Source organism: Eublepharis macularius, chromosome 4 (assembly GCF_028583425.1).
Source record: "Eublepharis macularius isolate TG4126 chromosome 4, MPM_Emac_v1.0, whole genome shotgun sequence".
NCBI lineage: Eukaryota > Metazoa > Chordata > Lepidosauria > Squamata > Eublepharidae > Eublepharis > Eublepharis macularius.
In genome coordinates this window covers 82,810,956-83,063,471 of record NC_072793.1, presented here as the reverse complement: position 1 = coordinate 83,063,471, position 252,516 = coordinate 82,810,956, and the positions used below count along the sequence as shown (strand labels likewise).

The 252,516-nt window shown below is 42.2% G+C and overlaps 2 protein-coding genes and 1 non-coding gene across 3 annotated transcripts; 2 read left to right on the top strand and 1 right to left on the bottom strand.

Moving 5' to 3' along the window:
* Window positions 1-98,652: 98,652 nt before the first annotated feature.
* On the top strand, window positions 98,653-208,418 carry FAT2 (FAT atypical cadherin 2). The gene is made up of 23 exons (XM_054976362.1): window positions 98,653-101,917; window positions 102,569-102,883; window positions 140,488-140,549; window positions 143,340-143,651; window positions 144,801-145,011; window positions 151,363-151,502; window positions 154,671-154,946; window positions 155,650-155,860; window positions 158,836-162,891; window positions 163,430-163,626; window positions 165,019-165,172; window positions 165,546-165,779; window positions 166,688-167,077; window positions 171,021-171,235; window positions 172,812-172,949; window positions 173,889-174,032; window positions 175,192-175,389; window positions 176,239-177,052; window positions 177,887-178,032; window positions 192,178-192,619; window positions 198,228-198,384; window positions 204,445-205,037; window positions 206,345-208,418. The coding sequence occupies exons 1-23, from the start codon at window positions 98,653-98,655 to the stop codon at window positions 206,863-206,865; spliced, it is 13,191 nt and encodes a 4,396-aa protein (XP_054832337.1). The 3' UTR covers window positions 206,866-208,418.
* On the top strand, window positions 200,775-200,982 carry LOC129329457 (small nucleolar RNA U3). The gene has a single exon (XR_008596953.1). It is a non-coding gene; the product is annotated as a small nucleolar RNA U3 (small nucleolar RNA).
* Window positions 208,419-213,225: 4,807 nt separating the features above from the next.
* On the bottom strand, window positions 213,226-244,657 carry LOC129328983 (proton-coupled amino acid transporter 1-like). The gene is made up of 11 exons (XM_054978342.1): window positions 244,587-244,657; window positions 239,770-239,917; window positions 238,451-238,541; window positions 236,498-236,586; window positions 235,161-235,256; window positions 233,270-233,354; window positions 231,949-232,167; window positions 229,431-229,529; window positions 226,532-226,698; window positions 221,140-221,309; window positions 213,226-218,557 (listed from the first exon to the last, which is right to left on the bottom strand). The coding sequence occupies exons 2-11, from the start codon at window positions 239,910-239,912 to the stop codon at window positions 218,304-218,306; spliced, it is 1,413 nt and encodes a 470-aa protein (XP_054834317.1). The 5' UTR covers window positions 239,913-239,917; window positions 244,587-244,657; the 3' UTR covers window positions 213,226-218,303.
* Window positions 244,658-252,516: the final 7,859 nt, after the last annotated feature.

Here is a 252,516-nt window from a genome sequence, read left to right as displayed (position 1 = left end):
TTTTCCCAGAAAAAAAGCCCTGCATGTCACACTTTTCTGCCTTGACCTGGATGAGAATTTGTGACACTCCATTGCAGTGCAAATGCTTGCAAGGAACCCTTCAGTTTACATGAGAGTTTATACACTAAGTTCATAACTAGGGATGCCAGACCCCTACCAGTGGAGGGGGATCCCCTGCTCCTGCCCCCCACACTCCGCCCCTGCTTACCTGGCCAGCAGGAGGGAGCGCACCTTCTGTGCATGCTCCCCCACAGTGCTGCGCACTTCCGTGCACTGCAGCTGCCCAGATCGGGCCCATTTCAGGCTGCTGCGGAGTGCAGGAGCACTCCCACGCTCCACAGCAGCCCCAAATGGGCCCAACCCAGGCCAAAACGGGCCTAAAACCAGCTGGATCTGGGCTGAAATGGGCCTTTTTGGGCTGCTGTAGAGTGCCAGGTTGAGGGGGCCTGGCAACCCTATTCATAACTCTTTGTGAAAAGATTAAAAACAGTCATCTTGCCATCATATAACATGTGATCCCATATTTCATATGGCACAGCCTCAGCAGGTTCCTTGTCGCTGAACTTTTGACCATATCACTGCTGTGCTGAAAAATCTGCATTTGCTGCCCATTGCAAGGCTCACCTGGCCCTGTTATTTTCCTTTAGGCACCAGGCTACATTCCTAATTACTCAAGCTTTTAACTAAGGGATTCTCTTATCTTAAATGATTTACGGTCTCTTTTTGGCCCCTGGATTATCATCTACATCATTTAAGGTGATCTATGCGTATTTTAAACCTACAAGGATGCAGTGAGAGATAGCATTTCAATTTCAAATAAATAAATAAATAAACTAAGGGATTCATTTGCTGAGCTCATTACAAAACCAGTGAAGCCTCTGTTGATACACAACTCTGAGCAACACAATCATATTGGGGTTGCAAAGAAGCCTTGAATTTTAAGATGAATAGTAGCTGTAGCCAAACTGATAAGACTGAGACAAACGAGGTGCCCAGAGAAAGATCTCTCCTATATCCTATTTCTCAAGTGGTGTTTCATGAGCCTCGCCCTGAGATGTCTCCAACATGTAGGTATACATTCCAATGTTGTGCAACATGGATTTCCGTAGCTTTAAAAAGTGGTGTGAATGTTGAAGGGGCTACAGAAGTTCAGAGAAACAAAGTGAAGCAGAGAGGCTATCTCTTCTTTTGATCCTCCTCCTTCACACAAATACACACACATCTCTACCCCTAAAGGCAACTTTATTGAGTTGGGAAATGAAAAGATAGACAACAGTGAGAAGCAATCGCACAGCCTGCTTACCAGCTGCTCCCTCAGAGCCAAAGGTTCCCTATCTACATCTGCAGTCAAAACAAGGGCAACGTTCCATCCAGTTGAACAGCATTTTCAGCTCTCCCTCCAAGCTCATAACAGTCTTACTAGACAAGCTCCCTCTCTTGTTCCACACCCCCCCTCACACACACACACCCCATTCCCTCCCCTTTCCAGGCCTCCTTCTCCTCCCTGTTCTGAGTCAGCTCGATTTCTTATAGGGAAATTAGGAAGCAGCTCCAGTAAAGCTGGAGAGCGCCCTCTCATGGAACATTCATTCAATTACCACCATCCCAAAACAGACGCCAACTAAATATACAGTGCAATCCTAAGCCGGGTTACTCCAGAGGCAGTGGACAACCTTGGACAAGTTTTAAATCTCCACTCTGCCATGGAAGCTTGCTGGGTGACCTTAGGCCAGGTACTCACTCTTTCTCAGCCTAACCTGCCTCACAGGGTTGTTGTGAGGATAAAATGGAGGAGGGAAGAATGATGTAGGCTGCTTTGGGTCCCCATTGAGAAGAAAGGAGGGGGATAAATAAAGTAGACAAACAAACAAAACTGCCCACATGTTGTAAGGGCAATGAATTTTCCAGGAACAATCCAATTATATAAGTCTCCACAACACACCGGGTTGGAACCAGCGATTGGACAGCAGAAGTTATCAGTCTTCACTTTCCTCCTCTCCCCTCAGCAACTATTTACGACCCCAAAAAAATTGATTTCTGAGTTATGAGACCCACCTACAGTAACAGCCATGCAGGTTGGAAGGCTGCAAGGGAGGGGGGGGGAATATTTATTTATTTCATTTATATCCCAACTTTCTCCCCAATGGGGATCCAAAGCACTTTTTATCATTCTCCTCTCCTCCATTTTATCTTCACAACAACCCTGTGAGTGTCATGTCTGTGCCCCATTCATGCCATTATTTGATGCTGACCTGTTATGCTGAACCAGTGTTTCATGCTGTACCTTCATGCCATATTGCCAATGCCATAACTAACGGCTTAGAAGCTTTCAGTGCTTCTGACCTTGTACGCTGCCCGCTCCCATGAATTACTGTGTTTCAACTTTAATCTCCTGCTTTCTCAGTGTCTAGACATGATCGTTAAAATATGTGAGAAGTTCCCATGACAGGTTCACGCCAAAAGCTATGTTTTGCTGACGGGAGGGGGAAAAGGAGTAAATGTGTTCTTTAAGAGGAATGGTTTTTCCACATGTTGCTGTTCCTGTCAACCTGTTTTTACTGCTTAGTTGCTTACCTTGCTTCTGAGTAATCCTATGGACATATCTGTGGAAATGATCTGATTCCCGAATAAAACCTTTTATCCAAGAACCTGGATTCCTGCTGTAATGGTACAAGGGTCTATCTGCCATAGCCTGTCCTCCATTGCCTGACAGTGAGGTAAGTTAAGCTGAGAGTGTGTGGCTGGCCCAAGGTCTCCCAGCAAGCTTCCATGGCAGAGTGGGGATTCAAACCTGAGTCTCCTGGATCCTAGTCCAACACTCAGCACAAGTTCCTTCCTGCCTCTCACATGACCAGTGCTCCACTCATGGCAGAGGGATCAGAAATGGCTGCTTAGTTAGGGGAACAGGAAAGCTGGGAAGATCAGGGATCCTTGTGGCTCTTGCAGGGCCCTTGCTCCAGAGCAACCATATTAACTGACCATAATTAGTTACTAGGTCCTACGGATCCCAGGTGCCCGCTGGTGGTGGGCCATCTCCTGGTGGTTTACCTGCTTACCCACCAGTCAACCAACAAGAGGTTTTGGGCCTCCCAGAGATCGCCAGCTACAGGCAGGCACCCTGGGAACACACGCAGTACATGTGCTCTCAGCGGATGCAACAACATCACTTCTAGAAGTGACATCGTCACGCTGCCCGCAGGAGTGCTCCCACGCTTCATTTGGGGCTCATTTTAGCCCCAAATAGGCCAATTCTCAAAGAATCAGCCTTGTGCAGAGTGCAGGAGTGCTCCCGTGGCTGGCATGACAACATCACTTCCAGAAGTGACATCATCATGCAAGCGCTGGGAACACATGCACGTGCTTTGCAAGTACATGAAGACACACACACATGGAAGGCATGAAGTAAGTGCAAGCTTCTCCCCCTCCTACTGGTAGGTTATAGGAACCTGGCAACCCTGGGAGTGACATCATAGCACCATGCCAGGAGCATGCCCTAGGTGGCCCGTCCCACGCCTTTTTTCCTCCTGGCCAGGTGAGTAGTAGTGGGGGGAGGAGGCTGGGAGTTGGGGATTCCCTGACTCCACTGATGGAGCAGCAACCCTAACTGAAATGCCAGATGCATGTGAACTAGTCTTCCCATCTCCAAGTTGGGAAATACCTGGAGATTTGGGGGGTGGAGCTTGGGGAGGGTGAGGTTTGGAGAAGAGATGGAGCACAGCACAATATAATGCCATAGAGTCTACCTTCCAAAGCAGCCATTTTTTCCAGGGGAACTGATCTCTGTAGTCTGAAGACTATTTGTAATTCTGGAAGATCTCCAGACCCCACCTGCAGATTGGCAATCCTAATGGGAACATGAATGTGGTCGATTCAGCCCATTTGGGGGCCCAAATCAGCCCAGCAGAAAATGAACAATTATGTCTTAACAATGCTGCATGTCATAAGCAAATCCATGGTTGGTTTTTTGTTCAGTGCATGCTGATATGTAAGTGGCCCACATGATGTGAGTAGTACAGCTAAGTGTAATTGTGCATGTTATTCTTAGAGTCTTTACAGTAGCAGGAATGGTGCCAGTGCAGAACTGCCCCAATGCCACCTGATTTAAAAAGCATAATATGCATTACCATGCATTACAGGTTTTCCTATCTTTTCTCATGCTAGAACTGCAGCAGCACTCTGCATGTGTATGCGTACTTTCCCACTCTCATTCTCCTGTTCTGCTGCGACATTCAAATCTCTGCAGCATATCATTGCAGGAACCTGGCAAATAGGCTTCTTTTTTAGTGCTATACATGGCCACAAGATGTCAGCTGAGAGTTACCAAGGCATTTGCTCAGAAGAAAGCGGTTTCTACTTCCACATGGTTCTGACCATCTCTGCCAAATTCAGAGACCTCACTGCTTTCACCTCTGTTCAAGAATATATCTATAGGATGTGTATGTGTGTATACACCTTCATGCCTTTATTGATTGATTAAAATATTTATGCTCTGCCTTTCCCACAGCTTAAGGTAGCTTACACATTCAAATTTTTAAAAAATACAATGCCCGTCACTCCCTCCCCATTAAAAATTCCTGCAGTCTATACCTCATTAAAAGCCTTAGCAAATAGTGTAGCCATATTAACACTTCTAGTGATGCCACCCTCCTGACACCTGAGGGATCCTGCTCCATTGGGTGGAAGCTATAATGGAAAACGCATGGGCTGTAGTTGATACACGGTGGGATACCTTATGAAGGAAAACAACTGACATGTGGAAACCTGAGGATGACAGCTGGCACACAGGGACATATGGGAAGAGATTTCCTTTCAAAACGTGGAGCCTCAGCCCTGAAGGGCTTTAAAGGTCATAATCAGCACCTGAAACTGAAGTGTGAGCCAAATCAGCAGCCAATGTACTTTTTAAAAAGATATGTTCTTGCAGGCTAGCCCCTGATAATAATTGGGCTGCTGCATTTTGAAATAGCTGCAGTTTTTGAGTTGTTTGAAGGGCTCAGTGGTAGAGCATCTGCTTGGCATGCAAAAGGTCCCAGTTTCAGTTCCCAGTATCTCCAGTTAAAGGGTCAGGTAATAGATGATATGAAAGACCTCTGCCTGAGACTCCAGACAGCCTCTGCCAGTCTGAGTAGACAATACTGACCTTTAGTGGACCAAAGTCCATTCAATATAAGCTTCACGTGTCCCAGGCCAGCCCAACATAGAGTGCATTACAGTAATCCAACTACAAGGTGATAAAAACATGTATCAGCATGGCCAGATTGGTTAACTATAGGAAAGCAGAGACTTGGCAAAGCAAATGCAGGTCACAGAAGGTTATCTTGGCTGCTACACCAACCTGGTTTTCAGTCAACAAAGGTTGGATTCATGAGCACTCCCAGACTCTTAACCTGCTCTGGAAATGCCGACTCCACACCATCCACCACAAGTTGACCCAGTCCCCCTAAAGCATCAGCCTTCCTAACCAGTATCACCTCTGTGTTGTCTAGATTTAGCTTCAGCTTCTTCTGCCTCAGCTATTATCACAGCCTCAAAGTGCAGGTTCAGAGCCATGGTGGACATGTCTGGAGGCTTGGATAATGAAATACAGGATTCTGAAACTTCACTATGTGCTGTAGCAAAATACCCCTCAGCAGTTTTTTAAAAAGTCAACATTCATTTTTAATTTCACGAGGCTTTTATTTCAATTATACATATAATATATAAATGACAAACCACCATAACATAAAAAGATGAACTGGTAGAAATAGAATCATCAGTTTGTAATCTTTCCATATGTATCAAGTGTTTATTAATAAAATGCAATGTTATATATTTACTTCTTTTATGCCCTCTTTCCTCCCCAATGAGGACCCAAAGGTGCTTACGTCATTCTCCTCTCCTCCATTTTATCTTTACAGCAACCCTATGAGGTAGGTTAGGTTGAGGGGGTATGACTGCCCCAAGGTCACCCAGCAAGCTTGCATGGCAGAGTGGGATTCAAACATTAATGTACATATTCTAAATAAAAGCAAATCATCCATTTGTTAATAAAAGGTAATGTTGCATAAAATGTAAATTGTAACCTGCGCAGAAAATTGGAAAAGAGAATGGAATAGAAGGAAAGGGAGAGAGAGGGGGAAAGTTCCATCAGTAGGAAGGCACTTCAGACTGTTTAGACTGGCAATCAAATGACAAATTAAAATTGAATGAGCTCTTAAAGCTGAGCCGAAATCTGCAGTCTGGTGCAGGATTATAATTGGAAATGTCCAGGGTTAAACCCTTGTCTCCCACTCACCATGAAGAATATTGTATAACCTTAGAACAGTTTGCCTCACCTACCTCACAAAGGCCGCTTCCAGACAGGCACAAATAAAGCGAGTGCTTTCGCTTTTTCAGCGACAGCACTCATAAAAACCCGCAATTTCCCATCCCAGCTTACCTGCGGTCCATGGCGCTCGGTTGCGCTCTATAAGCGGACGGTGTGAACGCGGTATTGCGGGTTTGCACACTTCTGGACGCTTTGTCGCTGTGGAGAGGCCCTCCCCTTTCCCTCCTTCCTTTTCCGGCCGGCCGGCAACAATATTCCCTTAATTTTTTTTTTTTTAAACCCGGCGCCATTTGCGTAGTTGCACGTTTGCGCACATCAAACTGCACAAATGCGCACAAATGCACAAAAGTTCACAAACGTCGATGCTGTGTATTCACATACCTGCGCGTTTGCACATTTGCGCAAAACACGTAAAAAAATTTTTTTAAAAAAACGAAATGCGAACCAATGAAGGCCCCCGACGTCAACTGTGACGGGGAGGAAACAACCAATCCCAGGTACCTCAGTTGGCCGTGCGAACATCCAGAAGCGGGATGGCACGGCACAATGCGAGACAAAGCGGATGGAGATGAAAGTGAACGCGTGGCCGGTAAGCGATTATTTCTGCAGAAAAACCGCAATTTCTGGCCATCTGGAATCGGCCAAAGTTCCTATGACGATAAAAAAGAGTAACATAAAACCATGTATGTCACTCTGAACTCCTTGATGGAAGGGCAGGATAAAAATGTAACAATTTATCTGTTGGTTTCCTACATGGAGCATCAGTCAATCCTGCAGGAAGCACCCACAGACTTGAAAGGGGCTTTGTTTTGTTTCTTCAGGCAGCCTCAGAGCCAAGCTACAAGTGACGCCTGACACAGGTTGGACACTTGTCAGCTTGCCTCAAGTTTTGATGGGAAATGTAGGCCTCCTGGTTTTACAGCTTGGCTCTCCATTACAGCTACAAGACCAGGATGCCTACATTTCCCATCAAAACTTGAGGCAAGCTGACAAGTGTCCAACCTGTGTCAGGCATTGCTTGTAGCTTGGCTCTCAGAAGCAGTGCCACTACACAGGCTGGGATCTTTCAAAAGAAGAAGGAGCTGAAACGGGGAAAGAACATGCACATAGGAGTGACACTGTGCAGCTAGCAGTTGCCACTTGCTTGCTTAGGGTTCACACATGCCACATACTACATCTTAATAATGTTTTACTGAATGTCTGAATGGTCTCTCAGGTGATCTGAAAGTTGTCTCAGTGCTGTTTGATCAGTGATGAGAGTTTCACATATATGTGGAGCTGTCAGATGTGGCCCAGTATGGGTGGTGACAGAACCCACACCAGCAGAGGATGACCTTGTGGTTTATCACTTACTTCATGGGAGAATCAGGAATCTGTCCGGTTGTTTTTTTATGTATTTAAAGTGCATTTTGTTTTGCATATTTCATTTGTAAGTCACTTTGAGTTTCCAGAGTGGGAAAAAAGAAAGCTAGCAGGTTTAAATACATTTTCAGAATGCTCCAGTACAAGATTTTCCCACAACAAGGTGCAAAACAAAAGGTTCAGAAAAGCCTGTTGTGAGAAGGAGCAGGGTGTGGTGGCAAGTTACAGAAATTTGTAACTATCCACTTCTTCTGCGGAATTAATGCCTGCTTGAATATATATGTGATAGGCAGTTGTATGCCAAACTGATTACAACTAGTGACATTGGGGGAGGAGGCTCAGTAAAATTAAGCTTAAAGTGCTGCAGAAGGCAAGAGGTGGGCACACACAAAAGATAGGAGCCTTCAAAGGTCTAATCTTCAAAGGGGGAGCTGCTGCTTTACTGGGGTATCTATCAAGTAGCTAGTATCTGTTTCACAACAATGCTAATGTCTAAGCTCTTTAAGGGTACAAGAGATCCTTTTCTGTTTGCGCTGGGCAAGCTACAACTGTGGCTGCTTTCCCCTGCATATTGCCCCTGGCTGCACCTTTAACATGTGTGGGCATAACCCCAAAGCCTGTTAAGAACACAATAGAAATGCATGGAGAAGGAGGTAGCACATGTTCAGTTGAAGCTGCAGTCCTATCCCGATTGACTTTTTTGAGAACGAATTGAACTCTGGAGGACTTATCTCTGAGTAAACATACATAGAACTGGGTTGCACAGGGGGAAGGCTCAGCTTCAGTCTCCTATCTGATCCACTTCTAAAAAGAATCTGGAAAGAAGCAAAACAAAAGTCCATCTTTCTGGAAATGGAGTTAAAGATAAAAATGTACAGATCAGATGAAGGAAGGAGAGGAAGGCCAGGGAGAGTAACTGAGAGCCAACATAGTAGAACAGTTAGAATGCTGGGCCAAGAATACTGGGGTTCAGATCTCTGCCTGCCATAAAACTTAATAGGTAATCTTGTGCCATCTCAGCCTAATCTACCGTGCAGGGTTCTTATAAGAATATATAGCATGGAAAGACCATGTATATCACCCTAAGCTCCATGGAGGAATGGTGATATTTTAAAAGTGCTAAATAAATAAGCAAAGCATAGCCCAAAAAAAAAAATTAAAGCAGGAACTTGGCAGCCACGAGTCAGTACCAAATGTCATAAACTCCTGTGACTACATTTTAAATTGTTTGCTCTTTTTCTTTTCTTTTAATGTTACAGCAAATGGTTCTTTTCACTCCACAGTGACCCATATCAGAGCTGCATGCATCAGATTCCATGTTTTCATTCCTCTGTGTTTGCTAACAAGTTCCCTCTTGTTGATACCTTTCTTAAGCATGCAGAAAACTTCCTAATTCACATGCCCTCAAATCCATCAAGTTTCTGCCACATATTTCTCTCTGATCCATTCCCATCTCCCTCAGGAGAGATGTATGTCACTCTAATGGTTGGACAGGTCATGAAGACATGGCTCTTCTGTGGTGGATTCTAACCACTGTGGATGCCCCTACGGTTGGACACTGACTGACATGAAAAACTTTCTCTCCCTCCTCCTCTACTACTTCCATCCAACATATGAGATAGGAGGATGCATCCATCTTCTTTTCCACTTTGTAGAAAGGATACTAGTAGTAGGTTGCTAGGAACACACATGAATTAAAGAAGAGGCTCACAACTAGTATCAAAGAAAAAAATCCCTAAACTCTAACTATAAATAACTGGGAAGAGGCATAGCTTAATTAAATACTTCTTGCTATGTAAAAAACCCCAGAAGGAGCTCTTCACAAACAGAGCCATTCTAGTTGTAGTAAGAGTTTTTCAGAAGTTTCTGTTAACACATCAGCAAACAAGAAGTTTCAAAAATAAATAGGGAGGTGTTTATGTTTTTCAGACATTGGAATCACACATTGGAAGGAAAGTTCACTTAAAATCAATGGGGTTTACTTCCGTATAAATGTATTTCAAATTGGAATGAATAATCTTATCCTTTGTGGCTGTAAGAAGTACTTGGGAAATAGCTGGCTTGGGGTGAAAATTGTAAAGAAATTATCAGTGTAGGCATCTGCTTCTCCCCTCCAAACTCTCCCCTCCCCAAGTGGTTTTTCTGTTTTTAAAACAAGAAAAACAATACATGTACACTCAAATAAAACACTGCCATTCTGTGAAACACCAACATATTACTCATTTGAGTTTACCCACTCAAAGTTAATCAGCATCACCAGCAATGAGTGAACTCTTCCAGGCTTAATTTGGAGTGGGACTGCCAATTACAAATGGCACTGGAAAATTCTCAGAAAAAGTCTTTCCCCCCATCTCTCTGGTGTATAATTATCCTAGAACCAGAATAAGTAAAAATGGAGTTTTGTCTGATAAGATAGCACCACATAGCTATCTTATCTACATAACTGCATAGCTATAGAAGGCAAGGTTGCCCTCTATTCCTGTATGTTCTTTTTTCTTCCCTGAAAGCCTCTATAGCATCTCCCCTTTTCCTGCTTCCTTCTTCCCTCCTCGATTGTATTCCCACAACAACCATGTAAAGTAGGTTAGGCTGAGAGTGTGTGACTGACCCAAAGCTACCTAGTTAGCTTCCATGGCAGAGCAGGGATTTGAACCTAGGACCCACATATCCTAATCTGGAGAGTATCTGAAGAAGTGAGCTGTGGCTCACAAAAGCTCATACCCTACCACAAATTTTGTTAGTCTTATAGGTGCTATTGGACTCTTGCTCTTTTTAGATCCTAATCTGAAACCCTAATCACTATACTTCACTGGCTTTTATGAGGTGGGTATTATATATTGAGATTAACAGCTCTATTATAGTAAACATCTTTATTGGAAGCTGGAAGCAGACAGACAACACTTAGGATCAACAGTAATTAATTTATACTTGCAGAAACCACACCCACTTTTAACAACAACCAATACAAGGTAAGCAGCTAGAATCCTTCATTTGCATGAACCAGGGCTCATTTCGAGACAGAACATGCGGGAACGCAGTTCCGGCAGTTCTCCAAAGAGGTCACATGTCGGGTGGCCCTGCCCACCTGACTCTCAGCCATTTTGGGCCCATTTCAGCCTGGATTGGGGCCGAAACAGCCCAGATTGGGCCTCTGACAGGTGGTGGATCACTCTCCCACTCAGCAGCAGCCCAATCTTGACCATTTTGGGCCCCTTTTCGGCCATTTTCAGCCCCCTTTTGCCATTTTGGGCCCAATTTCAGCCCTGAATGGCCAGGATTGGGTCCAAAACAGCCAGGATAGGTGATGTCAGGGTGTGTGGCATATGCTAATCAGTTATGCTAATGACACACTTCTGGTGATGGCAAGGGGCATGGCATATACTAATGAGTTATGCTAATGAGTTATGCTAATGAGTTCCTCCAGCTCTTTTTCTACGAAATGACCCCTGGCATGAACTATATACAAAGTAACTACTTGCAGCACAGTGAATGGACTATAAGACAACAGTTATGATTGGCTGGCCCGTTACCGGCACAAAAAACCCAATAGACTCTTGTAGGCCTCAGGAGCCTTCGTTCCTACTCAAGCAATACATAACACTGGGAGAGGCTGTTTTGTGAACAATAGCAAATAGGTGGACCTGAGTAAATCATGCAAGTCAGGTGGTAGCAAGTTCCCTGTTGGTTACTGCTGGGCATGGCATCAGTGAGACATCCCTCAAAGACTGAAACAGGCCTGGAAAAGGCCCTGATCCCTCCCTTGCCTTTTACTAACAGAAATCAAGGCTTGAAGGGTGGCAATACTGTGTGGTTGGCTAACCACAGCCACTGAGGACATTTATTTCTTAAATCTATATGAGCACTTGAGGGAGCAGTTATGTGTACGCACCTTTCTACCATAGCTGCCACTGTTTTTGAAGTGAATGCAGAAGCCCTTGCCAGCTGGTCAACTCTGTACATGTGTCAGAGCTCCTATACAAGGAATAATTGAATCAATGCAGTCTTCTTTATCTGCAAAAGAAAGTCTTATACAATTGTTTCAGTATACATATTTGATTAACCTTGTATCTGCTGCTATTCTCTGTGTACAAGCAGTATAGTACACAGACTTGGATGGAGGAGCAGAATACGCATTTATCCTAGAGTGAAACTGTAGTTTTGTTCCCTTATTCTAAAAACATTTCTCGATTCCTTTGAATACACCTTCTCTCTACTTCTTGCTGTGACTCTTTCTTGTCCTGACTGAGTTCTACAGTCATGGAAGTAAAGGACACAAGAAAATAACAAGGAATTTAGAAGTATGGAGGTAACATGAAAAGGTCCCTTTCAGTACATTGATGGACCAACGATCTCATTCAGTACAAGGCTGCTCTCTCTCTCTCTCTCTCTCTCTCTCTCTCTCTCTCTCTCTCTGTGTGTGTGTGTGTGTGTGAGAGAGAGAGAGAGAGAGAGAGAGAGAGAGAGAAATAGTGTATTTTTTTAAAATCCAAATTTAATACAAGAAATGATAAAACCGTACAATACAAACAAGAAAGGGATTAAAACTAAACCATAAAAGACATTATCAAAACCACTCTTGGCAAATTGTTAAAAACCCAAGAATTACAATAAACAAGCATTTAAACTTTGTTGCATTTGGGGAATTACTTCTTTGGCATTTAAAACATCTAAAATTGGTTTCCATATTTCATCATATTCAAATAAAGGGACTGCCATATGCAAGTTCCCAAAAAACGGATTGTGCATAATCCTACCCATCAAATATTGCTCCCAGATTTTCTGATACCATTTTTTTAGCAATGGCCTTTGAGGGATTTCCAATTCCCAGCAATGACCAGACGAGTAGAGGCAACTAATATTGAAACAAGAGATCTCGTATTCCTATCTAGCACAGAGTTGGGCCAAAAATCCAATAGGAAAAATTCTGGGGAGTATGGCAACGAAACCATAATTCTGGGGAGTATGGCAATCCATCATGTTGAATATCTCTTCGTGAACCACTCTCCAAAATTCCTGAATAAAATGGCATTCCAACCACATATGTAGGGCCATGCCTTCCTGCTTGCAAGATCTCCAACATAGAGGGCTCAACAACCTGTTCATCTGATTCAATTTATGTGGTGTTAAATACCAACTGGACAACAGCTTGTAAAATTGGAGTTTAATATTCCAACAACTAGATTTGTTGGAAGGGGGGGGGGGGGAGAGAGAGAGAGAAATAGTGTAAAGTTAAATGTGTGGATGAACAACACATGAACTTGTCTTGCACTGAATTAAACCATTGCTCTATCAAGGCCAATGCTGTCTACTCTGGCAGCAACATTCCAGGTTCTTTCACATCACCTACTACCTGATCCTTTTTACTAGAGATACAGGGAACTAAACTGGATCCTTTTGCTTGCAAAGCAACAGTTCTACTAGTGACCCACCATGACCCCTCTCCTAGGAAGGCAAGTGTGAGAGGAGTACTTCTCCTGCTGAGATTAAAACCCAAGTTGAGAAGAATTCACAGGGCTGTAATGCCCAGCTCTCACTGAAGGAAAGCATTATGAATCGCCAAGGCTCATATTGCTAACAAGGAATTACGAACTTCAGTGACATGACATCGCTAGTTCTGAGTTATATCTTCCTTTCCCCCCCTGCTGCTAGTTTTTAGGTAGGGAAGGTATGTCAGGAGTAAATGCAGTTTGAAAGATTTACATTGATCTGGATTAAATATATGCATACCAAGTCTCTGCCTGTATTCCAGGTTAAGGATTAGTGACAGGATTTAATCTTTCATCAAAGTAGATTAATTTTGATCCTAACTTGCTGGTCTCAGCTTTTCATTTCAAATGTTCAAGTTCAAGCACTTGCAGTTAACTGCATGGATTTTTTGGATGCTGTCTCCTTTTTCAAAACTAGAGAGTAGAAGAGAAGCATTTGGCTTCCAGGCTTTCTCCACAGTCCTGACCTATTCCTCTTCAGCATGCAAAAACAACAATCAGCATGACCTCCTATCAATATCTGAGTCCAGTAGTACCTTAAAGACCAACAAGATTTCCAGGGTATAAGCTTTTGAGAGTTGGGCTCCCTTCCTCAGATACTGTGTTGGGTGCTTGATGCTCAAAAGCTTATATCTGGAAATTTTGTTGGTCTTTAAGGTGCTACTGAACTTGAATCTTGCTCTTCCACTGCAGACCAACACAGTTACCTACCTGAAACTATTTGCTATCAAGTCACAGTTTCTTAAAACTATACACTCATCTTGAGCAGTAAACATGAAACTGGCAATGCTTTGCTTCCCCAACTTTTTTTTTTTAAATGGCTCTAGTCTCATCACTTGCAGACAAAAAATAGAGGAGTATCAAGGTAAATCAACAATACCAAGGGAAACCCTCACTGAAATAAGACTGGCATCAAATAACAATGTAACAACATTATAGTGTTTACTGAAAGTCCTAGATGCAAAATTCAAAGTATGCTAATGGTTATAACCAGGGGTCATTTCGTAGAAAAAGAGCTGGAGGAACTCATTAGCATAACGCATTAGCATATGCCATGCCCATTGACATCACCTGAAGTGTGTCATTAGCACAACTGATTTGCATATGCCACACCCCCAACATCACCTATCCTAGCTGTTTTGGACCCAGTCCTGGCCATTCAGGGCTGAAATTGGGCCCAAAATGGCAAAAGGGGGCTGAAAATGGCCAAAAAGGGGCCCAAAATGGTCAGGATCAGGCCACTGCTGAGCAGGAGAGTGATCCACCACCCGTCAGAGGCCCGATCTGGGCTGTTTCAGCCCCAATCCAGGCTGAAACAGGCCCAAAATGGCCGAGAGTCAGTTGGGCGGGGACACCTGACATGTGACCTTTTTGGGGAACTGCCAGAACTGTGTTCCTGCATGTTCCCCCTCAAAATGAGCCCTGGTTATAACAGAAATAAACATTTCTTTCTATACATTTTCAATATAACAACAAAATACAAAACATTTCATTCACAACTTAAGCATTTTATGTTCATTTTTGTACAGACATTCCTTCACATAAATATTACAATAAATAATTTTAAAACCTGAATAGTAATAATAAATATTAAATATTAATAAATACTTAAAACATTTTATTTTTTCAATTTTCTGCTACCACTCCTCAGCGTTATAAATGCTAAAGTGTCCAATACTCTCTCAAGTAGAGATGGGCACGAACCGGGAAAAAAACAGCCATGTGGTTTGTGGTTTGTCAAATTTCACAAACCACAAACCACAAACTTTCACAAACCTGCCCCCAGTTCATGAACCGGTTCATTTGGTTCGTGAAAACATCACATTGAGGTCAGAAAATCGTCACTTCCGGCCAGCAGAAGGTCACTTCTGGGCGAGCAGAAGGTTACTTCCAGGTCAGCAGAAGGTCTGCAGGAAGTCCATCACCTGTTGCCTAGGAAACTGATTGATCAGCACCAGGCTGTCTGCAGTGATGAACCAAAAAATGAACCAAACGAACCAACCTAAATTTCGTAGTGGTTTGTCAGAAATGGGATCTGATGAACCACTGGTTCAAAAACCACAAACCGGCCTGGTTCGTCATGAATTTTGGCTCATGCCCATCTCTAATTAAGACCCAAAGGAGCCAATGTTTTTAATTTATAAGAACAAAATGCATCTTTCCTTAACAAATCCCTTTGTGGGTTACTGGTATGTCCCATTTCAGCAACATAATGAACTGAAAATCTCAATTCTGTTTCAACCTTATCACAGTCCACATTTTGGAATTGGTCTTAATGCATTGCTTCCTAGATGAGAATGAGAGAATGAACAGATGTGAGTTATAATTAATGAATCTTTTATTATTCATTATTGTTCTCTAGAAGAGCAAATATTGTTCTCAATATTACTATTTTTTTAGTTTATGGAATGAGTGAAGCTGACTGCTTCTCTTGAGGAAGAAGACAAAACAAAATCCAAGCCGGCACTTTGTTGAGCTGCATGGCTTTCACCACTTGATTTGTGCTATTGATTTGCCCTTGAAGGTGTCTTTCTGAACTGTTCCAACAGCCTATTGAGATCATCTGAAAAGAAACAAGAAACAAGAACCCGTTACAATGATGTATAGACTGTAATGAGTTTACCTATTTGTAATCATCAGATTGAGGCTGTGGAACTGGAACACATTTAACCAGGAAAAAGAGTAGTGAATGAAGTGTTTTTTTAATTGTGTTGTTGTTACATTGAAAATGGATAGAATGAAATGTTTATTTATAACCGTTAGTATACTGTGAATTTTGCACCTAGCTCTTTCAGTAAACACTATAAAGTATGTTACATTGTTATTTTATACAAGTCTTATTGCTGTGGGGGTTTCCCTTTGTATTATAGCAAAGTTTAGCAGGCAAGGCCTTCTTTGGCATGAAGACAAAGAGGCTGGAAGAGCTTCACCCACTTGTTACTTGCTGGGAATCTGTTCTGACCAAGCATCTAGAGGAGCACAGTGTTTTTCCTTTCACTTCAGAAGACTCCTGCGCTTATTCATGGCACATGCAAACATCTATTTGCTGGGGAAAAATGTGAGATGTAATAGATCTGAGGCACAAAACATTCAAACACTATTTTAATTATTACTTTCATGACAGGAAAAGCCTGAACAAATCAGAAAACATGCTGAGCCTGCTGTCTGTTATTTGTACTGCTTTCCTTACACCTGTATAGAGTTGTACATCTATGTGCCAATTTATCATAGATTCATTTCCTGTCACTACAAACCCTCATTCTATCATGTGAATGAACACTGCTTTCTGATGCAGAGCTCCACTGCATACATAGTGCTCCTCTGAAATCAGAGTTTCTCAATTAATTCCAGTGGAGGAGGCAGTTTTATGTACGCTCCTTTCCTCACACAGCTGCCACTTCTTTTGAAGGGAATGGAGAAGCCCTTGCCAGCTGTCAACTCTGCACACGTGTCAGAGCTATGCAAGGAATAATTAGATAATAATAAAAATAATAATAACATTCAGTTTATATACCACCCTTCAGGACAACTTAATGCCCACTCAGAGCGGGTTACAAAGTATGTTATTATTATCCCCACAACAAAACACCCTGTGAGGTGGGTGGGGCTGAGAGAGCTCCAGAGAACTGTGACTAGCCCAAGGTCACCCAGCTGGCTTCAAGTGGAGGAGTGGGGAATCACACCCGGCTCTACAGATTAGAGTCCCACACTCTTAATCTCTACACCAAACTGGCTCTCACACCAAACTGGCTCTCTTCTTCTTTATCTGCAGATGAGCGAATTATATAAATATTTTGGCATGCATGTTTGACTAACCTTGTATCTGCTGCCATTGTCTATCTATGAGCAGCACTGAAAAAGCATCCTACATAATACACATTTATCCTAGAGTGAATCTGCAGTTTTGTGCCCTCATTTTTAAAATATTTCTAGATTCTTTTGTATACAACTTCTCTCTACTTCTTATGGTGACTCCTTATTTTCCTAAATGAGTTCTATGGACACTGAGGTAGAGAAGAAAAGAAAATATCAAGGAATTTCCAAGTGTGGAGGTAATATAGAGGGCCCTTTCATCACTTCTGGCAGCGAGATAAGCACCTTCCATTCCTTTCTTAATGATCTCAGGTAGTTAAAGGAACACGATAACTGAGAATATACACATCCTGTTATTCTCCCTCTCCCCTACCCCCACACAAATCCCAAAACCTACAAGGAAGGTAATGCCATGTGAGAAAATCTTCAATTGTTAATTGAGGAGGAGAGCATGTGAAGAGCTTGTACATGAGCACAAGCCTAGGCACACAATACAGATTAACAAGAATTGAAGCCAAAAAGCATTTTTTTTCAGTCTGCTGACTGCTATCACAGGGTTTTGCTGAAAGGAGTACAGGTAACTTGTGTTAAATTTATACATTTGGAAAAGGAATGTTTAATTTGTACTCAGTACCGGGAAGTTTACCTAAAACAGTCTTCTCACATACATAAAGGGCTATGGAGCAAGTTTATCTGGCTAACTTTCAGTCTCCCTGTGTAGGGATGATGGCAACTGATATGTTGATAGAAAGTGACCAACAAGACAATAGGGTTCTCCTAAATATAGGTAAAAAGTCATGTAATCAATGAATTCTCTGAGAATCTTCCAGAGCCAGGAAACCAAAATCTTCCATCAGCGACAGCATTGGAGGGACTTGCTTAGAATGCCAGGAATTCCTTAAAAGAATCCTAAGGCTTCGGGAGAAGAAATTACAGCAGAAGCAAAGGCCAAAGTTTGACCTAGTTGAATAAAGAAGCATGTTTTTAAGAATGTAACAAAAAGATGGAAACTGAAATATGGTAACTATTTTGGCCACCGCTTGTTATCATAGATGGATGATTTTTAAGTATATAAGGTGAGAGATGGAGGGAGGAAGAGGCTGCCTACCTAACAAATTAGCTGAACACTGCTTTTTCTCTCTTTGCACATGGCTTGGGCAAGCTGGGAGCCACCTCCCTTGCCTTGTGCAGGGGTCGGGTGGGCTGAGCTGGACATCCCTTCCTCATCTCATGTAGGCCAAGCCAGGACGCACCTACTTTACCTTGCATGAAGGTTGGGTGGGCCATGCTAGGTACCTCCTCCTGTAGAGCTCAGACAGAACCTCCTGTAGAACCTCCTGTAGAATCTCATGTAGAGCTCAGACAGGCTGAACTGGGCACAGCCTCCCTCACTTCACAAAGCCAAGCAAGCTGAGTGCCCCATCTTTCACCTCATCCAGGTGAAACACTGCCTCACTTGCCTCACATGGCCGAAACCAAGAGCTGCCACTTCCCTTGCCTCATGCAGGCTGAGCTGGCCACCACTGCCTCCCTTCTTCTCTTGGTGCAGAACTTGGGTAGTTCAGGTGCCACCTCTCCACTTCATCGTGTATAGGACTCGAGCAGGCCAGATACAACCTCTCTTACCTCACCTCAGGCAGGCTGCGTGATACCTCCTCCATTTTGCAGGGTGGGCCAGGCATCCTGATACTCTTAATGGCCAATCTGCCCCTACCTATGAGGTAAACTAGACTGAGAATGTGTAACTGGTCCAAGGTCTCCCAGTGGGTTTCCATGGCAAAATGGAGATTCAAGCTCATAGTCTGAAACTCTAACCACTATATCATACTGGGTTTTTTTTAATAGTAGCATGCAGCTGGCCTGGATGAGTCATGCAAGTTGTATGGTGGCAAGTCACCTGATGGTTGCTGCCATATTTAGCCCTAACCCCAATGAATCCCCCCTTAAAGGCCAAAGTTGCTCTGGAAATGGCCTTGCCCCCTCCCCTTGCCTTTTACTGACAGAAACCAAGCCTGGAAAGCTGGCAAAACTGTTGTGGTTGTCTAGCAATGACCCCTGAGAGCATCCATTTCTTAAAGGTTCAGGTGCTCCTTTTATCATTTTGGGTTTTTTTAAACCTCTCCACCAATTTTTCTTTTTAAAGATTTCAGATTTGTCTGCAAATGTGAGCATTATTCAGGTTTGTAGAATGATTTCTATTGTCCATTCATGGCTCCAATATCCATATTTAAGTATCCTCAGATCCAACCAGTTTGAGAATTAGATATACTGATGTCTTTGAGCTTTTTAAATTACCCATGGTAGGTGACAGTATGGAAATATGGGAAGTGGGTGACTATGGGACAGAGGCCATTTTCTCATGTGCCCCAGGAGATCATGCAAACTCACGGCATGAAGCATCTTCCTAGCACAATCTCTCAGCACGATCCCCTTTAATGACCTGATGTTATCAGAAAAAGCACCATTAAACGGGACATGCCAGGAAATCGTGCTAGGAAGATACTTTTATGCCGTGAGTTTCGCGCAATCTGCCAGGCGCATGGCCATGTGAAAACGGCCAATGTCAATGCTGCAATGCCTCTGATAGGTAAAGCAATTTTTAGCTGAATAAAAGAATATTTAGAATTGTGATGGAGGATAAAGGGGAAAGACTGAACTCAATTCGAAGAATGTTATAAGTATGCTCTTGCCTAGGAGACCTGGTTCATCGAGTTTTGTACTGATTTTGCTGTGAGCAAAAGAGGCCTGTACCTCTCAACAGTGATGCTGAAGTAAGACAAATAAAGATTTTTGAGTGTCAAAGAAAGATCCTGTCTTCAGAAGATATTACAATTTGTGCAAAAAGAAGCAGTTTCAAACATCATCACATCTATAGTCAAACAATATTTATGGGAAGTTTAGGCCAAACTGATACTCGGTCTACAGTAATGTAAGGCCAAGGGAAAGGAAAGAAAGGTGACTCATGTTAAAAGACATCAAAGCCAATGTTTCAATTATCCTCAGTAGACTGGAAGAAACCAGGCTTTGGAGGAAAGGTTGCCAGGATTAGACATGGGCACGATCCAAAAAAAATACCGATCAAGCTGTTCGTGGATCCACGCTAGTGATGACCCCAGATCTCCGATTCACTCCAATCAAGTCCTGTTTCTGATCTGGGGTCGGAGGGGCGCCCCCCCCCCCCCCACACACACACACTTAGAGCAGATGGGGAAAAAAGTTTTTAACCCAGCGACGAGCCACGTCCCCTCAGGGAGGGGATGTTTTCTCTCACACACACATGCACACACTTAGAGCAGAGGGGGGGGGGAGTTTTTAACCTGGCGATGAGCCGCCTCCCCTCAGGGAGGGAACGTTTTCTCTCTCTCTCTCTCTCTCTCTCTCACACACACACACACACACACTTAGAGCAGAGGGGGGAAAGTTTTTAACCTGGAGTTTTCTCACACACACGCACACACACTTAGAACAGAGGGGGGGGGGAGTTTTTAACCCATCCCTGCCTCTCCAAATAGAGAGAGAGAAAGAGACACCCCGTCAACAAGTTTCAGCCAGCTTTTAAAAGAAAGCAGGGATAGAATCCTCCATCCCACCCGATTTTAAAAGCAAGCAGCCAGTGTTCCAAAAGCATATTTTAAACAGGAAGAAAGTAAAACCAGGATCCACACGGATCCTCGTGGATCCTATGGTTTTTTAAATAGGAAAAACACAAATGAAACATCAAATCACATACCAACTTCTTGCAAAAAGCAGGCAGGCACTGGGCTGAGAAGCCAGGAGGAGGAGAGAGATATCTCTTTTCATTTAACTCTTTCAGCACTGAACGAACTAGGAGAGGAGCGCAAAACAGCTTGATAGCTGCTCTCAAAGCAAGGGGTTTTTGAAAGAGTTAACACTGAGAAGAGATCTCTTCTTAACTCTTTCAACGGCACTGAATTAACTCAGGAGGAGCACAAAACAGCTTCTGCTTCTCTCTCTCTTAACCCATTCCTCTCCCAATCACTTTGCTTATATTTTTCTCAGGAAGCCACCTTTTCACTCACAATAAGCCTGGGTCTGCAACGCAGGTGGGCTGTGTTTGGCCGTAAGAGCTGCCTCTCAGGCTTGGGTGAGATTTGAGTGCCCATGGCTACAGAAGAACACCCCTTCCCCCGCACTCCCCTCTCTTCTCCCAAATGGTGACGAGACGGGCACATTGCTGGCTGCTCTGTGGTTGGAAGAAAGCCCTGCTGATCAAGGAAAGCTGGCCTTCCATTTGCATTTCCAGGGCAACAGAAGGAGGGGAAACAGCTCAGGCATTCCCCTGGCTCCATTTCCCCAGGGCTCCCTTTCCCCAGGAATAGATGGCTGGTGCCAGAGTGTCTGCAATCCCGAACAGAAACCGATCGATCTGATCAAGACCCGAGCAAGTGCCCCACCCGACCGCTGGATCGGTTGCCATGGACGGAACTGATCAGCCCGATCCCGATGGTGCAAACGCCATTATTGGGCGTTTTTTCAAATCGTAATTCAGGTCGTGCCCATCTCTAGCCAGGATTATGGGACACAGCTGTAGGTAAAACAAAACCACACAAAATAGTTTTGGACTATTAAGGAGAACTCAGTATGGAAACCTTGCAAATCCATATTCAAAACATTGGTTTGGATCCCATTCCCTTGGGTGGGGGGGGGGATCCTCGATTTTCACCCCTACCCCCCACCTCCACTTACCTGGCTGGCAGGGGAGGAAGGCATGGCAACAGGCAAAGCAACCTTAACTGAGTTGATTTTAAATGTATCAGTTACTAGGAATTCATCAAGGTGGTAAATACGTTGTACAATATTAGTCTCTTTTTATTATAGGTTATGTTTATCCATGTTTATAGTTAATTTGACACCTCTTACTTATTTTGATTACATTCCTTTTGCTTTTCCTTTATCAACGGGATTTGACTTCAGTGGCACCTTAAAGAGCAACAAGATTTTCAGATATAAGCTTTTCTGAGTCAAAGCTCCTTTTTCCTTTATCATAATTACATATCTCCTCATTCTATTTGTAATCAGTTATTTCAAACTTAAAAGCATTGCAAAGTGTTCATTTATGACTATGTTAGACCATTTTAAGATTTTTTTGCACAGAGAGTATTTGGAGTCTTGACACCTTTGGGGAAACAAGAGAACACACAGAACCTATGGGAGAGGAAAATCCAGTAACCATTCATATGAACTCTACCTTCCCTACTTTCCATTCCTAACCAATAAATGACTTTGACAGAGCCAATTATTTATTTGGATTGGTGCTGGGGGACTGGATCTTGTTTTTCCAGACACTTCAACAGTTTTCTAGCAATGTGCCAGCTAGCTGTCTACTAGAAAATATGGACCCAGACTCTGCAGACTACTGTACTGTCCGTTTCCTGTCTGTATGATTTGTTACCCCATGCAGCACCCTTTTGTGCTTGCGAGGCCCAGTCCAGCAATAGGCAGTTGGGGAGCTGAGTATAATTGATACTATAGAGAGTGCCCTTTGCAATACGCATCTCTAACACTAAGGAAGCAACAAGGCTGCCAAGATTTATTTACTGGCCTCAGTTGGCCTATACAAATATTCCACATGAGAAGTTACCACAGTATGAGAAAAAAATCCAACTTTACTTATATTTATATTACAAACTCAGTAATTAGTTTGACTTCTCATAGGCAATTACACAGAAGAAAGACATTATCCCATATTCAAAGAATCTGTCCCATTATCTACCTTTTTAATTATAAAAGGATACATTTATACACAGGATTTGGTCAACCAATCACACAATTTGTGCATTACTTACACTGAAACCCTAAGCAGAATTACACCAGTCGTAGCCCATTAAAATCAATAAGCTTAGACTGGAGTAACTCTGCATAGGCTTGCACTGTCAGTTGTTCAGTGAGGTCCAGTGTAATCAATTTCCTATGCCTGACTCAGCTTTAGTACTCTGCTCTGTCTCCCAAGACACATTCTTTCTGTTCCAGCAAGAAGCATGAAAGCCACTTTAAGTTGCAACTCTGCCTCTCTTATGGTTCTTCAGTTATATGTTATTGCTCAAAACTAAGCCTTTAGTCTTGCATTCTCTGAGATTAACCTAAATTGCTGTCTTGAATCACAATCCTAGGTTCAACCACCCAGTTTTCCCAGTAGGAATGCCATATGTAGAAGCCTGTTTCCACATGCAAATAACGCTTGCTGAATAATGAAGCTCGTATTTTCTTTTTCTGTGAAGGTTAGCCAGAGATGTGTTGCTGGAAAATGCTGAGGTTTCTCAGAAAAGTTTTCATTAAACCATACCTTGTGCCTACCTGTTACAGTACTCAAACAGCTTCGGTAACTGTTCTGATGTTCATTCAAACCAGTCACATTCCTTCTGCATCATAAAAATCCATTTGCTCATAATCCTCCTATAACATATACCATTAAAGTATTGTTTTGTATTTGTGAACGAAAATCCTTGGAATTGCTGATTCTGAAAAATAAAGCCACATAATTTGCTATTCATTCTGAGATAACACCACTCGTGCTGCTGAATCAAAAACTTGTAGCTGCTAAAATGAATTTTTTAACCACTTGCCATTTGGCATAATATTAATACACTGATTATTACAGATTGTTCTGCTTCAGAGCTTTGGCCTCACAAAACAATTTATAAATATATTACTTTAAATTTACTCTGTATTTTGACAAGAAATATAGACTAAGTTTAAAGTACCATATTTATTCTGTACGGAATTTAATAAATATTTAACTGTGATTAGTTTATTTATTTTATCAGATTCATACCCTGCCCTCCCTGCAAACAGGCTCAGAATGGCTAACAACAAAAGAAAACAATGTATATTAAAAACCATAAACAATATTTAAAACAATATTTAAAAGCTCAATACAATCCAGAGGACAAAACTGGCACCATAGACAATGCACGCTACAATAAATATCTAAAAAGTATGGATACAGCTGTGACACAAACCCAGGGCAGCCATTGGTGGAGCACAGGATGTGGGGAGCAGGCAGAGGACCATTCACTGGTCTCAAGTGAAGGTCTGGCGGAACATCTCCGTTTTACAAGCCCTGCAGAACTGTAACAGGGTCTGCAGAGAGCATTCCACTAGGCTAAGCCCAGGGCTAAAAAGGCCCTGGCCCTGGTTGAGGCCAGATTAATGTCCCAATGAATGCATGTACATCCTGCATGTACCTATGTTTGTAAAAAAAGAGCACAGGTGTGTTCACTTTGCAATTGAATACAGGAACCAGTACTTGTATAAATGCAGGGTTTGTATCACACATTCAGCAGTACACACTTTGAATGTTACATAAGAATTACTGTACACACGTTTTTTTAAAAAAACAAGTATACACTGTACACAGATTGTACTTGTGCTCAGTGTAACTTGTGAACAGGGCTAGACTTCTTTAGTTATTGGGAAATAGCAGACTTCTTCATATATTGCCACTGTGCTCAGGCTAAAAATTCCATTTTTACACTTTCTGGGTCTGTTGTTTGCACTGGTAATGTGTGCATGGAGCCAGCATGTGCCTTGTCCTGATCTCATGGTTTCTTCCAAGGCTCTGATGGAGATCTAACACTGTGTAATCTGGCTGACTTCCATGATTGCTGCTTATATAGTACCACAACTGTGGCATATAAAAGTGGTACTGCAACAACAGCCCTGCAGCAGCATTAATAGTTTGGCCTAAATCAAAGCTATAGCACTACTTCCCATTTCTAAGCCTGGATAAAAATAAATTGTGTTCCCCCACTGCATTGCAACCCCAACTTTCACAGTGTAATGTGAGAAAAAAGCCTTACAGGCTATTCTACCAGAGAGAGAATACTACAGTATAGTATGGCCGAATCCACACTACCGTTGTTCTCGTGGCAGTTTTTCGCTTCCGCAGCGCCATTCCTTCATCTGTTCACACGCATCGTCTCCGAAGCCGTCATTAATTCAGCATGGCGTCGCCACAGCCCATTGCACTTTCGCCGTGGGTTATCTTTTAACGAATAACTGCCCTCCGTTGAATTCCGAGCCTCTCTTGACCCGCTTCCCAATTAAGGAGTAATTCTCCGCCTTTGTCCCCACCCCTTTTTAAAAAAAATAAAAGAGTACCGTGTTGATATGGTGACATCTCATCATATTAATCTCATTTTAAAAAAGCGGGCAGACTTCAAATATCAGAGGAAAAATTTCATATGTTAATTCAATTTATATATTTGTGGGGGGGCATCCACATGATACTGAAATCATGGCTCATGTTACGCCCGACATGGACTGTGCCGACGAGTTAGGCACAGATGTCAATTTTCCAAAGGCAAAATGAAGCTCTGCTGTGGGATGCTGCTGTAGGTGATCGTGACTGCTCACCCATTCCCGGATGATTTCAACCAGCATGCAGGCTGTGATGTTCCGAGCGCTCATCGTAAGTGTCTTGGGTGATTTTTTAATATATATTATATTAATGGTGTCGTTGTACCATTGAACCAGGATGCTTACTCGTCGATATATCGTCAATTTGTCCTTTTTAAAAAAAAAAAAAACTGCGGGGCCATTCAGGTTTTTCCCGCCCCTTTACTCGTCTTTTTGAAAGGGGATGTGATCAACGGATTGCGCAGGAGAAGCGCTATTCAAAGGGTGATGTGGACAAACAAGCGAAGAATGCGCAATAACAGATGGAGCAATCATTGCACAAGAAAAGCGGGAGCTAAGGTAGTGTGGAATCGGCCTATATTTCACTTTTATATCCCTAGGCTGACTTTCCAGAGAAAATACACACAGAAATGCACATGAGAATACTTACACACAGTTTAATGCCATCATCTTTTCCCTAAAGCAATGTACGTGATACAAGACCAGGATCTGAGTCATCATTCTTGAGGCCAATAAAATAAAATCAGAATATCTTTGAACTACCAAGAACACTTTTCAAGGTACGTCCCATTGTGATTACTTCTTCCAGCTAAGATGAATTGTTTGTTAAACAGTCTTAACAGTAACAGATATTACCCTTTGTTATGCAATTCTTCTCATATGCTCATTTGCATAACGGTTGCCAGTTCTTGCAGAACTGTCACAACAATCCAGTATTAGAATTTTTACATGACAGCGTAGAGGACATGTATCAGGTTGCTTGTGCACTTTCTGCTTGACAAAGCCTTATCACCATCTACCCTGAGATGGCCAAAACATGTTACTTGAATGCCAAGGTATATGATATTGGACAATCCACTTGGGTTAAATGGATGCGATATACTCTCACACATCTAAATAGCCTCCTCTGATATTTGTTTTCCCAACATTCAAAAAATAGATATTTCTTCTTAGATACCATGAACTTATCTGTCCTTGTCTAAATAACATTTCACTCTCCAAAGAGTAGAACATTCAGAAATTGACATGTTCATGTATGCTAGCAATTTTGCGATGCTGTCTCTGAGAAACAGAGAGAGAGAGAGAGAGCTAAGAGGACATTGTACCAGGCAAAATGTAGTACTGATGTGGAAGCATAAGTCTAATCAATGAAACTAAAGGAAATCTGTGATTGGCCCTCCATTAAAAAAAATGGAACCATGTTTTTGCAACACCCCTAACATTTGCAATTTTTAACATTTTTGTTGAACTTTGGAAGATACGTTTTAAATGTTTGTGGAAACGTAGAGGGTTATCACTAACTTCCTAGATTTTAAATGGCTGTAAAGATACATGATCACTGATACTGGGTTTGATAAAGGCTAAATTTTCCTTTTTCTCCCCACGCAACAATGCAGCCTGCTGATCTCCACAAAATGCTGTTCCTGGGAGACAGAGGACCTTGAGGAAAACCGTGAGCGAGGTCTACAGCAGAAAGGAGGAATTGGTGGAAATTGCCTATTTAGGCTGGATCCATCCCATTCTGTAATTCCTTAAAAAGATTCCTCACAGCAATTCTGTGTTATCAAAGAGCATATTACCTAGGATAAAGGAAACAAACACTTGCCTGTGCTAAAGTAAAGAATAGCACAGCAATTCTGAACAATTTAATATTAAAACCATTAGGGCCACAGTCAGCTAATGCACCATTTAGCAACTAGAACAGGCACACTTAATAGAAGCAAAGTTATTGTACAACTGTAATCTGACCAGTGGAGGGCCACCTCCTCTCTGTACTCAGCACCTGGCTTAAATTCAGATAGGATGTTCAGGAGGGATTTAATGTTTCTGGCTTGGATATCATACATTCTAGGGTATCACCTGTTCAGTCCGAAGATCAGGAACTGCAAAAGAACTTCTCTTTGTGTAACTTTACTCTCTCTCTCTCTCTCTCTCTCTCTCATTGACTTTTCTTCATGGTGAATGCATTGGAGTGATGTCTTGGACCCGTAGGATGTGACCCTTCATTAGTTTATACTGGAAAAAGGTGAATCTGAGGTTTCTGTAACAGACTCTTCAGCAGACAATGCTTTGGGGTAGGGATGGGGTGGGGGAGCCAGCCAAAGCTGCATGCTGGGTGGCATTATCTATGTAAGATAATTGTTATTGGATAAATTCCTAAGGCATATAAATCAAAGTCTGAGCATGTCTTCCTTAGGCCCCTGAACCTCTCATGGATTATGGCTGGAAATATATCCCTTGCATTCCTTTACATGGACAGGCTCATACAAACTATTTAAGCATTTCTGATCTTTGTTAGCCTCAGACAGAAAGGGTTAAAAAAAAGTAACTGACAGGCCCAGCCTCCCAACGTTGTGCACCTATCACTCACTTACTCAAGAAAACCCCACTGAAATCATATTTCCTGCCTCTTCCCTGTTCTCAAACGTGTCCTGGTTTGTCTTGAGGTTTCTGTTGCCTGTCTTGTTGTGAGTATTAATTTTGAATAAGGTAAGGGCAGAGCATTGTAGCAACATGCCCAAGCTCTTCTTCCCTGAAAAACACTAATAGCACACCATTTAATACAGAGGGCTTTAAAAAAATTCTTTCAGTCTTTCAAGTGATCATGATGATGGAGGACACAATCAGCAAAGGAACAAAGTATTCTAATGTGACACTGGGGTTGCCACCCAGCCAGAATGTTATGAACCTGACTAGCATTTTATTCCTTTTGCCTGTTGGTTGAACTTGGAGGATGCCAAGCTGAAATAAATTCCATTAGAGGACACCTGTGTGGATGTAGCACACACATGTGCATTAAGGGATCATACAGAAATGGTGGCATTTTTTTTTTTGCAGTGCACTGTGCATTCATGAGCTGCAACATGAATGTATATACACAGTGCTAACATAACTGTACCCTTGGATGGCAACTCCCAGGAGACTGCTGAGGGTGCAATTTAGCTGAACAGTGATCTTCAAACATTGCAATGTCAGTTCTGGCTATGTAACTAAAAATGATGTTACAGGGTACTCTAGGATTCACCTGAAACTCAATGGTAAAAACAGTAGAGTTTGGGGTGAATCCTAGAGAGTCCTGTGACATAATGATGTCACTTCCTATTACATAGCAAGAAGCAATATTGCAGTGCTGGAAGATCACCATTTTACCACCACCACCACCATTTCTCCACCATCACCTCATTGAGAACTAGAGGGTAACAAGGGAGTGCCAGCAGGGCTTCCCCCACTGACAGCAGGCAAAAGGCAACCCTACAGGTGCTACAAAATGCTCAAACAGCTTATAGGTAGATAACGAAAAGTACTTTGCATGTGATCAGAAGTATCTTGCCCTGATGTTCCTTCTTTAAAAAATGTTCCCCTTAGGAGAAAATAACACTGCATATGTTTGGATGTAGTCAGGCTGAGAAACCAGAATTTTGAAGCACAAGAAGAATGGAAGATAGGGACAAAATCAAAAGGATAGCCATTCCTCTCAAAAATTGAAATGAAGAGTAGAACTTAAATCTCTTTACATCTTGCAATTCCTACAGTAAAAAGAGGCTGATAAAAAAGTAAGTTTTTAGTCTCTGTAAAAGTTCTTGAAGTGAGAAAATTATCTTTCTCTTTTTGAATATATGGAACAATTTTGTCCCTTGAGCAGAATAATAAAAGGAACTGAAAAGGAAGGAGATGCATTACAGTTTCTGTTCTTGGATTGTTCATATTAGTGTTGTCCCAGACCATCGTAATCCTTCTCCCTAATTTGTCCCTTCGTAATCCTTCTCCCTTCCAGGTTCTTGCTGTAATATCTTTTCCTTTAACACACATTACATTTGTACAATTGTACCCTGGTACTTCCTGGGCACGGCAGCAGGTTCAGGCACATTGATGCGAAATGTAGCTTGCCTGCCTGCTGGCAGGAGTTGGGTTTTATACCCATATCCAGCCAATTTTAAACAGCTTCACTGACTTCTATTTTTTTTCCAGACTTAATTCAAGGTTCTAGTTCTTGCCTGCATGATCTGAGACCACATGCCTGAAGGACAGTCTTTTCTTCCATGAGCCCACATTCCAGCTGAGGTCTTACTGTACCTTCCATATAAGAGAGTTTTCAATTACTGTCTGGATTCCTGCTTTCTCCGTTGTGGCCTCTATCTTTTGGAATCTTGTACTGGAGAAATAGCTAATGCTTCCACATGGATGGCTTTTTAACAGGCTTGTTAAATGGTTCTTCTCTGCAGGATCTTTCAATAACTTTGAGATTGAATGCATCTGTTTCTGTTCTTAGTAGAGATGTTTTGTATGGCATTTGGAGGTTTGTTTCTAATATTTTTATTGGCTTGACTCCATATGATTTATTTATTAAAAACAATGGATATGAATAGGATTTAGTGATGGCACTATTCTTTGAGATGTATGGGTTTTAATGTTTGTATTCTATTGTGTTATTAGTTTTTAATGTTTGTATGTATATTATTTTAATATTGTATTGTATAAGCATGCTGAAAATCGTCTTGAGCACTAAACATGGTGGAGAGGCAGTATATAAGTTAAATAAACTAAAAATGTTACTTTTAAATGATCAACCATTGGGGTCTGCAGTGAGAAAATTTCCATTTCAGTTTCGAATCCAAAGTTTACAAACAAATTATGTACTGTTATTGTTTGTTTTTCCAGGTGGAGCATTGCTGGTTTGGATCTAATCGGTTTGTTTTTTTTATTATCATGAGTTTTAGCCCTGTTTTTTAAGGCAGCTGTTTTTGTATGTAACAGTACCAAAATTGCACAGAACACAGTCCTCCCTCTAAACCATCAACCCACCAAGTTTTTCCTCAAGTACACTACACATACACACAACGATGGCCCCCGGAAAGGCAAGTGTCTGAAGGTACACTATGGTGGGAAACTGGCTGGCAAAGTGGCAATGGGGCAGCAGTGGAGCACAAGCAGAAGAGCACTCCAACCAGTGCAGGGCAGCAACATTTTTAAAAAATCCTGCTTTATGATCATTTTTGGTCTAAGTGATGATAATGCTGATAAATTATTACCTTTGTGGCCTGCTGTTGCTTGTTGCTGCCATATTTCCTTGTACTTTTCAGTTTCATTCCCATGATGAGGGGCAAATCCTTCTTTTTGATGCTTAGCGTTCCGTTGCAAAGTGGGGTATTCCTCACATTAATCGCCGCCAACATCCATCATCCAAGTTCAGGCAGGAAGCATGATTGCCTGAATCCCACTCCATCTCCCTGCCTAAACAGGCCTAAACAGACATATGTTCTTTCCATACATTTTCCTTTTGCTGTCAGCAGGCAGGACTGTTTTTGAAAGGGCAGAGTAGGCCAGTGACTTGCAGGACGTTGACTTAGACTTGATGTGGAGAATTTGTTTTTAAATAATATTTTGGTGGATCCTGAGTAGGGGGTGGCTTGCAGTAGGATAGAAAACTGAAGAGAAAAGTAGATTGTTTCTTGTGTAGATGAGAACTGTGAAGTAGTACACAGTTCTACTGTGTACACATTTGCCATAGGACTCAGAAAAAATGAGAGCCCCAAAAGTCTATGACTGAAGTCTTCCATGGCTTTATCAAGTTCAGTTGATAAACAACTTCCACCCTGTTCAGTGGCACTTTTCTTCACAGCAACAACCTGTCCAAGTGCCCAGATGGAGGTGCTTGAGATGGTGACAGAGACGAGAGTGGAAGAAGAACCACAAAACCCTGGATGAGAGAGTGAAGAGGGCATGGGGCCACATGGAAGTGAAAGAAAATGGAAGGTGGTGGTAATCGGGGACTCTCTGCTCAAGGGTATGGAATGTCATGTGTCCAGACCAGTTCCCCTACTCCAAGAGATGTGTAGCTTGCTGGGAGCCAGAATTCAGGATATCACAACCGACTGCCAAAACTGATCACACCAACTGATCAGTACTCATTTGTGCTGGTTCATGTGGGAATGAATGACACGGCCGTGAATACCATTGCAAGAATTAAAGAGGCCTATGAAGCTCTTGAAAGGCAGTTGAAGACAGTGGGGATACGGGTGGTATTCTCTTCTATCCTTCCTGTCAAAGGAAGAGAAATGCAAAGAGAGCAGACCATACTTGAGGTGAATTGTTGGCTGAGGTGGTGGTGCCGGCAGGAGCGCTTTGGGTTGTGGGACCACGGGATAAGTTTTCTTAGAGAAGGCCTTCTAGCACATGATGGGCTTTACCTCTCAAGGTCAGGGAATAAATTTTTTGCAAAGAACCTGGAGAGCTTCATTAGGAGAGCTTTAAACTGATGCCACAAGGGGAAGGGGACGATCAACATGGGGACTTCAATGAAGAAGTGATAACAGTGGGGGCCAACCTGGGTAGGGCAGGTCAAACAAAGGTACAAGACTACAAGTGCCTATATACCAATGCCTGAAGTATGGGTAATAAGAAGGAAGAGCTTGAGCTTCTCTTGTAAACAGAGGACTATGATATAGTAGGAATTACTGAGACTTGGTGGGATGAATCCCATGACTGGAATGTGGTAGTGGATGGGTACGAGTTGTTCAAGAAAAACCAGAAGGGTAGAAGAGGAGGCAGAATGGCATTGTATATGAGGAGAGGGCTTGATTGTCAGCAAGTTCTGGAGAATGAGGTTGATAGCCCAGTGGAAAGTATATTGGTGGAAATAAGGGGAGGAAGGACAAGGGGTATTGTTGGAGTCTGCTACAGACTGCCTGACCAGAGAAAGGAAATGGATGCTGCCCTCCTTGAACAGATTGGTAGATTATCCAGACATCATAACCTTACAATTATGGGTAACTTCAACTTCCCTGATGCATGCTGGGAGACAAGCTCAGCAAAGCAACAAGAATCACGCAACTTCTTGACCTGCCTGGCCAATAACTTCCTTTTTCAAAAGGTGGAGGAAGCTACAAGGGGCTCGACCATACTAGACTTAATATTAACCAACAGGGAAGAATTGGTAGATAGGGTGAAGGTGGCGGGGACCTTAGGGGGAAGTGACCATGTCCTACTTGAATTCCAATTGCTGTGGGGGGGCCAAGGAAGTTCGTAGCCAGACTCGTAGGTTAGATTTTTGTAGGGCCAACTTCAATGAACTCAGAGGCTTGATGAGAGTCATTCCGTAGGGGAGTGTGCTGGAAGGGAAAGGAGTGAGTGAAGGGTGGGCTCTTCTCAAACATGAGCTTTTTCAAGCTCCAGCCCTCACTGTTCCAGCAAGATGGAAACACGGTAAGGGCTCCAAGAAACCGATGTGGATGAACAGAGAGCTCCAGAATAAGCTAAGGGAGAAAAAGGGAAATGTTCAGGAAATGGAGAGAAGGACAGACCTCTAAAGAGGAATATATGAGGGTTGCTAGGTACTGCAGATCAGCCATCAGAGAAACCAAAGCTCAGTATGAGCTGGGTCTGGCCAGGGGGGCTCGATACAATAAAAAAACTTCTACAGATATGTGAGAAGCAAACACAAGGTAAAAGAGGCAATTGGACTGCTGTTGGGTGTGGAAGGAGAAACTCTGATAGAGGACAGAGAAAAAGCAGACAGGCCTCTGTTTTCTCCCTGAAGAACTCGAGCCCATCTAGAGATGGTAATAGACAGGACAGGACACCTGGGTGGCTAGTTGACATTGACAGAGAGGTTGTGAAGAGGCACCTGGCTGCACTGGACGAATACAAATCCCTGGGCCAGATGGTGTGCATCCAAGAGTGCTCAAAGAACTTTCTAGAGAACTTGCAGAGCCTCTGTCCATCATCTTCCAGGCCTCCTGGAGGACTGAGGATGTTCCACAAGATTGGAGAAGAGCGAATGTTATCCCAATCTTTAAGAAAGAGAAGAAGGATGACCCGAGAAACTACAGGCTAGTCAGTCTGACTTCTGTTGCTGGGAAGATATTAGAGCAGATTTTAAAGGGATCAATCTGTAAGCATCTGAAACCCTGGTTTCCTTCTTTGAGCGAGTGACGAGCTTACTGGATCGTGGGAACTCTGTCGACATGATTTACCTGGATTTCAGTAAAGCATTTGATATGGTTCCCCATGACATTCTAATAGGTAGACTGGAAGACTGTGGACTGGACTATAGGACAGTTCGGTGGATAGGGAACTGGTTAGAGGACCGCACCCAAAAAATGATGGTCAATGGCATTTCATCTGATTGGAGGGATGTGTCCAGTGGGGTGGCACAGGGCTCAGTTTTGGGCCCGGTACTTTTCAATATTTTTATCAATGATCTGGATGAAGGAGTGGAAGGGCTGTTCATTAAATTTGCAGATGATTCCAAATTGGAAGGAGTGGCAAACACCCAAGAAGATAGAGTTAAAATTCAACAAGACCTGAATAATCTGGAGAAATGGGCGGTTGTGAACAGGATGCAATTCAACATAGATAAGTGCACAGTATTACATCTGGGTCACAAAAATTTGAAGCACAAATACAGGATGAGGGATACACTTCTGAGTAGTAGTGTATGCAAAAGAGATCTTGGAGTAAGAGTGGACTGTAAACTAAATATGAGCAGTCAGTGTGATGCGGTGGCAAAAAAGGCAAACTCAGTCTTGAGTTGTATCAAAAGAGCCATTGCATCAAAATTGCAGGAAGTCATAGTCCCTCTCTATACCGCCTTGGTCAAGCCGCACCTGGAGTACTGTGTGCAGTTCCAGAGGCCTCTCTTCAAAAAGGTTGTGGACAAAATTGAAAGGGTGCAGAAGAAAGCGACGAGAATGATCAAGGGTCTGGAGACTGAGCCCTACGAGGAAAGGCTGAGGGCCTTGGGAATGTTTAGTCTGGAGAAGAGGAGATTGAGGGGTGACATGATTGCTCTCTTTAAATATTTGAAAGGCTGTCATTTGGAGGAGGGCAAGGAGCTGTTCCAGTTGGCAGCAGAGGATAGGACTTGAAGCAACTGGCTTAAATTACATGCAGAAAGTTGCAGGCTGAATATTAGGAAAAACTTTTTCATGGTCAGAGTAGTTCAAAGGTGGAATCAGTTGGAGGTGGTGAGCTCCCCTTCACTGGCAGTTTTCAAGAAGAGGCTGGACGAATATTTGTCAGGGATGCTTTAGGCTCATCCTGCATTGGGCAGGGGGTTAGACTAGAAGGTCTGTATTGCCCCTTCCAACTCTGTAATTCTGTGACTCTGTAGGGGAGACAGACCAGTGCTCAGGTAGTGCCATACCACCCCGCCCCCCAAAAGTACACATTTGCCCTTCCCTCCAATGGAGTTAAACAAATGTTCACAAAGCTGATTGGGGGGGGGCGGTCTTGTGAGGACTCAACTCTGGGTAGCAGCAGGGGGGAAAAGATACACTCCTTTCCCGACAATGGAGTTAACTAGATGGCATAACGCAGCATAAGGGCTCTTCCTTTCGAATCCAATTGGTGAATGCTGTTAAGGAAAACAAGATGCTGCTGTGCAGGCCAAGTGCCAGCCTGTAAAAACCAAAATGAAGCATGCTAACTTTTTGGTGGGAGGGTACTGTTATAACAAAATTATGAGCTACTGGCATTTCCACAGGATATATAATTGTACTTTATCTTGTAACATATTCATGGTAGAGCTAATCTGTGCGCACAAATTTATTTCTGTCTGCAGACTGGCTCCTCTGAATTGAGGAAATTATCTGGTCCATTGAATAAACATTAAGGAAATTTGTTGGATGAGTCAAACATGAGCCCCAAATTCCATTTCAGAACCTCTAAGCACTTTTGCAAGAATTGTGTTTCCAACCCTAGAGCTCAGTTCTTGAAGTTCTCAGCCAAGGAGGCCATTCAAGCTATTAATGCTAGTATGTAAGAAGAAAAAGGGTTCATCTAAGGCAGTTGATTGAAATTATGCCAATGCCACTGCTTTATCCAATAACCAACATCTGGAAGCTGTGCAATGTGTGGGAAGTGTGCATGGAGTGCTCTTAATGAAGACAGCTGCTAGTGTAGGCTGCTGAACTTCCAAAGGTTCTTTCAAGGTAATACCACGTAGATAACTGATAAATAATTCCACCAAGCCAGTGAATGAATATTATTGAACAATGTCCAGATGTTCTGAGAGGGCTCTGCCTTTTCTCTAGGAAGAGCTCTTTCTATTGACTCTTATGCCTCATAGTTACAAGTGGGATTTTCCAGTCCCATATAAATTCTCATTCTGTATCTGATTTCATCCCTTCTCTTTCCCCAATCCTCAGCCTGATAGTATCAAACAGGAACTGTTGTACCACTCCTGCATGATTCATTACCTACTGGGCAGAATATCTTTCTTAAATAGATGCATCCAGAAATATGAAGGTATTGGAAGGTCTGAGATGTGGGATGATTCACTGAACCCTACAAGAGCTTCTGCATGTTGGGACGTAACCCAGGAAGAGATTGTGATGAAGTTTAAACTGCAGCCTAGAGAATGTGAAAAAGAGGTAAGCAAACACTGAGCACATAATTACACTCTGAGAATAAGGGCATGGAACAAATACACAAAAGAAGGTAGCAGAAACAGGCAAGAAATCTGTGTGCAAGAAATCTGTGCAAGCAAGTAATCTATACCCAACAGAAGAAGAAGAAAAAGAAATTGTGTTTGCAAATACTGTTATAACAAAATTATGAGCTACTGGTTTTTCTACAGGATATATAATTGTACATTATCTTATAACCAGGGCTTTTTTTCAGAGAAAAGAGGTGGTGGAACTCAGTGGGTTGCCCTCGGAGAAAATGGTCACATGGTCGATGGCCCCGCCCCCTGATCTCCAGACAGAGGGGAGTTTAGATTGCCCTCTGTGCTGCTCAGCGGCGTGGAGAGCAATCTAAACTCCCCTCTGTCTGGAGATCAGGGGGTGGGGCCATCAGCCATGTGACCATTTTCAAGAGGTTCCGGAACTCCGTTCCACCACGTTCCAGCTGAAAAAAAGCCCTGCTTATAACATATTAATATAAAACTTCTAAAATAAAGTCCATGTTCTCAAAACTATAAATCAATGTTTAAAATAATTCACGGTTTAAGTTGCACCAATTTTGTAATTAGTTAAATAAGCCTGAACTCTATTGAACTTGAACAGATGTAATTATGTGCAGGATTTCAGCTTTTATTAGTTTTAAACTTCATTCAGTCTGAATTATCAATCTATTAGAGTATCTACTAACGAACAGCAAAAACATTTTGAATTTTTTTAATGAAATCAAAATGTAAAACGAAAAAGAAATCAAAACTAGGTATGTTTAACAATTAAAAATAAATTACAGATACAGTCCAGACAAAATTAACCCTATGTAAGATCATTGATTTCAATGGGAAACATTTAATCATGTGCTGAATCCTCCCATTTTTAATCAATGGGGATCAAAATACGTCTCCCTTATGTGTTTCATTAGACTAGAAAGTTCGTGCCATATCAATAAATGCCTCTTGTTTCTGATTAGTGAATTTCATTCCAATATATCTGCAAGAGTTAAGGTAGCCCCCACAGGCTCTTAAACAGAGGAGATCCCAATTACTTGAGGGATCAAACAGGGATGTGTTTTGGCCCTTTTGCTCTTCACTCTGTATTTAAGTGACATAGGCTGATTCCGCACACGTTGGATAATGCACTTTCAATGCACTTTAGCAATTGTCTGGAAGTGAATTTTTTGTTTCACACACGAAAAATTCAGTTCCAAATTATCTCTAAAGAGGATTGGAAGTGCATTATCCAACATGTGCGGAATCAGCCATAGTTCCAAGTCTGTCAGAACTTGAGTTATTTCCACTTGTGGGGGTTGGAAAGTATCAATTCTTCAATATGCAGATGATATAGTGCTGGTGTCTTTAACTTGTATCAGTTTAAGGAGGATGTTGTACAAACTGGGCAATTTCTGTAATGGCGAGTCCTTAAACATCAACTTTGCCAAGACCAAAGTAATGGTCTTTGGGGAAAAACCTTGAAGATTTAAATGGTCAATAGATGGCAATCTCATTGAACAATGTAGAACCTTTAAGTATCTAGGGATGGTGTTTAGTGAAACCCTCTTATAGAAAACCCACTTGGCGATGACACAAGTCTCAGTTTTGAAAACCACTGGGGCCTTCATTAAATTTTACACCTCAAAAGGAGGATTTTTCATTGAGCTGGCCTTGAAACTGTTCCAGTGTATGACCATCCCACAGCTTCTATACGGCACAGAGATCAGGGGTTGGAATGACTGTCTGATCTTGAACCTGGAACCAATCCAAAATCTCTTTTTAAAGAGAATTTTAGCTTTGCCTCACAGAACTCCAGAGGTGTTAGTATGGGCTGAACTTACCTTCTATCAGAGCCTTATTTAGATCCTGGAGAAAGCGAAGGAATCTTTCTACTTGTCTGCTCTTAAGGCAAAGCAAAGCATTGCTGCATTTGCCCAGCCGGCTTTAACAACATCCTCCATCGTTATTTTCTGGTGGACTACTTTCAGGGTGTCTCCTTACCTGGTCTCAATGTATGAGACTGGAACTTTAAGACTGATGCTGCATTGGTCAGAAGTACAACTCTCTGCTCCAAATTTTCTTCCTGGTTCAAATTGTTCAAGATGGACCACGGCAGAGTCTCTTATTTGACCAAAATCACTTTTCCCAGTCTTATATTGACTTTAACTTCTCTGAGGTTTCAGACCATGCCCACAGCCATTCTACACGGTCATTACTAGAGGTGGGCACGGACCGAAAAACTGTCCAGAATTTGACACGGACTGGCCCGGTTCGGTGTTCACAAACCAGCGGGTTGTAGGATGGGTTTTTTTCAAGGACACAACTACTTTTGGGCTGGTCCATCAGTCCATTGGTCCATGAAACCAGATATGCTGGCACCAAGCAATCAGTTCCCTAGGCAATGGAGGGGACCTCTGCAGACCTTCTCTGGCTGTCAGAGAGTTCCCGTTCTTCTCTATGAGAGCAGAAGGAGTAAACTCCCTCCCCACCTCTCAGGCAAGTGGTTTCTGTTTCCAGCAGGCAGTAAGACCCGGAGAAACTGCAGGGTGGATTTTTCAGTCACAGAGGGAGGTATTTGAAGCTTTTGCTTGAGGTTTTGGCTGCTTCTGCTCCACAGCCAGGCTCAGGGGCTAAGCCTGTGAGGACTCACAGAATACTTTTATATATTATACTTATTAACAGTATCATTATTATTTAGAGTAGACATGGGCACGAACTGCATTACAAACCAAAAAAACCCATGAACCGCCTGATCATCTGTTCGTGAACCAGCAGTTTGTGAGGGCCATGGCCAACGAACCAGAATTTGTTGGAAGTCTGGTTCATTGCATTCGCCTGTAGTTCGTGAAGCCAGTCAGTCAGGCACCATCAATCAATTCCCTTGGAAATGGAGCTGGGGGAATGCTTGAACTCTGTCTGCACTCCTTCTGTCACCCTGGAAACCCAAATGGAAGCCCAGCTTACCTTGATCGGCAGGTCTTCCTTCCAACCATGGAGCTGCAAATTGGTTACAATTGGTTACATGGGAGAAGACACCTGGGGGGAGAGAGGGGGAGGGGGAAGGTTCTGTAGCCATGGGCACTCCAATCTCATCCCTGCAAACCCTGATAGGCAGTTCTGACGGCCAACCCCTTGTACACTGGGCCAACATCAACTGGTGGCTCTAATTGTATCGAATGGGAGTTTCCTGGGGGCCTCGGATTGGAGAGGGTATAACTCCAAGACCCCTATTGCAATCTTGACCAAACTTGGGTGCTGGCTGGAGAAGAGCCTGATAAATACTCCCTGGGAATATGGGCTCTCTAAGTCCAACGAGGGCTGTTCTGACGCCCATGAACCATGAATCTCAAACCAGTTCAGCAACGGGAAAAGTTCATTGCGGTTCATTAGTTCAGGTTTGTCAGTGGCACTGAACCACGAACCACTGGTTCATTAAATTTTTTTGGTTCATGCCCATGTCTAATTTAGTGCACTTGTCTTGGCTGAGAAAGTGCTTGGGTGGGTCAGGGCTCTGGACCACCCCCTATCCTTGCCAAGTGCAAATGCACCCCCCCCCCACACACACACAAGGGGAATTTTATTCTCCTTCCCCATGGATCCTCCTGTCCTCTAGTCCACCAGTGCCTGCCGCCCTCTGGCTGCATCCCAGCAGAGGGACTCGGTGTCCATAGTTGGGTTCATTTCAGGAGAATCTGACCCCCCCTCCCCTCTTTACGAATTCCTTGCCACTAGACTATGAGGATCCATGGTTTTGAAGCATGTTTTTGCATCGTGGTGGTGCAACAAAGCTGTGAGTGCATGGTTTTTTGTGTGTAATTTGTGGCAATAGACATGATATGGGACTGTGCAGTGGATTTTGGGTGTCCCCATGTAAAAATCAAGAGGATCCATGAGTGGTGCCATGGATCTGTGTGTGTGTGATTGTTTTGGTGATGTCTGTAGACTAGGACATGATTATAATATCATGGACTTTTTGTTTTGTTTCAATATATATATATATATATATATATATATATATATATATATATATATATATATATATATATATATTCATGAGGATCTGTTTAAAATCATCTGGATCTGACTTTTACCAACTCCCTTTGATCTGTTCCCAGAGACCATCATTCCACTCTGGTGGCTGTCATTCCAGCCCCAGAGCAGTTTAAGTAGTCCACCAGTGTCTGCCGCCCTCTGGCTGCATCCCAGCAGAGGGACTCATTGTCCATAGCTGGGTTCATTTCAGGAGGATCTGACCCCCCCCTCCCCTCTTTAGGACTGTTATTCCACTCTGGGGGGGGGGCCTTCATTCCAGGCCCAGATAGGGTTGCCAGCTCCAGGTTGGGAAATTCCTGGAGAATTTGGGGGTGGAGCCTGTAGAAGGCAGGGTTTGGGGAGGGGAAGGGAGGAACCTCAGCAGGGTATAATGTCATAGAGATCTCCCGGCACAATCCCCTTTAATGGCCCGATGGCGTCAGAAAAAGGACCATTAAATGGGATTGTGCCAGGAAATCGCGCTAGCAAGATGCTTTTATGCCGTGAGTTTTGCACAATTTTCCAGGCATGTCGGGGGCCAGCAAGAAATCACAGGATAGGAAACAATATGAAAATTCCACCCCACTACCCAAATGATTCATTGCAATACTCTAAAAAACAGTCAGAGGCTCCAACTAGCTAATTTAATCTCTTTTTTTCTCTCATTAACTGACTCTCACCAGCTCCCAACGGTTCTGTAGTCCTGAAGCATATTCAGTCCTCATCAGGATGGTAATTTGGAAGTTCTCCTCTTTTGGTAAATCTACAAATACGTTTTTCTGCATATCTGAGAAGTCCTTTAATTTTGTTGAGGCCTCCACCTTTTCTGTGCATGTCTTGGTTTTGCAGCTTTCATGACGGGCAGGGGGACAAACCACTTTATTAGACATCCCACCTAATATATACAGGTTAAACTGGCTTCTTTTACCTTCTCTTGGTTCTAGCCACTGAGGGGTCATGTCTGAGACTGACAGGTCAGAGAAGCCCAAGGGAATGCTTTGCAGACTCCCTATTACCAAAGATTTTGTTGCTGTCTCAGTAGAGAGCTTGAGCAAATCCAGACATGGGCAAAGGTCAGATAAATATGTACTTTCTATGACCCTTTCCTAACTTTTTTGTGGTAGTTAACAGGAAGAGATGCGAAGCAACTGGTGGCAAGCAGTTTGCATAACTTGGGAAACCCGAATGTAGCAACCCTAGATACAGTGATCATCAGAACTGTGGAACTGGTTGTGGAACTGGACCTGTTCATTGTACTATGTTTCTGAAAAAAAACTTGATTGCTGTATAATGTGAAACCTGGTGCTAGAAAAGGTTGCCCAAAAATGTCTTGAAGGAATAAAAGTGGGCTAGAAGTCCTTTAGGAAGCTAGGAAACATTGTACTAACACCCAGAACTTAACATTAGTTTAAGGGAACAGTAAGTGTATATTTGCAAGAGACCCACAATCTCTAAGCTTAGAATGTGTGAGGGCTCACTGCAAGTCCTTTCTTCTGCTGCAAAGCTACTCCTGCAGAAAAAAACACTTTCCAGATATGATTGGGTATCCCCCATTCCCCTTTTATTATGTTCTTGGTATTTCAATAGTTTAGACTATAAGGCTGCTTTTATAGCACAAAAGACATTTTGTACTGTTATTAGAAAAAAATCTTAGAAAGCTGATATGAAGAATTTGGTTGAAATTGGAAGCTTGAAATTAGAGCACATGGAAAATGGAATTACCTGGCATATGGCAAACAAATCTACATTCCAGAGGATGTTGAACAAAAGAGAACGAGTCAGTAGGTAAAGTTTGTTTATTCCCCCGCACTAGTAAGAATGTGGAATATGACAAACTATGGCTGCAGGCCTATGTATGCTTCAGGGGAGGGGCTATGGATCAGTGATAGTACATCTGCTTGGCATACAGTTCCCAGGCTCAATCTCCAGCATTTCTAGTTAAAGTATATGAAAGTATTAGGAGACAAGAAAGACCTCTGCCTAAGATCCCAGAGAGCTGCTGGCCCTCAGAGTAGACAATGTTGACCAGGGCCCTTTTCACACTACTTACATGTCTCTGGAACATCATGAAATGTAGCGCAAGAGACGCGGAAGATCGCGTCTTCTCGCGAGAATTTTGCGCGACATCGCGCAAAACTCACACGAGAAGACGCAATCCTCCTAGTCTCTTGCACTACATTTCGAGATGTTCTGGAGGCACGTAAGTAGTGTGAAAAGGGACCAGTAGTTTAAATATTGGGCAGTGTCATGTGTGTTGTTCAGTGGAATTGCCTTAACATATGTGATCCTTTTTCCATATGCCCTCCCTTAGAGTCTGCATGAATAGATCAGTAGGAACTCTGAGCTGAGTTTTGATGGCATCAAAGATGGTGTTGGAAATACCTAGAGATTTGGGGGTGGAGCCTGGGAAGGGTGGTGTTTGGGATAGGGACAGAGCTCAACAGGAATGTGATGACATAGATTTAGGGTTGCCAGATCCCCTTGCCATCCCGGTGGGAGTAAGGGGACTTGGCAGTCATCTTCATGCTATCCTGCAAGTCAAGCACATGCTTCCACACCTGCTCAGTGACATCACATCCGGGAAGTGATGTCCCCCCATGCCTGCGCAATGATGTCACTTACAGGAAGTGACACTATTGTGTAGGCAGGTGTATGTGCGTGCCACAGGGAGCCAATTTGAGCCCCAAAAGGGTCCAATTGAGCCCATTGGGGGTCCAAATCGACCTGCTGTGAAGTGTGCCCATGTTCTTGGGACGACATAAGAATATCACTCCCAGGAAGGCCCATTCCCCTTCTCTCCCCCCCTGCTGGCCAGTTGAGTGATAGCAGTGGGTGAATGGTAGGAGTGGGGGACTCCCCCATCCCCATCAGGGGACATAGGAGCCATACATAGATTCCATCCTCCAAAGCTGCCATTTCTTACAGGGGATATGATCTCTTAAGAGCAGTTGTAATTCCAGGAGAACACAAGTCCTGCCTGAAGGTAGATAAACTATTTTGTCTGAAAATTAATGTTTGATTTTGATACTTGGCTATTGTGATTCATCTAGGGTTGCCAGTCCCCGACTATGAGCAGGGGATCCCCCGCTCTCACCCTTCACCCCCTGCCCCTGCTTACCTGGCCAGCTAGCCAATTTTGGCCCAGACAGGCCCGATTTGGCCTACTGTAGAATGCAGGAGTGCTGCTGGGATGGCCCTGGAGACTTCCTGCACTTCACAGTTGGCCAATTTAGGCCCCAAATGGGCCCAAATCTCCCTGCTGAGAAGCACAGGAGTGCTCCCAGGGGTGGCACAAGGTCCTGCATGATGACATCTCTTTCCAGAAGTGATGTCATCACACAGCCCTGAAGCACTCATGTGCACAATAAAGATGAGTGCCAGGTCTCCTGCCTCCTGCCCAGCGGGTGAGGGGACCTAGCAACCCTAGATTCATCACTGAGTTCTATAATAAGAACAACAGTGCACTTATATATTGCTATTCTCAACAGATGAGTGCCCACTCAAAGTGGTGAACAAAGTCAGTGTTATTATCTCCACAGAACAGCTGGGAAACTGAGACTGAGAGAACCTGCTGAGGTCATGACAGTGCTGGAATTTGAACCAGGAGAGTGCTGATTTGCTGCTCAGCTATTTAATCACTCTGCTGCAGCAGCTCTACTGAATTTAATTTAATTATTTTATTGATTATGCACACAATTTTTTTCAGAATGTGTATGCTAGTTTGAACTAGCATGAATAAATGTCTGGTTTTATGTCTAGGGTGCCTCTCTAAAAGAGGGAAAATATTACTAAAATGGCTAAAGATAATATTCCTAATATCCCACTACAAATCTAATAGCTTCTATCCATGCAGGTTTTGTTTTTGTTTTTTGCCGAATTGCCAGAAATAATTTCTTTGCTTTTATTTTAAAAAATCTGGCAGTAATTCCACTGAAGTAGGCCGTAACTAAACCAACAACTTAGTAGATGACCTTAGGCTAGTCACTTAGCATCCCCTGACCAGCACTATGGAGATATTATACCATCTTACAGGGTGGTTGCCAAGAGTGCAAGATATATGGGAAGCACTTTGAACACTGAAGTCGCTAAATTCTTAGATTATTGCATGGAGGTGGAGACTGGGGAGAGATCTGAGAACCATCCTTGTTGGGAGATAGATGGATGAGAACAAAAAGCAGGACCATGTTCCATCGTTGCACCGACATTGTGGAAGTCCTTCCCCAAAGAGTCTATTAGTTAAGCTCAGCTTTTATTCTAAGAAGGTTGGTGGAAATCTTTTTGTTTCAGGAGGCCTTTGAGAGTAAGATCTTGTTAACTGAATGAGCTGGAATATATCCTGAGTTTTTTGTATTCTGTTGGTCAGATTTTATATTTTTTACAACTGTTGTCTTGTAGCTCAGGCAGTTTGACTTTGTATTTTAAATTGATGTTGCTTTTATCTGCCTTTGTTTTTAGTGTTTTTCTGGTATCTTATTGCTGGCCTTGAGGATTTTGTGGAGACATGTTGGCAGGGATATATAAAATAATTGAAAAACGTATTGTGGGGAGAGCTTACTTGCTCAGATGTACAAGGGGGTCACAATTTCTTTATGAATTCCATAGTGTCCAACTAATTGTTTGAAGGAACAGTGTTAAGAGTTGCCAAAACAGCCAGAACCACCCATATTACTTAGTTTTTCCCTTAGTCTTAGTTGTAATCCTTTAATGAATTAAATGGAGCAATTAAAGAGGATTTGTGAAATCCAAATTGGCATAAAAAATTGAGTCTGTTTTTTTGTCACTCAAACACCTAATGTGATAATTAATATGAAGCCCCTCAGATTTAGAGATCCTGCACACTCCACCTATTTTACTCTTCTTTCTATTCTACTGACAGCCTGACTGCTGTTTCTTTTAGAAGGATTGATCTGTTTGTTTCAGTGACTATCTAAATCTCAGTCTGAATGCCAAGTGAAGTGCTGTGGCTGACATGATTCCTCTGTACAAGAAAATGACTCATTCAAGATGACTCTAAAGGTGGCTGATCCTGTTAATGGCTTCTTTGGAAAGTGCCTAAATCAGTGTTGGCGGTCTTTGCTTCCATGGGCTGCCATTGTCTGCAATGTTGTCCTTCAAAAGGCAGCATCCTCACCACAAGAAGTGATGAGGACGGCATCACCATACACTGAAGTCATAAATATTTGATATCAAGAAGCCACAAAATAAACACTGCAGACATCTATCACCATACATATTCAGTAATGAAATCTGCAATGGGCTAGATATTTTTCGCAACTTTGTCCAGACTAATGTAAAAGAGGGAGCTGCTCTGAGCCCATTCATGAGGAGAGCGGATTAGAGCGGCATTGAGTTTTTTATGTTGTAGATCCAAAAAAGATAGAACTCATAATTTACAGAATGTTCATATTTATATTAATAGTTATGTTGTGAGAGAGGACTCTGTGGCATTCTATTGTCACAAATAAATGGCCGGGCTTTGGCTTTATTGCTGAGTTAAGCAAAAAGAGAATTGCTTTACCCTTTGGGCAGTTTTGCAAGAATCTGCACAATGTTCAGCAATGTTGAGAAATTTCTTGGCTACTCCATCCACCAGTGCCAAGAGAATGCAGCAAGACAATAGCATGGATGTACTGCCATGCCTATACATGCCCAGAGAACCTGTTCATTACAGTTGGTGTAAACAAAGGATGTTTCTTTGTAAATGTTATGTGAGTATTAGACATCACCTATTCTTGAATTTCCCATGGCTAGGTATTTATGTATAGTTGAGATTACCAGTAGTGTAATTGGTTTTCTCTGCACTGACATTTTTAAAATAACACTTATTATACACTTATAGTAGTACTTGATATATATATATTTTATTATATGAGCATAGTTATACATGTATTTACTGCATAATAGCATTTGTTAACAGTTCATCTCAGAATGTGTGTGCATGTATTCAGTGCATAAGGTAATGACTAACTGATAGAGGACTCAGAATGGCAACAGCTATCTAAACAACAGATAATAAACACCCCCTCCCAAATACTAACAAAAATACATTTCTGGTACCTTCAAGTATGTTTGCCCTATGAAAAAGTGTCACATTACCCCATAACATTCCACTGATATCAACCATTCAACAATACATTTCCATCCCCAAATGAATCATGAGATGATATGCCAGACTCCCTCTGCAACCATGAAACAGAAGCAATTACACCTTTGGTAGGTTTGTTGCTTCCATGAGTTCATGGAATGTCAAAAAATTGCTGTGTATATTAAAAACAAAGCAGAATCTTCATTCCGCCATTATAGTTGCAGTAGAGGTGGTGGCAAAGAAACCTGGAGTGGGTACTCAAAGTATTCCTTATTTTATAACCTCATAAGGAATACATTCAGTCATCGTATGATAATTTATACTACTGTCCATTTATTCTAAATGTATCTTCTGTAAATCTCCAGTACTATATACTGGAAAATGTAGCTATATGAGTCCTAAGGAATCTGCTGATTGAGAAAGTGGGTCCCAAATATCTTAAATAATAAACAAATATACTAGGGGAAAATGCCTTTACAATTTAACTGTTAAAGTCAACTTGGAAACTCCAGCTGGCACAGAACACTTCGGCTAAGTTACTGTCAGGCACCAGGCAGAACATGCATGTCACTCCCATTCTGCAATCATTCCATTGGTTACTGATCAGTTACCAGGATCAAGTTGCTACTGTAACCCTTAATCCATTAGGGAGCTAAAGATTTGAGTTACCCCAAATAAGGAAAAAAGGTGCAATTTTCCTAGAGTGACTGGAAAGCCGGGAGTAGAAGGGAGCTTGTCTTAGTAGGACTCCAGCTAGCTTATAAATGTATGCATTGATATCTTGGGAACTCTTGGAAAGAAATAGGACTGACAACACAAGGCAGATTAGAGCTGCAGATCCATTCAACTTCAAGGGACTGGCTTGATTAAAGTCAGAAGAGACTGTGAGACCCCCTGGTCTGCTTGGGCTCAACAGGCCTATTCCATGTTAATTATTGTTCTGTATACCTTAATTATTGCTGTCTTGTGTATGAACAAAAGAAAGAAGAGATTTAAAGCTGCTTATTATTTAATATAAGTATCACAATATGGGATTATACTGGCCAAAGACTTGTACTCCTTCCGTTCTTTAATTGAAGAAGTATTTCTTTTAAGATCCCTCTTTGAGTTTGAATTAAGCAGAAGTTACACTAGGTATCACCTTCATGGCCTTGGATCCATATACCTGCAGGACTACCTGCTATGATCCTCAAAGATAACTTTGTTCATCTGAACAAAGCCTTCTGAAGGTGCCATTCTACAAATGAGTAAGATTGGCAACAGTCCATTCATATGCATTCTCTGTGGTGGCTTCCACTTTTGGGAACTGCATGCCTGAAGAGGTCAAGTACATGTGTATGTGCTAGCAAGTCGCAACCAACTTATGGTGACCCCAGCAAGAGGCTTTCAGGTAAGTGAGAATCAGAGATGGTTTGCCATTGCCTTCCTCTGCAGAGCCTTCCTTGGTGGTTTCCCATTCAAGTACCAAATCTATTTAGCTTCCAAGATCTGATGAGATTGGGCTATACCATGCAGCCTTCCCTCCAGGGAAGTCAAGAAAGGTCCAAAATTTCTATCATTCCACAGAATGTGCAAAACAGAAATTTTCAGGAGTGCATTATTATGAAGGGATTAGAATGGAACAGTTCAGAGGGGCACCATTATTATGGACTAGGACTGTAGTCTACCACAGTGATTATTCTAAGTATTAGCCTGCTTTTAGTTCATTGTCCCCTACTTTTACTACATTGTTTACTTTGCCTTAGGCAGTATTTTGTTCACATTGTCTTTTAATTCTGTACGATAGAATTGTTCACTGGATGTCTTACGTTGTATGAGTAGATTGCTTTCATTCTGTAACCTACTTTGACTGTAAATGAGAATGGAGGGCAATAGATAAAGTAAATAAATAAACATTGTCAAATATCAGACAGTTTTGTCTGATTCACAGACAACTTGGGAGGGCAGGGCAGTGATCCAGTCCTGTGCTGCTTCTCTCTCATCCCCTCCTGCATAATGTTCCATGCACTATGTTCTTGCCATCTACACCTATCACCACCAGTCCTTTTGTATGTTGATGGCTGCAATAGAGGGGCAGCTTTGCATGCCTAATGGTGCACACAGAAGCTAGACTGCAGTGGCCCTTTTTGATTCACAGTTTTTGTTCTTATGAAAACATGATTTCAGAGATTTAAAGACAGAAGCTTGAATCTTAAGCAGCACAAGCAGTGTCATGCTTGAGATAGGCAACTTTCCCACCTCTAGCCTTCTGTGCCCCTGAAATTATGTTCTTGTGGGTCAGTGACCTTTAGGAACAGTGTGAGGTGAAGTAGGAGTCTCTATAGCAGGAAGGAGGAAGATCAGCAAAAATCTCCTTCCCCTTCTCTGCAGAAAGAAAAGCTGTTCTGTTGGAGCAGGTGCCGCTGCTGCTGTGCTGACAGAACAGCATCTGACAATTTGTCAGGTGGTTTATATATGAAAAGTGCACAGAAGCAAGCAAGAAAATAAATCTGCATTTTTAAAAAATATTATTTCAATCAGGAAACTTATTTTAAGCTGTCTGTCATCTGTTTTTATAGTCTATGTTTTTATGTTGTTTATTTTTGTAACGCTGGATTTGAGTAAATATCTTTGAAAGCTTTATTTTATTATTTTTATTTTGTAAGCCTCCTCAGGCAAGTCCTCCTCAGGCAAGCTTTTTCACATATAGGCCCAATAGTGGCTCGCCAGTGATGCAGCCGGAGGCTATCCCCCTACATTCCCACTTTCCCACCTGACCAGCCACCTCCTGTTCCAGCTGTTTCCATCATGGATAAAATCCCATGAGAGTTTAGGACGTCCTTCTGGGCATGTATGGTGTGTTGTATTGTGTTTAAAGATGTCTGCAAGGAGGGAAAAGGATAGGAGCATTAGCTGCTCTAGAGAGGGGATGGCGATGGTAAAGCAGTACAGCGGCAAGAGGTTGCAAGCGAGTGTGATGGTAGAAGCAGAGGAGCCTACTGCCTCCCCAAATCTACCAGGTCAAGCCCCAAGTCAGGATTTGTGGGGACTCTATGTTTTTACAACAGAGGTTCACAATTCCTCAATAAAACATGGTGCAGTTTATTCACAAGACATTACTTGGTGTCTACAACTTTTGTAAAATATTATTATGCAATGGATAGTAACTAAGCATAACAAAATGTGCCCATTTATAGGTGTACTGCTGGCTCAGAAACATATATATAGTTCTAGTGTTTGGTATTTCACAAGTTCCTTGCATCTTCATGATTTCTTCATAGGCACTAGCAAAAGAAAAGGTCAAACCCTGTCTGTAATTTTGACATCTCACTGTCATCTGTATTTTTCGGGTCTGCATTATAACAATATACTGCTAGTGTTCTCACTGCTTCATAATTCACCACCAGATGTATATTTATTATCCCAAAGGGAGACACCATGACTCAGCTATATTCCACCTTCTCTATGAGGTGAACTGACAAACATCAAAGAACTCAAGGCATGGGATTTACGCAGGAGGACTTTGTTACTTTTTAATAGTTCTTTCTTTACCAGTAGACTCTACATTTTCTTTTGCTGTCTCTGTTGTTTGTCCTCAGGCAGCTGAGCAACTTCATAGGCCACAGAGTTTAGCCATGACCTTGCCATGTCTCAGTGAACAAACTGTATGTCAGTATATCTGTGTATGAACTATGTCTTTCAGAATTAAGACTTCAGAAACATATACAGAGAGAAGTTTTAAACACATCTACACATTAGCTTTTCATTGATATTTGTACATAGGAATCACTTAGGAGAGAACTGTTGGTTAAAAAATATAAAGGGGTCTAATTGACAAGACTGTAATTCTTTTCCCACCTAAAAGGTGAATCATTAAGTTGTAGCATGTAAAGGGAAGAAACTAGGCTAAAACAGATGTGTGGAAGTGTTGCCAGGTCCCCCTTTCCTCCCAGTGGGAGGTGGGGGCCCTGGCACCTACCTGCTTTGGTGGCTGTTGCATGCACACTCCCACGCTCGCACAATGATGTCACTTCCGGGAAGTGATGTCATTGTGCAGGCCATGGCCACCCCGGAAGCATTCCTGTGCTCTGCGAGGGGGTGCGAATTGGGCCAGAATCAAGCCCAGATTGGGTCAAAATTTACCTGAAATGGGCCGCTGCAGAGCGTGGGAGTGCTCCCGCACTCTGCAGCATCCCGAACCAGGCCGTAGGAATGCACTGCGCCCCCCAGGAGCGCTCCCTGGAAGGCCCGTGCCTCCCCTGCTGGCCAGGTAAGCGGGGGCAGGGGGTGGGAGCAGCCTTCCAACTGTCCTGCATGAACAGTTGGAAGGCCCTACAATAAAGAGAAGCATCCATGCACAACTTTTCTGTCTCTTACTTTCCCCTTTATTGCAGAGAAAATGCAAACTTCATTGTCTGTGGTTTAAAGGGGGAACTGAAAATGCAGGGTCCATCTGACTGGGTGCAAGGCACTAGGAGAGGTCTTGCAGCACCATAACCATTATAGGGAAGTGTGAACCTAAACTCCACATTCAAAATGGCACATAACAGCTCGCCATTTCCCCCTCCCCTTTGCCCTTTAAAGGATTTTTCCCCTTCCCTGCTGACCTGCATTGTGCAGCAAGGTTTGATAGGGACAGGAAAAATGAGGGGAAAGAGGATTCTGGGCTGCAAGGGAGGAGTTTCTGGCAAAATCAGCATTGTGTTTGTGCTTTTGCACAAGAGGAATGGGGAAAAGGAAGAGGAATGAGAAGAGCAGCAAACAGTGCAAGAGTAGGAGTGTGTCAGTGCTATTCTTGCTCCTACATTGGTTGTCAACCTCAAGTCTGTAAAAAGTAAATTGGAAGTGTGCACAGTCCCAATGTGGATCAGAGCTACACAGGTGGGGAGGCGGTGTTTAACTTTTTGGCCACCCCCACATTTTACCAATCAAAATCACCAATCCTACTATATAAAAGAGTAAGCGTGTTCCAGAGGACTCACTTTCTACCCTGGTGTGCCACAGACGGAAACCCAGGCAAGGAAGCCTGACCCTCCAGAGAGTGTGCCACGGTGTGAAGCCCAGACTGGGATCAAGAGGGGAGCAGGTAGCAATGCCCACCCCCTCCCACCTTAACCCAGCTGGAATTAGGAGCAGAATAAGTGGCAATTCCCACCCTTCGCCTTAACCCAGCTGGGATCAGGAGCAGAACAGGTGGCAATGCTTGCTCCCCTTTACCCAGCCTGGATCAGGCAAGGAGCAGGTGGCAATGCCTACCCCCGCCCTCATTGGGCGGGATCAGGAGCACAGCAGGTGGCAATGCACACTCCCCCCTTCAACCCGCTGGAATCAGGCATGGAGCAGGTGGCAATGCCCACTCCCCTTCACGCAGCCAGGATCAGGTGTGGAGCAAGCGGCAATGCCCACTTCCCTTCACCAGGACAGAACCAGGTGTGGAGCAGGAGGCTATGCCCACTCCCCCTTCACTCATCTGGGATCAGGAGCCGAACAGCAGGAAATGCCCACCCCTGCCTTCACCCAGCTGGGATCAGGAACGGAACAGGAGGCAAAGCCCTCACACACACACCTTCACTGGCCGGGATCATCAGCGGAGCATGAGGCAATGCCCACCCTCCCTTCACCAAACTGGGATCAGATGTGGAGGAGTTAATGCCCTCCCCCCTTCTCCCCACTGGGATCAGGCACGGAGCAGGTGGCAATGCCCACCCACCCTCAGCAGGGATCAGGAGCGGAGGAAGTGGCAATGACCACCCCCTGCCTTTACTCAGCTGGGATCAGGCGTCGAGCAGGAGGCAATGCCAGCCCCCCCTTTACCTGGCCAGAGGAGGTAACACCCAACTGCCTGTCCTCCCATTTCTAGAGTCTACTGTATTTTTTCCCACAACGGGCTTTGTTGCTAGTAAATTGTATAATACAACAAAAAAATTTGTGTGACCTTAAGGACTACTACATTTGGAGTTGGATCTAATCAACTTTGCTGGTGAAAATGGCAGGAGTTCCTACTGAATGGCTGTAGGAATCCTGGCTCCTGCCCAATTTAATAATAATAATAACAATAACATGATTTATATACTGCCCTTCAAGACAACTTAACACCCATTCAGATCAGTTTACAAAGTATGTTATTATTATCCCTACAACAATCACCCTGTGAGGTGGGTGGGCTGAGAGAGCTCTGGAAGAGCTGCAACTGACCCAAGGTCACCCAGCTGGCTTCAAGTGGAGGAGTGGGGAATCAAATCCGGTTCTCCAAATTAGTGCCCCACCGCTCTAAACCACTACACCAAACTGGCTCTTGAAGACTTAAGTGCCTTCCCTTGGCCTTAAAGGGAGGGGAGAGGTTGGATACCGCTCTAGTCCACCTCCTTTCACGTAGCTCCACTCCCTTCACAGATGGGAACCAGAGCTGGTCTGTCCTTCTTGGCTTTCTCCCTCAAGGCTTTCGAAGGCCCTAAGCCAAGCCTGGAATATACCCAGGAGCCTCTATCTACCCAGAAGCCTTATGTATGTGTGGCCCAGTCTGGGAAGGACAAACAGTGCCTCCTGAGCAATTTCTATCTTGTTACTCCCATTCTCTTTCTCCAGGGTGGAGCTTCCCAACATCTGATAGAGAGCTGGCTGTCAAAAGTAAATGGGTGACACTGATCAGCTGATTGGCATACAACTCACTAGGCGTGATGGCTGCCATGCTTGACCCTGTGGAGGGCTAAGAAGAAGAGGGGCATGGTGCTGTCTCCACTGCCTCACAACAATGGCATAAAAAGGCTACAGTGGGGATCACAGGATCAGCATAGACAAAAGCTACATGGGATAGGTGCCACAGTAAGGGAAGGTATGGTCTGAGGTTGAGTAAATGGTACGGCTAAACCTAATAGTTGTGATGGTAAAGTTTCTATGAGCCAGAGCCCACTTCTTCAGATGCATGCTTGTGTGTTAGTTTTTAAGGTGCTACAAGGTTACTAGTACCTTCTACCCAGGGCTTTTTTCAGCTGGAACGCGGGGGAACAGAGTTCCGGAACCTCTTGAAAATGGTCACGTGGCTGGTGGCCCCGCCCCCTGATCTCCAGACAGAGGGGAGTTTAGATTGCCCTCCACGCCGCCAATCTAAACTCCCCTCTGTCTGGAGATCAGGGGGCGGGGCCACCAGCCATGTAACCATTTTCTCCGAGGGCAACCCACTGAGTTCTACCACCTCTTTTCCCAGAAAAAAAGCCCTGCTTCTACCCAACCCACACCTTATTTAGTGTCAAAAAATTTTAAATTTCAGGCAGGACCTTGTGGGGTGATGGAAACCATATTTGTTTGGGGATGAGATGAATAATGGTGATGTTTCACAAATTTAGAATTACAGATATAGTAATCACAGCTGAAATGGACTGTTATCGCTTTTGAACTGCCATGCAGTTTTCATTATCCTTGAAGCATACAGGTGAGAATGATGTCATGCTTGGACCCTCAGGATGCTGACACAAGGAGATTTGTGGAACATCGTCTTTTCCCATTTCCTTCTCTTTTGATCCTCTGGCACACCTCACACAGACTGTAGGGACGGAACACAGCTTCCAGTGCCAAAAGCGAGAGATGACATAAGAGTTTCAAGAACAGATGGAAACTGATTGGCTGAAGGTGAAGTAACGGTTTATAAGTAACAACTGAGAATACTAATATACAAGCTGGAAGCCAAGTCATCTCTCAATGACATCAAAGGTTGGGTTCTGTCCCACCTACCCCATTCTGGGAGAACAGCAGTTGTGGTCCATCATCCTGTTGCATCTCAGTTTTAAATAGAAGAGAAACTATGATTCACCTTGCTGTTTGGTGCCAGCACATTCACTGTGTGCATGATTTCATCCCCCAACCAAGCCCATTGTTCTACCAGACTGTTGTATCTCTTTTTCTTCCATCAGGGTCCCATCTGTTTAGAGGAGTGATGACATCCCCCCCTCAGCATGATGTTGGCATCCCAATTTGCACTAAGCCTTCTGTTTTACCAAGTTCCTCAAGTAACCAGGGTGGCAGATGGCCTTTAATACAGATGACTTCATCTCCTTTAAACACAAAATATTTTTTGCAGTGCATTTTGGGAATTTAGGGCTATATAGACAGCAATGAGCAGAAAAGGAAGATTAATATTCAGGACCATTCACACAAGATATATTTTCAAATATAAATTCCTTGAGTGTAACCAGTGCATCACCACAGTGTAACAAACATGGCTCTCTTTTTGCTGTGGGAATGCAGGAGTCTCCAATGCATATACATATGGTAAAATGGGCACATCCATGTTGTCATCACACATGAAAGTGTACACATGGAAGATAATGATAATGATAATAATAGTAGCACTTATCTACTGCTCTTCCAGACAGATTAGTGTCCCCTTCAGAGCAGTGAACAAAGTCAATATTTTTATTATCTCCACAATACAGCTGAGGAGCTGGGGCTGAGAGGAGTGGCTTCCTCAAGGCCATCTTCTGAGCTCATGGCAGTAGTGGGAGTCGAACCAGCAGAGTGCTCATTTGCAACCCAACCACTTAATCACTAAGCTACAGCAATTTCTTTCATAGAAGTGATATTCCTTGATCCAGCCTACATTTCTAGGAGCGTATAAAGAGAAATATGTAATGTTTGTCACTAAGTGCAAGTCCCGTTCCATTTTCAAAATGCTGGTTCAATTAGCAGTTCATATTAATAAGACAACAGCTGGACAGATGTTCCTGAAATTATGCACTGCTGTTAGCTATAATTGGAAGCTAATGGAACCTCTTCTTATATAATTTTCTCTGGAAAGCAGCTCAAGCTAATAGCCAAGTGGTCCTACTTTTGGCCAAAAGGTTAATATAAATGACCTTTGATTCCTTTCACTCTTGAAATCTATTATCTGATATTCTTGAAAATGTTTCAGTATTTCTTAGTTGGTTGAATACTGGTACTAAACTGAAAAGGTAAATTTGTTTGTTTGTTTGTTCTCTGCCTTTCTCATTGAGACTCAAGGCAGATTACACTGTGCAAAGCAGTATAATCAATTCCTGAGAAATTCAACAAACAATGCAATAGGGTATGGATTACAGAATTTAAAAGCATGCATAAATCCAAATACAAAGATGAGGCATTGCTGAAAGACAACATAAATAATCTGACATGACATTTTAAAAATGCGGAAGCTCCCAGTAGGTTCATCTACATCAACAGACATTTCCCAGTAGAACAATCTACAGTCCCTGTCCCTTAACCAAAACTGAGCCATTTCTTATGGCATAGGCCCATTACCCAAGAAAAAAAGCTCTCCTGACTGAGACTTCAGAGGTGACTTGCCATTGCCTGCCTCTGATCAGAGACCCTGATCTTCCCATCCAATTACTAATCCAAGTCAACCCTACTTAGATTCCAAGATCTGACAAGATCAGGCTAGCCTGGGCTATCCAGGTCAAGGCTATGATCCACCTAGCTCCTGATAATAACCGAGCTCCATCTCTGGGTTTACTTTGAAGGGAGACCTATGTAGAGTGCATTACGCAGTCTAGTCTCAATGTTACTTTGGGGTAAATCCAGGTTATCTAGATTGGCTGCATCAAGCTAGGGGGCCATCTTCCAGGCTAGTCTGAGTTGTGAGAAGGCCTTTTTTTGAACTGCTTTTACTTGCTTCTCTAGCAGAAGTGCTGGATCTAGTATAAACCCTAGGTTCTTAACCAAGTCTGCTAGGATCAACCAAACCCCATTAAAAGTGGGGAGCACAATGTCCTTCACGATCTCTACCATCCCAGCCACCATCTCTTCATCTTGTCTGGGTTCAGTTTCAATTTGTTTGCTTTCAGCCATTTGACCACAGCTTTCAGGCAGCAACCCAGGTCCGCTACTGCATCACCAGGAGATTTGGATAGTGAGATGTAGAGCTGGGTATCATCTTCATATTGATGATATCCAATTTTCTACCAGTGAATGATTTCTCCTTAAGGCTTTACATAGAGATTGAATAACATGAGGAATAAGATTGCACCCTGTAGAACCACATAAGACAATTCCACAGTGGAGTAGCTGGTCACTAACAGTAACAGTAATCCTTTGAGCCCTTTCTATGAGGAATAATTTAAATCAGTCCAAAGCACATCCTCTGATACCTACTTCTGACTCAAAATGCCTCAACAGGATGACATGGTCTAAAGTATCAAAGGCTGCAAATAGGTCCAGGAGGAACAACAAAGAAGCATGGAACTTTCCTATATTCAGAAGGAGGTGATAAAGCAACCAGAGCCATTTCTGTCCCATATCCTGGCCTGAAACCAGACTCAAAAAGGACACAGAGCAAAGGAGTTATCTAAGAAGGTCTTGAGTTGGGATAAAAACCTGAAACCTAAATCTCAAAAATGGAGGATCCAGCTCCCCTGTTGGATAAACAGGTAACAGTGGTGGCCAGGGGTGTCTTTCACCGGCTTTTACTGCTTAGCCAGCTGGGCCTTTCCTGAGCAGGAAAGATATTTCCAATGTGGTACGTGCCATAGTACCTAGTGAGATAGAGCTGAGTATCATCTGCTTATTGCTTACAGCCCTCCAGATGACCTCTCGCAGCCATTTCATATAGATGTTAAAAAACCATGGGGACAAGGTAGAGCCTTGCAGGACCTCAGAGGCCAAGGAGCAAACCATTAGTCTCCCAGCACGACCTTCTGAAATCTGCTTTCAAGATAGGATCGAAACCACCACAAAAGAGTGACTTTCAGTCCCAACCCCAAAAAGCAGTCCAGAAGGATACCATAATCAATGGTACTGAAAGTTGCTGAGAGATTTATGAGAATCAAAAGGTTCATACTCTTTCTGTCCATCTCTCAGCACATGTCCTCCACTAGGGCTGTATATGATACTGTGACTTAATCTCGTTTACTAATTGAATGCCAGTTGGCAGTGATAACATAACTAAAAAAAGCCTTTCAAGTTTTTTTAAAAAGGTGCTGAAGCTGCACTGGATGGAGGATTGACAGTTAAGAATGCACACACAAAAGGTATGTAGAGTGTAAAATAATGGTCTTTTCACTGCCATTTTTCCTTCACCCTAAATGGCAATTAGCATTAAAAAAAACCTCAGAAAAATATGGTGCAGTATTAGAGAATACCCTTTGTCAGATATGATCATTCTGGAAACATCAAAATTGCCTTGAAAGTCATGAAATACATAAAATGTGCTTGGCCATATAGGCAATGGTTTACAGGTGGTGGGTGCTGATGCCCTATAGTCAAAAGATTTTATACTTCTTGCTGTAACATGTCTAAACATAATGCCATTGTTTAAAAAGCCAGCCATCCAGTCTCCAACATATGATTCCGTTATCCTTAGTAGGGAATGTGACAGCTGTATGAAGACAGTTTTATTCATTTAAAATAATTCTACTTCACTCCTTTAGAGAAAAGTCTTTTTTTAAAAAGAGAGAATGAGAGAGGAAGATAAAATAAGGATTTTCTTAAATAAATTTCCTTTCAGAATAACATTCAGTACTACTGAATGCTTTCATGTGAACTTTACTTTAAAAATCAATTCAAAAAACACGAAATCTCCTTTAGATATAATGTTTGATGAAAAAATTGTTTTGAATTTGGGGGAGTGGGCTTTCCACTGTCCAAACCTTCACAATGGCAGTGTGTGATTTGAGGGGGTCATATTATTAGCTGTAGATGAACCATAACCAGGACTGGTGCCAGAGTTTCTGGTGCCTGAGGCCGGGGGCAGCTTCAGGGCAGTCGCTTCACATGCAGGCGCCCGGACTGTGTGATGACATCACTGCGTGAGTGGCCTCCCAGCCCTCCCACTCAGTTGCCCCACACCACCCTGGCTGGCTGCCACGCCTGGCCCACAGCTGTGTGCATGCGGCAGCAGCAGCAGCACGAGGCAACTGAGTGGAAGGGCTGGGAGGCTGGAGCAGCTGCGGGCCAGGTGTGGCAGGTGGCTGGGGAGGCACATAGGCGACTTCCCAGCCCTCCTGTTCAGCCACCAGCGCTGCCGCCACCAGCTCCACGGCGTGCATCCCTGCCCCTGGCACCCTCTCCAGCACCTCAGTGCTCGAGGCGGCTGCCAGACCCACCTCCATGGACGCACCGGCCCTGACCATAACTGTTCCCATTTTTATTTTCTCAGTAGGGCTGTGTACAAACCAAAATATACTGGAAAAACTGGAACTGAAATGTCTGAGGGGTTGACTAAAATTTTGATGGGTCAGGTCAGTAGAGTCCTCTCCTTTTTGGCAATGACTACCTGTGACTTTTGTGAAAGCCTGTAAGCAATAGCAAGACATAATGGGTAATGATAGGCATGCTTGGTGCTTGCCTAGTGGCTTCTGGAGGCTTTTCAGAAACATACTGATCAGTTACTTCCCATGCTCTTCCTTTTTTCTCCCTGAAGACTGGATTTTTTTTTCCAAAGTCAGGGTTTATTTATTTGTTGGTTGGTTTGTTTGGAGTCAACTGGACAAAATTCTACATAGCATGGAGCAGGGGTCAATGGGGCCGTCGGCGGGGTGGGGGGGGGAGAGTTGTGAATTTCCTGCATTGTGCAGAGGGTTGGACTAGATGACCCTAGATATACCTATGATTCTATGATTCTACGATTTGCAAGGTGGGGAAAGCTGTAATTCCTAAACTAACTAGGAGAGGGTTTGAGTTTAGGTATATCTGCTTCATCTTCTCCTTGTGACCACTTGAATACAATATTTGTTAGAAACTCAAAATATAGAAAGATTGGTCAATCCTAATAGATATAGTTCTCGTAACACATTTGTTTATTTACATGATTTTTATCTCACCTTTCTGCCCTTATAGAATGACCAAGGCAGCTAACAAATTTAAAAAAAATTAAAATATTTTCTTAAAACCCATTAAGACCATATGTGCATCAATAACACAATTTAAAATTTAAAAAACAATTAAAAACTTTTAAAAACATTAAGGAAGGATCACTGAGGGAATGTAAAGCAAAACAAAAAAAAATTACCTGCTGGCAGAAGATGGTAACAGAAGAGAACAAGAAACTCTCATTGGGGAGAGAGTTCCAAAGTTCTGGTGCCACTACTGATAAGACCCTCTCCCAGGTTGCCACCCACCTAATCTCAGAAGGTGGGGGCACCCAAAGCAGAGCCTCTGAGGATGACTGCCGTGCTCAGAAAGGTTCATAAGGGAGTAGGCAGTCCTTCAGTTATGTTGGTCCCAAACCATATTTTGAAGGTCTTACATTGATAGGGTCATCATAAATTGGATGCAACTTGATGGCACATAACACAGAGACACACCGGCACCTTGAACTGTACTTGGAAACAGATTGCGAGCCAGTGTAAATGAGACAAGACTGGAGTGTTATGTTCCCTGCAACCCACTCCATTCAACGCCCTAGGTGTAGCATTCTGCACCAATTGAAGTTTCTAATCATTGTTCAAGGGCAGCCTCACATACAGTGCATTGCCATAACCAGGGCATGTACCATAGTTGTTAGATCTTTCCTGCACAGAAAAGGCTGCAGCTGGCTAAGCAGTCAAAGCTACTAAAAGGCTCCATTGGCCACATCTGTCACCTGATTATCCAGCAGCAAACCTGGATCCAAGAGCACTTCAAACTACAGACCTGTTCCTTCCATAGAAGTACCATCCTATTCAGAATGGGTGACACCTTAAATCCTGAGTCAAACCTCCGATTCACCAGTAGTTGTTCTGTCTTGATGGGATTAAGCCTCAGTTTATTAGCCTGCATCCACTCCAAAACTGCCTCTGGTCACTGGTTCACAATTTCTACAGCCTCCCTGGGATCAGCTGGATATACAAAATAGAGCTAAGTGTCATCCAAATATTGGTAACAACCCAACCCAACTCTCCTGATGACCTCACCTAGTGGTTTCATGTAAATGTTAAAAAGCATGGGAGACTGGATGGAACCTTGCAGGATTCCCACAGGCCAAAGCAGCACACCCTCCAGCACCACCTTCTGAAACCTACCCTCTAGGTTTGACTGGAACCCCTCCAATTCCAGTCCAAAAGGCAGTCCAGGAAGTTATTTTTGATGGTATCAAAAGCTGCTGAGAGGTCCAGAAGAAGCAACAGAGCCACACTTCCTCTGTCCATCTCCTAATGCAGGTCATCTACCAGGGCAACCAAGGCTGTTTCTGGTACGTAACTAGACCTAAAACCAGATTGGAAAGATTCTAAATAAGTTGCCTTATTCAGGAAAGCTTGGAGTTGTGCTGCCACCACTCTTTCAATCACCGTATTCAAGAATGGAACATTTGAGGGTGGTCAATAGTTAGTAAGATCTCCTAGTTTCTTTAAAAGTGAATGTACCACAGCCTGTTTCAAGGCTGGGGAGATCACCCCCTCCCTCACTTACCTTTGATTAAACTTTATTTCTAAAATCTGTCATGTTTGCTCTTACTTAGGAGTCTTGTCATTAAATTGTACCATTAAAAATAACTAATAAATGTTGACCTTTTAAGATAAACTTGTGGTCAAGGAGGATCCAAGATAGGACAGGGTGCTGGATTCTATTTTGAGAAGTGCTGCCTCACTGTTTTAAATACTTATAATACTTATGTGATTTTAATTCTGTTTTTAAGTGTGTGTGTGTGTGTATCCATGTTTTATATTGTATGCGATCCGCCCTGAGGCTGCTATTGCAGGGAGGGCGGGATATAAGTTGAATTAAATAAATAAATAAATAATAACAATGTTTTGATGCAGAAAGGAGAGATTCAAATGTTTGCACAGGCATGAAGCTATTTGGGTAGTCTTAGAAAAGTCTCCACTGTGACGCTCACTGATTGACTTTGGGCTAGTCACTTCCTCTCATCCAGAGTTGTCCTGAGGATGAAATGGAAGAAGCATGTACGGTGTTCTGAGCTCACTGGAGAAAGGGCAAAATAAAAGGTGTGTAAGTTAAAGAATTATAGTATCTCAGCAAATTAACTAGAATTTTATCCTACAGTCAAAACTTCTTTAGATTCCACTGGTATAGGACATTACCATGTTATTAGCCCCATTCCCAAAATTTTCTTCAAATGCTATCAGGAGGCAGATGGTGGAAACAAAAATTGGGCCTCTGCTACATGCTAAGAATACACATGGGAATCCACAACTCTGCATAGGTCCACTAACTTGCATACAGACCATGTTACTTTTCCCTTCCTTCCTTCCTTCCTTCCTTCCTTCCTTCCTTCCCCTATTCTGTCACACCTCTGCATCTATACAAATAAGACAAAGATTCAGAAAAAGTGTTGGGCTCCTTGCTACTAATACCAATATTTAATACCTAGTAAATAAGAATAGCAATGATTCATCCACACAGCAAGTGCAATGAATTTCTAATATGGAAAATTATTGCACTTTATCATGTCAGAAATACTGTAGTTTGAATGCTGGGTAAAAGTAACATTGCTACAACAGCAGTGTAAACTTGAGAGAAGCTGAATGTATGGTCTAGTACACGTGAACAACAAACCAAGGTTTCCTTGCACAACCAGGTGACTTGTGTGGAAAAAGTCATTCCCGATGTATTTTGGGAAAGTCAGTATCACTGACCAGTACTCTACCCTTCCCACATCCAAGAAAGCACACTTGCCTCTCAGTCGGTATAGACATTGTCCTTACTGATAATGTCACCCTGAGGCTAAAATCTGAGTCAGGTTCAAACCCCAGCCATGAAGCTCACCTTCGAGCAGTCACTCTTGCCGATCATAACGTACTTTACAGGGTTATTGTGAGGGCAAAATAAGAGGAAAGGACCACCTAAGTCGCCGAGATCTCCTCACAGGAAGGGTGGAACCGATCATATAGATAAATGTGATAGATAATATTTACATGTTCATGCACACACACACAGCTCAGTTCAATTACTAGAACGATCTTTCACACAGATAGAAAAGCAGTTCCTTTCTCCAGCATTCCCGCGCTCGCCTCCTCGCAGTTCACCTCTCCAGAGCCGTGTCTTTCGCGCCCACACGTTAGCTCAGTTCACCAGAAACCCATCATCTCTCGCCCTCACTTTATTTCTCCAAAGCCAATATATCTGCCCACAGCCACCCACCGAATTCAACTCTCCATCTCCGTGTGTGTCACGCCCCACACAAACACATACGTCCAAAACTCTGAAAGAACCCGACGAGGCGTTCTCTTGAGTCCTCGGTGTCTTCAGAGAGACACTCCTACACCTGCCTGCCTCCTCCAGCCGGGGGAGGGCTCCGAGGAGAGCGAGAGGGACTGCCCGCCGCTTCAGCTCCTCCTGCAACTTTCTCACCGCCTGGCGCAACCATTCTCCTTCTTCCTTGAACTTCAGTGAAGTGCCTGTGCAGAAGCAGGAGCAGCAGCCATGCATCCCTCCCAGCCGGGCCGGCGCTGTGCATGGACAGAGAGGACAGCAGCCGGACAAAGGGAACGCCGATAAATGCCAAGAGGGAGCCCTCCCGCAGCACCAGGTAAAGCCAGGAAACGCTGCTTCGTCTTGGCACGGGGTGTCGTAAGAGGCAGGCATGGGGGATATGTTGGGACGAACTTGGAGAAAGACTAGGGGGACTTAGCTTTTATGAGAAGCTGAGAGGCAGTTCCTTTTGGAGCGGGGGAGCGTCATTGCTACCAAACTATTTATTTACGTTTTTTGAAAAGGCAGTAGAAGCTGGTACACGAGGCATGTCTCCTCTTCAGACTTAGGGGACTCTCCGGGACAGGGATTCTTGCCTCCTCCTGTCTCTCCACATATACATCATCCTAATTTGACCCAAAATATGCAACGATTTTTTTTTATTGGTAAATGTCTAGTCTGGTGGGAAAAAAATTAATTTCTTATTGGGAAATGATAAAAGAGTAACTAATTTTCCATGGTTCGTCTGAATCAAACTTGGTTGAAGTCCCAAATCCAACCCTAGTTGTTTTGTGTTGGAAAGGTTTTTTTTATTATTTGCAGTAAATCAGGTGGTTGATTTCTTTTTCAGTCATTAAATAAGAAGCATGCAGAGAAGGAGTAAAGAGAACATGGAGGGAAGAAAAAAATAACTGTAGTACAGCATCGTGGCTAAGGCTTATTTGGAAGTAAATACCATTTCAAGGTGCCTTAGTTCCAAGTAAACTAACTTTGGATCAGATTGCAAGATTGCAAGCTGTGAAATCTTGTGAGACTAGGCAACTTAACTTTTCTCTCAGTATCAGCCTCCCATGTGCAATATGGAAATAACATTAGCCTGCCTTACAGGGCAGTCATTATGATTACATACGTATAACACTTTAAACTACCTGAAATGCATTAGTAAATATAACAGTAAATTAGGATTTACTATTGAGAATTTTATTCTTCAGATTTACCCTGGTTGAACATTTCAGTTATCCAGAAAAATATTTCATATGGTCAAAGGTCTAAAAACCTAGCCACAGTGTGTTTAGAACTATAAAGCATATCCCACATAAATCAAATCACTTGGATTCATGCCATCTGCCTGTATCCTGCCACTCCACTAAGTCTCAAGCCTTTCTCCTGTCTAAGAAACCTTTCATGAACTTTAAGTGGCTCTTCCTCCAGTGGAAGAGTAATGTAAGTCGGAGGCCAGCTCGTTTAAACTGGAAGAACTTCCTCCATCCTAAAATATGATACCGCCCATTGATTTTGACAGTTTAAAATCTACTTAATTCAACTGTTGACTGGAGGAAGTAGCAAGGGTGTACCTGCCTGCCTAAATGCACATTCTTCTAATAGGGACAAGTTCTTGACAATCTTCAAAAGTCTGTTCATGATGATGAACAGTTTTTCACTGTAGCAGGTAGAATTGTAGTGGAGAAAAATACTTGGATGTATTTTTTTCGTAAAGCGTGTAAAATGGCTTGACTATATTTGTCTTTTACTATGCAGTTGCTGACAATGCTCCATAATACAAGAATGAAGGAGCAAGAGAATTTGCATTTTCCTGCATTCTCATCATTGTTTCTATTGATGAGCCTATAATGGCAATGTGAAATGTTGACCAAATATCTCAGGGGAGACAAGGCCAAATAGATTGTTCCTTTTTCACACTTAGGTGTCTTTGTTGACAAAGAGTGTGCATGTGAGTCAATATATACACATATATATCTTTGTGTGCCTTCAGATGCAATGTAGATTTCAGTCTCTAAGTAAACTGCTCCTTTGTGGCATAAATGTTGTTTGTCTTGCGATCCATAAGAAAGAGGGGGAGGGGAGGCATGGAGGGTGGGATGGAATGGCTAGCCATTTACTGCACAAAGGTAATATACCTGAGTCCACAGCAGCAGGAGTTATCAGATAATTAACCTCCTTGGGGAATTTAAAGCAGACTAGGTGAAATGCAAGAGCCCATAAGGACAAAGATCAATTGCTCAATGTCATCTGTTGCCTTTTGGACAATGGCTGTTTCAGAAGGGAACATTGGCATATGATGGACTTAATTTTGGCGGAAGGCAAACCTGTTTAAACCCAAGTATTCTGGCTTAATCTGTATGGTAATGATAATAAAGTTTTGAGACCTCTATTTCTCAATTTGTCTGACCCTTCAGAATCAAATGAGAATTGTATCAACTGCTGTTTTAGTTTTAAGTGGATAAGAGAGATGTTGGATTTGGGGTGGCTGGTGCTAATTTATCCAGGCTTGCCCTCCCCTTCAAGTTACATTCATCAGTAAGTTTGTGTAATTAGACCCAGTTCAGCCTTCTGTGTTAGCTATGTATCCTATAGTGCAGTGGGCAGGACCTAGGAAATACATCCCATGAAATCCTTCCATAAAAATAAACAAGAAGCCCTCCAAAGTATGCATTCAGTATGAAGAGGCAAAAAATATATCTCATCATTATTTTTCTATATAGCAAGTAAGAAGCCCCCCCTCAATTATTTTCTAAATGTGATGTAATAAATGATAATATGATGAGCAGCAGGAACGTGAAGTAAAAACATGGTTTCTGAGTGACAGCAGTTGGTTTAGGTCAAATGTTGTCCCTTATTTTGTAAGATTATCCCCTGCTTTTGAATATTACAATCTCATGGAGCGAAATGAGTATCTTAGCACCACTGCTTGTGATAGTTTATTATTCACCCTTCCTCCGGGAGTTCAGAGGGCAGTCTCGCCATAGCCAGTTTGATAATTTAGCCAGAGAGCTAGAGTGAGAGATTTGACCAAGGCTTCCCTGTTAGTTTCATAGCTGAGCAGGGATATGAACTGGACTTCTTGCTTCTAAACTCTCACACTTTTTAAACTATTGGACCATATAGGCTTACACTTGTTGAAATCTGGTTGAAAAACTTGGATCAAGTTCTGTTTGTTCTTTTCATTGCTTCCAACTTTCTGGTTGTAGGGATGGTGTGCCTTATGCACATGATGGTTTTTGATATATATGCATGTGCAAATGTAGGTCATATCCATCTCACCACAACTAAGCACATTGAATTCAGTACATTTATCTCTCTGTTGAATGCCTGTGACATATTTACATATAGTAATATGTGCTAAGGAGCTGGGATTGGCTTGCAGCTTCCCACTGTATGTGCATACATTGCTGTCACGGAAAGCGTGAAGCTGTTGAGAGAGGGGGAGAGAGAAAGAGATCATAATATAGATAATTAAAATACACACACAGTTTAAATGCCACATTGCCTTTTTACCTTACTAAAAACCTATCACTGTAGTCATGCTGCTGTCATTTGTTTTTGTTGCTTTGCTAACTCTTAATAGAAAACACTATCAGTCTCACCTTATGTGGGGGCATTAGATAAACATGTTGGAATTAGGAGCTGTTTGGAAAGATCTTCATGAACCAACCAAAGTCTGCTTTTGCACAAATTCATTAGGTTGGGGGGAAGGATTCAAAGAGCAACTTGGACATGTGCACTGAGATTTTTGTCCTCTCCCCCCGCCCCCCACTGTACAAACTGCATTTGGTTTGCTATCTGGCATATGGAAGGGATCTTATTTTGAAAATACAAATTCAGTGCTCTCTTGGGGCAAAACTACTTGCATGGTTCTTTGGGACCCAGTCACAGTGTACCAGTCACAGAAGTTTAGCTGTGTTAGAGCAAAGTCACTAATAAGGACTAGATCCTTCATCTGATACACCATCTTCAATTGGCAGGTGTCTTTTACATAGGTTTACAGAAAAATGTAATCAGTAGGGGCAAAAGGCTCTGAAATGTATATTGTACCTCATACATTTCGTGGTCATTTGGTCCCATTGTTTACATGTTTTCAGATACAGGTTGAAGAAGGTAGCTTTGACTCTCAAAAGTTTATGCCCTGAAAATCTTGTTGGTCTCTAAGATGTCACTGGATTCAAATCCTGCTGGTCTGAAGTAAAATAATAAAACAAAAGCTAGGTACTACTTAGGCTCAATTAAAATAACACAAAATAATGTGTAAGTTTTTGAGTTCTACAGAATTCTTCTGACAACTGGATGTTTTTTAAAAAAAGAACAAAAAAGGTAGGGGGAATCCTTGATCATAATGCCTTTTCTCTAAAGCCCTGTTCACAACTTACAGTGGATGCACAATCTGTGTATAGTATACACTTGTTTTTTAAAAAAAAAAAAACTTAAGTAATTTTCATGTTACACTCACAATTAATGTACAGTTGAAATTGTGATTCAAACCCCATATTTATCCACATACTGGTCCCTATGTGAACATGCATTATTTCACAATGTGAACATGCATTATTTCTTTCTTCCAAACAGATGTATACATGTTATAATAGATGTACCAGCATTCACTCTAACATATGAACAGAACTTAAGAATATTCTCTTCACAACACAGACTTCATGCATCTCACAAAATGGATCACCTAGTCCACAAAAGCTTATGCCACAATAAAGTTGTTAGTAATTAAGATGCCACAAGACGTGGGTTTTTTTGCTTCTCCAATAACGTGTTTGGATACAGTGTACAAAATGGCCAATGTATACAGTATTTGGCAATCTTCATGAAGCAGTTGTGCTTTCCTTACTCTAAAACTTTTCCTACGAATTAATACTTTTGTTCTGAGAAAAGATTCATACAGAAGCTGATTGGCTATATCAACCAAGTAAATAAGCAAACATTACCCTTATAAAGGGGGAGATAAAGAATAATTAAGACACACCTAGAATTCAACATCTGCTGCAGGCAACACATACATTTTACATTAGCTCTATTGCCAACAGCTGTTGGCTATAGTGCAAATCATGCAGGACCATTCATGCCAGACTTTGGCTATAGACATGGCAATTGTTTTTTGTTTACTTGTATCTCTTTATGTGCATATATTGTATGTGTGTGTGCATGAATGATATGTGTATGTATGCACAGCAGCACTCACTCTTTCACTGATGCATGAACATAAAAGGATTAAAAAGTAACCAACATTTCTTGAAAAGCTGGTGCTATTGTATTATTAAAAAGAAACTCAATTTTGATGAATAGTCAGGTTTCATTACTCCCCCCTCCCCACATTCACTTGCGGTTTTTCATAAGTAGTTTTTCTTAACAGTAATAGGGCAAATTACATACAACTAAGAAGCTTCCCTATCCTAGTTACTACAGGCTAAATGAATATAGAAATTATACTTTAAAGCACAAGAAGTGTTGCTAATAGAAATGTGCTGATTAGAGATGGGCACAGACCAGGAAAATTCTGAACCGTGCGGTTCGTGGTTCGTTGCGTTTCACGAACTACGAAGTTTCATGAACTTGCCCCAGTTCATGAACCAGTTCATTTGGTTCATGAAAACATCATTTCTGGGTCAGCAGAACATCTGCAGAGAGCCCATCCCCCCCCCTTGCCTAGGAAACTGATTGATTGGTGCCAGGCTGTCTGCAGTGATGAACTGAAATAAGAACCAAACGAACCAGGCAAAAATTTGTTACGGTTTGTGAGAAATGAGCTCTCACGAACTGCCAGTTTGCGAACCACAAACAGGCCCAGTTCCTGACAAACTTCATTTCATATTTTGGTTCATGCCCGCCTCTAGTGGTGATGTTATAGACAGAAAATAGGTACATCAGACATTGGACTTCAGCCTGAGAGACCCTGGTTCAAATGTTACCTTTCGCAGGATGAACCAGTGAAAAAGATCCAGTGTGGTGTTATGGTTAGAGTGTTGGACTAGGCCAAGGGAGAAGTGCAATCCTAAGAACAGTTACTTCAGTCTAAGGCCATTGATTTCAGTGGCATTAGACTGTAACTCTTTGTAGGATTAAAGCCTTTGTAAGATTAAACGCTTTGTAGGATTAAAGGAGTAACTCTTTGTAAGAGTAAAGCTCACTGGGTGACCTTGAGCTAGTCACTCTTTCAGTCTAACCTCCTCATACAGTTATTGTGAAGATAAAATGGGGGGCTGAGTTCTTTGGAGAAAGGGTGGAATAGAAATTTAATAAATATGTGGCTTCAGGCAAGCCGGTAATCTTTTAGCCTCAGCACCACAATCTGCAATATCTGGATGGTAATACCCTGGTTAATAGAGAAGCTAAAATTTAGAGCAACTCAGAGCCAAACTACAAGTGACGTCTTACACAGGTTGGACACTAGTCGGCTTCCCTCAAGTTTTGATGGGAAATGTAGGCATCCTGGTCTTGCAGCTGTAATGGAGAGCCAAGCTGTAAAACCAGGGCGCCTACATTTCCCATCAAAACTTGAGGGAAGCCGACTAGTGTCCAACCTGTGTAAGGCGTCACTTGTAGTTTGGCTCTGAGTGAGATGGTTGCAAAGCTACCAGCAATCCCCCTCCAGTCCCAGAAAGAAAAGTGTGTTATAAATGAAAGAAATAAAATAAAACAGGCTAAATGTAAACATGAAGGAAAGGCATTCGGTGCATTTGTGAGGGTTATTCAACAGGCTGTGCTGTATAGTATTCTCACAGTTTTAAAACCCTATGTTTACAGTGTTGTTTTGTTCTCCCGGAAGGAAAACACTGAATGAAGGCATGGCTGTTGAGAGGACAATGTTCTCCTTAGCTGTGCTACTTACAATGCAAGAGACCATGTTCTCTGTGGTAATGGAGATACTCTTGAGAAGTTCTCATATGTTTTCTTGGCAGTTGATGGTCTCAGTATGTAGCATCCGTCAAATGGTAAGGCCCCACGTGGACCTATCTGATTTTCCAGTGGCTTCTACATGGTAGCTGTAACATTCCAGTTGCCTCTCAGTTAGATAATATTAAAGAATTAAACTGTGTATGATATATTAATGTTAGTGTAAGACATACTCGGACATGAAATGCTCAGCGTCTGTTTGGCTGTAATTTTTTCAAAGCCAAGACTGCATTCATCCCACTGTAAATAAATAGTGATATGAGACAGAAGTATTGCTCAATTGTGGTATGGCTATGTAGGAAGGAAAAGAGGTTGTTGGACTTAACCCAGGGAGACCTGTAAATTGCTCCTCAGCATCAAAGCATCCTGGGTATCCTTGAGACATCCACTGTATCAGTGTATACAATTTAACCTAGTTGTAGAAACGAGAACACGTACAAACTGAGGTTTTTGGAGAAAGGTAGGATAAAAATTTAATAAGTTAATAAATACATTTACCAAGGGACAAAAACTATTACTGATTGTGATTAGCCTAGTTTTTGGTGGGTAGCCGATTGGTCTGCAGTAGAACAGCAAGATTTGAGTCCAATGGCACTGGACTCTAAAGTTGCACTGGACTCAAATCCTGTGATTAGCTTGGTTGGCCACAGGTCATGCAAGTATACACCAGTGAAGAACTGTGAAGTCTGTTTTGCATGTTTAATGCTAATGAGGTTTCTGAACTGGGTAACAGAGTGTGGACTGAAAAATAGAGAAATGGAGCCAGGACTAATAGAGGAGTTTCTATACGCATGGCAGAAGCCCCAGGTTTTGGGGGAAATATGGCCAGGAGTTAGAAAAACTCTGAAATCACAGAATTTGTGTCTACTTCTTTAGGAGACTTCACAAACTACCTTGTAAGATCTCAGCTGCCAAAATTACGAAGGATTCCACGCCTCGGTTTCAGTGAGGGGGAAGGAGAAGAGATATTAAAAATGTAAAAAAATAATAAGAAAGGAAGGTAAAACTGGAGAGGAGCAAAAGGGAATGCTGAAAGTGGGGGAGGAGAAAACAAAAAGGGGGGTGAGGGAGAGAGAGAGAAAGGCTGCAAGGGAGAGAAACAAAAGAAGCGGGTATGAAGGGAGGGAGATAATGAAAAGGGTAGGCTACAGGAACTGCCAGGGGGAAGCAAAGAGAAAAATGGAGGAGGGAACAGGGAAATGAGATTCCCCGATGAGTCCTTGCAGGTCTGCAACTTGTAACATACTAATATTATAAAATTCTAGGCAAAACTTGTTCACCAAAGTCTGCATTTTTGGTCCAGATAGGTTCTGTCAAAAATGCCCTGTCATGTATATTCAATGGATTTTGGTGGCATACAGACAAGGCTTACTGTGCCTTTAATAATTGCGTAGGTGAAGGATTTCTGGCTTGTGCAGGAATAAGAACAGCAGCACCTACCTTTCCTTTAAATATTAAAGGACAGGAACCCTGTCCTTTGTGGCATCTAGGTATTCATCTCCCATCTCTGCATCACATCTCCCTGCCCTTAAAAGTCATAGTAACTGAGTCTGACGGGTGCCATTACCCTGCTTTATTCTTAACGCTAGTAAGAGTCAGAATGACAGGTCAGCTTCAGTTTGAATCCTAAAGCTGAAAAGGACAGTTCACACAAATTACAATGATTCCTCCAATTTCCTTCAAAGTGGTCCTGAAGTTTCTGGAGAGAATTTCTGCAAGGGCAGCAAAATAAATGAGAACATTTACATTATAAATCTTGCTTGTAGTTTTGCATGAGGAGGGCAAATTAGGACCAGGTCACCTGATAGGCTCAGATCATTATGACATTTTATTGGCCTATTTTTAAAATTTAGGCACGTAGACATTTGAGGCATTGTATCCCTTTATCATTTCTAAAGTGTGATCTTCAAACAGCTTCACTGGTGTACAAGGCTGCACCACCCTATATCTTTTGGCAATTGCACAGATGGAAAAAACAGTCATTTAGATAACTCAACAGTTTTGTTTGCAGCACTAAAAACCTTGCAACACTCCTTCCCTTTTCCCTTCCCCAACAAACCTTCCTTATCAAAAATTCCCTCCCTTCCCCAGAAAGTCTTGGTGAATTTGAAATGGCAATCTTTTCCAAGTCAGAAGTCCCAAATTTTATGTCCTTCAGCCTGGGATAAAAGTCATAGAAATTAGCAGAGGGAACTTGTTAATTAAAGCCAATATGAGAGAAGTCTGTGATTGAATCTTCTAGGGAGTATTGAGTTGGCTTATGAGAAGTACAACCTCTGTAAACAATAGGCAGCACTCAGCCACGAAACAGAACGTGTCATAATAACTTTTGTGATTTGCAGTGGGTCCTAATAAAAGTATTATGAATTATTTCTTGTTTTGTTCACACATTTGTGCCCAAGATTATCTATTTGTACCTCTAAAATATAACATGAATATGACCAACATATCTATGATACATGAATATGACCAACATATCTATGATACATGTTCTTTTTAAACCTAAAGGTCATTTACTGAAAGTATATGGGAGAGGTATCACCTCCTCACCTATGTGCGTTCAACAGATGGTTGGAGTATACATGAATGCAGCTGTATAGAGTGCTTTCTTTGCAGCTGGGAATCCCGACAAACTAGAATACTAGCTGGTGTAGCATAGTTATGGGGCTGCAATGCAGCATTTTGCTGATTCAGATCTCACTACTGCAATGAATTTGCCAGGTTACCTTGGGTAAGCTCCAGTTCCCCAACTGCATTATGGAGATAACAACACTGACTTTCTTCTCTACTCTGAGTGGGCACTAATCTGTCCAGAAAAGTGTACAAATCAACTGTTATTACTACTTAATCATAGGAACAGAGCCCTACATGCATTCAGCTGAATGTACATGGGTCGATTTTATCAACCATGAAATGTGCACAGGTCAGAGATGGGCTAGAGACTGCTGCCACAGTCCCACTTTATGGGCTATCCTTGCCAGGGAGATAGGCTCCCCACTTAGTATACTTGGTGGCAGCCCTGGGTTATAAAATGTGTGAAACAGCCTTTAGCATAGTTATGAGAAATTTAAGGTTAACTTTCCTGGCAGTTGCTCTTCAGCTATACATTTCCATAATGAATTAGGAAATCAAGGGTGGACCAAAATGCATAGTCAGGAAGTTATTACAGTTTTCATTCCATATTCCTGTGTTCATTTGCTTCTTATGCGAGTCAAATTGAGAAAAGATCATGTGGGACACAAAAGAGAAAGGAAATGTAAAATATTCCAGGCTTCCCTGATATGCTAAGTGCTAAGATAGGTTTCCCCTATATTCAGTGGAATATAGTATAGAGTTAAACAGTAGAAATAAAACAAAAATTAATTTGGATACCTCCCAGCCAAAGTTAAGCACTTCTAAGTACACAATGAAACTGGAGAGGGGGAGAACCAATCTATATTTTTAAAAACACAAATCATTGATGTGAGGAGGATAGGGTTGCCAGGTCCAGGATGGGAAATTCCTGAAGATTTTGGGGGTGGAGCCTGGAGAGGTGGGGTTTGGGGAGGGGAGGGGCCTCAGCATGGCATAAGGCCATAGAGTCCACCCTCCAAGGCAGCCATTTTCTCCAGGGGAACTTATCTCTATTGCCTGGAGATCACTTGTAATTCTGGGAGATCTCCAGCTACCACCAGAGGCTGGCAACCCTAGAAGAGGAGACTAATTTGGAATGGGTTTATGGTACTGAACAGGAGTTTCTTAAACATGGGATTGACTCTCTCATTGAAATCAATAGTAATGTAAAAATCCTTAACTTTGTCTGGATCATGCCCATAATCTTAGCTTTAAAGCCACCAAATCAAAGGCAAATCCTTTTGATGTTTAGGAAGAGAAATTCAACAAAAAACGAATTAGGCTTAACAGTGTAAAGGAATGTGAATAATGTGAAAAGTGATATTACCATAGATCCGGAGAAGTTAGCCGTGTTAGTCTGGAGTTGCAAAATAGCAAAGAGTCCAGTTGCACCTTTAAGACTAACCAACTTTATTGTAACATAAGCTTTAGAGAACCACAGTTCTCTTCGTCAGATGCAACAATAAAGTTGGTTAGTCTTAAAGGTGCTACTGGACTCTACTATTTTGATATTACCATGTTACTCATTGTTTTTGCCTTTGCATTTTGCTATATTTGTTTTGTTTTTGTTTACATTATTTATAGTTTACCTTTCTTACTGAGACTCAAGATGGATTACAGAGTGTAAATCAAAACAACAGAATGGAACATCAAATAAACTATGCAATGAGGTTTGAGTTGCAGAAATCTGAAACAGAACTGAAAATAAAGCATAAACATCACCATGACAAGTTAAACAATGTAGAAATTATATAGTAGTATCATACTGTGATGGACTGCATGTTTTTAAAAGCCTGGAAGTGATGTACACACAGTTGCAGGACTGTTAAGGGTTAATTCCTCACAAAATCAGAGAGCCTTGACTGACAGTCTACTCCAAGGGATACGATTGGGTAGCATGAGCTAAAAAGAGGAGGGTTTTTTCCAGTCCCCAAACAGTCCTGGTTGTGAAGAGTTGGGAGACAGAGCCCTAACTGAGAACAGTTTTAATACCGCAGGAAAACGGGGGAAAGTTGGCAGAGAGGTTTGGGAAATAGGTGCAAATTCCCAAACAGGCCACAGAAAAGGGATAGATTTTCTAAGGAGAAGAGATTTTCCCTAGCCAGTCAAACAGGGAGGTAGCTCTGGAGAGTGAAGAGATCCCTGTGGGGTTGGAAACTGCCCGTGGAGAACTTCAGATTCAGTTAACAAGTGAAACAAGAGCACTGGTGTTTGGAGAGGAGACTCGCGTACTAGAAAGGGGGTACCAGCTTTCTTAACTACAGAAGAGGAGAATACCAAAAGAAAGTACACTAGGGTGTTTGAAGAAAAACAAGGGAACCAAATCCTCAAAACAGAAGCCTTTAAGTATCTGTGAAGAGCATAAGTACTAAAGTCTGTGCATGTTCTGATATTACCTCATATAGGTATAGATATGTTGAATTACCTCAGAAATTTTCAGCCCCTGATTTCACCTGACCTTTCCCCTCTAAAGTAAATAAACTAGTTAGTTATTTTTGGATTTTTAAAAATGCTTCTGGTGCCATTTCTGTTGTTTAAGGACAAGGGAATGTTATACATACATACAACAACAGCCAGTACATACTAAATGCAGAAGTATAGTCTACAGTAGAGATGGGCACGATCCAAAAAAAATTGCCGATCCAGCTGATCGTGGATCGGGGCCGGTGACGATCCCAACTAAACGATCCACACCGATCATCTCCCGTTCCCGATCCGTGGATCATGGATCGTGGAGGCCAAAGTGGGGCACGCTGCTATTCCCAGCTATGTGGGAAGGTGGGTGTTGGCGGCGGCCACCGGGCCCAGCGGGAATGGGGAGACGGCGACGAGCCACCTCCCCTCAGGGGGCAGGGAGTCTGGCCGCTCACCGGCGACACCCCCCATGTGCCCACCCGCCAGGCCAAAAAGGAGTGCGCTGGCGAGAAAAGAACGGTGGGTGATGCTGGCGGCATCTGTGTTAGTGTTTGGCTGTCTGTGTTTGGCCGTCAGAGCTGCCTATCAGGGTTTGCAGGGATGAGATTGGAGTGCCCATGGCTACAGAACACCCCTTCCCCCTCCCTCCCCTGGGTGTCTTCTCCCAACTGGTGACTGCTTTGCTGCTCCGTGGTTGGAAGGAAGCCCTGCTGATCAAGGAAAGCTGGGCTTCCATTCGGGTTTCCAGGGCGACAGAAGGAGGGGAAACACAGCTCAGGCATTCCCCTGGCTCCGTTGCCCCGGGAATAGATTACTGGCGCCTGAGTGTCTGGCTTCCCGATCCGAGCACGATCCAGCCCCGATTCAGCCCCCTCCCGATCGCTGGATCGTTGGCCATGGCCGATCACGATCCGCTGAGTCACTATCGCGCGATCGCCATTATCGTGGATTTTTTGGGATCGTAATGCGGATCGTGCCCATCTCTAGTCTACAGTCCCTGTCCCTTTACCAAAGCATCTTTCTGAACCATTTAGTCTCAGTACAGCCCTATTACCTGTGTAAAAATGCTTTCCTGAATAATTCAGTTTTGCATAGTTCACAGAATGGCAGGAGAGTGGGAGCCTTCCTGATCTCATTGAGGAGACCGTTCCACAGCCTGCAGTGGAAAACACCAGTTGATGTAGATGAATATAGGCTTTCCAGATTGAAATAAACCCACCCAGTTTGTCTGTATACTGCAATAATGTGTTGATTCTGATATCATTTAAGCCAGTGGGCATTTTGCCTGGTAGATTATCTGACATTTACCCAGTAGTTTGGATTAAGGTCAAACCAGACAGAAGTCTGGGAGTTCTGTATATGGAACTATGAAGCATTTTTTTAATTTCCAAAGCTGGTACCAACAGGACTCAGTTTTTTATGGTTTTGAGAAGTGGAGTGAGATTTCTAAATTGTGCCCCCAACCCAGAATAGCCATCCTGATGATTTCCAGGACCCTTTTTGAAAGCAAAATGGTTCAGCACATAAGAACACACACTAAATAAGAAGGCATTCACATTTCCAGAAAATTATTGCAATTAGGAAAAAAATATTTTTATTTTTTTCTTTTATTTACTTCATTTATACCCTCCGTTGCTCCCCAAAGGGGACCCAAGCTGCTTACATCATTCTGTCCTCTATTTTATTCTCACAACAACTATGTGAGGTAGATTAGGGTGAGAGTGTGACATGCCTATGGTGTTCCTTCTCATCAGGAAAGACACAAATGCTGTCAAAAATATAGGTCACTTGTGTAAAGGCATTGTGTGTGGTTTGATGGTGTGTGACCCTTCAAATATGTGACAGCCTCCCCCAACCCCAAATACTCATGTCTTAGATGGAGGAAAGATATCTGAATCCACCAACATCTTAGAGCTGTTTCAGCTAGTTATAGGCTGAGAAGCTTTTCTGAGAAACTAGGCCTCCACTGGGATCTGTTCAGGCAATTCTTGCAATTTACATGATTGCATCAGCTCAAAAAAAGGATGTCACAGTTGTGCAAACTGTGGTGACTGTGTACATACACAACTTCCAGTTGAGTGCCTCCAGAGGTCCTGAAGCATTGAGGTACTAGTGGTACTGCTGTATCTGAATTGGCTTGAGTAACAGTTGTGCATTCCCTGGGCAATACAACCCTAGGCATTTCTACATTCCTAAAATACTAAAGCTGCTCCCATTCCTAAAATACATAGTCAAGGCAGGCATGCACGAGCGGAGCAGTGACATTCCTGGATGCAATCATCTGCCATTTAATCTGCTAATTTATCCATTTAGCCCTTTTCATTGCCATGGGGCCAAGTTCTTCTGATGGCAATGTGAATATCTCCATCTTTGTTTACTTTCTGAGAAGTAGATATTGCAGCAGCTTCCCTTCTCTTACGCTTTCCAACTAAAGACAATAGCATCAGAGCAGGGACCCTTCCCAGTCTCATCAACAAAAGCAGACAAAGATGTCTGGAGGAGGTCTAGGCTCACTCCTTAACTCATGTAGCAAAAGCCATTTTGTTGTGTCCTGTTGTATCTTATGGTAACTTTTAAAGTATAGATAACACATCTTTAAATTTAAGTGTACTCACATTTGATATGCCTAACAATGTTACAAAGTCCTCGTGTTCCCTAGGATTGCAAAATCCAAGTTGGGAGATTCCTGGGGGTGGACGCTGGGCCTGGAGGGCAGGTTTGAGATAAGGGAGGGCCCTCAGCAGTGTATAATTCCATAGAATTCACCTTCCAAAGCAGCTGTAATTCCAGGAGGTCTCCAGGTCCTACCTGGAAGCTAACAACCTTATGTTCTGTGTATGTCCTCTATAAGCCTTGTAGACTGGGCCTCCACTGGAAGATTTATGCTCAAAATTTAGAACTCATGCTCATGGAGGGGAGGAAGAATTGAGATTGGTACTGTGTTGCACAAGGAGAAGGAGCTTAAGCTTTCCCCCTGTATTGTTTTCCTGATCTATAATAGTCCAGAGGAGCCACTGGCTGCTCAGTTGGAAAAAATCTCTTTCCCTTCCCCCCAAATCCCCATAGCCTCTCCCCTTTTCATGGCCCCTTCTCTGCTTTCCCTTCTCCCATCCAGCAGCAGCCTCTCCCCAGAAAAACACTGGCCAAGTTGCATAGTGCCAGCTGAGTCTTGCCCAATTTTGCAATGAGGAATGTACAAGAACTTGCACAAGGTACCTCACTCTCCCCTATATCTCCTCCCCCCCATCACACACCATAATATTTCCTCTTTCCTTCCTCCTGGAAACTCCCATACCCTTGCCTTTCCCTGCTTTCTTCTCTCCTTCCCACCAACCCACCCACCCAAAACACCTTTTATCCACACTCCCATCTCCAGCTATATTATTTATTTAATTCATTTATATCCTGCTTTTCTCCACAATAGATAGAGGTAGATTAGAGGCTGAGAGTGTGAAAGCCACCAAGAGAGCTTGGCAGAGTGGGGATTTGAACCTGGATATCTCAGATCCTAGTCTGAAACTCTAACCACTACACTAGCTTTCATGGGGTGGTTGCTGCTAAACAGTAGTAAGCAGCCAGGTCTGGGCAAATCATGCAAGTTGCGTAGCAGCAAGTTATTTGGTGGCTGCTGCTAGGCCTGGCCCCAATGAATCCTTCCTCAAAGGCCAAAACAGCTCTGGAAAGGCCCACTCCCTGTTCATTTTACTGACAGAATCCAGGGCTTGAAGGCTAGCAATACTATTACGATTACCTAGCAATAGTCTCTGAGGACATCTATTTCTTAAAGCTATAGATGCTCCTTTTACTATGTGGGGAGGGTTACCCACTCTTTTTTTTTAAGATTCTAGATTTTTCTGCAGACCTGAGGTTTTTCTTAAGTTGGTACAAAGATCTGTCGTGTCTCTTCCTGGCCTCTATCTCCTTATATAAGTATCCACAGGTGGGGTCATGTTGAGAATTAGATATATATTTGGGTGTGCTCTCCAAGATTTTAGGCAAAGAGTTGAATTTGCCCTGAGCGTGTGTGATTTGGGTTTCTGATTCGGGATAAATACCTGAATCGGACCCAATTTGTAAAGATTCAGGATTTTCGAATCAGACCCAGCATTATGGGCCCAGTTTGGGAATCCCGAATCACAGCTTTCTGAAGTGATTTGGGTCGCTTTGGAAAGCTTTGGACGTGTTTAAACCCCGCACCCTTGCTCCAGATGACTGGCAGAGCCCACCAGTCAGCAGGAGCAAGGGCAAAGGGTTTAAAGTTTAAAGCGCCCTCTAAGCCGCTTGCAAGAGGCATGAGGGGGCGTTTTAAAGTTTGTTCCCTTACTCCAGCTGACTGGCAGGCTCCGCGCACTCTTTCCACTTCATGAGGCTCAACTGGCTGAAGTAGGCACTGAAGCCACTCTGGCCCGCTGCCCCCAGCCCACTGTGCAGCTGCTGCAGCACCCACAGCCCGGCCACCTCTCCTGGGGTCCCTGAAACCACTAGGCTGAGCACCTGACGCTTCTGCAGGTCGGCTAGGATCATCAAGGCGCAGGCCAGCAACAGCTGCCCAGATGCACCCTGGGCAAGTTTAATGCACCCCCCACACCACCAGTCAGTTGGAGCAAGGGCGGAGGGGTTCAAATTTAAAGTACCCCCTTGCTGCTTATTTCACCGATGGGAAGGGGAGGACAGAATCTCCTCCTCCCCTCACCAAATGGGAGGGGGAGGAGGGAACCCCCTCAGTCCCCCTTCCATTGGGTGAAATAAGCGGCAGGGCAGGAAGTTTGTCAGTGTGCTCCGAATCTTTACAGAGCACACCAAAGCTGGTCAATAAGCGATTTCCGAAGCGGCTTGCCAATGATTCCTCCTACATAGATATTTAATTAACCTGCTGTTTCCAAACTGGGCCATATGTGATGGAATCAATCTAGGAGCAGGTAGTGAGCTGGGTAGTACCCACATTTCTGGGCAATAGGGCTCCCTCCTTGCATCAGATTGCAGCTCTCCCCCAACTCCCCTGGACAAAGGCTCTTAAAATGTCACAAAGACCCACATGAAACTATACTCCTGCTTCCTTGCTAAAGGCTGGAAAGAAGAAAAAATGGAGGAAAAACAGTTCTTCCAACTTTAAATATGACTTGAGAGAGAGTTTTACTGGGGTTGTAAAGTGTAAAGAACATTAAGGTATATTGGAAAGTGATTAGTTTAGTATGTAAAGTCAGGAATACAGACAAGATGCATTTTCTCTTGTCTGGATAACAACAACAACAATATTAACAACATTGGATTTATATATCACCTTTCAGAACAACTTAATGCCCACTCAGAGTGGTTTACAAAGTATATTATCCCACAACAATTACCCTGTGAGGTGGGTGGGGCTGAGAGAACTCTGAGAAGCTGTGACTGTCACAAGGTCACCCAGCTGGCTTCAAGAGGAGGAGCAGGGAATCAAACCCAGTTCTCCAGATTAGAGTCCTGCCACTCTTAACCATTACACTAAACTGGCTCCCAATAGTCATTTCCACTGTACTTTTCATAGTCAAAAATGTTTCTATGAATTTGATCCAATTCATCAGGTAGGACTTGTAGCACCAGTTTGGATGTGTAATGCACATTGCAAAGATTGGTGGGAGAATCTGAGTGAAATGCATGCATCCATGATTGGAGGGGGCAGGTGGGGATACATTGCATTGCAAGCATATCTATCTCCTTTGAAAGCAGTCCAGGACACCATCTAGCTCAGCCAAAGGAGAAAACCCCACCCCCTTTGACACAGTTTATCATTCTAAACTTCTTCAGCCTAGCAATAATAGTTCTTTTACACAAAATGTATGCAGCTGATCAATTGACTACAGTGGAACTCTTCTAATATATGGTCCCAAATAAATCACAATTTCACAGACTGCAGAAGCACTAGCAACAGCTGGTGAGGAGCCGATTATATTTTCTTCTTAGAAACATCCCTTTGTATGAGAAGTCGCTACACAAGAACATTGTTGAACAGCTTCCGTTCATTTCAATGCAGGGTGTAACAAAAGGAGAGACTGAAGATAGCTTTATTTTTTAGGATTTATTATCTGCTGAATATGATAACAGTTTTAACTAAATCCTTTCTTTTTATGTAGATAAGAACTGTGGTTTATATATGTGATCTTTTTCTTGCTGGTCATTTGACTGTAATAAATCTGAAATAGGGAAAAAAATAGCAGGGTGTACAGAAGAAATTTCCAGTGGATTTTGCCCCTTGAACCAGATCTAGTAGTTACAGCACAACTGTAAGCATAACTAGTAGTCACACCACAACTTAACTGAGAGTCCCACTGAATTAAATGCAGAATACTCCCAAGTTTATGGATAGGCCTGCAGCCTTAGGTAAAATAGTCTGCTTTGACCAATGTCAACAGTTTCTATAGCCACATTTATGCAGCATATTTCTGTGTACTTTGAAGAAGATCTCATAGAGAATCAAAAGCAAACATATTTTCATGTAAGCATTAGAGAAAATGTTGTACATTTGTGCTCACCATATTTCAGATGAGGTAATTAGCTTCTGGGGACAGTATAATCAGTAATATTTTTCATATTTCAAAGACATTTAGCTCTAGAACCTTACCCTTCTACCAGTCTGTACATTTCAATATGACTTAGGAGTTCAAAATGGGAATTTAATTTAGGTTCACCAAGATGAGTACACAGTTAAAACACTGAACTAATTAAAAATGTGATGAGGCACTTGAGAAGCCTTTAAGAGAAGAAAGCATTTAGTGGTGATCATGAGAGAGGCCTGATTCATGAGGTTAATGATTTCTTGGTATTTACCTAGTAGCACTTAATGCTGATCTGTCTAGCTAGTTTTTCTTACCATGTCTTACAACGAAGATTCCAAAACCACCAGAGCAAATGGAAAGGACAAAGTGGAAAGATTAATAATACAGTGCTACTAGCGTTACAAAGAAAACCCACACCCACCTCTATCCATATGGCCAGTCATAACAAAACACAGCAGGTACACTTACCCCAGGGTTCCTTGTCTCTCACTAATGCCACTGTTTTTCTCATTGGGTTCCCTGTGCTGTGGCAAAACGCAGCAACCTACTTTGCCCCAGCTTCTGTGTATATACAACAGCCACTTTCAAGCCAATTTGCTTTACTTCCACACATGCCTTCTACTTTCCACCTAAATAATTGGTGTCAGGCTTCAGGCAACTATTACTAAATTTTCTGCTGAAACTCACTCCTGGAAGTCAGTTCAAATATTAGCGTTCTGGTAATATCATATGCAGCTCTAAAAATTCTTGAGGCCTTTTGAAAATTCTTGAGAGCTACTGGAAGATCCTTCTGCACTTAACCTTTAAACACCCACCGTCCCACATTCTTCAGATCCCATCTTTTCCAACTCTATCATGCCTCTGCAAAATGAGACACAGATAACCACATTTAGCAGCAGACCTGGAAGGACTCTTTCATGGTTTTGGATCTCCAAATTGCTCATTAGTTATATCATGCTTCAAACATGGCACCGCCTTAGTAGCTAGTAGTGTGAAATTAATAACATGTGCTAGTGGTTCCTAAATAAAGTCTGACTCCCATTTTTCCAAAGCCCTTTGGAAGTCTCCAAGATGGGGGTATAAGATATGTATGCGTATTTGTTTCCTGAATAAAAACTAAGATGCCTTTTAGGCATCTGCTGCTTCTTTTGAGGCTGAGCGCTAAATGGACCACACCCTTTAGCATCCCTTCCCCACCTTAAAACTATATTATGAAATCTGGATTTAAGAAGAAATTAATTGCATGTGATGATCTACAGCACATCATAGCTTAATTGTTAAATTTTCCATTCCCACCTACTACTGAAACTCAGCAGGCATTGTAACGTCGATTATTTTGTCTTGTACTGTGTACGTTAACCACCACTAGAAGCACTTCCGTCTTCCCAGCCTAGCACCTGTGGAGACAGCCACAGGTACAGCTGGACATCCAAACTGTCACCTGACAGTGAGAGCTGCATGTGGATGGCTTACCCAGAGATCTTTGCAGTGGGGGCAGCACCAATGAAGGGAAAAAGTGGGCTGCACCCAGCACTGGACTCATTGCCAATGATGCGGGCACCCCTCAATGGGGAATCTGCAAGCTGTGCTGGCCCCAGGCCAAGTCCCATCTGTTCCAGGGCAGTGAGTGGGCTGTCTACCTGTACACAGCACCATTCTCTCCACTTCCTTACCTTTCCCTTCTCTCCCTTCTCTTCTCCTTCCTCCCCTCAAGGTGCCCAGTATTTTTAGTACATTTTCCCCAGACAGTCCAGCAAAATACTGGATTGTCTGGATGACAACCAGATGTTTGACAACCCTAAGCAGGGGTTAGAGGAGGAGGGAGGCAGGCCAGGAGCCAGCAGAGCATGCAGCGAAATGGCACACAAACATGCTCCAGAGGCCCCAGTGATGATCTTGGCCCTGCTGCTGACCCCTCCAGAGCACATGTGCACTTTGTGGCCGTTTTCACACGACCACGCACCCGGAAAATCGCTCGAAACTCATGGCATAAAAGTGTCTTCCTAGCGTGATTTCTTGGCATGATACTCTTTAATGGCCCTTTTTCTGACGTCATCGGGCCATTAAAGGGGATTGTGCCGGAAGATCGTGCTAGGAAGACGCTTCATGCCGTGAGTTTGCGTGATCTCCCAGGGTGCTTGTGAAAATGGCCAGTGCATGCACAAGGAATATGAATTGGGGCCCCTACCTGCTTACCTCCTGAACCCCCATCCCCCAATTTTCAATTAAGGGGGACTGGCAATCCTAGGCCCAGCTTCAATTTCCCTGGAGGCCTATATTTCCTAGGTACCATCCAAGGTTCAGAATTGTTCTGAGGAAGAATGGAAGGAAAGGCACCAATTGTGGCTGAGGAGGCAGAGCTCTAACCAAAAGCACATAAGACCCTGCACAGAGAGGTAGAGTGTTTACTCCCTGCAGCTGAATGGTAGTAGTGAGGCTGCTTTTGGAGGGAGCTGATTCTTTGCTCCATGTTGGGGGTTAGTCTGCATCCTGGAATCAGACATTGAGCCTCTTCACTATGTGCTGGGAAGCTGCCTGCTGGCCCATCAGGCCTCCTGTGCACCGGCAAAGACGTCACTTTCCAGGAGTGACATCCCATACAAAGCACATGCATGATGGAGAACTCAATGGTGTTGGACACACGTCCAATATTGGGTGGGGAGGGGCAATCTGGCAATTCTGTTGGTAACCCTAGATGGTATATTGGTTGGAAGAGAAGGAAGCAGGGAAAGGATATGGGGGTTGCCAGGAGGAGGGGAAAAGAAAATAATGTGAGGAAGGGAATACAGAGGAAAGTGAAGTGCCCTCACAAGTACCTGAAACTGGCACAGCACAACTGGGCCATAGTTTTCCCCAGTAGAGGCTGCCATAGAGAGAGAAGGAGGGAAAGCTGAAGATAGGGGCAAGAAAAGGTAGGTTAGCTTGTAGGTGGGATGGAGAGAAGGAAGCAAGTAAAGAGGGAGGCTATGGAGGCTTTCAAGGAAAGAGGAAATAGTGGGGAAGGGAAAATAAAAAGCCACCCACAAGTCTTTGCAAGTCCCCCTTTGACAACATATCTAATTCTCAGCATGACCCACCTGTGAATATTTAAATCACCAGATCAAGGTCATGGAGACAGAAGAGATATTTTCCTAAAAACTTGAGAACCTACCCCCCAGGTTTGTAGAAAAAGCTGAAAAGTTTAAAAGGAGGGGGATTACAGCCCCACCCCCAAACAGAGGAACACATTGTCTATGCAAGCCCATACAATATCAATTCAGCAGTCACAGGGAGAGGAGGAGGAGCAGGCAACCCTCTGTGCCCTTATGCAACCCACCCCCACCTGCCCTCGGAGGCCCAACAGTGTGTGTGTGTGGGGGGGATAAAGTGGTGGTAATGGAAGTAGGAGCAGCACAGCAGGATCTGCAGCAGCCTTGCACTTCAGGCAGGGCAGGGCAGGGCAGGGAGACCAGGAGCTGCTGCCACCACTACCTCCCCACACACAGATTAAGTGGTGAGGAAAAACACAGCCAAGTGGGTGAATTACAGGAGACATGTGGCTGGCTGGGCAAGGCAGAGGAGGAAACTCTGCTGTGCCTCCCCACTGAAACCACCACTGAGGTTGCAGCAGTTGAGATGGGTGGGTAGTTGAGGAGGAGGGGGAACTTTTGCTGCTCCCCAATGTCCCACCCTGCCAAAGCTGCTGCTGAAGTGGCAGTACTGGAAGTGGGCATGTGGATGAATTGGAAGGAGAGCCTTCACTGAATTCACAGCTCGGGCATCACTGGGGGAGGCAGGTGGATGGGCAAGGAGGAGTGGAACCCCCCACAGCTGGACTAGGGAGGGCGATGGGCAGGTGGATGGGGGAGGAGTGGCCAAGCGAACCCCTCCCTTCAAGACTCTGGTAGGGGAGCAATTAGCTGCCTGGAAAATTCATGAGATCCACCACCATGCAAGTCTCATGAATCTTCTTTTATATTTATATATTTACAAAAGAAGTGTCTACAAGGTTCAGTCCAAAATTTAGAATGTTAGAAAGTAAACCCTTATCTATAGTACTCAGTTTGATATGAGATGTAGCCCACTTTCTGGTGCTTTCAGACCATTAGGCTTAGAGCCTACAAGCACAGAAGTGCTCACAGATGTAGATCTTTCCCACCTCTGCCTTGCCCTACCAACTCCTTTGAGTTCAGGGACCTGGAAATGTCACATCACTGACATGATGCTCTAGAGTTCGGGAAAACTCTATGGTTTTACCAAACAGTTTTGGCAAATTCCAGAGAGTCACATCAGTGTCACATCAATCTCTCTGTCCCTGCCCCTTTTTCTCTGCTACTGATTCCCAGCTGCTATCAGAGAGACTCCAGTTAGGAAAACAGAATTGCCTCCACTTCTTTGTTGGTGGACAAAACAGCAGAGCAAGCTTTCTGTTCACATAAGAGGAAAGTAAGGGTACCTTCACCTGTAACCTCTCCTCTCTGTTCCCCTCCCATCACCCGATGTATGAAATTTTGTCTAGGAAGCTCATCATTTTTTGAATTTGCAGGAGATTTCAGGAAAGATCCATATTCATAGGATCTAAGGCATTGCAGCAAACTGAAACTGAAAGAGGTCTGTCTAAACTGACTCACAATTTTGCAACTGCTGCAAAACTGACATAAAGCAACTGCTGAAATAACAGCAAGACACAACAGCTGCAATTCCAAGTGTAGCTACATTAAGTAGCCTGCAGTGTAACAAATAGAGATGGGCATGAACAGAAAAAAAAACCCAAACATGATGTTCGTTGTTCGTTACCATCCACGAACAGGGACTCATGAACAACCACGAACATGGCCCTGTTCACGAACATGGCCCTGTTCACGAACATGTTTGTGGTTGGCTGTTTGTAGGGGCCAGCAGGCTCTCCTCAAGCCATCATCCAAGTTTGGTCAAGATCCCTACTGTACCACTCCCAGAAACTTGACCTGAGCAAGCACCAGGAAAGATACCAATAATAAATAATAGCTTGGCCCCAGAGCCTGGCAGCAGCCCTGGAACCTGAAGGGGTAGATCCATATCCCACCACACACAAAGAAAATTCAAGCTCCAGTGCACTCTCCCTGTCTCTCTATCAAAATGCCAACAGCAGCTGTCTCTCCCTCTCCACTGTCTGCAAAGACTAGCTCTGTTTCGGCAAAGACTATCTCTGTTTTGGCATTTCTTCAGTTTGTGTTAGATTTGTGCAGGTTCTTCAGATTCACATGTTTTATTGAAATGTCTTTGATATTGATTGTACTGACTAGACATGGACACGAATGGGGGGAAAAACCCGAACAGGCTGTTCGTTCCCGACGACAAACATGAACAGCTGACCGGACCTGAACATGTTCCGTTAATGAACATGTTCAGTGTTCGGTGTTCATCAGCGCCAGAGCAGCTCCCTTAGCACTTAGAGAGCCCATATTCACAGGGAATGTGCAGCAGGCTCTTCTCCAGCCACCACCCAAGTTTGGTCAAGATTGCAGTATGAATCGGACTTCCGGTTTGGGATTCATGGAGGTCTGACGCAGCTCCAACTGTGGAGCTGACCGGACTGCCATTTTAAGCGGCCGGCGGGGGCAAAATAGCCCGCGGCCGACTGCTCTCAGGCAGAGAGTAGGCAAAGAACGCTCAAGACCTCAGGGCACGTTGATCTCGGGCGAGGGGGGGCTCTACGCGATGGGCCCCCTCACGACCCTTGAGGTCCCACCCTGTGACAGGTCGGCTATGATCTCTGCGGCAGTTTCGGGGCCAATGCGGTTGGCATAAGACCTACGTACCCAAGCTTCAACAGGGGAAAGAGGAGTAGAGGAGAAACAAAGATTGAAACAGTGATTACAACCCACGGAAAGTGAATGGGAAGGTAAAGATCACTATCTTCTGATATGGGACAGATTGTTAAAAGTAAAGAAGATTAAAAGTAGATTTTAAAACTGCAACAGGCTAACTATAAGGAGGAGGAGACTCGGCAAGAGTTGAAATAGAAAAAAGACTAAGTTTAAAGAAGTTATTAAAGAATTTGGACTATTGTTTTGAATACTTGCGGTTATGGAGCTGTGAGAAAATTTTACCATCGCGAGAGCTACTGCGGGAAGTCGGGAGACAGGAAGTACGTAATAACAATAGAGTTGCTGGAGAGAAGCGGCCCCTGCCGGAGGGCAGGAAGAAGGGAATCGCCATCTTTGAAAGGGGAAAAGCCGCGGCTTCAGCGGAAGAGGAAGTAAGCCATTTTGGATTACAAAAACCATAGAAGAACCATAGAGAAAAGATGCCCGACATTTTGGATTTTCTAAAAGTTTTTTCTTTGCAAAAAGACCGGGACATTTAAATTAAAAATTAAAAAGACACTAAATTTTATGCCACGGAGTTAAGGAAGAGGGCGGACTCATGGGAGCGAGCTAAGGCAAGCCCCACGATGTCGAAAAAAGAGTGGCAATCGGCAATAGAGCTTAGACAAAAAACTCTTAGAAGTGATTAAAGAACTTAAGGACATGAAACCGGAGCTGATCAAAGAGGTTAAACAGACAGTGAAAAGTGAGCTGTCAGAAGTAAAGAAAGGTATGGAAACAATGCAAAATGAACTGCAAGGAACACAGCAGAGAGTTAAAGTAGTAGAAGGCGCGGTGGAGAATCTAGCTGACACGCAACAAACAGAGATGAGACTGATGAGGGGGAGAATGGCGGTTGCGGAAAGTAAACACATGGAGAAGCAGCTAAGATTTCGCGGCTTGCCGGAAGTGGAAGGAAAGACAGTGCAAGAACAGATGACTGAGGTGTTAGCTGAATACCTGGGGAAGGAGGAGGAGGAAGTTGTGGCTATCCTGGACGTGGTATACCGTGTAAATTCAAGAATTGCAACCCAGAGGAAATTACCAAGAGATGTGATTGTGCAATTCACGACCCGAAATATGAAAGAGAAGATTGTGACTAAACAGTTTCAAGATCCATTGGAGATTGACGGCAAGACGATTATCATTATGAAGGAATTACCCAGATCGGTGTTATTGGACCGGAAAAAATATAAGGCGCTAATTCAGATTTTGAAGGACATGAAAATCAGGTACAGATGGGAATTACCAGAAGGAGTGTCCTTTGAATTTGGAGGGGCCAAAAAACGCATCAGATCCGAACGAGAGATGGAGCGATTTATAAGAGACAATGAAAAGGACTTACCAGCAACAAGATTATGATTATGGAGTGTAAAGTTTTATCTTGGAATGTAAATGGACTTAATTCACCGAATAAGAGAAAAAGCATTTTTCACTGGCTATTAAAACAAAAATGTGATATTGTATGTTTGCAAGAGACCCATATTCGAAAACAAGATGTAAAGTATCTAAAATCAAAAAAATTGGGCAATGATTTTGCAGCGGCCTCTAATAAGAAAAAAAGAGGAGTAGTGCTTTATATTAAAGAGGAGCTGCAGCCAAAGTTTGTAATGAAAGATGTGGAAGCCAGATTTATAGCAGTGGAATGCGTATGGAATTCAAAGAGAGTGCTGGTAGTTGGAATTTATGCACCTAATGGAGCAAAAGAAAGCTTCTTTGAGGATTTAAGGAAGCAACTAGATGAACTTTCATATGACCAGATAATACTTGCTGGAGACTTCAATGGAGTGACAAATTTGGATTTAGACAAAAAATCATCAACTGCACAAAAGAAGAGAGGATTGCTACCAAAGTTGTTTTTTGAATTGATACAACAGGAAACCTTAGAAGATGTATGGAGAAGACAAAACCCGAAAAGCAGACAATTTACGTTCTACTCCGCAAGACACTTTACACTATCGAGAATTGATATGATCTGGGCCTCAAAAGACTTAGCGTTATGGACTAAGGAAGTGGAAATAATGCCGATGGTAGGCTCGGATCATAATCCAATTATGTGGAAATTGGGGAGAAGGAGCAAAAGGAGAGGATGGAGAATAAACGAGGACTTACTTCAAGAGGGAGAGAATATGGAGATGCTGAGAAGAGAGACAAAGTTCTTCATACAATACAACATGAATAAAGAAGTACCAACCAACAAGGTTTGGGACACTTACAAGGCGGTAATTAGGGGCATACTAATGGACTTAAATGGAAGAGCCAGAAAAAAGAAAGAGGAGAAGAGACAGGAGATTATGGAGAAAATAAAAGCCAAAGAAATACAGTTAAAGAAGAGACCAGGGAAAAAGAAAATTTATCAGGACATTAAAATATTACAAGAACAGCTGACAGCAATGAATAATAAAGAATTGGAGTGGAATCTTAAAAGATTGAATCAAAAAGGGTTTGAAGGTGCAAACAAACCTGGGAAATATTTGGCATGGCAATTGAAAAAGAGAAAGGAAAAGAAAATAATAAACAAAATATGTGAAGATAACAAAACGTATTTGGAGCAGACATCCATTAGTAGAGCCTTCTATAAATTTTATGCTAAATTGTATAATAAGAAAGAGGTGAATAAAGAATCAATAGCGACATATTTGGAGAAAATGAAGCTCCCAGTAATCTCGGAAGCGTGGAGAGACAGACTGAACAATGAAGTAACGGATGAGGAAATAAAAATGGCAATACAATCAACAAATTTGGGAAAGGCGCCAGGGCCAGATGGACTTACAGCCAAATTTTATAAGACAATGGCCAACGAACTGGTACCATTCCTAAAAGAAGTGATCAATGGAGTATTAAAGGATCAACGGATTCCAGATACCTGGAAGGAAGCTAACATTTCATTGATCCCCAAAGAGGGCCAAGATCTGACTAATGTGAAAAATTACAGACCCATATCCTTACTCAATAATGACTATAAAATCTTTGCGAAGATACTGGCAGAGAGAGTGAAGGGATGGCTTTCGGAAGTTATTGAGGAGGAACAAGCAGGTTTTTTACCTGGTAGACAAATCAGAGACAATTTAAGGACAGTGATCAATGTTATTGAGTATTATGATAAGCGTTGTGACAAAGAGGTTGGTTTCTTCTTTGTTGATGCTGAAAAAGCGTTTGATAATTTGAACTGGGACTTTATGTTTGCCACTATGGAAAAGCTACAAATGGGAGAAAGATTCATAAGAGCAGTTAAAGAAATCTACAGAGACCAGAATGCAGCAATTGTGGTGAATGATGAGACTACTAAGAAATTGACTATAAGTAAAGGAACAAGACAAGGTTGCCCGTTGTCTCCGCTGTTATTTATTTTGGTATTGGAGATACTGATGATACAAATACGACAAGATGAAGAAATTCGCGGAATAAAAATAAAAGACTTTTCTTATAAGGTCAGAGCATTTGCGGACGATATAATGTTAATTGTGGAAGACCCAATGGAGAATATGCCAAAAGTGATAGAGAAGATCAAGGAGTTCGGAGATTTGGCAGGGTTTTATATTAACAAAAAGAAGTCAAAGATACTATGCAAAAATATGACTAAGCAAAAACAACAACTGTTAATGGAAATAACGGACTGTGAAGTAACAACTAAGGTGAAATATTTGGGAGTTGAACTGACTGCAAAGAATATAGATCTATTCAAAAATAACTACGAAAAATTATGGACTCAGATTGAGCAAGATTTGATCAAATGGAATAGATTGAATTTGTCATGGTTGGGAAGGATTGCAGCAGTTAAGATGAACGTGTTACCAAGAGTAATGTTTTTGTTACAGACAATACCAATTATCCGAGACTCTAAGCAGTTTGAAAAATGGCAGAGGAAAATATCAGACTTTGTTTGGGCAGGCAAGAAGCCTCGAGTGAAAATGAAAGTTTTACAAGATGCAAAGGAAAGAGGCGGAATGCAACTGCCCAATCTAAGACTTTACTATGATGCAATCTGCCTAGTGTGGCTGAAAGACTGGATGACGCTGAAGAATAAGAAATTATTGGCCCTAGAGGGATATAAAAAAATATTCGGATGGCATGCATACCTATGGTACGATAAAGTGAAAGTGAACTCTATGTTCTTACATCATTACATACGGAAAAGCCTATTTGCAACTTGGAAGAAGTACAGAGACTTTCTACAAGAAGGAACCCCCATGTGGGTGGTTCCATATGAAGTAATAGATCCGAGAGCTGTCGATACTGAGCAACAGTGTTTAACATATAAGGAGATAACCCGAATAGAATCTTCCAAACTTAAAATAAAGACACAGGACGAGTTATCACCCAACTATGACTGGTTTCAGTATAGGCAGATCAGAGATCTCTACAACTCGGACTGTGCAAAGGGAGGCATAAGAACAGAGAATTCGGAACTAGAGCAGACACTTTTAAAAGAGGATAAGAAGGAAATTTCCAAGGTATACCAAGTACTGTTGAAATGGTATACTGAAGATGAAATAGTTAAAGTACAAATGGTGAAGTGGGCCATAAATTTTAACAAAGAAATAACAATGGAGGCATGGGAACACTTGTGGAAAAACACAATGAAGACTACAACGTGTACTAATATTAAAGAGAACATTTACAAAATGATCTATCGTTGGTACATGACACCAAAGAAGATTGCGCTAGGGAATTCGAACACTTCTAATAAATGCTGGAAATGTAAAAAACATGAGGGTTCTCTGTACCATATGTGGTGGACGTGTGAGGTAGCTAGGCAGTACTGGGGAGAAATAATAAAAGTAATAAGTGAGATTCTACAATTTCAAATCAATAAGAACCCAGAACTCCTGCTACTGAACTTGGGAATGGAGAACATTCCAGCCCAATATAGAACATTGCTATTTTACATGACAGCAGCGGCCAGACTTTTGTATGCGCAAAAATGGAAAGTACAAGAAGTGCCAACTATTGAGGACTGGACTTACAAATTGCTGTATATGGCCGAAATGGACAAAATGACAAGAAAATTGAGAAATCTGGACCCAGGACAGTTCAACACAGACTGGGAGAAGCTGAAGCAATATGTGTTGAAGAAATGGGAGGTGGGAGGAGAACTGTGGCAGTTTGAGAACTATTGAAACATGACAAAATGTAGAGGGGGGTGACTTTACCGGAGGGTAGAGAGAGAAATGAAAATGTCTAAGCAGTTATCTTGTTAGATTGTTATATATAGAAAAATATATAGAATATGGATAGAAAATAACTAACTATAAGGACCGACTAATTAATACTGTTTCTGGTATAAACGTGTAACATGTTAAACTGAATAAGTCTACCTGAAGAAACATATGGATCAAATTGATTGATAACTTTTGACGATAGTTATATAGATGTATAATTAAAGAAAGAGGAAATTAATAATATAATTAAATATAACTAAAGTAGAATGAAGACAAGATATGTAGAAAAAGTAATATACAGAATATAAGTTAAATTGGTTGACTTATATGAACGCATGGATTATATGGTTTATATGGTATATGGTTTATAGAAATATTTGAAACCAGGAAATTATGAAATTATGGAAAAAGGGACAAATTGTTTGTCTAATACGGAAGAAGGGACTTAAAGATAGGGTACAGAGTGTTAAAAATAGTTAAAGAATTATTGCTTGGATTAAAGGGAAAGTATATGTTCGTTAGATAGACGAATTTAAAATGAGTAAGGGAAAAGGGACAAAGGGTTGGAAAACTGTTGGAAGTCTAAAAAAAAGGGGGGGAAAGGGAGGGGGTTAGAAATTGGGAAACGGGAATTGATTGTAATGTGAAATCAAATGATTCTAATTCCAATAAAAATTTTATTAAAAAAAAAAAGATTGCAGTATGAATCTCGGAGTTATACATTCCTGGAGGGAGGGGGAAGAGCCCTAGCCCAACACTCCCAGAGACCTGGCCAGATCAGGCACTAATAATCAGGGTGAGCCCTCAGCCAAGGTGCCCACTGAGCTTGGCCCCAGGGCCTGGCAGCAGCCCTGGAACCAGAGGGGATAGCTCCCTATCCCGCCCACCACACACAGAAAAAAACCCAGCTCCAATGCACTCTCCCTCTCTCTCTCTCTCCCAAAAGGCTATCAACAGCTCTGTTCCACTCCACTGCTTGCTGAAAGTGAAACCAGAACTGGGAGTGCAGTGCCCTTTTACAAGCTGAGGACTCATTGAGAAATGCAGGAGGCCTGTGGTTGGCAGTCAGAACTGCCTAACGGGGTTTGCAGGGATGAGATTGGAGTTCCCATGGCCACAGAACACCCCCCTCCTCCCTCCCTCCCCCCTGGTGTCTGCTCCTACATTACCAATTGAAACCAATTTGCAGCTCCACGCTTGGAAGGAAGACCTGCCCATCAAGCTTAGTTGGGCTTTGATTAGGGTGTCCGGGGCGACAGAGGGAGTGCAGACAGAGTTCAGGCACTCCCCCCCCTCTGTTGCCGAGGCAATTGATTGAAGGCGCCTGAGTGTCTAGGTTCCCGAACGGCAGCCTAGGGCAACAAACAAGGCTTGCGCCGCCAGCCTGTTCAGCTGGAATGGCGCATCACAAACAGCCTGTTCGCGAGCAGCTGAGCAGCCCGTTCGTTGGTTTTTTCCGTTCGTAATGCTGTTCGTGCCCATGTCTAGTACTGACACTCTCTGTAATCCACCTTGAGTCTCAATGAGAAAGGCGGACTATAAATAACATAAATAAATGGTAGCACTTGCAGAATACCTTGATCTCTGTGCCCTGTTTGTTGGCTCTCCAGGGCAACTGCTTGCCTGTTGTGATGATTTGATCCCACAGGTCTTCTTATGCTCTTATCTTTTGCTCTGGGCCACAAGTGACCTCCAGCATTTTCTCTTCTGCAGTAGTATTACATTACTGTAAAGAGTCCTTGTCATCCTCTGCAGACCTAGTTGCCACATCTCCTGAGGTCAGTTGTCTACAAAAAAGTTACCATCTGCTTACAGAACTTCTGGACCCTTGGCATATGGTGAACCTGTTCTCATGGCCAATGGAACTGAAAATGGGCACTGCTGAGGCAAGAAATCCAGAGTCCCTAGTGGAAACTTGCCATATCTAAGGTTTCAAATAGATGAAACAAAGATCATACAAATGCAGTTGCATACTTGTGCAGTTTCAATTTTCCACAGAGCTTGCAGCTTGCATTTTATGTTTAAAATGATATAAGCAAACTATCCTTTCACATATTACAAAGTTCCCATTCACTTGCATTTACAGTATAGGAAAAGAAACCCTTCCTGTTGTACAGGGCTAAGAGATGCCGACATTTTCATTCTTTATTTCAAAGTTCAACAAATGAAATGCTAAGAAGGAAAAGCTTCCAACAAGTTCCTGCATGCTGCTTGACTTTTTAACCCTGTTAAAGTCATGACAGGAACGGTACTTTTCTTAAGAACGTGGATGTCTGGTTGGGAATAGGCTATGTGCTTCTCATGACGCTGGCCTTCCAGATTTTCTGAAGCACCTGTTTAGTGAATTGCACGTGTTTGCAAGTGGGTGGGCTGTTAGAAAGCAATTTTTTTTCTAGTAGCAGCCCTCTCCAACTTCGGTTACTTCTGCATTGTTGTGTACGTGGACTACTCTTTATAAAGTTCTGTTGCTTTCTTCAGTAGAGAAACTGGTCAGGGAGCAACAGCTACAAGTACCATCAAAACACAGGATTTCAGAAAAATATTTCATATGGATTAATCACAGATTATACTGAACAATGTATGTGATCACAGTACCTTTGTCATGTGATGTTGTCAGTTCATGACTAATCACTTTTTCTCAATTCGAAGTTCAGTGTTTTTAATCACTGCATAAAACCCAATGGCTTAGAAACATAGGGTTGGATCCTATGACTGCCTTCTGCTAAATCTTCTTTCAAGGGAAAAAGAGTTCTTCCAGTAGAAAATTACTTTTTCTGATGGAGAAAGGCTTCTTCTAATAAAGAAAAATCTTTGTTGAAGAAAGTCTACTGGAGGAAGACTTGGTGAAAGGGAGTCATAGGATCCAACCCAGAATGATATGAAAGATGGATCTATGACATAAAAGTTAAAGGTGCAGGGCTACATGACATTGGACCTACCAACTCTATTTAGGCCTAAGTGAACTACATGCTGCCTCGACCTGCAAATCTACATGCAGTTCAATTGTAAAGCGTATTCCATTGCTCAACAACATGCAATTGTGATTATGGGAATTCCTAAATGCTGGAATGATCACTCACAACCAACCCACACACATAGATGAAGTTGGAGAAGCCAATTCAAATCAGCCCTTGAGGAAGACTTCAAACATCTCGTTCAAAAAGAAAATGAAATGCCAACGGACTCTGTGCCTGGATTCGAAAAGGTTATTTAGCAACAAACATCAGGTGTGAGTGATATTATCTAGTTTATTTATATAACACAGTGTCTCACAGCACCTTAAATACAAAAAAAAATGGCATCAACTTTTGGGCACCAGAGCTCACTTCATTAGATGAATGAGGTGGTCGGCTCTAGCTCACAAAAGATGATGTCGTAATAAATATTAGGCTATAAAGTGCCATAAGACCCTTTGTTACTTTGGCTGCAGCAAACTGACATGGCTACCTCATTGGAATTTGTTTATGTAGCTTACTTACATTTTGTCTATCACAATTAAATATTGCTACAAAATAATCTGACACAAGCATAATCAGGAGGCTTACAACCTAAGGGTCAATAAATAAAATGCATCTAAAGTTTGACTTAAAATGAAAATAAAAACTATTCCTGGCTTTTAGATCATGAAAAAAGTGTCTGGAAAAACAGATCTGTCTTCATTAAAAGAGAGGGAGAGAGTGTCAAACAGCAGGCAGGTATTTGATCATCAATTTTAATTTTAAAAGAACAGAAATATCTGGGACATACACTGGAAATATAGGCATCGTTCATTAAACCTAAAAAATGTCTAAATATTTTTTCTGTTCATCCCAGAATGCAATTGAAAGATCATTCACTTTTCCTTATATAAATACAATGAGGATTATTATCAACTTTAATAAGAGATCTTCCTTCTCTAGCCTTGCCACAGTTGTGTACCTGTGAGTGTGGCAATCAACGGCAAATTTCCACCTGTTCTCTGGGGCTCTGAACCAATACTGGGGAGTCTGCCCTTGAGTAAGCTCTAGAGAATGGTCAGCTAATCAGAGTCCCTGGACCTCCACTTGATGGAAGAGGGGTGAGCCATCTCAGAGGTTTGTTACATTTTCCTTTGGACAGAGCTCTTAGCCTTGAATAAGGTCATAAATTCAATTAGGCATTTATTTTAGACTTTTTAGTTAGGATTTTAGGTCACAGCAGGATAGAAACCTTGGTTTAAGGAATTAAATAAGCACTCTGTAAATGTCCAAAATCTAACTTTTCTGGTACTGAGGCCGAGTTCCCTGAGAGCAGCCTAGTTCTTGAACAGAAGCCTGTCAGCTGTGGTTAAAGAGGTTCAAATGAATCTTGAATGCTGAGAAGCCCTGTCTGGGGAAAGAGCAATAATTTCCTCCTCTGTGTCTGAACTTAGGCTCAGGTTCAACCAGTTAACTCCCAGTGGGGGAAAAGTATAACCTCTGGAAAGTAGAGTAAAAGTCAGTTGTATGTTTGCTCTTACTATTCATTCCACACTATGTCTTTAACCATTTCTTCAATTTATTTCTTGTACATAAATCTGTGGTTTTTGTTCTGTTCTATGTGTGTGCTGTCTGTCCAGTCAATAATAGCTGTGGGAAAGGGTTTTTTAATCACTTCATTATCAAGAACCTTATTATTAGGGTCACAAATAAAAGCCCTTTAGGGAAACAAAACTACATGCAACCATCTAGTTAATAAAAGTTTGTGTCCCCCCTTTTTAAGGATATTGTGGCAGCTGGAGTTTGACCCCCACAAGTCCTGCCAGTTCCCCAGCTTACAACTGGGCCTGGCTCAACCGGCACCATGCAACATATCCATAGGGTGCCATGCAACAGAGCTATAGGGCAGAGGCTGCCAAGAGAGGGAAAGGGGGAAGGGTGATAACAGGGGGGCAAACTAGAGTTGCCAGGTCCCTGTATTCTCTCGGTGGGAAAGGGGTGGGCAGTTACCTTGTCTTCACTGCGCATGCAATGATGTCACTTCTGGGAAGTGATGTCATTGCACAGGCACAGGCTCATACATACTTCACAATGGGACAATTTGGGCACCAAATTGGCCTGCTGCAAAGCACAGGAGCACTCTTGGGGCAGTGCAATGATGTCACTTCCACGAAGTGATGTTGTCACACTGCCTGGAAGTCCCATTCCCATGCTTCCCCCTGCCCCCACCAGCCAGGTAAGTGGGGGGTGGAGGGTGGGAGCTGCGGATCCCCCGTCCCCACCAGGGGACTGATAACCCTAGGGCAGACAAAGGTGGGTAAGAAGGAGAGAAGGAAGCAGGAAAAGGGGGAGAGGCTATGGGGGGCAGGAAAGAGAAAGAGGACATGGTGGTGGAGAGGAAAATGAGATACCGCTGCAGGTCCTTGTGGGTCTCCACTTGTTGCACCTGAATACCAGAACTGTACCGGAATATGGAATTATGGTTATGTGGATCCAAATTACCACCTATTGATTAAGACTAAATTGTAACTTTCTGGGATTAATTTCCCTTGTTCTTACAGATAACTATTGCTCAATCTGTCTGAGAACTGTTGAAGGAAAACTGCAAGAGTATGGCTAATGGCTTCTTTCCTCCAACCCTGTTGTTTATAGACCTTCAGAAAGCCAAAGAAATAATTAAACGATGGATGTGAGATTTGGCCCTCCAATCCAATAGGGCCTGGACACAGTGCTACTTTGTTGCAGTACATCATACTAAAAAATTTCTTCAGCAGATTACCTCAGTGTTCTAGAGATTCCCAAGTACCAGAGAATTTTTATTCTGGCACTCATTAATGCCTTGCCCTCAGCCTTTTTGGAAAGTAGATATCTGCACGTTTCCCCTTCCCAACAGAGTTTGCCCTTGTCAAAAAAGTACTCGGACCCATTGTTAGTCTAGTGTCTGATAGTAATCTGTAAGATTAAGACCAAAAAAGGGAAAAAATTAATTTTCCAGAAGTCTGAAATGTAGTGAAAACTTGACTATAAATACATAATGCCCTAATTGTTGAGGTGTCAACTGCTTATATTGCATTACTTTTCTGCTTCTGTTAGTATTTACTAGCAGGTGCCACAGGCTTGTTGTCTAGTTTGTTAAGCACAGATTTGATATTTTAGGTCTTGCATATTTTTGTTCTAATCAAATATTTTGTTCCACAAATTTGCTGGTATTGAGACATAAAATTAATGTGGTATATTTCCTACACTGAAGTCAAAATAAATATGCTAGATCAAAACAGGTAGAGACAGTTGATCACGTATTTTTATGTTATATGCAGTCAAATCCTTATTAAAATGACGTACGTAACCAATATATTACACCAATTTTAGTAAACTTCTCAGGAAGACTGGAGCAGTTCTACACTTCTGTCCTCTTTTTAGATTCTAGTAAAGAAACAATCTGTAATGTAGCAAAATGTTGTGTAACAGCATGTGAAATATGGAAGCAGCTGGTTAAAGTAATTAGACAACTACCTTTACTGTCAAATGCATGTTGAGTGCTTGAATATGATGGCAGATATTTTTGTTTCTTTTAAAGTTGTTATTTTGTACTGAAATAAACTCAACTTAGAAATTATCATTTCAAATGGGATAGCAAACCATTGCTTGCCTTACCCATGATTCAGCATCAAACTAAACATAGGTACAGCAGTTTTCCCACCATTTCAACCTCCCTGCTTGTAAGGTGACAAGCAGGATTTGCTGGTATGTCTATACACTCCCCCTGGGAACAGGGCTGGACTCAGTAAGGTAAACAAGAGTTTCACCGTATGTTTGAGGTTTTAACTGGCTGACAGTGCAATATGAGGCAGAGTTTCACCCTTTTCAGGCCATTGTCATTAGAAGGGTGTAATTTTCCTTAGGACTGCACTGTAGGACCACGATCCATGGTTAGGTCTAACTGTTGTCAGTCATTCTGTCTGCATTAGGGTGATGACAGAAAAAGAATCAGAAAAAAGAATGAGTAGCCTGTAGTTGTAATTCAGATACACTGGCAGAGAAAGTAGGCAGACAAAGCATCTGAGTACATGCATGCCTGGTTTCAATAATTCAGGCGCAACATGATGAAGTTTGCCAGGCTGCGTTGCTACTCTATTTAGACAGAATTGCAAATACTGGGATGATAAAAGATGATCTCTGAGAAATCTACACCTATTTATGGCCAATGAGGTCTTACTTCTGTTTTTTACATTTGTTTCATAAATAGTTTGAGTTCCATACACCTGGTTTCTATACCTGCTGTCATACTCTTCTTTGTTTTCCTCCATTTAGGACCTGCAATGGAAATCATTACAAGGAGGACTTCAGTGAGGTTTGCACTGTGCCTAATGACCTTTTTGGCTTGTGAAGGGAATTTAGAAAAAGACAACGCATCTCTTTTGCACTTTACATATCCTCTATACAACACCACAATCTACGAAAATGCAGCCCCCAAGACCTACGTGGAGAGCTATGTCAAAATGGGCATTTATATCACTGACCCAGCATGGAACATCAAATACAGAATAGCTTCTGGGGACACTAGTAGTCTGTTTAAAGCAGAGGAACATATTGTTGGAGATTTCTGCTTTTTGAGGATTAGAACCAGAAGTGGTAATACAGCCCAACTGAATAGGGAGATCAAAGACAAGTACGTGCTAATAATCCAAGCCACTGAGAAAACCTTTGCTTATGAGGCTTGGGCCAAAGTCCTGATCAACATTCTTGACAGAAATGACTTGAAGCCACTGTTCTCTCCCCCCTCTTATAAGGTAACCATCCAAGATGACACACCCCTAAAAACCATCATCACTGTAGTCAGCGCCACAGATGCCGATGTGGGCCAGAATGCACTGTTCTACTATGCATTAAATACAAGGTCACAGTTGTTTACGATTCATCCCACCAGTGGAGTAGTAATGACTGCAGCAAAACTGAATGCTACCCACAGAGGGAAACACCAATTACAGGTCCTGGCTGTGGACAGAATGAGGAAAATCTCGGAGGGAAAAGGCTTTGGAAACTTGGCTGATCTTACAATCCAGGTAGAACCATCTATCAGGAAGCCTCCTGTTATTACATCAGTGATGGTGAAGGCATCTCATTCTACTGAAGACCTTCTGTATGCTACTTTGAGTGTGGAAGCTGATGGGTCAGAAGCTGGGATAGATTCTGTTGAAATTGTGGATGGAGACCCAAAAAAGAATTTCAGATCTATCAGATCATATGTGGGAAGCAATGAATTCATGATCGTGTCAGCCAAAGAGATCAATTGGCATGACTACCCACATGGTTTCAATCTCAGTCTGAAGGCCAAGGACAAAAACAAACCACCTGTTTTTTCTCAAACCATAGTTGTTCAAATACCACCTTTAAAATATACCTCTGTCAGATTTGAAAAAGATGCATACCAAGTCCAACTCAGTGAATTCTCACCTCCTGGAACTCATGTTGCTATGGTTAAAACCATTCCTATTCTCCCAAATCTAAAATACATTTTAAAACCTACTTCTGACAGCAAAAACTTCAAAATCAACCCTCAAACAGGCCTGATAACTACAGCCAGACAAATAGATTTCCAGGAACAGCCCCACTTTGATCTTGAGGTTACTACTAGTCACAGTTCAGCCTCTGTAACAATTTCTGTTTACATTATTGACTGCAACAATCATGCTCCAAGTTTCACCCAATCTTCATACCACAGCAGCTTTGAAGAAAATCTGCCTACTGGCACCAGTGTCCTATCAGTGAAGGCCACAGATACTGATTCTGGGGAGAATGGTTTTGTCACATACACCATAGCCAACAAGAGAGCTGTTCCATTTGTCATTGACCCATTTTCAGGTGTCATCTCTGTCTCTAAATTAATGGATTATGAGCTAATGCAGAGGTGGTACCATCTACGTGTCTGGGCATCAGACTGGGGGTCTCCTTTTCGCCATCAGACAGAGGTCTATGTTTCTCTCATTCTGAGTAACGTGAATGATAATCTGCCAGAATTTGAGAAGGTCAACTGCAATGGAAGTATTCCCTGGGATTTGCCTGTTGGACACTCTGTGGCCACCATGTCAGCCATTGATATAGATGAGCTACAACACATAAAGTATGAAATTATGTCTGGAAATGAGGAAAAGCTTTTTGAACTGGACCCTATTTCTGGGGTGATTTTCCTTAGAGCTGCTCTCACAGATCTCCATGCTGGACTACCAGATTTTTATTCTCTCAAAATTACTGCTACTGATGGAGATAACTATGCTGTCCCAACATTTGTAAATATCACTGTAGTCGACCAGGACACCCCAGTACACATTCAGTGCGAGGAAACTGGTGTGCTGAAGGAACTGGCTAAGACCATAATCCATTCTATGGATTCTCAGTCTTCAGAACAACACCTCAGTGATGACACTTCCTTGAATGTACACCTCATAAACCATCATGCACCAAAGTTTGAAGATACTTTTCCACGATCTATTGATATCATGGAAACAATCACTGTCAATTCAACCATTGCTCACTTGACAGCTATAGACAGTGATACTGGCTTTAATGGAAAGATGGTCTATGTAATATCTGATGGAAATGATGATAGCTGCTTTTACATTGACACAGAAACAGGTTTCCTCCGAGTTTCCTCTCCTTTAGACCATGAAAGAACAAGCTTCTATGTACTTAACATTACAGTGTACGACCTTGGCATTCCACAGAAGTCATCATGGAAGCTGCTAGCAGTGAATGTTCTGGATACAAATGATAACACTCCTAAATTTTTGCAGGATACGTACTTGGTTACAGTACCAGAAGACATAAAAACAGGCACAACGATAGCAGTGGTGAAAGCTGATGATGTGGATACAAATGACAATGGGAAGATAAAATATTCCTTTTTAGCACCCATTGATAAATTTGCCATCAATAGTATCACTGGAGAAGTGGTAGTCACTGCACCCCTTGACAGAGAAGTGTGGCCTTACTATGTATTAAAAATTGAGGCTAGAGACCAACCCCCAAAAGGCCACCAGCTATTTGCAATTGCTGATCTAGTTATTTCTTTGGAAGATGTAAATGACAATTCTCCACGTTGCATCCCAGTTTTGAACAAAGTAAAGGTCCCAGAAGACTTGCCTCTTGGGACTACGTTGCTCTTCCTGGGAGGCTTTGATGCAGATACCGGCTCAGGGGGAGAGCTGAAGTACAGTCTGTTCAGTGATGGTGAGAATACATTTCATCTAAATGAATTAACAGGGGTTCTGCAGTTGGAAAAAGAGCTTGACTATGAGAAGCATGACTCTTACAATCTGTCTGTAAAGATCAGTGATGGTGGGAAGCCCCTTTCTCTCTCATCTCTCTGCTACATTGAGATTGAAGTTTTGGATTCCAATGAAAATCTGCATCCTCCTCGCTTTGATTCTTTTGTGTATGAAGGGTGGGTCAAAGAAAACAGCCCAGAGGGGACTTCTGTGATGAGTGTAACAGCTCAAGATGGCGATAAAGGGAAAGATGGACAAATCCAGTATTTCATCAGAGATGGAACAGCCTTGGCTTTCTTCGATATTGAAAGGGACACAGGTAATAATGGGGTGCTGGAGGGTGTAGGATGCATGGATCAAATGACACTGGTGTCTGAAATTTTTATTTGCCAGAATTTTCTTGTTCCACCTCTCTTTATAAATTATTCATAATTCCTGTAGCATGGAGTGGATCTTGCTTCCCTGCAGTGAATTATACCCTAGTAGAGAACCAAAAGTGCTTGAATGCATGCCTCAAGAATCAAACAGCCAAAAGCTAATACAATCCAACATTCTCAAAGAGACACTTTGGATTTTCATATTCTCCTCTTTTTATGAGATGGCATTTTCTGTTTAGATTAAAGCTAGAGAGAAATTGAGTGAGAAATTGTCTGGTTTGTTGTACCAATTAGTCATTTAAAAAGTTGTAAAGTTTCAAACTCATATTTTTTATTAATATGGAACAAAAACAAAATTTAAAGACCCTGTTATATGGCCTGTTGATAACAGAAGTGGTGAATGCAAATTATATGACACGGACAGCTAAAAGATTTCTTCATGATGTTTAGAGATGATGAAAACAACGTGTATATTTTCATTGGCTACTTTGTCTCTGAAGGAAAAGAAACCAACTTACTTTTTAAAGGGAAGTATTGTGTATGAATCTCTCTTTATTTTTTGGAATCCATAGAACTTTTTGTATTTCCCTTAGGTACTATCTTTACCACCAGACCATTAGACAGAGAATTCAGCTATCGTTATTGGCTTACAGTGCTAGCTATTGATCAAGGATCTGTCCCTCTGTCTTCTGTGGCTGAAATTTACATAGAAGTCACTGATATAAATGACAACCCACCCCTGATGTCCAGTCCTATCTTCTATTCTTCTGCCATGGAGAATTCACCACCCAACACCCCCATCCTTCAGATTGAAGCAACGGACCCAGATTTTAGTTCTCAAGGGAAGCTGACCTTCCACATCATAAGTGGAAACCATCAAGGATACTTTGCCATTAATCCTGTCACCGGTAAGAAATTTTTTTATTTATTTGGGACATTTTTATGCCTGCTTCTACAATCCTGCTCAAGGCAGCTAGTTTTGCTCGAATAAATGCAGATTCTGTGTTTGTTATTTAAACCTTTCCTGCCTCACATATGGTGTTATACAGAATGCTGTCTGGCCTTTGGTGCCTACTATTTCTGAAGTCTGAATTTCAAAATTTAATCTTTGTTCATAAGAAAGTAATTGCAATGTCAAAAACAAAAAAAAGTGCAAATTCTTTCCTATTTTGACTTTACAGTTTCTAACAGGTGAAGGAGGGAAGCACAGGAAAACATAAAATTAACAATATGAATCCTTCCATGCTATGATATCACAATTCCTCATTGGCAAAGGAGATCAGGATGTGAATACAAACTTCAGGCTGTTAGAAAGCAATGGGGGAGAGGAAACTCTCAGGAAATCTTATGCTGAGTCCATTAACCCTTGATGACTAAGTTCAATGTTGTTTTGTCCTGTTCCATCATTTTTTTCCTCCTTTACTACTTGTTTTTTGTTTGTTTGTTTCTCTCCTCTCTAATGTTACCAACGTGACAAGAGAACAGAGGAGAAAATATGACTCAGATTTATACTAATTTTTGTTGCCTTTTCTGCCTCAGAAATAGGTCGGGCAACGATAGAGGGAGGGAGGAAGGAGTGATCACACAGTCTCACTCAGCCTGGTACTGTTTTTAATCATTCATTGCAGTTATCTTGCTGCAGTTTGCTTCTGTGAAAGTAGGTCTGCCTCTAAGCATGGGCAGAATGCCTTTTCATTGCCAAAGAACAGGGACAGACTGGTTCTTCAAAACCTCCTGGTGGGCTGCTGCCCTGGATGGCCATTGGTAGCTAGAAGCAAGCTGAACCATGTGGCCACTGCTGTGCTGGCAACATGAAAGGGTCCACTCAGCTAGGCCTGGACTGTGTTGACAATATCGAGCAAGGAGCAAGAATGAATTCCCTAGGCAACAGAGAGGTGGATGTTCTGCAGCCAATCTTAGCCCTCAAAACCTTGATAGGCAGCTCTGCCTACCAACCAGAGAGCTCTCATTCTGCAAGGGAGGGGTGGATGTTCTGCAGCCAATCTTATCCCTCAAAACCTTGATAGCCAACCAAAGTGTTCCCATTCTGCTCTATGGAGCAAGGAGCAAGAATGAATTCCCTAGGCAACAGAGGGATGGACGTTCTGCAGCCATGGCAACACCAATCTTAGCCCTCAAAATGTAGATAGGCAGCTCAGCCTGCCAACCAGACAGCTCCTATTCTTCTCTATGCAAGCAAAAAGATATAATTAATTCCCTAGGCAACAGCCATGGCAACACCAATCTTAGCCCTCAAAACCTTGATAGGCAGCTCTGCCTGCCAACCAGAAAGCTCCCATTTGTTACCAGAACTGCTTTTTATAATGGGGAAATTAGCTTAGCAGCCTGGAACTAAAATTAGCGCGGATCTTAACCAACATTTACGGAGGTCCCAATTCCAGACACTCTAGTGACAAAGAGGCAGACTACAAATAGGTTCAATAAACACGTGTATTTACTAATAGTGTGGTGTAAGCCTGAACTTGCACATACACACAAGAGGGCATACAAGGACTAGGAAATGCAGAGTAGGAAATATAGAGACGGTCGCATTTGCAGGTACCCAACGATGATAAGGAAAATACTCACAATCCTGAAGCGGAGCAGAGACACAACAGCGAGGTGGTCCAATGCCAGCAATGGATCCACGGACAGACAGCAAGGGGGTCTGGATAGGAATGGCACGCACCTGGCTGGGAACAGGATAGGATGGCACGAGCCCCATGCGGTCTGAGAGACCAGCTTAAATACCCCAAAACGTACCCTGGGGCTGGTGCTGTACTTGGTGGTTCTCATAGATTGAAACAAAGGCTCTAATGGGTTACTGAATGGCTTAGATGGGCCACTTTAGGAATCTGATTGTGATAAGTGACACCTCAGGAAGAGGGGACAAAAGAGGGAGGGGGAAATCCGAGTGGGCTGAATGGATGTTCCAGCGGACAGGGCTTGTCCTGATGTCATCAGCTCTGGAATGCGGAGGTTTCTTTGAGATGCATTCTCTAAGTGCTTGGGATGGTCGGCACTTAGCTTCTTCTCCGGGGCGGCTCCTAAGATATGCAGAGCAGGGCGAGGTACTCTCGCTGCGGACGTGGTGTGTCCGCTTCGCCGAAATGGCTTCCCAAAGCAGGCTTCTTCCCTCAGTCTTCTGGCTGCCTAAGAACATGGTTGCCGGCAGGGCATGGCGGAGGCTGGTTTGCAGGTTGCCCAGTAGCGAGGGCAAGCTCGGGGACCGGCCCGCGGGAGGATCCAGGTGGGAACTGACCAGGGAGCACCTAGCCAGGCTCGCTGGAGGTTTCCCCGGCAGGCGCCCGGCTGCTAGCAGTGGCTTGGGCCCAGATGAGGCAGGCTTCCATGGAGGCAGGGGGAACAGCACGTAAAACACAGTCCATAGAAGGGAACAGGCACGGTCCGTGACAGATGGTAATGCAGGCACGGGGCACACTTGTAACAAAGTCCAAACACACACTGGGAGGTCCAGGTACAGGTCTGGGTAGGGTTGCCCAGGAAGAGAGTCCTTTGTGCAGTTATCCAGGCATGGTGTCAGGAAACCAGCACAGTCTATTGCAGCAGCAAGGCAATTAACAAGCAGGCAGGAAACTGACACATGTATCAGAGCACACACGTGCAGGGCAATCTTTGTGTAGCAGTAAAACAGCAATGCGGGAAACTTTAACACAGTTCATGGCAGGCCTTAAAGCAGGAGAGGGGGCCTACTTGGCAACACATTCTGCTCTATGTGAGCAAGGAGAAAGAATAAATTTCCTAGGCAATGAAGGGGTGGATGTTCTGCAGCCATGGCAACACCAATCTTAGCCCTCAAAACCTTGATAGGCAGCTCTACCTGCCAACCAGAGAGCTCCCATTCTTCTCTATGCGAGCAAGGAACAAGAATGAATTCCCTACGCAACAGCTGGGAAGGTGTCTGTGTGATGAGTGAGGGGGTTCTTCCCCCATCCTTTTCTGTTTGATTTTGCCTCATTGCAACTTTTTGGTGCTGCTAGCCAATGCAAGTCAATTGGCATTTGCAACTCCAGTATCTACTGGAAGTTTCTTGGTGGTGGCCACTTTGGGGGTTTTTTAACTCAGATGTCCGAAATGCAATCTTGACCAAACTTGGAGGGTGGCTAGAGGAGAGGCTGCTGAAGATTCTCTGCAAGTTTGGGCTCTCTGGGCATGAAGGGAGCAGAGCCAGGGCTGCAGGAAGTGACAGACCATGGACCAACAAACTGGTCCATGAACAGGGCTGGTCCATGGAGAGTTCGTGGTCTGTGGTCTGTGAAAATTGATGGACTATGGGCCAGTGGTCCATGGAGTTTTCCCAGTCTATGCTCACCTTTAGTGTAGGCTTGCACATCATCTCCATAGCCCTAAGCCAGACCCTAGAGTGCTGTCAGCATCATGGAGGCCACTTGGCTCATGTTGCTCCAGGGCTGTTTTAAACATCCCTCTCTGCTTCTGCCAAAGATTAACCATACTCAAATCCCTGAGTTCTTCTCTCCCATAATCTGAGGCTAGGGCTAAAGGACTGATAAGAGATGATGATTTGGCAGGACTAAAGCCCAGGCCCTCTCACCACAGAAAAAAGAACTACTTCACTGCAGAAGGCCAGAGAGCTGAGGTGGCATAGTATTCAGGCTATCTTAAATCCCTCCACATCTCACAACAGAAACATCAGGTAGAAACATCTAAATTTGATCTGGCTCTGGGTGCCAGGACTGCAAACAGAAAAAGAGAATTCTGACATTGTGCAGAATTCCTTTTTTCGCTATTACCCATCTATGGAATGATCTGCCGACATGCGTAAATCTAGAATCTGTAGTTTTAGTAATGAAGGTGCTGATTAATAGCTATATCCGAACAACAACAACCTTTCCTAATGCAGTTTTGAATCCTACCTCACAGTATTATATGCTGCAATATCTCTTAAGTGGTATATTACTTAAATGGACAAGGAGCAAATTTCTTTTCCCTAGATTACGAATGGTATATCATACTGCAGAGATATTAGCTTCATAGACCCATACATTTAGGAGCAGACATGGAGAAAATCACCTTGTTCATTTAATATAGGTTTAATGAATATTATTTCCTGGGAGATGTAATTTACCCTTCATACTATGAAAGGCTTCACCAGCCCATTTCCACTCATTAAGCTTCTATTAAAGGGGCAAGACGTTAGTCTCTAGGCCTGTTGATAACCTTAACTAAAACACAAAAGGGTTTTTTTTTATCTTGGATTTTGTTCTGTCCATGACTTTCTTGATCTCTTATACAAATGCTAACCATTTTATAGACTGTAAACATTATGAAATCTCTAACAAAATGAGACAAAGTTCCCAAATACACTCTGAATAAACTGGATGGATGTTCTCTAGTATAACAGTGACCCCTGGGCATCTTCCTTCTCTCTCTCCTGTAACCCCTGCAATTAATTGAATACCTGAGCTCTTCTCAGATGCTCCACTTGTAAAGGAATTCAAGATCATCACACATTTCTATTTCTACATTACTGTAATTCTCCCAACTGTTTAGAAGCTTTTCACTTACCTTCCACATCATTATTGCTGCCACTAATGAGCTTGTGGTTTGTCTGCAAAGTGTAAAAAATGGTTTAGTAATGCCACATTGTACAGATGTAACCTCTCTGTTGTAAACAGAATATCAGTCCAGTGGCCATGCTACAACATGCAACCTACCTAGCATTTGGCACTTAAAGTGGAGTCCAATTAAAATCCATAAATTAAACGACTTGAAGAATGTATGTAGGTTACTTATATGTAGTTTTTTCTGTTTAGACTTCTCAGACCCCTCCCGTCTGTATACTCTTATGACTCCTCAGCATAAAGTTTCTAGCTAGAGCCCTGCTTTCATATTACACTCATGCCAGCAATTCACTCTTCCACTGTTTATTATCTTTCTATGTCTGCATCTCAATGTTTCACATGGTGGTAAAAGTCCATCTAAGGTAAGGAGGCAACATTAGGGGAAGACCTTGGCTTCTATGCCCTGTTGTTGACCCTCCAGGGTAACTTGCTGGCCAGTGTGTGAGGCAGGATGCTGGACTAGATGGACCCCTGGCCTGATCCAACAGGGCTCTTCTTGTGTGATTCTTTTTGTACTATTTTAATTAGATAATTCATCTACTTAAGATAACAATTATCAATGTATTGCAGTGTGCTTAAGTAGGGTCCTTGGTTACAAGCTTGAGCAACAGGAGCAGCACTGTCAAGAAATTCTCTTTTGGAAACCTGGGCTTCTAACATATCCAGTGCAGCAAGAAACTATCAACATCCACTAAATTCCTCATGCTTTGCGACTTGAGCTGTATTTATCACATGCTTTGTTTTTCTCAGTTTTCACAAAGGAGGTTTACACTTAAGTCTGTTTCAGTCTTTTGCCTCCACTATGCCTCTTGTCATCGCTGGCTTAGGAAATTGATCTTTCCAGGTTGTTAAAATCCTATTAGTGTTGAATGTAAACAACATCCCAAAAATGGTATTCTGGATCTGGTACTGGGCCAGCCCCACAAGGTGGTACTACTCTATGTGATGCAATGTTACAGGCTTCAAGCAATGCCCAATGTGGATAAAATAAGTGATGTTATACTGGCAGTATGACTGTATGAAGGATATGAATTGGGGTATATTGGGATAGCCCATCAGTTTTGAGTTTGTGGCTGTGGCTGACATGAGGGAGAAGACAGATGTTCCATATTGATTTCAGGTAATAAATATGAGGTGATAATGTGGTGGCAGAGAAAGATAAAATGAACAACACCACTTGAGGACTGCAGGCAGTGGATTTCACCTTTGAATGTTCTTTCACATACAAAGGTCCATGCAATAAAAAACTAGTGTATCAGAGAAAGATTATCCCATTTCATTGCTTGCTGTGCTGGTAAGATGGGCTTCAAAATGTGATCCTCCATAACAGTGTTAAAGTTGATTCTCTAACCTCAGTTCCCCTGCATGTGTGAACCAACACTATGTGAGAATGTATAGATTTCAGCACAAATTTCTCCATGGTTGGGCACCTACCAAGATCCAGGCCATTTAAGGGCCCATCAAGAAAGATAACATCTCTAGTTTAAAACAGAAACTCTGGGAGACATTCTTATTTCATATAAGTGGAATTGGGACAATGAGCCCTACATGAAATTATAGCACATCCTGGAATCCTTTGTAAAAGTTGCCACAGGCTATTCTGGAGCGTGCCTTCATTTCAAGCAAAATGCATGCCAAGTCAGAAGGAGTTTGGGCTGCCTGCAAACTGGTCAGGCCACATGTAAAGAGTGAATGTGCTCCTAATTACTGGAGTACTGTTAGGTCATGCATTCCACCCACTGTCCAATTTTCCCCAAGGTCAGAGTTATATAAAATTGATTATGCTAAGAATAAAGAAGTTATGGTATTACTGGACAAGAACTAGGGTTGCAAGGCATAGACTATGTGTAAAGTGCCAGGCTCAGACTGGCAACTAATAGAAGATCAAGTGTCAGGTCTTCGCCCAGGCGCAGCTGCACTTGGCACCCTAACGCTTCTGGAGGACCTCTGACACGCAGTCTCACCCCACCTTGGTTTGGTCACCACTGCACGAAGCACCTTAGCACCTGACGAGGGCTACTGGTGGGCAGTTGTGCCCTGCTTCTGTTGGGGCACTGTTGCATGGGGTGCCTTAGCGCCTGACAAGGGCTGCTGCCGGGCGGTCCCACCCCACCTAGGTTGGGGCGCCACTGCACGAGGCACCTTGGTGCCTGACGAGGGCTTCTGAGAGGCAGCCGGTAAGCTTGACGCCGGCGTCGAGTCCATGGCCAGAGGGGGGTATACCTCACCCTCGCACCCTCTCATCCATTCCTCTGCCTTATTTGCCTCTTGCCTTCTCTTGGACTCCCTTCCATATTAAGCATCTTCCTTTCCCTCTACCTCTCTCTCTCTCTCTCTCTCTCTCTCTCTCTCTCTCCTTCTCATGCTGTCAACAACTCGCTCGCTCACCTCCAACTGCTCCTCAACTCCCACCTTGTCTTTCTCTTCTCTCGCCCTTATATGGGGGCCTCTGGGAGGGGCACCTGCCCTATCCTCCCAGCCCTGTCCTATCCCTGTGGAAGCCCATTCCTTTGGGCTTGACAGGCAGTGGCGTCAGCCCCCATGCTCTTTCCTGGGCTGGCTGCCCTCTCTCACCCCGTTTGTGCTCCTAGCATCCCATTGGAGGGTGGAGCTGGCCAGCTTCCACCTGCCCATCGGACTCACTGCAGCTTTGGCATCTCTATCCTTCTTGCTGTTGCGGTGAGTGGGTCCCCATAGCTGGAGCCAGAGTCTGTTCCTGAGGCACAGCCTAGCTGTGGGGCGGCCCATGGCTGCCTGGGTCCTGGTGTGGCCTCCTTCCCCTGTCCCACTGATGCTCATGGTGGCAGTGGCGGCGGCCTTGCTCTGTCCCTCCGTGCGGCAGGCCTCCCTGGCATCAGCGAGGATGGCTGAGTTGCCGGCTCCTGGCTGTCTCCCATCCCTGTCTCTAGGTGTGTCTGGGGGCTGAGCCTTGGACACTGGACACCAGGTAAGTCAGGGACATGGAGAGGTGGCTGTCAGCAACAGTGTGACATCACTTCTAGGGAAATCCCAGGCATGGTATCACACGTCTCTAGGAATTGCCAGAAACTCTGTGGTAAAATCATAGAGTTTTTGATGATTCTAGAGAAGGCTGCAAATCTCTCTGGAAATGACAGCACATCATCACTGATAATGATTTTTTTTTTAAATCCTTTCTCCCATTGGCCATTGGACTGCCAGCAGGCTAGGCTTGCTGTGGGTGGGAAATCTCTCATCTCTAACAGGCATATGGTAATCCTAACAAAGACCTGAGAGTGGGTCTCAAAGACATTCACTAAAAGCCCTGGCAGACATGGAGAAACGACGAGGACACTTCTATCTTGCTGGCTTGGTTCCCCTGGAATTTGCCAAAAGCACCAGCTCTTTGACTACAATTTTAACTTTTAAATCGATGGCTATGAGGAGTTTAAATTAGCCTTGTTAAGAACTATGACATTAACAAGATCCACTAGATGAATTTATCTTGCTGAAATCTCATTTACATGCCAGGTGAGCTCCATATTGGGTCACCTTGATGCTTCCTCTTGATTTTTAAGTTTTTATTATTGTTTTATATTTTTACATAACAACAAGAAGATAAAACAAAACATAAGGAAAGGACAATAAAAGGGGAAAGGAGGGGGAGCTTCCATTCAGTTTGGCTATAATTTAACATACATTCATTAAATCCATTTCTGAATAATAATATCCTGTAATATAACTATTCAGTACCTTAGTCAAATTTCAGATAAAGGTTTTCATCCAATTAAAGAACGTTTTAAAAGAACTACATTTTGGAAATTCCATTAAATAAATTATGAAACCATTCCAGATTATTTTAAAATTATCTTTCTTTTTTCTCCCCTGAATTAATCTAATCTTATGTGTTAATTTTTCTAGTGTTGCTATATTTCTTAAATTAGCACGACACTTATCCAAGAAAATCTCTTTAGCGTTTTTCCAGCACTTGGGCAATAAGTATCCTAGCTGCAACTAAAAGAAAATTAATAAGTTTTTTATTTACATTGAGAGTTCTCAATAGTAAATAAATTGAGCAGTGCTAATTCAACAGTCAGTTTTTTTTGTTCCCAGGTTATTTTAACAATCTCTATAAATACTGATTTCCAAAGATTTGCTATAACTGGACAGGACCACCACATATGTAAGAATGTACCTAATACGCCACATCCTCTTCAGCAATTTTTATTCTCTATTTTTATTAAGTGGGCTATCTTAACTTGGGTCAAATTCTGCCTTTAATGCATGGTCTTGTAAACCTCTTGAAATGGATTTATAGGGAAATCGTTGAAATATTCATTTCCAGTTGTCATAAAATTTAATATTCAATGCTGCATCCCAATTTTTTTTAATCTGTATTGAAATTTGTCCCTGATTTAATAAAATCCTATATATTTTAGTAATTAATTTCCCCTCTTCCCAATCTATATTTTGAATTAATTATGGTTATTTGATTGAGAAAAGAGTCTGTGCACCATGAACCATAACTTTTAACTGATATAAATTTTGGGTGGTACAAAATGGGGGTCAGTGGGGAGATCCCTGCCATAAAAGGGCTATGGAGTGTTGACAGTGGATTCAACTTTAATTTTTTACACAAAGCATTATCAAATAATAAATAATCTGATACCTCTTTAAATTTAAAACTCTCTAACTCTAACCAGTTTACTTGATTAGAAGGGGATAAATAAGGGATTAGGTTTCTCAATTGATATGCATCATAATATAAGTAAATGTTCAGAATGCCCCACCCTCCTTCTTGAATAGAGTGATACTGTAGAAGTTTTGTCATTCTTGGTTTTTTAGAATTAAACATAAATTGATCTTATTTTAATTGCCAGTCCTTCAAAATCTTGTCCGAGATATGGAGAGGAAGCACATAGAATAAAAAAGATAATTTTAGATGAAAAGACATATTAATCATTGCCACTCGAGTGGTAACAGCTGTTTTCTGCTTTGCTGATTTAATTAGATCAATTGTTATCTGTCTCCACAGTGTTTTACAGTTATATTGATACATTTTATTTAAGTTTTTTGGAATAGATATTCCAAGATATCTAAAACTTTTATATACTAATGTAATATTTAAAGTATGAGAGGCTTTTAACTGAATTGTAGGGTGAACGTTACGGCATAGCATATTAGATTTTGTAAAGTTTACCCTGAGGCCAGAAATTTGATTGAACTTTGAAAGTTCTTCCTTTAAAGGTTGTATAGCTTCTGACAAATTAGTAAGGGATAGCAACATATCATCCACATACATTGTTAGCAGATGTTCTTTTTTTCCACATTTAACTCCTCTAATATCTTGATTAGATCTCAGTTTATAGCTAATGGCTCCAAAGCTAATATAAAAATCAATGGGGAAAGAGGGCATCCTGTTTAGTACTGTAATTAATATTTATTGAACCAGAAACACATTTATTGTTATTTTAGCAGTATATGATGAATAGCCAAAATGGGATTATTAAATTTATTTCCAAATTTTTAAAAATATACCTTTTTAAATTACTTTTTAAAGTAATTCCAATGGACTGAGCCAATGGACTTTATAAAGCCAATGGGCGTTATAAAGATCTAGAGCTATTACTGTTAATTCTAAATTCCATTTTTTAGAATGAAACAAATCTCTTCTAAGGTTATACTACTATTTAACAAGTCCCTGATCCTTTGTTCCAGCTGTGATATGTTCATTGAGAGACAATAATTATTCATCGCTGAAAATTAGATCTGATTCCCCCATAAAGATTATTATAAAACTCCACAAAAGATTCCAAAATCTCTTTTGGTTTATTAATCAAGTCCCCCTTGGAATTTTTAACAGCCATAATCAGTATCCTTTGCTTGGCTATCTTGATTTTATTAGCTAATAGCTTAGAACTCTTCTCTTCAAATTTGTAATACCTTTGCTTAGTGTACCATAATTTCAATGTTGTTCTATTAATATTTAATAAATTTAATTCCTCTTTTTTTTGTTCTAAGCTTGTTTTATTTAGAGGGTATCCCAATCTTTTATATATTTCCATTAACCTACCAATTTCAGCTTTCATATTATTAATTTTTTTCCTTATTTTTTAAATATTGTTAAATTCTGCATGTGTGATCCCCTCACCACCTCTTTCATTACTTCCCAACAAAGAGTGAATGAAATAGAGGCATCTTAATTTTCTTGAAAATATCTTTCCATTGTTATTTTAAGATTCTGCTTACTTACAATAATACTTTGTGCTGGTTTGTTTCACATCAATAATTGCTGTAACAGGAGCATGATTTTTAATTTTTATTATTCCAATTGACATTCTGTGAATCCAATGTAAAGCCTCCTTAGATACAAGAATCCCATCCAATCGTGAGAAAGTTTCATATACAGGGGAGTAAAAAGAATGAGAGTTATCAAATGGATGTAGTTCTGCCCATGATTCACATAAACCAAACTGTTCAATTATCTTACGTAATGCGGGTGTGAATGTCACTTTCACTTTTTATCAAATCCCTGGCCATCACAAAAAAGGGGGGGGGTTATTTAATTTTTTATAGAGGAGGAAAATCTTTCTAGTTTCCTAAAAACCTTACCAGCAAATTCTAGGTCGCCCTTATTTGGAAAATATAATGATATGAGGGTAACTAGTTGGGAAGTTCCAAGTGTACCTTCCACAAAGATAAATCTACCATTAGGGTCTCTCAAAATCCTTTTCCACTTACAATCAATCTTTGAATGCACCAAAGACAAAAAAACCCTATAACACAAAAACTGAATACTCAAGTGACATTAGTAGATGCCTTCTTACACTGCTATGAAGTAGCAAGAGGGCTTGCTGCCACCTGCAATTAAAAATGAGGCTAGACCAAAAGAAAAAGGGGCACTTAATCTGGGAGAGGGGAGATGTCAGCCTACCCCTGTGAAAACAGGGATGTTAATTTCTTCAGTCTGTGTGTTCCGGGTGGGGGGAGACTTATCATCTATTGCATCACCTTATTAGTCCAAAAATAATAAAAAGAAATCTAATCCCCTGGAAGCCCATATAATAAAGAGAAAACCAGGGGGATATATTAAATTGTTAAACTGAAACCAAATATTTCTCTTATGAATTCATTTATAAATTATTCTACTTTGAAAAGAAAAAGGGAAAACCAAGACAATTATAGAGTTGCATAGAAAAATGTAGCATACTATGTTTTACTACATAGGGTGATCATCAATTCATTGGGACAAAAAGAAGAGAAAAATGTATTTCCAAATAAGCAGAGGCCGTTGTTTTCACTTTGATTTACTTTGGAGCAGTCTATCCATGTCTTGTGATTTGTTGAGGCCAGTTTTTGGCTTTTTCCTTGCCTTACTAATTAACCATTCTTCCTGCCTTCTTTCTGCTTTCCTCTTTAACTTGGTCATTATTATCTACTATTCTTCACCGTTACACAGAGGTATGATGGGAGGAGGGGACAGCTTTAGACTCTCAAATATACTCAGCATTTCCTTAGTGTTTGAAGCTATAAATGTTTTCTACTCTTGATGGACAATCAACACAAAATGGAAACCCCATTTAAACTTAACTCTCTTTTCTTTTAAAATATCAGTAAAACAGTGTAATTCCCAACATTGCCTTAAGGTCTCATGAGCCAAGTCTTGTAAGATTTGCAGAGGGGTGCCATTATGAGATTCTTGCTCTTTTCCTTTAAGACCATGGACAACCGCTTCTTTTAATGTAAAGCGATGAAAGCTGATAATAATATCTTGAGGCTTTGAATTTTTATTTATGGAGCCTTTGAGGCCAATACCTCTGTGCACACGTTCAAAATCCGTTGCAGCTATCAGTGTTTCTGGTAGCAAAGAAGTAACCGTTCAGCCATAAACTCAGGTAAATTATCTTTTCCCACAGTCTCCTCCATTCCACATACTCGGATATTATTACATTTCTGTTCTGTATCTCTGTTAATTTATTCTTTATAACAGAATTTTCACATTTCAGAGTCAAAAGGCTTTCCCCTCCCCCATCATAGCTAACAACCTTTATTAGCGGTCACTAAATCAAAGGCTTCTAATGCTGTAGCTTCTACTTCCTCTAATCTTTCCATCAAAGTATCTAATTTAGAGTCCCAGCAAATTGGTCATGCCAACCAAAATTTCTGCCTTCACTGAGTCACTGGCATTTTTAATATCCTTGATTTTTTTACTCTTATATCCCTGGTCAGGTATATCCGATTCACCTCTGTTCCAGAGTCTTGTCTCTGCTATCACCATTTTCTTCTCTCGAGGTGGAGTTGATTCCAACTCTTTGCAGAGAATAGAGGCAGTATACACTGGATGTCTGTGTTAGGTAAAGAGGGTTTGAGCACAGTGCTAACATTTGTTACTGCAAACCTTATAAAATTACACACAGAAGCTAATGTAATGTGAAATGAATTACTTTTGCTAGGCTTCCCTTCAAGCTGAATCCTGCCAACACATCCTTTTTACTAATTAGGCATTGGGCCTTTCCCTCTTGAAAAAACAGATTAAGAAATTATGCTTGTTTATCTGCTTGTCTGTAAGAAAGAAAAGGAGCAACATTGGCCATTAACTTCAGTTTTATGTTTTAAGAGGGACAGCATTTTCTGTACACTTCCTTGCTCCCTCTGCATCCTTTTATTGATTGATTAAAGACCCCAATCTTGACTCATATAGCTCACCTTTTTATATATTGTGCTCTCACTGATTTGGATAATGAATACCAGGTATTGCCTATTTTAATATCATAGGCTCTCTAGTGTTAATTGTAAAGAGTAGTTAAAACATCTGTCCTCATTTGACAGCGTATGACCCCAAACTGGATTTCGCTTGTGATTTAAAGATAGGTCATGCCAGTGGCAAGTAACCTGATGTACTTCTTTTACATTTTTTTTAACAAGGAAGAAAAGATGACAGGAAAGAGTAGAAGAAGAAAGGGAGAATGACAGAAAAATACATAGTAATAGTTTTAAAAGGTACGGCTGCATGAGGGTTAAATGTGCAGTCTTGTGAAACTTGAAGGCTCTATGTTACATCTGTTGGCAAAGATTTAGATGCTTAAAGACACAAATGCACTCAGTGGACACTGGACTGAATACTTTTGAGAAACTAAAAACTTTGGGTTTCTAACCTTCACTTCTGCAGCAAGTTTATGCATGCTTGGGTTGTTCCAAAATTTAATCTGTCTTTTGTCACCAGGTTTGCATTCTTGGATTTGCCTATTTGGGGAGTTAGGAATTAGAGACATGAACCAAACATGTACAGAAACCACCCCTGCCGCAGATCATCATCTTTTTATTATCCCTCTTTCTCAGTGTGGGAAATCGACAAACAGTTCTTTAAAATATCTAATTTTTCATATGTACATTCTATTACCAAAAGTCCATGTTTTTCCTAAGCTTAAAGGAGTAGAGAATGGTAACATTTTAACAGTGGCCTCAAAGGGCTTGTTATAAGTTTGCCAACAAGCCTGGAGAAAGAAGGTCCAGTCCCTTTAATAAATAAATAACATTCCATTAAGCCTCTACCAGGTTATGTTATTTACCTCCGTGCCATGCAAAGTTTCAGTTATCCACACATTAATCCTCTATTAAAAGGGTCAGAGATAGGCATGGCAGCCAGTGGGAGGGTTCAGGAGGGCAGGAGGGTTCAGGAGAACATGGGGCAATATGTGATGTTGGCAATTTTGCTGACTTCACCCCATTGCTAACAGGTACAACCTGGAAGTGACAATGGTAGCTCTAGGAATTGCTGGAAACTTAAACTATTGAGTTTCTAGTGATTTCTAGAGCTGCCCCATGTCACTTCCAGGTACACCCCAGAAGTGACATACTGAATTAATCTCACACTCTGCCGATCTTCCCTTATCTACCCTCCCCATCTGGGTTATTCAGGGATCTGATAAGCCCTACCTGTCCAGCCATCATGAGTCATCAATCATTTTCCTCATCTTTAGTTCCTCCTAGGAAGGCACTAGCCAGACTCTCTCAATTTTATTGTTTTGCCTCCGGTCCAAACATTAAATTATTGTTTTGGGGCAGAGACACACAATCGTACCCCAGAGTATGTTTTACATTATAATTGAGCTGCATTATACATTTATACAATTCACGTTATAATTTGGATCCACTTGCACGCCCTCAGAGACATCTGAGCCCTCTCCCTTCTCCTTCCTGGCGTGAAGTGCTTGTCGCTCAAAGCTGTTATCTCATGGGCATCCTCCTCATAGACTGGTAAATATCACCCACTCCTCAAATCTCTATCTCCCATTTCCTCCCTATTTTCTAGTTAGCTCTGTGTGTGTGATGTGTATTTTATACAATTTCTCTTTATTGTTCCATAAATAAAAACTCTTCCTGTTGAACATCCACCTGTTTATTCAAGAGTTCTCTAGAGGAATGCTCCTCATATACACTGGTGGAAGAATCTCGCTAATTTCCCCCCATCGCCGCTTCTCTTTGTACGCTAATTCCCCCAACACACCAGGAGACACCCCCCACCCACCCCAATTAGGGTAACAGCACTACTACTGTGTGCTTCCTTTCCTGACAGTTTGCCTTCCTGTCTACTAACCCTTCTGCTTTAGGTTCTTTCTGGCACTGTCTCTCCAATTGTTGGGGTATGAACTTGCCAGCAGTCAGACCAGGGTTTGCGGTGCAAGGGCATTTCTCCTTCTCTCTCACAGAGTGGAACAGAAATCAAGAGACATCTTAAAGACTAATAAAGTTTATTCCAGCATAAACGTTTGTGAGTCAGACCTTCATGGGCATATGGATTCAATCAGTTCTTTACAGAGACTTTTATAACCAAATTCATAAGGGGGTGGGTGGGAGAATTGTAGCCGAAAGAGTCAGGTTGTAAATCCCGTTTTAATTTATTCAGGTACGAGTCTCGATGAAAGAACACACAAGTTATTTTAACACCAGTCTAATTGCCCATACACAATAGTAATTTGAAATATAAACATGTATCAACAATGGATATGTGAAACATGCAGTCACAGGTGCAAGGGTTCTCTCCCCCCACTCCACCACACCCCTCTCTTCACCTACAGCCTGCATCCGAGAAATCTGGCAGTTACTTGAGATTGTACAAAAAGCTGTAAATTGAAGAAATTCACAGAATCTGAAAACAGTGATGTTAAAATTGCACACACGGTACCTCACAGAATTTTGGAGGATAAGCAATGATATTTTTAGGCAAGCAGCTTCAACTCATTCAGGGTGTTCTTGAGAAAAAATTAACATGTCAATAAATTGTCTCTCATTGGTTTAACTCTTTAACTTCTAATCTCAGTTTGGGCACAGGGCCAGGACTTTATACCCAGTTCCACCTCTGCTAGGATAAATTGGTTTTAGGGTAACTAACAACAGTGCAATGTTGATTTTGCTGTTCCTGTTGTAACATGACTGGCTTTTCCTTACCTCCTCTTCCTGATAAAAAGCAGAAGGCAGGCAACCTGCAGCTGCAAGCAGAAATGGTTTGTTCCCAAGGTCTGAAACAGACAAGCTTCTGCTAACTCAGAGCTAGAACTGAGAGTTTAGAGAGAGGTTTTACCTTAAAAAAAAAATTAACAGTGCAATCCTAATCAAATTTAACCCTCTTTAGGGTTGCCAGCCTCCAGATGGGACCTGAAAATAGGGTTGCCAGGTGATGGTTGGCAACTGGTAGAAGATGGGAGGCAAAAACATGGAGCACCAGCATCATGCAAGGCATGACATCATTTCCAGAGAAACTAGAAGTGATATTATGTCTCTCTAGGAATTGCCAAAAACTCTGTGGGGAAACCATAGAGTTCCTGGTAATGCCTAGAATGATGTGAGTTCACTTCCATTTTTTTCCAGAACTCATATCACAATGCATGCCCCAACTCCAAGTGGTAATGGGAAAAAAGGGTTGCATACAGGAGGTCTCCCACTATAGTGGAGGCCCTTACAACCCTACCAGAGATCAGTTAGCTTGGAGAAAAATAGCTGCTTTAGAGGATGGACTCTATGGCATTGGATCCCTCTGAGGCCCCTCCCCAAGCTCCACCCTTGAAATATGAAATTTCCCAGTTGGCAACCCTATTCTAAGCCTATTTATTTCCATGGATTTAGAAGGGTGTAATTGCACTGTAAGACAATTGTGCATTAGGTCCTAATCCTATGCCTAAAATCTGCCAGGCAAGAATATACAGGCTGGCCAGTTCACAATGCTGGGCTGTTTCTTTCTCACCAAGTGATAGGAGAACAGGTACCATTCTTCTAAGCTGTTCGATGTGCCATGCAAATTCTGATTTACCACAGTCTCAGAACACCTCTACTTGATAGACACCACATTTCTGTATTAGTAGAACATGGAAAGTCAAGGACTTCCTGGCTTGTTATGATGATTGAATGGAACTTAGAACTAATGTCAAGATCAGCTCATTTGTAGGCCAAATGTCGCGATCAGCATTAGCAAATTCATACTGGATCTTTTGAGGAATTTAGAACTGAAGCTAGTCAATCACAGATTATAATTTTCCTATTGTAAAGTAGCACATATATTAAACATTAACAGGGAAACTATCCCCTTTAACAGCCTGTACTCCCAGTTCTTCTGTTTTTGATAGTGTTGTTATGATTTGTAATTGATTCTTCTAGGCTTCTCCTTGATTCCAGTTTTATTATAATCTCTGCATGTTCTAACACTATTGCTCATATTTGTGCGCCTTGGCAGGAGCAAAAGACCACAGCTTTATTTGGGTATTATCTTAATTAACCATTAACCACAATTGCTATCAGATCTAGTTACAGACCTTATAAGGAAAGGAGTAGTGGCTGTGAATTTAAGGCATGGGATCAGCACTGGGCAATTAAACAAGATTGTCCCTAATAAAACAGGCTACAGAGAGTCAAGAGAATAAACTGTTTAATTAAAGTTCATTAATACAGTGTGTGATGAAGTGACTCTTCACCCCACAGGTACCCAAGGTCAGATTCACAGACAGTGTTAAAAAATGCTGCATTGTTACTCAGAGGTTAGTCTAAAGCTGTCCTTCAGGTAGGATGAAAGCTATAATACTAAAAATAAAAGCTGTGCAATATCTTTCATTATGATCAACCAAAACCTCAAGTTTTTGAGTTCTCCAGAGTGCTTCATAAGGTTGGATATTTTTTAATAATAGGAGAAGGATTTCTCTAACTACAGTCCACCCATTTTTTTTTTAGCATCCAGCCATTTCACAACCAAAAGGATAACAGTGCAGTTCAGCTTCAGTTATATAGTTATAAATCAATATTTTAAAATGCTGAAAGGCAGCACTTTGGGAGGAACATTGTCAGGGTCATTGAACAAATAAGGTGAAACGTCCAGCATATTCTTAGGTTGCTTCGATCAGATGATTATGATGATGACGACGACAATGATGACCAGTTGAAAACAGCTGTACTGCTTGGAACATGTCACTTATATAAGTAAGAATGTCAAACTGATTGATATGGCAATTCCAAGTGTTAAATTGAGGAAAAAGATTTAAAAGATTTTAAAAATATAATAACTGTGCTTATACACCACTCTACTTGACAGATTAGTGCCTCTCAGAGCAGTGAACAAAGTCAGTGTTATTATTATCCTCACAATACATCTGGGGAGCTGAGCTGAGAGGAGTGGCTGATAAGGGTGTGTGATTCAGGTTTCCAATTTGGAAAAAACTCCCGAATCAGACCCAATTAGGAAAGATTCGGGATTCCCGATTCAGGATTCCCGATTCAGAAATACCGAATCAAAGCTTTCCAAAGCGATTTGGATCACTTTGGAAAGCTTTGAGTCAAACCCTGCCACTTGCTTCAGCAGACAGGTGGGGAGCAGCCTGCTTCCTGCTTGTCAGCTGAAGCAAGCAGCTAGGTTTGAAAGTTAAAGCCCCTCTTTCCAACGGAGCACTTTCAAACTCTGACGCCACTTGCTTCAGCTGACAGGCGGGGAGCAGGCTGCCCCGCCTGTCAGCTAAAGCAAGCAGCACGGGGTTTGAAACTTAAAAGTGCCATGCCAATTACTTCACCCAATGGGAGGGAGACAAAGGGGTTCCTTCATCCCCCTCCTATTGGGTGAAATAAGCAGTGAGGCGGGAAGTGGAAAGAAAAATGTTGCTTTCTGGTGTGCTCTGAATCTTTACGGAGCATGCCAAAGCAGGTCAGTAAGTGACTTCTGAAGCTGCTTGCCACTTTGGAAATCGCTTATTTCCAACTCTTTTTCCCGCTTCAGAATTTCCGAAGCAGGAAACTCGAATCATTTTTTGTGGCTTATCCAATGTCACCTGATGAGTTCATGGCATTAGCGGGCATCTAATCAGCAGAGTACTGATTTACAGCTTGACCACTTAACCGCTATGTTACTTCAGCTCCGGATTTGAGATTTGAAACTCAGCGTTTCTGGTAAAAACATACAACAGTTACTCCAGTAGTGATAGGAGTGCTAGTAGCGATTCCAAAAGGACTAAATAAACATCTAAGGGATATCAGCATAGACAGGATAACAACTGAATAGTTGTGAACAGCCAGACTACTTGGAACATGCCACGTATTGAAGCAATACCTCACTGACTCCTAGATTCTTGGATAAAATCCGAGTCAGTGAAGGACCAAAAATTCTAGTCCTAACATCTGGTAGACAGTGTTATAGACAGAACAGTAACAAAAACCATAACAACAGAGTAGCTCTTAACTTTTCAAACTTCAGCTGCTAAGCCTGGAAACGTCTCAGAGAAGTGTAACTGTTTCAAGCTAAAAATGTTAAAAATATATATTATGTAATAATGCATGACAAAAGGTAGTTGTTTTTAATTTAATAACAAATTATTTTACAGTTACTTATAAGTAAATGAATTCTTAATACATAAGCTTCTCAATGAGAGCCTGATTTGCTGGGTGTGATTTTTGTGACAGGCATCAGGTTTCCTAGGAGAGGTTTCACACTTACTGGCCACGCAGTGAAGCAAAACTCATAAATTAGCACACACTAAGTTTTCTTGCTTCTTTGGCAGTCCCACAATTGATGTAAAACAGTGGTAGAGTCCCAGTTCATATGGGAGGTGGTGAACTCATAAGAGATGCTAATTCCCATGGCAAAAGTAGCATCCAAACCTGTGTACCAAACCTCTCTTGCCTTTGGATCAGCAATGCACAGGAGTTGAAATATAATGTTGGTATCTTCATCATTTTACCTAATTTTTATGTTTCTATCAGCCTCATCTATCATATCAACAAGCAGCTATGCAATATGTTTTAATTCTGTTAGATACCTGTTCTGCATGAGTCATGGCTCAGTATTTAGGATCCAATTTAGCAAAGACCTTTAGGCTGTACTTTGGAGTCAGTGTGCTTAAATGCTTTGCTCAAGGCCTTCTTCAATGCCATGAATGCAAACATTCCTTTAGAGTTTTGTTGTTGCCTTTAGGAATTTCTATGCTTGGATGTAGGGTTGTGGGGGGGAACCCTACCATATGTCAGGTTTATACATATAGTCCATTCAGTTTATCTTGTTATAACACATTGTGTTCTTTGGTTTGAAATGTAATTTCTAATAAGTTAAAGCCAAATATACATGATCCCTGAGAGGGAAAAATGGAATGAACAAGTAGTGACTGCTAACCATAGCCCTGTTCCAAGTGTTTGCATCATAATCCCTGAAGCTATGCAGACTGAGCTGTTTCTCATGAAATCTACTTGTCCCTATGAGAGGTCTGTACAACTTCTGACCCACCAAGCCAAACTCAATTTACCAGCTACATATTGAATTAGATCCTATGCCGTGTGAGCAAAGCAGCACTACATAAATGTCATGAAGTGCAGTTTTCCTGCCTCTAAGGTTACCAACAGCCTGAAGAAAAAAATGTCCTGTCTCTTTAATAGAGGTTTAATGGGATGTTATTTATCTCCAAACTATGAAAACATTCAGCTGCCCATTTCCACATGTTAAAACTATTCATGGAACAGAACATGTTTTCATCAGGTAGTTGGCAACTCAGCCTGCCTCCTACCTTCCGCCACCAGTTTCTTTGATCCTAGAAATTATACTCAAAGTAGCGGCTACAATGAGAGGGAGAATCAACAAAATTTGCTTTCTCTATCTCTTTTTGCTTTTTGCTATATTACTTTTCAAAATTGATGACATTTCAGCAAAAATCTTAGACCAAAATAGCTTAGCTTTTTCACAAGTCCACCACATATGATACATTGAACCTTCATGTTTTTTTTACATTTCCAGCATTTGTTTGACATTTGATTGTTGGCATTTGCTAATTTTTTTGGTGTTAAATACCATCTGTACATCATCTTATAGCCGTTCTCTTTTAGACTAGTAGCTGTCGATATTTTCATTGTGTTTCTCCAAAGATATTCCCAACTGTCCATTGTAATTTCTCTATTAAAATTCATTGCCCATTTTACCATTTGAACTTTAACTGTTTCATCCTCTGTGTAACATTTCAGCAAAAGTTTATATATCTTAGAGATAATTTTTAGGCCATCACCTAACAAAAGTTCTTCTAGGTCCCCCTGCTCCTGTCTAAAACCTTTCTTTCTTTTATCAGTTTCAAATAGATCTTTAATTTGCCTAAATTGTAACCATCTATATTGAAACGGTAACTCTATATTGTCTTTAATCCTAGGTTCGTTTTTATCCCACTTCAACAGTTCTTTGTAGGTTATCCATTCTTTTCCTTTATATTCCAGATTTGGGTTCACAACTTCCACTGGTACTATCCACAATGGTCTTTCTTCACCTAAAAACATCTTATATTTTTGCCATACCACAAAGAGATTCTTTCTAACATAATGATGAATAAACATAGAGTCCATTTTGTATTTATCATACCACAAATATCCATGCCATCCATCAGCTTATTGTGTTCCTCCAGAGCCAATAATTTATGATTAGACAATTTTACCCATTCTCTCAGCCAGGTTAGGCATATTGCCTCATGATATATTCTCAAATTTGGTAATTGCAAGCCCCCCCTTTCTTTGGCATCACATAACACCTTCATTTTTATTCTTGGTTTCTTCCCTGCCCACACAAATTCTGCAATTTTTCTCTGCCATTTATCAAACTGCTTTTTGTCTTTTACGATTGGAATAGTTTGTAATAGAAACATCACTCTAGGTAATACATTCATTTTAACTACTGAAATATGACCTAACAGAGACAGATTTAGCTTATTCCATTTAATCATATCTTTTTCTATCTGAGCCCATAGTTTTTCGTAGTTGTTCTTAAATAAATCTATGTTCTTAACTGTTAGCTCAATTCCTAGGTATTTCGTTTTCTGAACCACTTCGCAATTTGTTATTCTCATCAAGTCCTGTTGTTTCTCCTTTCTCATATTTTTACAAAGCAATTTGGATTTAGCTTTATTTATGAAAAATCCTGCCAGGTCTCCAAACTCCTTAATTTTGTCCAATAATATTGGTAATCTCTGAGTTGGTTCTTCTATTAAAAACATCACATCGTCTGCAAAAGCTCTAAACTTATATGAAAAACCTTTGATCTTTATTCCTTTAATGTCTTCATCCTCTCTTATTTGCCTCAATAGGACTTCCAACACTATCACAAATAGTAAGGGCGAAAGTGGGCATCCTTGTCTCGTACCTTTTCTTACCTCGAATCTTGCTGTTATATCGTTATATAACGATATAGCATCGCTCTTTGGTTCTTGTAAATAGCCTTCACTGCCTCTATAAAGTCTTTCCCCGAGTCCATCTTTTCCATAGTTACCAACATAAAGTCCCAATTTAAGTTGTCAAAGGCTTTTTCTGCATCTGCAAAGAAAAAGCCTATCTCCTTGTCAGGGTGCTTGTCATAATATTCCACGGCATCTAACACCACTCTCAAATTGTCTCTGATTTGTCTATTTGGTAAAAATCCAGCTTGTTCTTCTCCAATCCAGTCCATGGTGGCTGCTGAGGCTTGACTGAGATGCTGACTACAAATGAAGGCCGAGCCGAGTGAGAGCTGAATAAAAACCTATTATTTGTTTATAAAGCTGGCATGTCATGGTGGCATACAACGTATGGTGATGAGAATAAACTGACGCCCCATCTTGGCAAACGATCAGCCTCAGAAGGGTGTGTTTCTCTATTTTTTGGTTAATTTTGTAATTCCTCGAGATAAGAGAAAATGGATGCCACTGTACGGACTGTGTCACAATTTGATCCGCGGCAACAAATTTGGTAGGAAAGTTCTGCATTTAGGTAGGAAAAATCAAATGCATAATAATAGGATGGGATTTCTCTTGGCAAGAGTATGTGTGAAAAGAATCAAAGTATCTTAGCCCATACACTGAACATGAGTCAGCAGCATGATGTGGTAGCTGAAAAGGCAAAAACTCTTTTGGGCTGTATCAACAGTAGTGTCCAAATCACACAAAGTGATGGTATCGCTCCACTCTGCTCTGTTTAGACCTCACCTAGAGTATTGTGTTCAGTTTTGGGCACCACAATTTCAGAAGGATATAGACACACTGGAACATGTCTAGAGGAGGGCAACAAAGATGATGAAGGATCTGGACACCAAGTCCTATGAGGAAAGGTTGAAGGAGCTCGGAATGTTTAGACTGGAGAGGAGACGACTGAGAGGTGATATGATAACCATCTTCAAGTACTTGAAGGGCTGCAAGATAGAGGATGACACGGAGTTGTTTTCCACTGCCCCAGAAGGTTAGACCAGAACCAATGGGTTGAAATTAAATCTTCCTGACAGTCAGAGCAGTCCCTCAGTGGAATAGGCTTCCTCGGGAGATGGTGGGCTCTCCTTCTTTGGAGGTTTTTAAGCAGAGGTTAGATGGCCAACTAACAGCAATGCTTATTCTGTGAACTGAGGCAGATCATGAGAGGGAGGGCAGGAAGGGTTACATCAGTGCTTAGTTCTCGTGGCCCCTTCTTACATGCCCAGGGTAAGAAGAATCACAACCTTGGGGTCAGGTAGCAAATTTCCCAAGGCCAGTTTGGCTAGAGATCCTGATGGAGTTTTGCCATCTTCTGGGCATGGAGTAAGGGTCACAGTGGGGGGGGGCGTATTTGGGAATTTCCTGCATTTTTCAGGGGGTTGGACTAGATGACCCTAAGGATCCCTTCCAGCCATGTGATTCTGTGATTCTATTAATAGTGTGAAATTATCACACATTTTCCACTGCAAATGGTGTAACAAATGAGGATTTTAAAAAAAGCAATTCTGCTCAGCAGTGTGGGGCCTTCCACTTATAGTTTAATGAGAAATTTGTCACTACCTGAAAAACCCAGTGGTAAAACCTTTGGAGAGTTAGTAAATTTGTTGAAGAACCACTTTAGTCCGGCTCCTAGTGAGATAGTGAAACATTTTAAATTTAATTCATGATCCAGAAAGTCTGGGGAATTCATAGTGAAGTTTGTGGCTGAACTGAGGAAGCTCACTCAAAACTGCAGTTATGGTGCCAAATTGATACAGATGTTAAGGGATCAGTTAGTCTATTGAGTAAATGATGAGAAAATCCAGAGGCAACTCCTGTCTGAATCCACCTTGACCTTTGATTCAGCTTTGACATTGGCCCTGGCCAGCCCCAGCGCCAGGGTTACTGGTGCCTGAGGCCATCCTCGCGCCTGTCATCACATGATGACGTCATCACACAGTGCCACCGGGGCCATTGGCCAGCGGGTGGCTGGGGCAGTGCGAGGAGGCCGCCCGTGCTCTGCACGCCACCCCAGATACCTCCGCCCCCAGCACCCCCTCCGGTGCCCCCTCTGCCCTGCGGCGCCTGCAGCCCCCACCTCACCGCCTCAACAGTGGCGCCAGCCCTGGCCCTGGCTATGGAATCTGTTACTAAAAATGTACAGGACTTGCAGGCACCACCCCTATACCAGAAGGAGAAGGATCCCATGCTGGGGATGCCTGAACAAATTTTAAAAGTTGTCAAAGAACCAGAAAAGAGAAAGGAAGGTCAGGACAGCTGTTATCGTTATGCTGGATTCCATGCCTCCACAGCCTGTAGATTTAAAAATGCAAAATATTACAATTGTGGTCTCATTGGCCACATTAGAAGAGTCTGCAGATCTATGACACAAAGTAATGTGAAACTTCAATCCTTAACTCATAGGACGCATGCAGTAGAAGATGAAAGTCCTGTAATGTAGTCCTGTAATGAAAGTCCTGTAATGAGGATGTAGTCTATACTATTTAGAATCTGACCGGAACAAAAATTCTTAAAGGGGACCCTATCTGCATTACATTAGATGTAAACAACAAGAAAGTATCCTTTGAACTGGACACAGGTTGCAGTGTAACTCTTATAAGTCAAACCTCATTTGAGACATTAAGGCAGGAGGGGGAGGCACACTCATTGCAGCCTAGTACAATTAAATTGAGAACAAATACAGGAGAAACACTTAAGTTACTAGGTGATGTTGAGGTCATTTGAGAAATCAAACACCTCCTGCAAACTTCAGATGTACTGGTCCATTATCAACCAGATAAAGACTTAGTTTTAACATCTGATGCTTTACCTTATGGAATTGGGGCAGTTCTGGCTCATCAGATGGAGGACGGGTCTGAGAAACCTGTAGGATTTGTCATGAACTTCGATCCATGCTGGGTACAATTATTCACAGCTGGATCTGGAAGAATTAGCTGTTATGTTTGGAGTTCAAAAATTTCACAAATATATTTATGGATGAAATTTTACAATTTGCATAGACCACAAACCTCTGATTTCCTTATTTAATGAGATGAAAGCAGTACCACGGATGGCTTCACCAAGGATCCAGAGATGGGCTGTCACTTTGCATACCTATGAGTATAAGATTGTGTATAGCGCTGGAAAAGAATTGGCCATGCAGATGCTTTGAGCTGCCTACAATTACCTGAAGTGCCTACAACTGTAAAACAATGGAGATCGTGTCTTACTCATAGATTGCCTTGCCTCTCCACCAGTGACAACCAGGCAGATAAAGGCATGGATTGATACAGATCCCATACTAGCCAAAATCAGGGAATTTATTTTGATGGGATAGCCACATATTTTGAGAGACAAAGAACTTGTATTGTTCTACCAACGTTGGTGTTAATTGAGTGTCTATGATTGATGTGTATTGTGGGGTGCCTGTGTAGTAATTCCAAACCAGGGATGGCAGATCTGCACCAGACTCACCCTGGAATCACAAAGATGAAACGTTTAGCTAGAAGTTAACTGTAGTGGCTGGGAATGGACCAAGAAATTGAGCATATGATACAGGACTATGAATTGTGCTAAGAAAGCTGTAAAATGCCTACTGTGGGTGCCCTCCATCCTTGGGAGTGGACAGATCAACCTTGGAGACAATTACATATAGACTATGGTGGTCTCATTCATAGTAAGATGTTCCTTATATTGGTGGATGTGCATTCTAAATGGGTGGAGATACGTCAACTAGCGAAGCTGCCATTGAGGAGTTTAGGATGTGTTTCAGTATGCATGGGCTGCCTGAAGTGTTTGTGATGGATAATGCAAGTTCCTTTACTAGTTAACAATTCAAAAGATTTATGGAACAAAATGGCATCCAGCATGTTATGTCACTCTGCACCATATCATCTGGCATCAAATGGACTAGTGGAACATGCAGTATAGTCCTTTAGGGAAGGCATTTCCAGAATACCGGGTAAAAGTCTCAATATGAAGCTTGCTCATTATTTGTTCAATTATAGGATTACGCGGCATTCTACTACAAATCTATCTCCAGCTGAAATGCTGATGGGACAGAAATTGAGGTCCAGATTTGATTTGTTATACCTGTACCGAACAGGATGTATGCATCATAAACAACAACGACAGAAATGACAACATGACAGGCAAGCAAGGGTACTTTTTTCCTGATAGGAGATGCAGTTTATGTTAAAAACTTTGGCTCAGGTCCATTGTGGATACCTGCTACATTACAAACAGTGACAGTCCCAGTGTCCTATTCGGTCACCTTACAGGATGGATAGATTGTGCAAAGATAAGTGGATCAATTGAGGAGGTGAGTTGTCTTGCCCTCAACATTGCATGCCATGAGCAGCAAGCCATGAGCCAAAATTATTTGGTGTCTCTTTCAGACTTAGAAGGTCCAACTAGACATCACTCTGGGAGCCCAGCAACTAACTCTGAAAATTTGGACAAAACTGTGTCTCCTGTTGTGCAGAACAAGGAATACTCTGATCATTCTGTGTATCCCACAATTGCAGACCCATTAGGAACACCATCACCTGTTCAGAGACCGTGCAATGTTCTACATGTCAGAGAGTTGCTCCTACATATTTAAGGGATTATGTAGTATACAGTTCTTCATGTTCTTCTTAGCATTCTTGTTAGGGTATTCTGGTTTGGGAGTTCAGTAAAAACTTAATAGAGGGGTGAATGTTGTAATGTGTACAAACAGCTTTTAGGGGATAGCTTTCTGCTTTGTGTGTTCTTCAGTAGGAGTGTGCGCTTCCGGTTCCTGGTTTGGAAAAAATCCTCGAATCGGTCCCGATTCGTAAAGATTCAGTATTTCCAAATCAGGGCCAGTATGATGACCCCAATTCGGAAATACCTAATCAAAGCTTCCCGAAGAGATTCGGGTCACTTCGAGAAGCTTCGGGGCCTTTTTAAAGGGCTCTCTCCCACCACGCACCACTTACCTGGGACATCCTGGCGGCAGGTGGCGTGGGCAGTGGAGGTGCTGGTGCTGGCCTTCCCTGTTGCCCTGCTGGCCGCGGAGGAGGTACCGGCTGCAGCCTTCCCCGCCACCCAGCTGGTCGCTGCAGAGGCGGAAGCAGCAGCGCGGGCGGTGGAGGCACTGGCTGCAGCCTTCCCTGCCACGCTGCTGGCCACCGCAGCAGCAGGGGTGCCAGCTGCGGCCTTCCCCACCACCCTGCTCCGGCCTTTGCCACTGCCCAGCTGGCTGCTGCAGAGGTGGAGGAAGTGGTGTGGGTGGCGGAGGATCTGGCTCCTGCCTTCAGGAAAGGTAAGTGGGCTTGGGGGAAGGGAGCTTGGGGTGGGAGGCATCACTTGGGTATGCTCAGAATCATTACAAAGCATACTGAAGCAATTCCAATAACCCAAATCCGAAACGGCTTGCCACTTTGAGTTTGGGGTTATTCCGAATCTTTCTCCCGCTTCAGGTAAACCTGAAGTGGGGGAAACCAAATATTTCCCTGGTGCACACTCCTATTCTTTAGTCGTGGCCTTTCAGGGCTTATGTAGCAAACTGGTGGCTGCTGAGGCTTGACTGAGAGGCTGACTACAAATGCAAGCTGAGCCAAGTGAGAGCTGAATAAAAATCTGTTATTTGTATATAAAGCTGGTGTGTCATGGTCTTCAAGATACAACAGACAATTTGCCTGATTTTTGCTGTCTCAGGCAGTAAAGCCTTGAATTGGCTGAAATACTTTATAAAGTTTTGGGGTCACTTACTGGCTGTTTCCCCACATCTTAAATACTCATGTTATGCTGGTGGTTCTGTGATACAATTTCTGATGTCACTGTTTCCAAAACAGAGGCAGGCAGTTATGATTCTGTTATTGTGGCGCCACGAAAACAAAATCATAACTGCCTGCCTCCATTTTGGAAATGGTGACATCAGAAATCGCACTACAGAGCCACCAGCATTTCATGAGTGTTTAAGATATGGGGAAATGGTCACTATTCTGCCATATTTAGGAACGTTTTAAATTGGATAGCCATATCACATAGGAAAGAGGTAATTCTTTTCCCATTTAGTAAAAAAGACATCTCCCTCATTTCTTCTGTATGGTATTTCAATAATAACTTTCGGAATCCCTGTTTGTATAGAACTTCAGCAAAGATCCCATCAGCTATAATTCAGATAAGGCAGAGCAACAACACTGAACAGATAACCTGGAAATAACTTGCTTTATTTAAAAGACTGTGGCTATTATTAAAGCAAGCTACTCATGAACTTTGCTCTCACCTTGTAGTAAATAGTTGTTCAAATATGGGGTGTGAGGAGGAACCAAAGCACCTTCATTTGTGGAGTCACATAAAAGAACAATTGTTAGTATCAGCAAATGACTAGGCTGTAAAATTAGCTCCTGTGCTTCAAATTATGGCACTGAATTTCTTTTTAAGATCTTAAGTATTGTCTCCTTTTTCCCACCTGGGAAAGAGAGCAGTAAAGTAGTACATTTAACTGAAATGAAAAAGGGTTGCAGTTCAATCCTGTGCATGTTTATTTGGAAGCAAGTCCCACTGAGTTCAGTGTGGCTTCTTACCAAGAAACAGGACATATGACTTCAGCCTTAATTAAAGAGTCCTTGTAAAAATTAAAAGTGGACAACAATTCACATAAATGCTTAAGGGGGTGGAAGAATTTTTTTTTACTCCAGTGGGATGATCAACTACCAAAATGAGAGCTGATTTGTCCCAAACCATGAGACACCCATACATGGACTTAACTATTTTATTTAAATATCTAGTCTATTTAAAGGTGGGATGAACTAGGCAGCCCAGTGGCTACCATTTTTGGTAAATTCCATAGCTCCAAACTTGGTGTTGGGATTTTTACAAGTGTCATTCTCTTCAGTCATGAAAGAGTTAATTTGTTTGTGTTAGTTAGAGATAACTAGTTTGCATAAGACCGGTTAGATGTCGAGTTGTTCTTCCCACCAGGGTAAAAGGGGAGTTGCATGCTTAATGAACAGATCTAGGACTGATTATTGGCTGACCAGGTTTATTGGGGGGCAATTGACATTCTTTCCTTTACTCAGGACGCCATTGCTCTCCAGTTAGTTAGACCGTTATCTTCAGGATGTAAGGATGTAGGAACTAAGCTCTTCTTTATTTTATCTCCAATGTACTTTATTATTTTTCCCCATATGTAGTAAACATTTATTTTAGAAGCTGAACACACATCTGTCTGTGATTCTTTATCTGCTGTGCAAATTTTCTACTCTGCAACAATACTCATCTAACAAACAGTCATGCGGCCCAGACGTTCTAAGACAGAGCATTGTGTGTTTTCAGCTTGAAAGGGCAAGCTAAAAAAATTTTTTAAGAGATCCTTCCCTTGGATTTTTCCTACACTTCTTACTGGACTTGCAAACTGAAAAGGAGACTCTTTGCCTAGTGTTCTGAGGTGAGACAGCCAGAGAGCAAACTCCCTTTGTTGCCTGAGCCAAAAGGAAGAAAGGATCATCTCCACTTCAAAGAAACTCACAGCCTGCCCAAGCAGAGAACAATGAGCACTGATCAAGGAGCCAACAACAGCAGAACCCCAAGGGGAAATAGAGCTGGGAGAGAAGGCACACGGCAACTCCAGTTTGGTGAGACCCAATCTATTCCTTTCTCCATTCCCAAACTGGATGAGGATAACTACCTCATATGGCGAACCAGTGTTACCTGTGCTTTAGATGTGCATGATTTGAGCCACATCATCTCTCAAGAAGCACCTCAAGATGAGGAGGAGAGGCGCTCATTCATGAAAAACGACTCAAGGGTTAAGCTTGTGATGCTCCCAACTCTAAACAAAAAAGATGCCCCTCTGGCTATTAACGCAGCCACCGCTAAAAGTTTGTGGCAAGCTTTAGAGGAACGTTAAAGCCATAAAACAGGAAGCCAAGTCCAATTCCTAAGGAGACGGCTATACAACTCTAGACTTCCCAAAGAGGGGGGGAATATGGAAACTCATCTCAACCGGATAATGCCTTTGGTCAATGAGCTCAGGGCAGCAGGGACTGTAATACCAGACAGCAAGGTAACTGCCATGATTTTAATAGTCTTCCAGAATTGTATGCCAGCCACATCTCCGTCCTTGAGACTAAAGGAGAGGTAGAACTTTCTTACATTGTCAGTTGCTTGCGTGATGAGGCAGTAAGGAGATCCATCCGCCAAACATCACAGGGGATGCAAGCCCTGAACGTTACTGATAGACAAAAGGCTGTAGTGTGTGACTTTTGCCACAAGAGGGGGCATTATGCAAAGTACTGTAGAGCTTGCCAGAGACAAAGGGAAGCCACTGAGCACATGACCTCCAGAGGCCGTAGAGAGACAAGCGGATCTGATGGGAAGAGTAGGGGAGGCTTGCATGGAACAAAGACACATCCTCCTAAGAGTTTTGCCTGCATGGTAATCAGATGATAATTTTAATGTGAAAAACTTATGGCTGGTTGACACTGGGTCAATGCCCCATCTTTCTCACAATAAGGCTTACTTTGAAAGCTTGGATGAAGATTATAAACGCAGTATGACCCTCGCTGATGGGTCTGCATTGAATGTTGAAGGGACTGGAACAGCAAAAATAAGAGTTATGGATGTTCATGGAGAAATAGTGGAAATAGCTCTAGAGAATTGTTTGTATGCCTCTAAGGCTAACCAGAATATTGTGTCTCTTGGAAGGATGTTGAAGTCTGGAATTGAATATTCAGTGAAAGGAGATGTCTTCTGCATTTATAATCCTAAAATTGATGTTGAGATTTTGGCACAAAAGATGGATTAATGCTTTTACTTAAAGGACTTTGGTCTACCAGTGTATCAAGCAAAATTAAATGAATGCCAGCACACTGACTGTCTCTCCATCTGGCACTGCAGGTTAGGTCATAGAAATATTGACTCTTCAAAATTTGTTGAAAGATTGTGGAATTGAAGTTGCTGATTGTGGTCTTTTGAAGAATGATTGTTCAGTTTGTGCTAAGGCAAAGGGAACTGCCCCCAAATACAGCAGCAAGCCAGTTGAAAAGCCAATGCAAAAAGTGTATTCAGATGTGATTGGACCAATTAAAACTTCACTTGGAGGACATAAATATGTTGTAAATTTTCTGGATACTGCAACAAGATATGCTTTTGTCTATGTACTAAAATCTAAGAGTCAAGTGCTGGATAAGTTCAGAAACTATGTAGCCATCATGAGAAATAAATTTAACAAAGCTCCAGAGTTGTTGTTCACTGACAATGGAACTGAATATTGTGGCAATGAGTTCCAAAGGTTCCTAGAGGAGGAAGGAATAATGCATGAGACAAGTGTCGTTTACTCACCTCAACAGAATGGCGTAGCGGAGTGATTTAATATAAGCCTATTGGAAATGAGTCTTTGCTTGTTATTTCAGGCCGGTCTGCCCGACACCTGCTGGGCAGAGGCTGTAACTACAGCGGCCTATCTCTACAATAGAGTGCCATCAAAGGCTACAGGAAAAACCCATTTTGAGATGTGGTTTGGAAGAAAGGCAGGATTCAAACATCTCAGAATTTTTGGGTCTAAAGCATATGCACATGTGCCCAAGGAGAAAAGGGGGAAGCTTGGCCCCAAGGCAGAATTGGGAATTCTTGTTGGGTATGCACCCAGTGGAAAAGGATTTAAAATCATGAATCCTGAAACATTCTCAGTTAAAATAAGCAACATGGTTCACTTTGATGAAAGTAACACTTTCCAAGCTCCTAAGAAGGACACCACAGTGGAAGCCAGCCTAGAAGCTGAAGAAGTCTCTTTTACTGATTTGGCTACAAGGCCATCTGCCCGGGATGCCAACCCAAAGGAGGAGCACCAAGAAGAGGCTCCACTATCAGAAGAGGAGGAAGGAACCCTGGAATCAGAAGGGGGAGCAGGAGAGGCCAGGCCAGAGGAGACTGAGACCACTGTGAGATGTTCACAAAGAATCAACAAAGGAGTACCACCACAAAAATTTGAATTCTGTGCAAGTGTGCAACCTGTGTGTGAACCCTCAGGCTGGAAGGAGATGACAGAAATGCCTACCCATGAGAGAAACAAATGGATGGAAGCTGCACATGAGGAATTTGAATCCTTACAAAGCAATCAAACATGGACACTCACTGAGTTGTCACCTGGAAGGAAGGCTATTGGATGCAAATGGGTGTTCAACGTGAAATACAATGCTGAAGGAAGCATTGATAAAAACAAAGCTCGCCTAGGGGCCAAAGGATTTACACAGCAACCTGGGACTGACTTCACTGAAACCTTTGCACCTGTCATGAAGTTCACATCAATGAGGACCTTGCTAAGCATAGCAGCATCAAGAGGGATGTATGCTGCACATCTAGATATCAAAACTGCATTTCTCAATGGAGACTTAACTGAGGAGATTTATATGACACAGCCAGATGGATTCAAAAGGAAAGGAAAAGAGAACCTTATATGCAAACTCAACAAAAGTCTCTATGGTTTGCGCCGAGCTGCGAGATCATGGAATGAAAAGCTATCTGAACTACTGAAGAAGCAAGGATTTCAACAAGGAAAGGCAGAGCCTTACCTATTTTCAAGACTAAAGAATGGACAGTTTGAGTATATTCTTGTGTTTGTGGATGACTTGATCCTGTGCTGTGAGAGAGCAGGCAAATGAAATTGCTGAGAAACTAAACAAAGATGTAAGAGTGAAACAGCTCAGAGAGTTAAAACATTATCTTGGGATTCAAATTGAGAGAACAGAAAATGGGAGTTTCCTCCTAAACCAGAAACACAAAATCAAAGACCTTGCAGAATTTCTGGAAATGCAGGATGCCAAAGGGCATCCTTGAACCCACTTATCTCAAACTTACAGATGGAATGCTACTTGAAAGTAATCAGCAATACAGAGAAGCAATTGGCAAACTTCTCTACCTGAGTACAGTGTCAAGGCCTGACATATCTGCAGCAGTTGGAATCTTATGCAGAAAGACAAATTCACCCAACTACCATGACATGAATGCTGTCAAAAGACTTACCAGATATCTCATAGGAACAGCTGACCTGAAACTAAAGATTTCAGCCTGTGACAACCCAAGGCTGGTTGGATACATGGACGCTGATTGGAGTGAAAACCAAGCTGACTACAAATCAACCAGTGGATATCTATTCTTCTATAGAAAAAGCCTAATCAGCTGGACAAACCAGAAACAAACTTTAATTGCCAAGTCTACCACAGAGGCCGAATACACATCTGTTGCACGAGCCTGTGATGAACTTGAGTGGATTATTAACTTACTGAAAGACTTTGGCATAGATTAACCTAAACCAATAACTCTATTTGAAGACAACCAAGCTTGCATTGCTTTATCCAAGAGTGAGAGCATCAAGGAAAGAAGCAAGTACATCGCTGTCAGATATCACTCTGTTCGAGAGATGCAGCAACAAGGAATAATTGATCTCAAGTACTGCACTTCAGAAGAAATGGTTGCTGACATTCTCACCAAGCCACTCGTAAAAGTGAAGTTCGAGTACCTGTGTGAGAAGATGCACCTTCATGACTTCAGCTACTAACACTTGAGAAGGGGTTGTTGGGATTTTTACAAGTGCCATTCTCTTCAGTCATGAAAGAGTTAATTTGTTTGTGTTTAGTTAGAGATAACTAGTTTGCATAAGACCAGTTAGATGTTGAGTTGTTCTTCCCACCAGGGTAAAAGGGGAGTTGCATGCTTAATGAACAGATCTAGGAATGATTATTGGCTGACCGGGTTTATTGGGGGACAATTGACATTCTTTCCTTTACTCAGGACGCCATGGCTCTCCAGTAAGTTAGACCGTTATCTTCAGGATGTAAGGATGTAGGAACTAAGTTAGCTCTTCTTTATTTTATCTCCAATGTACTTTATTATTTTTCCCATATGTAGTAAACATTTATTTTAGAAGCTGAACACACATGTGTCTGTGATTCTTTATCTGCTGTGCAAATTTTCTACTCTGCAACAATACTTATCCAACACTTGGCCAGCAATCTTGCTGACTTGGTTTATCCTTGCCTACACATGTACTGTGTCAAGAGATGCCAAGCATCACCCTCCCCCTCCTTCCTTTGGTGTACTGCACAGACAACTAAGGGCTTGGTTGATGTTATTTAACACCAAGGGTGTTCCTTTGAAGCCCACCTAGCCATACACAGAATGCTAAGCTGTTACAGGAACAGTCTTTCATAATATGATGCCCTGGCGGCTTGCCAATTAGCTCTATGTGAGTGACCTGCCCTATTCCTGCCATCACTAGTTATGGCCTAAACAGTTCAAAGACCAGAGCTTTTGGATCACCACCTGGAAATAATATGAAGCAGATAAAAATGATCCCCTAAAAGTCCAGTGATAGGGGATCCAAACATTCTCACTTGTTCCCAAAGCAACCAGCTAACCACATGGTGCCTCACATTGGGTGGGTAAGTAGCAAATGCCTGCACAGGGTAGATGGAAAGCCCTCAAAAGGCTTCCAAACTGCCCTTCCCATTGGTTGGACAATTAATAGTCCTACCAAAATGTCACATGCCTCATTCAACACTTGAAAGAGTTGAGAAGTTAGCAGCTTTGGCTTTAACAGACATTAATACATTTCTTGAATTTTAACTTATTTCATGTTCATGTCAAATTCATCTACAATTGTACTTAAAATCTCCCTCTTCATTTGTGAAAATTGAAAAAAATCATATTTTCCAGAATTTCTTTCAGTATTTGTGTACACGTACCAGGACAGCCTGTAGTTCTGCCTTCAAAATGCAATATAAAGACTGTCTAGTCTTTCACATTCTTTTCAGCATGGGAATCTTTCAAAGATAGGTAGATACAAGTACACCATGGAAAGATCACTTCAGTCAAATGCTAAGATTAAAAAACTTGAAGCAGATAGAATGGTGAGCAATCAGACATGTGATGAAGTAGCTACGTTTCAGTTCAAGGTATAGTTCTGTGCGCTGAGTGATATGAGATGAGCCTGTGCACTAGGCATACATGCCTGAGGCACAATCCCCTTCCCTTTTAAAGTGTGTATGAAGGAAGGGAGTTGCATAGGGGTGGTATGTAAATACCTAGCTTCTTCAAATGAATTCAAGTCCTCAGGGCTAGATTAATTGCACCCTAGGGTACTAAAGAAACTTGCTGATGTAATTTTGGAGACTCTATTATCTTTGAGAATTCTTGGAGAACAGATGTGAGGTGAGAGAAGGTTGGAAGGGAGCAAATGTCCCCATCTTTAAGAAGGGGGACAAGGAGGATCCAGGTAACTAGCAACTTGATGTTCAAACCTGGAAAGGTTTTAGAACAAATCATCAGTCAGTCCTTGAGCATTTAGAAAAGGTGGCTGTGATTACTAAGAGCCAGGATAGGTTCCTCAAGAACAAGTCATGTCTGATTAACCTTATCTCCTTTTTTGAGAAACTTACTACTTTGTTGGACCAGGGGAATGCTTGAGAAGGTCCCACATGATATTTTTGTTGAAAAGTTGGTAAAATGTGGTTTGGATCCTACTACTGTTAGATGGGTTTGTAACTGGTTGACAGCACCCAGAGAATGCTTGTGAATGATGCCTCATCATCTTGGAGAAGAGTGACAAGTGGAGTAGTGTTGGGGATCTGTCTTGAGACCTGTATTGTTTAACTTCTTTATAAATGACTTGGATGAAGGAATAGAGGAAAAGCTTATTAAATTTGCAAATGATACTAAATTGGGAGGGGTAGCAAATATAGTAGAAGACAAAATCAAGATTCAGGATAATCATAACAGGCTGGAAAACAGAGCTAAAGCAAAATGAATTTCAACAGAGATAAATGTCAAGTTCTGCATTTAGCTTGGAAAAATCAAATGCATAATTATAAGATGGGGGAGACTTGTCATGGCAGTAGTATGTGCGAAAAGGATCAAGGTGTTTTAGTACTTACACTGAACATGAGTCAGCATGTGATTTGGTAGCTAAAAAGGCAAATGAAATTTTGGGCAGTATCAACAGATGTATAGTATCCAGATCATGCGAAGTGATGGTATCATTTTACTCTGCTCTAGTTAGACCTCATTTGGAGTACTGTGTTCAGTTTTGGGCAGCACAGTTTAAGAAGGATGTTGACAAGCTGGAACGTGTCCAAAGGAGAGCAGCAAAAATTGTGAGGGATTGGAGACCAAGTCTTATGAGGAAAAAGTGAAGGAGATGGGTATGTTTAGCCTGGAGAGAGGTGACTGAGAGGTGATACAATAGCCCTCTTCAAGTATTTGAAAGACTGTCATAGAAGATGGATCTGAAGAAGTGAGCTGTGGCTCACAAAAGCTCATACCCTACCAAAAATTTTGTCTGTCTGTAGGAGCTCTTTTCTACTGCTACAGACAGACTAACATAGCTACCCATCTTGAGCTATCTCCACAGAAGATGGAGTAGAATTGTTTCTGTTGCCCCAGAGGGTTGGGCTAGATATGGGTTAAAATTAAGCGTTTTTAGCTAAACATTAGGAAGAACTTCCTGACATTTAGAGTGGTTCCTCAGTGAAACGGGTTTCCTCCGGAGGTGGTGGACTTTGTTTCTTTGGAGGTTTTTAAGCAGATGCTAGATGATCATCTAACATCAATGCTGATTCTATGACTCAATATGAATTCAGGCAGATTGTGAGAGGAAGGGAAGAAAGGGATAAGCCAGTGCTTGGCTCTCATGGCCTTTTCTTGTATGCCCAGAGTAATGCTGATTACTGCTTGTTCAAGAAGGAATTTTCCTCCAGGATAGATGGACCATGGATCCTTGAGGGGTTTTTGGCTCCTCTGGGCAAAGAGCAGAACTCGTTGGAGAATGTGAGAGGGGTAGCTATGAATTTCCTGCATTGTGCAGGCGGTTTGACTAGATGACCTTTGTAGTCCCTTCCAACTCTGTTTCTATGTGTGCATGTAAATGTTTGGTTACTTACAATGAAACCTCTCCCCACCCCAGTCCTGAAACCCTGATATTGTCACCCTTGGAGGTGGAAGGGCTCAATATTTGATCAGCTAGGGCACAGTACAGTGAGATGAATGCTGAAAACTAAAAAAAAAAACCCAAGGAAGGAAGGAAGAAATCCACATTAGCTAAAAAGTACAGCACATTTCCATGGTTAAGGGGCAGGAAATGTTTTAACTATAAACTTCTTTTGTTTTTGGCATTGATTTGCTTTGGGGTAGCATCACCTTTGAGGTTGGCTCAGCTTGGCATACCAGGTGAGCATTGAATGGCATAGCTGACGCTACAATACTGGGAACTGACAGTGATATTTTCTCTCTTGGCAGGTGTGATTTATACCACTTCTCAGCAGCTAGATAGGGAATACAAGGCTGAACACATCTTGGAGGTGAGTGATGACGAAGTTGCAATTAGTTTTATTTACTTGAGGGTGGGTTTTTTTCAAGTTGTCAAAGAACATTTCCTTGCATGTTGGAGCACACAGAAATGGAGGAGGAGGAAAACTTATTTCATTGGTTCCAAATTGTTCAGGAAGTTAATTGTCTGTTCTACATTTTTGCGTGTTCACCTCAAGTGCCAGCTTCAGAATTTTTTTTAAAAGATCCTCATGACTTCCTGACTGAAGACTGAACATGCAGAATAAAGGGTAGAAAATGATTTTCTGTCCAATAAGAAAACTGACACTTAACTTGTACTTTTCAATATTGCACAACAGCTAAATGAAACATCCAAGTTGGGAGGTTGCTTCTGAGTAGCAGGTTCAGGAACAAATCAATGGCGATCACTGTCCCCATCATATTTCCAAGCAGTGCATGGCTGCTTACTATTGGAAATAGAGGGTTAGATCACTTTTGCTTTCATTTTGCAAGATGTATGTCACATTTGGAATTTCTAAGAGTGCAGTCTTTAAACTGAGTTATACCCTTCTAAGTTCATTAAAGTTAATGGGCTTAGAATGGTTTATCTCTGCTTACAACTGCAAGCACTCTATGGGTCCTGAAGGAGGGATGTTTTAAGACTGTACTTGAAGTTGAAACTGGGTTGCTATTCATATTGTCATCTCTAATTTTAGAACAATTTGAGATGTTCTCTTGTTAACTTACAAACTTTATAAATACAAAACACACAGGACAATTGAGGCAGTGTCTGTGAATTTCTACACCTTTATTGGTGATTTTTTTGAGTTTGTCAGTTGATCACCAATATCGAATTCTTTTGCTGAATTCCACCGTCTTACCAACCATACAACATGTGATCAAGTGGAGCGCAAGTGGAGTGCAAGTGAACAGGGAGGAATACATGTGAGTCTCTTCACTTGTCGTTCAAGTGTCATTCGTCACTTGTAGCTTGGCCCACTAACACAAGGTTCCTTCCCTTGGCTTCTTAAAGAAGTGGTCATGCTGAAAGCAAACAATTATAAACTGAACCCAGACAAGATGGAAATGATACTGGTTGGGAAGGCAGAGATATTGGAGGACATTGTGCTCCTCACTTTTGGTGGGGTTCAGTTGATCCTCACAGACTCAGTTAAGAGCCTGGGATTTTACTGGATCCACTAGAGGAGCTTTTATGGCCTTGAACCCTCGTATCTGTGGGACCATCTCTCCCCCTTTGTTCTACCATGGCAGCTTTGCTCATCTGAGCAGGACCTTCTGCAGGTATTATCCTGCACATGGGTAAAAACAACAACTGCCTGTAAACATGCATTCTCTGGGGGTAGCCCCCACCTTATGGAATGCTTGAAGAAATCAGACAAGCTCCCATTCTCCCTCTGAGATGGAGGACATCTTTAGGTGATTCCCACCATCCAATCAGGGAGGCAGAAACTAATTTTCTTTCTCTTCCTGTCTGGCGTGTGAAACACCTTCTCTTCAGTTCTGTTTCTCCTCTAGGGACAGCAGTTCTATAGCAGGCTCTGCCTGCTATTTCTTGAATACTCAAGCAAATGTCTTACCTCTTTCTACAGAGTATGCAAAACTGAACTATTCAGAAGAGCTTTTTTATGCAGGTAGGAGGGTTGTACTGTAATTAAATGGTTCATGTTAAGGGATTTTTAGGAGCCCTCTCCTAGAATCTCTGGGGAAGGCAATGGCAAACCACCCCATAACAAAAAGTCTGCTAAGAAAGCGTCATGATGCGACGTCCCGCCATGGGTCAGTAATGACTCGGTGTTTGTACAAGGGACTACCCTTTACTATTTTTACCTCCTATAATCTATGCATGAACAAGCAAAAGGCACAGACCCACACATGAAGCAAATTTGCCTCGGTGGGCAGATTCTTTCTCCTTTACTGTAGAGATTTAACTGCAGGTCAGTTCGGTCTTGCAGTGAGACGAGAAAGTTCCTTTCAACTGTAAACATTTTCTCTTGTTTTTACTTCATAATTAAGATTTAACCGTGTATGAGCTTCTTCCTAGAAATATAACAAAAATATGACTCCAGCTTTTCAGATGTTTGTATAATCCATTTGTCACTCAAGCTTGTCAGGTGCCATGCATTCTGGGAAATGCATCATTTTGCGTCATTCTGAAGGGATATTTGTATTAACTTATTTGATCTTTTATTCTGTAAACAATTAGCAATTCTGTAAACAATTAGTGTTAAGGTATATAAGATTCTCTGATGCAACTGGTCTTTACACATATCAGCTAGAGGGAGGCAATATGTGTCTGGGTTTTATCTGAAACACAATAAAACCTATATTTTCTTGTATCACTGTGATTTGGAGTCTTGAATATATTTGAGAAAATGGTAGTAGAGGAACTTATAATTGGCAGCAGAGTACTATTTAAAAAATTCCCGTTAGTGCACAAAAATGCTTTGATAAATGGACAGGGACTGGAAATTTTACTACTGTTTATTTTCTGTTGCTGTAAGTATGCTCCTACTGGGTAGTTTCTGTGTTGTTTAATATGTTATGTCAAATTGTTTATGTTCTGTTTCAGCATTGTTTTCAGCTCTGTATTCAGATTTATGCTTATTTTCAAATTTCTGCTATCTGTTTCCTATTGCATTGTTTAATGAATGTCCCAGCTGTTGATTGTATTGACTTACACTGTGTAATCTATCTTGAATCTCAGTGAGAAAGGTGGAATATAAATATATAAATATTATGATGTTTTACTGTTAAGGTTGTGATGGGATACTCAATTTACTATCATCCCACTTTCCTTGTAGGTCTCTGTTTCTGATAATGGAGAACCAGCCTTGAAATCTACCAGCAGAGTGGTAGTCCAGGTCATGGATGTCAATGATAACCCTCCCACCTTCTCTCAGAAATTGTTCATGGTTAACCTCCCAGAGAGAGTGGCATCTGAAACTCCATTGCCAGTCTACAGGATGATTGCCACAGACCGTGATAAGGGGCTGAACCATCAGGTCACTTATAGCCTTGAAGAAAATAGTGAAGATTTCTTCAGCATTCACCCTGAGACCGGCATGGTGTTCTCCAAAAAGGCCTTTTCTGCCCAGGAGTACAGTATACTAATGGTGAGTGAATTTTATTTATTTTTTAGTTTACTTCATTTCTATCCCATCTTTCTCCTCATTGGGGACCTGAAGCAATGTATATCATTCTCCTCAATTTTTTCCTCACAACAACCTGTGAGGTAGGTTAGGCTAAGAGTATTTGACTGGCTAAAGGCACTCTGCAAAGCTTCCATGGCAGATTGGGAACTGAACCTGGGTCTCCCTGATCCTTGCCCATCAATTTAGCCATTATATCACAATGTAATGTGTAATGGAAACTGGGGAGAATTTAAGTGGATGATGGCTTTTCCAGTATTGAAAGTGGATTGATAGGGGCATTGTTGCCAATGATGCACAAACTTATCCTTCTGTTGTCTGCAACAGGCATTACAAGTTTTTGTTGTGTTTCAAAAACTGGCAAAATCTCTTTGACTAAAAATGGGACAAAAGAAATAACTGTGAGCACCACAGGCAGTAATGGCTCTTGGGAAATTCTTGTGAATACCACATTCAAGAAGAATCCTGTGAGCTAGATTCTAGATCCATGTTATAACAGCTTACTAAAAAAGAAAAAGGCAGTTTGACGTAGTCCTCATTATGTTCCAAAAGAAAATATTGAAGAATTAGCTCAAGGTTCTTAGGTCAAGCCCAGTGCACAGAGGGACTGAAAGGTAGACTATGGAGGCCAACATGGAGGACTGGTCCAGGAGCTGTCCCTAGCTCTCAGTAAAGAGTCTTCAGCTTTATAGCATCCAGGGACACTTTGTAGTTTGTAGTACATGATGCTTGTTAAATTGGTAGATTTAAACAAATACACATTCAACAGATATTTTGAGGAAGACCAAAACCTGCACCTAATTCTGTCCTCGTTGGTCTCTTGAGTGCTGCAAGCAATGGAAAATATATTGACCAAAATAGGGCAATGACCTGTTAGACTCTGGGCAGGAGTGACTTTTCTTTTGTGTGATCCACTCTGGAAACAGGAAGACTAGTTAATGTTGATAATGTTGATAAATTTGTGTTTGGGTTTTGTAGTACATTTGGAAGCATTACAAGTTGACTGCATGATTTCATGATATTTCAGACCACCAATGTTTTCATGATTTCATGATATTTCAGACCACCAATGTTTGTTAGCTATTCCCTTTCTCCCTTGGGATATCTTGGCAGGTCAAGGCAACAGATGGTGGCAACCCTTCCCTTTCCTCCAGTGTGAGGCTTCACATCGATTGGATCCCTAAGCCCATCCCTTCTTCAGATCCACTAGCTTTTGATGAACCTCATTTCAACTTTGCAATCATGGAAACAGACCCAGTGAATCACATGGTTGGAGTGATCAGTGTTGAGGCTGGGCTTAGTCAACTCTGGTTTACCATCACAGGTGAGTGGTGTGTGATGAGGCGATAAGCTCCAAGGTGGCTGTGGATTGACATGATTTTGCCACAGTTCTCCAGGCATTTGGCACATACATGACCTTTAATAACAAAAGCTGTTTATTTTTAATGTTGAGTGTACAACAGTCAAAACTTAGATTAGGCACTGAACAGCATTCAAGCTGACATAAAGTGGCTGCCCCACAAAAATCCTTGCGCTGAGCTGGTATGATCTGTTGTAATTTGCAAAATAGTACTTCTAGTGCTTCATCTTAATGAAAATTCTTGTGTTGCAAATGGGCAAAAACACATCTTTGTGGCTCATAGGATTTTGAAAAAAATGATAAATGAACACATGGGGAAGTCTTTGCATGGAGAAGCTTTAAAAAGGAGAAGTTCTACCATCTATATCTAAGACCGCCCCCCCCCCGGTCCAAACTGGAAAGCCCCGCCTGGTCTGATCCATAGCTAGGAGGGGGAGGCTGGCACCAGCAGGGCAAATCAACCTCTGTTGAGATGGAGCATGGAGCAGCAGCAGCTCCGTGCTTTTCAAACTGCACTACTTTTTTTGACACGAGGAGTGGCCACTGCCACCCCTCCCCTGAGCCCCCAAGGCTTTTGAGTTTTATTTAAAATCATCAGTTTCATAGTATTATATCAACCTATTGTTGTAACAATACATGCAGCAGATTGTCTGAATTCCCAGCTTTCATTCTTAAAAAAAGAGCTACATCTCTCTCTAGCCCCTTCCTTTGCAGAGATATAAAGAAAAAGACAAATCTCCACAATGGAACAGGCTGGATACTTACTCATTTTTTTAATGAAAGCTGAGAATTCGAAGAATCTGCTGCATGTATTGTTACAATGGTAGGTTGATATAATGCTATGAAACTAATGATAAAAAACAGAAAACAAAACTGGGGCGGGGGGCGGGTAGGAGGAGTGGTTCAATGAGGATGAAAGTCCAGTCATTGAAAAGTGGGTTGGAGATGGGTGGGAACGAGTAGAACAAACAAAACCTAAAGAAACATTCCACACAAGATAAAATCGACTTCAAATCAGCTTCCAGAAAAACATTAGGGTAAAAGTGGTCTCAAAAGAACCAGAAAAAGGGGAGAAATAAAAAAAAACTGAAGCAAAAACTAAAGGCAAAAACTAAATACATGCAGAAATCAGTATGCCAGTGCCAGTATGATGACAGAAAAAAATCTGTGCAGAAAACCCCATTGTTTTCAGTTCAGTATTCAGATTTCTGCTTTTTTTCAAATTTCTAGAATCCATACCCTATTGTATTGTTTATTGAATGTCACAGCCATCAGTCATATTTACTTCCAGTGTATAATTCATCTTGAGTCTCAGTGAGGAAGATGGACTATAAATAATGCAAATCTTTTTTCTATCATATATAATCACTTTTGGTTTTGGACTACTTTAAACCCTGCTTTTTTATAAACACTTTGCAGTATGGTTTATTATAAGCCATATTCTTTCTTTAAGAGCCAGTTTGGTGTAGTGGAGCGTGGGACTCTAATCTGAAGAACCGGGTTTGATTCCCCACTCCTCCACTTGAAGCCAGCTGGGTGACCTTGGGTCAATCACAGCTTCTAGGAGCTCTATCAGCCCCACCCACCTCACAAGGTGATTATTGTTGTGGAGATAATAATAGCACAACTGCTCTGAATGGGTGTTAAGTTGTTCTGAAGGGTGGTATATAAATCAAATGTTATCATTAATGTTATTAAAGAGTTAATTTGTTACTGATGAATTCTGTTATAGTACAGGGATTTGAACTACATTATCTTTAATGCATCATTCAGAGTTGAGCTTTGATTTCTTCAATTTCTGGAAGTTGTAGACTGAAGTTTATTAAGTTGCTTGGGTAAAACAAGGTAGTTTGCAGACTTGCAAGAATTGCCATTCATAAGGCATCACCTTAAATGGTTACATAACAAAATATAATTCTCTGAGTTGGATCCAGTGACTGACAGAAACAAGGATTGTGAGTCTTTCCTGTGTTCTTCTTCCCCAGCAGTCCTTCCTGACTCCAGGTTGTGGGACACATGTGGCCTAATAGCCATATGCATTTGGAGACTACAGTGGAGAGGGGAAGGGAGCAAAATCATCCAGATCTTCCTCTTCAAAGTCACGGAAAGGGTCATTACATCCCCTTCCTTCTAATTCGTAAGAGCCAACCCTGGCTATTAGGCCAGACCAGTCCCATGATTTATGAGATTTCTGGAGTTGGAAAGGACAGCTGGGGGCAGGGAGGGGTTGCTACAAAGATCCACAGAAAGGACCACTCTTTCATTGATAGATTTTGGGATCTGACACGTTGCCTTAAATTGTTATCCTACTGGAAGCTGTAGCCAGTTAAGCACTGCATGCTATTAAATTTTCAGGTTGAAAATGTTGTTTTTAATGTACTGATCACATTTGCATTTAGAGTTTCCAGTTTTGGCTTGGGAAGTTACTAGAGATTTAGGGGTGGAGCCTGGAGATGCTGGGGTCTGGGGAGGGGAGGGACCTCAGAGGTTTATAATGCCGTAACAGCCATCCTCCAAAGCAGCCATTTCCTCCAGGGGAACTGATCTCTGTCATCTGGATATGAGCTGTTATTTCAGGAGATCTCCAGATCCCACCTCAAAGATGACACCTCTATGATCATTCCTTCAAAGCAGCATATATAGAAATAACCCATTTATCTTCACAACAACCCGATGAACGCTGAGTATGTTATTTGTTTTCAGCAAAAAAGCAACCTCTTGTTTTAAAAACTGAAAAAGTAATATGATCATGTTTCATATAATTTGAAAGCATTTTATGTTAGGTTATGAAACAATGATTTACCAGTGCAGCGTACTCTGAGGGCCACTTCATATTTTAGTTTTCTGCCCGTGCTGCTCTTGCATTCCAGAATCTTTTTAATTGCCTCCACCAGAAGAAGACATCAATAGTCTAGGATTGTAGTATGTGTAGGTTGCCACTTCCCTTACCTTTAAACCAGGTGGGCCGGGTGTGGGGGGGGAGAGAGTGCCATCCAGAGAGAGTCCTCCTTGTTTGTGCTCAGAAGGTCTTCTGTTGACATCACTACTGTTTTAAAACTGTAGCAGTGGGGGTCAGCAGGGCCACATGGGCCCCAAACATAGCAAAATTGCTATGTTATGTAGCTTCCATTTTAAACTGGAAGTGACTTCAGTGGAAGTCCTGTGGAGCATGAGTGCGCCATTTTGGTGCATGCTCTGGTGGCTCCAAATAGCCTTCTGATACTTTTTTCTTCCCTCACTGGCCAGGTGAATGCTGTTTTCCTATATGAAATTTATTCTTTGTGAGGAAATAGTAAGGTATGAGATGGTTTACAAGCAGAATTCAGCAAAACAATAAATCTTAAAGCTGAACTGGCACTTCATTCACATGACTGAAAGCAGCAACCTTTTGTTTGTTTAGAACAGAGTATTTCAGACACATTTTTCACACAGAGCAAGCCCATAAAGCAAGGTTTATATGTTCATATCCTTGAATTAAAAGATGTTGGCAGCATGACGTCGTTCCACAAGTTTCTCACATCTCTCTGTACAGTTATGACCATATGGGCTAGAGCAAGTTGCCTTAGCTCCTGCTGGGACCATGGTCTGTTTCTACAACTGTTCATTGCTACATGCTCTGTCTACAAAGCTTGGAGCTTCCCTGTCATTTTAGTAGAGGACATTACAGACTGAAACACAGTGTCACCTTGAGTTCCAAGCCAAGAGTTTCTCTAACATTATTCTCTTGGCTGCTCAAGCCGTTTTTAATGCAATTGAGTTAGTGTCCTTGCCTGTCTACTCAAATGGCTCGCTTGCACCAATTCATTGTCTCCTGTATTTTGTGTTGCTGCATTCCTCAGCCCTTCTCTTTCGGTCCATTTTCCATCACTCTTTTTCTTCTCAGATTTTAGTCTCTGTCTGGCTGTAGTTTCTGTCCCTAGCTTCATTCTTTTTCCTAAGTTATTCTCTGTCTGGAATCAGTTTCTAGAAACTGTGGTTAACAGACTGAAATTGAATCCAGACAGACACACATGATTCTGTTGAGGACTTCCATGCTCTAGATCTGTCTGTGATAGACAGGGTATCTCAGTTACCCTCTCTATTTAGAAAAGGAACTTGGGATAACTTCAGGACCAAGAGCTGTTTTTTTAGAAGATGGAGCTGTTACTAGGAATAAGTTCTTTCATTTTCATCTATTATATAGGTTCTGTATCTTTTTGGACATTTTGGATCTTGCTATATTGATCCATGTTTCTGTAACTTCCAGGCTTGACTACTTCAATACACTATATATGGGACTAGGCTGGAATATAATCCAGAAGCTTCAACTAGTGCAGAATACAGCTGCATATCTCATGTCAATTATGGAGAGGTGTTTTCCTATTTAATCTCTGTCAGTCACACTGGCTACAAATTTGCTTTTGAATTCCATCCAGATGTTGGTTTAAATCACTATGTTGACTGGGACCCACAGACATGAGAGACCACCTCTCTCCATATTAACCCACTTTCTAGTAAAATTAGGGTGGCAAGTCCTGTCCACTTTACCATCATTACAGCAAGTGTGGGCCTTTAAGCTCTGGAACTTCATACTGGTTTACAAATGATTTATCCAAATCTCTTTCAGGGTTTAAGGATGAAAAATATTTATCTTTCAGCAAGCATTTGGTTGATGTATGGATTTTTTAAAACAAATCTCTATTTCAATATTCTTGGCTTCATTTAAAATTTATGTTTCAATCACTATTAACCACTTTGAGCTATAGAAAAAGTATAGTATAAATTATTTAAATCAATACATTAAATACATGATGAGTTAAATATTTTCCTGTAGCTAGTGAATTCATTGTGGGATTTAGAATTGGGATCCATAGTTTGCACATCCAGTGCAGAGACATGAGATTTTACTCACATTTAGACAAGTGCTGGTAAAATGAAGGATTCCCCCCACCTCCATCCACCTCTAGCTTCTGTAACTGTCTGAATTTCTGTATGGAATGTGATAATGTGAATGTAACAAACACTTAATGGTTAGTGTCTGTGAAAGCACTGATAAGCAGCAATCTTCTCCTCCTCCTCCCATGCTGTGTTTTGTATTTCTTCAATTTAATTTGAAACATACTTTTCAAATGTAAAGGGGAGTGAGTGTACATGTAACAAATAATGGTTACTGACAGTTGCAGCATTACTCTTCTCTATCTGGACATTAATGTGTCACCAGTAAGAACATTTCTCCCTGCTGTTGGCACCTCCTACTCTCCAGTGCTGAAAGCTCTCTACCTACAATTGATTACATTTTAAATGGTCGTGATCTCACCCCCCCCCCCCACACACAGCAAGGCTATTGTCCATGCATTACACTATAGCCCCTTGACACCTGATTTATTTGGTACAGCTGCACAAAGGGACCTCTTTAATACAAAAGGCTTTTTACAGCATAGTGCATAACAATGGAATGTTACAATGATATGCCTGTACAAATTGTGACCCAACAAAACTGCCTACCAGCCATATATTGCCACACAGTGGTAGACTGAATTCTGTTTAGTGGGTGACAAGAGCTCCATTCGCATGTTACAGTGAATGTTGTGCAAGCTCACATTAGTGTGGCAGATTACTGATGGCCTTATATTCACCATGTGGCCTTATCCTCTCTTTGTGTAAGAGCTAAACATGGATAATCAAGATATTTCTGATTTCAGTCTGAAGATCCAAAATGTGCACAGCCCTCATTGCGCTATAATGACTGCAAAGAAGAGCTCCTGTACAATAATAGGTGATCAGAAATATGTTGGTCAGTTTCTTAGGAAGTTCCATAGCAAGTGTCACAGAAAATGAAATGAGCAGGAGATTGGAAAGCAGGACTCTGCCAGGGATCAGGGCAAGTCTCAACAGATTAAGGGCCAGGGTGTGGTGGATGGGCAGGGGTCTACTTTAAGAATCACATTCTGAAGTGAAGCCAGAACATTTACTTCCCGTTGTCAAGTGCCTTTATATTCCTTCTGTTTGGCAGAAAGTGCATCTGTGCCTTCCCCACCAGCTAATTTCAGTTCCCTCCCTTCACATTGACTGACACACTGGCAATAAAAATATATCACACACTTATGTCAATGCAAGATTTAAGGAAAATAAAACAAAGAGCAACAGTGACAATAGACTTTCAGCACCCATCTATTCTGCTATCTCCTCCTGGATCTTTTCAATTATAGTCTGGGAGTGGGTTTGTTACAAATGTTAACAGATGCAAGGACGGCTTTCCTCCTAGCAAATGTTGGTAATCAAACATGGCTTTCTTCATCAAACCCCCTACTTATGAAAATTCCTCTTTTTTCGAAGGTGGTGATGATGATATGGATTTTGATGTTGAAACAAATACTGGCAGTATTGTTATTGCAAGAGTCTTGGATGCAAGTAAAAGGTCAAACTACAACCTCACAATAGAAGTCACCAATGGGACAAGCATTATTAGGACACAAGTAAGTATGCAGAGAGCCTAATCTAAACCCTTCTGTAATATATGGGAAGCTTCAAGAAGAACTAGATTGGGTTACAGAAACACTACTAGAGGAGTCTCATTATCGTATATTGTAAAAGTGCTGCAAATTCATGTTTCAGTTGAACTAAACATCACATTTTGAGATTAAGTGCCATTGGGGTTCCACATCTGCCCAATTCCTCTGTTCTAAATTAACAGCAACAAAGCTACATCAAGCACATTGGTGAAAGACCCGAGACCCTGGAGAGCTGTTGCCAATCAAAGTGGACTGACTTTGTCCCTGATTACTAGACATCCTCATCTTTCACTGCTGCTGACAGGGGTTATAAACATTATCTAGAAAATGGGGAGACCTGATATAATTATAGCTCCATGATCACTCATTGGAGTAAACTGTGGGGAGTCTGAATGAAGAGGCAGACACAAGAGTTGGGATATGAAGGGCCACTTTATTGAATAACAACAACATAACTTGTAACCATGGCAAGGGCCTAACTAGCGGCACAGGCCATCTCTGGCAGCTGTCCCATGAAGGATGGCTGCCCCCACTGAGGCCAAACACCATTTGCACTCATGGCTTGTGCTGTGCTTGGCTGGGCATATGATGTGCTTGGCTGGGCATATGATGAGCTTGGGGGGTGCATGGGAGCGTGGAGGCCACAGCCTAATCCCAGGGCCCCCAGGGCCAAACCAATCCCTGTTGGGGCCATGACAACTTCCCCTCAGCATCTAGAAGCTGTACAGCTACCGCCACTTGTCCAGTCTCCGCTGGCCCACCACCTTTGGCTTCCTTGGCACCATTTTCTTCCCTTGCACCCTCTTGTAGTTGTGTGCTGGATGGAACCCCAAGGCCCGATTGGTGAGATGAATCCTCCAGGGCAGGTAAACAAGTCATGATATTAGAATATCTGAAGGGATATTCATGAATACCAATCATGTCACCTGGCCAGGCTGGGGCACAGCCATATGATGAATAGCTTGCACCCATGGCAGTTAGAACTGGATGAAGCCCAGCTGACTTCTTTCATTTGGCCCCCAGGTTAGAGTTGCGGACACCCTGGGCCTGCTCCAGTGCCACAGTCTAATCTAGCAGCTCCTGCTGGCTAGGTCCCATATCATTCTCCTCCCCGACTCCTGTGGTTTGTCTCGGGGACGGGTGTTTGCCCTTAGAGGAGCCGGCACCCTTCCTGGAAAGTGTGCTGTTCTTAACCACTATACCAAACTAGCCCTGCACTTGGTGGCTTGCTACTCCCAAACCCTATACCCCCAGTACCTTTTGGCGGATGGTGGGCCCCTGTGTAGTTTCTTCTCCTTCCAATCCCATTCATGAGGCGCAACTGGCTGCTGTGAGTGTGTGTATGGAGTGGCCTTATAAGGTCTCTGACTCCACCCCCTCCTCATACCCAGATGCACCTCCCCCTTCTCCAGGGAGGCAAATCCCGGCCCCCCAGCCAAGCGGTTGTTGCCATGGCTGGGGAGCGCCGCATTCTGAGGCTTCTGTTCCATAGCTGATAGATGCTATTATGAATCTCTTAAAATAATGTTCTGTCAATGAGAGTCATACTCTGATACTTTGGCTGACATGTAATCCCCAGCCTCTAGGAACTTCTTTATCTGTTTACTTTGGCACTAGTAGCCATTGCTGGATATGTTGATGAACCTGCTGTTGCGAAACCAGAGCAAGTTCAATTTCACTGAAGAAAAAAATATGATTGCATCAGACTGTGTCTCTCCAAGATGTAGTTATGCGATGAAAAACAATCAGATCAAATAGATGGAAACTGCCAGGTTCTCTTTGCAGTTTTTGACAGCAAGCTTAGGAAAAGTTTTTTTCCTGTCACAAGGGCAAGCTCTTTCAAATTTGCTCCCATGTTGCTCCTGAGATACAGACACCTCTTCCCATCCCACCTGCATCGTAATTCCAATGATTTCCTAGAATGATATTAACAAGAAGCAGGACTGTGTCAAATATTCTGTAATTTTGACATTCATTTCAAAAGTAGCTCATTCAATGCAGCCAAAAAAAGTTCGTGCTGTTTTGCCCTTTTGTTTCCCTGTCAGCTCCTTTCTAGGCACTATTTTTCTTCTTTTCCACCCTCACTTGCTTACATTGCCATTTAACACAATTAACTGAGATGAGATATGTGGTTTTATTTATGAGCACCTGTGATATCATCACATCTGATGGAGCATCATCACTTGAGTCATCTTTACAAATAGAATTAAATGAATTAAATGAAAAGGTAGGCGAGTGAGGATGAGGAATGAGAGCTAGGAAGAAGGTAAACAGCTTCAATAGTATAATGCAGAAAAGGGCTCTCAGTAGTTGACATTCATGAATACCAATCAAGGTATGTAGTTTCAGTTTAGCACTAGTTTTAGCTTAGCACTAATACGTAAAAGCTAAGGGCAACTTCAGATTAGAACATTTTTCAGGTGGTTGCTACATGCATGGTGTTCTCCTACAAATGCATGTTTAAAGCAAGAGATAGACATCTGAAGGCTTCTGAGACACATTGGTATCTTTCAGCATACCCCTAGAGATCACTGGAAACATGTGCTTGGGACATGTGTTGGTATACATGATGGCGAGCACAAAAGAAAATGGGTCCCTTGCCCCAAGAAGGCCCGCTTAGCCTCAACCAGAGCCAGGGCCTTCTCAGTCTTCTGACCAGGGCCCAGCAAGACCTACTATCTTTTCCCCGGGCCTGTAAGACAGAGCTGTTCTGCCAGTCACATGGCTGAGGTCTGGCCCTCCACTGGCGTGAAACAAGGGTGTATAAAATCTAACCCTCCCTGCAAAGGCTGTCCACCATCCTGTCTTAGTTTGTAAGGCTGACTGTATAATTAGAAATATGTTTTATTTTAATGATGCTTTAAAATGTTTTATGGAAATGGGATTTTATTGAATTTTAATGGGTTGTGATCTGCCCTGAGCCCGCTCTCAGGGAGGGCGGAATAGAAATGTGAAATAAATAAAATAAAAATAAATAAATAAAAAATAACCCTTCTGAGTCTGAGCCATCTTAACTTGACAATCTCTGCAAAAAAATTTCAGTGACTACTGCTAGCTTGTCCAGGAATTCCTCTTTTTCCAGATCTCACTGTACCTTCTCTGATGCACATTTTCTCTCTATACACCCCACAGGCCTATATCCGTGTGATTGACATTAACCAGTATAGACCCAAGTTCTTGGAGAACCATTATGAGGCACACATTCCAGAACACACACCTCCTGGGACAGAAATTGTTTGGGTCAGTGCAACAGACAATGACCATGGGAAAGGGTTGATATATACCCTTGACAGCAGTTTGGATGCCAGAAGCATGAAGCTCTTTCAGATGGACCCAAGCCGTGGCACACTCATCACAGTGATGAGGCTCAGTTCTCAGTCCATGTTGCTGCATACATTGACAGTGATGGTATGTGAGATGCAGGCCTTCATGTCCCTTCTAATGAGTTGTAACAGGAGGAAGCCCCCCCCCCTCCAGTGAATGGCAACTCACACCATAAACCTCAATGAAAACGTCTAGGACAGGCTAGTGTGGGGAGATCTTGATGTTGCAGAAAAATATTGGAAGTGCAAAACTTCAGTGTTTTAAAGGATCAGTCTATAAAACCTCAAGATTTGGATCAAGAGATAAGCATTTTGAATGGTAGCTGGTGCACATACAAAATTAAGACCTTTTACGGTTGCATTCTAATGCACTGCTTTTTTTTTAAATCAAGAAACTGAATCATAGTTTCAGTTGCCCATGGATAACTCAGAGAAATCTGAACAAGAGTTAACAAAAATGATAACAAATGAAGATAGGTCTTTTAAAGTAAGGACTATCTCATTTCCTACCAGAGCCCTTGGTGGGGTGGGAACAAAGAGACAGAATTCAGCTCTGGTCACCTAGGGGTACATGGGGTTGGGCATGTCATGTGCTTTGTTTTCATACAGTGTTGGTGTTTGATATGGGTGGGATGACGGGGGCTCAAAGGGAATCTTTGTATGGGTGTCAAGGATGGTTCTTGACAGTCCTGCTTCCCATTTGTCATTCTGATAAGGAAAGTGGCACTTATAATCACCTGTTGTCCCCAACCTTGACTTTCACATGCCTGTCCTTTTCTGCCACTCAGGTACGAGACCAGGGTGTCCCAATCAAGCGTGACTTTGCAAGAGTTGTCATCCATGTAGAGAACTGTAACAACCACCCTCCCCAGTTCACCAGCCTCCATTATAGAGCAGAAGTTCTAGATGCAGCTCCAGCAGGTACAGAAGTTGTGCAAGTTCGAGCCCTGGATCAAGACCAAGGTGTTAATGCTGATATCCATTATTACCTTCAGGCAGGTAAGGGATGTGAGCAGGTACTGTTTGAAATAAACGCAATTATAAGTAGAAAAGAGCAAGAGTTTAGTAGCACCTATAAGACTAACAAAATTTGTGGTAGGGTATAAACTTTCGTGAGCCGCAGCTCACTTCTTCATATTATTCTTGCTCTTTTCTTCTGCTACAGACAGACTTACACAACTACCCATCTTGATCTATCTACAATTATAAGTGCAGTACTATCCCAGTATATTATATGTACAAGACTAGCTATAATAGGGGAGCTCTATGAACTGGACTTAACCAGCTGATGAAAATAATGCTTCCTTTTCATGCAGTTTTGTGTACAACAGCTGTGAAACATCCGTAACAATCACTTAATAGTGCACATGTTGCTAGAGAGGAGCATTCTACCACGTGGTATTTGTAAGCATACAGATTCTTTGGCGCATGTGATAACTTAACATGTGATCCAGTCGATTTGCGATCCAGCATGCGTGTCTGTTTGTGATCCAGCATGCGTGTGTCAAGTCATAACCGACTTATGGCAACCCCAGCAAGGTGCTTTCAAGGCAAGTGAGAAGTAGAGGTGGTTTGCCATTGCCTTCCTCTGCAAAGTCCTTGGTGGTCCCCTGTACAAGTACTAACCCTGCTTAGCTTCCGCGATCTGACGAGATCGGGCCGTACCAGGTAGCCTTCCCTCCTGTTTACTAGTAGCAGAGGTCATTACTGAAGATTTTCCCTTCTTGGAGAAGCAACAGTTGAAAAGGCAATGGCTTTGTCTTTAGGAATCTGTAGGAAATTTGCCTGAGCATTTCTTTGCTTATCAGTACCAGCTGGAGTCATGCTATAATGGCTTTAGTGTTCTCCTATTGTAACATGAACAGACCTACATAAGACGTTGTATGGATCATTGTCAGTATGGTCTGCCTTGAATTCACAGAGTGCATAAATTTCACATTCCCATTTCCCAGCCAAGGAAGGGATTGCTGATACCTATTATATTCAGCTTAGTAGAATTCTTTGGCTTGGGTCCTGTGAACTACCAAAGGAAAGCACTGATGGTCTGGGATCTTTCCCACCCACCCCTCCCTTCTAGAGCCATTTCTGACTCATGAACTCTGCTTACAGAATAGAAAGGAGTGATTTCTTCCCCTTTCTTCTTCCCACTGCAGCTGTACAGCTATTAGCACACACAAGTCCCTCAAATCCAAGAATAAACTCCGAGAAGACCACATGATCCTTTTACCTGCAGATCACAAACTTGTCTCTACCGCTGCGACCTTATAATACTTATTTAGGAGTATCAATGGCACTTATTTCTCAGTAAAGTTGTTTAGGGATAAAAATTGCTCATTTCTGCTGTCACATTACCTATCAACTTCAGAAAACTCTTACATGAGGACCATTGGGAAGGGGAAATCCCTCCTCTGCTAGCACCTACTTCCTCTCCTTTTCTTCTGGCTCTACTCAGCCTTTCTTCCTCTGCTTTGTCATTTCTTCCTTTTATACCCCGTGATCTTTTCCCCCATCATCCATCTACCCAACCACCTTGCCCAGCTGCCTGGGCACTCACACTTCCACTGGCAGCCTCCCAGCTTGCACCTCCCATGGTTTGGTGGTACCACATCTGCTTGGTATGCAGAACGTCTAAGATTCAATTCCCGGTGTCACCAGTTAAAGTGATCATGTAGTAGGTGATGTGAAAGATCTCAACCTGATACTGGAGAACTGCTGCCAGTCAGAGCAGACAATACTGATCTAGCCTTCGACAAGACAACAATACTGATCTAGATGGATCAAAGGTCTGATTCAGTATAAGTCAGCTTTTCATGCATGCATTTATATCCCTCTCTCCCTTCCTTATCACTGTTTTGAGATTCTGTACTAACCAAAACTGCCACCTGAAATATTTTTCCATGAAAATCTGAAAAATTCTGCTTTGGGGGAGTTATTTTAGAGATGGGCATGAACAGCAATACAAACAAAAAAAACCCACGAACAGTCCAATCTGCTGTTCGTGAACAAGCTGTTTGTAAGGCCCCATTCTAAACAAACAGGTGGTCGTCGTAAGCCTTGTTCATTGCTGTTTGTTGCTGTTCGTCAAGCCAGACAGTCTGGCACCTGCAATCAATTCCCTTGGCAACTTAGGCAGGGATTGTCTGAACTCTGTCTGAACTCCTGCTGTTGCCCTGGAAACCCCAAGCTAAGCCCAAGGCAGGACTTCCTTTCAAGCGTGGAGCTCCAAATTTGTTACAAGGGAGCAAAGAGCAGGGGGAAGGGGGGCTCCCAGCTCTGGCTTAGTTTGCAGACAGTGGAGAGGGAGAGAGTTGCTGTTCGCATTTTGATAGAGAGAGTGCATTGGAGCTTGAATTTTCTTTGTGTGTGGTGAGATAGGGAGCTACCCCTTCAAGTTCCAGGGCTACTGCCAGGCTCTGGGGCCAAGCTATTATTTATTATTGGTACCTTTCCTGGTGCCTGCTCAGGTCAGGTTTCTGGGAATGGTGCAGTAGGCATATTGACTTGGATGATGGCTGGAGGAGAGCCTGCTGGCCCCCATGAACAGCCAACCACAAACATGTTCGTGAACAGGGCCATGTTTGTGGTTGTTCGTGAGTCCCTGTTTGTGGATGGCAACGAAAAACGAACATCATGTTCGGGGTTTTTTTCTGTTCGTGCCCATCTCTAAGTTATTTTAAAATTTTTAGGTTTTTCTGTAAATGTGGGAAATCCATTAGGTTGTAAAAACATCTAACCCAGCTCTGAGTGGTACCATTGTATGGATTTTTTGACCCACACCTTAGGACCACCCTTCAGAATTAAACAGAAGATGATACAAGCATATGCTCCATAGAATAGAATGGAGTTTCCCAGAGCATAAAGTTGGTAAATTTTAGTGTGATGTACATAAAACCCAGCAAATGTCAATGGAAGTGTTTTTGAGGTCAATTAAAGAGTCAATTTGCTTAATTCATTTTAATTTGTCTATGTTTCAGGGAACATTGGAGGGTTCTTCTCTATCAACATGCTCTCTGGAATTATTACAGTTTCTCAGAAACTAGATCAATTCAAGCAAGAAAGATTTGCTCTCACTGTAAAGGCAGAAGATCAAGGATTTCCTCAGCTGACAGATTTGGCTACTGTGCACATTTACATTAAGCCCTCTGATGGCACACCTCCCCAGTTTACAGCAGTGGAATATGTTACAGAGATCAGTGAATCTGCAGCCGTTGGCTCTCCTGTCATCCTTGTTTCAGCCAAGAGCCCTTTGCCTGTTAGCTATGAAATAAAAGAAGGAGATAGGGATGGTTTATTTTCCATCAATTATCAGTCTGGCCTTATTTCTATTCAAAAGAATTTAGATTTTGAGCAGACTTCATCTTATCAGTTGAAAATCCGTGGCACTAACATGGCTGGAGCCTTTATGGATGTTCTAGTGTTTGTTTATGTCATAGATGAGAATGACAATGCACCTGTCTTTGATAACCATTCTTTCGTTGGCTGGATCAATGAGAACATTCCATTGGGGAATATGGTTATGGATGAAAACAATGCCCCGCTAGTGGTATGTGCATCAGATGCTGACCAGAATTCTAATGCATTGTTGTCTTATGAAATTTTGCAACCAGAGGCACTGGAGTTTTTCAAAATCGATCCAAGCATGGGCACTCTTACTACAAGTGCTAATATTGACTATGAGCATACCTCAGTTTTCCGCTTCAATGTCCACATCCATGACAGTGGCAGTCCTACTTTGTTTGCTTCCCAACCCACTGAAGTCACCATTTATGTCAGAGATATAAATGACTGTCCTCCAGTATTTTCAAAAGACATCTATGAAGTGTCTGCAGTGCTACCTGAGTATCAAGGCATGGAGCTTATCACAGTACATGCAGAAGACAAAGACTCAGAGGTAGTCTATAGTATAGCAGAAGGCAATCCTGAGAATGTTTTCCACATCCACCCAACAACTGGACTCATCTCATTGCTGAACGCTACCACTATCGAACGCTATCATGAACTCACAGTTAGAGCTGGAGATGGTTTGTATAAAACAAATGCTCTGGTAAGAATAAATTTTATCAAAGCACAAAACAGCACCCTAAAATTTGATCAACATTCATATATGGCAACAGTGACAGAAAACACTACCGATATTAAAACTCTGGTTGTGCTTGGAGTTACTGGGAATCAATTGAATGAACCACTCCTTTACTCCATCATGAATGAGAAAGAGAGATTCAGGATGATCCAGTCTTCAGGAGTGCTCCAGACAAATGGCATGAAGTTTGACCGTGAAACTCAGGACACATATGAAATTGCTGTGGAGGTAAAGGACATTAAAAATCCACCAAGGGTGTCTCAGGCAATAGTGAAAATATATGTGGATGATGTTAATGACAATCCACCCCATTTTGAGAATGTTCCTTATTATACAGCAGTACAGGATGGCACTGAGCCAGGCGATGTTATCTTCCAAGTGTTTGCAACTGATGAGGACGTGGGAAATAATGGAGTCATTTTTTACTCCTTTGTGGAAGACTATGAATATTTCTGGATTGATCCCTTCTTAGGAGATATTTCACTCAAGAAACCACTTGATTATCAAACTTTAAATAAATATACACTGAAAGTTAAAGCCACAGATGATGGTGAGCCTTCCTTGTATGCTGTGGAAGAGGTTCTAGTCACAGTGAGGAACAAATCCAATCCTCTGTTCCAAAGCCTCTTCTACAATGTGAAAGTGCCTGAAAACATCCCACTCTACACTCCTGTTCTTCACATTCAGGCTCGAAGCCCTGAAGGCTTGCGCCTAATATACAACATTGTGGAAAAAGAGGTCCTTAAGCAATTCAGTGTTGACTTCAAGACTGGTGTACTTATGGTCATAAATCAATTGGATTATGAATTAGTGATGAAGCATACCTTTACTGTCAGAGCAACAGACACTGCACTGGGTGCCTTTTCAGAAGCAACGGTAGGAGTAGAGGTTGAGGATATTAATGACAATTTGCCTGTATTTTCTCAGATGGTTTATAATGCATCAGTCTCTGAAGGCAGGCCAGCTCGGACCCCTGTTGTACAAGTCTTTGCTACTGATACAGACTCAGGCCGAAACAAACTCATTTCATATCAGATCTTGGAGGACAGTTCAGACATGGCAAAGTTCTTTAATATTGATGCCAGCACGGGTCAAATAACAACAAGTCAGGCACTAGATTATGAAGCCAACCAGGAGTTTCACTTTAAAGTGAGAGCCACAGATCATGGCATGCCTCCTCTTAGCAGTGAAGCCCTTGTGATTGTCAGTGTGCTGGACATTAATGACAACCCACCCAAGTTCAGTCAGCTTTACTATGAAGCTAATGTGAGTGAAATGGTCACTTGTGGCCATGTTGTGATAAAAGTCCAGGCTTTTGACTCTGACAGCAGGGACACCCCCAGGCTTGAATATAAAATACTTTCGGGGAATGACAACAGACATTTTACCATTAATAATACTACTGGAATCATTTCTACACTGAATCGTTGCAAAAAGGACCTGGAATCTTTTTATAACCTCAGGGTTTCCGCATCAGATGGAGTGTTTAAGACTACAGTGCCAGTATACATCAATACTACGAATGTAAACAAATATAGTCCATCATTTCAGCAAGATGTGTATGAAGCAGTATTGGCTGAAAATGCCAAAATAGGAACCAAAGTGATTGAATTGTTAGCTATTGATCCAGATGTTGGCCCATATGGCACTGTTGATTATACCATCATAAACAAACTTGGCCAAGAGAAATTTTCAATAGACAACAATGGCCACATAGAAACACTGCAGAAACTGGACAGGGAAAATTCCACAGAAAGGGTTGTTGCTATTAAAGTTATGGCCAAAGATGGGGGAGGGAAGGTGGCCTTTTGCATTGTCAAAATCATACTCACAGATGAAAATGACAACCCACCTCAGTTCAAAGCTTCTGAATATGTCTTGTCTATCCAGTCAAATATGAGCAAAGGGTCCCCAGTCATCCAAGTACTAGCATATGACGCTGACGAGGGAGTCAATGCTGATGTCATTTACTCTGTTGATTCAACAGTAGATGTTGTTGCAGAGGATGTTGTTGAGATTAACACTGCCACTGGACTTGTTAAGGTGAAAGGGAGTCTCAATGGACTAGAAAACAGAACAGTGAACTTTAAAGTCAAAGCTGAAGATGCCCGACCTCCGCACTGGAATTCTATTGTCCCCGTGAACCTTCAAGTTGTTCCAAAGGAAGTTTCTTTGCCAAGGTTTTCTGAGCCTCTGTATACCTTCTCAGCATCTGAGGACCTTCCAGAAGGGTCAGAAATAGGATCGGTCAGAGCAGTGGCAGAGGATCCAATCATCTATAGTCTGGTGAAAGGAACCACTGCTGAAAGTAATAAGGACGGGGTCTTTGCTTTAGATAAGCAAACAGGGGCCCTTACAATCCAGAAAACAGTGGACCACGAGAAGATGAAATGGTACCAAGTTGATGTCTTGGCTCACTGTTCGCACCATGATACTGACTTGGTTTCTTTAGTATCGATAAACATTCATGTAAAAGATGTCAATGATAATAAACCTGTTTTTGAGGCTGATCCCTACAGAGCCTTTGTCATGGAAAATATGCCAGCAGGGACAACTGTAATTCAGGTCACTGCCAGTGACCTGGATACTGGAAGTGATGGGGAGGTGACCTATAGCCTAGAATCAGAACCTGGCAATATCAGCGAACTCTTCACTATTGACAGTGAGACTGGCTGGATCATGATGCAAAAAGAGCTAGATTGTGAAGTCCAGGAAATATATAAGTTTTATGTTGTGGCATCAGACCATGGCAGGAAAGTCCAGCTTCATTCCCGAGCATTAGTGGAGGTCACTGTCACTGATGAAAATGACAATGCTCCACAGTTCACCTCAGAAATTTACAAAGGGTCAGTGATTGAAAATGCTGAGCCTCGGCAGATGATAACCACTCTGAGAACTACAGATGCCGATATTTCAGAGCAAAACAAACAAGTCATATGTTACATCACAGGTAAGAATCAACCTTTTAGAAAATGTTAATAATAGAGTATCAATTAGGCCCAATTAGACAAAAAAAATGAAAACGGGTGGAGATGAGGGAAGTGTTTTTGTTCAAGTTTCAAAAAATATTGCACAGAAGGAAGGATGATATTTCTCAAGCTCCACTCTCAGACCCCTCACAGCCCTCCAACTTGTACAATATATATTTTTTTAAAATCTGCAAATATTGTGGGAATGGTGCAGATGTGAAGACACATGCCAGTTTTCTCAAGTAGGGAACCTCTTTGGAAAAAAATTAAGCCTACATAATCAATAGTCAATGCAGCAGTTCAGGTCTACAAATAGGTCCAGACGAGTCAGGCAGTCTAGATATGGCCAACAAGACTTTTTTCCCTTGCTTCTTACAATTGGTCCTGAAAGCAGCAATTCCAGTGCATTTTCTTTGGCTGTGCTTAGGAGACTTGAGTTACCTGTCTCCTTACCTTATCTCTGTCTCTGAAACGGATTTGCATTGTCTTCCAATATTTGTGTTTTCTCTACCTTATCAGAAGGAGATGTACTGGGACAGTTCAGTGTTGACCAGGTTGATGGAGAATGGAGGATTTTTTCTAAGAGGCCTCTGAACAGAGAAGATACAGAAAAATACCTACTCAAGGTCATGGCTTCTGATGGGAAATTTCAAGCATCAACAAAAGTGGAGATTTTGGTCCTTGATGTTAATGATAACAGCCCTGAATGCAAGCAGGTGATTGTGTATGTCCATAAGGCAGTCTCTGCTCACCCACAAGCCACCACTCCAGGCTGTCTTTACAGTGTCGCAATTCTGAGTCAAGGCTGAGCAGAAGGAGCCACAGTGAAACCTAAGTCAACCTACTAGAGCAGCTATCCTCAGTACTGAGTCATCCCACACTTTTTGTTTTAAGTGTGCCCTGGTTCCTTAAGCTTCCTGGTGCATCAGAGATGCTGGATGCTGAAGAGACCAATGCAAAACAGACTGGTGCGTGCAGAAAAAGAGAATGGCCATTACAGCAATTCTCTGTACAAATTCTCTGTACAAAATACGATCTCCTTGTGACTTTGATTATTCTGCCTTTGAATAAACAATAAAAGAGCTAGAAAAAGCTGGATACCATAAGCATGTAAATGTGTACAGTGCAGCTTGCAACTGTAGATATTTATCTTAGATAAATATATTTATCTTAGATAAATATCTTGCTATTTGGGTCTATTTTCTCTATTGATATCTTTTCTGCATTGGGAGGACCTTCTGAACAGTAGAATTCAATAAAATCCCAAAAATGTCTTAAAACAAATTTCATGGATCTTGTCACATTTCAAGCAAGAAATATGAAGGGCTTCAAGAGAAGCATATATACTCATAGTTAGTCTTCTCTTTGTCACAATTATGTAAGTAAAAGAGAGGACCCATAAGACGTTGGTGGGGATCCTATCCTCCCTTCTATGTGCCTAGCCATTTGTTGGGCAGGCCACCTCTTGGCAGTGCCACTGCTGCCATCTCCCCTCCCTTTCCCTCCCTTAACTGTACACCACCCTGGAACACCCGCCCATTCAGGAACTCCTGGTGGCAAGAAGGAGTGTTAACAGCTCCTTCCTTACCCACCCATGTTACCACCCCTCCACAGCATACATAAAGGTGGGGGTGGCAGAAGTGGCAGCTCCAGAAGTTCTCCCACTCACTGGTCCATCCATCCACCCATCTGCTCTTCTCCTTAACAATTAGCATGAGGGGTAGCTCCTGGTTTCCCTTACGTGCTCGCCTACCTGGCTGAAGCAGGGGAGGTAGCAGCAGCTCAAGGTCACCAAGCAAGCATCCATGGCAGAGTAGGGATTCAAACCTGGCTGTCCCAGATCCTAGTCCAGAACTCTAACCACTATACCCACTGGTTTTCATAGAACCAACCAAATCCATATAAAAGCTGGTGGTTGGATGGTTCTAGCATTGGAAATCAGAGTTACCACACAGTGTCTTTAGTTACTTTCAGCTTAACTGTTCTGGTCTGTGTCCTCTACTTGGAGTCATATCCATTACTAGATCTGGACTGGGCCAATTTAGCCATTTTGCACATAGAATGAAGCCAGTTGTATGTAATGATAAGATACTTTCTCTTCTTCCTAGACACCATATAAAGGAAAAGTTTCAGAAGATGCACTTCCAGGGTTTTCTGTTTTGAAGGTATCAGCCTCTGATGCCGATGTTGGTAGCAATGGCTTGATTTCTTATAGCCTTCATGGATCTAGTGCTGAGGACTTTAGAGTGGACTCACATACAGGTAAAAGTGAAAACTTTCCCCATAGACATTTAGGAAGGAGATGCTTGATTTTTGTATTCATTCTTTGTACAGTGTTCTGAATAGTCTTTCATCATCATAATCATCATCGACAACAACAATAACAATAATAACAATTATTTATAATAAATTAATATTGCAGGCTAGGCAGAGACTTCCCTTCCAATACTGTTCTTTTTTATTTTAATTACTTGTTTCTTTTAATTTTTTTCTTTTTCCCCCCTTTTTCTTTCAATTTCAGACACAATGAATAAATATTTTTTAAGCTGTAAATAGCTGTCCCATTAACATAACCTATGATACAGCATTTCATCATGGTCATGGCCATGTTTCTTTCTTTAATTATTCTCCCCAGGAGAGCTTACCACTTCCATGTTACTTGATCGAGAGCTAAAGCCTCAGTACCAGCTTGTAGCCAAGGCAACAGATGGAGGAGGACATTTTTGCCAGGTGGACATAATTATAGATGTGGAGGATACAAATGACAACGCTCCAAGGTTCTTTTCTAGTCATTATGCAGTAGCTGTTTTTGATAACACAACAGTAAAGACACCTATTGCAGTTGTCTTTGCAAGAGATCCTGATGAAGGTAAGCCAGAATGTGGTATTTACAAATTCTACCATATTACTATCTCGATAAGTATTTTCAGCATGCAAAAACAGCATACAAACAAAGGACCTTGTGACTATGTTGGGAGAGTCTAGGTATTTGAGTATGTTCTGCAAACTGGTTTACATTTTTAATGAATTCAGGATATTTAGTGGGAAAATATACTGAAAATACCAAAGTGACATAGAGATGAACAACCATAGACAAGTGTGCAAATACCCTTTGAGAATTAAACACAACTGAAATGTGATTTTCTAACAAGTTTTAGTTGGGCTTGCTTATAACTAACTAGACATTTATGTGAAATGCCATAATTCCTTCCATAGTGACAAATATCTAAAATACAGGCAGATAGAAAACATTGACTAATTTAATATTAACTTATTTAAAACATTTTATCATGTCTATCTCCCAATACGGACAGAAACACTTGTGTGGAATTGCCTGCTGCTGATCTTTTCTCACAATTTATTACATAACATTTAACCTTGGGCTAATATAAAGTAATTAATATCATCCAGAACATTTTTTATCCTACTTATTTAAATTACTTAAAATATATTAAACTTTTTTTAGACTGATGCAAACTTTTTAATTTTAAATTTGCAGTTACTGGTAAAATTGAATATAACTTTGTATTCTCTGTGTAACTTTACCCAATAATAGTAAAGTACCTCTGTTACCGCATCTATGTACTGAATGAATTTATATCATTCCTAGCAAGGATAATCTCCTAGTTTTTCATCAAGATAAAATACTGTGTTTCTATTTACTGTCTCAAGAGATGATGTACCACATGCCAGTTTTCTCCTAAGTTTATTCCATGTACAAAAAATGGTTCCAAAATGTCTTCACTGTAATAATACTATCGCTTGTGCTTTTTATAGGTTCTAATGCCGAGGTGATTTATTCTCTTGCTGAATCAGTTAATGGGCACTTTTCAATAGAGGAGACAACTGGTGTAATTCGACTGGAGAAACCTCTAAAGGAATCACAAGTGTCTACACTGGAGCTGACTGTGTGTGCAATGGATAAGGGGTTTCCTCATTCCCTCTCTTCCTTTGCCACTGTAGCAGTTTCAGTAGTGGATCTGAAAGAATATCTGCCAGTGTTCCTGGACAGTGAATATGTTGTTGTGATTCAGGAAGATGTGGCTGTTGGCACAAAGATTCTGAACCTGTCTTCATTGATGAGAGATGGTTCACAGGACACAGAAATCAAGTATGAAATTGTGAATGGAAATGAACATGGGAAATTCAGGTTGCATCCTAACACAGGTAAGTGGTCTATTTACAAAGCAATCGGGATACTCAAATTTTATCCTCATTGGTTCTTGTGTCAGGTTTCCTGGTCTCTTCTGGGTGTTTTGCTTTCTCTCATTATCAGTACCTCTGATTCTGAACTTGGCCCCATCTTCAAATCCCTAAATCCATAGATCAGGGCCAGTTAGAGAGAAGAGAGATTTTTCAGTAAACTTGGGGGACCCTTCAGTTTTGAAAAGACTCTAAAAACTTACTCCAAATGGAGGGGGAAAACTCTACCAGGAACCTCTCTGTGCTTGCACCATTGCTGCTGCCAGCCCTGCCATTGCTGTCTCTCCTCAGCAGCCTCCAAGGCAGTGATGCTGTGTATGGGGGAGGAGGAACTGGTGGCAGTAGCAGGGAAACCACCACCCACCATGCCCACAGAGGAGGCTCCTCCCTTCTGCACGACTGCCTCCATCCCAATGTGGTACCCACCATACCCCTCAATTAAGGGTGTGCACCCAAAAAAATATTCGGGTTTCCCACTTCGGGTTTACCAGAAAACTAATAACCCGAATCCCGAAGCGGCAAGCCACCCCATGGCTTTTTCCCGTGGATGGGGAAAAGAAGCTGGGTGTTTGAAAGACACCCTTTTCATGCCACTTGCAAGCTTTAATGGGTGGCTTTAAGTTGATGGGGTGAAGAAAGCAGCGAGGTGTTTGAAAGTGACCCTTTTCGCACCACTTGCAAGTGGCACGAAAAGGGTGGCTTTAAGTTTCAAACCCGATGCCACTTACTTCAGCTGATAGGCTGGGGAGGAGGCTCCCCTCCCATCAGCTGAAGCAAGTGGCGCGGGGTTTGAAAGCGCCCCTTTTCGTGCCGCTTACAAATGGCATGAAAAGGGGTGCTTTCATACTTCCTGCTCTGCCCCTTTTTCCCCCCATGAGGGGGCATCAAGGCAAAAAAGTGGAAGGGCGGGAAGTTTGAAAGGAAGCAGCACTTTTCTGTCTGTTTGCAAATGCAAACAGCAAGAAAAGTGCTGCAGGCTGTTCCTGCTTGACCCAAAGCTTTCCGAAGTGGTGGCTTTCCAAAAGGGTGGCTTTCAAACTTCCCGCCTTGCCACTTTTTCCCCCCATGGGAGGGGGCATTGGGGGGGAAAGGCGGCAGGGCAGGAAGTTTGAAAGGAAGCAGCACTTTTATGGCTGTTTCCGAATACAAACAGCCAGAAAAGTGCTGCGGGCTGCTCCCGCTTGACCCAAAGCTTTCTGAAGTGATCCGAATCCCGAATCTTTCCAAATCAGGCCCAATTCAGGGTTTTTTCCCGAATTGGAATCCCAAATCACACACCCCTACCCCCAACAAAGCCACGTGAGGAGAAAGTGATGCTACTGGCACATGGGGTCCAAGTTAGTGATGGGGGGGCAGAAAAAGAGAGAAAATGAGAAAGAGTGAAAATAAGCTTGGAGGGAGAAAATATGCGTGGTGTGTGTGTGTGTGTGTGTGTGTGTGGGAGAGAGAGAGAGAGAGAGAGAGAGAGAGATATGGGTAGCCGTGTTAGTCTGTCTATAGCAGTAGAAAAGAGCACGAGTCTAGTAGCACCTATGAGGAGGAGACTGCCTTCAAGTCATTGCTGACTTATGGCAACCCCTGGCGGGGTTTTCAAGGCAAGAGACTAACAGAGATGGTTTACCATTTCCTGCCTCTGCAGCCTTGGTCATTGGAGGACTCTCATCCAATTACTGACCAAGGCGGACCCTGCTTAGCTTCTGAGATCTGATGAGATCAGGCTCACCTGGGCTATTCAGGTCAGGGTAGTAGCACCTATAAGACTAAAAAAAATTGTGGTAGGGTTTGGGCTTATGTGAGTCACAGCTCACTTCTTCAGATACAGCTAGAATCTCAGCCCATCTGTCTGTATATCTTGGAGAGTGGAGTGATTACAGAAGTTGAATGATAATAGCTGGTGAATGGCAATAGCAGACAGTGAATAGGTTGGGGTATGCAGAGGGGTAGTGGGTGTGGAGAAATCAACATTGGTAATGAGACAGGAAGCCTTTGTCTTGATTAATCCAGGTAGATGCATTGTCTTGAGCTTCATTAGGTAAGGCAGGTAGAGGTAGTCCCCTGTGCAAGAACCAAGTCATTACTGAACCATGGGGGGGATGTCACATCATGACATTTTCTTGGCAGACTTTTTGTTACAGGGTGGTTTGCCATTGCCTTCCCCAGCCATCTACACTTCCCCCCCAGGCACGGCCAGCGCGCCCATGGAGGCCAGGTAGGCGGTGGCCTCGGGCGCGTGGGCTTTGGAGGGGCGCCGGAGGGGGTGTCGGGGGCGGAGGCGTGCGCAGCGAAGCTGGCATGACTGGGATGCAGCTACTACTGCAGCCAGCCAGACAGCTCCGTGCTGCTGCTGCTGCCGCCACCGCCACACACCCCAGCCGGCCGCAGCCTCCGGGCGCCACCCCAGCAGCGGCTCGTGGCTTGTGCGCCCAGCTGGGGTGCGTGGTGGTGGCGGCACGGAGCTGGCTGGCTGGCTGGTTGCAGCAGCAGCTGCTGCTGCAGCCAGTCACGCCAGCTCTGCTGCGTGCTCCTCCACCCCAGCCGGTCGCAGAAGCCGTGAGCTGTTGCCGGGGCGGCGCACGGAGCAACCTCCGCGCGCTGCCCCAGCAGCAGCTTGAAGCTTCTCTGCTTGGGGCTCCGTGAGCTGCCCAGCCCCCCTGCGGCGCGTGATTACATCTGTGATGATGTCATCACGCAGTCTGTGGTGTGTGTGCATGCGCAGAGCACGTGTGCGCCGCCTCGGGCGCCAGAACCTCTGGCACCGGCCCTGCCCCCAGGAAACTGGGTTCTTATTTTACTGACCTTGGAAGGATGGAAGGCTGAGTCAACCTTGAGCTGGCTATCTGAACCCGGCTTCCGCCAGGATCGAACTCAGGTCATGAGCAGAACTTGGGCTGCAGTACTGCAGCTTATCACTCTACGCCATGGGCCTCTTACATGATTCTGAGCTTCAGTATCAGTTGCAATTCAGCAGTCTCTCTTTCTAATCTCCTTTTGAAATTCCTCTGCAGAAGAGCTGCTTCTTTTAGGTCAGCAACTGAATATCCTGGAAGGTTAAAATGTCCCCCCACTGGTTTTTGAATGTTTTGGTTTCTGATGTCAGATTTACATCCATTAATTCTTTATCGAAGGGACTGGCCAGTTTGTCCAATATAGAGGGTAGAAGGGCATTGCTGACATATGATGGAGGATGAGCAGGAGTATGAACTCGAGATGGTATGGCTGCTGTTGTTGGGTCCACTGATGGTGTTGCTAGGATCTATATGAAAGCATAGTTGGCATCTTGGTTTGTTGCAGGCCTTGGTACCAGAGTCCATATTAGTGTTAAGTAGTTTATCATTATGGGTGAGTAGTAATTGTTTCAGGTTAACAGGCTGTCTGTAAGCAAGAAAGGGTCTCCCCTCCACCCCAGTGCCTAGGTGAGGAAAGTGTCACAATCCAACATGAGTTGCAGGTCATTAATAATGCTCATACCCTACCACAAATTTTATTAGTTGTATAGGTGTTACTGGACTCTTGCTCTTTTATACTGAGAGAGAGAGAGAGAAGGTAGGGGAGAGGGGAGGAAGCGAAGGCAGGGGAATGGGACAGCTGCTCACACAGGTTCCTTGCAGGTTGCCACTTGTAACTTGTTCTGTTAAAGTGTCCTGCCCCTTTCTGTATTCCATTTTCATATCTTTTTCTTACACTAATCTCTTGATGATTTCTGCAAGAACCAAGAAGGATTGTTTTATACCACAAGCAAAGAAAGAGCAAAGCTTTTAATAGCCTTAAGTTTCTACTGTTTCTACAAAAAAACATTTAAATATTGTTGGACTTGTTGGTAGTTTTTGACTGGAAAGGTTGCTTTAATAGTTTTACTGCCTATGTGCTCAGAACATTTCCTAACTTTGTTGTCCATGTGTGCATGTAGGAATCCTGTATGTCAATGGGACTCTGGATTTTGAAGTTAGCCATGAATATTACTTGTCTATTGAGGGTATCAGGAAAGGTTCTGGTTCTCTCAGTGACATCACCATGGTTGTGATCAACATCACAGACATAAATGATCATGTGCCAAAGTTCAGCCAAGACCTTTATATCGCTGACATGCGTGAGGATGTTGCCATTGGTGAAATGATCCTCCAGGTAAGATATACCTGCAATTCCATTATTACCCTCCAGGCCATGGCCACAGTTTTGCTTGTATTATTATAACTGTATGTCTCTGAAATATAATTGCATTGGACAGTGTATATGCTTCATCAAATGATTGTCCTTGTCCTAATTACAGTTCAGTATGGAACATAGGTGGGGAAAGTGGAAAGGAGCATTGCAAAAAGCATTAATTAAACTATATTGGCTGAGAGACATATCATCAATGTACTGTAGCTCCCAAAAAGTATTGTAGCAAGAAACAGATCACTTAGAAGTCCAGCAGAAAAACATTTCAAAGCAGAAATTAAAGTACTAACAGAGTTGTATTTATAGTCATATCAGACCCCTCCATCTTTTAAACCAAGGTGGGATTGTAATAACAATTGACATTATACTGCTTCAGTGGCAAAGCCAATGAGATGGAAGAAGGGTGTTCAGACTCAGTGATATAATAATTGCTTTACAAGCAGGATGGTCCAGGTTCAATACCTGACATTTCCAGTCAAAAGATCACAGGTAGCAGATTCTGCGAAAGATTTTTAAAATTTTGTCTGAATCCCCAGAAACTGTTGCAAGTCAGAGTAACCATACATGGCTAGATGGACCAATGGTCTGGCATTTGAATATGTGAAGCTACCTCAGGCCTCATTTGTCCTTCTAACTTAGTAAAATGCAATTTCATTAGCTGCCACCCATCAAAGAAGCTACTGCTGAGCTAGATGGGCCAACATGTATGTTCTGATATATGAAACTGACTTATTAATGTCAGCATTATCTACCCAAATTGACATAACGTCTCCAGGATCTGTCAAGATCCTCTTTTTAGCAATGCCAGGAATTGAACCTGATACCTCACTTTGCAAAGCATACAGTCTCCCACTGAGCTATAGCCCCTGCCATGAAGCCGTGAGTTCCCCCCTTTCTATTTAACCCTAAAGCCACCAAGTAAGGCTCACAGGTGATAGGGGATTTTGGCAGGGCTAATACAGAAGTTCATGCAGCCCACTATTTTAGAAGCATTTGCCAATCTCTGTCATAATTGTCAGATCCATTCCAAATCATACATGTCTGAGTTCACCCATCATTACATATCCTACTGATAATAGCTATGGTTGGGGGCAGGTAGCATAGGTTACTGGGATCCTGCAAATGTAGGATCACATATTTTAGTACACGCCAACAAAATATGAAATTAGCACTTTTTCTATATTTTTGTGGAAAGGGCTTAGGTATGCATTCTTTCCCCTGATACACTAGCTTTCCACAGGCAAGGAGTTTCTTGGCACTGGGAACCACTTAATTATGTTCCCCCCCCCCACTCACCCACCCAACTGCAGTGGAGTCCTAGAAGGGGTATGTTTCTCTTTTGAATAGATAATTTTGGAAAAGAATAATTTTTCTTTTCTTTTTATACTTTTCTACAAGATGTAATTTAGCTAATTACACAAAGTGAACATTTCCTTTTCTTTGCTTCTTTTAGTAGGCGTCTCACAGGTTGTCAGATATAATACTTCCTTCTCATGACAGGATGTTTGTGTTGGTGATGCTGCTTTCTTTCCCTCAACAGGTTTTAGCTGATGACAAAGATGGTATGATGAACAACCAGATCACATATTCTATTGTGGGTGGCAATTCACTGGCCCATTTCATCATTGACCCCAAAAGCGGAGAGATCTATGTTGCCCATCACCTGGACAGGGAAGAGGTGAGTGACAAGTTCAGCAGGGAGAGGGAGAGGTTACTCGTGCCCTGATATTGATTAGAAAGTTACATTTCCAAGACAAATTAGGAGCTATCCCATTTGATGCCCATCTGCCCGTTGTGTTCTGAATAGCAATATAATATTGCCATCAAAAAGAACGGACCACTTGTAGTTCATGAGAAATCCCCTAGAGACCGTGAATGCTACTCGGAAGAGGCAGCAGGGGCTGATCTGCAAATAGGAAGGTGGTGGGTTTCAGTGGCTGGGGCAAGCGTTTAGTTATTCCCCAGCCACTGTAATTCAGTATCTCATCCGCTCCATCTACCTTCACTCCACCTTCTCAGAAACAAATTTCTACTTGTCAAAATACAGATAATACAAGTTTCTTAATTTATTATCCAACAATTTGTATCTCTGTAGATAAGTCAGATACATAAAAGAAGAAATGTCAGTAAAATCATTTTGTCTGCAGTCTTCCAGTTATCTGCACAATAAAACCTCTAGATTTCTCTAGAGGTAACAGATCTGTGTGATAACAAAGGAAGTGTGCACCTTCTGATTGAGGGGGAATTATAGAACCAATCAATAGCTGATTGGCTTTCATATCTTAATCAGTTCCGTGAAGTATGCGGCACGAGCGTGGGACTCTAATCTGGAGAACCAGGTTTGATTCCTCACTCCTCTGCTTGAAGCCAGCTGGGTGACTTTGGGTCAGTCACAGCTTCTAGGAGCTCTCTCAGCCCCACCCACCTCACGGGGTGATTGTTATTGTGGGGATAATGATAACATACTTTGTAAACTGCTCTGAGTGGGTGTTAAGTCATCCTGAAGGGAATGTTGTTGTTGTTGTTGTTGTTAAGGATGCCAAAACTGCGATTTAATTCAATCTTTACTATTGGGTTAATCATTGTTGGAATAATGTACATGTGCTATGTCTTCTAGATACCCAGTTACACTCTGAAAATCCAAGCCATGGACAATGGACAGACACCTCTTTTCAGTGACACCACTGTGCTCATTCGTGTGTCTGATGTCAATGACAACCCACCTAGGTTCTTTCAGCTCAATTACAGTGTGGCAGTGCAGGTAAAGTAGCAACTGAAAGGAAGTAATCCTAGCTGATGAGTCTATTTAATTGAGAATCCTGAGAGCTGCCATGTTGCAATCCTGAGGGTAGCCTAAAAGCTAAGAGACGACCACAGCTTGGCCATAATTTCGGGTGGGTCCCAGAAATTTGTTCTTTCAAAAGTTGTTTCACAGTCCTAAAGTTAACCTAGATTTGCCAATGTTAACTGTGGTATGATTTCGCATGACAGCAACATGTGGAAAAATTACTAAAATAACATTCTTATTTGTTCCTGCACTTTCATACCTTGTTGGCCTCCACTGCACCCGCCTCATTGGCCCATCACTCAGCCATGCTGTCCTCCACCCCCATAGGTTGGGCCTTCTCCCTCTGCCTCAGAGTTGGGGTAGGGGAGAGTGTTGCTTCACCATATTCCTCCTCCTACCCTGTTGCATGTGCCTCTCTGCTCTCCAGGGCATGCCAACATGCCTTATCCCTGGCTTCACACTGAGGAAGTCCTTTATACCCCTGAGTGCTTCCTCTCCCCCCCCCCAATCCCACGGTCTCTCCACCAATCACCCTCCATGGAAGTGCCTGAGTCTTCCCTCCACCAATCCCCCGCATGACCCAGCCAGCCGTTTGCCCTCCTTTCCAAGGCCATAGGCTTGGCTGGGGTCTCGGCTTGTCGCTCAGCCCTTGCCAGCCCCTCCCCACTAACTGGGCCCACCTCTGGGCTATGGCCAGCTCCCTTCGGGATGAGCATGCCCAGGCCCCCAGATTCCAACCCAGGTGTGCTTATTCCGTCCCAGCTGTCTGTCAGCCGGGTGGCTCATCAGCCATTGCCCTGGCCCTCTGCAGTTTCCCCCGAGCTCCTGCTGCTGGCTGCTGCGCCAAGTCTGGTAAGGGTGTCGGTGGGCCTGGGGGTGGGGGAGGGCTTGCAGGCAGATAGCAGAACCACTGAGTCTAGCACAGGTCACTGCACTGGACATACCCCTCTAAGAACTTTTGACTTTGTAATGGTTTTGGCTAAAGGTGTAAACCGTGAACCAGCATCCAAAGGCTTTGTTTGTATTTGTTTATTCATCCACTTTCTCTTCTGCCTGTCAACTAGATAAGCAGTACTGCAGACAATTAGGCTATCAGCAAGCTTTTTTTCCAGCCTTTTCTTTAAAATTTCAGGAGAATTCCCCTGTGGGCACAAACATCCTGGAACTGATCATGAGTGACAGAGACTCTCCAGAGAATGGGCCACCATACGCTTTCCAGATCACTGAAGGAAATGAAGGAAAGGTGTTCCAGATCAACCAGGATGGACTGTTGGTGACTTCATCCATCCTGAACAGAAGAGTGAAAGAACACTACCTATTACATGTCCAGGTAGATCTTTCTTCAGATTACTTCAAATATATTGAGCCTGGGGCAATAATAATAGAAGCCACAGGAAACAGAACTAATCTCCAGATCTACAAAGGTATCTCTGAGCAATTAAAATAAAATCTAAAAACAGAGTAATTGAAGCAAACCTTCCCAGTTTTATACTTTACAGAGGATCCAGTATAAGTGCAATGGTGGATGTGCACATAAATAAGATCCATGAGGTAGTCATTCATAAACTCTGTTATCGTGCCTGTACTTGCAGCATTAGAATGCCAGGATTCATGTGACCTGGACAGAGACCATGCTGGTATGCTAAAGGCTGCATGCACAGGTAAGATGACCCATTTTGAACTAGTTGTCATGTGTATGGGATGCCACACAGATACTTTTTTTTTGCTTGCCAAGCATCACATCGAATCTGGCCCTGCGTTGTGTTTCTGAATGTTTAATGAAAGTGCTTCAGTCTACAAAATTCCTTCTTTCTTTCCAAAAAGGACATGCACCGGTGAAACTGAGTTATTTTCAACATAAAATGAGGGAGGGTTGGAGAGGTGATGGGAAGGCCAAGCAACAGTGTTTTCCTGCCTAATATAAAATCCATATCCCACCACTTTTTCTCTGCTGAGAACCTGCTGGCTGTGAAATTCTGTAGTGTGCACAAATGTGTGGGTGCATATCCATTGGAGACTTAGCTTTGTACAGAATGTAGATAGATCAGCAAAGGCATGGATTTTTTAAAAAATATCTTGTGGCCTGAATAAGATAAAAACATGCAGCCCAGGGACAAGCTGAGCGTCCTGATGCATATTTGTGGAGGGTTTTAATGGCCTGCGTAATTTTCTTCCTCAGGTCACAGACAGTGGTGTCCCTCCTCTCTCTTCCTCTGCATTTATAAGTGTCCAGGTGACTCAGCAAAGCAGATATCCACCTTCGGCACTCCCTCTAGAGATTTTCATCACAACTAATGAAAAAGCATTCAGAGGCGGAGTTCTTGGCAAAATTCATGCCACAGATCGAGATCCCCAGGATACCCTGCAATATACATTGGTGTCCAAAGGGCCAGAAAAGCAACACTTCTCAGTGGGAGCTACAGATGGCAAGATAATTGCATACAAAAGTCTTCCTCATGGCCACTATACTCTTAATGTGACGGTCAGTGATGGGACCTTTGCAACCACAACCAGTGTCCACATCCATGTGTGGTCCTTTAGCCAAGAAGCTTTGGATGAAGCAGTGGTGTTGCACTTCCGTTACCTCTCCCCTGAGGAATTTATAAGTGATCACTGGCGCAACCTGCAAAGGTTCCTGGGAAGCATTCTAGAAACTAGGCGACAAAACATCTACATGGCTAGTTTACAGCCTTCCAGTGCTTCTGATGGTGTGGACCTCCTGCTAGCTATCGGGGAGCCTCATCATTCACTCTATAGACCCAGTTTACTAGCCAGTAGGATTTTTCATTCTCTTGAAGAGATGAGCCAGGGAGTAGGGCTGCAGCTGAAGAAGATGACTCATGTGCCATGCCATGGGACAGAATGCAGTACTACGCAGCGGGCCTGCAAAGAGACAATTCAGCTTGATCCAGGAATGGTGTACACATATAGTACTGCCCGTCTCAGCTTTCTCACTCCTCGACATAGCTTGGAACAAATATGTTCTTGCAATGGTGAGAAATTCATCATAATTTTCTCTATTCTTAAAAAAATTTCCATGCTTCTTATTGGTGTCTTTCATCTCATCGTTGACAATCCAAATTTTCTTGTCACTAAAGAAGGTAATCTGTGCTGATGGTGGAAAGCTTGTGCCACTTGGGCAATAGAGTTGAATCTGGGCATTTACGGTATTCATTTCAAAAGAGGCTTTATAGGAGCAATCATGTCAGCTGACAAAGGAAGATTAAAAAGATATAGTATGGAGTTTCTTTTTTAGGAAGAGCAAGGAAAGTTGTGAGCTGAATACAAGACTATCTAATTAAGGACCGGGATCAGGCTATATCCTTTAAGATATGAAAGATGAAATAAGCCACAACTTGAATCCAGAGACTGAGGGTAGAACTCGATTGGCTGCAGATCAAGACAAGGCTGAGTTGCTAGATCTTTTGCGGGCCCCTAGTCTGTATAGCAGATTCCTGAGGTCAGTTAGGATGCGCCTTCAGTAGCTTTCCATGAAACTAATGTAACCTCTTAGCAGTAAACAAAAAACATGGAAAGTGGCCAGGAATTTCTCCCCGACACCAGCATTTTGAACGTTCAGTCTTCAAAGCCCTGTGAATTTGTGGTATAGGTTACAAGCAAGCTGCAGGGAAGCAGTGCAGGTCTGGCACCCTGTGCATGTACAACAGCATTTGAAGGTGCGTTGTAATCTCTGTGTTGTGCCTTTAGGGAATCGAAGCAGTAAAACCTGCTATCTGTAAGATTCTAGAAGAACAAAGGACATGAGTGTAAGAGCAGAAGATGTTTGTTCTCCTTCAGAATGCAGCTTTCTTTGCTTTCATTTTCAGGCACAGCTTTGCGATTTAGTGGACACAGTTACATATGGTATCACCATCAAGGCAGAAGGGATTGGCAAATGCAGTTCCTCTTGCAAACCCACCAGATCCAAGCTATACTTCTCATTACCAATGGAACCAATAGTGCTATTCTGCAGGTAGGGGTCATAATTCCTTCAGTTTTTTTTCTATTGCTCAGAGTCAGATGGCTTTGGTATATAAAGCAAAAGACAAAGAAGCAACAAGAACTGTTCCTTACTTTTAAAGTGGAGTACATATACATCTGCCAAAAAATGTAACTTCTGCCCATCAAGGTAACTTCTCTCTGCCTAGCCCTACAGGAAAGAACATCAGTCCTGACCAGTTGCTATCACTGATTTTGATAAATATTTGTATCTTAATTAGGGTAGAAATCTGTTTTCATTTTCTTCATGAGTATCTGCACCATAATTTCTAAAGCCTGTCTAATCTCTAGAGATATTGATAGTAAAGATTTGACTTGTTTAAAAGATAAGGAGATTTACTGGATTCTTACTCGCAACAAGCCTTGCCAGAGTACCAATATTACCAAATAGCCCTGTTCAGGGCTTTTTTTCTGGGAAAAGAGGTGGTGGAACTCAGTGGTGGAACTCAGGACTGCACAATGACGGCACTTTGGGTCAGCTGGAATGGGGGGGGAGTTTTTTCAGTTTAAATCGCCCTTGGTGAAAATGGTCACATGGCCAGTGGCCCCGCCCCCTGATCTCCAGACAGAGGGGAGTTTAGATTGCCCTCTGCACCATGTGCAATCTAAACTCCCCTCTGTCTGGAGATCAGGGGGCGGGGCCACCGGCCATGTGACCATTTTCGAGAGGTGCCGGAACTCTATTCCACCACGTTCCAGCTGAAAAAAAGCCCTGGCCCTGTTTGATGTTTGATGGGTAAAAGAAACAGGAGGTGGTGGCAGCAGAGGCAACTGAATAGAAAAGCTCTTAAGAGAGAGTTTGGTAGCAATGAGGGAGCCCTACTGGGAAGGGTGGATTTCCCTTGGGTAGAACAGGGGTGGACACCTCTGGCTTCTGGGGTGAGGCTACTTCTTGCTCACCTGCTTGCTGGCTGCATGCACAAGTCAGGAGAGAGAGTAATCTGACAGATGCTGGGGTGGGAAACAAGACACATGCTAGTAAGTAGTCCTTCACTTTCATTCAGAGCAGAAGAAATAAATATAGCTGTAGTGGCCTAAGGAAGTTTCTGCTGCTGTATAGTATCTCCATATTCTATCCTACAGTTGTCAAAGCTTGTACCCTCCTTGCTGTATATTGTACCCATGAAGCTGAAATACATTTCAACACTTTGCTCTCCTATACTATGTTCAGTTAAAAAGAACATGCTCTAACTGGCATCTGTTTAGATATACTGAATGTTCTATGATGACACAAAAGGGAGAAGGCAACCACAGGATTACCTCCTATCTATTTAGTGCTTAAGAGCCATTAAGTATCTAGTTCTTAAGGCTATTTTGTGAAGACAAATAACCAAAACAAAGAACTAATTGAATTATTCAGGCAGGCTGATGATAGTCTGGAATTAATATATTTATTAGTTGCCTATATTAACCACTATATATTGTTTGTGCAATTAGGCAGGATTCCATGTGGCGTGATTCCTTTGCGGGACTTTTTCCCCTCTTACACAATAAGGCTGCTGAAGTTTGAAGTGGAAGATTGGTGTGACGGGGGAGACAGGCTTCTGCAGTGGGGATTAAAGCAGTTTAGGAAGAAGGGGGTGATTTTCAGTGGGAAAAACAGCATAAAAAAGAAGTTTAAAAATACGCTTTGCCCCTATACTGGTTTCTGCTTCAGTTGCAGTTCAGCAGCTGAATCATGTATGTGTTGTCCCACTCAAAGTATTAAAGTCTAGCTTCACCTTTAGCCTAAGCTACGAGTATTCTATTGTTTGTGCTGTCGGTGTCTTCTAGTATGTGTCAGGCTATGGATGACAGGCTATGGTAGACAGACCCCTGTACCATTACAGCAAGAATTCCAGTTTCTTGGTTAAAAGGTTTTATTCAGGAATCAGATCATTTCCACATATATGTCCATAGGATTACTCTCAGAAGCAAAGTAAGCAACTAAGCAGTAATAACAGGTTGACGGGAATGGAAACATGGGTGAAAACCATTCCTCTTAAAGAACACAATTACTCCTTTCCCCCCTCCCATCAGCAAAACATAGCTTTTGGCGCGAACCCGTCATGGGAACTTCTCACATATTTTAACTATCACGTCTAGACATTGAGAAAGCAGGAGATTAAAGTTGAAACACAGTAATTCATGGGAGCGAGCAGTGTACAAGGTCAGAAGCACTGAAAGCTTCAAAGCCATTAGATAAGACACCTGCAACTTCAGTAAGCCTGTGAAAGCAAAGCAGTTATGGCATTGGTAATATGGCATCAAGGTACAGCATGAAACACTGGTTCAGAATAACAGGGCCGATTCCAGATGACTAACCTTAAGTCGCTTCATGCCGCCCTCTTCCGGATCGCGACGGGGAAAATGCGAAATATCACGTTTCCTCGCGCGAGTTTTGCACGACAACACGCAAAACTCGCGCGAGGAAACGCAATATTTCGCATTTTCCCCGTCGCGATCCGGAAGAGGGCGGCATGAAGCGACTTAAGGTTAGTCATCTGGAATCGGCCCTGGTCAGCATCAAATAATGGCATGGATGAGGCACAGACATAACAGTATATTTCTTAATTGCTTTCTAGTTCTTATCTTTTTGACTGGAGGCTGTGCAGGCAGAGGCTGTTGTTCATTGGTGTGTAGCCTTCTCAACACTGTTCAGCACTGGCCTACATCCACTCCTTCTACTCATTGCATTGTTTTTATATTTTATTTTGTAATCCACCGGGACTCCCTGCAACAAAGGCAGGCTATAAACAAAGTAAGCCAAATGAATGAAAGTCAGCTGTAACTTGGTCTCAAAGGAATTACAATTTTTGTTCTAATTACAACAAAGTATTAGTGTACTTTGAGGGAGTCCAGTGCTTAAACTGGTGCCTGTTTAAGCTGGTTGTGTTACATTGTGATTCAACAACAACAAAAACAGGACAGGAGGAGGCTCCATTATCCTTGCCTACCACTAACAAGAGACTGCTTTGAAGTTCAGGGCAGAGTTGCTGTAGTATAGTGGTTAAGTGGTTAGACTGTGAATCAGCGTGCCACTAGTTCGACTCCCTCTAGTGCTCTGAGCTCTCCAGGTGGCATTGGGTAAACCACTTTTCTCACCCTCAGCTGTATTGTGGGAATAATAATAACATTGACTTTGTTCATTGCCCTGAGTGGGCACTAATCTGTCTAGAAAAGCAGTGTATGAGCACACTGTTATTACAGAGTTCAGTGTGGGAAGAAACACTGGAATATAACCCACACCCTTTGGTTTCCAGTTCAGTTTGAGAAATCCCTCACTCTCTGCCTAATCTGCTGCTGGGCAGGTCCAGTCCTGCTCCCAGCAGCCCACCTTTCAAAAGTGGCATGATATGGTGGGTGGGGCCAACCATAATTAGTGGTGCATGCTGTAGACTTGATAGGGCAAGAGCACTGTCATACACTGCTGTTCTAGACCTGTCCCAGTGTTATACATTTTGACAGGGCTGGCTCTGGTGAGATTACAGCATGGAACCAGAGGTCTGCTACAACCAGCTCAGTATTTCAGCATATCTTTAACTGACTCTGTTTCTAATCCTTTTTTTATATTATGGGTTTTCATTAACAGTGTTTCAAATGTTTATACAAATTATAATAATAATAACATTCGATTTATATACCGCCCTTCAGGATGACTTAACACCCACTCAGAGCAGCTCACAAAGTATGTCATTATTATCCCCACAACAAAACACCCTGTGAGGTAGGTGGGACTGAGAGAGCTAGAAGCTGTGACCAGTCTCCCAGCTAGCTACAAGCTGGCTACAAGTGGAGGAGTGAGGAATCAAACCTGGTTCTCCAGATTAGAGTCCCGCGCTCTTAACCACTACACCAAACTGGCTCTCCATTCTGTGTATTTTGGTGTTTAGTACTGGGACAGGTTCAACTTTTGTTAAATAGATAAACCATTTTTAAAAAAGAACTCACAATCATCACGAATATAGAGAGGAGCATCAAAACTCTCTGGCAATATCTCACTAGCTGGCTATGTCCCCTCAGCATAAGATATTTGTCTATTCAAAACTGAATCATTCAAAAACCTTTAATCCAAAGTACATGCTATTCCCTAACCTACAGGTTGAAAGGAACTTTGAATTATCCATGCCATCCTAAGCAAAGTTACACCCATCTAAAAGCATTGACATCAATCAATTTAGAAGGATGCACTTTTGCAAAGGATGACACTGTATTTTCTCTATTGACTTCTTAACCAAGGGCAATGTCTACTTTTCTCACAGAAGGATAAGACAAGATTATGTCCCATCAGAAGATCCCATTCCAAGAGACTGGGATATACTCCATTAGTGATCATAAACATTTGAAAAATGTCACCTATAAGGTATTCATGTTTTTTAAATGATCTACTATTTCATTGAGTGCAGTTGTCTTTTTCAAAGTAATTTTACCATACTGGTGAGCAACCCATGTGCATGTTACCAAAATAGGAAGAAGGAGAAGGAGGCCAAGTCAAGCACAAACATGTGAACCTCTATGTTGACGTTTCCCTTGATGAGTTTCATCACTCAGTGCAACTGCCAGAAGCTGGAATATCTTAATCTGATACCTTCCTGTTTTTTGGCTGTACTTTTGGAATCTATAAGGAATTCAAAGGTGTGCACTCCTCTGCTGTCTTGGCAGCAGAGGAAGAACATTACCCTGCAGATATAATTTCCTTTTTATTTGCTGGTCCTTCATTGATTTTAATTGGACTTGATGGAGAAATGAGAGCCTGTAACTTGCTTGTTTAAGTATTCTCATTTTGAGCTCAGTAGTTTAGTTTTGTGCCATAAATTAAATTCAGCAACATGGTCATTTACAGAACTGTTACTTTCCTCAAAACTAGCTAGTGAGTAAATGAAGTACATTAAGTAGACAGATACTTTCAAATTACCCTTCAGTCCCTAGCCACATTTCTTTTTTTGTTTGTTCAGTAATGTAGTTTACCCATTTAAATGTTTTAGGGCAGAACTGAACTAAAGCTATGAACATTTAAATCCCATTGACCTCAATGCACTCTCTTATGGTGAAATTAATATGATTTAAAAGTACTTAACTTTAGCTGGAATGTATCCTCAGTATATGTTTTACTCATCACAATGGAGTCGGCAACCCCAGCATCTTGACAAGCTATTTTCATCTACTGTTCTTTGGTAAATAGGTGTAGTCTACACAAGGTGGCTAGACCAGGATTGATTATGGCATTTTATATTTTATTAATTTATAACAATTATCTTAGTAAAAGGGAACAGCTCATGTAAAATATCAAAACAATAAAGTAGAATAAAATATGAAAAAATCTAAAACACTATGCATACAAAGTAAAGTAAACCATTAAAAAGGCATGAAAATGTTAAAATATTAGTCAAAAAGCAATAAAAAACAATCAGTTCTCCAAAGCCGTAGTCTGCTTTTTAAAGATCACTAAACTGGGTTTTAGAATCATGACTTGTTAGTAATAAATTTTACAAGGTCAAAAGTAAAGGCTCGTTGGGCATCCGCCATAAACTTGGCTGGATAGGAGAGCTGCTGTGCTGCTCGGTGTTCCCAAAGGCGTATCACAGCCAACATCTTCTTTTTGTATTTTTGTTCATTATTTTATTTATTTGTTTAAAATATTTGTACCTTACTATTCTCCGCAGAAGGACCAAAGATGTGCAATAAAAATAATCCACAAAGAAACAAAAAAATTGTATTGAATATGTCCAGGATTCTGTAGCTGGCTTCTCCAAAGTCACCAGCTTCAAGTCATGAACTGAGTCCTCGTGCCCCAGGGCTTATACCTCTGATCACACCCAAGCTTTTAAAAATCATTATTGCATAATACCAAGGAAAAAAGAAGAGAAGATGGGTGTTTACAGCAATTTGTATGTGTTATCTCTAAATTTTTCATTTCAGCACCTAATTAAAAATTGCCCAGCATTCACAGAACTTACCTGCACATTGTAAAATATTTCTTTGCATCCTTAGGTAATATGTTAGTATAGTTAATAATGCTACATTCCAAATACAAATAAACTACTGTTCTGTTTTCCCCAGTGGGGCAAACCGACATCTTAGTTATTTGCTCAGGGTTCCATTTTGTTGAGAAGTGAGTTTTTTCCTGTTTCTCCACTAGAGTTGCCAATTCCAGCTTGAGAAATTCTTGGAGATTTGAGGTGGAGCCCACTGAGGGCGGGGGTTGGGTTAGCAACCTTGTTCCCGATAGGATCATAGTGCATGTGTGCACCTCCTGAGGTTTCCTTGGCTTTTCACCAGTCTTTCCCAAACCTGCTTGCTTCACTGCACCATTGTGAGAAAGACTGCAACAAAGCCTAGATGGCTGCTGCATAGGTGAGTAGGAAAGTTCAGATTTTCATTGTCCTGCCCACATGGCAGCTATTTCCCCCACTGCAGCCATTTCCTCTTCTGCTACCAAGGGGCTTTTGCAAAAGTTGGCAACGAAATATCATTATATTGATATAACAGTATAAAATATATGCAACAGGTTGCAAATTATGATTTCTTAATAAAGCAGTGACTACATTCTTTATTTGTAAACATTGAAAAAGCAGAAGGTTTATTGTCCCTAATTTACACATAGGGTTGCCGTTCCCCAATGGGGGCAAGGGATCACCCACTCCCAGCCTCTGCCCCCTGCCACCACTCACCTGGCCAGTGGGGGGGGGGGGAGGCATGGGAATGGGTCTCTCAGGGTGCACTTCCAGCATGTGCAATTATGTCACTTCCAGGAGTGGCATCATCGTGTAGGCCTTGGGAGTGCTCCCACACTTCATGCCGGGCTGATTTGGGTACAGCTTATAGCTAAATTCTTCACCTCCAGCCCTCTTCATTGAGAAAAGATCAGATTCCAAGATCAGTATATCTTTGTCCTTCACAAACCTCTCCTTTAAGTCTTCCAAGTTAACTGCTCTGTAATATAATTTATATTAGATGCCCCCACATCTATTACTGGGATGCACCAGTGTTTTCAGTGCTACCCTTAGGAGTTTGTTTTCCTAAATAATTTTTCAAAATGTTTCCCAGGGTGCAAGGACAGCTGGTTTTACTTGAAGGTAGATTCATGAACAAAAATAATAGTTTAGTTAACATATTGATGTTTACAGTAGAGTTTCTTCCCAATCACAGACTGCAATGTTTGCCAATACATGCTTTGAATAATTTAATATGATAATATTTTGCCAAAGGTCAAGATCTTGTAGCAATCCAAATACCCAAATATCAAACTGGATAATCACACCATAGCAAAGGACAGATTTTAACTTCTTCTTGACCGGCATTAATAAATTAAATCCAATCTATTCTGATTTAGATCATTTTACTTTATCACCCCAAAGGTATGTATCAGGTTGACCACTTCTATAAATGAAACTTGTGGTCTTCTTAAAGTTATAATTATATTGTCTATATAAAGATGGATTTTAGAAACATAATGACCAAAACATATTCCATAGATACCCCCCTCCCCCATTATCATGGCTAGCAGTTCAATAGCCAAAACAAACAATAAAGCTGAAAGAGGACAACCTTGGTGACTTCTTCTAGGAATAGGATTTTAAAAAAATATTACTATTTATGGAGGCCTAGCTGAAGGGCATCATACATCAGAAAAATCCACTCTTTAAATTTTCCACCTAAATTGAAAATCTCAATAATCTTATCCTTAAATGTAAAAGATGAGTCGTGTTACCAACAACTCACTTTTTATCCTGGCACAGGTGTGCTGAGGGCCCTGCTGTGCGCCTGTGCCAGGATAAAAAGTGAGTCGGTGGGGGCAGGCTTCTGAGAGGCTGCAGAGCCAGCACGGAGGGAAAGCGTGCGGGAGCTCCCCCCACACAGCCTCCTCGTCACCTCAGTGGCAACTGCAGAGCCACACTGCACCTTCCTGCCAGCTCCCTGGCCCCTCAGAGGCCTGCCTGTGGTGGGGAGGCGAAGCATGGGGGAGCTCCCGCCACCTCTGCAGCATCTGCAGAGCCATACTGCGCCTCCCTGCCAGCTCCATGGCCCCTCAGAGGCCTGCTTGTGGCAGGGAGGCAAAGCACAGGAGAGCCCCCCGTGCAGCCTCCCTGCCAGCTCCACAGCCCCTCAGGGGCCTGCATGCAGAGCCAGCGGGGAGGCGAAGCGTGGGAGAGCTCCCCCCATACAGCCTTCCTGCCACCAAGGCAGCGGCTGCAGAGCCACGCTGCTCTTCCCTGCTGGCTCTGCTGGCTCCTCAGAGGCCTGCCTGTGGAGCCAGCAGGGAGGCACAGTGCAGGGGAAGCCCCCCAGGCAGCCTTCTGCGGCGGCTGAGGGTCCAGGGAGCTGGTGGGGAGGCGCAGCGCGAGAGAGCCCCATTCCTGCTGTGCAGCCTTCCCACTGCTTCTGTGGTGGCTGTGGGGCCTTAGGCAGGCTAGTTTTAAATATTTCTAGCAGAAAAGTATTTCTATTGCTAGTTTGAAATATTTCTGTTCCACCCTGTCTAAAACTTTCTTTGCATCCAAAAGAGCAACCTAACTTCATTGCTAATACTATATGCTTTTTGTATTGCATTAATTATGCTATTAATGTTTGTCAGCACCTTCACAAGCCCACAAGCCAACAATCGCTGCCGTACAACTTCATAGGATCAGACATGTAGGTTGTTTTCATCCTGTTCCTATTGAAACCATGTCCTACACATTACACCAACTGTAGCATCCAAATGGTTTTTAAAATTCCAACGTGAAATGGGAATTGCTTTCCACATGGGGTTGCTTCCACATGTGGGTTTTGCTCCTGTTTTATGTATGAATCAGTTCAGGGTTTTTGAGGACCCGTCATCCCCTAATTGTCCACATTCAGGTTTTCTTCTGCTTTGCTTTGCTCTGATATTTCCCAAATGGTTGTCACATTGTTTGGATAAGCAGCTCACATTTTTGAAGGTCCCACCAACCCACATTCATGTCATTTCCCCTGCTTTGGACCCCCTGCGGCTTCTATTTCCCCTTCTGCTACTGGAAGGCTTTTTGGTGCATTGTTATCTTCTCCATTTTATCCTCACAAAATCCTGATAATTGCAATACTGTGCCAGTATAACATCCCTCTAAAAGTCAAAAGAGTATAAAATAGATAAAATAGATGATTACAGAAGATAAAAACTAGCTAAAAATTATACAATAAACTATGTATAGGTAAAAGAGTAGGTAATACATATAAAAGTGTTAAGCTACCTAAAGGTTAGACTGAGAGTCAGTGACTGGCCTAGGGTCACCAAGTGAGCTTCCATGGCAGAGAGGAGATTTAAACTGCAGTCTCCCAGTTCCTCGTCCAGCACACTGACCATTATGCGACAGTGGTACTCTTACGCTGGTTATAATGATCTACTGACAAAAAAGGCATGGACAAATGCCAGTGGTGCAGGGGGGAAATGAAAATTTATTGAGTGTAAGCTTTAAAAAAAGCTCTTTTTTAAAAAGTTTCTATTCAGTAATTTGTCTTTTTAATTGGAATTTGGCCTTGCCTCCTTTCATCTTGATGACTAGTGCAGCCCTATTGTTTTCCTACAATAAATAAAAATATATAAATATTATATTTCTATAATAAAGACTTCTGGTGGTGCAGCATGGAGAAAATATGGGAGGAAACTACTCACAAAACTCCCCCATACGGACACTCCATTGCCAGTGGAAACCCGTCATCCCCTAATTGTCAGAGACTCCTCGTTGTAAGAATGGATCAAGCATAAAACAGTAAATATAAAAATGTAACAATTTGTTCTTCTGATGTGCTGTCCAAAGAAAATAAATTATTCTATTACTGCTTTAATTTTACCCTCTTCTCCATTTTTCCTTTCCTACTGTCTCATTGCAAAACTTCTGAAATAAAACCTATGAAAAGAATTAACAAAATGACACAACTGTTTGTTATCATTTTCTCAGAGTTTCATGACAGCCGAGCCCTGACGTGTTCCATTTGAAGAATACTGGCGCTATTGATAAATTCTTGCCAAGGCCTCCCACCTTTTATTTACAAATGTTCTTCTAGAATATATTGCAAAATTTATCATGAATCCCTCAGGATAGCTTGTAATGAGTATATATTTGCTGACTCCTCATTGTATAGCAATATGTCACCCATTTATTTGTGTATGCTTCTTTAGAAGATTTCACACATACTTGTTATGCAGAAGTGTTCTATTGCTATGGACTGATTTTTTTTTTCCAAATACGACATATTGGGGACGTAACCATTTCCTTGGCCTTAATATATATTTAATACAATAATAATTCTCTTTTCAGTTTACAAACAATAATTCCTTTTGCTCTTTAATAAATTATTTGCTTTATATAATACTCAGGGAATTAAATAGCAGACTTGGTCTTCAGTCACAGGTGCACGTAGTGTGCATGTAAAGTACATCAAGTTGCAGTCAACTTATGGTGCCCCCGTGCAGTTTCCAAGGCAAAAGACAAACAGAAATGATTTGCCATTACTTGCTTAAGTACCTCTTAGGAAAAAGGAAAGACATCAAATTTTGTCTTGAGATCTACCTAAAGGTGCAGTTTCATGGTTCCCCCTACCCCAACCTCAGCATTTCACTAAACCGCAAAATTTGACAAGATCAGTCTTGGCCAACCAGATGCTTACTTTTCTGACACAATGAAGTCTGTGGGTTACTTCTTAGAGGCTCAGTGATCCTATTGTTTCTCTCACAATGGCTTGTGCTGGAGGCTTTGGATTAAGCTCAAGGCTACATGAAGAAGCTTGGCTCTGTTTCTATCATGCTGATAAACAGCTGGTGGTTACAATAGTTCTTTTTCTCTGTCTTTTTCCCCCTTTTCTACTACTCCCCATGTAAAACCGCCAGCTGCCATTCCCAGCCTAGATTCTGTCAGCACTCTTTCCTATTGCCAACAAAAGAGTCAATATAGACAACATCCATAGCATTAACAAGATAGTGAGAACAAATCCATGGCTAAGATTGCACAGCATGTTTTGGCAGACAAGTGTTCACTTGCGTCCAGCAGTAAAAGATGCCCTGGATTTCAATGGAACAACCTAAGATTTGTGACTCAAACAGACAAGTGTTAGGCAGGCCACAAGCCAGCACATATGATGTCATACCATGTTTCCAGCTGAAGATGCTAAGACCTGTGTGGCAACTGTCACGGTGGGCAAGAGGCATGTGTGCGTGTGGTGAAGGTACTCCCCTCTTCTTCTTTCCCCCTTCCCACCAGTTATTTTGGAACACCAACACCCAAGTGTGGTGTAGTGTTTAGAGACTTGGACTATGATATGGGAGACCCAAGACTGAATCCCAACTCTTCCGTGGAAGTTTGCTAAGTGGCCTGTCACACTTTCTCAGCCTAACCTACCCCGCAGGATTCTTGTGAGTATTGGCCCACTACAGAGCACAGGAGTACTCCAGGGCCTGTTGCACCGCCCCAGCCTGCTCGGGCTGCTGCTGTGCCAGGTTTTGTCGCTGCTGTAGCTACTGTAGAGCCCTGAGAGGACTGTGCCAACATGCCAGGCCTCACTGCCACCTCTGTGGGCTGTGGCAGTGTGACCCTCCAGAGGCCCAGGCCACCTCAGTGACAGAGAAGGCTGGCCGACAGAGGAGAGGGGCCTTCCTGTCACTGGGCTGGGCTTTCCCAGCCCTTCAGAGGCTCTGAGGAGGCAGCAGAAAGACAAACCATGTTGCCGCTGACTCAGTTCTTAACCACGCAGAGTGCACCTACATTCGATTTATATACCACCCTTCAGGACAACTTAACGCCCACTCAGAGCGGTTTACAAAGTATGCCATTATTATCCCCACAACAAAACGCCCTGTGAGGTGAGTGGGGCTGAGAGAGCTCCAGAGAACTGTGACTAGCCCAAGGTCACCCAGCTGGGTGGTGGGTGTGCAGAGCAGCTAATAGCCAATGCTGGAGGAGCCAGATTTTTAGGGAGTGGGGAATGAAAAGAAGGTGGTAAAATCATTCGAGTCAGACAGGGTTTGTACCTCCAGAGAGTGAGACTGAAGGAATCCTCTCTCAGGAGACTTGTAGGTCTCAGAGCCTGGCTTTTAGAAAGAGCAGACCAATATATCTAATGTTTTAAGCGAGGGTTAGAGCCTCCAGAGAGCAAGACTGGAGGGATCTCAGAGCCTAGTTTCAGGGGACAGCTGGCTAAAGAACTGGAATTTCCAGAAGAGCTCACACATATACAGGGGATTCCTAAGGCTGTGGAAAAGCCAGAGATTAACCTCAAGAGTTTTAAAAGCGTGGTTGATAACTGTTCTTTGCACCCAGGAATTGACAATTGAACCATTTATAACAAAATAAGTCCAGCAGATTCTGTAGATTATACTTGTATTTATTTTTATTTATTTATGTCATTTATAGTCCGCCTTTCTCACTGAGACTCAAGGCAGATTACACAGTATGAAATTAATACAGTCAGTTTCGAGGACATTTCCATGAACAATGCCATAGGTTAAATAAACACAATTTTACAAAGACAAAGCATTAGTAAGAATCCAAACAGAGTTGAAGAAATGTTGAAACAGAACATAAGCAATTCTAGGGCTGACATTAGACCACATGAAGCACCAGTAGCTCATAGGAGCACATACTTAAGGACAACAGGTAGTACATAAGGCAACATAGTGGTGAAGTCTATGGTCCTTAACGCATTAGTGAAGCAGCTGAGATCCCCTTCCTACAATACAAAAGTCTTTTTGAATAATTCGGTTTTGCATGGTTTGTGGAAAGCTCAGGAAGGCCGTTCCACAGGGAAAGGGCCACCACAGAGAAAGCCCGTGTGTGGGCTGCTGTTGATTTTGCCCATGTGCAAGGTGGCACCTGTAGGAGATCCTGTTCAGATGAGTGAAGCTGCCATGGAAGAACATAGGGAGGGAGGTGGCCCAGTAGGTATGCCGGGCCAAGGCCGTGAAGAGCTTTGTATGTGATGATCAATATTTTGAACTGAGCACGGTAACTGATAGGTAGCCAATGGAGTAAATGCAGAATGGGGTGATGTTCATGCTCCTGCTCGCTTCTGATAGCAGTCGTACTACAGTGTTTTGCACCAATTGGAGTCTCCTAGTTAATTTGGTAGAAGACCTATGTATAGTGCATTACAATAGTCACGTCTTGATGTTACCATAGCATGGATCCAAGTGGCTGGGTCAGCCATGTTGAGGTAAGAAGCCATCTTCCAGGCTACAGTGAGGTTGTAAAAGGCGTTTTTTGCTCTAGCAGTAGCGCTGGATCCAGTATAACTCCTAGGCTCTTAACTGCATCTGCAAAGGTCAGATGAACCCCATCGAAAGTGGGGAATAGAATATCCTTGAAGATCTTTGCCTTCCCAACAAGCATCACTTCATTTCAGCCTCTTTGCTTAACATCCTTATTCTCCTATAGAAGAACTTTATTAAAAGTTACTGTTTTTTCTGTTTCCTTAATGTCTCACCTGACATAACTGCCTGCAGAAGCCACTTGTGATCAGTCTGTCAGGTGGCATGGCTAGCAGGATCCCGGAAGTCAAATGGTATTGTCTGAAAAGGCCTTAAGTGTTTTGCAAATGTAGCTGGTGCCTTTCAGTTGACTTGGCATTTGTTAATGAGATAAGCTGCAGGGGTTCGATATTTTGGTCTTTTAAAAACAGAACACTAGGAAAAACTAAGTTAAAACAACAAATACACTAGATGAAATCCAGCAAAAGGCCTACATCTGCTTAACATCATTGGAAGTAGGCTTGCCAAATTCCTAGAGATTTGGGGGCAGAGCCTGAGGAGAATGCTGTTTGGGGGATGAAGGAACCTCAGCAAGGTACAATGCCATAGAGTCCAGCCTCAAAAGCTGCCATTTGCTGCAGGGGAACTGATCTCCAAGCCCCATCTGATGGTTGGCAAACATCATTAGAACCAAAGGTACAGTCAGTGCTAAAATGTTATGGTTTGTTGTGTTGTTCCTCATATGCTCCATACTCCAGTCTAATGAAGGTTTCAAATCAAAGCCTCTGTATGTTTTGACCGGTTGGAAGATCTGCTGAGAGCCTGTTTAGATTTAAATTTGTTAAGAGCATGTGGTTAATTATTAGATTTTTTTTTTTTTAAAGAGAGAATGAATGTTGGAGGCAGCTTTTCTTATTTTGGCTGTTCCTTTGTCTTTTGCAGCTTGTTAATGGAATTCCTCACCTTGGATACAAATGTCGGAATGGTTTCAGTGGGAACCTTTCATCCAACCATTTTGTGAGTGACAGCGTTTGGCACTCCGTTCTTCTGGAAGTGAAAGGCAGTTCTATCCACTTGCTAGTGGACAGCTTGGGAAATGCCTCTCTACAATTACCAGAGGCCTGCAGCAGTTCCCATTCCAGAAGAGACCTGCTCATTGGGGGGCTTGTTCAGCATCATCAGGCCCAGAAGGTCACCAGTGGGTTCAGAGGCTGCCTGGATGCCATCAGGCTTGACGGAGGAGCTATGGTCATTCTGCCTAAAGAAAAGAGGTCCAGAGGGGTTGTTGAAGAGGCAGGCATTAGGCAGTGCTGCTCCCAGACTGGCGCCTGTAGCAGCAACCCCTGCCTCAACGATGGGCTGTGTACTGAGAAGCCAGGTGGAGGTAGGTGCTGTTTTCACACACGGGGTCTGCTAGGGAAATAAGAGCTGGACTTAGTCACACTTCAAGGGCAGGAATTTTCATGGAGTTCCTGTACAAACATGTCCCACCAGTGAAATACAAAAACGTATGACATAAGCAGATGTTGCTTGGTTTTCCATGTTGTGTTTGTGTGTATTTTATGTAAATTCTCTTTTCCGAAGTCTTTCCCAACATGAGATGGCTTGACTCAACAAAGGAAGCCACATCCTCCAGTTTGCAAGTTCTGAGCAAGGCTGTAAATGATAGGATGCTTTGGGGGTAAAGTCATAGGGGTGTCCTAAGTTAAAAGTGACTTGACAGCACTTAACATGCACACCTATTAGTGCTGGAACTGATAGTGCATCAAAGAACAGAAAGAACCAGGCTGTTTTTACTATGCTTTGGGTTCCTTTCTCTGCTTGCGTCCCAAGAACCTGGAGAAAAGTCACCAGAGAACAGCTTCCTCCACTTTACTTTCTTGTTTCATTCTCATCACAATTTAAGTGCTGGAAAAAGAGCTTTTTAAAGTGTCCATTTGTGCTAGGTTTAGTCTGTCAAGGAAAACGAACAAGCAATCCTGCTCTAACAGCAGAGGGCTCAAATGAATTTTATTATAAAGCGAGAGTGTTCCTGAGCATATCCACAGTATTTGGCTGAAGGTAATTACAGAAACCTGTGCGCTGCCCTCGGCTCTTTAGAGGATTGAAAAGTGTAATAACTAATGTCACATTTCTGTCCCATTGGTCTTGCAATGAACTCAAGAGAGTTTATCTGAGAATTATTTTATTGAATTTCCACAAGAAGCTTGCAAAGTATGTTAGGCTCAGGCGTGCCAAGTTTCCTGCTATGGTGGGAGGCCTCCTGCTGGCAAGCCCTGTTGCTCACAGCCACTTGGAGCAGTGACAGGAGAAAAATAAAATTAAAAAACAGCGATGTTGTTGATGTTGCTACATAATTTCTGGTTACAATCCTGAGGCAAATTAGTCTCACAGGCACTGTTCCATTTTGCCCTCCAAGGCATCTGGGCATCATTGGCAGTCCAAATCTTCACTTGCCACATGCCACCATCCAGCTCTCCCACCTCTTGGAAGGAACTTCTTGCTCCTTCTCTCTTGTACCCACCACAACTACTTGGCCTTTACAGGAACTGCCTGTGGGGAGGACGAAGCCTCCTCACTCCCCTGTGTAGGCTTGCCTCTCTAAGGCCCCACCTCGCTACCCAGCACCTAATTACCACAAGGACTGCTTGCTGCACTTATACACCACTAGGAATCAGCAAATTGCCAGCAGTTCACATCTTTCTTTGGTGCCTGTTTTAAAATAGCATATTCAAGCAGCAGAAGTGGTACCGAGAACAGCTACCAGTATTAAAAAGCATTTATTAAAAAAAGGGGGGAAAGCTCATACTCATACTTTCAAGCACAACAACAGATTAAGCAAAAGGTCCAAAAAGAAAAATGTAAAAATGCCATTCTTCTCTGCCCTTCACTCTATATATGCCCTAGTTAGATCTCATTCTAACTCTTTAACTTTGCAGTCCTAGGCCTAAACTTTGCTGTCCTAGTTTAGGCCAATGGCCACCGCCTGCAAGGAGGCCAGGTATGCGGCCTCAGACTCCAGATGAAAGCGGCCAAAAAGATTTCCCTTTCTATGCCAGGGGTTTTTATCATCTCCCTTTGACCCTCCCCCCAGGCAGTTCAAAGGGGCAGGTCAAAGAGGGGCGCAGTTTAGAAAGCATTTGGCCTCTCCTCTCCTGTCAGCTAAGAGGAAGGAAACATTTTTTAATAGTACAGTTTTTAAGATTTTGGAACAGTCCCAACTTCGAAAATAAAAACTCATCCACAAACCATGAAGTGACAAAGGGTAGCTTGGAATTGCTGGTTTTACCATAGAATTCCCAGCAATTATGTCATTTCTGGTGCAACGCAGAAGTAATGGGTTGTGCCAGGGGCCAACTGAGTAAAAATCAACTCCAAACACCAAATTGGGGGCCGAGTTTTACTCAATTGGCCCCTGGAACGACCCGTTACTTCTGCGTCGCACCAGAAATGATGTCAATCATAGAGTGACTTGGAACTAATGGGTTGTGCCAGGGGTTGATTGAATAAAAATCACCCCCAAACACAAAACTGAGGCTGAGTTTTACTCAGTTAGCTCCTGGTGCAACCCATTACTTCCATGGTGCATCAGAAATGACATCATTCCTGACGTGATGCAGGGGCACGCTTCACCCCCACCACTGTGTTCCCTCACCTCCCCCCTCCCAGCCAGGGAGGTGGCGGGAGGGCAGAGGCTGGGTGCAGGAGATCCTTGGACCCTCACCCCCAGCAGGGGACTGGCAAGCCAACATGAACTTGTATTATCTAAAATTAAAGCCAATTGCACACTTAGATCAAAATTTCTGTTGGGGCTGGCAACCATAAAACCCTTGGATTCCAAATATGACCCATGGTACCCGTTCCATACAAATTGTTGAACTACAAGGGCTAGAAAGCAAAGTTTTTAATGTGACACAAAGGTACGCCCTGCTAAATGACTGCTACTGCAAGCCAGAACATTCACTGAATGTCCTGTCCCCTGCAACAACATAAAACAGGTTGCTTTATTATACTGGCCAGTTTTGCTACTGTCTTTGTCCTTTTCTTTCCTCCATTTTCCTTCGCATGGAAAAATGTAGTCATATGGGTCAGATTACAGAAACTCTGTATGGACAAACTTCTGAACAGGACTGAGAAAGAGACTGAAGTCATGAGTATACAACACTCAGCCTCTCCTCCATGTATTTAAATGAGCATTTATTTAAATAAACAAACTTAAAGTCGATCATAACATCAGGGTATAATCATAATCTATGGTGATTTAAACACAGCTTACTTGCTTTGAGATGTATGCTGTTGGGAAGTGGGGTGGGGGGAGGCCTCCCAGTTCACCACAGCATCATGGTACTTTCATGCAGCTCTCAGGTTTTCCCTGACTTTGCTGCAGTGTTTTGGGAAAGATCACAGCAAAGCCTGGATGGCTTCTTTATGGGTAGGAAAGTATAGATTTTCCTGGTCCTGCCCCCATCAGCAGCATTTCTCCTGCCCCAATTTCTGCAGTATCCATTTCACCCCTGCACCAGTAAAGGGCTTTTTTGAGGTATATTTGTATGTCAATTACTGATTTTTTAAAAAACTGGAAAAAGCCCCCAAGTAGCAAAGAAGAGGAATGGCTGCATCAGGGAGCAAGGCAGGGAAATATAGACAAATCCACCATCTGAAAGGTCTGCTGCTACTGTACTGTATTGCTGTGCTGTGTGCCCGGGGTCTGAGTCCCAGCCCCCAGACTTGCCAGGAGAGAACTGTGGGAGGCAACTTGGAGGCAGCGACCCTGCCACCCCAGCCAGCAACCAGGACCAGAACCTGCCTACTCCAGGGGGAAGGGGCAAAAGGCCCAAGCCTCAGAGGGCTGGAGGGAACAAGGAGAGACCAGCTAGTCCCACCCTCCAGGGGGCAGAGAGGGGGCTAAGCAGGCCAGGACAGGGGGAATAGGGACCCAGCAGCAGCCCAAACAGAACTCTTACCTGACAGGGAGAAGCAGCCACAGCAGCTCAGAGCCACGCCCCAGCCTCCACCTCATCTTGAAGACAGCAGCCTGGCTCAGGAGATGCTCGCAACCAAGCCCCTCCAGGTGGAGCTGCTGAAGGCATTCTGCGGGAAGAGCTGGGCAGCCAGCCAAGGGGCCACAGCTGGGCCTACCTTCAATAATCAGCTCAGCCAGAGAGGCCTGGCAGCCAGCCAACATACTGCAGCTGTTGCTGATCCCAGCAGCCCAGCCAGCTCCCCCAGCTGCAGCAGCTTGAGACAGCCCAGGCCAATGCTGGGAGGCCCAGAAGGGGTGTGGCCTGGCAGGCAGGACCTGCAAGGAGGGCGGGGTGCTGAGAGGAGGCCCTATAAAAGCTGGCTGGGAAGAGCTCTGGGGTGGTGGGTGTCAGTAAGGAGTAATGGTGTGGAGTGAGAGCAGAGTGAGAATGGAGGCTTGGAGGAAAGTTCTGGGAGGAGGAGATGATGGAGGACGCAGGGGGTAAGCAGGCCAGGTTGAGCAGGCCAGCAAGTGGATTGAGAGGGAGTCAGGGTGATGTATACCGTCCCTCCTTCCACAGAGCAGGGTCCTGCAGCATCCCTGGTGCCCCTTGAGCTTGTCACACATGCTCAGCCTAACCTGCCTCACAGAGTTGTTGTAAGGATAAAATGGAGAAGAGGAGAATGATGTAAGCCACTTTGGGTCCCCATTGGGGAGAAAGGCAGGGTATAAATGAAGTCAATAAATAAAATATGAGAGGAATCAGCACAACAGTGCTAAGTCTGTATGAGATACTTCTGGGCTTGCAGAGACTTTCCCCTCGCCTGAGGGTGAGGGTATGACTGAGGGATGCACGAAGGTGGCTCTGATATGTGTGTGTGGTAATGGGAGACATGTACCAAGCAACTCTTTGAATCTCCTTTTATAGACACGTGCACCTTTGTTACTTCTGCCTGGGGCCTGCTGCTGTGTTGCATGTCCTGGCAGGTGAGTGGCTATCAAAAAGGAGCAAGCACAAGTTTGCCTTTCCTTCAACTCATAAAAATAGAGTAGAATTCCAGTCAGAGTAACAGCTTTCATAATACAGGAGAACTTGTTAGAATATAAAATCAACAGGGGCAGGGTGTATAAGTGCATGTCCTTGAAGACGATATTTGTGTATGCATCACATGGTAATGGTGTAGTTGGGAACATGCATTTATGTGTGCTTATGCAAAAATACTCATATCCTATCACTTGCATAAATGTGAAAGGCACAGTCAGAATGTCCTCGATTTCAGCCACAGGTGTAGTATCTCAGCATACTGTGGACATTTTAAGAGCTCGGGAAAAGAAACTCTTTTTTTTCTCTCTCTTCATATTCTTGTAACTAGTGAAATCCCGCCTTCATATTGACAGCTGTGTCAGAAAGGGGTGCTGGGGGGGGGTTCACTTGCCCCTCAGTGGTTGATGTAATAGGGGTCCTATCTGTAGATAGGGGTCCTATTCTGCACACAGAACTGTGTTGCCTTCTTGATATCTTGTGCTGTAAGTTTTCCTGGCAGGGATAAAGCGGTTTGGAAGTGGTGGGAAGCCAGCATTGGGGGGTAGAATGGTTAAAAAGCCGCTCCCCCTATCTGCCAATCTTTCCTTTAAAATTACAGTTACCAGGAGCTGCATTCCATAAAATGCAACAGTCCATTAGAAGGATAACAAAAATTATATGTAGCTCTACTCTTAGTCACCGTCACAAAGGCTCATTTAGTGTCTATGCTGGTGAAATCACAATTTACAGTGTTAGTTACTTCTCTGGCTTTGGGGGTATGGGGGGGAAATCACATTTTCCCAATAACTGTGTGTGTTCAAGGACACAGAAAATGTAATTTATGGAAACATTCTGTGGTAGCTGTGGGAAGAGGGCATTGTTTGGATCCATCGCAACAAGAAATGGGTATTAACTGTGTATTGTATACATAAAAGCATCATTGTCTAAAGCATATTTTGGTTTCATATATGGTTTTTTTAAAACACTCCTCTCTTTTATTATTAGGTTATTCTTGCATCTGCCCCGTCCAGTTTTCAGGGGATCGCTGTGAAGTTGCTGATAGCCTTTGTGAAGCTAAGCCCTGCTTACATGGAGGGACCTGCACCGTCTCTGAGAGGGGCGATTATAGATGCCACTGCCCAGATTGGTACTGGGGAGAAAGGTAAGAGTGCCCCTTAATGCACAGCCCCCTCCACGCTTGTAACTGAAATGACATAGTAAACACAGGATTTTACCTCCAAGGAAGACTTGGAAATCACACTGCTACAGATATCACAACTGGATCACACATACCTGTTCAGCACTTAGCGATTGCAGAATCAAGTGATAACATGCCTGTACCAATGGGCTGTCACAGAATTAAACACGTTTCATATAATTTCATGTCACTCCAAACACAATGCTTGTCAGTGGATTAGAGTTACATGTTCAGCTGACAGTTATTAACAGTGCAATCCTATGCAGAGATATGCCAGTCTAAAACAATTTAAATCAGGAAGTTTCAACTTGGAGTAACTACATAGGATTGTGCTGCAAAACCTGGTTCACACATGCATGCTCAGCATTTGATTCCTGTGCCCTTGATTGTATACACTTGATGGTGAGCAGCTGAATGTTTGCACTACTTCTGTTGAAAACAGTAAGGTCTGAGGAGATATGAGGCGATACTGAAGGTCATCTAATTTGGTTGCCTTATAAAACTATGAAGCTGGAAGAAATACCATGCATTTCTGTTAACTGCAAAGGTCCTGGAAAGAATACTATTCAATTCACTTTTAAGAAAAAGGTCAATGGGTATTGTCAATGGAATTAAGTGCAAAATTAATTCCAATATCTCTAGAATAACACCAAAATAATATTCCGAAATTAGAAGAAATTCAGAAGGAATTTCAGTGTGATGCAATGGCATGGGTAACTAGATTTGGTCCTGGAAAACCCAGCTTCAAATTCCTCATCAGCCATGAAGTTCACTCACTAGTAACCTTTGGACAGTTGCCCCTTTCCCACCTAAGCTACCTCACCAGAGTGTTTATGAGGGCACAATGGAGCAGGATGACACCTGATTTCCCCAGATCTTAGTCTAAACACTACACCACACTGGCTCTCACAGCAAGAAAAGGCAGGTAGGAGACAGCTGATGAGATTTGGGAGGGGGAGAATAATGACAGGCTTTGGCTCTCGGTCTTGTAATATTTAGTTGAATAAAAATGTACATCAGAATGGGAAAAAATCTAGATGATAATATAATAGATATGTGAAAGTGTTTATCTGCTCAAGAAATTATCACCCTTACTTGATGAGAAAATCACTTTTAAAATATACAGCAAAATCTAAGTGGAAAATTGAAATGGGCATGAAATGCAAGAAACGCTGGGTGGCACATTTACGTAAAAATCAAGAAAAATAGCAGTAACTGTTTGTAGCAATCACCCCAGATTTTGCTAAACTATCACTGGTACTAGGAGAATCACTGGTCTGTTCAAGTCTCTGTTGGAAGTTGAGTGGGGAGGGGAAGTAGGTGACCACTTTCAGGGAGGCAAGTTGGAAAATTGCAATGTTTCCCAGTGGTTTCAGAATATTGTATTGCCTTTTTAAATGTCACGTTTGGGCACAGGATTACAACTTTGGAGTCTCGAAAGAGTGCCCTCATAAATTTTGATCCAGAGGAGTTAGCCATGTTAGTCTATAGTTACAAAACAGTAAAAAAAAAAAAAGTCCAGTAGCACCTTTAAGACTAACCAACTTTGTTGAGGCGTAAGCTTTCAAGAACCACAGATCTCTTCGGCAGATGCATAAATTTTGTCAGTGGAAATCTTTTGTAGCTGCCGTCTGAAGTTGGCCATTAGATTTACCTCAACGATGTTGCACGTGCTAAGAATAGCTTACTTAAGGCCGCGTGCAGCCCGATCTATAATTACTAGGCAGCAGCTGTATTTCAGCGGAACCCCCCACCCCCGTAACTGCGATCTTTTGCATTCCAGTTGAAACCCATCGAGATCAATGTGTTTCTAATTTAGCGCCCGGATTGTGCTAAAGTTTTCAGATTTTCCCGAGAGGAGGAAACATTTTAATGCTAACTTCCTGCCTTGGAGACGATTTTCATGCACTACTATCCTTTCCTAGCTATTTAGGAGTATTTGAATGGTAAAAAAGAGCCTACAAACTACACGGTACTGAAATAGCTAAGCCATAGCCCGGTCGTATAATCTAGGAAGAAAGAAAAAAGGGTTACGTTGCAAGCCAAACACGTGGCTTGAAGAGCCAATGAGTGAACAAGAAAGCAAGTTCCAGGAAGAGCAGAAGAACAAAGTGATTGGTTGCTTTGTTCCTTTATGTAAATTAGAAGGTCGGGTGATTAGATATTAGTATTTTTGTGGATGTAACCTTGTAATAATGTTGTTGAGACAGAAGCAGGGGTAATTTTTTAAAATATATTTTTGTTTTTTGTTAAACTGAATCCTCTGAAAGAAACTGGTGCACTTGGGATCTGGCCGCTGTGCCCTTACTGCCACTTAGAAAAACCTCACTTGGTAGCTGAGAGGGTGTTTGTTTAAGATCATGCTTTCAGGGATCATTTCTATAGTTAATAACTAGAGAAGTGCTTTCGAAAGTGATCGGAACGTCCAACCACGAGGAGGAGATGAAGTGTGTTCTCTTGAGCGTGAAACAAATAGGAAATGTTTTCAGCTTTTCCTGTTATTGAGGATCGTTCTACCTTCTTTTTAAGAAGGTTGGAGAGAGAACACACATTCTGAGTGGTTGATAGTTCTTTTTAAAAAAATAGACAATTATTTTGCTTTTTTATTTTTTATGTATGATTTAGTTTTATATTTAACATAAAAAGTACCATCTATCTCCCAGTTTTCCCATCTTTGTCTTTCTCCTGCCCTGTTATCCTATCTTTGTGTTACCTCTCCTCCAATCCATAATCAGTTTTTATTAACAACCCAATACATTATCACTTCTATGTAACTAAATTATAAGCTTATTTCCAACCACTTGCCCTTCTCAGATACAATATACAAGGAGAATTAAAAGGTAAAGGTAGTCCCCCTGCACAGAGCCATAACATTTTCTTGCAAACTTTTTACAGGGTGGTTTCCCATTGCCTTCCCCAGTCATCCACACTTTATCCCCAGGAAACTGGGGAGAGTTACTTTACTCTTACTTTCTTTAAATTGTCATTGTACTTTTTAATCTTTATTATTGTATATTTATGAAAATGCTTCAATATTTTCTTTCAAAATTTATCTCTAAAATCAAGCTTTCCCATACTTCAGTCACTGTTGATAAATATGCATGCATGAACCACTCCAAATGTACAGTATTTAGTGACAGAGAGTGTTATGTGCATGTTTATCTGTGCAGCCCAGCCCTTGGTGACTTACTAACAATCCTCTAACAATTTTGTAAGATTCACTTTAAGTTTAAAGTGATTAATTGATTAATGAGCAAGATTTGAGGACAGTAGCACATCCAGAAACCAGTGCAGATACTAATTAGAGTGTGAAACTAGGATCTGGGAGGCCCAGTTTCAAACCCTTATTCTGCCATGAAAGCTCCCTGGGTGACCCTGGGCCAGTCACACCCTCTCAACCGAACCTACTTTACAGGGTTGTTGTGAGGATAAAAGGAAGGAAACAAGAATGATGTAAGCTGCTTTGGGTCCCCACTGGAGAGAAAGGTAGGGTATAAATAAAGTGAAAAATAAAGACCAACAAGAGTTTGTTGATTGTAGTTTTGGAACAGGACTGGAATACTATGTATCAGGCAGTTAATGAATTGCCTGGGCTTCGGTCCTCCTCATTTTTCTAGTAGCTCAGTGGGTGGAGGAAGCAGTTTTGATCGCCTCCAAAAACTATGCTGAGGATCACAGGCATCTTCAGCAAATGCATGATGGGGCTGCAGTGAGAAGAGGAATGGTGTGAGTTTGCCCCTCCCACCTCTTGCACCAATGAAGGAGACGGTAGGATTCAACTTCTTGTGATTCCATAGTCACCACCTAGATTAGAGATCCAGAGGACTTGGCCTTGTTACTCCGTAGTTGCAGAATAGTAAAGACTGAGTCCAGTAGCACCTTTAAGACTAACCAACTTTATTGTAGCATAAGCTTTCTAGAACCACAGTTCTCTTTGTCAGATGTATGGAGGGTATAAAGAAACTGGCCAGAGATATATAGGTGGTGACAGGGGTCATTTCGTAGAAAAAGAGCTGCAGGAACTCATTAGCATAACTCATTAGCATATGCCATGCCCCTTGCCATCACTGGAAGTATGTCATTAGCATAACTGATTTGCATATGCCACACCCACTGGCATCACCTATCCTGGCTGTTTTGGACCCAATCCTGGCCATTCAGGGCTGAAATTGGTCCCAAAATGGCAAAAAGGGGCTGAAAATGGCCAAAAAGGGGCCCAAAATGGTCAGCATCAGGCCGCTGCTGAGTGAGAGAGTGATCCACCACCTGTCAGAGGCCCGATCCGGGCCATTTTGGCCCCACTCCAAGTTGAAATGGGCCCAAAATGGCCAAGAGTCAGGTGGGCAGGGCCACCTGACATGTGACCTCTTTGGGGAACTGCCGGAACTGTGTTCCTGCGCGTTCCCCTTCGAAATGAGCCCTGGGTGGTGAGCGGAGGGGGATTAAGATCAATTGGAAAAAAACATGAAAGAGGTGGAGTGCACAATTCAGACTGGGTGAGTGGGACCCTGAGACCCCTCCCCCCTCCCCTCCATAGCTGAATCTGAATGGAATGCCTGAAAGGCAGTTACTTCTGATAATGAGATAACCATCCAAAGTCTCTTTTCAGTCCAAGTCTAATTGAGTCAAATTTACATATGAATTCCAATTCAGCAGCTTCCCCTTGGATTCCGCTTTTGAAATGTTTCTGTTGAACTATGGTGATCTTTAAGTCCTTGATGGAGTATCCTGGTAGACTGAAGCGTCCTACTGGTTTCTGGATATTGCCATTTTTGAAGTCAGATATGCATCCATTTATTTTTTTGCACAGAGGTTGGCTGGTTTGTCCTATGTACAGAGCCCCTCTGCTGCTGTCACAGAGCCTTTTGTATAATGCAAACTGCTGGTGAGCAGAAGGGAGCCACTGTTCTGAGCAAATCAGTGACTGCACTCTTGATAGCCTGTGTTACTGCCCTATAGCCTCAGTTCAATCAGCTCTTCGGAGTTCTCTCAGCCCCACTCCCCTCACAGGGTGATTGTCGTGAGGATAATAAATAACAACACACTTTATAAACTGCTCTGGATGGGTGTTAAGTTGTCCTGAAGGACGGTATATAAATCAAATGTTGTTGTTGTTGTTGTTATATTGTCCAGTTCTTTGACATAAAGAAATAAATTGACAGTATGGAAATAGTCATGTTACTGCCTCTTGCACAGCTTATGGGGATAGCCATGGAATGCATAGCAGCAGTAGATGGAAGCCCACTACAGTATCTCCTATTCACATCACCAGTGTTTGAGGAATAATGTAGCACTTTTATCTCCTGCATACAGCTAGGAGCACAGAGCAATGGAGAACAGTCCATGTGAAATTATATTTGAAGAACATTCTGACTAAGGAAAAAAATTACAGGGATCAATGTATTAGTAATCCTCATCATTAGATGAGGAAAATAAATGGTCACTAGATGGCGGTGCTGTGTTATCATGCTTCTTTTTACAGGCCATTCTTTGAATGCCAAGCCTCCTTTTTATCAAGGCATTTTTTGGCTCCCTGAGTGCAATATATTTTCTCTGCTATATTTCTCTGAATCTCTTCCCTACATGCTAGACTGTACCATTCAGTTTTTACACCTGGTAATTTCCTTATTGCTCTGGTACTGTGCTGAAAGGGCACCTTTCCAGCAGGTCAGTATAGATGTTTTCAGGAGGTCCTTGAAGGAGGCAGCAGGTTACTGGAGGACTTTCCAGGGAAACTTTGGTCTAAGGGAGTTCCCAGCAAGGAAAGTCGCCTTGTTGTTTTATGAATGGAAATGTTTTTTACAGATTTTTATCTGTTATCCTACTTTTCATATAAACATCTTGTATTGGTTCATCGGAATCAGATTCCTGATAAGCTACAGTTAGTTTGGGAGAAGTCCTATTGAAAGGTTTGAGATCCAGATGTTTCATTTCTTAGGCACTGTGAAAGCCTTGCTGATTTTACAGAGAGAGTCTGGCTTACTTCCTCTAATGTCACATTATCTTCTGTTACCTTCTCCACAGATGTGAAAAGATTGCTGAGGCATGCCTGGAGAATCCGTGCCTGAACTCTGGTCGCTGTGTGAATTCTGGTGGCTCCATTCACTGCATTTGCATGGGTGATTTCCAGGGGACATTCTGCACACAGAGGATTGTGACCCCGACAGTTGGGCCATCCAGCTGGATCCTGGGACCTGATAAGATTGCTGTAATTTCAGCAGGGGCATTAGGCTTAATTATCTTGGTGACAGCATTCCTGGTAATCCGCAAAGGCTATTGTCGCAAAGTCAAAGCCCACAAGCCAGTGGCCAAAGAAGACCCAGATCTGCTCTCCAAAAGTGAATTCTCCAAAAGCGTGGGGGTTGGTACTCAAGGTCTTCCCCCCATCGAACTGAATAACCTCAGCAATGGCCACCACAGCCACCTGAACCGTGATGTACTTGATCCAGGCAAGACTACTGTCTCACCAGAGTTTGTCACCTTCAATACAAGTAATGTCCAGAAACAGCGAGGTGCCATTGTGTGCAGTGTGGCTCCCAATCTCCCACTTGCTGCACCCTCATCTAATTCTGACAGCGAGTCCATCCTCAAGAGCACCTGGGCTGGAGAAAAGATGGGTTTGTTTGACCTTCTTTCTCTCTCCCTTCTCTCTGCTATATTATGGTCTTTCCAGATGCTATTCTTTTTGTGTAGTAAGTACACACAATTGCCATCTATTTGTTGCCGTTTACCTCTTCAAACAGGTGTTTCTATTGCAAGGATATCACAATTTATCAACATTCAAATCATAACATTCTGTCACTGGGCAGATGCCATTCCCATCCCACCCTTTTTAGTGCATTCATTTGGAATGCAGGTGTACAAGTTCCATGGATTTCTGAAAATGATAAACTCCCATCATGTTGTGATTTTTCAGGAAGTTTGTTTCACATTTCTTAAGAGGCTTTTCTACTCTACCACTCAAACACAGCGCACTAGCAAATATACCTCCTCCCTCCATAACAATGCCTTACCATTTCATGAAACTTATTTACAAGAGGAGAAAACTAGTTCTTTGATGGCTGTGTCCCCACCCCCCACACTCACACACTAGTAAACATATCTACTATTATAGTAAAACTCACCAAAGACATCACACGTAGACAGGTAATTTCACTTACAGTGTTGTGTCAGAGCAAGTGCTAAAAAGTCTTAAGGTTTTTAAAATTATTATCTGGAAAGACCTTAAAAGTGTGCTCTCTCTCTCTTTCTCACACATACACACAGAGGGTTAGTAGACATGGACCAGTAATGCAGGCAACAGCATAGAATAGTGTAAGCACATAATTTTCCTTTGAGCTCCACTAACTGATCCCCATTTTAATCTCCAAGATCCTTATCCTTCCAGTGACACAACTATCCTTGTCACTGATACTTCCTCTCATTGAAATGCATGAATCTTGGTGCACTTTCATACACCACACACCGGCGGTACACTGTATTAGTTTCAAAACTGCAAATATATCTGCTGAATGTTCCTTCAGGTCCCATATTCATAAAGCCATTATATTGTTCAGTATTTACAGCTAGAACAGCATACTAGTGCTAAAAGGTATTTGATCCCTGCAAGGATGTGGGGTTTGGGGGCGGGGGATTGCACGAGTCCATGCTTGGTATGTTTTTCTAAACTATAATAACCTTATTCATTGCCATGTCCACATAAAACAACAGAAGCAAAAGGAAAAAATATGTTGTCGAGGGCCCAAGAGATTTCTGTATATCTTTCAAGAATGATGCACTGCAGTATCTCATGAGTTAACATCCTAGTGTCTTAATTTTCCTAGACAGCTGTACAGAAGAAGATATATTGCTGGATAAATATGATAAACGATCACAAGTTACACATTCATTGTAAAATGTTAATATCTTTTTTATTTTATTCCAGTGTACCCAGGAGAGACAATCTACTGGCCACCCAGGTACCAACCGACAGATGTTCAAGAGTACCATCAATATGAGGTTATTCAAGGTCCCCTTCCACCTTCTCCGTGCCATCGCCACCATCCTTCCATACAGTCAGATCCAGTTGGTCTTTATGGCGGCTTTCCTTTTCCACTAGACCAAAACAACAAGCGAGCCCCTATCCCACCACGCTACAGCAACCAGAACCTGGAAGACTTTTTACCCCCGGACCCTGCTGAGCTGCCTGCTTCACAGTGTCAGAATGAATACACAGCTATTAGTTACTACCCTTCTCAGCTGGTGGAGCATGAGGGTCCACCTTACCCTCCAGACAGTGGGTACAAGAGGGTAAGCATGAGACTCAGTGTGGCCCAGCCCTCCTATGCAGACTGTGAGGCAAGGCATACATCCAACGTCAGAACTCAGCCAGGCCTACCTCCAAATTACGAGGGCTCTGACATGGTGGAGAGTGACTATGGAAGCTGTGAGGAAGTGATGTTTTAGTGAGGACTTTCACTTGACATGAGAAGGAATAGGGTGCTTCTTATTCCATTTGCATCCACAATATATTGGAAGGCGAGACCATTTCCTTTGGGTACAGCTTTCTTGACCTGTTTTTAACAGCAATGTTATGATGCACAACAATATTGAAAACAAGCAGTGGTGCAGCATCTGTTGCTTTGGACTGAATCTCAGGCAGACTTTGTTGTTGGGTTAGAGTTGGGTTGCATCTGGAGGGGTGCATATCAGAAATTTACTGAATTTCCATTGAGCACTAAGTGCAGTTTCTTCTCACCAATATTGGTGGTTCTCTTAGAACTGGAGTGCGAATTGCAGTACTGTTTCCTTGTCCCTTATGCAGAAGCATTCTCTACTGGAAAAAAAATAAGTGTGCATTATAATCAAGGAATGGCAGCCACTGCTAGTTGCTAGGAGAGCAGAAAATTAAGAATGAACAGATTATTTATTGTAAAGTGCAGGGAAACATTAGTAAAGGCAAAATAACAATGAAAAATCTCTCGGTTATTTCTTTGGTTCTTGTACCAAAGGTTTTGGATTGGACTAAAAATAAGAACATTCTCTTGTTACATTTGGTCATTCCTTAGCCTGTCACCCTCAAGCCCTTTGAAGGAAAGGGACGGGGAGAGAGAACAGCAACATTTCTATAGCAAAAAGTTATGCTAAGCAGAAAGCCTCATTTTATGCCACAAATGCCCTGACCTGGATGGACCAGTTTAGCCCAATCTCATCAGATCTTGACTGCTAAGTAGAGTTGAGCTCTGGTAAGTATTTGGATGGGAGACTGCCAAGGAAGGACCTGTTTGCTTACTCAGAGGCAGGCAATGGCAAACCACTTCTGTAAGTCTCTTGCCTTGAAAATCTTGTGGGGTCACCATAAGCTGGCTGCAGTTGGTGGCATTTTCCAGCACCATGCCACAAATGGTCGAGGTCCATGGAAGACAGTAGGGTGCATTTTTTTCACCTGGAAATTTGCTGCTTGCCTCGTTTGTACCACAAGCGTGGCTTCTTCCATGTAAATTGAATCTTTTTATTAAGAACAACACAAAAGTCCCACAGGAATCAAATCAAGATACTCAGATGGAATCATATTCGATTCTGTGGTTCCCATAATTAACCAGAGCCTCTTAAGCATCTCCATTCATCTGCCCAAGGAGATAAGGAAAAATAGAAAATGCACCTACATCAGCCTTCACACATGCCATGAACCACAGATATCTAATGTGATGTCCTTATGTACATGCACAAATTAGTGCAAGGTTGTGTGTGTGAGTGTGTGAAAAAGAGTCTGTTTATCGGCAACCATTGCCGGGGGGGGGGGGGGGGAGAGTCTATGCAATCTCATCCCAAAATGAAATGTGGAGTAGATTATTTAATACAAGGCTGGCCTGTATATCTTTAATGCTTCCTTATGCACTATTTCTCTGTGAGAGTTTATTGTGTAATTTGTTTATAAAAAGCAATAAAAGAGCCTTTTAAAAATGGTTTACTTAATTTTGGTTGCGTGCTGACAGTCATGTAGCAGTCTAGATAGCCCAGAATAAAGACATGAGGGACTGGGCATGGAATTTTGATTCAGATTTCAAACACTCTAAAAAAACCAAGGGCACGTAGTGCTCGAGTGCTGATTCAGCTCATTATAAAGACAGTCGTCTTGATCCAGATGTAATTACAGAAATGTTACATAGTCCCTAGATGTGGATGTGCATCTCCATTGATACCAAATGTTGTATTCATCAATTTACCCCTTGGATGTGCTTTGTGATAAGAGATGAGCACCCAGACATGTGAGGCAGGCTTCTCTTATGCACATACATTTTCCATGCTGGGAAAAAGACAGTGTGCAATAGGTCTATTACAATATTCAAAGGCCTGAAAGGCCAGCTGGTGCTTGGTAATGGATTTTAGGTTTCAGCTCCAGACCACGTATCTTGGTGATAAACTACAAGCTTTACTGGACTTATGAAAATTTCTCTTGTCTTCTGAAAAAGAATTTCAGAATATCTCAACATGCTTTTTACATTACATTTTTCCTAAAAAGAATTATTCTCTACTGGGTACTTGCAACTATAATACGTTAATGTATTTCCCGCTGTGAGGTCATGGACAAGGCAGGCAATTTATAGCATTTTTGCCACATTTCAGACATTGCTGTAAAATATGTCTCTAAGGGGCTACTCTATGATTCTGGAGCCCTCATATATGAAAACAAGACCATGCTAACCACAGACCTGAGATGAGTAGTTGGTGGGGTTGTAGTCAGTGATTAAAATAAAGAAGAAATTAAAAAAATGTAGCCCAAAGCAAGCTCCTCTAAAAATTATTTGAAACATGAAAGAGGAACTAACAAAAAAATTACAAGTCAAAGTAATAGAACTGTAGTGTTGAATTAACTACACTTTACAAAGTCTTCAGGTTGTGACTGGGTCTGCCACAAGGGCTTTCAATCAGTCATATGTTATGAATGCCCTGGGCTCATGATGACCCCCTCTAACCAGCCTAGTGACTCTGATTCAGAGCACTCAGAGGAAGAGCCTGAGGAACCAAGGCCAGGGAATTGGGTAGACCTGTGGGATCAGGGAGGGCCTGATGCTGCCGCGGCATCTGCTAACTATGCTCCCCAAAAGCACCAGAAGCCATCCTGCCAGAGAGATCTTGCCACAACTATTATCCTGGGAACTGAGGATTCACCCACCAGTTTTGAGTGTTTTCCTCTTGGGTACAACCATCCTTGATATAAACCAACACGATCAACAGCTTGGATATTCAATAAACAATATGAAAAGGTATGCATTTAGCTCAGTAACTGATGGGTAGCCAATGGAGTGATTGCAGAATGGGAGTAATATGCATGTTCCACCTAGCACCTGATGGATATTGAGCTGAGGCATTCTACATCAACTGGAGTTGATTTCAAAGAGAGACCTATGTAGAATGCATTCAGTAGTCTAGTCTGTGTTACAGTGACACGAATCCAGGTGGTCAGATTGGCTGCATCGAGGTAGGGGACCCTCTTCCAGGCTACTCTAAGTTGGAAGAAGGCCTTTTTTTGCAGGTGCATTCACTTGCTTAATGCTGGATCAAGTATGACTCCATGGCTCCTAACCAAGTCTGCAAGGGTCAACTGAACCCCACTGAAAATGGGAAGCACCATGTCCTTCAAGATCTCCACCTTCCATCTGCATAATGTAAATCATAATTGTTTTTTTTAAAAAAAATAACCATGTCCATTTTCCTTTTCAGAACAATTTTTATCAATTCATGGTATCAGGAAGCAAAGTGATTTGTTTTGTTATTATATGCACACAAGGGATAGAAAAGGTATGTTCTATCTTCCAATTTTGTCCTCACTGGAAGATGTAATCCCAAGAGTACCAATTGCTGTGGGTAACCTTTGGTTTGAGGAAGGACTATCATGTGAGCTTGTACTTGACCCAAAAAGTAGGCATAGGCTGGACAGAGCATTACCAGGGTAAAAATGGAGTGATAGGAACAGAACTGGGACCTATTTGGCAGACATTAATCACTTCTACTCCTGATTTTTAATCAGGGATTTTCCTGTTCTTTGTGCAACCTGCAGTGTCACAAATTTTAAAAGCTGTTTTAAAAATTCTTCAGTGGAAAGAGTCAATATTCCCTGTGGGATGATGTGTCACCTGCTGCTTTATAGTACTGTTAATGTGCTGAGCTCAAAAAAGGCTTCTAAAAAAATTTGCGGTACTGCCATATTCTGATTTCATTGACTATTAAACTACTGCTGCTATGTTCTCGTTTCCAAATCAGGGAATAACAGACAACAATTAACTATCACAATTCTCATTATAACTGTTGCATTCACTGTGCAGAGTGTGTAAAATAGGTAAGAAAAACTAAAGTAGGGAACTCATCATGCCATTGGAAAGAATGTAATGATGTAATTCAGTACAAACTGAATTAGGAGATGGTAAACCAATAAAGCTTGTAATATACTTTGAAAGACCCCAATAAAGCCACAGAGAAACATTGCCATTACTACAGTCTCAAGCTATATCTGAAATGCTTAAAGTGTCCCCCCTCCCCCACAATGTACTTTATGGAATTCCCCCACCCCAGCACACAGAAATTCTTGCATGAGAATGAAAAATCTGCCTATCTTATATACTAATAACCAAGTGGTCCTGTTCTGTGGATGCTTAAATCCAGAAATAAAATATATAAAAACAAGATGAGACTCTGTAGCTTTAAGAATCAGATCCCTCTCAGTGGCTGTTGCTAGGCAACCACAACAGTATTCCACGATTGGTTTCTGTCAGTAAAAGGCAGGGTGGGGGGCAGGGCCCTTTCCAGGGTTGTTTTGGCCTGAGGGAGGACTTTTTCGGGCCAGGCCCAGAAGCAACCACTGGGTGACTTAATACCACAGTACTTGCCTGACACACCCAGGCATGGCTGCTTGCTACAGTTCAACCTCCTCCCCCAAGCCAGTGCAGTGTAGTGGCTAGAGTTTCAGAGTAGGATGTGAGAGACCCAGGATGGAATCACTGCTCTGCTGTGGAAGTTTACTGGGGGGTGACACTCCCAGCCACCACTAAGGTTTCTGAGAATATGTGTAACCCTTGCCCACTAGAGGGAGATAGACAGTTGGGGTATTCCTTATAAGGAAAAAAAGGCGCAATTTTCCCTGAGAGACTGGAGGGCCTGAAGCTGCAGGGAGAAGCACTCTCTCCTCAGAAACACTCCTTTCTATGAACTCTGTATTAATGTTATAGGACTCCTGTGAAGAACAGAAGGCCTCTCAACGTAGAGCACAGCTACAAGTTGCTGCAATTCAAGGGACTGACCACCATACAGAAGTCAGAAAGACTGAGACCTGGGTCTGCTTGAGTAAAACAGGCCTGGTTTTTTACATGATTGTTGTTATATATGCTTTATTATTGTATTGTTCCAATAAGATGGTTTTTTTCCTCAAGTTTGTTCATTGTAATCTTTTATAAATGCAAGTGTCACAAGGTGGGATCACACTGTCATAGACATGAACTCTCCCAGTTCTCAAATTAAGATAAATGTATCTGGTATTGCCCTTGAACAAAACAGGTTACATATGGAGGCGAGGAGTGTGATGTAAGCTGCTTTGGGTCACTATTGGGGAGAAAGGCAGTATGTAAATGAAGCAAATTAATAAATCTAGATGAAGATGGGGGCAGGTAAAAGATAAGTTGTTTAGTGGGTTTGGAGGAGGACATAGGGAAAGGTGAGCATATGGAGGCTGCCAAAAGGAAAAAAGGAAACAGTATGGGGAAGAGGATACAGAGAAAAGTGAATACCACCCCCATCAAGTCCTTACAGGTCTCCACCATGAAACCGAGTCTGACTCAGCCATAGGGGAGAAGCTGCTTGAAAATCAGGGCAGACAAAAGTGGGTGGGATGTAGAGAAGGAAGCAGGAAAAGGGAAGAAGCTATGGGGAACAGAGAACAGAAAGAGGACACAGTGGGAAAGGGGAAATGAGATGCCTCCTTGCGGTCCCACACTTGTTAGGAAGGACTCTTTTCCCTGTTAGAATTCTCCTTCCTCTCACCCTCGTTCACTCTAATCCACATCCTCCCATTGAATCCAGCAATGGAGAGTACTAAAAACTCCAATATGCTATTAATTCAGGTTGTTTACTGTACAGTATTTAGAGGCAGCAGGGTTTCATGAATGGGCTCTTGTGCAAATTCTTGAGGACAAGGACTAGAATATGCTTGCAGATTCCAGGTGATGTTAATTGTACTCTTGGGTGGGACACAGAACTGGCAAGCTACAAGACAAAGGGAGCCCATTTAGGGTTCATCGTATGCACATGGCTACAGAGTGACAAATGAGACTACCAGGGACTGCTCCTCAGCATTTGCGTAGGTTCTGAGAGTCTGGAAGGAGGAGGAGGAAGAGATGTGATAGTGAAAGAGACTGGAATTAACACTTCAAAGTGGGATAAACGTATCACATTTTAATGCAAAATGTAACTGGAATTCAGAAAGATGAAAGGAATAGACACTGTGGACTATATTATTGTGTACAGCCTGATATTGTAAGTATGCCTCTACCATGTAATTTCTGTGTTGTTTAACATCTTGTGTTAAAATGCTTATGCTTTGTTTCAGCTCTGTTTAGCTTTTTGCAATCCGAACTCTATTGCATTGTTTATTGGATGTCCCATCCTCTTGATTGTATGGACTTAAAACTGGGTAATCCATGAGTCTCCGTGAGAAAGGCAGACTATAAATAATGTAAATAAATAAACAGAATGAGTAATCTACTAAACTTAGATTTTAAAAGCCACATAAGAGCAATACAAAACATTTAAAATGAAGTCATCATAGAAGCACTGTCAAAGTAAAAAAAAAGACTTTATTGAATAAACGTACATGATCTGTGTACAAGCACCATCACACCCCAAGGCAGCTATTCCACTTGGTATGTGTAGTAGCAAAGTGTATGTGCACAATATATACAGACTGAGGTACAAACACACACACATGGACTAACTCAAAGTAAATCACACACCTTTTCCTGTCCACCAAACCCACCTCATCTAGAAAAATAATTTCAATGGGCTAATTTTATGCACTTCCTTTTTCATTTTGCTAAAGTTTGATTCTGTAACATTAAAATATTAAAAACAAAAACGCCAAACTCCTTGAAGGAGTACTGTCATTATATCTTCCAGTTAATCACACACAAAGCCTCAATGCTGCCAATCCAGACTAACTGCGGGGCTTAAATTAACTCTAAGGACTGGATTTGCACAAGCAACACAGACTCTCTCATGGTCTTCTATGGTGAGCCCAGCAAATGTGTGCATGCATCACACAACCTGTGTTTGTTCATATGGGGAGCCACGGCTGGAAAGCTGGACAAGTCTCTTCCTACAAAAGTCTGAGGAAGAGCCTAGCTGCATCTGAATTTTATACACAAAGACTGCAAAATTGCCATCACTTTTTTTAAATAAATAAAACCCAAGCACATATTTGGTTGAAATGCCCTTTTATCCATTGTCAAGTTAAAACAAACAACATAGAATCTGCATTTGTAAAAATGGACTAATGTTCAACTAGAGACAGACTATTGAAAATTATCTGGTGGCGATTGCCCAGAAAATAGTAAACAGTACTAGCAAGCTCCAGGCTCATTCCTCTCCAGCAAAAAACTGTAGTTAACATATATAGGGGCGAATGTATGGGATCCAGATCTTCTGTAAACCTGAACTGTTATTAGTGTTTTATGCAACTAAGATGAAGTTTACCTCTACAGTACTTTGGATGAAAGGAAGCAGGATAATTCATATTCCATATACCCCTAAAGATTAATACGAACCTGGGAACATCCACAAAATGACAGATCATCCCCATCTCCAACCATCTACGTTAAACTAGAAATAAGCCTGTTACTATATATGTAACTTTTTCCATTAAGGTATATTAAAGCAGTTAATTATTTGGGAATCAAGAACCATTGCCATGCCCTCTGAAGAAATATTTCTCCCAGACTTAAATCAGAATAAATATTTTATAGAACTCCTTACAATGACAAATTAAGACAACCACAGACAGGTAACAACAAGCATTTGTTTTTAAATGCTACAACAGCAAATGCATAATATCTAGTGGCATGAAGGATAGCCAGTTTACACTGATAACCTCTCTGTACACAATGAAGTATTGCCAAGCTTCCACCTGGTGGAAATTCTATGCAACAAAAGAGAGCACGGTTCCAATCTCCAAAATGGCATGTCTGCCATTCCCCAGTAGTTTATATTGAAAAGTGCACACATTTTTCCCTATGCCACTGATATGAGCTCCAGAGCAAAATGAAGGCAAAGTAAGTTCTACAAAGGTTGTTTCGCCATCTCACTGTTCTTGTTTCCTACTGTCATCCCGTTTTCAAAAAAATTAATTCTGTCCTGCCAGGAACAGGTGCAAATTCTCACAACTTCTCCTTCATATACAATGGTAGTCTTCAATTTATCTCTCTTCCATGGAAAAATACAGTATTCATGGCCATAGATTATACCTGCATTCCCACTGAGAGACTTCAGAAAGGTAAGCCTTACTAACTATGCTAAAGCTATTCTAATATCAAAAATGTTCTGTAAAATGAGGCTCAGTGTAAAAGCCAGCTCATAAAAGTTACTAATGTGTAAACTTTTTGTGCAAATATACCACTGAGCTAGTATCATTGTAATATCACTTAAAATTAGTGCAAATGTTGCATAAAATAAAATCTACACATCTTGTCTTAGCAGTATAGGACCTAATTTCTACCTATTTATGTAGCAGGACTGTGCTTTGATAATATTCATGCTGGTGATCTGGACTCACTGAGCCAAAACTTCGTAACAGTAATGGGTTGAATCCAGACTAAATTGACTGTTTCCACTGATTCACCATTCCTGCTGCAGACCCCCTTCCTGTTGTTCCTCAGAATCTTCTATCCTATGAGAGCAGCATTTGATCAGTAAACTGCAGAGTGACATTGGAGGCAGGTAATCTAATTCCAGTAGTGAAAAATTTACTCTGGATCCAACCCATGTTTCAGGATTAATTCATCAACAGCAAGAGCATGTGATGAATTTGCTTGGTTTTACCCTGAAGTGCCTGGAACCTCCTGCCTCACTCACCATACAAGGAGAGATGCGCTCTTCCAATGTAAATTGCACTGAAAATATAGCAATCTGAGGAGCACTTTGGAGCATGAGAAATAGGTAGGGAGAAATAGGTAATTCATCACTCTTCATATTTAAAGCAAGAGTATATCAAATGTTTTAAAAGGGAAATAAGCTTCTAAGTAATAATCTCCCATATTAAGTTACCTACACTTAAGTGAAGCTATTCTGTTCAGAAACTTACTATAAACACTGAAGTGCTTGTTTGGCTGTTTTGCTCCCAGCTCTGGCTAGGAGAAGTCCCAAATATGGCTCTGACACAGGTGTGTGAAGCAGTCATATTGCTTGACCGCTCCAATAAAGAACTTCTACTTTCTGTAAGAATCATATGCTCATTTGAGCTGGGAAACAAAGTTTAGATGCTTTTGGCTAATTGAACAGAAGTATTAAATTTCTCAGTTCAGCCTATATGCATATTAAAACTTTAGAAGCTAGAAAGTGATATAAAAAGGTAAAGGTAGTCCCCTGTGCAAGTACCAAGTCATTACTGACTCATGTGGGGACATCGCATCATGACATTTTCTTGGCAGACTTTGTTACGGGGTGGTTTGCCATTTCCTTCCCCAGTCATCTACAGTTTACCCCCAGGAAACTGGGTACTCATTTTACCGACCTCAGAAGGATGGAAGGCTGAATGAACCTTGAGCCAGCTACCTGAACCCAGCTTCTGCCAGGATCGAACTCGGATCGTGAACAGAGCTTCGACTGCAGTACTGCAGCTTACCACTCTGTGCCACAGGACTCTAGGACTGTAGGAAAGTGATATATTCAATAATAAATGGATGTCATACCTCACACAATGAAATATATTTTATAACCAAAATTAAGTTTAAAAATGACCTAACAATCTGGTTGGACTCGGAAGCTTCACATGTTAGCACACAATTTTTTCACTTTACAGTTATGTATTTAGCACATGGCCTAGACAACATTATGTGGGCCCTGTCAAAGCAAACTGGCACTTTAATTTTTTTTTGTCCAGGGTTGTAAAGAAGAACCATTTCTTATGACTTATAACAGCAAAATAGTGAGAATGTGTAACATTCTACTCAATATTTTCTACTAAAAAGGCCAGTTTCCACCCAACCAAAACACTTAGGAATATTCATATTTTTAGTGTGGTGTAATGGATACGATGCTGGACAATTTTCTGGGTTTGAATCCCACTCTGCCATGGAAACTTGCTGTGTGTGACCTTGGACCTGTTGCTCTAAGCTAAGCCTACCTCACAGAGTGGTGGTTGTAAGGATAACATAAAGGAGGGGAGAAAGATGATGCAATTCGCTTATGGTTCCATGATTGAGGAAAAAGGGGGAGATATAAATATTAAAACTGAACATGTATTGACACAATTTAACCCCTTTAGAGTTTACTGGATTGGTTTGCTTCAATACATGTTTTCACATGAAGATGGCACATGTATATTTTACCACATTGAAAAGTCATGATCACATGTTCTCAGCATTAAGTAAGCCAAGAGAGACATGTGCATCCTCATCTAAGTAAATGGCCCTCATGTCACTCAAGTTAGGTTCTTATTGAATTATGACTAGTACAGCATCAAAAAATTTGGTTTTTAGATTTTGCATGGTCATTGCTTCCCATTTGTTCAGAACCTGTTTTTAGTAAGTGAGCATGAGAATTTCTATTGTAAAACTCACTCACTCACTGTGAATACACAACAAACTACCAAGTTACTTCTTTTTAAAAAGTCCTTTCCATACTGCATCCCCAAGTTTAACATGCATCTTTCTCCTTACTTGATGACATTAGCACCAGGAAGTCTCACCTAAATAAAGAATATTAGATTTACTCCCTCTCATCACAATCTTCTGCCCATAATCTGACTGATATTGCCTTACTATTATGGGTCATATAACTATATGTTGCCCAAGCCTGTCCATGACTCCACAAGTATTTCCACACACACATACACGCAAATAAAGAAAGGGGCCTGGCTGCAAGCAATGGACAAGACAGTAATGTATACTTAAACATATGGTATCCATATAAATGTTTGCTAATGATCTTTCCCTGCCTCTTCCTTCCTCACAAATACTATAAGCGCCTAAGAAATGAAGCCCAACTTTATTAAGTGCTGCTGCCAGCTTACTTTTTCTCAGCACTGGCCACTATTTTCCTTCGTTCTCACTCCCATTTTCAGGTCACACCATTTACTATCACAGATTACACTAGAACTAAGATTACACTAGAACTTAGGTAAGAGCTTGATGCAATCTCTAAGTTATCAAGAGGAAGTGTTTTGGAACAGAATCAAAGAGAGAATGTGTGTGTGTCTGTCTGTGGTGGATTTTCTCCTCTCAAGGACTGGTAATATGATGTTTAAAGGTGACTTCAAAGTACTGAGATTCTTAGTTCCCACACATTCATTGCTCTAAATCCAGAAAAATATAGTGTATAACTAAAACTCAAATCCTTACAGAGTATTCCGTTTCTAATGGGAGTAGGTTCACAGATAAACCGAAAGAGGTATTTCCATTCCAGCCAAAGGCTAATCCCTAGGGCTCTCAGGCCTTATCAAGCCAGAGAAATAAAAGTTCCGTGCTATCTTTTCCCATTGTCTCCAATCCTTACAGCTGCAGAACACAGCTACTCAGAAAGCAGGATAGGACCAAAATAACTGTAGCTGCTAGAAGAATCAAGAACCTGACCAGATGGCTGGGAGTAAAAAAAATCAATGGCAATGCAGAACTGAGAGCTGTGTGCAAGTTAAAGTGTTACTGTCAGGCACTTGTGGTATTAGAAACTGTTGGCACGATGAGTTCCAAAAGAGCCTCATAGGTCCCCACCACAAATCCAATAAAACCCAAGAGACTGATCACCACATCTTTGGCTAATGTAGCCGGATGCATGCCTTCAGAGTAGTATGTGGAAATATCCAGAAGAGGTGGAATTATCAGGGCTAGTGCACTGCTGCTCACTGAACCCACCAGAGAGATGACAATGTCGAGCCGAGGAATCAGAATTGCTAGCAAACCTGAGAGACAAAAAAGGGTACATTTGTTATGACTGACATCTAAACCAGAACATAAATTCCCAGCTAAACAAACCTAGCTAAACAATAGTTTATGACAGATTGAACAGAGCAGTGATCCCCAATGTGGCTTCCATGGGCAAAACATCACCCACTGATGTGTCTCCTAGCACTGACTTGATTCTTCCCCCAAACAAAGAGGCAAGTTTAGCTTTTCCGTACCCTCAATGGAGCACAAGATACTTCAGACGATCCAAGGAGGCATCACCTTTAAGTGTGTAGAGAGCCTCCATTCCAAAACAGTTCTCTCAATCATACAAGCTCATCTGCGTTTGCCTGGGATCTGTGGTAAAGTACATGCTTTGCACATATATAATTATCGTGGGACAATGTTGGTAAAGACCTTTGCTTGAAACCTTGGAAAGCTACTTCCAGTCAGAATAGATACTTGGCCAGATGAATCCATGTCCTCATGTGATATAATGCAGTTTCACACGTTCTTAGGTTCTAGGCTCTATGTTCACCTTCCCTTTTTGCTTCACAAAACCTAGTTTTCTATAGATTTAAAGACTCTACCAAAAATGTAGCTCATTTTCATCCCCACAGAAATCAAGCTGCTAAAGCTGTGGGAAAGCAGTCAGACAACTTGAGAAATAAGTATTCAATTTCCAGCTCTATTATGACTCAGCTTTAGAAATGCATTCCTTATACTGCAATCCTAAGCACACTCATTATAGAAATCTTCAAGCATAATTCTTATAATTCAGATAAAGTTGCTTGAAAATGGCACTGTGTGCTATCATCCCACAAGAGAAGGAACTGCAGCTATTTCAAACAGCTTCAGCCACTACAGCAAGTTTATGTTTGACAAGTTGTTTTTTCTAAAATTGTTGAAATCAGTCAAACCAAGTGGAAAGTGTTCTATAGTGGTTATCATATTGGACTAGGATCTGAGAGATCCAGGTTTGAATTTCTACTCTGCCATTGAAGCTTACTGGGTGACCTTGGGTCTCTCACATACTCTCAACCTAATGCACCTCACAGGGTTGTTGTGTGCATAAAATGGGAGAGAGGCTAATGATGTAGACTGTTCTAGATCCCTATTGGTGGGAAAGGTGGGACATAAAGTTATTTAAATAAATTAATTAATGTATACCCTTGCTTACAACATTCATGAAACATCAAAGTTAATGAAACAAAAGAAGAGTAATCACAGCAACAGGATTTGAAACATGAATGCAATAGGAAAAGAGGATTTGTTGTGATTATATCTAAACACAAACCAGACTACTCCCATATTGGGGTAATGGATGAAGTCATAATATAATCTGTTCCAAAGAGAACAAAGCAGACATAAGAAGTGGTCACAAGTACTAAGCAGACTGCTGAACTAAAGAAATGGTTGAATCTATAGTAAACACAACTGACTTTCAAGAAGTTAGTCTCCATAACTATCTGATATTGACCCTGGAAATTTTATCTCACTTCTCTGTTTCTTCTCTGGCTCAGTGTTACTGATGGCATAGCTGCACAAAAGTTGGAATATAAAGTATTTCATGCTTGAAGAATGAACCTGGAGAATGATGCAATGATATGACACAAGATAAGCCATCAGCCCAATTATGTGGATCAGAATCAAGAAAGGATGAAGCACAAAAAAAACCTGAATGTAAAAGAGAAGTAATCAAATGGAAAAGCAGGAGAGGAAACGGTCATAAGCACAAAAAAGGAAGATGAAAAGTCAAGCAGGTATAACCCTACCTAAAGCATACAGAACTTGTGGTGAAAAGCAGATACATTACAACAGTGTTCCAGCAGGCATTCCACAGCCATAGAGTCAGGAGGTCAGAGAATCAAACTAAGTGACTTCTTACAGCCAGACTGGATTGTTCACACTTCTATAGCAATCCAGAAAATTTCTAAATATAGGAGCTGGCTGTACACGAGAATGTGGTTTTAACACATTATTTGGTAGGTTAACGTCATTTATCCCTTTATTCATTCATTTATTTATTCCAATATTCATTCTTTACTCTCTTGAGTGCCCAGAAAACTGTTTGGCAATAGAACACATACATTTTATGCCTCAAGACATGGACATGGATTCAGGGCTGTTTGGGACCTGCAGACCTTGTTGAAACATAGGCATGTGCAGGGAAAAGATTCCTAGAAGGCATTTAAGAATGTAAATTCTAGAGTTCCAATGACCTGAAATCAGCATAAGCTGCAGCCAAATGGATTCCACAAGTGAATTTTGCCATGGGAAGCTATGTTGGCAAATTTCCTGTACATTCAGAAAGAGAATTTCCAGCCTCTCGCTACCAGCAACCAGCATTACTCTGTTAAAACAGATGAGCATAACTACCTTACTAGGCAGAGGCTGGATAAATTGTCATGACTTCTTCCTTATTCCTAACAGTCATTGGCTTGCACAAGCTGTGCCACTTTACAAGTGTGTGCACACACTCACAATGAGTTATTACATTGATTGAATATCATTCTACTGGTTGAATCTCAACCACTGAAGAACACATTTCTTAACAAATGACAAGGAAAACATTCATCAGTTTTTGCCTTATACTTACATGTTGCACAAACCAGACACGTTCTCAGGAACAGGTTGGTCCACAATGCCCAGCGTTCAGGGACCTGTGACACAGCCACTGGAATGATTATTTCTGCAGGGACGTAAAACTGCAATGCATAAGTGAAGAAGATCCCAAAGGAATAGAGCAGCTTGACAGACTGATACAACCTGCAAATGATACAAGAATCAACAGTTACATCAATTCATCCTATGATACAAAGGAGTTAAATTAAAAAACAAAAATCAACATCACTTTTTTCCAGGGGCTTTGCCGTGTAATTACTGTTTTCAGAAGAATGTGAAAGGGACAGCAGGAGCCTGAATGAGTGACTCGAGACTTTGCAGAGATCAAATAGGATTAAGAAAAGGCACTTTCCCTAATCAAATGATTTTACAATTTAAGCAGAAGGCCTCCTCCCTGGCCTTCTGTTTAATTTACAGCACTGTAGCAGTTAGAGTGTCCTTGGGTTCAAGTCCCCATTTACCCATGTAATTCACTGGACGATCTTGAGACGGTCACTCTCTTTAAGCCAAGCTTAATTCACTGGATTGTCATGAAGATAAAATGGTAGCAGGGAGAACCAGGTACACCTCCCTTCTCCATGGATGAAGGAAAATCATACAACAAATTGATACAACAGATAGATGTATAAGTAAACTGACTAAATAGTGGCCTTTTAATTATATTGTTTAATGTGTATCCTTTTTGACCCTCTATTGATTTATATGTTTTTGTTACAGATAATCCAAAACTGTGAAAAAAAGGAAATTAAATGAAAAAGGAGGCATGGACATTAGTAGGGAGCAAATATTATAGAAGAAGACCAAGCCCTAATGTCCTCAGACTGGGAGAAGCTCTGAGCCTTAGAGGGCATGCAGTAAAAAGCATGCTGCCACACAACTGGTTACTGTTCAGCATCATACCTGGCTTTTCCCCTGTGTCCCTAGCCAGGGAGAAGACCTGTAGTTCTGGCAGGGGAGAACGGAATAAGAAGTGCAAGCAAGATGAAAATGAGGGGAATCCACCACAGTGGCCTAATGAGAATTGGGTTTGAGGGAGATGCCACTACAAAGCAGAGCTGTGTGTTAAGAGAGGAGCAACACACACACCCATCAGTGTATTTCTGTAACTAAGCTAACTTGCAGAACTTCCTGGATGAAATAGAAGGGCAGAAATCAAATTTTAAGAAATTAAATGCTCTAGTACCATAAAACTGAAGTCCTGCTTCAATCTCCCTCTCATTTTTGAATCACCACTAGCAGCACATAGTCAAACTTTTGGAGAAAAGGGCAGATGTGTAAAGTAAGAGCCAAAATTAGAACACACAAAACGCATACAAGGAGAAGCTCATGGTTCTCTGGATATTTCTGTTGAGGATACCAGATTCAGTACTTGGATAGTACATGCAGTATACAGACTGACATTACTACTGTTATCAAAAATATACTAGCAACAAACAGGCCTGGCCCTTAACTGTAGCTAATCAGAAATCTCAAACCTTTACATTCTACCTTCATGGTAACATTGAGTGTTTGTTTGAAAATATAGTTTAAAATACATATATTTAAATTATTTTCATCCCGTGCTCAAGCATGCATGATTCTATCGTAGTTTTAATTTTTAAAAAACTAAAGCATATCTTTAAAGCAGTTATCATCTGGCTCACTAATGAATATTTCAGTTTTCACTTACTACCCCTCTACTGCAGCAGTGTACTTGCCAGCATTGGCCCTGATGTAAACGTTCCATGTAATTCTGACATCATTATCATTTGAACTTTTACTGGCTTGACTCAAAGACAAACTATTTACATAAAACTGAAGCTTTTGGGCAAATGTGGCAGACAAAAGGAAGATCTGTTTTGTTACTATTGATGTTCACCCTGTGATTCTATAGGATGGTGATTCTTTGGTGTTTGATAGTTTCTGTTGATAATTCCTTGGTGTCCTAAACATGTACAGAGGCACTAAACCTCTAAGACGTAAAGGCAAGATAAAAAAAATTCTCACTATCCTGCAAGGGACAAAGAAGGAGTTATGTTATACAGCAACATGCCAACGTAACAGAAGAGTAAGTTGTTCCAATCCTTATGGCATCAAAGTCCAAATGCAGTACAATCTCCTAGTCTGAACATACAGTCCTTTGTATGTTGAAAGAGTCAACTACGCCATCCTTGAGATAAAGGGTAGGGTGGGGGAGAAAGGATTTTGATCTCTTTTGTTCAGAAACAAGCACTGTAGAGTTGCACAAGAATAGCTGGAAAATACCAAGAAACTCTAAAGGTCACAGGATCCCATTGACAAGAGAAGAGGTTTGTGAAACTATTGGCATGACTGGAACAACCAGCTGAGAGAACTCAAAGAACAGACCTGATATGACAACCAACCTCAACTGTGGGTCAGAGCTATTGTAGGTGATAGTTTACATAAAGCAAGAAGGTAAAGGAAGATTGCACCACTTGCTTGTGACTAAACAAAAAAGCACTCCCATGAATCTAGTTGTTACCAGGATCGAGAATGTAAACCAGACTACTTTGGACACATCCAAACTTCAGAAAATTCCTAATCTATATGTTTCATTCAATCCATGGCCAAATTAATAAACAAGTGGAAACTTCTGTATAAGCACACAACTGACCTGTGGGCAGAGAGTTTGGAGTTTGCCCAAGAGTTTTTGAATCTTGCTGGCACAGTCAAAAGAAAGCCTTAAACTCTGGTTCATATTGGCAAAAGAAGCACACATTATTTTCATTTGGATGAAGTACATTCTTCGCAAAAGCAGTCTAAATTATCATTATACTCTATTTGACAAGGCACTTCCTGACATCACCCTATTAGCATGCTTATTTAAATATCAAATTGTGATTTTTAGCAAGTGTAAGCTGGCAACACAGAATACCTAGTCACTTACTAGCTATAATATGACAAGTGACAAAACTTGGATGCATCTGGCTTTGAACTGTGCCTCTCTGTGATAGACTAAAACATGAAATGCTAGCCTCATGGGCATTCCACCTTTAATCCATTTTGGAAATTATTAGCCCTTAGTTTGAGAAGGATACTGGAGGAATCAGGTTAGTGTATAGTTTTAATGTTGGATATGGTTTTATGGTTTTAAATTATGTTTTGTACTTTGTATTATATTATTATTTTACTCTGTATTTATTGTTATTGTAGTCTAAAAGTGTTGTTACCCACCCTGAGACCATGTGCAGGGAGGGTGGGTTAGGAATTTAATAAATTAAATTTTATTTAATTAAAGTAAAGAATCCACTAGGGAGTACCATAGTTCCTCTTGTTCAGCTTTACTTTCATTCCTTATAGTAAGCATGCAGATGGTAATCAGAAGTATTTCCATTTCTATTTAACTACCCTGCCAATAATGGTGGTAATTAAAGAGGTTATTTCCAAATCCTTTAAAACTAGAATTTAGTGTTTCTTAACCATAAGTCATTCTGAAAACCAACTTTCTGCAAGCATCATAAATTTTCAGAAGAACATTTTTCTACAAGCAAAACCTGAAACTCACTTTTTACTTCCATAGGAAAGGTTTGCATTCAAATTGAAGTGGTGCTACCCAGTTCACTCATTAGTTTTCTTCAAGGATAACTCAACAGCCTGATTATCATGCCAAGTCAAGATTGCTCCTCAGAACAAGAATGGATGAACAGGTCCTCAGAAAACAAATGCATCTCTGGTATGAGTTTTTGGGTCTGTAGTGTTCCTTTAGGTTCAGTTAGCCTTCCAAAAAATCTGTAAATGCACATCTTGCATCACAAACAGTAAGCAGCCAATCAAAAAAGCTTCCATTAGGGAAGCTGCCAGTAAACCAGTAACTTTCTTCAAAGAAAATAAGTGCAGGCACTTGTCCAGCTCAGTTTTGAACTTTGGGATGAGTTCTTGAAAGTGTTGACAGAACAGCCTTGGCAATACTCAAGATGTAGTAACATGCATCATCAGTTGACTTAAGTAGCCACAGATTCACCACAGAATCTCAGAATCAAGAAAAGAGAAAGCAAAACTTCTGATACTGGATCAGGGAAAGGAAAGTATGAGTGAACTTGCAAATACAGCGTTTGCCATGCTACTCTTTTGAAATAACCATCGGCACAAATGGTATTTATTAGAGCAATCAATATTTCTAACTCTCAAAAGGGCCCTATCAGCTGAAGCTTAAATCTGTGGGTCAGAGCCATGGAGAAAAGAGATTTTTCTATCCAAGAATTCAGAAAAATCTGAAAAGTTTTAAAAGTGGAGGACTAATAGAGGAATACGTGACCGAGCAAATGTAGGCAATGCAAGCTTACAATCAGTAGGGGTAGAATACAAGCTCCTGGATCAGCAGAGAACTGCTCATTCCATATTACTCTGCTCCAGAAGAACCACCAACTGCTCAAGATGAATAGGAGGGTCTGTCTCTGTTCAATATTTTAAAATTCTGCTCTTTAACTCCACCCCAGGGATTTTATTGGGATTTTTTGTGTGTGAGAGCTCAGCACAGCTATTATGTTGATGATCATCACCCTGAACCCTTGGTATAAAGCAGAATAGAAATCCAAATAATATGGTAAGAAGAGGTCTCACAGAGACCATTACTTTTCAGCTGTAAATATGGCACAACTCTTCTCTACACACAAGAAAGATTCTGCTCCCCAGTGAATCATTTTCCAGTAATGTACAAGTTGCACTTATGTAACAACTTTATCTCAAGAAAAATCACTGTCTCTTTGCTGCCAGTACACCATGTTGACAAGTGATACGAGACTTAAGACACAACAAGATTTAGGTCCAGTAGCACCTTAAAGACCAACTAGATTTCCAGGGTATGAGCTCGTGAGAGTAAGCACTCCCTTCATCAGATGCTTTGTTAGAGCTGAGTTAAAGTATATTAGGAATGTATGTGGATGATGACAAGAAATTGCTCTGTTAGAACTTGCTTACACATCCAGCAACTACACTGTACCAACAAACAACTTACTGTCCCATAACAAAATTTGCTTGGCTTCAAACAGTACACTGTTCAAAAGGCATGGTTTTGGTGACATTTGTGGGGAGGAGACGCATGCTTCCTTGTACAAATATAGTATGTACAATGGGTAAAATTGATAATGCTTCATGAAGTACTACATGATAGGCTGAAGGCAAACAAATTAGAAACACAGATAGATTGCTAGGACAGATCATAACCACGAGACGAGACAGTTCTTGAGGACCCAGAATACTTGAAGGGCTTTGCAGTTCCCTCCCCTTGAGAACTGCTTCTCACCATATTGCAAACACCCCTCAGCATTCTTCCTGCTATTCCCATTCTAAACCACTCCAAAGACCTGTAACTCTCAACTCCTATTTGAACCATAAATGAAAGAGCCTTTCTTCCTCTCTTGACTCACCAACAATTAGGCAGATTGAGTGTTATGCTGGGCTTGATGTCCCCTCCAAAACGCAAGTATCCTAGTGCTCCCAGGGTGATGTAGAGGGTAGTGACAAGTCCCATTCCCACATAGAGGATGGTGGGAAACTGCTGAGGGTTCTTCATCTTGTTTTCTAGAGGGAGTATCTTGGGGAGAGGGGAGAAACAGATTTGAATCAATGTACCACTTTAACTCAATCTTAACTTGATAATTGTGTCACAACCTGCTCACCACTCATGCAAGGCAGCCCAATGTTCTGTCTCTCTTAGCATGCTCTCTCCTAACAGCAAGATGCCAAGGAGGTCATCTCAAAGTACAGAATGATGTAGCTTGAAATATACTGTGAACACACTAGGAAATATTATTACCATGATTACTAGACCCAGCCAATTTTGATCAAATCTGTGAAAGAAATAATTTAGGGAAGTGTCCTATCATACCACACTGTGACAATGCACACTATAGATTAATTATCTACTGTGTGAGGATGCAGCAGCATTGCTTAACTCTTCAGTCACATGCTTAATTACATATGTTTAGAAGATGTTTTATAAAGTCTTAAATGCTAGTATGAATAATACATCATCCCATTTGCCACCCACTAATTTAATTACACATAGAAAAATGCATGCTGATAATTGCATGCTGGAAAAGAAAATGCTAAAATGATACTAAAATGGTGATATAATCCATCAACTACACACTGTTAAAGGACAGTAATGATTGTACAATTATTCACAGGCATTTCTTTGCTATCATTGACTTGAGAAACAAAATGCACAGCAACCATCACTCCACCATAACTTTGTCAGTTAACATAATTTATGTAATGCTTTAGTTAGTAGTTGCTTCTTGAGTTGCACTGCTTAAAAATAAACTGTTTGAAATGTTATTCCTGGAGGAAAAGACTACAGAGAAGCAAAACCAGATTTTGAGTTTAGGCTCTTCCCTTTCCTGCTTGCTTGCTAGCTTTCATAACTTTGTCAAGCCAGACCAGGACGTGTCTGCAAGGAGTACTGGCATAGGGTGCAGGATGTTCTATAACCCTTCAGGTATCTTAATGGACTTTCGAGCTTGCAGCTTCTGTATTTACACAGTGAACTAGTACAGATAAAGTCAAAGTGGTAAAGTAATTATGTAGCATTCCTTCCACACCCTCTATTACTTCCTCCCCTTTACATGCTGATACTCAGCAGGTCAATGCAGTGATCTGTGCATCTATGCTTCTCCCAGGGGCACTAGCTGACTCCTCAGTCCTTCATCCCACCTGAAACTCGGTTTCTTTGATCTTTGATATTCTAGCCCTGCTAAGGATTATTTTTCTCTGGCACAGGAACTAGAAAGGAAGCACTTAAGCCTGCTCAACTTTGTACATAGCTTGCACATTGCCTGTACACGTACTGTACGTGAATGCATTTCTCCCATGTCAACCAGGAACACTGCTGTATACTGACTTATATTTTTGTTTCGTATGTGTGAAGCAGACCTACATATGGGTGAAATTACAATTTATGAGTCAACCAGTAAACTATAAGATAAGGGGCAATTTATATAGAATGGAATTACAGACCTTGCATCAGGTACAGAGGAGACTAGAGTCCTCTAAATTCAGAAGGCTGTATCGGAAGCACAAGCATATTGCACTACCTCTACTTCAGACAGTAAGCCACACATTTTCTTAGGCTGCATAACCTGATCAAGGCTATTGATTTATCTTTTTGGCCCAGTACGTACTCAGAGCAACCTCATGGCACACAGACTCTTGCACTTTGGCACTGAGGCACATCTGAGACAGTTTATCCACTGTTGCCTTAACGTCTGAAGCAGGAGTTCTGCAGCTATGCAAATCAACTGCCTTCACTGCTCAGCTGTTCTTACAGATATGAACACGTGTTGGCACTCTTCTCTAGTACATCATAATCTCAACATTGGTAGAAAATTATTTTTCCTTTTAAGAGTGTTCAACTTCTCACTCTCAACTAAAAACACCTACATCATTTGAAATCTGACGTTAATTTCAAGAGGGTAGCCGTTAGTCTGCTGTTGAAAAGTGAAACAGAAGTCATGGCATTTTTAAGGCTAACCAAGTTTTTTCTAGCATAAGCTTTTGTGAGCCAGACTTCATTTCTTCAGAAACATATGAAATAAAAATGTGTATTGCACTCTAAACCCTTGAGCATCTTTTTTGTTCTCCTTACCAATCTGTCCATATATTTTGCAACACAACTGGAATAGAACCCAGTGGTCTGGCTGAAACCAAACCAGTGTCAAATATAGCTGTGCTATTGCTTTCCCTGTATTAAATGCTACACATCTTCAGCTAAAGCATCTTAGAATGATATCTGCAGTTCAGGAAGCTATCAGTTCTGCAAATTCAACCTAAACCAGTGCAAGATAAGAGAGATAAATTACCAGAGAGAAATGCAAGGGAGAGAAAGATAGGATAGATCAAACATTTCTATTTTTATCCTACTTTCCTCCAACAAGGCAGTAGTGCTTTTTAAGGGAGGCTACTCACCCACACCATTGCTCTTTGCTGAAAAACCAGTTTCCTATAATGATTTGACGCTAGAAAAGCCAATCTGAAAATGCTTGATCTTAAGGCATTACTGGACTATCACTAGGTCAAGACAACTGTTCAGCAATATACTACAAAAGGGCATATGCTATTTCTTGAAAGTATGGAACAGAAGCAGAAAGGAAGTTTGATGTAGGAGTAACTATATAGGATTGTCAATCACACAGATGACTCATCAGCTGGATGATCAGGTGCTGCTGTATTCACTAAGAAACAGCGGTTGAAGATATCCCTATTGCAATTAACACTCTAATGTTGCTTCTAGCAATGCCAGCCAAGCATACTCAAGGCAAGACTTACCACTCCAATGCCTTCAAAAGCAAAGACAGCAGTGCCAAAAAACAGAGGATATGTCTTCCACTGGGCCACAAGAGTCAGGGAACTAGGGTCTGGAATGCCCTGACAATGGGGAAAGAACAAAAAGAAAATTTAGATGTGACAGCAAAGGAAACAAAGATGGTTTTCTGCTCCCTCCTCTTCCAAGTAAGGATACTAGGAATTGGAAGCTACCCAAATTGAATATGAACACAAGTGAACTAATGTTAGCAGAACCCAATCAGCACCATAGTAGCTGCTCATGCAGCATCTCATATGTTTTCCCTTTGTGCCTAGTATCATACCCACAGTAGTAGTCATTCAATATCATTAATTGCCAGTCTTTTGGGAAAGCATACTATTGGACAAGTCTGAAACATTATACTCTTCCCTGTTACCCACAATTCACTCTACTGCCAAGCGATACCATTTTTCCTTATATAACATTGTGGAAATGCGGTGGTCCTTGTTTGGGATCTCAACCTGGGAGACGCTAAATTGGGTCACAAAGCCTCTGAAAGTGGGTCACAGGACTGCCATCCCTATAGGGGGCTTCTACACTTTGCACCCTTCTCTTCCTCTCCTCTCCTTCCTTGTCAGCTTCTCTCATTCTCACATTCCCCACCCTCTTTCATGGGGGGTGGGGAGCCTGGAGAGTAGATTTTCAGTGCATGGAAAAATGAGATGAGAGAAAAAGGTGTGTGAGAGTGAAAGTTGTGTCTTGGCACTGCTCCTTCATCAGCCCAACCTCTTGCCCTGCCCCCTGCAGTGCCTTGCTGCCCTCTGCCTACTGTGGGAGATGTACATCAGTGAGCCACTTGCCACCCACCTCTTTGCCTACATCTGCCATCTTCCTGCATCTCCTCAACCAAGCACACACCCTTCTCAATCTCTTGAACCAGCCCTGGATGGGTCACCATATGAAGTAAATTTGGACTTGTGGGTCACCATACCAAAGAGGTTGGAAACCACTGCTCTGGTTGACTTGTCCTCAGCTACTGCAACCTTCTTCTCACTGTCTTTTCTTTGTCATATTAATCTTCTACCCAGAACAATTAACTTCTCTCCCCATTCAACCTATGCAATGTTCTTCTCAAATCCCTTCGTTTAGCTCCTCTCCCTTCCATATCCAGCAGAAACTCTTTGACCTTGCCTTCCATAACTTTGCCTCACCCTGTTTCCTGAAATGTGTCTTTTGTTCTTTAAATCTACCAGACCCAAAGTCCCCTAAGCATTCTGTTCTCTTAACTATGGCTGTTCCGTCTTGCTGCAGTTTGCACCAAGAACTCTACCATCTTATTCTTCAAGTTAATTTTCAAAACCTACTTGTTCTGAGAACTTCTGGGCTTAACTTCTCAGCACTCACCTCCCCCCAAGCAAAACAAATTAATGTAATTACATTGGTGCATATGAATATTTTTGTCTTTCCCTTCCCTCAATTGTCAAATATTTTAACAAAAGTTAGCAAGAGCCAAGATCTGTCTAAGATCTATTTTACTTATTTACTCTGTCATGTGCCATATTGCCTAGGTAGTACTAAATTAATGAAATGACACTATATTAATATAGCTAACCATCAAAGGGCCCAGCACTAACATCATCACCTGCAGCTGTTTGTCTACAAAAAAAGAGGAGCTCCTCCAAAATGACCCAATAGGGGAATTCTGCATGGATAATGCTATTTAGGCAGTCCTTCTCCAGCTCTCCTTAAAGTTCCCATACAGTCTGTGGGTTAGAGTGGCTTTTTCTTACTCTGCTGAGTGAAGGAAGAGACAGCAGCACAGCAGAAGGGAGGTAGGGTGGCCTGGATGGCCAGAAACAAACACTGCCTCTGCCTCTTACAGAACTGGTATAACAGGTTCATTATCCATGTGCTGCATTAATAACACAATCCTTTCATAGCCTAAAGATCTAAGTGCCACACACTACCCTTATGGACCTTTAAAATGAGAATCTAACATTTAAGGCCACCCAGTGATGGATTTAAACCTAGGTCCAAATCAAAGATACAATCCATTGGACTGGATCTGTTTTTGTCATTTTTAACCTGTCTTATTCCCAACATTACTCAAAGTAGGTTACAATATTTAAAACCTAAATAAAAACACACATCAGTAAGTCTAAAACAGGTGAACACAGAGAATCCTAATACAAACCAACATCGTCTTCAAGAACAGTTTTCATAGAACTGTCTTACTAAACAATGCTGCCTTACAGAGTTTTCTAAAAAGCAGCAATGAGGGGACATGTCTGATGCTACTTCAAAAGCTACTCTACCAAGTGGAGGCCATCACTGAAAAGATTCCAGAGCCAACAATCACAAATCTTACTTGCCTGAAAGAGAGAACAATAAGCAAGCCTTTTTCAACTGAGTCAAGGAGGAACAGGGGGACAGATCAGAGAACTAGACAGCCACTGTGATGGCATCACCATCATCACTACACGAAAATTCTGAAAGAAGTCCATCTAATGTTATCATTGCTATAATGATCTTTGTACATACCCTGACAATATACTGGTATATCATTATCAGACTGCAGATCATGGCAAGATTGGCCAGCATAGAGAAAATGGAAAGGAACTTGAGGTTCTGGATGAAGACTAGCAATACCACAAATGGCAACAAGGATAGAATGTATAACCGGGAGTCCATGGTGGGTTCCAACACCATAGTTTCATTGCCGTTGCAGTTGCTGGTTGTAGCATTGGCAGCAGATACCACCTATGAGGAAGTCAAGAAAAAAATTGTTTCAAATCTGGCAAGTTCTTTGCTTGATTGCTATGTCCATTATAAGACAGAATTTAATCATAAATTATTATGAGACTACAAGTACTTGTAATACAGAACGTATACACTGCATCAGATGTATTAGATGTATGATAACATTGGGGATCCTGTTTAAAAGGATCCAACTATACTTAAACAACAGCTTGTCTGCCTCTTTTGATACAATGTTGTCCTTCTACATCTACTGCTTCTTGTCCAGGAGAGTCACACACACATGTGCAAACTTAAGCAAAGACATGTTCAGCATGCAAAATGAATAATATGCCAGGCTATACTAGTTTCTGAACTAGACTCTTTATTAGAGAGCTACACTCACTGCTGCATTATGACTCTGAAGGGGAATTAGAAGTTCAGGTCAATAAATAGGAAGGCATGCACTTAACTGAGCTCCAAAAATAAGCTATTCAACAATTCAAGTAGAAATCAGGAGGAAATATTGGTAAGAGGAAACCAGTCTGTGTCCTGAAGTTCACAAGGAAGACAATATGGACTGACAGCACAACTACCTTTTGATTCTTTGGATTTTACTAAACTAATATAGGAAGTTTCAGAACCACCTGGGATTACCTCTGGACACATGCCACAGACTTCTTTTTTACAGGTCAGCCCTCACATCATCCATTCTAAGCACGCCATTCCCAGTAACTGCATGCTACCATCAGCATCAAAGGCCAAATACAGTCGTTACTTCTACCATATTCATACATTCAATATATGATGGTGATTCATTTAAAGAATTATGCTTCTAACACTCCATTCTCTGTAAGGCACTGTACATTAGAAGAAGGCCCTTATCCTCCTCTAGGATGAAACACAGGCAACATACACACAGCCCACATATGGCAGGGTATCATACCTAAGTAAAATAGGAACATAGGCTTTTGTGCCAGCTAGGGCATCTTTAGTTACAGAAACAAAATCTTCTCTGATTTTCTACTGGTTACATCAATCATGGGGATGCTGAAATTAGAAGAATTCTTACATTCCTAAACTATCACCAGCACCAGCATTAAAATAATACGCTATCAACTCTTACCTGTTTCAGATTGTCAGCTAAGAATACAAAATACACACAACAGAATCCCAGCTGAGTGAGAATCAAGAAAAAACCCACTATGTGCCTGAAAAGAATATAAGAAACACTATTTAGAGAGCGAAGTCATCACAAAAATTCAGCATGTTTGAAACTCTCCAACAAATTTCAAGTAGTATTGCCTGTCAGCCTTAACTTCACTTAACATTTCTAGCCCTAGTGGTTTGGGCTGTGCGATTCAGGTTTTGCTTCGGGTAAAGATACCCGAAGCGGACCCAAACTGGAAAACTTTGGTATTCCCGAAGCGGGGCCAGCATACTGGCCCTGCTTCGGAATACCAAAGCAAAGCTTTCCAAAGCATTCGGAAATGCTTCAGAAAGCTTCGGGGCTTGTTTAAAGGGCCCCGCCGCTGCTTGCAAGCAGTGGAAGGGCCCTTTAAACATCAACCCCCCCACCTCCCCCCCACACCTTGCGGTGGCTCCGGGGTGGCTCCTCTGCCACCGCGCTGCCGCTGCTGCTGCTGGCACCGTGCCGCTGCCCGAGCCTGGGGGGTGGTGGGGAAGGCTAGAGCCGCCTCCTCCAGCCCTTCTTGCCCCTCAAAAGGCCATGGATTGCCAGGGCCGCGGCAGCCATTTGAGGGGCAGGAAGGGCCGGAGGAGGCGGAGAAAGCCCTTCCTGCCCCTCAAATGGCCGCTGCAGTGCCGGCGCACCACAGTCATTTGAGGGGCAGGAAGGGCCAAAGGAGGCGGCTCCGGCCTTCCCTACCACCCCGCAGGCTCAGGCAGCGGCAGAGGAGCCGGCTGGCTCCAGGCCACACAGCCTTGTGCTGCTGTCGCCGCTGCCGCCATGGTTTCAGTGGCGGTGGCAGCAGCCTGCCGCCCAGCTGATAACCCTCCCACTGCCAGGTAAGTGGGTGGGGGTTGGAGGGGTCTCCCCAGGGTTGGGTGGGGGTGGAGGGGTTGCCCCAGGGAGGGTGGTGGGTGGTGGGGAATTTCCCCCCCTCGCTTCAGTATGCTCCGAATCTTCACGGAGCATACCAAAGCGATTTCTGGAATCCGAATCTGAAGCGGCTTGCCGCTTCGGATTTGGGGGTATTCCAGATCAGTTCAGATTCTGGAACCCAAATCAAGCTGCTTCGGATTTGGGGGTATTCCAGATTGGAATACCGAATCTCCCCGCCCATGCACAGCCCTACTTGTGGTTCCAGAAATTTGAAACCATGTTGGCAAAAACTGCTAAAAGCTCAGAAACAAGGGGACAATTTAAAAAGCCTAAAAACATTGCTTTTCAACACTACAGTTATCAAGTTGGCATTTTAATGCTTTCTATGAACCTAGTCCTTCATACAGCGAGAACTTGAAATAAGCACAGCATACCTAAGCAACCATAATTAGCTGTCTGTCAAACTTATAGAAGTGATATGCTGGTTCCATGCTAAACATGCCAGTTTGGGAGTGGGTTTACCCCATCTCTGAAATCAGAGCACACTTTCAGTTTATCTAAAGAGCATTGTCCTTTGCAGACAAGCTTGGTGAGAGATACATGATCTAGTTCTTTTTATTTTATTTATTTAAGGTAGTCACAAGTAATCTTGAATCATGTCAGGGAAGAGGAGCTGGGGAAAGAAGATCTAACTCTTTTCAAATTTAACTGCCTTTCCCCCTGAAATAAAACCCCTGCTATTTGCCCTACAAGGAAAGGCACACAGTCACTACCTCCCCAGTGCCACTTTTGACTACTCTACCCCTTGCACTGTTTTTATAAAAAGATCTCCTGGCAGCTTGACTAGGCTGTCCCTTAAACAGGACCTCTTATTTCCTCCACTGCTACTTGAAACAACCCAAATCAGTTCTCTTATTTTACGAAATCTACATAATGCAAACAATACACATACCTTCCCCAGATGGAATGTGTCCTGAGCCAGGCGCTGGGGCTGGCTTCCAGCCCATGCATCACAGTATCCCCATAATCCACAAATGGTTTTTGGTGTCTAGAGGGGAGGGGGGAAAGCACATCTGAGTTTGTTGATCAGCTTGCTGTACAAGCATTTGTTGGGGAATAAAGCACACTGTGTTGCAACAAAGGCACTATTACATAGGGGCATTTGTGTGAGTTTACTGCATGACGTGAAACCTCCAGTGTTTTCCTGCGTGACTTAGGCAGGGTATTCCAAGAGCCAAGAGGTCTGGAAACACGCACCAGTCATTTCACATGCATGCACTCAAGATGGAGATGGAAGAAACTGCAACATTGTTAGAATCTGAGCTAGACAAACCTGTATCACAGCTGTGTACCCACAACTACTGGACCAGCATTACTGTTCAAAAGCTTCACATAGACATGCATGCACACAGATATATACACCAAACCACCCCCACAGCAGTTCCACTTCTCCACAGTGTAATCCCACATGTGAGACAGAGAAAAGAAGATGTAATTCAAATTAATTTCTGCTTCGCTGAGTTTCCTACATCCTCACAGGACTGTGCCTGAATGTCAAAACACTGAATTAAGTGGAGGTGAATGGGAGACAACTGGCACATAGAATATATGTATATCTAACAAAAACACATGGCTTTGATCATGTTGCTACTTCTATGAAAAATGGATGGTGGAGGATTTGCAGCACTCTTCCTTTTAAAAAGCATCTTTAAAAATGTGGCTGTGGTGCAGAATGCTGCCTGCTGATATACCAGGCATTCAGTTGTCTACAACAAGGGATCTGGACAAATTTGCACTACACTGGCTTTTTTCCTTTGCTTGAATTAAGTTTTCCCCTCTCAGAGGAAAAAGGATAAGATGAGTTTTTTACCTCTCATGCAAGTAAATCGGAACTGTGCAAATAACTATTCTGGTGGCTGTTGCATGTAAACAAAGCATAGTCCAATGTACAGAGCACTAGATGAGCTTGGCTTCAAGATCAGCTTAGCCTGGATTCTGCCCTGGGCAAGCTGCCATCTGCCACCTGCAATTTCTCTAATAAATAAGTCATTTTTCATCCCTATCTCACTGGTTTGGTGCAAGCTGGCATCTCTCCACTTCAATCCCTCCAATAAACAAATCATTTTTCATCTCTATCTCACAGGTTTGATGCAAGAGAGAACACAAAAACAGTACTCAAGAAGCATGAAACTAGCTACGTGGTTTGACATCTGTTCAAAGATTGGAGGTGGAAGATAGAAAGAAGGAAGATATGTAGTGGAACAGCAAAAGTGGGGAATTTTGTCTTACTTGTTGCAGAAATGATGGGCACATTTCACCAGGATATGCATACAGTGCACAGCGATTATTCCTATCACAAACAAACTGATGGGGCCCATCTAAACAATGTGACAAGGAGAAGAGATTAAGAGCACACTCGTATGGCCAAATGAGAAATGCAACATCTCTTTCAGTAAATCCAAACATTTTACTAAGATCTAGAAACAGACATCCTGCAAAAAAGCAAAGGTCCTCATTTTCATATCTAGCTCCTGTTTGCAATGAAACGCTGTCTTGCATTTAATTTACATAAAACCCACTCTGTTGTTTACTCCTCCTTTTACTTTAGGAAACACTTCCTTCCCCCCCCCCCCCCCTTTCTCCAGAGTACATAACTTTGGATGCTCTGACTCGTTCTTTTCCTCCTTTCAGCCAAGATTTTGTGAATCTCTGTCATCCCAGCTTTTAGATGCTGCTGAAAGTTATTCTTTGACATCTCACTCTACTGCAAAGGCTTTGGTTTCCTCGTTCCTCTTTCAACATTTTTATTTTATATATGTTATTTATAGTCTACCTTTCTCACTGAGACTCAAGGCAGATTACATAGTGTAAATCAATAGGATCAATGGCTGGGACATTCAATAAACAATACTGTAGGGTAAAGATTATAGAAATTTGAAAAACAAGCAGAAATCTGATACCAAGCTAAAACAATACTGAAACAAGTAATTTGATATGATACTAGTGAGACAGTTTAGCACATGCTTAGCTCTCCCATTAAATCAATCAAAAAGCTTAACTCTGGAAGGGTCATGCCTGTGCCTTCTCTTCTAAGCCTCAAACCTGTGATTGCTGCCTCTTCCTTTTTGTTCTATTACATTTCCAAGCCACCTTGTTTGCCAGCCTAGAAGTCAGTGGGCAGGGACTGTAATTCTATTTACAGTATCCAGCACTGAAAAATAGTTATTGTTTAAAACATGGGTTAAAATATTATGAACATCTGTTTGTAGCTAAATGCTTTTGTATACAATATATTTTAACATGAAATTAGAGATGTTTTGATTTAACATCGCTTAGTTGTGGCTTACATGATCTTGAATACATATCTCCAAAGAACCTGGTATGGTGGGGAGAATGTTAACATTCACACTAGCAATTTAAGACATCACGTGCTCCTACTTCAGGCAGTGCTTCCAAATTTATGACCTACATACTTTGCTCTGTCTTATGAAATAATTACATAGATGATAGATACATTATTTTTATAAACTGAGCTGGACTGATGTTATGTAATGAACAAAACAGGAGCTTCCCTGTCGTTAGAGGCTTTACTGGTTTTGGTTAGAACTACTACAGCAGAGAAAAGAATGGACATTGAAACTATCTTTAACTGGATGTTTTGAATTAACATACTGCTGAGAAATGCAAGGTAGCTCTGCCACTGCCCCCCTTCTTTTGTTTATACAGCACTTAGCACATGCTCTCCACTGTTGCTTGCATCCTAAACTAAGTAGGGCACTAGAATAGCTTTCAAAGCTTCAATGGAAATGCCCCCCACCCTGATACCTGCATATATGCACACAGACACTCCATCTCTGGATACGTCTGCCTGGTTTACGGAAACAGATCCCATGAAGGAACACAGGAATAGAGTGAAATGTCCCATATGTTACTTAAGGCCTCTTGGTCATTCAGCTATGGCTGATTGCTAAAATAATAGCTTACCAGGTGCCAGCCATTAGATGGTTATATTTTATAATTACTTAGGTAGCTAGGGAAAGAACTAAAAACAAAGAGATGGTAAGCTCATTTCTCTTCTAACAGCACCCCTGAACTATCAGCACAAGTATCACTCCTTAGCATAGAGGAATACAAAAAGTTAATGAAGCCAGTAAACAAGATCTGCTTCTATAAGAAGCAACCAAGAATATCACCTTATCCCAAAACGTGTAACTTCATTAAATTCAGCAGCAGAAATCTTACCACAATGCCAGCATTTTTCACTGCTAAGGGGAGGCCCAACAAGCCTGTACCGATGTTCCCTTTCAAGAGGTGTATTAATGTTTGAAACCATCTGAGAAAATAAAATAAATAAAATAAATCATCAAGCACAGAGCTTCCCAAAGTCATTGAGCCTGTGGGCACTTTCAGATTTTTGAGAAGGGGCAACTTCTTTTGGGGTACCACCGCAAAAGAGCTGCCATAGAGTGCTACGGCCAATCACAGAATTTTGGGGAGTTACAAATCAAGCATCTTCCTACAGCAGAAGCAGTTGCTCTGAATGACCACTCCCCATGGTCACTAAAATGATGCCTCCTGGGTTCTTTTAAAGCATCTGCTTCTCAAATAAGGTGGAGGAAAGCCCAGACTGGCTCTTCGTTCTGGGAAGAGAGACTTTGTCAAAAACATCCCAAATGGGTGCCAAGAAACCCACTGCCAGCCACCACTGTGCCAACGGCCACCATGTTGGGGATCACTGATCAAGAACTATGAAAGATGCTTCCCTACATCTATCTTTGAGACAACTCAGTCCTAGAAAGTAGTCACAACTTCCTCCCAGGCAGAAGATGCAGCCCACATACATTTTAGAAGGATAGTGAAACAGATTTCAGTAGGGGCACAAACATTCTATATAATGAGAACATACTAATCTACATCAGAAGTTTGTTTTAAAAAGAAAGAAAAAAGACATGCTTTTATTTACATTTTAAGATTTGGAAACACCATTTTTCCCAGAAGCAAACCACGAATACATTACTTTTCACTTCAGCAAAATCTAAATGGCTCTCTCAAACATAACCACTACAGATCAGGAACTCCAAGTCTCTGGCTCCAAGTGACTCAGTACATAAACTGAGAACATGCATTATTTTGGTCTGTTTCAGTACACCAAATGTAGGCAAAGAACAGGTTTTCCATGTTCAGAAGAGCCTCGAGAAAATAATGTGAATGGATAACACATCTTTGAAAAATGAATGCAAGTCATGTTTTCCTGAGGGAATAAGGAACCAGAAGAAGGTAGAGTTTTATATTTAAACAATCTGAAACAACCTCCTAGCTGGCCAAATTCACACTTCCCAAAGGTCTGAGAGATGCAGCAGCTTGCCCATAAGCAAAATGGTTCTCAGATGAAAGAATCAGAGCAAGTTCAATCATACACAAATGGGCATTTAGTTCTTTTATAATTATATCCTGAAAGACACTTACATGATGCAGGCATTCCCCCACCCCACCCCCAAGCTAGGAGCAATTAGCTTATATGCCAGCACACATGAACTCTGAACAAAAATGCTATCACTTACGTTGTCCCATCTGTCTCTCCAAACCGCTGGTAGGATGATGGGGAAGAAAAGCTGCTTAAACCCTCTGGGGGGCTGCTATCAGGAGAACCTTCTGTTGAACTGTAGTCATTGTAGTCTTCACTGCGTAACCTCCTGGCAGACATTGTAGCTGAGGGAGAAGCAACAGTAGAAACCATAGTCCCTGTTAACTCAATGTTCCCTCCTTGGACTGCTGCTGTGTTCAGTGCCTGAGGTTTTTCTGGATGTGACATGGTTGCAGTATGACTGTCCTGCTGCTGCTATTACTTGAGTAGATTCTGCCTAGAAGCGTTATATAGTGACACACCTCCTGACCTGCATTGCAAGTTGCATTAGTAGCACACTCACAGGAGAACTCCAGATCAATGAAGAGCTTTGAGATCAGCACTTACCTATAATTACAATTGGTGTCAAAGTGTAACCCTGCCAAAGTCTAACACCCGCACTTTCCCCATCCCCAAGGCAGAAAAGAGGACATCTACTCTTAATTTGTCCATCCATTACCACCACCTTGAACATGATCAGCATAGGAATTCAAAGTTAGCAAACTGTACCATTTGTATTAGTTTCTCCCCCAAAAGATAAAGAGGTACACTCTGCACTCTGAAAAGATGGTGGGCAGATGGCATCTATTTCTAAGGTCTGCAGTTCGCCTCTGAACAATATGGACAATAAAGGTTTATATCTTCATCATCTGTCTTAAGACATGAGCCTCAGATTTCAGTAGCCAGAAAGAGAGTTCTGTAATCTGGATTAAACAATAACTGAAAGCCTTGTCTCTCTCCCCTTCAGAGTTTCCAACCATTTTTAAAATGACAGAATTCTGCTCCCATATTATCATAACGCCTATGTTAAACCCTGTTGTACTTACAGCAACATAGATCATGCCCTATCTATCCCTTTTATTCATGTCATCTGTCCACAAGCACATTTCAGATTTCCAAAACATAGTTTTGTGGTGTTTTTATTCCAAGGAGAAGGATAAGAATAGATTCTACAGAATTTTGGTCCAGAATGATGGCAGTAATAAAGCTGCACTGCAGAAGAACTGTGTGACGTGACGTTCACACCATAATAAGACTTTTTTCTTTTTGAAAAGATATATTTTAGCAAGTTTAATTCTGGTTCGTCTTTAGGAAATACAAAAAATGTTAAGATATACAGAACAAATTGAATGGTAGATACACACATGAACACTTTACTGTTATTCATGTATGTAAGAAACAGCATAGGTCTTAATGGAGGCTTGGGTCCCACGTATCCTCTCCTTTCAGATGTCCTCATGAGCTAATTATGGTCCTCAGGCTGCCACCTACTGGCAGTTCCCTCACTTACGGTAACTTGTCTGGCATGAACCTAAGCCTGTGCGCCCCGTTCCCACTGCAGCTCCCACTTTGTGGAATGGGCTCCCTGAGGAGGTGATAGGAAGCACCATCTTTTTTTTATATTCAGGAGACTCTGTAAGGCCATTTTATTTGCCAGGACTTTTAATCGGGTATAAGCTGTACCCACCTTTTGGGGAGAGGAGGTTATTTATTTTGTGAGTTTTAAAACTGTAATGTTTTAATTGTGAATTGTAAGCTGCCTTCAGCCATGCAGAAAGACAGGATATAAACAGAAGGTGCTATGAATTCAGAATTTTAAAAGACTGTTTTTACTTTTTTGTCAATGGGATACAGAAAATATTAATGACAATATCAATTGTATGATGAAACTCTGCAGATTTTACTTTCATTTCACAAGCTCCTAATGCCATGTTTATAGAGCAGAAATGTGCCAAGATTGTTAATTTCCAACCACCACTCTCTTTATATTTAGACCTTTCCTGTGCTTGTTGCTCACTAGCTTCATGGGGCTCTGCTCTAGCCTTGTTGGTTGCATCCGTTACCCTCAAGCAAAGAACCATTTTATTGGATTTCAGAATACAGACTAACTTATATTACAATGACTCAAACCCCTACACCTGTGACAAATACCACCCAATAATTTTGCACAAATACAGAACATAGCAATACAGTGATAGTTTTTCCAGTAAATTCAGCAGAGAATTTCTAGATACATCTAGCTCACTTTCATCCATCCATCAATATGACCCTACCAAAGGAAGACAAGCATAGATTTCACTAGTGAAAAAAAATTCCAAATGCTGTCCCCAACGCTCCCAACAATTTGTATACTCTATACAAAATGAGAAATGTCCCAGTTAGCCCCCTGACACATCAACATATATTGTAAGCTGTTGGCAAAACTAGCTGTCAGGCTAGGGAACAAAGAAACTCTTCCTAATTTGCAATCCAAGTACAGATAATTATACAGCAAAAGCTGTGCCACCTACTCCTGCTATGGCACTACAGACACCATAATTTAAGCAAGAGACTTAAACTGCATATTAAAGTCTGACTAATGTAGATAAATAAAGATATGGCTCTTTTATTTTCTTTACCCCTACAGAATAATTACCCATCAATAAGCTTCAGTGCTGTTCTTTGAACAGCAGCCAAATTCACCTTGTCCGTCAATGATACAACTTCTTTGTTTCTAGATTAGAGACTGCAAAGAAGCAGGAAGCACGAGACCAATTCCACTGCAATCAGCAAGAAAAACTGCTAGAGAAGGTGGAACTTGGAAAAGTACTAGAAGAAGGATTGCAATCTTAGATATGAGCAACGTTTGCAAAAGCAAAGGGGTCACCTATGTCCAGTTCTTGTTTGAACGTAACCCTGTGCATGCTTACGTAAATGAATCGTTTCATACTCAAAATCTCCCCTAATAAAATGTCTGGAACTACTCTTGGGAAGGGCAGGATAAATGCTAGCCAATACTTAAGGGTTCACTAGAGCCTGTCTTGTATTTGGACTCCAGGTTTCTTGCTCTTCCTAAAAGCTTATACCAGCATAATTAATTTATCAATACTGTTCCTGGGGATGGGGGACCCAGAGGAATATGAGGGGAGAATTGAAGAACTGCAGTTGTTTGTGTGTGGGGGGGGGAGAATAAACAGAAATAGTGTGCTTTTGTGTGTGTGTAATTTTTTTATTACATCAACCGATATATCTACATAGTCACATGTGCTGGAGAGTGCCCTCAGGTCATAGCTGACATGGTGACACCCCCCACCCCCGGGGCAGGGTTTTCATGGTAAGAGACTAACACAGGTGGTTTGCCGCTGCCTGCCTCTGCAACCCTGGTCTTTGTTGGAGGTCCCCCATCCAATTACTAACCAAGGCCAACCCTGCTTAACTTCTGAGATCTGACAAGATCAGGCTCATCTGGGCTACCCAGGTCAGGGCAGAGAGTCACGAACAATAAGTATAGTGTCTATTTTGCCACAGTTATATAATAATAATAATAATAATAATCGATTTATATACCACCCTTCAGGACAACTTAATGCCCACTCAGAGCAGTTTACAAAGTATGTCATCATTATCCCCACAACAAACCCCCCTGTTGAGGTGGTGGGCCTAAGAGAGCTCCAGAGAACTGTGACTAGCCCAAGGTCACCCAGCTGGCTTCAAGTGGAGGAGTGGGGAATCAAACCCGGCTCTTCAGATTAGAGTCCCGCGCTCTTAACCACTACACCAAACTGGCATATACTGATCTCAAAATAATCATCTTGCATGTTAAGCACAACAAAATAGCAATAATAATCTTGCACATTAAGCAGATCTCATCTTCCTTTTCTGATAGGCAATCTAGTAGCCACCCCCCCCCATTTAAAAACTATATTTGGCGAACGTTTAACTTGCACATCCTAGCATCTATACAACTCTTAGTCTTTCTTTTCCAATACAAGTTACGCGTCAGCTCCATGTTTCTGATCACAGAATATACCTCAAGTGAACAGAACAAAATAGTAATCTTATTCACATGTATTGTCGAAGGCTTTCACGGCCGGAGAACGATGGTTGTTGTGGGTTTTCCGGGCTGTATTGCCATGGTCTTGGCATTGTAGTTCCTGACGTTTCGCCAGCAGCTGTGGCTGGCATCTTCAGAGGTGTAGCACCAAAAGACAAAGACACTGAGAGATCTTTGTCTTTTGGTGCTACACCTCTGAAGATGCCAGCCACAGCTGCTGGCGAAACGTCAGGAACTACAATGCCAAGACCACGGCAATACAGCCCGGAAAACCCACAACAACCATCGTTATTCACATGTTTAACTATCCATGTATGTGTGCACCCTTTCACCATACCACAGGTACAGCTGTTTAAACCATTCACTCGAGGTTTTTTGAAGTATACTGAATTCCTCTCCTTTTCAATAGCACAAGACCAATCCTTCCCACACAGTTTGAATTTTCTATGCACATCCCACCACAGTACATGCAAGCATTACCATTCCAAGCATGCACCCCCCACAAACTGTCAAACCCCTCACCACATAAGCTGGAAAGTTCCTATACCTTTAACAACTGCGACTGGGAAAAACTCGACTGACACACCATTTGCCACCAATTCACCTCTGTGACAGAAACCTCCACGTTACATACCTGCCACACAGCAGTTACCCACAGAGAAACCGGGCGGGGAGGGGGGGGGGGGTGTCAGCATAGCACATCACTCACCGGGCGCCCTGTCCTGTTCTAGCCGCCAGTGCCTATGTGGGCATGCACACCCCCTCTCTGCATCCCCTTGTGCCTCTCCTTCGGGCTCCTGCTCTCCCACACCCTTCCAGACCACTACATGCCTCCACCAATGAGCGGCCCTCATACCCCTCCCGCAAGCCTCTCCCACCCATCCCGGCACGAGCCTCCATCCGGGTACCACGGACCCTACCCTCCTCGCGTCAGCCCCCACCTCTACACTGCCAGCTTCTGTTTTTTTCCGCTTTCACCGGCTCTCCCTTTCCATCTTAGCCTCTTCCTGAGACAGGTCATCTGACAGAACCGCTTTCCCTGCCCACGTGACGACGCCGGCTCAGCCTTAGCAATGAGAGTCAGCTGACCTCTTCCCGAGCGCGTCCGGCCGTACTTCCGCCCGAACTGAGGGGGCGTCTTAGGAGGCGGGGACCGAATGCGAGGAGAGTGCGGCGGGGGGAGGGTTGTTTTTAAAGCGCCACCTGGAGGACAGTGCCTGCCTTGCCCCCACAAGATCTGCTTTTTCCTCAGCTGACCTGGCCTTCAGCGTGCAGCCCTTTGCGGCTGTTTTGACGGGCTACGAACAAGCAGCAACCGACGGCGCTCCTAAAACTAGAGGGGGGTGGGGCCGACGAAGCTTGTACTGCAGGAGCGAGGAAAGCAAAACCTGCCGAGATCCCCTTTTCTAATACAGCCCCGTCAGCTTCTGGAGCTCTGCGGTAGTAGAAAAAAGCAAGAATAGTAGCACCTATAAGATGAGCTTTCGTGAGTCACCGCTTAGTTCGAAGATCTAATCTCTGTGTTTCTCTGTAAGCGGAAAGCTCGTTTCCCAGCCAAACCTTAGACCCTTCTTGATTCTGATTTCTCTATATAGAGAGAAATCACACAGATACTCCACCCGTTTTAAGGTATTTCACACCATACTGGTGCATTTGGAAAACATCTCTTGAAATAAAGCTAAAATGTGGTACAGCATACCCTCATCACTAGAAAAGTCTGCACTCTACAGCCAGCCTGGAGAGATGGTAAATGAAGTCTGCCTCAAAGTTGTAGAATGCCCTTCCACCACACAAGCAGTTATAGTGAAAGACAATCTAGGAATATTTTAAATTAGTCTTCCAGGGTAACAGATTGCCAGGATGGGTGCTGCAGCCAGTTATCTGGATCTGTTTCAACATTTTACGGATGCCTTCAGGTCATACCTACCAAGTGCTTCAGTTTGTGTTGAGATAGGGACCAGAACAGCTGATGCAATCAACACAGCAGGCATTCCATAGTCAGTGCACAAGTGTGGGGGGGGGGAGGAAAATTGACTCTTCCCTCCCTCCCAAAGCTTCCAAGGGAGTTACCACACCCCGACTCCCATTGTTACTTTAGCAAGCCTTCCAGTTCACAATGCAGGGAAGTTTCTTCACTGACCACTGCCAAATCATTCATTTCTGGCCCTGTAACGCAATTGTATACTAATGCCACATCTATTTCCGGTGGAACGCAATTGTATACTAATGCCACATCTATTTCCGGTGGTCTAACATAGCAGAATGTTTATTTCTTCATCTGATCCATCTCACGGTCTATGAACAAACCTCCATCAGATCAGGGAACTCATCCCTTATCTTTCTGCCCGAACCTCGCTACAGTGATCCATGTGACTGTCACCTTCAGATTAGACTACTGCAATTCACTCTACGTTGGGCTGCCCTTGGACCTGTTCCAAAAGCTGCAACTGGTCCAGAATGCAGTGGCATGTGACTGGGACTGTGTTCTGGTCACATATAACACCGATACTGCCGCAGTTGCACTGGCTCCTAATAGAATTCAGGATTAGGTTCAAGGTTTTGGTTTTGACCTTTAAAGCCCTGAGTGGACTGGGACCAGCATACCTGCTGGACTGTTTCTCACTGTTATGTTCCCCAGAAGGCCCTTCGTTCGGCTGATCAACATCTGCTGGTGGTTCCTGGCCCCATGGAGGTTTGTCTTGCCTCGGCCAGGGCCAGGGCCTGTTTGGTCCTGGCACTGACCTGGTGGAACTTTCTATGGAAACATGGGCCTAACAAAATCTATGTTTTCGCCAGGCCTGTAAGGCAGAGATGTTCTGCCACACATATGGTAGTTGAGGTGACCGAACCCCCCACTTTAACCAGCCTCCTGCCAGAAGGGGGACATCCCCCCCCCATCTGTACAACATCCAACAGCTTGCCACCCGCCCCATGGGTTTTGGTTGTTGACAGATTATTAGCTGGAATTGTTTTTATTTATTATGCTACCTTGTTTATTATGACACCTGGATCTAGGAGGATCGGCACTGCTGATATTAGATCTCTTGGCAGCGTTCGATACAGTCGATCACGATCTGTTGACCCATGGCCTTACAGTGGCTTGTCTCTTTTCTCCACGGTCGTGGACAGAGGGTGGCGCTAGGAAAAGAGTTGTCATCCTGCCACTCAATGGTATGCACCATGTGAACACACATTACTCCTGACTATGCCAGTATTAATAAGCAGTGGTGTTTAAGAACATAGCTGAGGAATAAGGGTTCACTGCACCATGGAGTGATCAGCTTCAGTTGTCAGGCATTCTAGTTCCAGGCATGTTTACCTAGAAGATAACACTACTGTATTCAATGGTTCCTATTTCCAGGCACATGGGCAAAGGTTTGCAGCCTTAGAAGTCAACTCAGAAAGTGTTGCCTGCTTCACAACTGCAATGAAAATGACAAAGATGGCTTCTCTGGCTAAACATTTTTTACAACTTAAAACCTATCTCAGCATTATGTTCAAAAAGATAATCAGGTTAGGAATTGGTTATAATGTATAGTCCAAATCTACGTATTGCTTACTTACAAATAAAATCCCAGTAGGTCTTATGCCTGAGGTAAATGCACAAAAGACTGCAGCTTTATTTGATTAATCAAGAGTTCAAGAGCATAAGAAGAGTGGCAACAATCCTTTAAAGCGACGGAGCTGAAGTTGGTTCCTAGTTCCCAGTTCCTTATTCGCAGTTCCTAGTTCCTTATTCGCAAAGCCAAAGAAAAATATTGTGGGGAAAGTGAAAAGCTCTAAACCTCAAAATGAAGTTTGCAGGGGCACATATTATACGCCTCCATATTCAGCAGACTCAGCCCTCTGAGTGGACCGATACTGGGTCATCCTACAAAACCCAGATCTTGAGTTAACAGCTTCAAAATAGGGTGCCCCCAGAACAATTCAATAAGAAGAAAGGGGCGGCAGCTGCAGCAGAAAAAAACTTTGGATCACCCCATATCACACAGCCCTGAACTCCAGAGGCTGTCCCCAACAAGAGGACGTGCTGGTGCTGATCCAGTCTCTACTGGAGCTGAGACCTACTATTTCACCTTTCTCCCAGAACCTTGCATTAGGCATTGCTGTGAATAAGGGACTGGGAAACATAAGAGGCTTCTGCACCCCAAAATAATCTTTGGATCACCCCAAATCACACAGCCCTGTAATCCAGAGACTATTCCACATAAGAGGACATGTGCTGGTTCTGATCCAGTCTCTGGTTCTGGACCTAAGGCCTCGAATTTGGCCTTCCTCCAAGAACCTTGTATTAGACATGGCTTTGAATATGGAAGTAGGAAAAATATAAGCCCTCTGCACCCCAGAACAATCTCTGGATCATTCCAAGTCACACACCCCTGAACTCCAGAGGCTGTCCCCCACAAGAGGACATGTGCAGGTTCTGATCCAGTCTCTACTTCGGGAGCTGAGATCTACTATTTCACCTTTCTCCCAGAACCTTGCATTAGGCATTGTTGTGAATAAGGGACTGGGAAACATAAGAGGCTTCTAAACCCCCAAATAATCTTTGGATCACTCCAAATCACACACCCCTGAACTCCAGAGACTGTCCCCTACAAAAGGACATATGCTGGTTCTGATCCAGTCTCTGGCTCCAGAGTTGAGGCCTATTATTTCACCTTTCTGTCAGAACCTTGTACTTTACATTGCTGTGAATAAGGAAGTGGGGAAAATATAAGCCCTCTGCACCACAAAATAATCTTTGGATCACTCCAAATCACACAACTCTGACCTCCAGAGTATCCCGCACAAGAGGACATGTGCTGGTTCTGATCCAGTCTCTGGTTTTGGAGCCAATGTGGCCTGGATCCAAGAACCTTGTATTAGACATTGCTTTGAATAAGGAAGTGGAGAAAATATAAGACTTTTGCATCCCAAAATAATCTTTGGATCACCCCAAATCACACAACCCTGTAATCCAGAGACTATCTCGCATAAGAGGACATGTGCTGGTTTTGATCTAATCTCTGGTTCTGCAGCCATGACCCCCCGGGGGGGCCCCCCACCGGGATGTCGGTGTCGGTGTCCCTTGTCCCTGTCTTTGGGGATGGGGATGGGGATGGGGAAATTTATTTTTAGCAACCTCTTCTACATGCAAAACTTAAAACTTTTGTGGTGCAAAGTTGTAATGTTATAAAATGGTAAAAATTTCATAAAATTGTAATTTTACTAACAATCCAACTCAAATAAGTATATAGATAATTCAAACAGTATAGCTTCTATAATCATATTAGGCATAAATATTAAACATAACTTTTAAACATTAAGTAAAAAGTATTAAATACTCGGTAGAGATGGATTGAAGGTTTTATCTTAAATCCTGAGCAGCTTGAAACCCTCAAGTGAGAACTGAAAACACGTTTCTCTGTTTTAGAGAAACTATATGTCAGTACAAAATAAACGGGATGGATGTTTTTGTTGCACTCTCCCAACCATGAGACAGACTCCTCCTAAGAGTTTAATGGCTTCTTTCATTAACAAACGCTAGTCTTTTTCATTAAGTGAGGTATCAAAATATAAATGTTTATTTAAATAAAACAGAAAAATAGAACAGATGAACACAATAATTAAGTTTCCTAACATTTCTTAATGAAATCTAACTCAGTTAGATTAACAATGAAATGCATTCAAGTTACCATAGCACATATTAAAAGGGTAAGTTTCCTGCCTAGATCTTCATGAGATTTCTTTTGGCCAAAACCCTGATCTGCTATTTGGATTACCATTTTTATATATTATCTTATGCAGAAATCTAAGATCTTTTCATATGATAACATAAATATCAAACCAATCATAATTTAATTCTTTTTTACTATTTCCAATCATGTGACATTCTACCTAGCCAAAAGTACCACTATGCCCAGCTGCAAGATAAGAGATATGGATAGTAAAAATGACAGGAAAAGTTACATGACCAGATCATCCTTGGTCTCTGCTAACAATTACAGAACATTTATCTGATACTGTTCACTATTTTTAATTGGCTGTCAGAGATAAAGAAGCACCAGTTATACACCATACTAGAAAAAGAACTACAGTGAAGTTCATACAGCATTATTTAGAATGCATATGTTTCACTAAGTATGTGTTCTAAACCATAATCAGCAGTCTACTGGTTTGAATCCCACTACTGACATGAGCTCAGTAGGTGGCCTTGGGTTAGCCACTCCTCTCAGCCCCAGCTCCATTGTGGGGATAAGAACAACACTAACTTGTTCACTGCTCTGGGTGAGGCACTAATATGTGTAGAAGATCGGTATATAAGCACAGTTATTATTATTATTTATATTTCCATGACACCATCCCTTGACCTGTGAAATTAAGTATTTTGATAAATATGAAAGTGATACAAAATATAAATGCATTGCATAATGTGTGAGTGTACATATACAAACTTTAAAAATTGTATTGGATAATACCGCAAAGCATGATTACTGAGAAAGCTGCTTTCACTGCTTTCAGTGTGGAGAGCTGCTTGTAGATCAAAACAACCTGGCGAGCTGTCTTCATGCAGAGTGCACTTGATTCTCTTGGCTTTCAATTCTGCTTTCATTCAGCATGGGTAAATCAATGTGTCAGCAGTAAACATTTGTATCACTCCTCTCTGAATGACCTTTTAAATTTTACTGCCTATCGTGTCAAAGCAATTAAAATTAACAATACAGTTACTAAGCTGCTAAGATCAATTAATGGCTCTTAGGCTTTATCTATTGATCTAGTGACATCTTCAAAACCCGCTGGTAACAGACTATACATACTTCTCTTCTATCCACAATATATACACAAGGATCGATTACATATTTTTATCTTCTAAATTACATATTTAAATGACATATTCTTATCTCCTAAATTAATTAGTCAAACTCTTACATCAAGGATTGGTGACAAGTTGTGGACAGACTATGCTTGGACAGAATGTACACTGAGAATAAATGACATCAAACAAATTGGAAACTAAATAAATCACTTTTATTTAACAAATAAATTTCTTCTGAAGTCTCTTTACAAATTAAACAATAGAAACAAATAAACTATGTGGCATTCCTCAAATCCACGTGTAGGATGCTATGGAAGTGGTACTTAGAGGGAAATTAATCTCCATTGCCTCCTGTCATGAAGAGCAAAAAGAAAACATTAGAAATGAAATGATATCTAGAATAAGAAAACTAGAAGATGAACACAAAAAAGGCCACCCAATCTATAAACTTACTTGCTTGAAAATTAAAGGAAAAAACCTCCTCACATTCTATACAAGCTATTAAAGGCACCCAGGAAAAACTCAAACTAATTCTGTAAAATTAGCCGATGTATTTGCTGAATACTACCAAACCATTTGTACATCAGACAATCCTGACACTAATCATATTTTAAATTATTTATCATCACAGGAAATTATTTGGAAAAAAACTCACAAGAACATAAACAATATCTGGACCAACCAATCACAACAGAAGATGTTACAGTCACTATCAAATCCTTGAAAAAAATAACAAAGCTTCAGACAGGGACGGATTCCCTGCCAAATTTTTACAAAAAAATACATTCACCTGCTTTCAACTCCACTAACTGCCACATGCAACTCTGTTATTATAGGAGGTAGCATCCCTCTATCTTGGTCAGAGGCTGAAATAGTAGTTACTCCAAAAAAGGACAACGATATTACAAATACTAAATCTTCTCAACCAATACCCTTACTGAATCAAGACCAAAAGATCTTAACAAGCATGGTTGTTGTGGGTTTTCCAGGCTGTATTGCCGTGGTCTTGGCATTGTAGTTCCTGACGTTTCGCCAGCAGCTGTGGCTGGCATCTTCAGAGGTGTAGCATCAAAAGACAGAGATCTCTCAGTGTCACAGTGTGGAAAAGATGTTGGCAGGTCATTTGTATCTACTCGGGAGGGGTGGGGTTGAGCTGAGTCATCCTGTAAGAGTTTCCCAGGGTGTGGAATGCTAATGGAGGGAGACTTCACTGTATCCTGAGGAGGTTCTTTTGCATATGGATTGGTGCTTGATGTGCTAATCTTCTCTGCAGGGCTATTGTCGAGTATAGAGTGTTTTGTTAGCCTGGTGTTTTTCAGAACTGGAAACCCTGCTCTGTTCATTCTTAAGGTTTCTTCTTTCCTGTTGAAGTTTTGCTTATGCTTGTGAATTTCAATGGCTTCCCTGTGCAGTCTGACAAAGTAGTTGGAAGTGTTGTCCAGTATTTTGGTGTCCTGGAATAAGATGCTGTGCCCTGTTTGAGTTAGGCTATGTTCAGCCACTGCTGATTTTTCAGGTTGTACAAGTCTGCAGTGTCTTTCATGTTCTTTTATTCTTGTCTGGATGCTACGCTTTGTGGTCCCGATGTAAACTTGTCCACAGCTGCAGGGTATACGGTATACTCCTGCAGAGGTGAGGGGGTCTCTACTGTCTTTTGCTGATCATAGCATCTGTTGTATTTTTCGGGTGGGTCTGAATACTGGATCATTCTCCGGCCGTGAAAGCCTTCGACAATACATCTTTACAAGCATATTTGCCAAAAGATTGTCTAAATTTAAATAACCAACTACATTCACCTTGACCAGACTGGCTTTATGCCAATAAGGAATCTTTTTGACAATACACGTAACACTTTAACTTCTGTGAAGCATACAAAACCCCTGCATTACTTCTGGCCTTTGATATAGAGAAGGCATTTGATTAAGTGGAAATACCATATCTAAAACTTTTACTTCAAAAAATGGGTTTTGGTGACCAATTCTAAAATGCCATTAATGCTCTTTATCTTTCTCCAAAAGCTACAGTTAGGACTAACAATGTACATTCGATAGATATCCATATAGCAAGGGGAA

Excerpts from the sequence above, each read along its gene's own strand:
- FAT2 (XM_054976362.1), top strand. The coding sequence starts at position 98,653 with ATGGAAATCATTACAAGGAGGACTTCAGTGAGGTTTGCACTGTGCCTA. Across the intron at positions 145,012-151,362 it reads ACTCTGGTTTACCATCACAG|GTGGTGATGATGATATGGAT; the intron begins GTGAGTGGTGTG and ends CTTTTTTCGAAG. Across the intron at positions 162,892-163,429 it reads AGTCATATGTTACATCACAG|AAGGAGATGTACTGGGACAG; the intron begins GTAAGAATCAAC and ends CTACCTTATCAG.
- LOC129328983 (XM_054978342.1), bottom strand. The coding sequence starts at position 239,912 with ATGTCTGCCAGGAGGTTACGCAGTGAAGACTACAATGACTACAGTTCA. Across the intron at positions 229,530-231,948 it reads TATACCAGTATATTGTCAGG|GGCATTCCAGACCCTAGTTC; the intron begins GTATGTACAAAG and ends CCCCATTGTCAG. Across the intron at positions 218,558-221,139 it reads GTGTCTGGTTTGTGCAACAT|GTTTGCTAGCAATTCTGATT; the intron begins GTAAGTATAAGG and ends TTTGTCTCTCAG.